This window comes from Staurois parvus, unplaced genomic scaffold, assembly GCF_062004578.1.
Source record: "Staurois parvus isolate SC_StPar_1 unplaced genomic scaffold, SC_StPar_1.0 ptg000218l, whole genome shotgun sequence".
Classification (NCBI taxonomy): Eukaryota; Metazoa; Chordata; class Amphibia; order Anura; family Ranidae; genus Staurois; species Staurois parvus.
The window spans coordinates 1,023,916-1,312,273 of NW_028318014.1; the positions used below are offsets into that span (position 1 = coordinate 1,023,916).

Consider the following 288,358-nt stretch of genomic DNA (forward strand, 5'->3'; position numbering starts at 1 on the left):
ACCATGCAGAGTTGCACCAAATTCTGAATGCTCCAGTTTTAGTAAATCTCCCCCAGGGGGTCTAGGAGGAGTACACCTTGACACACACTAGTTGCTCACCTGATGTCCTGGCTGGGTCATGTTCAGTACAGCACGGAGGGCTCAATCACAGAGAAGGCTCATCCGGTGTCACTGGCTCCCTCCTTCAGTCATGGTAGTAGTGAATTGCTAGAGATATGCGTAGTTTTACAAAAATACACACATCAAGTGTCTCCCATCACTAAGGGCTTTTTCACATTATTGTGTTGAGGTCATCTGCATTAAAACACAAACTAAGGGGTTTATTCATTAAAAAAATAATGCATTGTCAACATTCCATAGAATCTGCATGTACATTCGTTCTGGGCAAAACAAAGGTTCTTTAGGCTATTTTCTTTTATTATAGGCAAAAGTAAAATACAGCATTATAGCCACTAGGTGGAGCTGAGGAGCATAGGAAATACATACATCTTTGTAACAAGAGATACAATGTAACAATTCTAGAGAACACTAGAGGGAATTAGTAAATAAATGTAATCACTGGTACTGAGAAAGTGTGGGTAATAAAGTGAGAGTTCCAGGACCTAAATCTTTGAAAACACGGACTACCTTGTATAAGTTTTTCGCAAGGGAACACTGTGAACCTTTTCTCTTAGTGGAATAAACCAGGAAGCTTGAGTACTTCATAAGAGAGAGGACACTGGAGTGGGCATACCACTGTACTGTACAGCCATGTTGTATGGAACCATGCAACCAAGTAATTGACTGTTATGATGCCTGCTGCACAAGTAAAGAATAGCTCCAAAAAGAAGCTGCTGAGATTCATCATTCCAGTATCCATACACTTCAGACTTTATATCAGCCCAATTCGTACACTTCAGACCTCAAGTCAACCTCAATCCATACACTTCAGATGAAGCCCAATCCATACACTTCAGATGAAGCCCAATCCATACACTTCAGATAAAGCCCAATCCATACTCTTCTGATGAAACCCAATCCATACACTTCAGATGAAGCCCAATCCATACACTTCAGATTAAGCCCAATCCATACTCTTCTGATGAAGCCCAATCCATACACTTCTGATGAAGCCCAGTTCATACACTTCAGATGAAGCCCAATCCATACTCTTCTGATGAAGCCCAATCCATACTCTTTTGATGAAGCCTAATCCATACACTTCAGATGAAACCCAATCCATACACTTCTGATGAAGCCCAATCCATACACTTCAGATGAAGCCCAATCCATACACTTCAGATGAAGCCCAATCCATACACTTCAGATGAAGCCCAATCCACACACTTCAGATGAAGCCCAATCCATACACTTCAGATGAAGCCCAATCCATACTCTTCAGATGAAACCCAATCCATACTCTTCAGATGAAGTCCAATCCATACACTTCAGATTAAGCCCAATCCATACACTTCAGATTAAACCCAATACATACACTTCAGATTTAACCCAATCCATACACTTTAGATTCAATCCAACCCATATACTTCAGATCAAAACTAATATATACACTTCAGATCAAAATTAATTCATACACTTCAGATTAAACCAAATCCATAGACTTCAGATTAAACCCAATCCATATACTTCAGATCAAACCCAATTCATACACTTCAGATCAACCCTAACCCATTCACTTCAGATTAAATGCAATTAGGGATACACCGATAACAGTATAGTTGCTGATACCAAGTATTTTCACAAGCACTCGTACTCATGAAAATACTCCCGATAACTGAAACAGATACTTTGCTGCTTCACAGGTCTGGGGATTTAAAATCCTCACAGCTTTCTCTCCTCTCTTTGCAAGGATGACAGCACGGGATGACAGCTTCTAATTGGTCAGCACCGTGGTGGTGCGTACTAATCAAAAGCCATCTAGCCCATACTGTGGTGGTGCTGACCAATCAAAAGCTGTCTAGCCCATACTGTCATCCCTAGAGGAGAGAAAGCCGCGGGGATTTCAAATCCCCTGTTTTTCCTTCTGTGACAGTGCAGGGAGGATTCCCGCACCGCTCCTGTGTGAAGCTATGACAGCCTGGGTTCACACAGGAGCAGTGGGGAAACCGCATGTGATTCGGATAGGAATTGCATTCCTGTTCAAATTGCATGCTATTCCTTGGGTTGCAATTTGCATCCATACATTTTGTAAGGACACATATTGCACTACAAAGTAACGGTACTTGGTACTGAGGAGTGCTTGACCGAAAGTATCGGTACTTGTACTTGCTGATCAAAAATGGGTATCGGTGCATCCCTAAATCCAATCCATACACTTCAGATTAAACCCAATTCATGCACTTCGGATCAAACACAATTTATACACTTCAGATCAGCCCCAGTCTAAACACATCAGACTTCAGGTCAGTACTCAATCCATACACTTCAGATCAGCTGCAAACCATACACTTCAGATTTCTGATCAACTCCAATGCCTACACTGTCTTCAGAACAGTCTATAAATTCTGATCTTCTGTCAGACCCAATCATGACATGTAAGACTTCAGATCAGACCCAACCCATATATTTCAGATCAGCCCCGATTCATACACTTCAGCTCAGCCCCGATTCATACACTTCAGATCAGTCCCGAATCATACACTTCAGCTCAGCCTTGATTCATACACTTCAGATCAGTCCCGATTCATACACTTCAGATCAGCCCCGATCCATACACTTCAGATCAGCCCCGATTCATACACTTCAGATCAGCCCCGATCCATACACTTCAGATCAGCCCCGATCCATACACTTCAGATCAGCCCCGATCCATACACTTCAGATCAGCCCCAAATTCATACACTTCAGATCAGCCCCGATTCATACACTTCAGATCAGCCCCGATTCATACACTTCAGATCAGCCCCGATCCATATACTTCAGATCAGTCCCGATTCATACACTTCAGATCAGCCCCAATTCATACACTTCAGATCAGCCCCGATCCATACACTTCAGATCAGCCCCGATTCATACACTTCAGATCAGCCCCGATCCATACACTTCAGATCAGCCCCGATTCATACACTTCAGATCAGCCCCGATTCATACACTTCAGATCAGCCCCGATTCATACACTTCAGATCAGTCCCGATTCATACACTTCCCTTTCCTGACCTATCCTGTTAATATGGATTTTGGAGGGGACCCCCACGCAATTTTTTTAAAAAGTTTGGTGTGGGGGTTCCCCTCAAAATACATACCAGACCCGAAGGGCTTGGTATGGATGGGGGGGGGAACCCCATGTGTTTTTCTAATTTTTTCATTGCTAGGCAATGCTGGCAGTTCTTTTTACATTCAGCTGTCAGCGGGGAAGCCCGCTGACAGCTGAAACATTAAAGAATGTTTTTAGTAGCTGTGCGGTATCTTACCTCATACTCAGATGCGCTAGGATACCACTTAGTGAATTGTCCCCTCAGTTCGAAGTTAGTGGTCGAACTTTCATTAGGCTTGAATGTTCGCCCGTGAACCGAACAGGGGGGTGTTTGGCCCATCACTACTGGCCAGTAACACACCTCCTGTATTATGCAGGAACCACTCAAGATGAAAGAGCACAGGGGCACATTTGGATAGCAGAGTTGTTACTCTGGGGGGGGGGGGAGTGTTAGATGTACTAGCAGATTTAGCTACACCAATAAACTGAAGCCAAACTTCACCTAAAACTTTTTAAGCAGTTACAGCAACTTTTATTTTCTTTTGGGATAAAGGTTTTACATAAATAAAGGATGATTATCCTTTATCCTGTCAGTGGTAAAAGGTTTATCTCAACACTTTAGCTACATTTGCAGGAAAGTATGTTCTTTTGAAAAACAGACTTACTGGCAGGATCACCAGGAATAAATAGAAGAAAGACAGCCTAAAAAAAGAAAACTAATGCAGCCATCACATCTAAGAATTGGTAAGCTGCAACATAATAAATGTTTACTTTTGGGTTTAATACCACTTGTAATTCGAACATAGGTAAGGATTCAAAGATAAAGAAAGTAGTGAGTAGTGAGAATGTGCATTTTTGCTTCCTTTCTTTTTTCTGTGATGTGCACAGGGCAGCCCATTCACTTCAATCCCATGTAGAGCTTCATGTGTTTTGGTGCGTTTTCCATGTGAATGAAGCCTTAGTGATGAAACGAGATTCTGAAACAGTTTAAAAAACTGAGGGTTTAGAGTGGTATTAAACCCAAAACCAAAAATGTAATATATTGCAACTTACCAATCATTAGATGTTGTGGCTGCTTTAGTTTTTATTTCTTAGGGCTCATTTACATTTTCTTCAAAATGTAGTTTGGACACGCTATTTTAGTTCCTGTCACTAAATAAAAATGGTTAGCTTACAGTACTTTGCTTTGCTTCAAAAATTATAGCCCATGTCACTTTCTTGGTGCTTCAATGCATCTTCAAATCCTCCATAGAAGTCTATGACAAAGTTTGTTTACAACACCTGCAGATTTTGAGGGGCTTTAACTAAGCTCAGTAAAAAAAAAAGAAAACTGATGCAGCCGTCACATCTAAGAACTTTAAGCGGCAATAAAATAAAGGTTTGCTTTTGGGTTTAACACTGCTTTCTTATCACGAGAGCAGTAGTCTCCAAACTGGCCTGGGAGCCAGATGCCGCCCTTTCCTTATTTTTATCCAGCCCTTGGAGCTCCCCTACTGAGACCAGTGAAAGGGGCACAGTTCCTCCTAATGACACCAATTGGGCCCAGTATCACCAATGATGGGGCACAACTCCTCCCAGTTTCACCAGTGATGGGGCACAACTCTTCCCACTTTCACCAATGATGGGGCACAACTCCTCCCACTGTTGCCAACGATGGGGCACAACTCCTTCCACTGTCGCCAACAATGGAGCACAACTCCTCTCACTGTCGCCAATGGGGCACAACTCCTCCAACTGTCACCAACGATGGGGCACAACTCCTCCCACTGTCACCAATGATGGGGCACGACATCTCCCACTGTCGCCAACAATGGGGCACGACTCTTCCCACTGTCGCCAACGATGGGGCATAACTCCCACTGTAGCCAATGATGGGGCACAATTCCTCCCACTGTCGCCAACGATGGGGCACAACTTCTCCCACTGTCACCAGCAATAGGGCACAACTCCTCCCACTGTCGCCAATGATGGGGCACAACTCCTCTCACTGTTGCCAATGATCGGGCACAACTCCTCTCACTGTCGCTAATGGGGCACAACTCCTCCCACTGTCGCCAATGATGGGGCACAACTCCTCTCACTGTTGCCAATGATGGGGCACAACTCCTCTCATTGTCACCAATGATGGGGTACAACTCCTCCCATTGTCACCAATGATGGGGCACAACTCCTCCCATTGTCGCCAATGATGGGGCACAAGTCCCAAAAGAAAACTTATGCAACCATCACATCTAAGAACTGGTAAGTGGCAATAAAATAAAGGTTTGGTTTTGGGTTTAACACTGCTTTCTTATCACAAGAGCAGTAGTCTCTAAACTGGCCTGGGAGCCAGATGCCGCCCCTTCCTTACTTTTATCCAGCCCTTGGAGCTCCCCTACTGAGACCAGTGAAAGGGGCACAGTTCCTCCCAATGACACCATATGGGCCCAGTATCACCAAGGATGGGGCACAACTCCTCCCAGTTCCACCAAAGATGGGGCACGACTCTTCCCACTTTCACCAATGATGGGGCACAACTCCTTCCACTGTCGCCAACAATGGAGCACAACTCCTCCCACTGTCACCAATGATGGAGCACAACTCCTCTCACTGTCGCCAATGGGGCTCAACTCCTCCCACTGTTGCCAATGACGGGGCACAACTCCTCCCCCACTAAAGATGGGGCACAACTCTTCCCACTTTCACCAATGATGGGGCACAACTCCTCCCACTGTCGCCAACAATGGGGCACAACCCCTCCCACTGTCGCCAACGATGGAGCACAACTCCTCCCACTGTCGCCAACGATGGGGCACCACTCTTCCCACTGTCGCCAATGATGGGGCACCACTCCTACCACTGTCACCAACGATGGGACACCACTCCTCCCACTATCGCCAGCTATGGAGCACAACTCCTCCCACTTTCGCCAATGATGGGGCACCACTCTTCCCACTGTCGCCAACGATGGGGCACAACTCCTCCCACTATCGCCAACTATGGGGCACAACTCCTCCCACTGTCGCCAACTATGGGGCACAACTCCTCTCACTGCCGCTAATGTGGCACAACTCCTCCCACTGCTGCTAATGATGGGGTACAACTCCTCCCACTGTTGCTAATGATGGGGTACAACTCCTCCCACTGTCGCCAATGATTGGGCACAACTTCTCCCATTGTCACCAATGATGGGGCACAAGTCCCAAAAGAAAACTTATGTAACCATCACATCTAAGAACTGGTAAGCGGCAATAAAATAAAGGTTTGGTTTTGGGTTTAACACTGCTTTCTTATCACGAGAGCAGTAGTCTCCAAACTGGCCTGGGAGCCAGATGCCGCCCCTTCCTTACTTTTATCACACCTACTGAGACCAGTGAAAGAGGCATAGTTCCTCCTAATGACACCATATGAGCCCAGTATCACCAATGATGGGGCACAACTCCTCCCAGTTCCACCAAAGATGGGGCACAACTCTTCCCACTTTCACCAATGATGGGGCACAACTCCTTCCACTGTCACCAATGATGGAGCACAACTCCTCCCACTGTCACCAACGATGGGGCACAACTCCTCCCCCACCAAAGATGGGGCACAACTCTTCCAACTTTCACCAATGATGGGGCACAGCTCCTTCCGCTGTTGCCAACAATGGGGCACAACTCCTCCCACTGTCACCAACGATGGAGCACAACTCCTCCCCCACCAAAGATGGGGCACAATTCTTCCCACTTTCACCAATAATGGGGCACAACTCCTTCCACTGTCGCCAACAATGGGGCACAACTCTTCCCACTTTCAGCAATTATGGGGCACAACTCCTCCCACTGTCACCAACGATGGGGCACAACTCCTCCCCCACCAAAGATGGGGCACAACTCTTCCCACTTTCACCAATGATGGGGCACAACTCCTTCCACTGTCGCCAACAATGGGGCACAACTCTTCCCACTTTCAGCAATGATGGGGCACAACTCCTCCCACTGTCACCAACGATGGGGCACAACTCCTCCCCCACCAAAGATGGGGCACAACTCTTCCCACTTTTATCAATGATGGGACACAACTCCTCCCACTGTCGCCAACTATGGGGCACAACTCCTTCCACTTTCGCCAACAATGGGGCACAACTCCTCCCACTGTCGTCAACTATGGGGCACAACTCCTCCCACTGTCGCCAACTATGGGGCACAACTCCTTCCACTTTCGCCAACAATGGGGCACAACTCCTCCCACTGTCAACAATGATGGAGCACAACTCCTCTCACTGTCGCCAATGGAGCACAGCTCCTCCCACTGTTGCCAACGATGGGGCACAACTCCTCCCCCACCAAAGATGGGGCACAACTCTTCCCACTTTCACCGATGGGGCACAACTCCTCCCACTGTCGCCAACGATGGGACACAACTCCTCCCACTATCGCCAACTATGGGGCACAAATCCTCCCACTGTCACCAACTATGGGGCACAACTCCTCTCACTGCTGCTAATGTGACACAACTCCTCCCACTGTTGCTAATGATGAGGCACAACTCCTCCCACTGTCACCAACGATGTGGCAGAACTCCTCCCACTGTTGCTAATGATGGGGTACAACTCCTCCCACTGTTGCTAATGATGAGGTACAACTCCTCCCACTGTCGCCAACGATTGGGCACAACTCCTCCCAGTGACACCAACGATGGGGCCCAATGACACCAATGATGGTCACAGTTTCTCCCATTGACACCAAAGGTAGGGGACCTTTGCTACTCCCAATAAGCACAGTCTGGCCCCTCTAAAGTCTGAAGGACAGTAAACTGGGCCCATTAGAAAGTCTGTGGACCCCTGCATGTGATGATGAAGTTGTGAGCAGTGACATCGAAGTAAATGAGCTGTGTTTCCCATAGCACGTGTCTGTCCTCCAGCACTGAGTAGTGGATCGGACACCGATCTCCGCACGATCCTCGCAGCCGGCAGGTCGCAGGTACCGCACTATCCTCCCTGGCTGTCAGCGTTCTGGAGAGGGAGGTGACGTCACATGTGGGCGGTGCTCGGTACTATCCCGACAGAAGGGGCGGAGCGAAGGGCTGTGTTGGGGAGGGCTTGTCTCAGAGAACGGGGGAACCTGCTGCTGGTTGTAGCAGAGCTGTGATCGGAGGAGCGATCTCCCCGGAGCCGTCATCTCCCTGTGAGGATCCCTCGATCTCCGCCATCCCCTCCTCTGGCATCCTCTGCATTCTCCTTTCCTCTGTCTGCTCCTCTAAAACAAAGCCAAGCGGATTGGGCTGTCTGTGTGTCGTGGAGACATGCGTTCAATAAGGAAGAGGTGGACGATCTGCACGATCAGCATCCTCCTGATCTTCTATAAAACCAAAGAGATCGCAAGGACTGACGAGCACCAGGACCCACAACTCAATGGGTAAATGTCAGCGCCCTATACCTGGCTGGGATCTGGTGGGTCTGTGTGTAGGGATCGCAGGGATCAGGTATTCCATATACCAGCACAAAGGATCCCACTCTGCACATGGGGGGTCAAACATTTCTTTTTTGTCTATCTGTTGTCTGCTATGTGGTGTTGTATCAGCTGGCTGCGGAGGATTTCCTCTTTAGGTTTGGCAATCTTCGTGCCCTTAGCAGAACTTGTCATTGTGATCGCCACACGTTGTCCTGTCACTGCTGAGCCCTGCAATTGTCATTTGGGCTGATCATGTGTCCCTGATGTCCCCACATCTGCTGATCGCTGTTTGTATTTACAGACAGGCAACTTGGATTTCCTCTCTGCTCAAGTTTCATGTTAAAAAGGGGAAGTTTAAAAGCTACAAATGTTCCCCTAACCTGATTGGTTGCTGGAGCTGAACACAGTTCGGGGCTCTGGCAAGTCATTTTTAGCAGCACATCATAAGGGGTTAAAGGTATGCATTACCCATAAAGTTATTTAAGGACAAATCAGTAACTTTTGTAGAATTGATTAATCCACAGCAAGTAAGCAATAGTAGCCAATCAAACATAGCCTTTCCTAAATTATTAGTTATCAGAGCGATGAGAAATGTCAGCTTTCTGTGGGTTACAAATTGCTACTTACAATTTAAATGAGTTGCATAGAAACTTAAAAAAGACAGCAGAAAAAAAGACAAAGAGGTCCATCAAGCCTGACACTTTTTACATTTTTTTTCTTTTTAATATTATTAAATTATAGAAACATAGACATGTGATGGCAGAAAGAAAGACCTAGTGGCCCATCAAGCCTGCCACTTTTTTAATAGTATTATTATTTTATATTATTCAATTATATGTTATATTGTAAAGCGTTGAGCGCTATATAAATTCTGTATAATAATAATTATAGAAACAGATTAATGACAGAAAAAAAGACCAAGTGGTCCATCAAGCTTGACACTTTTTTATTATTATTATTATTATTATTTTATATTATTAAATTATAGAAACATAGAAGATTGATGGCAGAAAAAAAGACCAAGTGGCCCATCAAGCCTGCCTCTTTTTTAATAGTATTATTATTTTATATTATTAATTTATAGAAATATAGAAGATTGATGGCAGAAAAAAAGACCAAGTGGTTCAATGATTCTACCCTGTTTTTTTAATTATTGTTTTGTTTTTATTATTATTATAGAAACTTAGAGTGAAGGCAGAAAACAAAAATGTGGTCCATTGATCCCACCCCTTTTTTATGCAATTTTTATTTTTTATGTTATTAAATTATAGAAACATAGACGTGTGATGGCAGAAAAAAAGACCAAGTGGTCCATCAAGCCTGCCACTTTTTAATATTTTTTTTATATTAATAAATTATAGAAACATAGAAGATTAATGGCAAAAAAAAGACCAAGTGGTTCATTTATTCTTCCCCATTTTTTATATTATTATTTTTGTATATCATTATATTATAGAAACGTACCATGAAGGCAGAAAAAAAAGAGCATGTGGTCCATTGGTCCCACTCCTTTTTTATATAATGTTTTTTTTTAATGTTATTAAATGTAGAAACATAGAAAAGTGATAGCAGAAAAAGACCAAGTGGTTCATTGATCTTGCTCCATTTTTTGTATTATTTTTTTTTCTATATTATTATAGTAACAAAGAGGAGTGGACAAAAAAAAAGACCACGTGGTCCATTGATCCTGCCCCATTTTTTATATTATTATTTTTTTTATTATATTATATTATAGAAATATTTAGGAGCAATGGCATAAGTGGTCCATTGGGTTTGCTACCGTTTTTAACATTTTTATATGCTGTTTTTTTTTCCTGTTTTGTATTTTAACTATGTTAGATCTATTATATATCAAATTATTTCTTTTTCTTTTTTTTTGCTTTGTTTGTCTGAGTAGCACTATGTGTTTGTTCCATGCATGTTTGAATCAACTTACTGTTGACTGGCTCACTACCTCTGCTGGAAGTCTGTTCCAAGCATCATGAGCTGGTTACTGAGTCATGAGTCGGTTAATACAGTATTGGGTGTTTGAGGTTTCCTAGTTCTTGCAGAGATCAGGGAATTATTGGTGATATGTACTAAGATAGCACTGCTTTTATTGATAGTACCAAAAATGTTATGTGGATTAGTGTATTGCCATTTTGTTATCATTATGTTGGCCAGTTTATTAGGTTTTTTTTTTATAGAATGGTTAGTTTCTAACACTATACAGTTGACAGAGATACAGAGGTGAATCTCCCGCTGAACGGTCCTGCAATAAAAAAAAGTACATTAGCTAAGTGCTATAATTTTCTTTTGAACTTTAATGTAATATTGGTTTGAAGTGTAAACATAAGGGTGACCTTACAAAGAACTAAAAAAAAAAGCTTCTCAAATCAGAACAAGGGTCTCTGGTTTCCGGGAGAGAAAAAAAATAATAATAAAGCATGGTATGCCAAGCTAGGCACTCAGAGAAAAGAAGTAAAATATAGATGAGTATAAAAGAAGGTCAGAGGAGTCAAGAGGCTAAGAAACAGGGAGCTGGCATGGCAATGACAGGCACTCAGTGAATGGTTTAAAGCCAGACAAGAGAAATGGAGAAGCACAAAGAAGAGGGATCCAAACATGTAGACACAGACAAAGAAACATGCATAGGGAATGAGAGAAACAAAGACATGGAAAGACAAAGAATCAGGCTACAAGGTGCCTACATGAAAAAAGCCGGCAATCCTTGGACATCTGGGCCCCCTGCCATGACATGGAGGGGGACAAAAAAAATAAAATCAGGTGTAGAATAGGCCAGTGGAGCGGAGCAGGGGAGGGTGTCCAGAAACAGACTGGAAGGAAAAGTCAACCCTTGATAATGAAGGGAACACGCACACACGTGAGGATGTAAGCACAGACTCATTGTGATCAATACTATCTGAAAAGGAGAGCATAATAGGTGTGAGACATGGCAATCAATACAATACTGAGCCGTCCTCTCCTACAGATGCTCATTTATTGGCCATTTTTTGTATGAGGACAGAGGAGTGGTCTGGTATAGAGAATAAGCTGTGACAGTGACATTATCAGTGCTCAATATGAATGTGTACTTGTCTGCTACCGGCACAAAGAAGGGGCTGGTATATCATGGGCTGAGCCATATTCCTGAGCATGTCCCTGATCAATTATTAAGGAACCTCATGAAAGTGTCTGATAGGAGAGCTGCCCATTGAAACCAATAAAATTCTCAATTTAGCTTAGAAAATGAAGGGAGAATATAATTGCTTGTTTACAATGCTTATGTACTGGTGACTGTCTTCTCTCCATATGTTAGGGATGACATTAATCCTTAGGGCAGGGCTGGACAGATCCCAGGAGCCAAGTACCCAATGCTCATTAAAGCTGAACTCTAGAAACTTGCAAATTCTTCCCTGCTGTTGGGCTGTGCCTGCACTGCTAGGGTTGGCTTCTTGTTTGGGTCTAGGGGCATGGAAAAGTAGATTTTTTTGTTATCAGATTCCCTGCTTCATAACCAGTCCCCGGAGCACCTTCTCCCCCATGCTCCAGCTGTCTGAGGGGCTGGCGTCGTCAAGACCAATACAGGGTCCATATCTGGAGTATGAGGGAGCGTCATCTGAAGGGGGAGCAGAGGATCGAGTAGGTAAAAGGGCTTTTCGCAGCTCCACTGACCAAACCAACAGTTAACCCTTGCAGAGTGGATGCATCTCTTTTGCAAGGGAGATTTTTCAGATTTCTCCGAGTTGGCATTTAAGCATTACAGTTTGGCATGTAACTTTTGAGATTTGGTCTAATTGTTAATGGAACTGGCGCCAAATAAAATCCTGCTGGCTCTTGGATTGGACAGACTGGCATCCTCTCCCATGGATTGGAGAGACTGGCTCTTACCCCAGGATTGGACAGACCGGCTCTCATCCCCAGAATAGGACAGTCTGCTTCCTATCTCCTGGATTAGACAGATTGGCTCCTCTCTCCTGGTTTGGACAGACTGATTAGCTGCTCTCCCATGGATTGGACAGACAAGCTCCTCCCTTTCCAGGTTTGGACAGACTGATTAGCTGCTCTCCCCTGGATTGGAAAAACTGGCTCATTTCTGCTGGATTGGACAGATTGGTTCCATCTTCTGGATTGGACAGACTGGCTCCTATCCCCTGGATTGGCCAACTGGCTCCTATCCCCTGGATCATGGCCTCTATCTCCATGATTTGACAGACTGGCTCCTATCCCCATGATTTGACAGACTGGCTCCTATCCCCTGGATTTGACAGACTGGCTCCTATCCCCTCGATTGGACAGACTAGCTCCTATCCCTTGGATCATGGCCTCTATCTCCATGATTTCACAGACTGGCCTCTATCTCCATGATTTGACAGACTGGCTCCTATCCTCTGGATTGGACAGACTGGATCCTATCCTCTCTATTGGACAGACTGGCCCCTATCCACTGGATTGGACAGACTGGCCCCTATCCCCTGGATCGGACAGACTGGATCTTATCCTCTCTATTGGACAGACTGGCCCCTGCGCACTGGATTGGACAGCCTTGCCCCTATCCACTGGATTGGATAGCCTTGCCCCTATCCACTGGATTGGACAGCCTTGCCCCTATCCACTGGATTGGACAGACTGGCCCCTATCCACTGGATTGGACAGACTGGCCCCTATCCACTGGATTGGACAGACTGTACCCTATCCACTGGATTGGACAGACTGGCCCCTATCTCCCGGATTGGACAGACTGGCCCCTATATCCCGGATTGGACAGACTGGCCCCTATCTCCTGGATTGGACAGACTGGCCCCTATCTCCAGGATTGGACAGACTGGCCCATATCTCCCGGATTGGACAGACTGGCCCCTATCTCCCGGATTGGACAGACTGGCCCCTATCTCCCGGATTGGACAGACTGGCCCCTATCTCCCGGATTGGACAGACTGGCCCCTATCTCCCGGATTGGACAGACTGGCCCCTATCTCCCGGATTGGACAGACTGGCCCCTATCTCCCGGATTGGACAGACTGGCCCCTATCTCCTGGATTGGACAGACTGGATCCTATCCTCTCTATTAGACAGACTGGCCCCTATCCCCTGGATTGGACAGATTGGCCCCTATCCCCTGGATTGAACAGACTGGCTCCTATCCCCTGACAAAAGTAGGAATTCTCACTTCCTTACTTCAATCGAAATCACTGTTGGAATCCCCTTGGTCCAAATTTGTGTTTACTGATGACAGTGGTTTTTAGTAATGACTGTTTTTGAGGCTTACCTCTGTCTGGATTAGTGTTTTAGGCAGAACTCCAGCTACAAATAAGATAAAAATTAGAGGCCCATTAAAAGATAAAATATCAAAATTAGTTTTTGTTGCAATATTCAGCTTTAAGGCAGAGATTTCCCCTGCAGTACATTTTTATGCCACTAGATGCTCTCAGTCTGATGCTCAGCAGCATTCACCCCTTTTCTTCTGAGCCCAGGTACATACATTGTTTGTATTTAAAAAATAATTTAATTCTGTACTATTGATGACAGAGTTAATTTGTGAACTGCCTTCAGTTCGGTTTAGGAATCAAACCAGAAAAGATAGGTGGCAATTGTTTCATATTCTCACTGATAAAAAGGTTTATCAAGCTCCTTATCTGCATTCTTGGTCTAGATCTGTGAATCTGTGAAAATATTAAAGGCTTTGGACAGTATGACAGCCATGCTACTAGCAGTAAACTGTGTAATTGAGGCCCTGGATTCCACTCATCAGTGGATCATGACTGGGGAGGATGAAACAAATTCATATTGGGTGCAATGATACTGGTCAATCTGTTCTCAAACACAAAACAGGGTCCTCCTTAAAAGAGGGGACCTGATGTTTGAAAACCACATATATTAAGTCTGAAAGGAGCAGCAGACCAATGAACTGAGAGTCCAAAACACTTATTATTGGTGTTTGTTTACTAGGAAGCTAAAACAGCCAATGTATTTCACAGGGTTCAAAGGTATTGCCCCTCTTCAAGGCTACAAAACATACAGAATTGATATACAAATGGTTGTAAAGACATAAAATGTACCACTAAAACGAAATATAATTATTATTATACAGAAAATTAAATAGCGCCAACAGTTTGCAAAATATTAGTTGCAATTCGGGACAAATAAAATTAAATATGTGTAAAATGTAATATCATATAACTCATTTTAAATGATAATAAATGAAAAAATATATAGAGAAAAATAAAGAGAATGGTTTAAAATTGTAGGTGAGAAACTATAATATGCAATATATTGCTCATTCGAATAGTATAAAGAAATAATAACAGATACAAAGCCTTAGAGCTGTTCCTGCAGGGCTCCCTTTTTAGGGATCATGATTGACATACAGCAAAATCATTAATTAAAGATTTCTATGAATATCAATAAATTGATGTGGCCTATCACTGTTCTTATGCATTACAATTAACTTTTGGATTTTAAGCTTTGATGAACAGGGTCCTCTGATTCCTCCTGTCTTGAATTGTATTGTAACTGTACTGTATGCCCCCATGTTGTAAAGCACTGTGCAAAGTGTTGGCGCTATATAAATTCTGAATAATAATAATAATAATAACAACAATGAACTACAGAAAAGCAGCTAAATACGTAGTTGAAATACATACACTATATTGCCAATAGTATTGGGATGCCTGCCTTCATGAACTTTAATGGCATCCCAGTCTTAGTCTGTAGGATTCAAAATTAAGTTGGCCCACCCTTTGCAGCTATAACAGCTTCAACTCTTGTAGGAAGGCTGTCCACAAGGTTTAGGAGTGTGTCTATGGGAATGTTTGACCATTCTTCTAGAAGTGCATTTGTGAGGTCAGGAACTGATGTCGGACGAGAAGGCCTGGCTCACAGTCTCTGCTCTAATTAATCCCAAAGGTGTTCTATTGGTTGAGGTCAGGACTCTGTGTAGGCCAGTCAAGTTCCTCCACCCCAAACTCACTCATCCATGTCTTTATAGACCTTGCTTTGTGCACTGTCACGCAACCATATTGGACAGAAAGGAGCCATCCCCAAACTGTTCCCACAAAGTTGGGAGCCTAAAATTGTCCAAAATGTCTCCCCTCCATCAAACTTTACACTTGGCACAATGCAGTCAGGCAATTACTTAATGTGGCCTACTACTTCATGGCTGAGTTGCTGTTGTTCCCAGATGCTTCCACTTTGTTATAATACCACCAACAGTTGACCGTGGAATATTTAATAGCAAGGAAATTTCACGGATGGACTTATTGCACAGGTGGCAACCTATCACGGTACCACGCTTGAATTTACTGAGCTCCTGAAAGCGACCCATTCTTTCACAAATGTTTGTAGAAGCAGTCTGCATCCCTAGGTGCTTGATTTTATACTCCTGTGGCCATGGAGGTGATTGGAACTCTTGAATCCAATGATTTGTAGGGACGTCTCAATACCTTTAGAAATATAGTGTATACGTTAGCATGTAAGTGTTTTAGTAGCTACAATATTTTCAAATCAGAGACCTCACTGTTTTCCACTGTAGTCAGGGCTCATGCACACTGATGCATTTGCCATTACATAGTAAAAACAGAGGCTAAATGGTTAGCACTTCCGCCTGGCAGTACTAGAGTTGTTGGTTCAAATCCCAGCCACGGCAACACCTGCCTGGAGTTTGCATGTTCTCCCTGTGCCTGCGTGGGTTTCTTCTGGTTTCCTCCCACACTCCAAAGACATGCTGGTAGGTTAATTGGATCCTGTCTAAATTAGCCCTAGTATGTATGAATGTAAGTTAGGGACCTTAGATTGTACACCCCTTGAGGGTTAGGGACTGATGTGAATGTATAATATATATGTAAAGCGCTGCGTAAATTGACAGTGCTATATATGTACCTGAAATAAATAAATAAATAAAAAGTATTTCTGCACCTGGAAGTCACAGATGGAACATATAGAACTCTGCAAGCAGCTGATGAAAATCAATGATAGGTAGAAATATGCAGCGACTGTATGCACATCTGAATGGTACTTGTGTACAGGGCTGGATGCGTATAGGGATGTAGACTCTGCATTTGCGGCATATGTTCCCATACGCATATGCCCTGTGTTGCTTGGATGTGCATACAGCTGCTGCATACTTCAGCTTCTCGTTTTGATTGGTTGGTGGCAGCGTGATGTCTACTCTCCCTGTGACCCCTCTGCCCCAGACTACATTTGGTATTTGCGCTGTACAGGCACATACATACATGTGCATGGCCCTAATCAATACAGCTTATTGACCCACCTTCAGCCTTCTGCTTGGACATGAATGGTGCCACAGTACACATCCCTGTGCTCTTTCCTAATCAGAATAGTAGACTGACAGGTTTATACCATGCAGTACTTTTGAATGGATGTGCCATTATTACTATTGTAGGGGTGCCATCAATAGCGTTCCAGTTCTTGACAACATTTCTGTATGCTATGTCAGGGATGAAGACAGCCGCATTGTTAAATGAGCAAAAAAAATCTATACTCAGCTACCTGCTGCAACTGTTCCCCGCTGGCTCTAAGCCCAAGAACTGAGTGATTACATGACCGATGATCACTCAATTCTGGTGTCTGCTCCACCCCAGGGGCATCGGGCTCTGGAGGGGGCGGTGGCCGGAGGGGCTCACTCAAGCTCTCAGTGGCGCACTGGGAGGCTGAGCCAGCTGGCAGTCAGGAATCTGGGTGTATCCCAACATTACTGTCGGGATCTTTCAAGAGTCCGGAGCAGCTCTGTGATGCCAGCCAGCTGACAACAGACTTTAGACTGCTGTGGGCTGTTTCTGGGTCACAAGTAAGTGCGCTTCTGTGACCCACAAGAGAAGTATGGTCAACAGAGTTTTGCCCATACTTCTCTTTTAATCAGCTGTAGTGAGCCCATTGGTAGTTTTGAAGGGATGTGCATTATTATTTATTTATTTATTACTTATTTCAGGTACTTATATAGCGCCGTCAATTTACGCAGCGCTTTACATATATATTGTACATTCACATCAGTCCCTAACCCTCAAGGGGTGTACAATCTAAGGTCTCTAACTCACATTCATACATACACATACTAGGGCCAATTTAGACAGGATCCAATTAACCTACCAGCATGTCTTTGGCGTGTGGGAGGAAACCGGAGTACCCAGAGGAAACCCGCGCAGCATTAAAGGACCCTATGCAAGGTGTCCACTGTCTCAAGATGCTTCTGGTCAAATGTGCAGAAAATACTTGTGGTGCCTCCAGCCCAGCAGTCTTGTATACTCTTTTAATCAGGTTTATTTTTTTTGTTCAAACTTTGTTCAAATGACACTCCATCCAACTCTATGTACTGCAGCATGCTGTTACATGGTGTGGTGACGTAAAGCACATTTTGCATTTTTACACTGCCAGATATATATGTGCCCTTGCGTCCAGCCTGCATTCATTTGCGTCAATGTCAACAAAGATTATTTTTATTGTTATACAGGATTTAAATTCCAAGATTTTGTGCAGCTCTTTACAAAATATAGAGAAACAGTTTGGTTAAAATATGATTCAATATAAGAAGTGTGAATGAGCCCCAAATCATTTTGCCTGGATGCCAAATTTGACCTGAAGGTAGCACAGTGTGGCAGCTCTAGGCCCCGCCTACTTCCATCCACAGGTCCAGTGCATAGCTATATGGACTCATTCAGATGGACACTGACAAGCATCCTATGTGCTGTGCCGCTGTTTTCTGCATCTGCATCCATCTCTGAGCTGCTTGCAGGCAACCTATAGAAGTGGATGCAGACACAACAGCTACACAGACACAGCCGCATGTCAAAACCTGACATGAGTGCAGGTGCGGGGGCAAGGATCTGTCTGCATTTGAATCTGCGCACCCTTTCCCGTATTGATGATACGGATGTCAGCACCTGGCTGAATGACCCTAAAGTGTTGATGCCCACCCAACAGCCATTCCTGTAAAACACTAGGCACGAAATGAGTGGGCTCAGTACGCTGCCATGGATTGGTGCCTGGGAAGGAAATTTAAAGCAAAGCTGGCTATACACTAGTAGAATTTAGGTCACAATTTTTCATTTTATGAATGTTCATTCAATTTTATAGTGGGTTCAATGTTTCTTTTCAACCGCAGTGATGAAAAAATTTGAAGAAGCAAGATGGCAATTTTTTTTTTTCAAATGAAGAAATTTTTATCAGTGTGTGTGGTTTTCGTTTTGGAAATGACATTCATTCCAAAATCGAATGTTAAAAGTACCTTTGAGTAACATTTGTCCAGTCATCGAATGTTCAAAGAATCTTCATATAAATATTATGACATACGTTTGTTTGAAAATCTATTAGTGTATACCCAGCTTTAGGCTACATGCACAGTGGAACACCCCTAGACGTTAACTCTTCTGGCAGCAGAAAATTATAACTGTGGCAAAAATGCATGTGAATATGGGAACGCGTTTAGTGCTTAGACATTTATTAATTTCATTGGCCAGAGTACTTGCCATTGAAATGAATAAACTCCTAAGTGCTAAATGCAGCTAGTGCTTAGACACGTTTACATGAGTTTTTGCTGCAATTTTTTTTTTTTTGCTAAAGCATTCCTCTTCTGAACGCTATTCTTCTACATTCAGTAGAGGAACGTTTAATTGCCTCTATCTTTGGTAAAAGTCTATGTGTGCATGGACACATAGGCTTTTACTGAGCTGAGTTTAGGGGCTCTGCCTAGGGTTGCCACCTCATTCCTTTAACACCTTCCCGCCCCACATATAGCAGATTGACCGCCGGGCGGGACACTCGCCATTGTGACTGGGTGTCATATGATGTCCTGTCAAAACAAGACGCTCATGCAGCCGCGGGGCCATGCAGTGGCGCGATCTGTCACCGGCTGTGTCCACGGGACACAGCCAATGACATAGCACTACACTGGCCCGTTGCCAGTGTCATGTGACCGCTGTGACCAATCACAGCAGATCTCATGTCAATTGTATACAATGGATGGCTTCCTGTCATGCCATCCATTGTATACAATTATGCTGTTAGCTGTGACTGGTCAAGGCAGTCACATGATATAGACAGGGCCAATCACAGCCCATCTGTATCATGTGATGAGCTTTGCCAATCACAGCTAATCACAATAAAAGATTGAATGAATCAGTTTCATTCAGTAACAATGATTGCAAATATCAATGAAATACATTGACATTAGCAAAAATAATGTGTTAAAAAAATTTAATAAATCCTGATCACTTGCCCGGAGTAGTTCAATGTTACTATGGTTACATTGTATTGCTTTGGTCACAGTGTGCTGAAAAATAAAATAATAGAAAAAAGAAAAAATTTAATAAAATAATAGAAACATTTGAAAAAAAAATACAAAGTATATTATTATTATTATTTTCACCAAAGAAATGTAGCAGAATACATTTTGACCTACATTTATGAAGAAATTTTATTTATCTGCAAAATTTTATAACAGAAACGAAGAAAAGTGCATTTTTTTTTCAAAAGTTTCAGGTGTTTTTTTTTTATTTAGCAAAAAAATAAAAACTCAGTGGTGATTAACCTCCCTGGCGGTATTCCCGAGTGTAGCTCGGGGTAAAGTTTCAGTACCACAAGCGGTAACCCCGAGCTACACTTGGGCTTACCATGCGGCGCTGCTCCGGGATCTGTTCTTCTCTTACCTTGTCCTGCGCTCCCGCGATGTCCCTCCTGCAGTGTCCCCTGTAATGTCCTCCGGCGGATACCAGAATCTGTCTTCTGGGTTCCGTTCCCTGCGACGTCAGGACGTACGGGGACGGAACGGGGGGAAATTTGAAAACGACAAAAAGTGACATTCACTAAATTCACTAAAATAACATAGTAAAATATTACTGTATCAAACCATTTCACATACATTTTGTCCTGAGTGCTTTGTCCTGTGTTCTGCCTGCATTTTTACTGTTCTTTCTGCCTGGAAACAGAGAAACGTCCATGGCGTCCAAAAAGCGTCCCTTTAGGTCAAAAGCAGTTTTAGACCAGCTAGAGAACAGCGATAGTAAATCAGAACCACTTGCAGAATTGAGTGATAATGATTCGTGGGGAAATTCGTCATCAGACACTGAAAACGATTCTGCGACTTTGGTCAGTAATGTGCGAACTTGGCGCTATATTTCAAATTTCAGTGTTTTTGGTTTGATTATATTATTGAATTAAATGTATTATTATTATATTATTATTTTTTATGATTATTTATTAAATTATAATTTATGATTTCGTGTTTCAAATTTTAACATACCCGGGATGTTTACTAGACTCTTGTTCGGACAGATTTCAGTGAGTTATTCCTAAAAATTACAGGCCTACAATAAAAAAAAAACATATTTCCATGCAAAAAAATGTACCGCTTTGAGCACAGAAATATGGACATAATCAGACCGCTAGGGAGGTTAAATACCACCAAAAGAAAGCTCTATTTGTGTGAAAAAAATGCTACAAATTTCATATGGGTACAGTGTTGCATGACTGTGCAATTGTCATTCAAAGTGTGACAGCGCTGAAAGCTGAAAATTAGCCTGGGCAGGAAGGGGTATAAGTGCCCGGTATTGAAGTGGTTAAAACCGAACACATTAATTACACGGGTTCTGTGGCTGATTAAGTTGGCAATTAAACTCACTTATGCAGGCCATAGACGGTTCGTTTATCGGCCGAATTTTCGTCCGAAAGAATAATCGGCCGATATTCGCACCATTAGTGGGGCAATGTCATCGGCCGATTTTCGCGGTTCCTCCTTATTTCTTTTATCGGTCATGCTGGAAAATATACGAAAAACGGACGATTTTCGTAATCATTGATGGCAACAGAACGACCGATGTTTAATGTTTAATAATACGGCTGATAAACAAACCGCCTATGGCCTGCATTAGTGCCTTATCTGTGCAAATAATATGTGTTCGGTTTTAAAGGGATGAGGTGGCAACCCTAGCTCCGGCAAAAAAACACCAAAATCTCCTAAACTCTCATTTAGGAGCAGCAGTTTGCATGGGGCCTTAATATGATAGAATTTTCCATTTTCCATTTTTTTTTCCAACACCAACATGGCAGCATCCATGTGGTAGACCAATAATTACCTACTAGGGAAGGAGCTGAAGCAAATTCTATTTCATGAGAACAGTAAGGAAGCAATAGCCTTCCTACAAATTGGACCTGTGGGTGGCGCTGTATGTGAAATTTGAAATGATGGCTTGTAGCCAGTTAAAACAGAGCAGCTGCAGAAGGGTGGTCAGGATCAGCTAATAATCCAGCCTAGAAAAGCCTTACATATGCTTCATTTTCTGAACTTCACGCCCGCCTATGTACGGGGACAGACAGTCTCACTCCCCCTGCCCCGCGAAGGGTTTTGTGAAAATAATCATGGGTGAGTGCACGGTTCAGCTCACAGCCCCCTTATTAATTAACTTCAGCTATTACAAAGCCTTGGGTTGAGACAGATTGGTTTCCCTCCAAGTTTAAAGCTGTCTGTTGTTCTTATTGGTTCAACAATATTCACAGCGAAAGACCACAAACGCTCCAGCCATAAACATAGACTACCTCCGAGGGACACGAGAGTTCCTTCCTAAGCACATTTTAGTTTGCCGTTCTTGGAGTACAAGGCTTGGATATCATCCAGGTTACTTGAAATATAATAATGCGCATTTTACACATCCAGATTGAGAATATGGTAATTAGTACAACACTTCTGCCTTCCACAAAAGTAATTGGGGTCGTATTATGCAACTATGGAGCATGCATATTTATCACGGCATTCATGTTTGCCTTTTTTTCAGAGGAAACATTATGTGATGTGTTTGTTTGTCCTGCACTAGAAAAGCACATCTGCGTCCTGCTGTAGGAAGTCTGCTTGACAAGCGTCGTCTTTGCTTTACTGGTAGAAGTGACTAATAAGTGTCTTGATAATTACTGAACAAAAAAAAAGTCTATTTGCTGAAACTTGGCGGAAAGTCCAAAATATAACTGATAAAATATTGCCGTCTAAAATGTAATCTGAGAATCGCATTGTTGCTGGTTGGATGATGCAGAATACTAATTATTTATGCCACTTCCTGCCAAAAAAGAATTTGAAACTAATTAACATGATTGTTTTGGGCCATGGAAGTTGCTTTTCCAATAATTCCACCTTGGCGCGGTGCTGTAGTCAATATATAAGTAATGCTGGGCTTTGAATGTACACAAATGGCATGGACTGTACCTCTCAGCTGTATTTACAGCCTTTTAAGCTAAAACATTAATGACTACAAAGAAACCTATATCCATTAGTTAATGTTGTAAGGGTCTGCCAATCACCAGGAATGTTGGGTTTATGTACTCATATAGTGTTCAATTAGAGAAAGATTTGAACGGTTTGGCAACTGTTACACGCAGTTACATTGGTCTACCTTGGACCTACTGCGCCATGCCTGTAGGACCCCCTGGAAGCTGGAAATCACAGATAGAAAGATGTGAAAGTTTTGGCAACTGCTACACGCAGTTACATTGGTCTACCTTGGACTTACAGCGCCATGACTGTAGGACCCCCTGAAAGCTGAAAATCACAGATAGAAAGATGTGAAAGTTTTGGCAACTGTTACACGCAGTTACATTGGTCTACCTTGGACCTACTGCACCATGCCTGTAGGACCCCACTGGAAGCTGGAAATCACAGATAGAAAGATGTGAAAGTTTTGGCAACTGTTGCACGCAGTTACATTGGTCTACCTTGGACTTACGACGCCATGCCTGTAGGACCCCCCGGAAGCTGGAAATCAAAGATAGAGAGATTTGAAAGGTTTGGCAACTGTTACATGCAGTTACATTGGTCTACCTTGGACTTACGGCACCATGCCTGTAGGACCCCACTGGAAGCTGGAAATCACAGATAGAAAGATGTGAAAGTTTTGGCAACTGTTGCACGCAGTTACATTGGTCTACCTTGGACTTACGACGCCATGCCTGTAGGACCCCCTGGAAGCTGGAAATCAAAGATAGAGAGATTTGAAAGTTTTGGCAACTGTTACACGCAGTTACATTGGTCTACCTTGGACTTACGGTGCCATGCCTGTAGGACCCCCTGGAAGCTGGAAATCACAGATAGAGAGATTTGAAAGTTTTGTCAACTGTTACACGCAGTTACATTGGTCTACCTTGGACTTACGGCGCCATGCCTGTAGGACCCCCTGGAAGCTGGAAATCACAGATAGAGAGATTTGAAAGTTTTGGCAACTGTTACACACAGTTACATTGGTCTACCTTGGACCTACTGCGCCATGCCTGTAGGACCCCCTGGAAGCTGGAAATCACAGATAGAGAGATTTGAAAGTTTTGGCAACTGTTACACGCAGTTACATTGGTCTACCTTGGACTTACGGCACCATGCCTGTAGGACCCCCTGGAAGCTGGAAATCACAGATAGAGAGATTTGAAAGTTTTGGCAACTGTTACACACAGTTACATTGGTCTACCTTGGACTTACGGCGCCATGCCTGTAGGACCCCCTGGAAGCTGGAAATCACAGATAGAGAGATTTGAAAGTTTTGGCAACCGTTACACACAGTTACATTGGTCTACCTTGGACGTACAACGCCATGCCTGTAGAACCCTCTGGAAGCTAGAAATCACAGTAGTAGTCACCGCTACTACAATGATCTCCACTAGCTTCCCCCATTCCAAACTGCTGCCCTGCTGTATTGTGAACACAGAAGATCACTTGCTGGGCATGGGTGCCATTCAGAAAACATTTTGCATTTGTGCAAAGCATTCTATAATTGGACAAGTTGGAGAGGGTGAGGCAATGACATTTCATCAGAAAATGCTTTGCTTTCACTATTCAAGTATAACTTAAAGTGTTACTAAACCCAGGACCCTGCATTCACTATATCTGGTCTCCCACAGTACGCAACATGGAAGTGCAATTATTTCAGTAAATATAAACTGCTAAATACCTTGTCTCATCAGCAGTTAGAGCAGTCTTGTGACTTCAGTAGAGCACTAGTTAAAGCTTGTAGGAGGAGTTTTCTTTCTGCTCTAGGAGGATGCAGAACTCCCGACCTCTGTCTGGACAGTGCGGATTGGCCCTGTGCTGATCATGTACACTCTCCCAAGAAAAGAAAAAAACCTCTAGCAATACATACCAAACTGAACATGTGCATGTGGCTACTTGTTCAGTCTGGCTTATCAGGAGATAAGGCATGGACATCTGAACAAGAGGAGGGGCAGAGAAAACAGGATCAAACAGCCTTTTTACACAATGCAGAGGATTAACCCCTTAGGTTCCACAGTGAGTATTACAATCATGTCTTACTGCATATACAGACTGATTTTACTATTGTGGGTTTAGTAACACTTTAAGGCAAAATAGCTCTACAATGAAGCCTAATGGGTTGATTTACTAAAACTGGAGAGTGCAAAACCCGGTACAGCTCTGCTCAAACGCAATCAGTTTCCAGGATTTTTGTCAAAACTTAATTGAACAAGCTGAAGTTAGAAGCTAATTGGCTCCCACGCACAGCTGCACCAGATTTTATACTTCCCAGTTTTACTAAATCAACTCTACAGTGTAGCTAAAATAAAAAAAACAAAAAAACAAAAAACAAAAAAATCAGCATAAGGGACATAATTTACAGTCAGTAGGATGTGTCCTTTGTGCTGATTCCTCCTCTACCAATAGAAATCCTTCTCTGTCCATGCCTCCCCACAGCTACCCTTGGTCTTTAACCACTTGCTGCCCATCTACAGTACATATACTGCGAGTTGGTGGCACATCCAGGCTGTGCATGAGTGTGCCCCCTGCTGACCTGTGCTGTGCAGCACGTTTGTCAACACATTTCAGCCAGTGGCTAAAACCTGCTGATCAACTGTGGCTAATCACATCACAGAGTTTTGTGCTTACAAACAGACAGAACTGCCAACTATTTCTTCTCCCTGAAAAGCAGGGAGAAAGAGCAGCCACATCTGTGAGTAAAAGCAGCACACATTACACACATTACACTTGTTAGGCACACAGTTAACCCCTTCATTGCCCCTTGATATTAGGTGGCTTAGGTGAGTATTGGGGGGGCTGGGGGAGATGCTGCACAGAAAAGGCTCTTTATCTTCATGCATAGAATGCATGAAGGTAACAAAACCTTGAGCCTTTACAACCACATTAACCCCTTCCCAGCCACTGTGATTGTACAGTATTATATCTGATTACTGGATTAGTGTCACTAGTGATGTCAGTGTTAGTGTCTGTTAGCGGCAGATTGTCCGCCACACTATTACAGTCCCACTATAAGTCACCAGCTTTAAAAGTATAGCGTCTATAGCTCTGTAAATTTTATATATAGTTTGTAGATGCTATACCTTAATTATCTTTTTTACCAAAGACTTGTAGCAGAATAAATCTTGGCCTAAATTTATGAAGAAATTAGATTTTTTTATTGGATGTGTTTTATAACCGAAAGTAGAAAATATTGTTGGTTTTTTTTTCAAGATTTATGGGGTTTTTTTGTTATAATAAAAAATAAACCACCAAAAGACAACTCTATTTATGTGAAAAAAAAATTATTTAAAGTTAATTTGTGTATAGTGTTGCATGACTGAGCAATTGCCAGTTGAAATAGGGGTAAATAGCAAAAAATACCCTGGTCTAGAAGGGGATAAAACCTTCCAGAGGTCAAGTGATAGCTTGTTTTTACCATCATTTGGGCACTACATGACGTTGTTGTTTACACTTTATATACCTAGGCCCAAAAGAGTCAGCAATTTGGAATTAAATGATTAAAAATAAAGTCTATCAGATGTAAAACACATGTAGCATGGAGACTCCGCACTATGGTAATGGGTTTTGGCAGGAAAATAAAACTTATGGGAAAACTGAAAAATGACTTTTCACACAGAAACACAAACATTGAAGCATGCTTGTGTGTGTGATGCTGGGCCTGCAGTGAGAATTATGCTGACATATAAGTAAAGTATTTGATTATTGATAGAGCTGAATGAGTTTTGAAGACTCCAAATTAAAGAATATTATAATATTCCTGATGTGCTTGCTGTACCATGTACTTGTATGAAAAGCTTCCTTTGTGTGAAATCTCTGGTGTTCCTGCTAGTCCCTCTGCTTTCCTAATTTAAATTGACCACACTAAGCATGAGAGCACAGCGTGGTCAGTTTTCTGACTGTGCTGGGAATTCAGCCTGCTCTCCTGCAATGATCAAACTTGCTTCTCCTCCACCAGCTCTCTGAGCTCCTTATGCAGCTGAGAACAGAGGGTATGTGATCACTAATATCTGATTCAGTAATATTTTCTCCATAGCTTTTAGGTCTCATTTACGTGGATACTAAGGCCCATATACCTTAAAGGGGCTATTTATCTATTGTCTTGCAGGCAGGCCATGTACGTCTGCTGGGACACAGCGACTTGAACAGACACAGCTGCTTGTCATTCAGGGCCGCTCACCTGCACCCCTGTCAAATTCCTGCTCACTAGCTCCCTTGTCTCCTCCTCCCATGCTCGTCTCCAGGACTTCTCTAGAGCTGCCCCCATCCTCTGGAACTCTCTACCCCAATTTAACCTCCCTAGCGGTATGATTATTTCAGATTTTTGGTGCTGAAAGCGGTACCATTATTTTGCATGGAAATATGTAGTTTTTTTATTGTAGGCTGTAATTTTTAGGAATAACTCACTGAAATCTGTCCGAACAAGAGTCTAGTAAACATTTGAAACACGAAATCATAAATTATAATTTATTAAATAATCATAAAAAATAATATAATAATAATACATTTAATTCAATAATATAATCAAACCGAAAACACTGAAATTTGAAATAGAGCGCCAAGTTCGCACACTGCAAAGTCGCAAAATCATTTTCAGTGTCTGGTGACTAATTTCCCCACGAATCATTATCACTCAATTCTGCAAGTGGTTCTGATTTACTATCGCTGTTCTCTAGCTGGTCTAAACCCGCTTTTGACCTAAAGGGACACTTTTTGGACACCATGGACGTTTCTCAGTTTCCAGGCAGAAAGAACAGACAAAATGCAGGCAGGGCGCTGGACAAAGCACTCGGGACAATATGTATGTGAAATGGGTTGAAACAGCAATGTTTTACTATGTAAAATTTGTTTGGAAAAAAATAAAAAATTTTTAAATTTTCATCGGCCGGAGGAGATGGCTGGGAACATTGCAGGGGACACATCGTGGGAGCGAAGGACAAGGTAAGCTCTGCAGGGACTCCCTATGCAGCGCCGCATGGTAAGCCCAAGTGTAGCTCGGGGTTACCGCTTTTGGTACAGAAACTTTACCCCGAGCTACACTCGGGAATACTGCTAGGGAGGTTAACAGACTATCACCTACTCTGCTCACTTTTAGGTGATCTCTGAAAACCTATCTCTTCAGGGAAGCCTATTCTGCCCTTAGCTAATAATGGAATCTTCTACTTCTCCTACCAGTCCATCCTCCCCAGTTATTACCATTTGTACCACTAGCCCCTCCCTCTTAGATTGTAAGCTCCCAGGATCAGGCCCACCTAACCTCTTGTATTGAACTGTATTGTTGTTGTATTGTCTTCCTTTACTGTTGGCGCTATATAAATCCTGTATGATATAATAATTAGGACGATCGGCCGTATGCGTCCCCTTAGACCAGTGTTTCTCAACTCCAGTCCTCATGGACCCCCAACAGGTCATGTTTTCAGGATTTCCCTCAGATGAAACAGCTGTGGTAATTACTAAGGCAGTGAAACTGATCAAGTCACCTGTGCAAAATAATGGAAATCCTGAAAACATGACCTGTTGGGGGTCCATGAGGACTGGAGTTGAGAAACACTGCCTTAGACAAACATGGGCTACCTGCATTCATCACATGGTGGCTCAAGCCACAAAAATAGTCATGGTGCACAGGCCTCAGCACCTTACTCTGAGGCTTTGCTTGGACATTCAATGTATTATCTCAAATGGAACTGTTATGTTAAAATATTTTGTAAACATTCCCCTTGCTCTGTGTGTATGCCCAGCCAGAATGTTTTTGCTTCGTTTTGGATAAATTGCAGGAGAATTAGAACCCGTCTTGTCTTACTGCTGAACACTACAAAAGAGATATCCCTCAAAAAGCAAATATCTGCACCACAAAAAAATATAAAAATAAAACAACTTTCTTATGAGTTACAATAGACAATTTCATAACATCCCACCAATATGACACACAGGAAAAAAAACATGTAAAAACCATCAATCCATCAAGAATATCAATACACCAGTTCTTGTTAGAAAAATGTCATCTACCAGGAGTCTCAAATAAAGTCATGACACAAACCCGGACTAATACTGCAACCAATAAGAGTGCTGCTCCAGGCGCTGATACAAAATTATCCGGTGACTCGCATCCCTAGTGGGTGCCGGTGTCCACGAAGCTCATCCCTGCTCACGCAGAGTTGTACAACTTCAGAACGCAGGACGCCGCACACTAAAATACAGCCCAGGTTACAAGGAAGTAAGAAGCGGCTTCAGCCTGACTCCTCCCAGTCTGTGCCCTACTGACGCATTTCACCCCGTCCACAGGGCCTAGTTACCTCTATGACTAAGCCCTTGTGGGCAGGGTGAAATGCGTCAGATGGGCATGCCCTGGGAGAAACCACACTGAAGCTGCTTCTTACTTCCTTGTAACCTGGGCTGTATTTAGGTGTATGGCATCCTGCTATCTGATATTGTGCATCTCTGCTTGAGCTAGGATGAGCTTCCTGGATGCCAGCACCCACTAGCCGTGTGAGTCTAATGTTGTGTACCACTGACCTGGACCTGCAATATACGTAATATACAATGTTGTGAAAAAGTATTTGCTCCCTTCCCGTTTTTTGCATATTTGTCACACTTAAATGATTCAGATCATCAAACAAATTTTAATATTACACAAAGATAACCCAAGTAAATTCAAAATGCAGTTTTTAAAATATGATTTCATTTATTAAGGGAAAAAGCTGTCTAAACCTGCCTGGTCCTATGTGAAAAAGTAAATGCCCCCTCCCCCCTTGCTAAATCATGAATGAACTATGATTAACCACATTTTCTGGAAAGCTGAGTTACATTTCGCTTGCAATACCCAGGCCTGATTACTGCCAGACAAATGTTGAATCAAGATATCATTTAAACAGAAGCTGTATGAATGCTAAAAGATCTAAAAAAGCAACACATCATGCCAAGATCTAAAGAAAGTCAAGAACTGATGAAAAAGTAATTGCCATGTATCAGTCTGGAAAGAGTTGCAAATTCATTTTTCTAAGGCTTTGGGACTCCAGTGAACCATGGTGGGAGCCATTATCTACCAATGGAGAAAACTTGAACCCTCCCAGGAGTGGCCAGACTAAAAAAATATTACTCCCAATGACTCATCCAGAAGGTCATAAAAGAACCCAGAACAACATCTAAAGAACTGCAGGCCTTACTTGTCTAAGTTAAGGTCAGTGTTCATGATTCAACAATAAGAATGTGACTGATCAAAAATGGCATCCATGAGACAGCTCCAAGGTGAAAGTCACTGCTGACCAAAAAGAACACAAAAGCTCATCTCACATTTTCCAAACATCTTGATCATCCCCAAGATTTTTGGGCAAATATTCTGTGGACTGATGAGACAAAAATTTAACTTTTTGGAAGTCTAGCGTAAGACTTAACAGCATTTCATAAAAAGAACATCATACCAACAGTCAAACATGGTGGTGGTAGTATGATGGTCTGGGGCTTCTCTACAGCTTCAGGACCTGGATGACTTGCCATAATTGATGGAACCGTGAATTCTGCGCTGTACCAGAAAATCATGAAGGAGAATGTTCGGCCATCAGTTCATGACCTCAAGCTCAAGCACACTTTGGTTATGCAGCAGGACAATGATCCGAAACACCCCAGTGAATCCACCTGTGAATGGCTAAAAAAAAACAAAATTAAGGTTTTGGAGTGGCCTAGTCAAAGTCCGGACTTAAATCCGATAAAGATGCTGTGGCATGACCCTAAACAGGCCTCGAAAACAGGGTCGAAAACCCTCCAATGTGGCTGAAAACAATTCTGCAAAGAAGAGTGGGCCAAAATTCCTCCACAGTGATGTGAAAGACTTATTGCCAGTTATCGCAAACGCTTGATTGCAGTTGTTGATGCCAAGGGTGGCACATTAGGTTTAGGGGGCAATTACTTTTTCACATAGGGCCAGGCAGGTTTGGACAGCTTTTTTCTCATCATTGTTTAAAAAATGCATTTTGTATTTACTCAGGTTATCTTTGTGTAATATTAAAATTCGTTTGATCTGAATCATTAAAGTGTGAAAAATATGCAAGCAAGGAAGGTGGCAAAAACGTCTTCACAGCACTGTATATAATATAATGTGACCTGCCAAGGGGAACACAGATTAAATATAACTACATAAATAATATGAAAACAGTGATGTAACACAAACATAAATAATAAATAAAACATTTGAAAATGGAAAAAATATTTGCAAAAGTAAAAAGAAATCCCGAGTGTATGAGAAAAGGAAGAGGCCATGTATCCCTCAGTTCTGGATGATGGAAGATAACAGATCATTGCCGGGTTGCTTTCTTTAGGACATTGGAATTAAGGATATCTAATCCTTCCCCACTCTGTCCAAAACTAAGAAAATAAGGTTAAGGCTCCATGTACACTGCAGCTGATAAACTCACGTTCAGGAGCTTTTCTCCGTTTTTTTTCAGCAGTCCCTGAACTCTCCCTAATGTTTTCCTATGTGTCCATGTACATTATGTCATTTACAATCGTTTACAGGCAGTTGAGTTTACAGTCTTTTTTTGAACGCACCAAACTTGCATTCAGGAGTAGATTTTATCAGCATTTCAAAGGCCAAATGCTTGTAAATGCATGTCAACGCGGCTAACTGCATTTATAAGCGTTTGCGTTTGGAAATTTATTTTAACTCTTCCATTTCCAGATGCTGTCCAGACCTCTTTTTCATCATGAAAAATGCATGCAAAGCATTTCCCGGTACTCCAATGGACCTGGTACACAATACTTTGAGGTTTCGCATAAAAGAAAATATGTTAGACTCTGCTGCAATAATGTCTGCACAGAAATGAGCTGGAATGAGCTGGAACACATCCAAACACCACAAAAAAAAAGACAACTAATCTCAACACATACTGCTTTCTCTGCTTCTGCTCTCTCTATTTCTCTCAAAATGTCTGAAATAGTTAATTTTTTTTACTGTTTTTCAGTGCATTCTGTGCATGTTGGAAGGTCTCCTGATGTTATCTTTAACAAATGCTTTTAAATGCAAATGCTCATAAACGTGGTATGCAAACATCGCTAAACAGAGGTTTTTTAACCTACGTTTTCCAGCAGTCAGTTTCCATCATTCAGAAGTGTTTTCCAAACGTCCCGTATACATGGAGCCTAACACTGGGAATGGAAATGCAGAGCTCAGATCATAGGCTTATTCTGGGGTAGCAGGGAAGCCTGCGGTGCTCCGTCTATATTTATAGGGGTTTCCCCAAGGTGTTTCAGCACAGTACTGCACAAGTGTGAGGCAGCTGCATAAACATATGGATTGTTAAAGAGTTGATATGCAGGCTGCCCTTAGAATTCCTTACAAGTCTGCATCTCTCATTTCACAAAGTAATGGAGAGGAGTCTTTCCAAAATGTTGTAGCAATTTCAGTTCTGCTTTAAATCACTTTTTTGGTAGAGCTAAAGGATACGGCTTTCCAGCTTCCTTGTTTTTCTTTTTAATAGTTTTAGACTTACTGTGTATTGATCTTGCATGTACATGCACAGTCACTTTGCTTGTCTACAATTCATATGAATAATGAACATGTAAATATAAAACTGTATTAAAATAGACTTTTCATAAATACGTCAAAGCTTACGTTTAATTAAAGTATATGTGAACCCTCACCTTGTGTGTGTGTGTGTGTATATATATATATGTGTATATATGTATATGTATATATATATATATATATATACGTATATATATACACACACATATACACAGTTGTGCTCAAAAGTTTGCATACCTTTGGAGAATTGGCAATATACATTATGTACCATTTTTTAAGAAACCATATGTGAGCAAGCAAAACAAATTCCTTTTATTTCTTATGGGATTCATATTCAACTGTGGGTCATAACAGAATTGCAAAATCATAAAACAAACTAATGAAATGACCCCTGTTCAGAAGTCTGCATACCCTTAGTTCTTAACCGTTTGCCCACCGCCCTATAGTAGAACTACTGCTACAGGACGGCAGGGCTGCACAAAATAACATATATATATATATATATATATATATATTTCCGGGCCATTTGTGGCTACAGATGTCAATCACCTGGATTCATCCGGCGATCGACGAGTAAAACTGACAGGGGAGGGACCTGTGTGTAAACAACACAGGTCTCTTTCCTGCCAGCAAGAACATGCTGCTGTGTATTTCTCTGCACAGTACAGAGATACACAGCAGCATGTTTCCCTAGTAAAACACACACAGCACAGTATGTAAAACAGACACACAGCACACAGTAAAACAGCACACAGTTAACCCTTTGATCACCCAGATGTTAACTTCTCCTGCCCAGTGTCATTAGTACAGCATCAGTGCTTTTTATTAATACTAATCACTGTATTAGTGTCACTAGGGATGTCAGTGGCAGTTAGTCAGTTCCCACCCAGTGTCAGAATGCCCGCCGCAGTCCCGCTGTAAGTTGCTGATCGCCGCCATTACTAGTATAAAAAAAATAAACATTCCAGTATATATACCGCCATTTGTAGATGCTATAACTTTCACGTAAACCAATTAATTTACATGTATTGGGATTTTTCTTAGCAAAGACATAGCCGCAAATTTTGGGCCAAATTTATGAAGAAATTTGATTTTTAAAATTTTTTTACTGGATATGTTTTATAGCAAAAAAAGGGGCAAAAAAGGACATAAATTTCATTCGAGTACAGCGTTGCATGACCGCGCAATTAGCGGTTAAAATAGCACAGCACCGTAACTCACAAAATGGGTTGGTCAGGAAGGGGGGTAAATCCTCTGGTGGGCAAGTGGTTAATACTGTGTATTGTCCCCTTTAGCATCAATGACAGTGTGTAGTCCTTTATAATAGTTGTCTATGAGGCCCTGAATTCTTGCAGGTGGTATAGCTGCCCATTGGTCTTGCCGAAATGCATCCAGATCATGCAAGTCTTTGGTCATCTTCTATGAACTGCATTTTTGAGATCTCTCCAGAGTGGCTCAGGAGACTGTGATGGCTGCTCCAAATCCTTCACCTTTTTGCTGCTTCAACCACTGGAGGGTCGGCTTGACCTTGTGCTTAAGGTCATTGCCATGCTGGAAAGTCCAAGAGCGTCCCATGCGCAGCTCTCCTGAGTAAGAATGCAAATTGTGTGCCAGTATGTTCTGATAACATGCTGCATTCATCTTGCCATCCATTTTCATAATATTTCCTGTGCCTGTAGAGCTCATACACCCCCAACACATCAGTGAGCCACCACCATGCTTCACAGTGGGGGATGGTATTCTTGTCACTATAGGCTTGTTGACCCCTCTCCAAACATAGCGCTTATGATTTTGACCATAAAGATCTATTTTGGTCTCACCACTTCTGATTACCATGTGCCAGAAGCTTTAAGACTTGCCAAAGTGTTGTCGGGCATATTATAATCAGGCTTTTTTGTGGTATTGGCACAGTAAAGGCTTCTTTCAACTCGACCATGCAGCTCATTTTTTTCAAGCATCGTTGTATTGTACTCCTTGAAACAACTACACCATCTTTTTCCAGAGCAGCCTGGAGTTCTCCTGAGGTTACCTGTGGTGTTTTCTTTGTATTCCGAACAATTCTTCTGGCAGTTGTGGCTGGAATCTTTTGTGGTCTTGGACCTTCGCTTGGTAGCAAAAAATCCCTGAATTTTCCACTTCTTAATAAGTGATTGCACATTACTGACTGGCATATTCAAGGCTTTTGGTATATTTTTATATCCTGTTCAATCTTGATAAAGTTACACAGATCTTTTGACAGATCTTTTCTGCTCCCCATGGCTCAGTATCTAGCCTGCTCAGTGCATCCACATAAAGCTAACAAACTCATCTACTATACACAGAAACTAATTGTAATTTAAAAAGCCACAGATGTGGGAAATTAACTTTTAGTTGCCAGTGTAACCGGTGTGTGTCAGCTTGTGTGTCTGTACAAAGGCCAAGCATTCCAGGGTATGTAAACTTTTGATCAGGGCCATTTGGGTGATTTCTGTTATCATTATGATTTAAAAGGTGCCAGACAACTGTGATCATAAATGGCTTAATCTTTAAATAAAAAACAGTTTTTTGGCATGATCAGTCATATTTTTAATATCATTGCCAAAATTTCATGATTTCTGCCAGGGTACGCAAACTTTTGAGCAAAACTGTATAAAAATATTATAAATACTTTTTTTTTCTTTCTTTATAAATGAACACATAACCACTGTTTTCAGCTGCATAAGGACCTTGGAGAGGTGGGGCTGGAGACTAGGGCAGGATGTTATCAGCAGGACACAGAGAAAGAGCAATGCATTGATCTTCCCAGTGAAGAGTTCTGCGAGGGGGGAGGGGGCATGTCAGCACAAATCTTGATCATTGGAGGACAGGCAGGCTGTGCTCCCAGCACATCTAGAAAACTGAGCACACTGAGAAGGATGTGGTTCTATGCCTAATGTGGTCATTTTGAAATAGGAAAGCCTCTCATACCCCTCAGACTTAAAGATCAGTTAACCCTTGCAGTGCAGAGGGGCTGTTATTCTAGGGTTTTTTTATGTTTTTGGGCTTTCAATTCAGCCCCTTTGGAAAAGGGTATGGAAAAGGTTATAGAGCTGGAGATTTGCGCTCATGTGACCGCATAGAAAAATGCAACTCTCACACATTTTCTTAGTTAAATCTAATAAAACAAACATGTGAATCCCGTATAAGGCTACATTCACACGTTAGCTGAGCGTCTTTTTTATGAGCATTTGTATGGGCTTATTTTGTTCATTTTTGCAGGTTGAGGTGACAGATGGTTGAGCAAATTTCCTAAAATATTATTCCCAAATTATTTTTATCGATAGAAAACAAGTTACTAGGGAATAAAAATGTGCGATAAGGGTGGTTTTTGCACATTTTTTACGCATGTTCAGACGTTTTTCAGGCGTTCCTATTGATGTCTATTAGAGCCAAATACACTCAAGTAGCTCAAAGAAGCTCAATTACTTTTTCGAGCTACAAGTTTCAAGCGACACTGCCCTAAAGTGTGAACAGGTACAGGGTTTGTATGTTATATTATGTTGAGCTCAAGTGCGAATGGGGACTGAAAGTTGTGTGACACTTACGTGAAAATATTTAAAAACAGACCCTTATGCGCTGTTTGGGTGTGAATGTAGGCTATTGGTGGTCACACATGCTTTGATTTTATTATGCGATTGACATAGTCATAACTTCCTTTCTGATTGATTTACACCCCGGTCACATCAAACCCTACTTTGAAATTATGCGACTTACAATGAAGTCGCACTTTTTCAAATTCGGATGACATGCTGATACATACGTTTATGCAAATCGTATCAAAAGTAGTGCATGTACTACTTTGGAAATCGGTGTGGCTCTGACCAAGTCGGAACCGCACCAATATGACTGCTATAATTGTGGACATTAGGCTGCGATTTGGCATGTGATTTGCAAGTCGCATGGCATGCAAATCGCATGCCATTTCGCATCCAGTGTGACCGGGGACTTAGACTCAATTTATATCGGGTTTGATCAAACTAAGTCGAATGGCTAGGGTGGAAAACTATCATTCACAGTGCTGCGATACTATGTTCATAAATATGATCATATACTGTATTGATGAATCAGCTTATGAAATTGCATAGTGAAAACAGAGATGTGATCAATAACTTATGATCATAACTTATGAGCTTATCTTAATTATTGATTGAAATCCACTTCCCTATGTGCTACATATCGGTCAAATGGGTTGCCAACTATAGATTGATTATTCCCGTTGCAAGAAATTGATTAGGGAAAGAAATTGATCATTTATTGAAGCACGTATGGCCACCATAAGTGTCTGCAGATGTTGTATCGTCTTTTTATGCCTTCAATGCACAATGATGCAGTAATGACCAGGGAAATGACACAGACCCGTCGCTTGCTACTTCAAAAAGCGAGGCGGTGTGTACAAGTCTTGCATCTATAAACAACGGATACTTAATATATGATGAATGTTCATGTTTTCTAATGCAGTTACAAGATATTCTAATTACTTATTGTTCCTTCTACCAGATTTCTAAAAGTCACTGTATTCCGTTTAAAAGCTACCAGCTTAGCCTGTTACTTTTTCCCGTTTGTGACAAGAAAATTGCAGAGAGGTTTCAATTATGTGCTTTTTATTGGTGCACTCCAGTACACATTAGTAATTTATGTTCACATATTGAATCATGCTTTATGTGAATATTATGCACCTCTAATAAATTGCAGCTGCTGATGAAGTAGCTTTTTTTTCAGTAATAGTACGAGGGCAAATTGGATGAATTGCATTTGCAGATGCATTTACTGTACTCGGCTGATGTTTTGCATGTACCCCCACTTAAGAATGTTTGTCTCTTAAGTATAGCACTTCATCAGAAAACACGGAAATTCTGTCTGTGTGCCAAATGTGTACTTTATAATTAATTATATTCTAAGAATTTGCTCTTCATTACTTTATTCAGATACAACAAGTCTCCTCTGCAGAGCTCCCAAAAGTCCCAGTTTTAGCAAGATCTGCCTTATTTTCAAGTCCAAAGAGTTGCATTTCTCAGAAAGGTGGAATCTACCCAAACATTGGGGTTGAATTACCAAAGGCAAATGGACTGTGCACTTTGCAAGTGCAGTTGCTTCAAAGATTAGTGAATGAGGAGTAGCTTTGCTGACTTCCATCAATGAATCGTATGAGAGCAGAAATTATGTTTTTTTTTTTCCTTTCATGTAATTGGGTATTCTTTGTTATGTAAAACATTTTCTCATTTACTAAGCTCTGGAGCAACTGTACTTGCAGGCTCCATGCATACTGGGTTACAAACTGCTGCTAATAGAGGAGTTTAGCATTTTGCCCGTAGAAGCAATTCATCTTATCCTTTGTTTCCATGCACATTAGGTAGTCTAGAGGCATTTTTTAACCACTTTCCGTCTGGCCCGTGTACATAAACGGTTGGACGGAAGCAGTGCCGAAGCGGATGGCCCCCGCATTTACTGCCTGTGTGTGCTCCCTGGGAGTGCGCGGCACCGTGATCCGGAACACCGATCGCTGTAAGAGACCTCTGTGTGAGGTCCCGATTCATGTGATCACTGATTGGCCAATCAGTGATCACATGAATAGTAGTAAACAAGATGTCACTTCCTGACATCATTTCTTCCTACTTGTGAAATCTTGTACCATGTGACAAGCTGTGACCAATCACAGCTCGCACAGTATTTCTCAATGGCTGCAAGAATGCAGCCAGAGAGAAGGAGAAATTATTGCTTTTACAGCCTTATGGGTGTAAAAGCAATCAGTGTAAAAAAAAGAAAAAAAATCTTCATCACCCCCCACAAGTAGTACAGTGTCACTATGGTGACGGTATGTTAAAAAAACTTAAATAATAATATAAAAAAATAAAATAAAATAAAAATATAAAAAATGTTTTTAAAAAATTATAATTTTTGGTCATAAACTAATTTGGGTTATTTCTTTTTTACTAAAAAGATAGCTGAATACATTTTGGCCAAGATTGATGAAGAAAGATTATTTATTTGCAAAATTTTATAAGAAAAACACTTTTTTTTCCAAAATGTTTGGACTTTTTCAGTTATATAGCAAAAAAATTAAAATCCCAGTGGTGAATAAATACCACCAAAATAAAGTTTTATCTGTCTCAAAAAAATGCTAAAAAATTCATATGGGTACAGTGTTGCATGACCGCGCAATTGTCATTCAAAGTGTAATAGCACTGAAAGCCGAAAATTGGCCTGGACAGGAAGGGGGTGAAAGTGTCCGGACTTGAAGAGATTAAGCTCAGCGTTTAGAGGCAGAAAAAAAAACCCTTCTGTTTTGCGTTTTTTAGAGTTTTTTTCTGGCAGAAAAAAATGCTAAACGCTGCTAAACACTTTAAAATGCTCCTAAATGCTAGCGACAAAAATGCTCAAAATTTGCTTTTTTCTGCCAAGAGCACTGGAATTTCTTTAACCACTTGCCCTCCAGAAGATTTACTTCCTGACCAGGCCATTTTTTGTGATACGGCGCTGCGCTACTTTGACGACCGCGCTGTCATGCATTGCTGCACCTAAATTAAATTTACGTCCTTTTTTCCCACAAATAGAGCTTTCTCTTTGATCACCTGTGCGTTTTTTATTTTTTGCACTATAAACAAAAAAAAGACTCTTTGTTATTAAACATGTCCAGTAAAAAAACCGTAAAAAATCAAATTTCGTCATAAATTTAGGCCAAAATGTATTCTGCTACATGTCTTTGCTACAAAAAATCCCAATACATGTAAATTAATTGGTTTACATGAAATTTATAGCATCTACAAATGGCGGTATATATACTTGAATTGTTTTTTTTATACTAGTAATGGCGGTGATCAATGACTTATTGCGGGACTGCAGCAGGCATTCTGACACTGGGGGGAACTGACTGTCACTGACATCTTCAGTGACACCAATACAGTGATCAGTGCTAATAAAAAGAACTGACACTGTACTAATGACACTGAGTAGGAAGGGGTTAACATCTGGGCAATCATAGGGTTAACTGTGTGCTGTTTTACTGTGTGCTGTGTGTGTGTTTTACTGTGTCAGTACATTGCTTTGTATTACTCTGCTGTGCAGAGCAATACAAAGCAGTGTTCAGGAGCTGATAGGGGAGAGATCTGTATTGTTTACCTCTGTTCAGAGAAATACACAGCAGCATGTTCTTGCTGGCAGGAGGGAGATCTGTGTTGTTTACACACAGGTCTCTCCCCGGTCAGTGATACTCGGCGGTCGCCGGGTGCTGGTGGGGAATTACCGTCCAGGACTTGGTGATCAACAGCTGAGGCCACCAATAGCGCCCCTTACCCGGAAATGCAAAATCATGTATATATATATATGTGATTTTGCGCAGCCCTGTAGCAGTATTTCTGCTATAGGTCGGCAGACAAGCGGGTTAAGCCGGTGTGCACGGAGCAGCAATGCATGCAGTCTATTTGCATATAGTAAATTAACCCCAATGTGTTATGAAAGGCGATGCTTTAGGAAATCAGATGTTCAGCTTGTCCTGTGTACAAGATATTTCTGTAGATGTGATTCTGTTCTAATCATAAACAGAGTTTTGAGGTGATGATGACTAATACTGGTATCTCATTTTGAGATGATAAAATATCTGATCATCACTGGATTTTCATAAGAACAAACAAAAAGTGTGGTTTCTCTCTGTTAGAACACGTGTCTTGTATTTAGTATATACATTGAAGGGTTTGTTCCATTCGCACATTGGGGTTGGTTTACTAAAGACAAATAGGCTGGGCAGTGTGCAAGGCCATTTGCACAAGAGTTTAGTAAATGAGGGGAAGCTCTGTTGACTTCCATCATTCAATCACATGCAAGCAAAAAAGCTGTTTTTTTAATTTTCCTTGCATGTGATTGGGTATTCTTTGCAAAGTGATGCGTCACTTCATTTACTAAGCTCTGGAGCAAATCTCCTTGCAGAGTGCAAAGTGGTCAGTCTTTATGCCTTTAGTAAGTCAACCCCATAGTGTTCTTTGGGCTCTCTGCTGTCTTCAGTTCAGGCCCCCCTACTCTAGCTACTTATATTATGCAGTGAACGCTAAGATCCTGGTCACACCGGATGTGACTTGCCAAGCGATTTGCTATGCCATGCGACTTTAAAATCGCATTGAGATTCGCACCCTATTGTCCGCAATTAAAGCGGTCATATCTGTGCAATTCTGACTTGGTCAGAGGCACGCCGATTTCTAAAGTAGTGCATGGACTACTTCAGGTGCAACTTGCATAGACATCTTTGTCTTGCAAGCCGCAGATGTCTAGCAAGTCGCATCTCAAGTCGGAATACCATCCGACTTTGAAATCGTGCGACTTTCAGTGAAGTCGCACAATTTCAAAGTTGCATCGGTGTGACTGGGGTGTAAAAGCAGAAGGTTGGAAGAAATATTGGAGTGTCAGTAATCCATGCATTATATTTTGCACATATACGTCATTGTGATAAAAATGTTATGCTATTGCCCTATTTACCATTTATATTGTCACTAAAATTAAAATATATTGTCACCAAAATCTTGATTTTAGCAGCCATCTTTCCATAAGATTATATGTGCATGTATTGTATTTTATTCATATTTATGAATGTGTGTAGACATCCAAAAGCTCTAAGACAGCTGCGGGTGGGCACCACCATCATGAATGTGATGTTAGCAACCCCAGCAGACTCAGAGCTGCCTAAAGCCTTATACACACAATGAGAATATCGGGCGATCATCTTTTGTTTTTGCATACTAGTCTCATATCGAATAAATAAAGTGGTAAACGAGCGCTAGAAATGTATGTATGGATAGCAGCTTACATAAATAGGTAAAACCTCCAACCCCCTTAAACAATATCTCACAAAAATGCAGCGCTCAAATAGACAATCTAAAATTTCATCACACAAGCATGGGTGCATCACTCAATGGCGTATTGAAAACGCATAAAAAATGATTATAAAGATGATCAGTCCAATATATCATAAAACATAAAATAAAGTGCAAATGCGTGTACAACGTCCAAAAGTGTATTAGTGGCACAATAAATCTTCTATAGGTGCAAATCTGTGTCTCAGGTGTACGTGGAAAAGAGAGTAAGTTGCAATAACCAGATAGCGCAAATTATAGCGCTTTTGAGTAATCAGGACCACTCCTGGTCATCATCATCCTGGGATGCATGGAACATCACTGGCAACAGGTCTGCATATAGCCTCTCCTCCACTGACACTCTCCGGATTAATGGGAAGAAACTCTTCACTAATGCGCACTCACTGGTCAGCACTCCACCTTGGTGGCCCAAAATAAATGAGCCAGAGAAGAAAGTGTTAATAGTGTAGTAGGTTTATTAAATGAACATAAATAATAGATGAAAACAGGTGGATTCACATCTGGACCATAGTGATATTATGGTAAACAGGCATATAAGATATAATCCAGAACCAAGATGGCCGCCAGCCTCCCTCGTGGCTCAGGCAGTGTAAATAGAACTGGCTTTGGCTACTCCCTGATGCATTTCGTGCAATAGCACGTTTTCAAAGGGCTTGGTGGGATGTTCCATGCATGTTCCATGCATCCCAGGATGATGATGACCAGGAGTGGCCCTGATTACTCAAAAGCGCTATAATTTGCGCTATCTGGTTAGTGCAACTTACTTTCTTTTCCACGCACACCTGAGACACGGATTTGCACCTATAGAAGATTTATTGTGTCACTAATACACTTCTAGACATTGTACATGCATTTGCAAATTATTTTATGTTTTATGATATATTGGAAGGATCTTTATAATAATTTTTTATGCGTTTTCAATACGCCATTGAGTGATGCACGTATGCTTGTGTGATAAAATTTTAGATTATCTATTTGAGTCTCATATCGAAAATGAGGTTACTAAAGTGTGGAAAATTCTCGTACAATACAACTTCGGAAGTGATGTAATGTATTGAATCGTATTGTAATGTATTCTTTGTTTCTGAGCTTGTGTGGTCTTAGGCTAAGTTCACACTATGTAAATAATATCTTTTCGATGCACCCTCTACCTCTAAAAGTATCACTCTCACCCCTGAAAGTGTAAACAAAATATAAATAATATCTTATCCATGCACCCTCTACCACCCCCAACAGTGCAAAAACATATGTCAGCAAATGTCCACATAAAAGTCCATATACAGTGCTTTTCAATATATAGTGCTTTTTCAAACGTTGGGGACTAATCCACTTTGCTGATTTTCAATCCCGAATCCTCAAATCAGGATACCTCAAAAAAAATATAAACTCAATATAGTGCATTATCATTACAACAGAAAAAAAACACTCGTGACACTAAAGTGATTCCTCCTAAACTGGTGGGAGAGGATGGACGCTGGCGTTCTCTATGTAAGCTTTGAATAAATTTGTGTAATTTCTTTTATATACTCCACTGAGTCATGTATTATCTGCCCCTTTGAGGAACGGGGAAGGTGGATTGGGAGCAGTAGGAAGCTCCCGGAGAGGGGGAGTCTTTGGATTGCCTGGAAGGAGTTTTTTTGCTTGGTCTACATTGGAAGAGGGTAATGGTATTTTATACCACAAGAGAAATGGCATTATTTCATTTTTGATGCATGTGATCTTTTATGAGAGGGTAATGGTATTTAGTACATTTGGATGGTGACACTGGTTGTGGAGTATTGCACTTAATCACAATTTTGGAGTGTTGTTTGTCACTGGTGGGAGTTTAGGAGGAATTACTTTAGTGTCACGAGTGTTTTTTTTCTGTTGTAATGATAATGCACTATATTGAGTTTATATTTTTTTTTAGGTATCCTGATTTGAGGATTCGGGATTGAAAATCAGCAAAGTGGATTAGTCCCCAACGTTTGAAAAAGCACTATATATTGAAAAGCACTGTATATGGACTTTTATGTGGACATTTGCTGACATATGTTTTTGCACTGTTGGGGGTGGTAGAGGGTGCATGGATAAGATATTATTTATATTTTGTTTACACTTTCAGGGGTGAGAGTGATACTTTTAGAGGTAGAGGGTGCATCGAAAAGATATTATTTACATTTTGTTTACACTTTCAGGGGTGAGAGTGATACTTTTCGTAGGGATATTTAGAGTGTGTATTATACTTAAGTTCACACTAGCTTTGTCAGCAGGTGTTAGACAGGCATTTGACAGGGCAGCACACAGTGCTGTTCACACAGATGCATTAGCGTCACTTCAAAATTGGCGCCTCATGTCGAGTCAGGAGGAGTTGAAGCCTCCCATTCAGGTCTATGGTGACGCTCCTCAGACGCCTGCCAGGCATTTGCGTGGTGGGTGCGAGGCGTTTGTGGAGTGTTAATACCATTCAACCTATAGGCGCTTGTGATGCGGTTTTAACGCTTGTCAAACGCCTATCAAACGCATCAAAAACACGCATAGGGCATTTGGGGAGCATTTGAGGAGCGTTAAAAACGCTTCCCAAATGCCTGTCAAACGCTATAGGGGCATTTGGTGAGAGTTAGAAATTAGTCAAGTGTGAACAAGCTCTTAGTCTTCCGATTTTTTTTGGACGATTACTGTACTGATTAATGAAAATTGTTCATTCTGGTATTGTATGAGAAAAATATTCATGTTTTTCCCTTTGGATAATTTTCGAACCGTCGTGATCGGCTCTTGAAAGCTGTACATACAACCAAGATTTATGAAGAAAGATTATTTATTTGCAAAATTTTATAAGAAAAACACTTTTTTAAAAAATGTTTGGACTTTTTCATTTATATAGCAAAAAAATAAAAACCCCATTGGTGCATAAATACCACCAAAATAAAGTTTTATCTGTCTCAAAAAATGCTAAATATTTCATATAGGTACAGTGTTGCATGACCGCGCAATTATCATTCAAAGTGTGAGCACTAAAAGCTGAAATTTGGCCTGGACAGGAAGGGGGCAAAAGTGTCCAGACTTGAAGTGGTTAAAGTGGTTGTAAACCTCAGGCATGAAATATGAACAAACCATATCTTTCTTAGTGTGTACTTGTCTCAATCGAGAGCATTAAGTGTAATTTCTGTCTGATGCTCCCTTCCGCTGCTATCAGCATGAATCATTTCTGACAGGTTTTCCTGACAGTAAGAGAAATAAGGTGACAGAAGATGGAGTTCTAGCACACAGCTTTGATTGACAGCCTCAACTTTGCTGTGTTGTGTGAAGGGGGTGTGTCACTTCTCTCCAATGAGCTGTCAGCTCTCCATACTGAGCTCTGCAGAGTGTAATCTCAGCTCTCCGCCCCCTGTTTTCTGAAAGGTCAGACAAGCTTTATGCATTAAGCACTTTGAACAGATATAAAGAAAAGATAATACAGCAGATAAACAGGTACAACTTACGTAGGAGGAGTTGCTTCATCTCTGTGTATCGCCTGAGGCCTGACACTTCACTGGGTTTATGTAAAGGTTTACAACCACTTGACCTCTGGAAGGTTTTACCCCCTTCATGACCAGGCCATTTTTTACTATTCAGCACTGTGCTAATTTAACTGGCAATTGCACGGTCATTCAACACTGTACCCAAATAAAATTTATATCATTTTTTCCAGACAAATAGAGCTTTCTTTTGGTGGTATATGAAAAAATACTTATACTTAAAAAAAAAACAATATTTTTTACTTTCTGTTATAAAACATATCCAATAAAATCAAATTTCTTCATAAATTTAGGCCAAAATGTATTCTGCTACATTTCTTTGCTAAAAGAAAATCCGCATAAGCGTATATTAATTAGTTTGTGGGAAAGGTATAGCGTCTACAAACTACAGTGTATGGATAAATATACAGGTGAAACTCGAAAAATTAGAATATCGTGCAAAAGTTCATTTATTTCAGTAATGCAACTTAAAAGGTGAAACTAATATATGAGATAGACTCATTACATGCAAAGCAAGATAGTTCAAGCCATGATTTGTCATAATTGTGATGATTATGGTTTACAGCTCATGAAAACCCCAAATCCACAATCTCAGAAAATTAGAATATTACATGCAATCAATAAAACAAGGATTGTACATAGAACAATATCGGACCTCTGAAAAGTATAAGCATGCATATGTACTCAGTACTTGGTTTGGGCCCCTTTTGCAGCAATTACTGCCTCAATGCGGCGTGGCATGGAAGCTATCAGCCTGTGGCACTGCTGAGGTGTTATGGAAGACCAGGATGCTTCAATAGCGGCCTTCAGCTCTTCTGCATTGTTCGGTCTCATGCCTCTCATCTTCCTCTTGGCAATGCCCCATAGATTCTCTATGGGATTCAGGTCAGGTGAGTTTGCTGGCCAGTCAAGCACAGTAATCCCATGGTCATTGAACCAGGTTTTGGTGCTTTTGGCAGTGTGGGCAGGTGCCAAGTCCTGCTGGAATATGAAGTCAGCATCCCCATAAAGCTCGCCTGCGGAAGGAAGCATGAAGTGCTCCAAAATCTCCTGGTAGATGGCTGCGTTGACCCTGGACTTAATGAAGCACAGTGGACCAACACCAGCAGATGACATGGCTACCCAAATCAACACAGACTGTGGAAACTTCACACTGGACTTCAAGCATCTTGCAGCGTGTGGCTCTCCATTCTTCCTCCATACTCTGGGTCCTTGATCTCCAAATGAGATGCAAAAGTTGCTCTCATCAGAAAAGAGAAGTTTGGACCACTGAGCAACAGATCAGGTCTGTTTTTCTTTAGCCCAAGTAAGACGCTTCTGACGTTGTTTGTTGTTCAGGAGCGGCTTGACAAGAGGAATATGACATTTGAAGCCCATGTCCAGGATCCATCTGTTTGTGGTGGCTCTTGGTGCACTGACTCCAGCCTCAGTCCACTCCTTGTGAAAGTCCCCAACACTTTTGAATGGCCTTTTCCTGACAATCCTCTCCAGGCTGCGGTCATCCCTGCTGCTTGTGCACCTTTTTCTTCCACACTTTTCCCTTCCACATAACTTTCTATTAATGTGCTTTGATACAGCACTTTGGGAACATCCAACTTCTTTTGCAATTACATTTTGAGGCTTTCCCTCTTTATGGAGGGTGTCAATGATGGTTTTCTGCACAACTGTCAGGTCAGCAGTCTTTCCCATGATTGTGATTCCTACTGAACCAGACTGAGAGACCATTTAAAGGCTCCAGAACCCTTTGCAGGTGTTATGGCTTAATTAGCTGATTACAGTGGGACACTTTGAGCCTAGAATATTGCACCTTTTCACAATATTCTAATTTTCTGAGATTGTGGATTTGCGGTTTTCATGAGCTGTAAGCCATAATCATCACAATTATGACAAATCACAGCTTGACCTATCTTGATTTGCATGTAATGAGTCTCTCTCATATATTAGTTTCACCTTTTAAGTTGCATTACTGAAATAAATGAACTTTTGCACGATATTCTAATTTTTCGAGTTTCACCTGTGTGTATATATATATATATATATATATATATATATATACTGCATTTGAATATTGATCAATCCTGATGTGCTGACTCTCATTTCTTAAGGCCCTTAAAGTGCCAGGGAAGTACAAATACCCCAAAATTATCCCTTTTTAGAAAGTAGATACAATTTTTTTCAAATTTTTTTCTTCCATACTGTCACCAGTGCAGTACAGCGTCATCATATGACCAGTGGTGGTGATCAGGGACACCGAGTAGTGGCAGTATGTTAAAAAAAAGAGCTCTTGTATTGACCCTTGGTCAGGAGCAGTCAGATGTTTGATTATAATCATATAATTAAAATTATTTGTATAATTCTTTTTTAGTCCTGTGTTTCTTTCCTTTATCTGTGTGTATGGTACCCTTGTTGTGTTTTATCATGCTGACTGTTATATCTCCTGGATGTTTCAGTCTCTGATGTACGTAGATCGCTTTCTGTTAATTCTGGATACGATCTGTACACTTCTTGTAATTACACGTTTATTCAATAAAAGCTATAGTTGTTTTTTAAAAAATGTAATCGTTTTTATTCATTTTTTTTAATGTAAACTCTTTTTTCTTCTTTTAAATTTTTTTTTTTGTATACTTTTATTAGAGTGGTTCAGTGTCACCATAATGACACTGTACTACTCTGGGGGGGCTGTGATCATGCATTTTTTTCGTGTACACTTTGCTCGCTGTTACAGGTGCTGATCACTGTAATAGCAATGTATTAAACTGTCATGAATGGGTTACATTCATAACAACTGTGATTTACTATTGTGTGCTGTGATTGGCCCACAGCTATCACATGGCACAAGGTGCTGTTATTTGCCCAGGTACCGTGTGATAGCTGCGGCAGCTCACAGCCTCACTATTGGAGCCACAGTTCTAATGAATAAAATGAAACGTGATCATGCCTGTACGTGCCGCCCTGCCACAGTAAATGTACCGTATCTGTTAAGGCACATTGCCTTGTCTATGCGTTGCAGATGCCCTGGGTGAAGACAATACATATGGCGTGCATGGGCCCTTAAAGTGTGGCAACCCAATATCTCTTTCAGAGAATTATGTGAAAAACATCAATCACAGTACAGTGTGAACACATCTGACATAAAATATTCTGAAAGCTGTGCGTATGCACAATGCCTGCTCCCCCCTCCAGCTGTCCTCTGTAGTGTCTGCTTGGACTGCTCAATCTGCATATGTGTGCAGTTCATGGTCTCGCTATCTAGCTGACCTCAGGGAGATGAAGGGCCAACAGTTTTTGTGGATAGGCCCCTTAGCAGCTGTGTCTGCATAGCTGTGTCTGTTGTGGGCGGATGTGCATTTAGCAAAGAAGGAGCCCTGGTATGTACCATTCAGAGGATATAAAATTGGGTTTTTTTGGAAAATCTTCCTTAAAGAGTAACTCCTTTGTTGAGAAAAAATTAATTCCCCTCTAGCTGATATGTTGCAAGGATTTTATCAAACATTGTTGCAAATTCCTATGTTTTGTTGCTCTAAAGCAGGGGTTTCCAAACTTTTGAAAAAAAGGGCCATTTTACTGCCCTTCAAACATTATGGGGGTCTACCCTGGCATTGGTGGGAATAAACAACAATTTCATCATTGGTGTCAGTGGGAGGAAAAGTGCCCCGTCATCGGTGTCAGTGAAAGGAATAGTGCCCCAAGGGCCAGATAAAGGAAAGCAAAGGGCCACATCTGGCCCGTGGGCCACAGTTTGGAGACCTCTGCTCTAAAGAAAAATCTATCTGTGTCAGCGTGCACAGTGAATGTGAATGCACGTGACTATTCCTTTATTAGTTAGCTGGTACTCTTGCTGAGTTTAAATGAGGAAAATTGCAGTCTGAATTCCTGTATATGTGATTAACCCTTTGATAGTATCTCACCAACATTGAAATGTTTGCTGTAGACGATGCATAAAACCTGACTTGTATCTTAATGCAGACTTTTGGGAAGATCAGTGAGCCAATAACACAAGCAGGAAATTACATTTCTGGGGGGCGTTTTGTACACCAACTCTGTATAGAAATCCTCCAGGTTGCCATATTGCATTTAATTATAGAGAAATTTACAGCACTGCAGATTAAATAGGAAAGGACATTTTTTTTATTACATTTAGTAACAATATGGCTTGTGTATTCATTATATATGCTATATTAATTTTTTTTATTTGCCATTTTTTCCCACAAATTTGAAGTTACCCTTGAACTGTGAACTTACACTTTGTAGATTTTTGTAGGTGGCAAAAATCCTGTGTAATAAAACTTATTAGGACTCTGAGCAAACAGTTGTGCTCAAAAGTTTGCATACCCTTGAGGAAATCATGACATTTTGGCATTGATATTGAAACTGTGACTGATCAAGCCAAAAAACTGTAGTAATAGTGATCAGATGAAGCCATTTGTTATCACATAGTTGTTTGTCTCCTTTATAAATCATAATGATAACAGAAATCACCCAAATGGCCTTGATCAAAAATTTACAGACCCTGGAATGTTTGGCCTTGGTACAGACACACAATGTGACATACGTGGGTTAAAATGGCAATTAAAGGCTAATTTCCCACATCTGTGGATTTTTAAATTGCAATTAGTGTCTATGTATAAATAGTCAGTAAGTTTGTTAGCATGGATGCACTGAGCAGGCTAGATATTGAACCAGGTGGAGCGGAAAACAACTGTCAAAAGACCTGTTTAACAAGGTAATGGAACTTTATAAAAACGGAAAAGGATATAAAAAGATATCCAAGCCTTGCCAGTACTTAACAATCACTTATTAATAGGTGGAAAGTTCAGGGATCTCTTGATACCAAGCCAAGCTCAGGTAGTCCAAGAAAGGTTACAGCCACAACTGCCAGAAGAATTGTATGGGATACAAAGAAAAACTCACAGGTAACCTCAGGAGAACTACAGGCTGTTCTGTAAAAAGACAGTGTGGTTGTTTCAAGGAGCACAATACAACGATATGTGAACGAAAATGAGCTGCATGGTTGAGATGCCAGAAAGAAGCCTTTACTGCACCAGTGTCAAAAAAAAGCCCGGTTACAATATGCCCGACAACACCTTGACATGCCTCACAGCTTTTGTGGCACACTGTAATCTGGAGTGACAAGACCAAAATTGCTTTATGGTTACAACCATAAACGCTATGCTTAAAGAGGGGTCAACACGGCCTTTAGCGACAAGAATACCACCCCCACTGTGAATCATGGTGGTGGCTAACTGATGTTTTGGGGGTGTATGAGCTCTAAAGGCATGAGGAATCTTGTGAAAACTAATGGCAAGCTGAATGCAGCATGTTATCAGAAAATACGGGCAGACAGTTTGCATTCATCCGCAGGAGAGATGCGCATGGGACGCTTTTGGACTTTCCAGCACACCAATGACCCTAAGCATAAGGCCAAGTTGACCCTCCAGTGGTTACAACAGGAAAAAGGTGAAGGTTCTGGGGCCATCACAGTCTCCTGATCTTAATATCATCGAGCTACTTTGGGGAGAGCTCAAACATGCAGTTCATGCAAGATGACCAAAGACTTTGCATGCCGAAATGAATAAGCAGCTATACCACTTGCAAGAATATGGAGCGTCAGACAACTAAAAGAGTGCACACTGTCATTTATGCTAAAGGGGGTAATACACAGTATTAATAACTTAAGGTGTGCAGACTTTTGGACAGGGGTCATTTAATTTGTTTACTTGCTGTCATGTTTTGTTTTATGATTGTGCCATTCTGTTATGACCTACAGTTGAATATGAATCTCATAAGAAATAGAAGACGTGTTTTGTCTGCTCACTCATATTTTCTTTCAAAATAGAACTTACTATACCAATTCTCCTTTGGTATGCAAATTTTTTAGCAAAACTGTATATAAACAAGACTGTACTTGTGACTTGAAATTTCTATTGCTAAAATTATGCACAATAGTTACCATGGGTTATCCTTGTAATTAAATCATAATTAATCTGGCATTGTACACTGTCATCAATATTCACTTAGGTACAGCTTTCCTAAAACAAACTTATTATTGAAACATCTCTTTTCTGGACATATCAATTTCACCATTTCTGCCACGCGCAACCATGGGAATAGGATGCAGGATTCTTTGTGGCATGGATTCAACAAGGTGTTTCGGTCCATATTCACATGAGTTATTGTTGCCTTTTTATCATCTTGAACTAATCTGCCCATTCTCCTTTTGACCTCTGACATCAACCATGTACTTTCATCCACACAACTCCCGCTCACTGGATTTTTTCTTTTTTTTTGCACCATTCTCTGTAAACCTTAGAGATGGTTGTGCATGAAAATCCAAGTAGATCAGCAGTTTTGGAAATACTCAGACCAACCCGTCTGGCACAAATAACCATGTTACATTCAAAGTCCCTTAAATCTCCTTTCTTCCCCATTCTGATGCTCGGTTTGAACTTCAGCAAGTCATCTTCACCACATCTAGATGCCTAAATGTATTGAGTTTCTGTCATGTGATTGGCTGATTAGAAATGTGAGTTACAAAGCAATTGAACAGGTGGTTGAGTATATATACAGTTGTATTCAAAATAATAGCAGTCAGACATCACTAACCTGATCAATCACTGTTTTTGGTAGAAATGATATTTCTACATGGCAAATAATTTACTAGCAGGTGTAGTAGAGTAATAGAAATCCAACAGACCCAACAGTCAGGACATGCATGCTGCTGATTCTGTGTAATTGAATCACTAATTGAAAGGGACATGTTCAAAATAATAGCAGTGTGGAGTTCTATTAGTGAGGCCATTCATTCTTTGAAAAACAGATGGCAATTATTGCCCTTATTTAAGGAAGGAAGGCAGCAAATGTTGTACATGCTGGTTACAGTGCATTTCTCTCTGAAATTCTAAGGAAAATGGGTCGTTCCAGACATTGTTCAGAAGAACAGCGTACCTTGATTAAAAAGTTGATTGGAGAGAGGAAAACATATAAAGAAGTGCAGAAAATGATAGGCTGCTTAGCTAAAATAATCACAAATGCTTTAAAATGGCAACCAAAACCTGAAAGACGCGGAAGAAAGCGAAAAACTACCATTCGAATGGATAGAAGAATAGCCAAAATGGCAAGGACTCAGCCAACAATCAGCTCCAGGAAGATCAAAGAAGGTGTAAAGTTACCTGTGAGTACTGTTACAATTAGAAGACGCCTATGTGAAGCCAAGCTATCTGCAAGAAGCCCCCGCAAAGTCCCACTGTTGAAAAAAAGACGTGCTGAAGAGGTTACAATTTGCCAAAGAGCACATTGACTGGCCTAAAGAGAAATGGCGCAACATTTTGTGGACTGATGAAAGTAAGATTGTTCTTTTTGGGTCTAGTGGCCGGAGACAGTTTGTCAGACGACCCCCAAACACTGAATTCAAGCCACAGTACACTGTGAAGACAGTGAAGCATGGTTGCGCAAGCATCATGATATGGGGATGTTTCTCATACTACGGTGTTGGGCCTATTTATCGCATACCAGGGATCATGGATCAGTTTGAATACATCAGAATACTTGAAGAGGTCATGCTGCCTTATGCTGAAGAGGAAATGCCCTTGAAATGGGTGTTCCAACAAGACAACGACCCCAAACACACCAGTAAACATGCAACATCTTGGTTCCAGACCAACAAGATTGACGTTATGGAGTGGCCAGCCAAATCCCTGGATCTTAATCCAATAGAAAACTTGTGGGTGACATAAAAAATGCAGTTTCTGAGGCAAGTGTTGAGATGAACAGGCAGAGCTGCATGCTGATATGGAATTTCTAGTGAAAGAGAGGAAAGGTCTTCTTTAAGTAGAAGACTCAGGCAGCTATTTAAATGATTACATTTATTTTATGTTTCTGGTTTAGGAGATCAGCTAATCTACAGATTGCCCAGCCAAAATTGTTAACATGTCCTAGTTAGAGATTTAATGAGCTCAGCCATGAGAAGTCTTTGATTAGTCCACAGTTCTTCCATCTACCCAATCTATTACTGCAAAGGTTATCAAGATTTTTTTGTTGTTGCCATTTCAAGTAGCAGAGACTGTGCTTATGAAGTAACTTCCTCTAAGGCAGTTGTGTAGCTGTGTTCTCATACATCTGAAAGCACTGTGTGTATTAAGCATTCTGGCACAACATAGGCCATGTAGCTTTTATTGGCTTTGATCTTTCATCGTGTTCACCTGAGAGCGAGCACCCATGTTTATGCTGAAAGTGTATGTTTTTTTTTATTAAAGAATTTCATATAATGTAAAAGAATTCTTTTAAAAACATAGCTAATATTAGTTTCAGTATATACGTATTCTGCTACTTTCACACTGATCCATGGCAAAAACGCATATACTTTTTGCCACGTTTTTCGAACGTGCGCGAAGCATTTTTTACAGGACATGTGACTCAAAAACCGAACCAAAACGCAATGCGGGTGCATTTTTTAATGTGTTTTTGCCAAGTTTTCTATTGATTTTTAAATGGGGAGGTGCTTTGTTGATGCCTTTTTTTTATCGCAAAAAAATGCAGCAAGTAGGATTTTAACAATCGCACCAAACCCACAATGGATCAGCGTGAAGAGTTACATAGGAATACATAGTCACATGTTTTTCTTCTGCTTTTTTTACAACAACGGAAGAAAAACAAATCGGTGTGAAAGCAACCTTAGTTAAATTTTCAGAATATCTTGCACAATATAAACATACTGCATAGCCACTAGAATCAAGAACCCTGGGCTTAAAAGCAAAGAGAAAGAAAACAAGGACAAGATGAGTTTTAGAATACAGTTAGCTGCCTTTCTTTTTTATAGAAAAAATTATCGATAAACAGCCCTGCAAAACTGACTGTTAATGATGCATGACTCAACTTGAAAATCAGTTGAATTCTACGGGTTTTTTTTTAACTCTCCTGAATATATCGTATTTTTCGCTCCATGACCATAAGACGCTCCTGACAATAAGACGCGCCTAGGTTTTAGAGGTGAAAAACAAGAAAAAAATATTCTGAACCAATGGACTTTAGACACAGTACAGAAAATTACCAGAGACTGCAGACACAGTACCGGAGATGACCAGAGAGTGCGGACATAGTACAGGAGATGACCAGAGACTGCAGACATACTACAGGAGATGACCAGAGACTGTGGACATAGTACAGGAGATGACCAGAGACTGCAGACACAGCACAGGACATGACCAGAGACTGCGGACATAGTACAGGAGATGACCAGAGACTGTGGACATAGTACAGGGGATGACCAGAGACTGCGGACACAGTACAGGAGATGACCAGAGACTGCGGACACAGTACAGGAGATGACCACAGACTGCGGACACAGTACAGGAGATGACCACAGACTGCGGACATAGTACAGGAGATGACCAGAGACTGCGGACACAGTACAGGAGATGACCAGAGACTGCGGACATAGTACAGGAGATGACCAGAGACTGCATACATACTACAGGAGATGACCAGAGACTGCGGACACAGTACAGGGGATGACCAGAGACTGCGGACATACTACAGGAGATGACCAGAGACTGCGGACACAGTACAGATGACCAGAGTCTGCGGACACAGTACAGAAGATGACCAGAGACTGCAGACACAGTACAGGAGATGACCAGAGACTGCGGACACAGTACAGGGGATGACCAGAGACTGCGGACACAGTACAGGAGATGACCAGAGACTGCGGACACAGTACAGGAGATGACCAGAGACTGCGGACACAGTACAGGAGATGACCAGAGACTGCAGAGACTGCGGACACAGCACAGGAGATGACCAGAGACTGCAGACACAGTACAGGAGATGACCAGAGACTGTGGACACAGTACAGGAGATGACCAGAGACTGCGGACATAGTACAGGAGATGACCAGAGACTGCGGACACAGTACAGAAGATGACCAGAGACTGCAGAGACTACGGACACATTACAGGAGATGACCAGAGACTGCGGACAGAGTACAGATGACCAGAGACTGCGGATACAGTACAGAAGATGACCAGAGACTGCGGACACAGTACAGATGACCAGAGACTGCAGGACACAGTACAGGAGATGACCAGAGACTGCGGACACAGTACAGGAGATGACCAGAGACTGCGGACACAGTACAGGAGATGACCAGAGACTGCAGAGACTGCGGACACAGCACAGGAGATGACCAGAGACTGCAGACACAGTACAGGAGATGACCAGAGACTGTGGACACAGTACAGGAGATGACCAGAGACTGCGGACATAGTACAGGAGATGACCAGAGACTGCATACATACTACAGGAGATGACCAGAGACTGCGGACACAGTACAGGGGATGACCAGAGACTGCGGACATACTACAGGAGATGACCAGAGACTGCGGACACAGTACAGATGACCAGAGTCTGCGGACACAGTACAGAAGATGACCAGAGACTGCAGACACAGTACAGGAGATGACCAGAGACTGCGGACACAGTACAGGGGATGACCAGAGACTGCGGACACAGTACAGGAGATGACCAGAGACTGCGGACACAGTACAGGAGATGACCAGAGACTGCGGACACAGTACAGGAGATGACCAGAGACTGCAGAGACTGCGGACACAGCACAGGAGATGACCAGAGACTGCAGACACAGTACAGGAGATGACCAGAGACTGTGGACACAGTACAGGAGATGACCAGAGACTGCGGACATAGTACAGGAGATGACCAGAGACTGCGGACACAGTACAGAAGATGACCAGAGACTGCAGAGACTACGGACACATTACAGGAGATGACCAGAGACTGCAGACAGAGTACAGATGACCAGAGACTGCGGATACAGTACAGAAGATGACCAGAGACTGCGGACACAGTACAGATGACCAGAGACTGCAGGACACAGTACAGGAGATGACCAGAGACTGCGGACACAGTACAGGAGATGACCAGAGACTGCGGACACAGTACAGGAGATGACCAGAGACTGCAGAGACTGCGGACACAGCACAGGAGATGACCAGAGACTGCAGACACAGTACAGGAGATGACCAGAGACTGTGGACACAGTACAGGAGATGACCAGAGACTGCGGACATAGTACAGGAGATGACCAGAGACTGCGGACACAGTACAGAAGATGACCAGAGACTGCAGAGACTACGGACACATTACAGGAGATGACCAGAGACTGCGGACAGAGTACAGATGACCAGAGACTGCGGATACAGTACAGAAGATGACCAGAGACTGCGGACACAGTACAGATGACCAGAGACTGCAGGACACAGTACAGGAGATGACCAGAGACTGCGGACACAGTACAGGGGATGACCAGAGACTGCGGACACAGTACAGGAGATGACCAGAGACTGCGGACACAGTACAGGGGATGACCAGAGACTGCGGACACAGTACAGGAGATGACCAGAGACTGCGGACACAGTACAGGGGATGACCAGAGACTGCGGACACAGTACAGGGGATGACCAGAGACTGCGGACACAGTACAGGGGATGACCAGAGACTGCGGACATAGTACAGGAGATGACCAGAGACTGCGGACACAGTACAGGAGATGACCAGAGACTGCGGACACAGTACAGGAGATGACCAGAGACTGCGGACACAGTACAAGAGATGACCAAGAGATTGCAGACAGTACAGGGGATGACCAGAGACTGTGGACCTTTGGGGAGGTCAAATTTCTATAGTTGGGAATATTTGTCTGTCACCCCACTTCCACAAACATATAGGGGTTTAGCAATGTCTCAAAGAGAATTAGAGATAGCCCAGTCATATAGAAAAAGGTCATCTCTGTAATATACTCAGCATCCACCACCAGACCTCTGATTCCCCCCTTCCCTGTGATAGCAGGTGGGGGAATCTTCTCCCCACATCCGCTGTCACATTTTGAAAATGTCATTCATTCTTAGAGTTTTGTGAATGAATGACCTACAACCAGGGGGCCCCTGGGCAATAGGGGTTCATGGGGCCCCTGTGTCCTCACCCACACTAAAACCACACCCAAAAAATCCTATGAAAGCTATCAGGGGCATCTTATGGGCCCCCTACTGACCCCAGGCCCTCGGGCAGTGCCCGAGTTCTCGAATGTTCAGTCTGCCCCTGCCTACAACTACCATCAGCCATGGCAGCTGAAAGCTTGGAGTTCTCAATGAACTATGAGGATGCTTGTGAGTGCTCTCGTAGTTCCTTGACCTTCCTGGACTTCAATAACTGCCTGCCTGTTTCGGATGTATGGGCAGATAGCTCTACTGACAGTCTACTGGAGCATGGAACTGCACCCACGATTGCTGCGGATGCAGTACTTTACAGGCTCCTATAAAAAATTATAAATGCATATTTTTTTACCTGCAAAAAAAATGAAATTCGCATTTATTATTTTTTTAAAGTGGAATTTGGCTTTTAATTCTTTCTGAGTCAGCTCCCTGTTTCCACAATAGAGGTGTTGATGACAATTCACTATCCAGTGAGGAGGCTGGAGTCATGGCTTTCAGTGGTGACATGGGAAGCTGAACTGCTGATCAAGACAGATGAAATGCAGCTAGCTAGAGTACTGAAATACAAGTTATATAGCAGGTAAAATTTTATGTATTTCAACTATGGCATTACCTGTTTGCCTGGTGTTTCACTTTTGTGAACTGTCAATTATTTTTAATTTAAAAAAAAAAAAAAAATATGCTGCTTAAAGTGAACCTGAAGTGAAAAACAAAATTATTTACATATTCTCAACAAGCAGTAAAAGCACATTAAAGCAAGCCCTCATTCACCTCTTTAGCTATAATCATTATGGAAAAAGTTATCTTCAAAAGTTCACATCAAAAGCAGTAACCTCTTAGCCCTTTTCCTAATACTTTCTACTGAACCAGAAATTCGATGGGCTGGCATCCCTCTAATGTGTTTCTAAGCATTTAGAAACCAATTAAAACCCAACTTAGAGTCTCTGCTGTGATTTTTGAGGACCTCGGAGAATGAATTACTTTAAAGTACAAAACAAGTAGAGAGATCAGTGATTGTTTCTTTTACTGCTCATTAAGAATATATAAATTAATACCTATAGGCTGGGTACTGGTGAACTTTAAAAGCAGAAACTTGGAGATTCTTGATACTGCCTTTGTTAGCAAGCAAAACCGATTCTGTGTGCCTCTCTGACCATGATTCCTTCTTGTTAAAGGGCTACACACGTTTCACATGTGAAGACTGATTTTAAACCATTCTCTTTGTTTCCCAGGTCATATGGTGCTATGTCGTTATTTTTTTTCATAGCGTGCTTTTTTTCACATAAAATCAAAAAGAACATAATCACACAAGAGATAAAATACTGGTTGTTATGTATTGACCAGCTCAATCTTTTTTATGGTCTGTGTGTATAAATATAAGAGTGAACAAATGTTTAATGAAAATTATTGCAATTTGAGTTGTAAACAGAAAAGTAATTTTGTTCCGAATTAACCAGTTCCACTTACGGCCCATCCTGAAATTCTTCTCCTCCATAGAAAAAAATGCATTTTGTTGCTAGTAAATTACTTAGAACCCCCACATATATTTTTGAAGCAGAGGCCCTAGAAAATAAAATGGTGGGTGTTATATATTTTTATGGTACATTATTTTTTTCGAAACAGTACACTGTAATGAATTTTAAATGCAAAAACACAACATGATACCCAATTGTTTGGTAAAATATAAAAGACAATGTTACATGTCATGCTTTATAATTGCGTAAGCCCGTGGAATGGTGCCAAACTTCGGTACCTTAAAATCTCCCTAGGCGAATCTTTTTTTTTTAACCATAGTAAATTTTATTACATAAAGCAATCATATAACAGGAGAACATCAGTGGTATACTGTGAGTTTACAAAAGCACAAAGAGTGATGGTGGGATATCCCTCCCCGACCCCGATGAGCTGAAGACTAAACATGGAAACCCTCTTTCTATACTAATCTCTAAAAGTCAAGGTGTGTGAAACAAATCGAAACATAGCTAATAAACTGCTCAAACCATCATAGAAAATCTTTCATTTACTATCTGATGTTGGAAACTTCCCAGTGAGAGATTAGAGGAGAAAATGCAATCAGAAGTTGGAAAAATTGGTTGAGATTAGCCTAAATACAACACAGTTTTATTTCTTTTTGGCCGATAGATGCAACTGAGAATTTTCCGCGGCAAATATAAAACCCCTAGGCGATTCTTTAAAAGCCGTGACAGGTTTAAAGTTACACAGGAGGTCTGGCACTAGAATTATTGCTCTCACTCTGGCATTCATGGCAATACCTCATGTGTGGTGCAATCGCTGTTTACATATTTGTGTGGAACTGTCATGTGCTTCCATTATATGCGAGAGCACGGGGGGACGGGGGTGCTTGACTTTTTTTTTATTTTATTACTTGTTTTAAATGGTATGTGCAATCTTGATTGGCCAAGAACTGTAAGTTAATTCATTAAAGTTAGTTAATTCAGTAAATAAAATCCATCTCCATTCCCTCTGCCAGGACACAGGTAAGAACCTGGAAGATCTCACTTTTGGTTGTGCCAGGTTACTACATAAAGCTTGAGCCAGCTAGTGTGATGCCTTATAAAAAGGATCATCACAAACTGATTTGGGACCTCTACGGTTGACAGCATTGTTCATCAGCACAGTTCTGTGTTGTGGTTTGCTGACGCAATGAAGAAAAAAAAAATATGCATTAACAGTTGCAAGATTTCGACAATATGCAGGCTTGAACATATTGTATAGTGGCTTTTGAAATATGTATGTCTAGCATGGCCCTATAGAATAAACAAAAAACCTACTGTGAATAGACATGGGGCTAGTTCAGGAGGTTGAGGAGGTGACACACTTCAAGGGCCTTGATTAAAATATATCTAGAACTTTTTTTTTTCATTAGAGGAGAGGCACTAGAGGGGCAATGGTTAAACCCTTATCATTTTTATTTTGCAATATGTGTCTATCTTTACATCCTGTTTTGTCGACAAATTTAGGAATTGAAAGGCAATCACTTTAAAGTAAGGAAAATCCCTGTTAAGCAGTTGTCCTCTTTGTAAGATTTCCTGTCTAATCTTGTTTTGGTGACAAGGGAAAGTGTCACAAGTTAGCCTGCAGTTTCTTGTTTGTGTATTCTTATGTCCTTGCTGCAGTGCTTTTCCTGTTCCCATCTCCTCTGTGGTGCCCGTGGCTGCAGACCAACAACAATCATTCAATTCCATCTGGGCAGAGGTTTCCAAGAGCTTTCAAGTACAAAATAGCTGCAGATTGCCATCGCCGCATGAGTCCCAAATTTCTCCCTGGTGACAAGGTTTGGCTCTCTACCAAGAATATCCATCTATGAGTACCCTCTATGAAATTTGCTCCTCACTTCATTGGTCCCTTTACCATCCTCCGCCATGTCAACCCTGTTGCTTTTAAACTTCGCCTCCCTTCACATATGAGAATCCCTAATGTTTTCCATGTTTCTCTTCTGAGACCGTACATCATCAACAGTTTTTCCCATCCTCATTATTACCCTTCCCCAATAGTGAGTACTTCGGATCAGTATGAAGTCAAGCAAATCTTGGATTCCAAATTCATGAGAGGGAAGCTTTTGTATCTAATTGACTGGAAGGGATATGGTCCTGAAGAGAGGCGTTGGATTCTTTCTACTGATGTTTCTGCACCCCGTCTGGTAGAATTTTTTCATCAGAAGTTTCCCCTTAAGCCTGGCCCTAAAAAAGTGGGGTGACCTTGTAAGAGGGGGGGTACTGTCAAGCACCTGTGGTAGTGAGCCCTTGTAGATAGTCAACCTGGGGTTCCTCAGGGTGCGGAGTCTAATCCCCAGCCTGCTTTTTCACCAGAGCCCCTGATGGTGGGGATGGACTTGCAGCAAGCTGGGACCAGGTCACGGCCCCCAAGTACGCCCAGCTGGGGATGTGGAGAATGTTCATGGGAGCAGGGTACAATGGAAGGAGACAAACAGAAATCCGATAACTAGCCAAGCTCAGGACAGGCAGAAAGCAAGCACAGTCAATGAACAACTACACGAGTACACAAGTAGTAAAATGCAGGATACAGAAGATGGCAACACACAGGAACTCCGACAACTAAGAAGTTGCTCAGACAAATTGGGCTTGACTGAGCATGTCTTATATAGGCAGGCAAACTAGGAGGCAGGCCAGGAAGTGATGGAAGAGAAGGAAATAAAACCCAGAGAATAGCAGACGATGCCCATAGGTGAGCACAGACAAACCACACATGTGAAAGGGATCAGGAACAGCACTGCAGCAAGGAGGTAAGAATACACAAGTTAGAAACTGCAGGCTAACATGTTACAGAAAGTTTTGGATTTACTCTATCATTCTCTATAACAGTGATCTCCAGGAAAAATAGAGTGAATTTACCTAGTAGAGCACAGATGACAATAAAAACTTTTAATCTCTTATGCTGGGTACACACTAGAAGTTTTTTTTTCGTTTAACCCAGTGGGCTGAATGGAAAAAAAACCCAGAGATCACCAGAATAACACAAGCGATGTTAGTGCTGCAATTTCCCGCGCTGTGCCTTTGTGTTCTGGCAGGGGGACCCCCCTTCCGCCAGAAACCATTGTCAAGCATTTGCAGCCATTGACTGGTCAGATGCTGCTTTTCCAGCACGTACATTTGACAGAAACCAGTCATGAGACAGCTTCTGTAAAGCAGACAGCTGTAGTCAAGGGCCAAAAGTTGGCTGGTTCCTGCCAAACTGCCGAACCGACCAACTTTGGGTGATTTTCGGTCTGCCGGAAAAAAAATGGGCCTGGTCAAAATTATTACAGTTGGGAAAGAAAGGCTGAGTAGAGCAACCTTTAGACAACCCCAGAGGTTTTCTGACAATTGAAGGCAGCCTTATATTAGAAGACTGAGAGTGCCTAATCTTTCCTGCTTGAGGAATGAAATCGTAAGCGTCATGTTTTAGGCAGTCATTAAGGTTACTGTTGAATAAATGAAACGTGGAAAACCTTTATATAACTCTGTGCCAAAGGCCTACTGCTAGCATTGTTATAAGAGTGTCATATAATTTAGGGGTGATCAGAGTCATATACTGCGAGCCTACTCATGCAAGGAGTTTAATTGAAAGATTATATCCTGTTCGTACCGTTGTTAATATTAACGCACAACTGCGAAAAACTGTATCTCTGTCAGAATGTCAGAATAGACTATGATGCTGACAACAGATGTTATACCACTGATGTAGAGAAAGTATTTGAAGTAGCAGTACCTGCTTTTGTATATAAAAGAGCTGTCCGCTCCTTCAGTAGCTGTTCAATAATAAATAGAATGGGGAATCTACTTACTTGTTAGTTCTTGGTCACCCTTACAAGCAGATCATCTAGATTTCTTTCCACTTTTCAGTACTCAAGGTGTGAGCTGAGTGGTCTTGAAAAATGGAAAATGGATTTTACATTACTTCACCAGAAGTGGAAATGTTCAGGTTCACTCATTTAACTGCTTAGGTGAAATTTGCTTGCAAAAAAAAACCTTTTTGTTTTCTTTTAGATAAAGGGTTTTCTTTTTTGGGGCATGTTGTAGTGCTGTTTTTTTTAAACTATTTTTTGTATTTGATAATTATTTGCGTACTATGACTTCAAGTCTTTCCTTTTTTTTTCACTTTCTGTGGATAAAAAAGTAAAGTGATGAGGTTATAAGTGGCCATTTTTGGCAGAAGAACAGATCTAGAATAGTCCAAAGGAGCTTCTATAACCCTCAGGAGCCATATAAATCTAAATGCATCTTTTAAAGCCACCAAAAACCTCCTTAAATTATTTCCTCCTATGCATTAAGTGGAAGTGGCAAATATTTTTTCTAAATCAGCTGATTTTACACACATTTCAGGGAAATAACTGTCTTACCTATGCTGCCTGAGAGAGAATGGCTTGGTAGAGAAACTTGGCCATTATACCATAGAGAGAGCTACGTCTTTAATTTCCCACATTTCATCATTTGCCATCCAAAATGTTATTTCAGTTTTGGGGATGTAATCAGTTTTTTGTCTTGTGTATTGGAAATGGCAGGAAATGACATCTCTATACCTGGGTTCTTAGCACATTCAAATTGTCATTTTCATGTCAGAGAATAGTCGCACCCTGCTGACTTTTTCTTTTATTTTACATCATGTAGAGTGCAGGTGCATGAATAAGAGAAAAAAAAGAAAAAATGGGCTGTTTAATTCACTAACTTCCATTTATGTCAGAAATATAACTTTTGTGTTGGCTGATTCTATGAAACCCTCACTTCGCTATTGCCATTTTAGCTACACTGTTGATGTATAGTTCTGTTCACTAAATAGTTAACCAATGAGTTACTGTGAGAAAAACGTGTAAAATTATGCCTGTCTACGGGCATAACGGCCTTTTTTTTTTAACTCAGATCAGGCAACAACAATCTTGTGTTTTTGGCCTTTACAGTATGAAAACTCCACATACAGTAATGGAAGTCCATGAGGGGCAGTTGGATCATCCATGCCCTTCCAACAACCCGCTTTGACAACACTAAGCCAAGCCTTCATTACAAACCAATCTCATGCGTAAACAATGTTTCTGGATAATCTGACTAATTAGTTTGTGTGTGTCATTTCAGAGATGGTGATCTTACCCTAAGCAGATTGATCGTAAACAGCTCTGATAAAATCTTAAGAAAAGAAGTCTTTCCTCATTCTGGAGCAGGCTGGAAGATCAATTCTTCACTGGCTCTGGAGATACGGTGAGTAAACCAATCTGCAGCCTTACCACTGTTTTATATTGATGCAACCATCCCCTCTAATGTAAAAAAAAAATGTGTAAATATGTGTAAAAGAGTGTAAACTTGCCTTGGAAAAACTCTAGAAAATGTTTTTTTAACATTACTATTATACTATTTAGCTATTACTTGACATTGATTTTTATGGAACACAACTTTGCAAAGACATTGATAACTACATGTACATGTAACAGGATAAACAAAGAGGAAGTATCTTAATTTGCCTATCTTTCAGGAAACCATTGGCCGCTGCATAAACAATAAGTCATTATTTTCACGAGTTAATATTTCCTTCATTTCCAGTGATTAGTAGCACATTTAACAATGCTCATATTCGCCAGCACACCATGAACCGTCAGATGTTGTCCAAACCTTTTATTGCAGAAAGATCACATTAGAAAGGGCCAGCACTTGGTCTTTTGTGATGTAATCTTTCTGCAATAAAAGGTTTGGATGACATCTGATGATCCATGGTGTGCTGGCGAGTATGAGCATTGATCTATGATGGGTCCAGTGTCCAGCTGGTTATTGCTGCAGCACCCGCTACTGACAGGCCCATATCCAGGAACGTGTGCAATGGGAATATTAACATTATCTGATAGCACATTTAAAGCTTCCAGCAGTGCTGATTTACCACCTAACACAGGGCAGGATCTACTTGCTAAAGCCAGAAGGGTCCTCCTCAGGCTGGCTCACGGAAGTTGTTGGCCTGAGGGAGACACCCATTCAGCTTCAGCTTGCATATGATGCCTGGCATTATTTACATGATCAGCAGCTTGTTGAAGCTTTGCAGTACTGTAAATGAATTGCGGAGTGACAAAGAAACTGAATCATTTGGATGTGGCAACCCATGACTTGCCTGATGCCAGAGTGAATACATAGCTCTGAAGAGAAACCCCAAGTGCAGGGTTTCTCAACTAGGGTTCCTCCAGAGGTTGCTAGGGGTTCCTTGAGCAGTGAGCAATTTCTGCCTCTTAGATAAGTTCCCACTGACATTCTTTTTAGCTATATGTAAAGGGGTATTCTTCCCATTGACCACAACTGTAAGAAGCATTCTTCCCACTGACCGTAACATGTGGTGTCATGAGTTGTACGGTTAGCGTTAGGTCTCATGGACCCCATGCTAAACATTAGGGTACATTATGATACATTAATATCATGGTCAGTTTGATGGTCTGAAAGTTATTTCAAGTCTTGAAAAGGCTGAGAAAGGCTATCCTAGTGAATTAACTAAGAACCCTAACTTCAAAATAAATTTTAATAGTGCCCAAAACATACTTTTCTAAAATGATGTCACTTAATCCTACTGGTCTGCAACCAGATTCAAAAGATACAGCCTAGGAGGAAAGATTGCAGTAGTTCGCAAAGTGATAAATCAACTAGGAGGATATTTGCTCAGCAAAACAATCAGGAATTACACAGGAAGATATTATGCTGTCATCTAGTCTGTTTGGACAGAGTGAAAGACGAAGGGGTACTTTCAGTGCTGTGGTGCCACCAAGTAGCAGAATTACTGCCACTGTACTGCAATGGCAATTCTACAATCCATAGGAACTGGTACCCTGATTAGGACAGAGATGTCTGATTCCCCTTTTGGGTGAAGTTCCGCTTTAATGATTGGTACAGATTTAGGAAAAAAAAATGTCTTTCACTTTTACAAACAAAAAGTAATTGAAAAGAGTCTACAATAGGTAACAAACTAAATAAATGAGACATCTTCATAACAAAAAGCCAAAATAACAAGGCAGGCCCAAGCCAGATGCCAGAAGTCAGATTTTAAACTCTTACATGTGCGACATTATGATTGGGATAGATGGTTAATACTTTATAGTCTATGATGAGTGAGGTTGATAGTGTAATGAATTTAATTAGACATTTATTAGCCGCTGGGAAAGCAATATGATAGGATTTATGGCAGTGTCCCAGGGTTCCCATGTAAGCCTAACACACTGAGTTTAAAATGTTACATTAATTGAAGGATGCCGCTTGTGAACTATGTATAAGTGCATTGGCAAGTCGTAGAAAATACCTCTTAGTGTTCTGGAAATATTTTATGCAGTAGCAAGTTTTAGATTAAAAAGGTGACTTATAGTTAAACATCTACAGAACACCAATGTCAAAATTATATGTAATTGGGCAGATTTTAAGAAGGCTATTAAGTTATTACATCTGACATATTGTGCCGGTGGGAACTCAGAGGAAGATAAGTCATCCTGGGAAAGGAAAAATAAGTTATTGTAGCTGGCCTGCCAGCTAAAAGATAGAGATTTAGTAATGCTAGCCCAGCTAGGGCTGTTGAAGTATGTTCGGTTTACCTTTATCACAAATGGAGCCCCAGACAAACAATGATATATGACTTTGTAGGGCTTTAATAAAGGCTTTAGGTATTAGGGTCAAGGTGTGCTGAAGTGTATACAGAGGCTTAGATAGCAATATAATTTTAATTAAATTTATCCTGCTTATTACATTACGAGGGAGGTTTTGTCAAGCATGAAATTTAGTTTAACAAAAGCCATAAGCAATAATATATTAAGGTAGTGAAATATAACAAGGGGGGGGGGGTTGTGTTATTAAAATACATAAATATTTAAAACAGATGATCGAGCAGAAAGGTGAATGTAAGAAATAATGCAGCTTTTGCAGTGGCTGAACAAAACTTGACTGATTTTTGCCATTTAATATAAAGGTTGGAAAGAGGATGAAATTGATCAATCAAGACTGATCAAAGTGAAAGAGTCTTGAAGAAAGTGCATGAGGTCATCATAATAGAATTCTATTTAATCTAGTCACCTGGTAGTAGATCTAAAGGTACCAAGTTGGATCCAGTTTTAAAGTGGTTCTAAACTGTAGACATTTTGTACTTCAATGTATTCTCTGCATTGTGAAAAATGCCCCGTTAACTGTTGCCCCCCAACACTAAACACTTACTTGACAACTCTCAGTGCTCTAGCGCCATGCCAGCTGAAGCCCTGCTCTCCTCTATTCCTGGTCCTCCAAAACTTATACTCACCTGTGGCAAGCAAAATATTTCTGACTACTACTAAGCAATACAGCCACTGGCCAAAATGTTTTTGACTCGGCCCCTTGATGCTCTTTTAATTCCCGTTCATCTTGTGAGCATGAGACATTCATTCATGTGGAGTTTCCAATTACAAGCTCATACTTGGAAGTTCAATAAGATACATAGGATACTGGATATAGGAAAAATGTTACAAACTGCTATGCCAGTCAGGTCAGGTAAGTATAAGGACTTGTTTACACTTGCTTCAAAATGTGGCATTTGACACACTTTTTAAAGCACTTTGAATGCCAATCAAAGCACCTCCCTTTAAATAAAGTGGATATCTTACAGTCTTGTATGTACTGTTGAGTTTGCTTTGTTTTGCTTCAGAAATTATACCCCATGCTGCTTTTGTCATGCTTTGCAGCATCTCAAAGCCCCCATAGAAATCTTTGGCCTTATTTAGACTTGCTTTACTGTCAGAAGTGTGATATGTTTCGGATCACTTTTATGACAGCAATAGACACCCCCTGTTTTAACCTCCTAATTACTGGACTACCATGCTGCGGCTGCAACATGACCCTGTACACTCATCTAATACCTCAGGAGCAACAGGGGGAGCTGCTGAGGGGCGGTAAAAAACATGGCTGAACCGCAGGATTTTATTGCCAATTGCAAGTGTAAACAAGACCTAGGATAGCTCTCCCTAACCTCACCTGTAGTTGTTTGGGAGTGCCTTTTGAGCATTAGCTGTGCTTTGTATTCACGTTCAGTGTGGAGCAGCAGGAAAGTGAGTGGGGACTGGAGTGGGGGATCAGCAGATGTCACAAATAGTGTACAACATGGGAGTGATACAACAGGAAGGTGAGTGGGTTCTGGAGGGAGAACCTAGCGGGAATTTGAGCAACAGGTAATCAGCAGAGATCTGATCTGCAGAACAAACAGAGGATCAGAAGGAGACCAGCAGAGCAGAGTTTCAGGAGAACAGAGAATCAGTAGAGTGTGGGTGGGAGAAGGTAATGTGGGCAGGGGGGATTACTACTACTGACCAGGTAGAGAAGGGAGTGGGGGTGCTAGGCATTTGGGTGGATGTTACTAACTAGCGGGGAGGGGGATACTACTACTGAGGATGGTGATGGTGGGAAATGTACTACTGAGTGGAGGGAGTGATGGAATGATGTTCTGTTGAGGGGGGGGGGGTGGATATTTGGGAATGTTCTACTGAGCAAGGGGCTTCTACTGAGCAGGTAGGGTGATGGGGGAATGTACTACAGTGGATCTGCTGAGCCAGGGATCTTCTAAACCAGGGATGTCAAACTAGCGGCCCTCCAGCTGTTACAGAACTAGAAATCCCATCATGCCTCTGCCTTTGGGAGTCATGCTTGGAAATCTCAGCCTTGCAATGCCTTATAGTTTGGCAACAGCTGGAGGCCTGCCGGTTTGACACCCCTGTTCTAAACCATAGGTACTACTGAAGTTGTAATTGCTGAGTGGGGGATCTGACCCAGAAAACTGATGAGCTGAAGATCTGCTGAGCAGAGGTTCTAATAAGCCAGCAAACTGATGGGTGGGGTTACTACTGAGCCACCGAAAACACCAAAATAAAAAAAAGCAAAACACCAGATATCAAACCAACACCTAACCACACCTCAAATGTCGCGACTTCCTCATCATCACTTCCCATTAAAAACAAATAGAAAGCCAGCACACACAGGGTATTTGCCAAGCTTCGTTAACGCTTAAAAAGCATAAAAAATGCATGCTAAAGTGGTAGGCACTGTAATGTGTGTTAATAATCAACACAAGTGTAAACTAGCCCTAAGACAGGGTACTGGGGTGGGGGGCTACAATATATTGTGTAACTGAATTGAAGATGGTTACACTTCAATTTATTTTGTCACCATTGCTGCCAGGATCTGCGTGTGTGTTTTCTAAGCTCTAGTGAATGTTGATTGATCTAGATTTTTTAGTTGTCATGATCCTTTCAAAAACCTGAAAGTGTATACTTTTTCTGAAAATTTCTAATCTATTTAACGTGAGATTTCAGTTTGTAAGTTCTATAGTCTGTGAGGCTTTTGTGTCTAGGTATAGTAGTACTTTAATACTGGCATCATATAAAAAAGTTTCAAAAGTCACCATATACAGTATATTTCTAAGAGCTGAAGAAATTTCTTTTAGAAATTTCAAGCGGGCCTTGTTGTTCAGTGTGGATTTTGATATATTATCTTTTGCTTCATAGACAGCTAACGGGGAAGTCTACTGTATATAAGAAACATCCTTAACAAGTTACAAAATATCTGCTGATTGTCCTTAAACATATGATACATTAGCTCTAGCCTCAGAAGTGTATAAGTATTCATAATATTCAGTGAAAACCACGCTGAAGCATGACATTTAGTATACAGTAGGTATTTTCATTATTATAAGTTACGGATGAGACCACTTGCAAATTCTTTGGAGTGCTGGCAATTTGGCAAGTTGAAAATGTATTATTTCTTTATAAAAATTGCATGTCAGTTTGCTTTTCTGTGATTTTTTTTCCCTTGAAGAATATGGTCTCTTTCACATGGTGCAGAATCTGCTTGATCAGTGGGTAATCTGTCCTCTGATCCTCCACTGAGCATAGCCTGCTTCGCTCTATGGGTGGTCAGATGTAAACGGAGAGGCTGCCTGTTTACACCCGACTGCCCTCTGATCCAATCCCCCCAGATGGAAGGAAACAGATCCCTTTTTAATTTTTTTTTATCGGATTGGAGGTAGGCGGGTGTAAATGGACACAAGTCTGCAGTGAGGGTAGGATACAATCAAGTGAAAGGGTCCTTGCTTCATAGCTGAAATTTCCTCATGTAATCAAGTTGATGCAGGAAATAGTGATGTTAAAAAAGCACATCATTGTATTTTTATAATCTCTCTCACCCTTTTAATTGGGCTTGTCTAATCATTTTTAATAAATAGTTCTAGTTGACATTGGATTACTGGGTTTAACAGAGGTTCTACTGTGTACATCTACTGAAGATTGCAGGGGAGTTCTTTTTTTTCGTCTAAGTCTGGCATAACTATTCCAAATTCCATCCTGTTCCAATGGCTCAATGAGACACTTGAACAAGAATTTGGTCATTTATGTACCCCTAGGAACAACAGTGAGTTTACAAGGAGGCAATTGACCATCTGCATGTAGCCAAAATGTTTTTTCTACACCTCTGTAAAGATAAATTGTCAGTTGTTTTACTGGAGTGTTGTTGTGTCTTCCTATTGATAAATGTTTGAAAATTATTCAATAGACATTTTTGTTATAAAGTTTTACAAGGGTTTATATCCATATGCTGTGCGTGAATTCATTGTCCTAAGTACCGTATTTTCGCTCCATAAGATGCACTTTTCCCCCCCCAAAAAAGGGGGGAAAATGTCAGTGCGTCTTATGGAGCGAATATGGAGCGACCGGTCCGGTATTTCCGCTGCCGACACCATGTCAGAATACTGGGCCGGCCGCTCAACTCTTCTCTGCTGCAGGACCTTACCTGATCCTCGGTCCAGCACTGTACAGTCTTCCCGCACTGGCATCTTTCTGACAGCCGGGTGCCCACTGCACATGCGCGAGATGCGCTGCACTTTGTGAATGGCCTGGCGTCTTCTGGGACCTGTCATGTGTCCCAGAAGACGCCGGGCCATTCACAAAGCGCAGCACTTCTTGCGCATGCGCAGTGGGCACCTGGCTATCACAGCCTGGAGCCCACACTAAAGAGAGGACAACTCCGCGGAAGTGAGAGCGGGTACTTGTCAAATTCAGGTACCCGCTCCCCCTCCCTCCCCAAAGGTCCATAGTCTCTGGTCATCTCCTGTACTGTCTGCAGTCTCTGGTCATCTCCTGTACTGTCTGCAGTCTCTGGTCATCTCCTGTACTGTCTGCAGTCTCTGGTCATCTGTTCTGTGTCCGCAGTCTCTGGTCATCTCCTGTACTGTCTGCAGTCTCTGGTCATCTCCTGTACTGTCTGCAGTCTCTGGTCATCTCCTGTACTGTGTCCGCAGTCTCTGGTCATCTCCTGTACTGTCTGCAGTCTCTGGTCATCTCCTGTACTGTCTGCAGTCTATGGTCATCTGTACTGTGTCCGCAGTCTCTGGTCATCCCCTGTACTGTCTGCAGTCTTTGGTCATCTCCTGTACTGTGTCCGCAGTCTCTGGTCATCTCCTGTACTATGTCTGCAGTCTCTGGTCATCTCCTGTACTACGTCTGCAGTCTCTGGTCATCTCCTGTACTATGTCCGCAGTCTCTGGTCATCTCCTGTACTATGTCCGCAGTCTCTGGTCATCTCCTGTACTGTGTCCACAGTCTCTGGTCATCTCCTGTACTACATCCGCAGTCTCTGGTCATCTCCTGTACTATGTCCACAGTCTCTGGTCATTTCCTGTACTATGTCCGCAGTCTCTGGTCATCTCCTGTACTGTCTCCGCAGTCTCTGGTCATCTCCTGTACTATGTCTGCAGTCCATTGGTTCAGAATATTTTTTGTCTTGTTTTTCTCCTCTAAAACCTAGGTGTGTCTTATGGAGCAAAAAATACGGTATTTAAAAGGACATAGACCACATTCAGTTAATGCTGATAATGATCTGAATCATACAGTATATTCACATTTTTGTGACCCCAAATACAGACCCTTTTTTAATATTCAGATATTAGATATCTATAGGCATAAAAACCCTGTTGTCTTAAACTATTCTCTACCCTAATGCACATTGTCGTTGTGCCAATAAAAATGGAGACAAACGTGCAATGCACTGAATGTACTTAATGAGCCTGAACTGTAAAAATGTGAGTTTGAATCAAATTGATATCACTTCTTGAACTTCCAGAGCTCTTAAAGTTAAAGTGGGCTTTTATAGTAAATATATTAGGAAATGCTGGAGTAGGTGAGGGGAAGGGGCACAGCAATAATAAAACACTATATTCAAAAAGTGACCATAAAAAGTGAGTAAAGATCAGATTGAACCTTGTTCTACACTACAGCAATGCATGCAGCTTCACAGGCGTCCCATCCTACTCTATGCCATATTAACATGTTGTCTTCTCAATGACCCAATCATTGTCATTACCTGATTGCAGTTAGTATAATTGTTTAAATCTACTCTGGTGTCAGAACTGTTCAGTGAGTGTCCTCCCAGTCTAAGCCACTCAACTGCCTGCAGAGTGCCATTGCTTTGAACCAGTGTGACAATGGGCTCTGTTGCATTAATGTAGACTTGGATGCAGGGTCATGGTGTGTGCTAATAGGCTGTTGCAGGCAAGGGTTTAAGAGGGTGTAGAACTTGTTGAGGTTGAAATTTGCTTTATTGTGAGATCTTAGGTGTCCAGCAACTCTGAAAAACCTTTTGAGGAGTGGCACCTTCTGTGCATATTGGTAAATCTGGCCCTGACAGCTTTACCTTCTTAATTTTTGCAATTTCTGGGAACTCCATCGTTTTTTATTACCTGCCACGTATTCTATTTTGTTTCCATATACATAAATCCTTGCCTCTAGTTATCTCATGTCTACCTTTGTATTCCCATGTATTCATTGTCCTTTCCTGGATGGTCTCTCTTCTAAAGTCTGGTGCACATGGGCCGAATATCGGCTGTTTCAACAGAAACCGGCAAAATTCAGCCCTTGTGTATAGCAGCCTGTCCGCCAGAAGCCGACTGAATGTCCGGCTTCTAAAGAACAGTCCGGCTTCTGAAGAACAGGCATGCTAGAAAAATATCTGCCTATCTGCATTCGATCAGCACTCACAGTCAATGGCTGCGAGCACTGACCAGTGTGTTCTAGCAGGGGGGCAGTACTAACATTGCAGTGCTAGTAGAGAGACCTCCTCGCTAGCTCCTCAGTTTTTTTTTTGTTCAGCCTAGCGGGACTCATAGTGTGGGCATAACCCTCCAAGCAGATTTTCTTAACTACGGTATGTAGGCATGTTGTTTTTTTTTGTTTTGTTTTTGAAGAGATGAGTTTACCATTGAACATTGTTATCAAGGTTGTAGGCTGAACGCACTGAAATCCTGTAAGAGGTATTTGAATAAGCAAGAAATAGCATGGTTTGTTTTCTGTAGCTATTGCACATATGGCTGCAAACTAAGGTACTTACGTCATACGATATTGCCAAGCATAAGACTTTATGTTTTCAGATGTTCAACCTCTTACAGAAATCATTTGATGTGTATTCACTTTTCTCAAAGTTCCTCTAATTGTGCATTTTGCATATTATTAGTCACCAGGACTTCTTACAAGTACAAAACTGGACAGTTTCCTTCTTGACACCCTTATACAAATGCTAAATGTTTTAACATCCTAATTTAAATACATTTTCTATCCTGTAAGTTCATATGTGGGAATGACACAACAAATGACACAATGCAAAACAAAGTAATCCACCATAGTGTCCCACTGACCCTGGCCATTGATTTGAGGTATATATTGCTACCTCTAACACCAGCAATTTGCAATATATTTTTCTCCTGATGAGACCAATGATTTCGGGTTTATTTGACCTTTACCAGCACCATCGATTGGGCTTATTTTATCCCATGATAAAAAAAACTCAGAAAATGGGGAGTATGTTGTTCCCAATGCAGGACTTATCATATCCCACTGACACCAGTGATAGGGTTTATTCTATGTCTATTGATGTGGGGTCAGTTGGAGTAATGCTTAAGCCCATCCTTGGTGTTTGTGGGTATAAAATAAGCCCCATTGTCCTGTCAGTCTGATAAAATAAGCCCCATGATCGGCTAGTAAGTGGATCCGATAGTAAGTGAGCAGGTTTTATTGAGGGTGAGAGGCAAAAGTAAAGCACATCAGGCCTGGAGAGGTTAGTGGGAGGGGAGAGTAAACCACATCAGTAGTGGAACAGTGGATGGGAGCAGTGTCCTGGAGTTGTGGTTGGGTGGGTGTTCTGGAGGACAAGAGCAGTGGTCGGGGGGGGGGGGGTCTGTTTGACCACAGATGCTGAGGAAGGAGAACTTCCGCATTCTGCCAGTGGCTGTGGCATCCTGCAGTTTGCTCAGGATATATACCAGGAAGATGAGGAGGAGTTTTCTATAGAAGAAATTGGAGGCTGCAGTGAGGTTTGCTCTATAACACAGGACAGCTTTTTCATTTCTGCAACAGAGGTACATTATAAGTATATTAGTACATCGGGAATGTGTACTTTATGAAAAAAAGGGTGAACTTTAATAAAAGCTTCAAGCCTTTAATAAAACTTCAAGTCCCACTTGACATGACATGACATGTCCCACTGACATCAATGATTTTGGCTCATTTTCTTCCCATTGACACCAATGATAGGACTTACTTTATTCCACTGACACCAATGATAGGGCTTTTTTTTACTTGTGCTCACACCAACAATGGGGCTTGATTTGTCTAGGGCTGGTTCAAACCAGATACAATCCAGTGTATTTTTATCTGTATGGAAGGGATCTGGAACATGGAAAATCGAATCAAAAATGCAGCAAAACACATCAGAACACACATGCCCTGAATTGAGATGAAGAAGAAAAAAACATCAGAAATGCACATGCAGAAACGCATCTGGAATGCAGAAATTGTGGTGTGAACCCGTCCTAATACTTGTCCAAAATGTTTGAGAATACAAGTCCTTACCTACTTTTGATAACACCTCTATTTGAGCTGAAAGAACAAAAATGAAATTATATTGCAATTATGCAGCTTACTTGTCCTTAGAAATAATGGCTTTTTAGGATTTCTCTTAATTTTCACCTGGTGATCCTGCCAGTAACACTCTTCTTGTCCTTGCATGTCAACACAAGCACACTATTTTTGAAGGAACAGCGTTGTCACACTATGACAGAAGTGTAGCATTACCCTCTTAAGAGCCTCTGAGTATTTTTGAGTTCCCTGTTTGTTGTGAGCCTGTTTTGAAGTACAGCCCCTGCTGACACCACCGTGAAACCTTGACCAGAAGGACTCCCTGGCTTTGAATCATAAAATAAACACATAGTTTACAGTGATAAAATATTGTAATTGTATTGAGGTCAGAGTATAAGGAGTACAAGCACAACAAGGATGACAGTAGATGTGCATAAAAAAAATTAAAAACTCTGAAAGGTTTAACAAAGTAATAAAGCACAGTATCACTTTAAGCAAACCCAAATGCCCTGCAGGATCAACATTTAAACATCAGTTCCAGCTTATGAGATATTTCTCCCCAAGTGAGCTGAAGTGGACTATCAAGATGCTAGGCTAACTCACTTTTGGTTTTTCAATAGCTAGGCACTGGGTTAACTTTTGAGATTAATCTTCTTTTTATAAGTAATAATGTCCCCTTTTGTATCTCATAAAAGAATAATGAAAAATCTCCTGCATGCTTTATGGGGCCCTAGTTGTTGCACGTTAAGGTTAAGATCCCTTTTTGTGTGAAAGCAAGATTTCCTTAAGATGGTATAGCAACAGTAAGATTCCCCTTTGAGTGATGTTGAACTGGGTAAGGTCTCTTTAACACAAGAGACAAAGGCAACAATTGGCTAAAATTGAAGAAAAGGGCAGAAGCAGACTTCAGCAGAGGTTGAACCCCTAAGGGTGGTAAACTAGTCTGGTGAAGCAAGTCCCTCTGAAGCTGGAAGAGGCTTGAAATGAGATACCAGTGTAATCCTGTCTGCAGGGGGGCATGTGCTGCAGCTAGAGTCCTGTGGTTTCAGAATAATAGGGAGACACTAATGCAGTAGGACGCAGTGCTGAATGGGATAGGCAATATGTGTCTCAGTGTGATGATCTGTAGTGTAAAGTGTACTAAACTGAATAGTTGAAAATAACACAGTCACTTGAAAATTGTGATGATATGGGATATGGAACCCTCTTACCCGATTTGTAGTATTTGCAACTAGAGCAGTATTCACTCTGTGGGGGGCCCCTGTATTCTCGTGATCTCTCTGTTAAGAAGCGATGCCGATGGCAGCACTAAATCAACCTGTCTGCAGGATTGACTGTCCTACTTGTCAGAAATACCAGCAGTCTGCAGTCCCTCTTTCCTTCTCTGCAAGGTGGACCAATCCAGCCTGGATACCTTGAGTCCTGAACGGCCTTCTTCACACACACACGTTCTCCACCTCTCAACATCTACTTCCTTCCTGTAAAGTTCCCAGGCTTCTCAATATATACACTCCCGCCCCTCCTCCAGCTCTTCTGGGAAATGTAGTCTGTTCACTGCTTGTCTGAGTGCAGAAGTCCTGCTACCAGTATGTAGGTTCTACAAGGCTTTGCTTCAACAAGGCTTTGCTTCAATAACGTCTGAATAGCTGAACTGCAGAACACTACCATCTTGTGGTTAATTAACCGCTTTGCGTCGGTACCTTTAAATGGTTTTTGATGCTGGGGGGCGGGTTTAGGGTCATGTGATTGGCTGTCACTATGGTCACAGGATCAGAAAGCTTCCGACCACAAGTAGCAATCGGGACCTTTCTGTGAGGCGCTGGTAAATTTGCCAGGAGCACGCAGGGAACGTGCTCTTGGCATATCCTTTGTTTACATTGGGTATGCAAATATGCAGACCCTCAGTGCCAAGGCCTAGCCATCGAGTGGCCTAATACTTGCGTGCGCTTGGCGCCAACAGGTTAACATCCTGCAATCTATATTAGTGCAGTGTGTTACAGAAATATGTTAGGACTACAGAACACCAGGCCCTGTCCTCATTTCCATAACCCTGGGGGTTCTGTAGAGGAGAACTGAACAGGGCTGATAACAGTCAGTTGTAATCCTATTGTCTGTCCAGGAGCAGGCTCCTCTAAAGATCCCAAATATGGACATAAGAAAGGACATCAGCATGAGGGGATTAGCTGGAAATGGTAGCCATGCTTTTTAGGTGTGCCTGTGCTGGTTGGTCTCCACCAGTCCCTCCATGCTGATTTCATCTGTTGACTATAGGCAGGGATGGCAGATTTTGATTAGTACAAACCAGTATTTAAATGGATTAGAGTTTTGCCTAGAGATAGGCTTTGACATATTGAGAATTTGAGTCAGGCTCACAGTTTTCATTATGGCCCTGGGGAGTTTAGCTATGCCTTACGTCAGTCCATTACCATTCCCAAGCAAACTTGCAGCTGAAGTGAAGTCCTGAGTGAAGTCATACAGCTGTCTCCTGGTGAATAGCTTGTTACTGGACATTGACTTATAGCATTTTATTAAGAACAATAGCAGGAGCATTTTCAAAATAGTCTTCCTGTTTTAGTCTCTTGTGAAAACAAGCCTTGCAACACGCTGTATAAACATATGAAATAGAAACAAGAATTTAAAATTGCTTAAATATGAGAAAAAAAGAAGTTGCGTCTCGTCATACAAAAGTCCCGAATGTTGGAGTGAAATTTTTGGTTAATATTTGTACATAACAACAACTGGCAAGTTCTTGTTTTTGGATTTATAGACTGACCAAATTCCCATGCCCTCTTTAGGTATATTGTTTTTGTCTGGAAAAGAAATAGGATCCCATATTGAGACAGGTATTGATTTGTCAAACTGTGGTTTGGGACTTTGTCAAATGTCTTACATTTTCTTATGGAAATAAAAAGTTTAAAATTAAGTCAGTTCTTTTTCTGTAGCAAAGACTTCTGGATATTAGTGGCACTGTTGTGGTTGCACCCAAGAAAACCTTCTTAAAACTTAACTCAACCCAAAAACATAAATTAAAGTTGAAGTTTAGTTAAAAAAATTTTTTTTCCCCTATAGGTTACAAAGTAGTTACATTAGTGACTTGTAATGAAGTATGTCCTACGATGTGCAAGCTTCTGAATTCTGTAGAAATCTTCAATGCAGGGCTACCCTGTCCTCTTCCTGCTGCTAAACTTCCTGTACTGTGCGGGTTAACGCCTTTGGGCTCAGCTGCACTAAAGATGATTTGATGGGGACACACCCCCTAATGTCCTTTTCTCAACTGAAAAAAGTTATTTCACTGATTAGACTGCCTGTGCATGATCTGTAAATGAAGGAGAGTCTGATCTGTCATGGGATTCTTGCCCCAAATTAAAGATCATATCAGAGGTAGCCTAATCAATGAAAGAACTTTTGTCAGTGGAAGAGAGGACAGGTTCGAGTGTGACCCCATCGGCCCATCTTTAGTACAGCTGAGCGTGGAGTTTACAGTGCCAGATGACTAGCATCAGGAAGGGGACAGTTCAGCCTTGCAGTGAAGATTTTTGCAGAATCCAGGAATTTGCACATCATAGGACATTCTTCATTACAGGTACTGTATGTAATGTAACTAGAGCTGTAGAGAAAAAATGCTTTGTCATGTAAACTTCAGTTTCAAAAATCTTCCAGCATATTATAATGTATTACATTTTTTGGGGGGTTAGATCCACTTTCATATATTAAGTATTACTTTAATGCAAAAACATACCACTTCCAATGTTTCAGTTGACCGGACATTAGAAAGTTGCCAAATCATCCCTTTAATGACTGATAAACATAAATAACCAAGTTCGTGTAACTGAGAAAACTCAGCAATGAGAGAAGGTACACATTAGTAACACTTTTAAAGGCTTGCTCGACTTCTGTGACTTGTTAAGTTTTTGGCACACCCAAAATGTTGAATTCAGCAGTGAGGCAATATAGAGTTGATTATAGATTTGCCCCATTGGACAGTGGGAAAACAGAGAGGTATAAACATGCCAGAGCTGTTAGACGTTTATGAAGATGGACATTTCAGATTGTGGCTAGGTTCTGGCGCACCAACACAGTGAACAATTTGGGGAAATAATGAGAAACATGTAGACACTACATGGAATTTAACAAGTACTTTTTAAAGATCAACTTTGGAAAACGTTAAAATGATCCCTTGTAGTGGGGCTGTGCCTACACTGCAAGGGTTAACTGCTTGTTTTGTCTAGAGAGTAGAAGCTCTCCTGGCTTCCACTGCTCCCCCAGCAGTTGGCACTCCCCATGCTCCGGGGGCAGACTGTCCTTTGGTCCAATTCAGGGCTATGGTCCTTGCATATGTCCTGATGACACCAAGACCTAAGAGCACCAAAGCATGGAGGAAAAGACTCTGCTGGGACAAGTCTAGCAGTGGAGAGGATCAGGAAAGTAGATCTCCTGTTCCTTGTCTCCTAGACCTAATCAGGTAAGTAGATGTTCTGTTCTTTATCTCCAAATCTAATTGTGTAAGGCGATCTTCTGTTTTTTGTCTCCAGATCTAATTTGGTAAATAGATCTGTTCTTTCTTTTCAAGTCTAATTGGGTAAGCAGACCTCCTATTCTTTGTCTCCTAGTCTAATTAGGTAAGTAGGCCCCCTTGTTCTTTGTCTCCAAGTCTGATCATGGAACTATTATTATTATACAGGATTTATATAGCGCCAACAGTTTGCTCAGCGTTTTTCAATATAAAGGGAGACAATACAGCAACAATACAAGAGGGATAGGAGGGCCCTGCTCCTTGGAGCTTACAATCTAGGAGAACTAGACCTCTTGCTCTTTGTTTCCAAGTCTAATTGGGTAAGTAGATCCCCTGTTATTTGTCTCCAAGTCTAGTCAGGTAAGTAGGCCTCCTGTGGTTTGTCTCCAAGTCTAATCGGGTGAGTAGGTTTCCTGTTCTTTGTCTCCTAGACCTAATCGGGTAGGTAGACCTCCTGCTCTTTGTCTCTAAGTCTGATCGTGTATATAGGCTTCTTGTTCTTTGTCTCCTAGACCTAATCAGGTAAGTAGATCTCCTGTTCTTTGTCTCCAAGTATAATCGGGTAAGTAGACTTTCTATTTTCTGTCTGCAAGTCTAAACGGGTAAGTAGACCTCCTGTTCTTTGTGACCTAAACCTAAATGAGCATTTAACCCTTGCAGAGTGGACGCATCCCCACTGCAAGGGGTCATTCTCAAGTTTGGGTTTTAAGCTGTCAGTGCTCAGTAATAATAACAAGATACAGCAATCATAAACACTGTCCACTGACAGTGTCTAGTCTGTGTTGGAGGAGAAGCTGGGTTAATTCATACATACACCTGCACATGCCTAACAATAGGAAAAGTGTCTGTTTTCCTTTTGAAACAAATGAGTGTGTTGTTTTTATTCTTGTGATCTCAATAACATCCTGAAGCAATGTCACTGTAGTCAGCATCCTGTGGCATTAAGAGCAGCACATCTGATAAAGCCTTTGTGATGCTTGCTATGTGGTTTGTGGCTGGAGCAGGTACACCTGCAATGGATGTGCCTGCAAAGTCATATAAATTAGAGCAAAGTAGTTCCAACTGTTCTGCACCATATACTCCCGGAAACCTATTTCTATGTTACCACAAAAAACATGTTTTAATTATTATCTCTGAGGACGAGGTAACAGGAAAGAAGTTTCAGTTTAATATCTGTTTTTTAAGATGTAATTAGATTTGCGCTGTGCTAGATTTATAGGTATTTTTGTGTCTCTATGTTCAGCTTTAAACCACAACTTGATTTTTGTAGTTCCATTTATTATATGTGAGCTAAAAGAAAATATCACTTCCTGTTTTGTTCATGGTAACATTGCTCATACTCTTCTTATTTCTTGTTTATCACATTTGAGTCAATAAGAAAGAAACCTTGTTGAGGGAGAAATTTTCCAACTAAAAGTGTCTTGGCATTCAGGAACTCCGTATTGGTAATATATATTTGTACAATATATTGCTGTTGTGATAGAAGACGTATGCAGTGTAGGATTTTAGACGTTTCTTTGTCTTCCTGATCTTGGTCCAGGTCAGGGCTGAATTAAGTAGCTCAGCATATCAGCCGAGAAGCTAGCATTTTTACAAAGAGGTCAGCCATGGTATTCGCCGTTTTTATTTAAGGTTTATTTTAAAGGCCAAGTTCAGTTTTAAGGAAAAAAAATTTGCATTTACAAATTTTTTTCTAGTGGAGACTGCAAAGCATTGCCCCTACTATCAGTGGATTTCAGGTACAATGTCAGGCTAATGCACACTCTCCCTCCAGCTTTCTGGTAGTATCTCTGTATGGGCTTTCACTTAGAAAGCTGGAGGAAGATTGGATGGACTATGAGCGTTCTGGCATACATGTGGTCTATTGAGAACTAAAAGTCCATCTACCACGGTGAGACTCCTCTCAGATTGATGTGAATGAATGACACAGATGTGCTGGCGGACAGCTGCACTGATTCTAATTATGACAGCATATGTGGGAGAGAGATACCACCGCCCGCTGTCACAGGGGATAAAGTGAAGAGGGGGGGCAGGTACTGGAACATGTTACATGTTACACCCTAAATACAAGCATACATGCACCATATTCTAATTGTGAACTTACCATTTAAGGGACCATGCATACTGGAGCATTGTGGCAACGCGTGTGCTTTTGCAACACACGGCAATCGACCTGCTCTTTGCGTGGTGTATTGCAGTCCCATTCATTGTGAATGTCACTCAACAGATTGTACAGTAGGGATGCACCAAGACTTGTTTTTTCCCGGCAACTACGAGTACTGATACTTGAGCTCAAATGCTTGTTGATACCAATTACAGATAGCTTTGCAGTGGGATTTGAGCCTATAAAAAATAAATGGGCTCAATTCGCACTGAAAAGAATCGCATGAGATTTGAACAGGAATGCGGTGTGATTCCTGTCCGAATTACATGCGGTGTTCCATACCGCTCCTGTGTCAATCCAGGAGGAAGTCACTATGACAAGTCTGGGTTCACTCAGGAGCGGTAGGGGAAACTGCATGTAATTCGGACAGGAATTGCACAACGTTCCTGTTCAAATCACATGCTGTTTTTTGCAGTGTGATTTGAGCCCATTCATTTTGTATAGGCCCAAATTGCACCGCAAAGTATCGAATTTAGGTATCGGAGCATTTGCACAAGTACAAGTACTCATTCAAATGTTTAGTATCGGCACCGATACCGGTATCTGTGCAACCCTATTGTATAGTAAAGCACAGCACATCGCAGTGCCTTCAAAACACATACTGTGTGTTGTGGTATGCTGAGCTGCTGAAAAAATGAATGGGCTACTGTAACACAGCACATGTTAATTCATGCTGTATGAATCAACCCACAAGCAAACCTTTGTTTATAAAACTGATGCCCTCTACTATCTTTTATGTCTAACTGTTTGCGTAAACATGATTATTCTCTATACCAGTGGTCTCCAAACTGCGGCCCGGGGGATGGATGCAGCCCTTTGCTTGCCTTTGTCCAGCCCTTGGGGCAATATTCCTCTTACTGATACAAGACACTGTTCCTCCCACTGCCACCAACAATGGGGCATAATTCCTCCCACTGACACCAACAATGGGGCATAACTCCTCTCACTGACACCAACAATGAGGCACTAATCCTCCCCCTAATATCTAAGATAGGGCACGGTTTACTCCCACTGATGGCAGGACAATTTCTACCCCCACTGGCCACAGTCTGGCCCCCCTAAAGTTTGAAGGACAGTAAACTGGCCCTTTGTTTAGAAAGTTTGGAGACCCCTGCTTTATACATACAATATTGACCTTACCTACACCAAAGAAACCTTTAAAATGCAGATATCTAGAACTCAAAGAACAATCTACTTTGAATACTTAATAGACTGCGTAAATTAACTATTGGTTGGAATGACCTTTTTGAAGTGACCCTGTCACTACAGGACATACAAGGTGGCAGTAGAGATTACAGTATGTGGAAGGGGGAAATGGTATTAGTCCCACCTGAAAATGTTGGATACCTGCAGCAACCAAGGGTCAGGAAAAGCGTAGAGCAGCCTTTTTTCATCCAGGGAACCCTTCTGGGTGCCTTCTGGGTTCTTCAGGGGTGCCTTGACCAAATGCCTAAAAATGTTCCCAAATTGCTCAAGAATTGCCCGCAAGTGGATCAAGCCTGCCTTTTTGCTACACAAAGTCTTAGGTTTTTATTGTGCAGCATTACAACCAGCCGCCGGTGTCATAAAAACTGATGACATCATCTGTTGATAAGGTTGACTGAATGAGAGAGAGAAAACTGTGGGTGCCTTGGGAATGGGCAGAATCTTAAATGCTGAATCAATTTAAAAAAGGGTTATAAACACTGGATTACAGACAGTGTAATTAAGTAAGTATACATGCTTTTCTTTTGAAGTTTAATCTTCGTTTAAAGGATAAGTTCACTTTTGGGAACATGTTACATGTTCCACCCGTTTTTAGAGTGGAACATGTGACATGTTCCCATTCCCGCAGCCACTCACTGATCCCTCCCTCCCTGTGACAGCAGGCCAGGAATTTTCTCTCTTCACCTGCTGTCACTATTTGAAGAGTTCTGTGAATGAATGAATAAACTACAAGTACCAAGAGCCTTTGCAGCTGACAGCTTTTAGCTCTTAATGAACTACCAGGGCGTTGTCATTGTGTACCTGCTTGCCTGTTCGAGGTGCAAACAGAGAGATACACCGACAGTCTACAGAAGCCCTGCATTGCATCCGAATAAGGGCTGCTCTGGGTAAATTTTATGAATGTTATATCTTTTTTTTATTTTGATTAAAAATTACGAAACTGTGTAGAAAATGTTAGAACCAATTATAGGGCAGTGGTTTGGTATATCTGATTATACACATTATAATTATACACAAATATTGGCTGTGTAGGGTGATAGTGGAAGAGACAAGCTCAAGCATCCTGGTCTTGTGTGTATATTTATGCCCATTGCAGACGTACACCCCCTTCCTCCCCAGCAATGACCTTCACACTGGGTCAAACGTTCTCTCCAGAGGTCTGTCATCTTAGTGGTTTTGGCATAGATTGGGAGTAGACCTAGACATAAGATCATTCTACAACCCAACCATTATCCGCTGGACAGAGCAACAGTCATGTTGGGGGACATTTACTAAAATTGGTGCACTCAGAATCTGGAGCAGCTGTGCATGGTAGCCAATCAGCTTCTAACTTCAGCTTGTTCAGTTAAGCTTTGACAATAAAACTTGGATTGCCGGTTCACACTGATGCGAATTCTATGCAGATCAGATGCGATCCGAAAAGCATAGATTCGCATGAAACCATTATTTCCAATGCAGGCTGTTCACATATGTGCGGTGCAAATTTGATCCAGTCCAAAAAAAGGGTCCTGTGCAAGTCTAGTGCGGGTGTGGTGCAAATTTCATCTCCTGCTATGCCCAGTCCCCTCAGAAATTGCATTCAATTCGCACCTGTCACAGCAGAAATCGCACTGTGATTCCGCATCAGTGTAAACTGGCAAGGAAGCCGATTGATTTCTACACACAGCTGCACCAGAAATTTCTCCCCACGGATTTACAGTATTTCACTTTTTGGAGGAAATTATTTTAGTGGATGCTGTACAAGCATTGATTCAAGGGATTTAAAGTTGCCCATGAAAATAATTCACGTGATATATATTTTTTAAACCTGAATAATTACTTTGTGTACATACTATATGTTTAATTTGGTTATGGATAATTCTACTCTGTCTTTTTTTTAACTTATACTACTTTTGGGATTATGTGTAACAAGGTATTCAACACATTGGAGTGGATTTACTAAAGGAGAATAGACTTTGCACTATGGAAGTGCGGTTGCACTCATCTTCCCCAGCGCTTAGTGAATGTGATGAAACTTCACTTTGTAAAGAATACCCAATCAGGTGCAAGTAAAATAAGAAAAAAAAAATTTTTTGCTTGCGCATGATTGGATGAGGAAATCAGCAGAGCATCACCATGTTCACTAAGCTCTCAGGAAAATGAGTGAAACTGGACTTCCAAAGTATACATCGTATTTGCCATTAGTAAATCCTCCCCATTATATCTTGTTCTAAGTCATCTGAATAAGACATGTCAAGCATTAGTAAAATTTTGTAGATGTCATTATAAAAACACAAAGTTGTTGATTAAAATGGTATGGAGGTGTTCATACCACACACAAACTGTGCAAACCATGTTAAAATACAAATTTAGAGTTCTCTGTAGTCAGTAATGGGGTTGTTAAAAATAGAAATGTCTGCAGGGCCATTTGATTATCTAATACAGTGTGCTGAAGCAGCGTGTATTTATTATTAAACACGGCATGTATTGTGTGTGGGTGCGTGAGATATAGAACGTTTTGTGTACTGTAACCGTGCAGCTCTGGGCATATGTGAGCATTGCTATCTGAATGTTAGTTTGATCATGTGAATGGTATTCTACTGATATAAATGTTCCAGCCTGGATATCTGCCTCTGTATCTTATTTATAACCATCAGTGACTGATTATATTTTATACTATTGTGACTGGAGTTGGCAGAGGTTTTTGGTCAATATATGTTTTATATCATCATACTTTTTTAAAGGGAACATTTGCTGGGCGAAAGATGGGGGCTGCCATTGTTATCATCTTATAAAAATACTAGTAGTTTGAAAAGAATGTTAATCCTGCAACTCAAATCCTTTGAGTCATTTACCCGCAAGAAGTGTTCAGCCAGTAAAGTCTGAACTCCTCATCGACACACTTGTTTATGGTTGTTTACTTAGAAGGTATCCAAGTCATTTGAGCAATCTGTTTTCCAGTCAAATAACACCTTCAGGAGAAGAAGGCATCTAATCTTTTACTCTCTCGCCTTGAAACCATATTTGGAGTCTCAGAATTGGCTCTGAAATGGTTTAAAGTGGTTGTAAAGGCTGAAGGTTTTTTACCTTCATGCATTCTATGCGTGAAGGTAAAAAACCTTCTGTGTACAGCAGTGCTCCTATCCCCCTCAATAAGTATGGCCCTATGGCGATCCAGCAATGTGAATGACGGCCTTGGCTCTCCCAGGTCTCTGCCTCCTCATTGGCTGAGACAGCAAGCGGGAGCCATTGGCTCCCGCTGCTGTCAATCACAGCCAGTCAGCCAATAAGAAGGGGCCTGAGCCAAGTCGTGGCTCCGTGTGTGAATGTGCACATGGAGCAGCGGGTGCCCCCATAGCAAGTTGCTTGCTGTGGGGGCACCTGACAGACAGAAGGAGCCAGGAGAGCCTGCGGGGGACCCAAGAAGAGGAGGATCCGGGCTGCTCTGTGCAAAACCACTGCACACAGCAGGTAAGTATAGACATGTTTGTTATTTTACTAAGAAAAAAAAATGAGCCTTGAGAATCACTTTAAGTCATATCTTACTGATCGCTGTCACTTTGTTTCTCTTGGTGGATTCCAGTCTGAAGTTGGTCCGTCAAGTTTGGTGTTCCTCAGGGCTCAATCTTGGGTCCCTCTTTAGCATTTATGTGTTTCCACTTGGTCAACTGCTTAGGTCACATGGGCTCAATTATCACTTCTATGCTGATTACACTCAGATATACATCCACACTAAACCTGATTCTACTTTTCACTGCTTCTTTCTTATCTAACTGTATTTGTGATGTAAAGACTTGGACGGCCCACAATTTCCTTCAATTAAACTCTGCTAAGACTGAAGCCATGCTTATTGGCACCCCAATCAATTATGTAAGGCCAGTACTGGTAGTCTGTCTATCGATGCCACTGTACTTGAGCTTCAGTCTAAATTGAAAAATCTACAGGCGATATTTGATGCTAGTTTAGTCTTTGATCCGCATGAAACACTCTGCTATCATACACTGTAGCCAAAAAGTTGATGCATACATTTGTGTTGTCCCGACTTGACTACTGCAATGCTCTACTTACCGGTGTACCTTAATATTAATTGACTTCAATATGTACAAAATTCTGCAACCAGAATCCTGACTAGGTCTGATACAAATGATTATAATACCCCTATCCTGGTGTCCTTGCACTGGCTACCCATAAGGATTCGAATAGACTGTAAGATCCTCTTGCTCACCTATAAGGCTAATTATGGCTTGGCACCCCATTATCTTTCTGAACTTTTATCAACTTACTCCGCTCCTCAAATTATGGTCTTCTGTGTGTCCCTCCTACTCACCTACACTCGATGGGAGACAGAGTCTTCTCCCACTATGCTCGAAAACTCTGGAGCAAAGAACCGCAGAGAGTCATCTTATCTAGCTTTCTTGTAATTGTCCCTTTTTTCTTTTTTTTTGTCTTGTGCACTTCTTGTGTTTTTGTTTCTCGTCTTTGTAAAATGCTTTGAGAAGCTACCTTTAAAGGCGCTATATAACATAAAGTTTATTATTATTACAAAATCTAATAGCTTTTCTAGAGACGTTCATGGGGATATGGTGGTACCCAAGCAGCAGTACTTATTGCTCTTTGCTTCTGCTCTGCTGATGTCATAACTTCTTATACTACTTCAGTAGAAGCAAATGTTTCCAATTTCCACTGAAAAGAGATAACTGCAATAACTGTACTCATCTTGAAACTGTTACTATTTCCTGTTCCCTTTACTAAAAGCTACAGACCTGAGAATACCACAGCTTTGCTTGAACGCTTACCTGGATCATGAATAGCATGTGGTCCCAATGTTATGACACTATACACTATTACCCACTTATTGTTCATTGATGTGGATTATGTTGGCTTTATAAAGAATGGTGAAACTAAACTACAGAAACACTAGAAAGATCTGCAACTGAATTTATATGTCCGATTTGCTGGAGCAGTGTGGAATTTTCCTCCTTTCTATAGAAAGTATTGAGTGCCGTACCTTTTCCTGTTTTTCTGACATCTATCTATTTTCCATCCCCCATATCAGCACCCAGACTGTCATGGTCACACCATCCAGTTCCTGGGACATTGGGTGTGCTCCCCTTCCAGTAACTTCTTGCGACATGAATGCTTTTGGGCTTGGAAGGAGACTTCCACCCCAACCAATTAATTGATGTAAGGTTGCCCAGCAGTTGCGAGATATTGCTTTGTTAACGTGCACCTCCCTGTAGCCCTCACTAAATTTTCAATACCGCGGGAGATGTCTTATGCCACCCGGAAAAAAGCATGTGCACAAGAAGTTTCCTAAAACACCTCTAGTTGCTTGTTGTCAGGAACATAATACAAACATCAGGCTATTGCGGATGCACATTAGTATGCACTTTAGTCCTTCCAGACCCTGTCTCAACTTCCAGGGTTGCTTGGACGGGAACTGTAAATGAGGCCACCCTCATCATCTCGAGCTCTTTCATCCCCTATATCAGCACCCAGGCTGTCAAAGTCACACCATCTGCTTCCTGGGACAGTGGGTGTTCTCCCCTTCAAGTAGCTTCTTGCGACATGAATGCTTTTGGGCTGGGAGGGAGATTTACATCAGTTCCAATTAAATGATGTTAGGTTTCCTAACATTTGTGAGACATCGCTGTGTTACCAGTCTCCTCGCTTTCACCCGACACTGAGGGGGATGTCTTATGCAGCTTGGAACAAACAAGTGCACATGAGATGTCCTAACACATCTCTAGCTGCTTGTCGTCAGAAACGTAATGCAAACCATCAGGCTAGAGAAAATGCACAGAAGCATGCGCTTCCAGACCCCCTCTCAGCTTCCATGGGTGTTTAGACAGGAACTGTGCAAGAGGCCTCCCTTGTCATCTCGGTCTCTGCATAAAGGTATGCAACACTGCATGCAACTATGATATGAAAGATGCTGTCTTGCTAACATTGGCTGTTTAAAAAGTGTTTTTACCACCACTAAAAGACTTATTTTCTTGGCAGATTTACTGATATCTGCTGGTTGTAGTCTCCACATTCTATGCTTTGCCCTGATGAAGTTTCTTGTGTTGTGGGACCATATGCAGTGGCTTGAGTAACACATGCCACTGGGCCTAGTCTGCAGTGTAATGGGGATGCACACAGTGCAGTAATCTTTACCAACCAGTTGCACATTAGACTCAATTCATGAAGCTTTAGGCAAGGACAAAGAACTTTATCTCCAGCCATGGGACTGTCATTTTCAAATCACATTGGACTCAATAACTGTCTCTTTTGAAAATAAGGTTGCTTATCCTGGTGTTGTAGCTTTGTAAATTGGGCCCATTAACAGGCAGCTGCTTTGTAGTTCCTTTGTCTTACTGCACTTACCTGTCCTGACTACACTACTGTGTGGAATGTGTCTGCACAGTATGTATGTATGCGAATGGCTAGTCTTAGAGCTAATTACAGCGTTTTGTTTTTGTATATATGGCCTGTTTCTTTATTTAAATGGATATAAATGATACATTTTCAATCCATACTAAAGCAATTTATACCTTTATTATGCACATGATTACCATAATTAGAAAATGCTTAAGCAGATTATTTTCAGCGTCAGAGTAAGGACATTTGGAAGATGTCTGCTCTTACGTCCCAGTTGTGCTTATCTGAATCCTCTGCATTTCTTATAACTCAATGACATGATTGTCAGGCTTTGCAGTTGTTCTCAGCCGCACACTGTGATATTCCGGCATGTATTCTTCATGTTTAATTCATATGTGCTTTTGTTTTTCTTGTGTTGCACTGTTGTTATTTTTCCTGGGTTGATAGGATGGTTTATGATTTCATTATTACATTTTATGAATATGTAATTATAACATAATAGTATAACTGCCCTTCTGATCATTAAATGTAATATCTTGAAAAGAATAGAATAAATATATTCAAAGTAATCTATATAGAACTTAATGCTTACATTTGCCTTTATTAGTCATTAACTGTAGAGGCTTACACACTCAGATCCCACATTTTCTATTTATTACAATTTTTATATGTTGAAGCCTTCATAGGTGCCTGTGTGTATGTGATGTGATTTGATTGAATGTGGTCCTGTTCACACGCTACAATGCTGACAATTTAAAATCTACTTTCTTGGACTTATTGTTAGTATGTTTTTTTTTCTGTGAAGAACATTTTTAAATATAAACCTCTGCTGCCCATAGCAGTAAGTGAAAGTGGTAGTAAAGTCCCCCAAAAAAAGAAACAATTTGTCCACGGGAAGTTTGTCGTAATGTGCTAGTTTGCACCACATACTAGCGCATTGTGACAGACGTAACTTAAAAGGAAGCCCTCCAGCTGCAGGCTGTCACTGCTTTTGGCACTTCCATCTTCCCCTGGTCTTCCATCTGGGCTTGCAGGCTTTGGCCACTTGAATGACCTTGCCGCAATGATGTCACTTCCATGCATAGGAGTCACGGTTGTGGCACAGTACTCACATTGAACCAGAACGCAGTATGCATGCACCAATGACTTCACCGACCTCTACAAATGTGAATATCTTATAAATAGTAAACCTTTAGGAGATATTCATTTTACATTTTAGGTACAAGTCATAAAGCAGACTTTACTACCACTTTCCATTTTAAAAGAGTATGAGTATAACCTGGCTAGCAGACACCGTGAACTGCCAAACCCTACCATTCTCTTCTCATTCCTCAACCAATCAAAATCCTCTTAAGATACTTCTCACAAGCTCTCTTCTCAGTCCTCAACCAATCCCAATCCTTTTAAGATAGGTCTCACAAGCACTAATCCTTGTCACTAGGGGGTGTGTTTTTTCAGAGGATGGTGTGGTGGGGTACTTGTTGCAGGTGGCTTTACCCACTCTCCCCATACTCTGAAAGTTTGGGTTCTTCAGCGACCATGAAAGAGGATTATTGTAACAGGTAACATTATTATTATTATACACTATTTATATAGCGCCAACAGTTCGCTCAGCGCTGTACAATATAATGGGAGACAAGACATGCGACAGTACAATAACAATACAATGCGATACACGAGGGGTTCGAGGGCCCTGCTCCTTGGAGCTTACAATCTAGGAGATCTGGTACCTCATGGTGCCTACGATCAGTTATTGGTTACCAGAGGCAGACTCTGGGACAGAGTTACGTGGTATTGCTGCCTACCAAGGGATTTTACACTTTAAGAAAAAAAGTGGATGCCATTAGGCATTATATACCTGTATTCCAGATTCTGTCCAACTGCTGAAACTATTACCAACCCAAATGATCTCTTCAATGTTGAAATATGTGTCATTTTGCATTACATCTATTATATTGAAAGTATAAAGTAAAAGTATAATGAAAATACTTTGAACATGGGTTGGATGAGAAGCCCTTTGAGTATTAAATGTGGGTATTGTTATGGATACGGCTGAATGGTGTTAGAAGTCAAAACACAAGACTATCAGTCTGTTGTTCTAGTGGCATCGTCGCCAATGCAGAACTTTATCCAGAATAAGCTGTACAATGTATCTTCAGCTGTTTTGGCCATTAAAAACTGTAATAAAGAATGCTAAAAATAGTAAAAGCTTCATGATAGAAAGAAAAATAAGAGAATTAAAAGGTAGACAATGTTAGAGGAAAGAAAAGAGAGAAAAGCAAACCCTCTTTTCAGCCAGGCATCCACCGTTTCACTATCCCATCACGTCCCGATTGTGATCAAGTGGGAGACTGTATATAGTATGTTCATGGATTCCAGAATCTCTCACCCTTCTTCTATTTAATGTGTAAAATGCTTGTCAGGTTTTTTGTGAAGCAAAATCCAGGAAATTGTATCTTTAGTTGTAATATTATCAACTATGGATGATTTCTAGACTTCAACAAAGGATACTTTTCAGGTAAAACCGTGAAATGAGCATCTAGGGATATCAGGATTCAGTTTGTTTAAAAGGGCCATGCAGCCAGTCTTAGGAATATTGATATTGGTAACAGAAGATATTGTATATACTGTATTCTTGTCCAGTATCCTTTGATCTTAGAACAGGTCCATTAGAACATTGTGCACATTTGCCCACACACCCTGAAGCATTCCGAAGAGGCATCCCAATGGATATTTAAGAATACTGGGGGGAGATTTACTAAAGTTGGTTCACTCAGAATCTAGTTCACCTGTGCATGGTAGCCAAACAGCATTGGACCTCAGCTTGTTCAATTAAGTTTTAGCAATAAAACCTAGAAGTTGACTGGTTTCCATGCAGAAGTGTACCAGATTCTGAGTGAATAAGCTTTAGTAAATAAACCCTACAGTGACCCTTTCAGGCCTCACTATCAATAATAAGAAAGTATAAAGTTTCACCATGGAGTGTTCATGAACACTTTTGAGACCTTGGTATTAACACAATGATTTTCAAGCTTGCTAAAAAAAACTCCTTATGACCCTTTCAGCAAAGTAACACTTAGGAGGGGACTCAGTTGACTTTGACGCTTGTTTGAGCTTTGAGTGTAAATCATACTTGGCTTCATATGCATAGCTTATCGGTTGTGTCTGCCTTGGTAAGTGGTTCCTCTTAATTTTGTTTTTCTTTTTTATGGTATAAACTGGGGGGGGGGGGAGGGTTACATTAGAAAATAAGGAAATTATGATAATGAAATATGAATTTCTTTAGTTTTCATGGCAGTATTCTCACATTTCATTTCTTAATGTTGTACAGAAAATTAAAAAAGTAATAGCTTTATTGACATACTCTACTGTAGATATCAACCTCCTATATATTCTCCTTAGGAACAATTTCACCTACATTTTGCTGATATAGTTAGGGAAAATTATTACGTTTTAATGCTTTCAGTTTCTAGCTCCAGTTTGCTTTAAATTATTCTCAGTCCAGTTGCTCACATATATCATTTTCGTTATCTTTTATCTCTCCTTTGTATTCTTTATTGCAGTCCATATCTCAGCTCCCTAGAGAAAGATGTACAGAAATTAAAGCCCTCTTTGAGAATGTTAGATTCCCAAGATCTATATTGAATACTAAGAATTACACTACGCTTTAACAATTTTGTAATAGCCCACAATAAAGGTGACCATAAACAGTCAAATATTTATGCTATGTTACTTTGGTTGCAAAAGCTTTGAGCTTATGTGTGCCTGCAATTCCAGCATATAGAAATTCCACACTCATGGAAGCCTGAGCAAAAGTAAGCTATTACATGCAAACATACTGTTATTATACAAAAACCTTTTAACTTCCATATGTCGGGACGTCGGGCATTTTAACTAAACAAACAGATGGCATGTTTACTAGGGTGGGAGGACGTACTTGTATGTTTTTATTTGCCAGTTTGCGTGCACCTGACAGCAGCACAAGATTACTGCTACCACTGTAATTAGACAGCAAACAGTATTGGCTAAAGATACAGAGCCAGTTGGAGCTGCTCTGTGCCATGTGATCACTGTAATGACCAATCACAGTGATCACCAATGAAAAAATTGTTGTACTGTTTGCACTGATGAGTCCTCTTCTTACTTTCACAACAGAGAAGAGGGAGAATGGAGGGTTTAATACATTTAACCATTAAATAAATCCTCTTTCTGTAGCAAAGAAATATTGTAATCAAAGGTGGTAGTGGGAAGGGGGTTTAAAGGGCCAACAAAGTTGCAGGATCATTTTGGAGGGATATAAAGTGCCAGCAACCAATGATGGGGGAAGGATGGGGTTAAAATGCCACTGACCAACAATGTTTTGGGCTTGTTTTTGGAGGAGGAGTTAAAATGTTTTGGGTTTATCTATGGCAGCTAGCCATTTCAGACAATGCAGCTTCAGTCTTTCAACTTTTCATCCTTTCAGCTTTCTTTCACTAATAACAGATGGCTTGCACTTGGCTTTATTGGATGGCTTTCCAAGGCTAAGTGCATCTTAATGGCTACGGCCATATTTGGGCAATGATGTCACCATTATCCCTCTCCTTTCCTTGATATAGCCAATGACAGCTTGGGGAGCCTTCAAAATGTTACTATAGGGCAGGGGTGCTCAACCTGTGACCTGTGGGCCACATGTGGCCCTCAGAACCCTCTGATGTGGCCCTCAACCCCAAACTGAATATAGGAGTTTTGATACGCTTTCAGAAAGTGAACCACAAGCTATAATAGAAGTCTATGGCAACACACAGGTTAGCCGCAGGAAAGCAGCAGGTGCACTGTGCTGCTCCTGAGGTGCAGGTAAACCACAGCACATCGGTGTAAAAGAGGCCTTATAAGGGGCTCAGGACAGTAAGGGCTCATTTACATTTGCAGTTTGGTAAAACCCCATAGTTGAGATGTGTTTTTACCATACATTTCAAACCACAGGGGTCACAATGGTAACCTTGCCCCATGCCCTTGCAGCCTCCCTGTCATATTCTGTTTTACACTTGGACGGGGGGGGGGGGGCACGGCATATACAGAAACCGATTGTCTCCATGTTCCTCATGTAACTGCTGAAATCAGGCTTTTCCTCCTTTCCCTCCTGCCGGCATTCAGCAGCTACAGGAGGCAAATGTTCACTATGCTATTCAAAATTTTTAAAAATCTAAATTCTGAACCATTTTATTTCATTGTGGCCCACGACTAGTTACCAGATCACTTAAGTGGCCCTCGCTCTTCAAAAGGTTGAGCACCCCTGCTATCGGGGTCGTTTGTGTGGTTACTATTGTGGAATTCACACTTTTTTTTTAAAATCTATACCAAAGGATTTGATATGCATTTTGGCAGGGACTCTACACAGTTTAATTTTCATTCTTGCTGTAGGATGTGCTACAGCAAAAAGTACATTTACATAGACAAAAATTACAGTTTAAATTGCTTTCAAAGAAAACTTCATGGCCGGCTTTGTTAGAAAAAAAAGTGTGCACAGAGCTCTCCTTAGTTCCTCCACAATACATAACAGACTCTTAGGGGTTTATTTACTAAAGCTGGAGAGTCCAAAATCAGACTCCCTTCTGCATAGAAACCAATCAGCTTCTAACCTCAGCTTGTTCAATGAAGCTTTGGCAATGAAACCTGGAAGCTGATTGGTTTCTATGCAGAAGGGAGTCTGATTTTGGACTCTCCAGCTTTAGTAAATAAACCCCTTAGGGTCTGCTTTGTATTTTGGGGGACATTCAGGGTATGTGTGCCATTTTTCTTTAAAAAAAAAAAAAGAAGCAGGGGAGATGTCATTCTTTTTTTTCCTTTGTAAATGTCTATGCTAAAAAAAAATCACTGCTCCTGGCTGCAGTTTTTTTTGCATTAGGTGCTGCCCACCCTCCTATTCTGTTTTTTAACACCCCCTTGCCTGTTAGCCCAGAAAATGGAAGAAGAACATTTTTAATTTGACATTGATTTCAATTGGGTTTAGGTTAGGAATTCGAATTGGCCACCAATGCAAGATGGCATTTTACAAACACAGATAACGTATCACAGGGGCAAAGTTGATCAGCTGAATTTTTGCACAGGCCTTTATGCTTATTTGTGTAACAATCCTCTGAAAACGATGGTCTTTTGATGGTTAGATCATAATCCACTTCCAACAACATTGTAATGTTTGTGGTCAGTGGAAATGTTTGCTGAGGGCATGGCAAAATAGAGGCTATGCTTTTTTTTTTTTTTGTTCTTGAATTTGTGCACACAATATACGAACTTGCAGTAGGGGTGTCATTGAAGCTGATGTTCAAAAACGGGAGGAAATCCAAAATCACGGTATTGCTTGAAGCAAATAATCAGACTTTGTCTTTGCAAGATGTTACCTGTAGGACACAATACATGCTTGATTATACCAATCTTAATTTTCTCTTTCACACAGAAAAGACATCCTTCGATTTCTGGATGCAGAGAGAGATGTGTCTGTAGTTAAGAGTAGCTTCAAGCCAGGAGATGTAATCCATTATGTCCTGGACAGACGCCGCACGCTAAATATTTCACAGAATCTGCACAGTCTTTTGCCTGAAGTATCACCTATGAAGAGCCGCCGCTTTGAGACATGCGCAGTGGTGGGTAATTCTGGAATCCTCCTGAACAGTGGATGTGGCAAGGAGATTGACAGTCATGACTTTGTAATAAGGTGAGCCAGCATCTACTGCTAGAGATTAACACTTTATATGTATCATGTGCACTTATTATTATATATCATTTATGAAATGGGAGGGGTTGTGACAGCTGGTGGGATAGATTTCAAAATATTAAGCCACTTTCAAAAGTGCAGCAATTATGTGAAAACCAGAAGTTTAAAAAATGAAAGTTTAATAAAAGCAATAAACACCTTCAAAAAGTGTTTTCAACCACTTGCCCTCCTGAGGATTTACCCCCCTTCCTGACCAGGCCATTTTTAGCGTTATGGTGCTGCGTTACTCTAACTGACAATTGCATGGTCATGCAATGCTGCACCCAAATGAAATGTACATCTTTTTTCCCCCCACTAATTGAGTTTTCTCTTCGTGGTATTTGATCAACTCTGCGTTTTTTATTTTTTGTGCTATTAAAAAAAAAGACCGACAATTTTGAGAAAAAAACTGTATTTTTGACTTTTTGCTATTAAACATGTCCAGTAAAAAAATTTTAAAAATCAAATTTCGTCATAAATTTAGGCCAAAATGTATTCTGCTACATGTCTTTGCTAAAAAAAAATCCCAATACATGTAAATTAATTGGTTTACATAAAAGTTATAGTGTTTACAAATGGCGATATAGATACTGGAATTTTTAAATTTTTTAACATTTTTACTAGTAATGGCGGTGATCAGCGACTTATAGCGGGATTGCAGGACTGCGGCGGGCATTCTGACACTGGGCGAAACTGACTTGGTGTCACTGACATCCCCAGTGACACCACAGTGATCAGTGCTAAAAAACGCACTGACACTGTAGTAATGGCACTGGGCAGGAAGGGGTTAACATGAGGGGCGATCAAAGGGTTAACTGTGTGCTGGGTGTGTTTTACTAGGGGGCAGTGTATTTGTGCTTCATTGTAATCACACTGCTTTGCATGACTGTACTGTGCACAGCCATCCAAAGCAGTGTGCATGAGCTGACAGGGAGGAGAACTGTTTTGTTTACAAACAGTTCTTCTCCCTTTTGGAGATGCTCGGCAATCTCCAGGCGCTGACGAGTAATCACCGGTGGCGGTGCAGGTAGGGGGTGTGCACGCCTCGCACGAGCCCCCTACCTAGAAATGCAAAATCATGTATATACGGTATACGTAGTATTTGATCACCACTGGGTTTTTTTTATTTGTTCCTATGTAAATGAAAAAATATCGAATATTTTGAAAAATGATCATTTTTTGCTTAGTTTTTGTTTAGGCCAAAATGTTATCTGCTACATTTTCTTAGTAAAAAATTACCCAAAAAAGTGTATATTATTTAGTCTGTGTGAAAGCTTTAGAATCTACAAACTATGAGATATATATTTGAAAATTGATCAGTTGAGACCCTAAAATGCCAGACGCTAGTATGATCAGGATGCTGGTATGGGTTATGGTAGTGATCAGGATGTTAGCATAAGTTATGGCTGTGATCAGGACACTGGCTTGGTGGTGAACAGAATGCTGGTTTGGAGTTTGGTGGTGATCAGGACGCTGGTATGGGGTGTGGCAGTGATCAGGGTGCTGGTCTGGGGTATGGTGATGATCAGGACACTGGTATGACCCAAAGCATGCAAGTAATTCAACAAAACAATGGCTGCAACAGCACAGAATACGCCTTCTGGAGTGGCCCAGTCAGAGTCCTGACCTCAACCTGATTGAAATGCTGTGGCATGACCTTAAGAGAGCGATTCACACCAGACATCCCAAGAATATTGCTACACTGAAACAGTTTTGTGAAGAGGAGTGGTCCAAAATTACTCCATATCGTTGTGCAGGTCTGATCTGCAACTACAGGAAACGTTTGGTTGAGGTTATTGCTGCCAAAGGAGGGTCAACCAGATATTAAGTCCAAAGGTTCACATACTTTTTTCTCCCTGCACTGTGAATGTTTACATGTTATGTGCAATTAAACCATGGCAACATCTAATGTTTGTGTAGTATTATGTTTAGCAGACTGTGTTCTTCTATTGTTGTGACTTAGATGACGTTCGGAGCACATTTTATGCCCAATTCATGCAAAACTCCACGTAATCCCAAGGGGTTCACATACTTTTTCTTGCAACTGTAACTATCTTTTTGAAACTGTTAAATTGGTCGGTTTAGTTCCGCTTTAATATTTAGACTTTCAGCAGATCGACCTCTACAAATACGGCACAGTACCTAAAAATGGAGAGCAACTGAGCATGTGCAGAGCAGGGTGAGACAGTGTATTACTGGATTTTAAATAGTGTAGGCACCTATTTTTTTATGTTTTACATGGTTATACCTGCAAAAGGGGTCAGCCTGTTCCACTTTAGCTCCACTTTGACAAAGCAATAAAATACCTGAAGTTTTCAGATCATACTTATACCGACGCAGTCATTAAAATCACTGGAACATTGTATATTTCAAATGACTTCAACTTCTTTGGTATAAGTAGAGTAGGTATGCCCCCCAAACAAAAACATGCACACACAAAAACTAACACCAATCACAGCTATGCTTGGCAGAACAGTGGCTGGAATTTCTGCAATGCAGCACTAGGGGTCCACAGTTTAAAGTGGTTGTAAAGGTAGGAGGTTTTTTACCTTCATGCATTCCATGTATGAAGGTAAAAAACCTTCTTTGTGCAACATCCCCCCCCAGTCCTCCCTAATACTCACCTAAGCCCCCTCTTGATCCAGCGATGTGCACTGGAGTCTCGGCTATCCCAAGACTCCCTTTTCTCATTGGCTGAGACAGCAGTGGGAGCCATTGGCCCCCGCTGCTGTCAATCACAGCCAGTGAGCCAATGAGGAGGGAGAGGGGGTGGGGCCAAGCCGCAGCTCCATGTGTCAACGGACACATGCTGTGGGGCCACTCAACAGGAGAGAGGGACCTGGAGCGCCTGAGGGGGACCCGAGAAGAGGAGGATCGTGTCTGCTCTATGCAAATCCCCTGCACAGAGAAGGTAAGTATGACATGTTTGTTATTTTAAAAGAAAAAACTTTTTGCCTTTACAATCGCTTTAAATTCTAGACAGGACAATATGTGCACAGAGTTTTCATGTTCTTCCTGTACCTGCATGTGTTTCCTCTGGTACTCTGGTTTCCTTCCACACTCCAAAGCAAGGACATGCTGGTAGGTTAACTGTATCCTGACAAAATTTAGCATGTATGCTTGTGAGATAGGGACTTTAGGTTGAGGGCAGGGACTGATGTGACGGTACAACATGTAAAGTGCTCCGTAAATTGGCAATGCTAAATACCTGTAATAAAATAAAATGTAGGGGAGCTGTGGTTGTACCTAAACATATACAAATGCTAACTTTCAGAGTGTGTGTACTTGTATAGGAACGTCTGCAAAATCTTGTGATGTTGACAGGAGGTTGATTATTTAGGTAAATGTACAATCTTATGGTTACCAAAATAACCACAACATACACTAAAGCTCTGTTATTTAAAAAAATACATTTTAGATGAAAATTTTACAAGACTATTAATGTGTGACAAAAGCAGTCAAGTCTCATCCATGACACCTCTGCCTACCCTAATATTATACCATGAGTCTAGAGGTAACATGGTTCTTCAACAACTTAGGGTAGATTCAGATATGTCTGCTGTCTACAGACTGTATTGTGGTTGCAAAAAGTGGAATTCCAGTCAAATAGTAACTAAACCTAAACCTGCTCCCACCTCCATTCTAAGCCTTTTGTATCTACCCTAAAAAAGATCTGTAGACTTACCTATTCTGAGGCTGCTCTGGTCCAGTCTCATGATTGGGTCCCAGCATCGGCGTCATTGTAGAGGAGAGACAGCCAATAACAGATGCAATCGTTGTTGGTGATCTGTCCTCTTCAGTGAAGCCACCGCTGGAGAGATTATGTGACTGGACTGGATGACCCTCAGCATAGGTAAGTATAGACTTTTTTCCTTTACAGTGTAGGTTGGAATAGGTTTAGAATGGAGGTGGGAGTAGGTTTAGGCATATTTGACTATACTTCCACTTTACCTGACCACAATGCAGAGAAATTCTGAACTGCACTAGTTTTTTTTTTCTTTCTTTATGTCCATGCTACTTAACCCCCTGGCAGTATTCCTGAGTGTAGCTCAGGGTTAACTTTCATTACCAGAAGTGGTAACCCCGAGCTACACTCAGGATTACCCTGGTCAGGGATCCCTCCAGCTCTTACCTTGTCCTGCGCTCCCGCGATGTCCACCCTGCAGCGTCCCCGGCCATCTCCTCCGGGTTCCGTTCCCTGCGAGCTTCGGGACGTACGGGGGACGGAACCGGCGTGAAATTCAAAATTTCACTCAATACACTAAAATCTCATAGTATAACATTACTGTATCAAACCATTTCACATACATTTTGTCCCGAGTGCTTTGTCCTGTGCCCTGCCTGCATTTTTACCGTTCTTTCTGCCTGGTCAAAATCGGTTTTAGACCAGCTAGAGAACAGCGATAGTAAATTAGAACTACTTGCAGAATTGAGTGATAATGATTTGTGGGGAAATTCGTCATCAGACACTGAAAACGATTTTGCAACTAAGCTCAGTGTGCGAACTTGACGTTCTAGTTCAAATTTCAGTGTTTTTGGTTTGATTATATTATTGAATTAAATTTATTATTATATTATTATTTTTTATGATTATTTATTATATTATAATTTATGATTTCGTGTTTCATATTTTATCATACCCGGGATGTTTACTAGACTCTTGTTCAGACAGATTTCAGTGAGTTATTCCTAAAAATTACAGGCCTACAATAAAAAAACAACATATTTCCAGGCAAAAAAATGTACTGCTTTGAGCACAGAAATACTGACATAATCAGACCACTAGGGAGGTTAACCTCCCTGGCGGTATTCCCGAGTGTAGCTCGGGGTAACATTTCAGTACCAAAAGCGGTAACCCCGAGCTACACTCGGGCTTACCCTGAGGCACTGCTCCGGCAAGTGTTCTTCACTTACCTTACCCTGCGCTCCCACGATGTGTCCCCTGCAGCGTCCCCGGCCATCTCCTCCGGCCGATGCCGGCATCCGGCTTCTGTGTCCTGTCCCTGTGACGTCGGGACGTACGGGCGCCGCAGCCGCCGGCGGCGGGAAATTTAAAAATTTTAAAAAATGTCTTTTTTTTTTTTTTACATTTTACCTAGTAAAACATTGCTGTCTCAACCAATTTCACATACATATTGTCCCTAGTGCTTTGTCCTGCGCCCTGCCTGCATTTTGTCTGTTCTTTCTGCCTGGAAACTGAGAAATGTCCATGGCGTCCAAAAAGTGTCCCTTTAGGTCAAAAGCGGTTTAGATCAGCTAGAGAACAGCGATAGTAAATCAGAACCACTTGCAGAATTGAGTGATAATGATTCGTGGGGGAAATTCGTCATCAGACACTGAAAACGATTTTGCGACTGAGCTCAGCAATGTGCGAACTTGGCGCTCTATTTCACATTTCAGTGTTTTTGGTTTGATTATATTATTGAATTAAATTTTTTATTATTTTTATATTATTTTTATGATTATTTATTAAATTATAATTTATGATTTTGTGTTTCAAATTTTATCATACCCGGGATGTTTACTAGACTCTTGTTCGGACAGATTTCAGTGAGTTTTTCCTAAAAATTACAGCCTACAATAAAAAAAATACATATTTCCATGCAAAAAAATGGTACCGCTTTCAGCACCAAAAATCTGAAATAATCATACCGCCAGGGAGGTTAAACAAGTTCACGAATGAACTACCTATAAATCACAATAAAGTCTACTTCTACCCTGGTGCACATTCTCCAGAAATCCTGAAGAGGCCGCTAGCAAGGTGCCACAAAGAGGTTTTATAGAAAGCAAAATATCATATTAGGACAAGGGAGCATCTGTCAGAGGAGCGCTTAAACTTACTGATTGGAATCTGTTGTCACACTTTTAGCATGTGCGAGTAGCTTTTAGTTGCAATTGGAATTAATTTACCATTTTTCTAAAACTAGAATTTAGCATTATTAACTTGGTATTAAACCCAAAATCAAACATTTTATATATTGCAGCTTACCAATCATTAGATATGGTGCCTGCCTCGGTTTTTCTTTTTTTTTTAGTTTTTTTTCGCTCTGTTTTCACCTGGTGATCTGGCCAGTAACACACCTCCTGTGTTACAGTGCCCCCACTGTGGATGAATGAGCACAGGGGGCACCTTTGGACAGTATCATTGTTAATGTGTGCGTTAAATGTACTATCAGATTTTAATACACTAACAACTTGCAGCCAAACTCAAACTGATTTTTGTTTCCTTTCGGGATAAAGGTTTTACATAAATAAAAGCAGATCATTGTAAGCCCCCCATCTGTGTTAAACTGTTTGTCTTATCCCTGTAACAGATACATTCTGCTGGAGAGCATGTTTTGTTGAAAAACAGCAGATTTGGTGGTTTGATCACCAGTTGAAAATAGAAGAATGGCTAAAAAAGAAACTAAATTCAGCCATTATATCTCAGATTTGGTATATAATACATGTTTGCTTTTGGGTTTAATACTACTTTAACTAGTAGATATTTTGCGCAATGAGCCTGAATTTAATCTTTATCTACAATATATTAGCTGGCAGGTATAAAAAGATGAGAAACTGACTTCTAGAATAAAAAGTTTGCCTTTCCTCTTCCTATTATAGATAATGACTAAACAAAAGCGGACTGAAGTGACATTTAAATAACAGCAGATCTTGATGCAAGGGTCTTGTGCTTTTCAATATGAAATCCAATTGTTCTGATTATGTCTTTCTAGCTATCTCTTCCAAGAGAGAGAAAGTTGGGACAAAAAAAAACAAATTTCAGACTGAAAATAGCTTGACATTCTAAAGGGCATTTTGCAAATAGAACAATTTTAGGGGCTTCTTATTCCTCAGTCCCTTTTTAAATAGAGAAACGCATATCACATATTCTTGTTTTTTAAAATATAAAGAGATCTAATGTATTAAAGTTTGAACTTGTATTTCCTTGTTTTTAATTTCAAACTTGTTTCTTATAGAGATAACAGGTCAACGTAAATGGACTGCTAGGCTTTCTAATTAAATGTATAGTAGGCTTACACTAAATATCAAGCAAATTAAAAAAAGAGCACTAAATTCTGAAACCAATGAGTTTTGAAGCATATGTTGCAGAGGGAAAAGTGTTTCATAGCAACAGGGCCTTGTAACCATAATTCATACATTAGATCAATGTTGTCAATATGTATCCTGGCTGTGTGGTCCTAAATGACTCCATTGTCTGGCATATGGATCTAATTATCTACCAAAATTAACCTTTAGAATCTTCAAATATCTATGCTCTATCTACACAATGGTGATCTCCACCTTTATAATACAGTTGTGTTCAAAATAATAGCAGTCAGACATCACTAACCTGATCAATCTCTGTTTTTGGTAGAAATGATATTTCTACATGGCAAATAATTTACTAGGAGGTGTAGTAGAGTAATAGAAATCCATCAGACCCAACAGTCATGACATGCATGCTGCTGATTCTGTGTAATTGAATAACTAATTGAAAGGGGCATGTTCAAAATAATAGCAGTGTGGAGTTCTATTAGTGAGGTCATTCATTCTTTGAAAAACAGGTGGTAATTATTGCCCTTATTTAAGGAATTAAGGCAGCAAATGTTGTACATGCTGGTTACAGTGCATTTCTCTCTGAAATTCTGAGGAAAATGGGTCATTCCAGACATTGTTCAGAAGAACAGCGTACCTTGATTAAAAAGTTGATCGGAGAGGGGAAAACATATAAAGAAGTGCAGAAAATGATAGGCTGCTCAGCTAAAATGATTGCAAATGCTTTAAAATGGCAACCAAAACCTGAAAGACGTGGAAGAAAGTGAAATACTACCATTCGAATGGATAGAAGAATAGCCAAAATGGCAAGGACTCAGCCAACAATCAGCTCCAGGAAGATCAAAGAAGGTCTAAAGTTACCTGTGAGTACTGTTACAATTAGAAGACGCCTATGTGAAGCCAAGCTATCTGCAAGAAGCCCCCGCAAAGTCCCACTGTTGAAAAAAAGACGTGCGGAAGAGGTTACAATTGGCCAAAGAGCACATTGACTGGCCTAAAGAGAAATGGCGCAACATTTTGTGGACTGGTGAAAGTAAGATTGTTCTTTTTGGGTCTAGTGGCCGGAGACAGTTTGTCAGACCACCCCCAAACACTGAATTCAAGCCACAGTACACTGTGAAGACAGTGAAGCATGGTTGCTCAAGCATCATGATATGGGGATGTTTCTCATATTACGGTGTTGGGCCTATTTATCGCATACCAGGGATCATGGATCAGTTTGAATACATCAGAATACTTGAAGAGGTCATGCTGCATTATGCTGAAGAGGAAATGCCCTTGAAATGGGTGTTTCAACAAGACAACGACCCCAAACACACCAGTAAATGTGCAACATCTTGGTTCCAGACCAACAAGATTGACGTTATGGAGTGGCCAGCCCAATCCCTGGATCTTAATCCAATAGAAAACTTGTGGGGTGACATCAAAAATGCAGTTTCTGAGGCAAAACCAAGAAATAGAGAAGAACTGTGGAATGTAGTCCAATCATCCTGGGCTGGAATACCTGTTCACAGGTGCCAGAAGTTGGTTGACTCCATGCAACACAGATGTACAGCAGTTCTCAGAAACAGTGCTTATACAACTAAATATTCATTAAGTGATTCAAAGGAAAGCAAAATCTTCAAACATTTTTCAGTTTATATAGTGAATGTTTGAGTTTGTAAAGAAGAATACAAACACTGCTATTTTTTTGAACAGTCTAATATACACTTTTCTTCATTTTTTTTTAGAGGAACAACATATTTTTTAATTTTTATTTATTTATTTATTTATTTTATTTTTATTTATTTTTCTTCATGTTTTGATTTGTGTAGTGTTCCCAATGCATTTGTGTGTATGGAAATAAAAGCTATTAGAAGGATTTTGAGCTTTACTGCTATTATTTTGAACACAACTGTATATAATAGACAAGGCTGTCCTTTTGGTGGCCCATGGCCCATTTTTTTTGTGGCAAAACAGAGTGGCAGCGGAATGCATTACGTGTTTCCCAGTACTGTCAGTTGAAGTGATTCTTTGCGAGAATAGTTCAGTTTCCAAAAAGAGAGAGCAGCAGCTTGGGATAATGTCAGTAAGTAAGGTCAGCAAATACTGACCAGTAATGTATTTATAGGAATGTTTTTGATCGCATTGATTTTAGTTTGGAATCCCTGGAATAAATACCTTATTTATAGGTTTCTGTGTTTAAGATAAAGAAATGCAATAAAACATAGTATGTAGGTTTTGGCATTCAGTAGTGAACATATATTATACCATACCCTTCAGCAAAGCAAAAGTCTAGACCTCCCTTGCCCCTTTGACTCTCAGAATTGTTTACTGCGGTAAAGTTAACTGATCAGGATATTGGGAAAACTGTTGGACCTACTCTTCAAACAATGCCTAGTCACAGCAGTCCTTTGTAAATGCTTTCTTGCAAATGTCGTAGTTCACTCCTACTACTTCATTGGCTTTGGCAATATATCTGGAATTACGTCTTGTGATAGTAGCAGCATTAAATTCTAGTCTTGTTGAACAAAAACAACCCTCTCTAATACAGTACAATGTTTTATGCCACATTCATACCCGCATACAATACATTATTGATATTGGAACAAGCCATTCCAGTTCTCTTGCAGAAATGTTTTAAGATGAGTGCAAAGTGAGGGAGTTCTACTTTTATTAGGCACAGGGCCGCTGATAAGGGGGTACCACCAGTCCTCCTGTACAGGGTTAGCAGGGGGACCCAGGCAGAAAGGGGAATCAGATGTGGGCAGGGTGGGTTATTGGTGCTGCAGGGGGGCAATTACTGGAACCAATTCCATGCATGGCTCTCACTGCAGCAGTTGAAAGCCAGCTTCCCCTTCCTTCAGCTGGCTTTCAGCTGCTGCAGAGGGAATCATACGGGGATCGGTTTCAGCAGTTGCCTCGTGCCATACTGATCACCCTCCCTGTGCACCATCCTCTTCCTCCTTCTGCCCGAGCCCCCGTGTGCCTCCTCTCCCTTGCAGTGCTGCAGACTTCCTTCCTCCTGCCGGCTGCTGCAGGCACACAGGGAGGTGTTTTAAGATGGAAAGAGGAGTAAGGGCTCTGTGAATATCTTATAATTATTGGCCCCTTTCTTCCCTGAATGCACTTGAGTGATGAGTACTGAAGCATTGTAAATTGTGTTTTCAATCAAATGCTGTGAGGAGGAAGCAGACACACTCAGCATATATGCACTGTGTGCCCCCATAGGAAGTGCCTTGCTACAGGGGCACACAAAGAAAAGGAGGATCTCAAATTGCTGGCGGGGGACCCCACAAGAGAAGGTTTGGGGCCGTTCTGTGCAATGCCATTATATAGTATAACATGTTTATTTTATTTTTTAAAAATTAACCTTTAGTAACACTCTAACTTAATACAGTGTTATCTTTGAGATTTAGCAGGACTTTTGTAAGTTGTGTTGTGTTTTCTAATAATGGTTTTAGTATATGTTTAGTGAAAATATTGCTTGTTTGTTTTTTTTTCAGGGTGGGACAAAGTTAAGGGGGTATCTGCAAACTGGGTAAATTGACAGCTAGAATCTCAACAGGCTGACGCGTTTTGAGGACCTATCCTCCTCAGAGCTAGGTCAGCATGTTGAGATTCCATCGTTCAGTTACATTTTGATGTTTTGCGGATAGCTGTGTGCTGCTGTCATGAGATGAACATGTATTTTTATCCACTTGTGAGTATAATACTTACCATTTTATACATTAAAGTTAATTTTTAAACAATAATGTACTAGGCCAGTGCACCCTCTGTTTGTTTTTATTGCAGTGCCTCTAGACTCCCCAGTCTTGTGAGGGCAGCAAGGTGAGTGCATCCCATGAGGGTCAGGATTGGACTGCACTCCAATAACTGCTGTTAGACCTACTCTTCAGACGCTGGAGTATTTCAATTTTTCTGGTTCTTTGTAAATTGACAGCTACACCATTAAAGATCGCCTTCTTAGAAAGAAACTGCCATGTAAAGCCTGCATACAAGGCTGCATTGGCAGTCAAAACATAGGAGTTTAAACAAAAGCAATCTACACTACACAACACTATTTTGGACTTCTGTGGCATTTTTATGGCGGCTTGGATCTGAACAAAGAGGGGGATTAAGAGCGCTGAACTGGAGGCATTACCGGGAGGAAGTGTGGATCTGGAGATATAAAGCAGAGTGCAATGAGATCTTCTTATTAGGTTTGAGGGTCACATTTTCCTGTGAGTGTGGAGTGACACTTATATAATTTGCAGTTATTGTTCACAGTGCACTGGAATATTTGAATTAAGTTTTAAAGAGGAATAATCTGCAACATTCACAGGAGCAATATTCTGCAATGTCCACAATTAGGCCCCCTTCATATGGGCCATCAGATTAGGACAGCCTGTCAGTTCTTCAGACGAACCTGACTGGATAGTCCATGCTTCCCTATCGATAGACGGGTGTAAACGGTGTGCCTGCCTGCCTCCGGGTCTAATCCCATCTGCCAAAAAAAATGGAAGGGGATCCATCCTCTTCCGTTTAGGCAGATTGGATCAGAAGGTAGTCAGGTGTAAACAGACAGCGGAGTCTGTTTTCTCCTGGCCGCCCATAGAGCAGAACGGGCTCTGTCCATATCTGCTCTGCAGAAACTGTGTGATTTGTCCACTCTGCTCCAATCAGCACGTGATCTGTGGGCTGATCCCCTGCTAATCAGAATGAAATCTGCCCCATGTGAAAGGGGCCTTGAAGACGTTTGCAGAGTGTTTTTGCATAGTAATTAGTCACTGTTATTGTGGTGGATTGTAATGTAGTATCTTTTGGAAGCATGCTAATTAGTCTGTTTATTTTACACTTATCGATATATGTTTTCTTTGTGATTGGTCTTAAAGGTATAGTGCTGCACTGTTCTCTTTATCTACATTAGCAGTCTAACTATGCTGTTTTTTTTTTTTAAATATATATAAAATGTAGAAGTATTATCATTTGATGTTCTGCTCTGCATTCGGTTCATCCTCCATGCTGGTACATGGTGATCCCTGCTGAGATGCAGCACAAAATGTAGCTTTGAATAAGAGTTCAAAAATCTAAGAACGTGCAACAATCACATTCTGTTTTATTTATGTGATATTTAGTACCAGGTCCTCAACGGATTTCTGTTTCCTTTATATCTTGGTCTTGTTTAAAAAATTGCAGAAGCAATAATCCCAGAACTATCGTGATCTTGAAAGTACATGATTCATTTCTTTTAAAAAGCAACGTTCATCATAATTGAAAGCTTAAGTGTAGATGTCCACATATGTGTTAATTTTGATCATTAGTCTGGAATAAAAATTTGAAATAAATTATTTGTATTTTTTAAGACCAGTTGTATTGGTGACACTGTCAGCTCCCCCTACACAGATTTTGTTTGCAGCTCACAGGACGACAATCTAAGTACTAGCAGGTTTAGCGTGACTGCCACTGGGGTTGATTAACTCCACAGGTAACTATTTAAAATAGCTGCATGTTTTAAAGAAAGCATGCAGCATATCTGCTGTAGCTATTCTGACCTTTAGAAAATATCTGTGACAAAACCACGCAGACAGGAATGTAACAGAGTGTAAGTCAAGTCACAGCCACGCAGACAGGAAGGTCACAGAGTTTAAGAGACAAGGTTTCTTTTAATTTCTTGTGTAGAACATTTAGAGCAGGGGTGTCTAACCTTCTGACTTTTCTGGATCACATCCTGGAAGAAGAGGAATTGTCTTGGGTCACACATAAAATCCACAAACCAAAAGAATAGTTGATGAGCTAAGTCAGGCAGATCACAAGTTAACGATCACTGACATAGATATTGTACCTATCTGAGTAATAAAACTTAATTTATTTTTTATTATAAAAGTAAGAAGGCAATTTAAAACTAGAGCAATATTTGGCACTGTTTTTGATAAACTAACACATCAATATCTGGTTTGATGAATGTAGTAGCAATTCGCAAAGAATTCTCAAGGTGCTCATTAGATATTATGGTTCTAATTTTGCCCTTCATGTGCTTCATCCTTGACATGAAAAAGATGTGATTGTGAAGAGCAGGATATTTTTTGGGGAAGGTAAAACTTAAAAAGGTTCTGTAAAGATACAGAGTCAAATTTTTTTTCGCCCACATGTGTTTGCTAAGTGTAACTGCATTAAAAAAAAATCAACATTTTTAATGAAGTTTATGATTTTGTGTTGGGCATAGCTGTCTTGGGCTACATGCAGCCAATGGGCTGTGGATTGGACACCCCTGACTTACAGAATCAGCTTAAGAGTTTTAACCCCTTCTTTACCAGGGTCAAAACCTTAACACCCAAATCCAATTTTGCAACGTCGACATGTGTAAAACTGTACATATCACCACAACTACTTAGTGTATCCAGGTGGATTATACCTTGTTTTTTCAGGACGGATAGGGCTTTCATTTAATGGTAACTGTTAATAGCTAGCTCCTGATTTTATTTTGTTATAAAAGAAATACTGGCCCAAAATAGTTTTTAAATTGTAGCCTTATATTTTTATGCCATTAAGCCACCATCACAAAAACCTGCAAAATAAATTATCCTAAATTCTTCTACTCCTGACAAATGTGGTCATATCACATGTGTACGTTTTTTGTTCTTTGTACTAGTAATAGGACCAAGAAACATTAGTGCACATTTAATTTTTCTTCCTACCCACCCAAAAGAGTTAGTTCTGCTTTAAGGTTTCCCCCCACTCCTCTTTGACATTTGGAATTCTTTTTTTTTTGGGGGGGGGGGGTAGAGGGTACCTGGTTTTGACAGGTACCCACTCCTGCTTTTGCTCAGATTGCCTTGCCTAGTTCTGCTTCCCCCCACCTACCCCGCAGTCTTATGGAACATGTCACAGGTCCCAGAAAACGGGGGACCGTTCACAATGCACAGCACTGCTCAAGCATGTACAGTGGGCACCCAGCTGTGAAATTGCAAGCTGTCACAGCTTGGGTGCCCACAGTTAGGATGCCGGAACCGAGGACTAAAGACGGATCCTGATACAGCTAAGAGCGTGTTTATTAAAAGTGAGCAGCTACAGTAGCTGCTGTCTTTTAATTTTGAGAAAACCATCTGGAGCATGTCTTTAACATAACACAGACACTAACACTAAATATAAAATCTTTTTTCACCTAAAACACACTGATACTAACACTGCCACCTAACTGCCATTAACTGACACTAACTTTGCCATTAACTGACACTAACTCCGCCATTAACTGACATTAAAATTTGCCACTCACTGACACTAACAGACACTGACACACCGACACTAATTGACACTTACTGTAGGGCTTGTTCACATTATGATGCAGGGTCATCACTTTTTCTGCATGCGTTCTGCAAGGGCACAGTGAAATAAATTTTTCTATATGTGCCTTGTTCGCACCACAATACTAGCATGACTTGCAGATTTTTTCTGCGCAGGAAGCTGCAACGTATATAAAACTCATTGCAGCGTGCTTAAAAACTGATGGAAACTGATATCTCTGAAAGTGAAATCTGCATGTCAGTTTCTATCAGTTTTTCTGCGCACATGGTGTGAACGAGGCCTTGACATTAACTGACACTAAAGCTAGCCATAGGCAATGCAATTTTCTTTATTGCAACCACTTAAGAGGCATTTCCTCTCCCTTTTTGTTTTGGAACAGGAAGTGAAGGGAAATCACCCTAATGGGACAGAGATAGAAAAAGAAACTATTACCCTCCCTTACTCTATCTAAAATGAAAAATGTTTTGCCTTTAGTTCTACTTTTAATAAAAAAATAAAAAATGTATTCAAATTATCTAACTGTTTTATGTTAATTCAAAAATTACTATAACGCGTGTATAGTATTTTAATGCTTCGTGATTATTGTCATGAAAAATTGAACCCCACAAGTAAATGAACAATGACTTCTGAATCCATAATAATTGATTAAACGATCAATATTTCTCAGCAGTATGTTGGGCTTCTTTTGTATCACAAGCTAATGAGCCATGTGGGTGTGCAATATACAGTATCTGCTAGCAATCCGTTATAGTATATTTTGTCATGTCCCATATCCCTTTTTGTTAATCAGAATTATTAAATTTTTAGCATATGTAATCAAATTATCTCAAATGATCTTTTATATAAGTCTTGTAATTGTTTTTCTGTAAGCTATGGTTACTTGACATTTTTGTACAAAAAAGACAAACAACGCCAGAGAATGTATTAAGCTGCCTTGCGACATGAGATGTATGCAAGGCCGTGGATAAGGGGGTACCACCAGTCCTCCTGTATGGGGCCCAGGCCAGCAAGGGGGCCCAGGCAGCGGGGTGAATAGGATGTGGGCAGGAAGGGTGACCGGCACAGTGGGGTGGCATGTATAGCCAGCTGATAGCCTGCTTGTTCTCCTCTCCCGTTGGCTTTCAGCTGCAGTAGAGAGAGCCATACAGGGGATTGGCTCCACAAAATGCCCCCTCGCCACACCCATCACCCTCCCTGTGCACAATACATTTCCCCTGCTGCCTAGGCCCTGAGCCCCTCACCCTTGCAATGCTGCTGGCTTCCCTCCTCTCCTTCCCACCAGCAGCTGCAAGCATACTGCAATACACTGCAAGCTGCAATAGGATCCTTCAGGATAGAAAATGGAGGAAGTGTCCAATTACCATCCCCTTCCTTTCCTGAATGAACACAATGAGTGATCAGTACCCATCACATACTGTGTTTATTCATAACTGAAGCATAGTAAACTGTGTTTTTTTTTTGGGGGGGGGAGGGGGCCCTATCAGGTTGGCTGTATGGGGCCCCCTGGTTTCTAACAGCAGCCGTGGATATATGTGTTTATTTAACTACCGGAAGTCTTTATGAATTGCAGTTTTATTTTTACCACAAATAATTAAATTTTTGCTCAATTGATACCTCATAGAACCTCAAAAATTTAACATCTTCCCAGGCCTTGCTGAGGAAAGGGATCACAATAATTCTATATTAGAATTAATATAATGTACAGTATGTCCTGCTAGCTTACATGGGTGGATAACATTTTGTCCACTTTCCACAGACCTATTTTCCAGGTAGGTCCTAATAGGAGCAGTAGTGACAAACCCTGGAATTCATGGAAGCTTCTCTATTAGAGGTGGCAGAATGGAGTTCTGGGTATCCTATATTGATGTCCTTGAAATGCACCCCTGGTAACAAAACCAGGTATGTTCAAGTGGCATTTTTGATCTGTTTTGCAACATACTTTGAAATAGCATGGAATGTCACAAAAATGATATACTATCATGAGAGGAAGCCCACAGAATAACTGATGAACAATGGAGGAAATGATGTTTCTGTTGTTAATGTTGCCTTGAAATACCCTTTAATCATTCCCTGTTCTTTCCAAAACTAGCAAAACAAGTTTTGTTTTATATTCACTTTATTATGGCAGTCATGTGAAAAAAAAGTGCTTTCGTAGTCTTTTGCTAAGCTACTAAATTCTTCCCACTGTCGTCATCTCCGCTCCATGGGACCTCTCCCATCCTTTATAGAACTCCCTAACCCAATCTGTCTGGTTATCTATCTCGTAACCTGTCTGCCTTTAAGATATCCCTGAAAACGTATTTATTCAGAGAAGTCTACCCTGCCTCCACCTAAAAGCTGTATGACCACCACCTCCATCAGCTCATCTTCCACACTTTTGTACCACCTCCTCCTCCCTTATAGATTGGAAGCTACATGAGCAGGGCCCTCTTAATCCTTCTGTATTGAACTGTGTTGCAACTGTAATGACCATTTATATTGTAAAACACTGTGCAAGATATTGGCGCTAATTCATTCTATAATAATAATTGTTCCCTAGTCAAAGACAAAAACTTGGAGGGCTAATTACATACCTTGAGATAACATAGAAAGTATGGCCAGGAGACAGGTTAGCTCTGAATTTCTTCTTATTTATTTCAGGTCCTTATATAGCGCCGTCAATTTATGCAGCGCTTTACATATATACTGTACATTCACATCAGTCCCTGACCCTCAAGAGGTTTACAATCTGAGGTCCCTAACTCACATTCATACATACACATACTAGGGCCAATTTAGACAGGAGCCAATTAACCTACTAGCATGTCTTTGGAGTGTGGGAAGAAACCGGAGTACCCAGAGGAAACCAATGCAGGCACAGGGAGAACATGCAAACTCCAGGCAGGTGGTGCCATGGTTGGGATTCACACCAGCGACCCTGGTACTGCCAGGTGGAAGTGCTAACCATTTAGCCACTGTGCTGCCCTTACAAGGTATTTTTGCACCTATTGAACAGATAGAACAAAACACTTTCAATGATATATTTAACAGAACAAGAAGGTGCAAATAAAAAAAAGTTCCTTGTTATGGTTTACACACTCTAACACTCCTGTCAGTTTTTTGTCTTTGTGGTTTACCGAGGAGATTTCACTTCAATTTCTATTTAGCAGGAATTAAGAAAGGTCTCGTTAAATGACAACTGTCATCAGATCAGATTTTTTATTAGAAGATTTCCCCTTACCTCCTGTTCTTGTGACAACCCAAAGTTTTTTGGATTTTCTTTCACTGTGTCTCAGAGATAGTGGTCACCAGAAACATGGAAGAGTGACAGCAGGAAAATACCAAGTCGTGTCTTTCCCTTTTGTTTTTTTTGTTTGCTTGTTGTTTTGGTTTTTTTTTTACCTTTTTGTAAAAAAAAAAATACACTCACATGCACATATCATCTAATGATGCCAACAAAGCGGTGGGATTTTCTTTAATATTTTTGGGGCTAATATATATTTATTAGCTATTCTGCACAGGTAATTTATCCAGGAACAATAAGGTCACACAGCTGCAATTTAAAACTGTGATTTGTGTGCGATTTCAGCGTGATTTTCTGAAGACTTTATTGTGACTTGTGAAGCTTTTCTTGCGATTTGCTTTGTGATTTCCACTTGTTCAGTGGAGATCAGTGGAGAGATCATCCACCCCATGTGAAAGGACCCTTAGGCTCACTTGCCTTCACTTTCTCCTGTAAAAGCTGGAGGTGAAGGGAGCAGTGCTAGAGCCGAGACAGCACTGGAGTGGGTACAGGAGTCATGTGAGGGACAGTGGGGTAGGATATGTTTTTTACCCTAAACCTTAAAGTACTTCTGAACCCTTACCTTGTAAAACAACCCATTTGGTTTAACCACTAGACTTCGGGGAGGTTTTACCCCCTTTATGACCAGGGCATTTTTTGCTGTTCACCACTGCTCTATTTTAATTGCCAATTGTCATGCAACACTGTACCCAAATGAAATTTATATTATTTTTTTAAAACAAATAGAGCATTCTTTTGGTGATATTTGATCACAACTGGGTTTTTTATTTTTTACTATATAAATTAAAAAAGACTGAAAATTTGAACACCCCCCCCCCGATATTTTCTACTTTCCAGTACTGACTGAGATTGAGCTCTGCAGTCACTTTTTCAGCAGTTGTAAAGGTAGCAAAGTCCTTTTGTCTCGTTTGGTCAGTTGACCATGTCGACCGTGCTTATCAGACGACGTTTTCCCAGAAACTGTATATGCCATCATACCCTTTGATACTGGACCTCGTGAAACCACAAATAAATTGGCAACTTCAGCCACAGAAGCACTAGATAAGCGAGCACCAAATATATGCCCTCTTTGAAGCTCAGTAAGTTTCCCGGAGTATATGCCGTCATACAGTTTAATACTGGACCTCATGAAACAGCAAATAAATTGGCAACTTCAGCCACAAAAGCACTAGATAAGTGGGCACCAAATATTTGCCCTCTTTGAAGCTCAGTAGGCTCTGACATGACTCCGTATTACTAGCAGCACACGCAGTGAATGACGAAAGTGATTCTTCCCACCTGTTAGCTAGGTGTCTCATCATGCAGTGGAAGCAAAAGAATGTTACAGCACTTCTGCCTTTCAAAACCAAACATGCCACTTTCACACCTGCAAATCATGTAGTATCTCCAAATTTTTGTCCAACCCATATATATATATAATATATACTGTATATACCTGTACTTCATTTTTATAAGTGATCCAATGACCTTCTCAGCTGTATAAGAGGCTTGGAGAGGTATGGCTAGAGGGGGCATGTCAGCCAGAGACAGAGAAACTGCAGTACAGTGATCTTCATGGTGGAAAGCTGTGTAGGGGAACGTGCCAGCAGAATTCGCCGCCATTGGAGGACAGGCGGACTGTTCTCTCTGCACAGCCAGAAAACTGACCACACTGGGATGGATGTGATCTCATGCCTAGCGTGGTCGATTTGAAATTAGAAAGTAGATGGGAATGGCAGGATCAATAAGTATTTCACACAAAGAAAGCAATACAAAGTGAACAAGATACCTTTTAACACAAGTACATGGTACAACAGTTGGCACAGATCAGGATAATGAAATGCTGGAGTAATATACACTTTAATGCAGAGAATACATTAAGGTAAAAAAACATTTAGACTTTAGTACCACTTTAAGCGTGCTCTCCTATACAAGGTGCGTCTCCTTTTCCCTTGTTCAGTGTTCTTTTACTGCTATTATTATCTTTTCTGATAATTGTTATGGTCTCTATAAGAACAGGGGTGACATCCATACAAAACAAATATAAAGAAGCCCAATTATCTTGGAAAAGTTGCAGGATCTCAACCCCTTGAGGGAAAGCTGGAGGGTCAGATGAACTCACATATAGAAAATACAATGTTAGGGTTACATAAAACTCTGAATCAGTGAGAACAAGAAAAAAACAGGGGATCTGCCAGACACTTGGTTGCCAAGACAACTATTCTCCAAGCCTCCTGTGACCAGTCTAATCATTTTAAAAGCCTGCTGACTAGCAAGAAAGAGCAGGTACAACTGCATGTTCATTACGTGGCCTGTCATGTAAAATTTAGGCTTGTTTAGTTAGTTGAGATCTGTGGGATGTGTGCTCTAACAGTGATAGGAAGCTATAAAGCCAGCCATTGTGCCTGCACTACACGCTGTGTGACATACATACATACATAGTCATTATTCATCAAATAAAAAGTGAAGGTCTTGTTATTTATGGGAGAAAAAAAAGCAATCTACTCAAAACTCATGCTTTAGTATTGGGTAGATTACATCACTGTGGGTTTGACTTTAAATATCTTGTCCAATTTATCAAAGAACAGTCGCATACACCAGCACAATGCTACACACACATACTTGATTAGAATGGATGCGGGGATTTGTGGAACAAGTCATGCCACATCCTAAAATGACCATAGCTTCACTGAAAAAATACTTTTGATGTGCGATGACTGTGGAGCCATACCGTTACATCCCACTTCATTTGTTTCCATTAACACACGTAAACTTGGTTAAAAAACCATAACACTTTCATAGTAATTACTACATACCCATGAATGATGCATATATATTCACCTTGAGGTCATCACAGAGGACAAGGGGGCACTCTTTATGTCTGGAGGAAAAGAAATTTAATCTCCAAACACGGAAAGGGTTCTTCACAGTGAGAGCTGTGAAAATGTGGTATAGACTCCCTCAAGAGTTGGTTCTGGCCAGCTCAGTGGATTGCTTCAAAAAAGGCCTGGATTGTTTCTTAGATACACAGAATATTACTGGATACTAACATTTATAGGTAACGTTGATCCAGGGAATATCCAATTGCCTCTGGGGGGATCAGGAAGGAATTTTTTCCCAGCAGGAGTAAATTAGATCATGCTTTGCTGGGGGAGGGGGGGGGGGGGTTGCCTTCCTCTGGATCAACTGTGGGTATAGGATTATAACTTTTTTTTTTTCTATGGTTGAACTGGATGGACTTTTGTCTTTTTTTCAGCCAGACTAACTGTGTAACTATATCAAAGGTAGTGTACATATTGCTAATTTGCTACAAAATGTGGCTTGCTAAGCAGCACATACTCAGCATCCAAATATACAACGTATGTGATAACGAAATAGGGGACTTCCTCTACTGTTTTGGAGTCCATTTTATATTTATTAGCTCTTCTGCATGTGTAATTCACCCAGAACAATACATCATGAGTTGTATACTGATACCAAGGCTAAGTTCACATCTTTGCTGGTGGGGAACATGCACAAAATTGAATATGTTCCTGACCCGCAGAGAAACCTGCTGCACTTTTGAAAACACATGGGGGGTACAATCAAGAATTAATGGCACCCCAGTGCATCTGCTAAAATGCATCCCAACGCATAGTCAATCACGGCTTCATTTCATGCTTACTAAACCATGCTGTGGCACCATTACAAGTGCAGCGCAATTTAAAAAAATTATCAGGGACTTCATTCACAGTATTTCCTGTGGGTAGGACAGCTCTGTGAAATGAACGGGCTGCTCTACTCACAACAGGCACAAGCAAACAATGTGAACAGGGCCATGCACACACAGAGCAAAAAAAGAGCTTGTGGGGTAACACAGGCACTATTTATCCATAGCAAAATCATGTCCCAACCAGGGCACCTCCTGCCTGGAGTTTGCATGTTCTCCCTGTGTCTGCGTGGGTTTCCTCCAGGTACTCTGGTTTCCTCCCACACTCCAAAGATATGCTGGTAGGTAAATTGGATCCTTTCTAAATTGGCCCTAGGATGTGTATGTATGACTGTGAGTTAGGGACCCTAGATTGTACGCCCCTTGAGTGTTAGGGACTGATGTGAATGTACAATATATATGTAAAGCGCTGCGTAAATTGACGGCGCTATATAAGTACCTGAAATAAATAAATAAATGTGCATAACTTCATATGTTTCTGCTTGTAAAAAAAAGATATATATATATAAATATTTATCCTGTTTCAGCCTACCAATTCTTTGATGTGGTGGCTGCATTCACTTTCTTTTTATTCCGGTATTTTTAAAATGTATTGTCATCGGGTGATCCAGCCAGTAACTCTGTTATTTTTCAACTTACTTGTTCAGAAAAAGTAGCATTTAGAGGGTTTAAAATCATTTAAAACTGACAGGCCAAAGGTGTCCCTGTTGCTCCCCCACCAAGTGGGGAGACACCTTAAGACAGGAAGCGTGGTACTGCTGGGATCATCAGGTGAATATAAAGGAAAAAAAAAACAATGCAGCCACTACATTTAAGGATTGGTAAGCTGCAATATATTATATTTTTCTTTTGGGGTTTTAATACCACTTTAACAGGATTTTTGCTCCAATAACTTGATGTACTTGTGTTTTTTTGCGGGGGGTTGCTACCTGGCTTTGCCTCTTTTGTACTCTAGTGGACAGTCATGGTGCTTGTGACATTATAGCTTTTTGATTTTTAAAGAGCCTATACATTCATTAACTTGGGAGCACACTGACAAATTAAAGCAGGTATCGCTATCCACAGGATACGGCAGTGTTTACTCCACACTGTGCTTGCATTTTATGACCCTTTTGTGAATCACAGCCTGTGATGAGAAGCCTAGGATTCCCTATGAAGTGCTGTCTGCCTAATGCTACAGAGAGAGCACTTGCTGATTGGAGGAGGGGACTATAAATTGACTTTGACAGGCTCTCCTCCGTCTAGCACTTTTTCATTTTTTTTCTATTTATTGAAATGAATAGAGCTTCACTTGCTTTTGATCCCTGAAGAACGTGAAGTTCTAAGCTTAAATTGACACTAAAGCTTCAAACATGTCTATACTTACCTGCGCTGTGCCGTAGTATTGCACAGAACAGCCCTGATCCTCTTCTTTTCGGGTCCCTGACCGGTCAGAATGTATCTTTTGTGTACAGCTATATGGAAGGCAGAGGTGCTTTTATACTATCTCAGCGGCAGTCTGATGGCGGGTCGGTGTTGCTGCTAGAACATAATGGTGACATGTTGAGTGTAAGAAAATTGATGGTCAGTACTTACAGTGGGGTAGATGTGTGCCAAGTCAGGGGTAAAGTTGGTATCTCAGCACCCTTTGATGCTGAACAGGCCACACAGTGTGGGCAGACATATTCAACCAGCTGTTGCAGACCCACACGCCATGCTTGTCTCTTGAACCATGTGAATATTTTGTGGACCTCCAGTGTTACTTTCCAACAAGGATTTCCTTTGCCATAGAGCTGGCATGGACCCATGACAGCACAACTTGCTAGGTCACTGAGGAATCATGGGGAAACACGATTCTGCGGTACAGTACACCATCTCTCAGGGCAAGATGGGATCATTTTTGTAACAGCTTTTTGGCTTCAGGTAGTGGATTTGATCTCCATTTAGGACTAGGCCAATGTCATAACCATATCCCCTTTCTTTGGGGAGGGGGAGGGGTGGGGTAACCACTGGACCCTCTCTGTGTCTATGCACAGTTATACTCTTCCAAGACATTCATGAGGCTTACCTGAGACCTACTCTTAGGCCTGTGGTTAGACAGTGAACGAGCAGCAGCAGCTCAATGTATTTATCCCTCTGCTCACTTTATTTTCTCCAAACAGAATGCTCCTTGTCAGTACTTGTGCATGCAGCATATCAGTTGGTTCCTAATGCTGCCCCTCCCTCTCCCTGTCTGAGATCTGCAGAGTCAAATTAGGTACTTACGCATTGCATTTAAAAATGCATGAAAACATCTATTAATGAATATGAAGCAGCATTGATTTGTGTATTTTTATTTCCCTTGAGTTTAGCTTTAAGCGACAAGTGAGTGCATTCAGAAAGGCAGAGAGAAAATGAGTATTTTCTGCCTGTATGGCGTGAGAAAGTCAATAAATAATGCTTAACTCACTTGATGTATCAGAAGAGACTTTATTTAAGGCTTTAATCGTACTGATGAGTATGTTTGTGTTTTTTAACTGGCATTTTTTTGTCATGAAATGTTATAGAGGATATATATATAGTCAAGTGGATTTTATCAAGATCTTTCAGTATTGTATTTTTGTTGGATGGTGCCTTGGCTACATGTGTTTTCTGCAACCTCACTGCTGCACTTGAATGTGTTGTTGGGATGACTCATTGGCACGCTTGAACAAACCAAGGTTTGCCATGGAAATAATATAATATATTGAACAACAATTTAATCTTAAAAATATTTTTTACAACATGATTTTTTTTGCAACTATGAAAGGCATATTAACCATTCCAAGGCAAATTAGAACATTTCTAACAATTTATAATGTATTACTTTTTGCTTATTTCGTTTTTGACAACTGATTATTCTGACAACTGATTACTTACTTCCAAGACTCCTTGACTAATGCCTATTTAAATGTCCTGTTATTGAGCACTTTGAGAAGGACAGTATTTAAAATCAGCCTGTAAGTGCATACCTTTTACAGTCATCTTGCATGGCAAACATGGAGTGTATTGGCGTGAATACTCTGCTGGCAGATCTTCAGTACCGTGCCATGGCCATGGCTGTAGCCGCACCTAACCATAGTCAAACTTTGGGTTTCATCCTAGCTCATTGCGAGAGTAAAATTGCTCAATAATCTGGGTTTTGGAAGCTATTGCTGCAATTAATGTGATCTGCTTCCCTCCACTTGCCTTCAAACAAATGATTTTGGCTGGTAAGTGTTGGTTATTTCTCATCCTGGATTTATGGTTTCTTTTTGCCACTTTTCCTGACTTCTATTTTATTTTACATCTATGCTTGTCTTCCACCTGTCCTTCTTTCTGTTGTAATTTCCTAGGAGTGTGTCATATGACATGGGGCTCTGCCTTCTTCTTTCCTGTCAGCTGTCACCAGCAAGGTAGTCCTGAGAGTCTCACACTAAGTGTTGTCAAGGTTTTGTTGCATAAAAATCCATAAGTTGTATAAAATATACACCCAGGGAAATATTCAAAAGCACAAATGTTTCCCAACATACAGGAGTCCCCTGACATTAGTAAATTAAGCAGGAGATGCTAGAATATGCTGACCAAACAAATGGCCATGTAAAAACAATGAGAAACCTTGGGAAATTATTCTAACCAAACACTCTGTTGACCAAGTCCAAATATCCAATCCAATTCTCAGAATTGTTAGACATAGCAGAAAAATTTACGATGGAGACTTTAACGTTCAAGGCTGAGAAGTACAAGCAGTTCATCCCAGTAAACAACTATCTGCTGGAAGATCAGTCAAGTGTTTGTCAACCAGCCACAAAGACAATGGTCCCCTCAGCATGGCTAGAAAATACACATGTCCATGCAAAACCCAGTGTTTATTGAAACTTTGAACCAAGTCAATACAAGTGAAAGAACCAGTTAGTCATTGATTAGATGAAACTGAGAAGAACCCACAAAGGAAGTTGTAAGGACAAACATTGTGAGGTTGGTCACAGGACACTTTCAGCCAAAGGAGAAGAGATAAGTGTCAGTTTGACTTTAATATCGTATGAAATGAAATCATGATATTATTAAGTATAATGTTAGAAAGGACTCTCAAAGGATACAACCACCCCGGGTTATCAACTACACAATCACTCCAAGTACTAGTCAATTATCAATCACGTCTAATAACATACACTATGGATGGTGGTTCTGGGGTGGACACTTTGAATCATATTACAATAAAATGCTTTGCTAATGATATATTTCCACTTATCAAATTGCAAAAGGACATGAGGTATATTGCATGATGGACTGAAATAGGGTATCTGCATTATCTAATAAAGTGCTATGATGAATTATGGGAGAATTATTCTTAATAGATGACATCTTCATAATGGTTGATAACCGCAAAGATTCAGTTATCATCTAATAAGGTTGGTTCCCAGTGTTTAAATCAATGCACCAAGTACTTTATCAAGAAAAATGTCTGTTAAAACCACTTTGATATTTCATTCATTCCTGCATCATGACACGTATTAAAGATGTTGACCCCAACAGGGAAGTCAGATCATCATTCATGAGACATGACTGCCTCTAGTGGCCAGGTAAAGGAACATCTAAAAACAATAACATTCTGATTGTCCAATCCGAAAGATAGTCAACATTTACTGTGAGTGGACACAACAGACAATGGCCCAAGCAGTATTAAACAGAAAATTGAACAGAGAAACTTTCTTGCTCAGAGAAAAAGACTTGCTGGATTATATACTGAAGAAAAATGTTCTTGCTGAAAGCTGACGAAAAAACCTTGCTGATACACCCAAAGAACTCGTCTTACGTACACATGAGAAAACCTTGCCACACCAGAGGGACGTGATCCTTGCTAATATCCAGAACGTGATATCTGGGAGTTGTTGAGATATGGCTAAAGTCTCATACAAACTTTTCTTTATACCAAAATAATGGCAATTGATTCAATGATAGATGATGAACATTTTCTAACCGGAGATTTCTTTGAAGTATATTGCTGGGTATTGTGCACGGTGGTCTAATTTGCAAATGTTTCCCGTATCTTTATATATCTTGTTGAATATCTGAAATTGAATTGTGTATAGTGAGATTGGGTGCTTATCTATCGTTGAGGGTTGTTATTGTCGTAGACATTAGAGTTTTGGTATTTTTTTCTCTATTGATACGATGCACACTTATCGTCTTTAACCACTTGCCCTCCTGAGGCTTTACCCCCCTTCCTGACCAGGCCATTTTTTGCGGTACGGCGCTGCGTTACTTTTGCTGACAATTGCACGGTCATGCAACACTGCACCCAAATTAAATTTACATTCTTTTTTTCCCACAAATTGAGCTTTCTTTTGGTGGTATTTGATCGCATGTACGTTTTTATTTTCTGTGCTATAAAAAAAAAAGACTGACAATTTTAAGAAAAAACATTTTTGACTTTTTGCTATTAAACATGTCCAGTAAAAAAATTCTAAAAAATCAAATTTTGTCATAAATTTAGGCCAAAATGTATTCTGCTACATGTCTTAACTAAAAAAAATTCCAATACGTGTAAATTAATTGGTTTATGTGAAAGTTATAGCGTTTACAAATGGCGATATAGATACTGGAATTTTTATTTACTAGTAATGGCGGCGATCAGCGACTTATAGCAGGACTGCGACAGGCATTCTGACAATGGGGGGATGTTTTTTTTACTAGTAATGGCGGCAATCAGCGACTTATAGCGGGACTGTGGCGGGCATTCTGACACTGGGGGGAACTGACTTGGTGTCACTGACATCCCCAGTGACACCAATACAGTGATCAGTGCTAAAAAAAGCACTGACACTATACTAATGGCACCAGTGCAGGAAGGGGTTAACATGAGGTAAAGGAACATCTAAAAACAATAACATTCTGATTGTCCAATCCGAAAGATAGTCAACATTTACTGTGAGTGGACACAACAGACAATGGCCCAAGCAGTATTAAACAGAAAATTGAACAGAGAAACTTTCTTGCTCAGAGAAAAAGACTTGCTGGATTATATACTGAAGAAAAATGTTCTTGCTGAAAGCTGACGAAAAAACCTTGCTGATACACCCAAAGAACTCGTCTTACGTACACATGAGAAAACCTTGCCACACCAGAGGGAAGTGATCCTTGCTAATATCCAGAACGTGATATCTGGGAGGTGTTGAGATCTGGCTAAAGTCTCATACAAACTTTTCTTTATACCAAAATCATGGCTAGTCGATTCAATGATAGATGATAAACATTTTCTAACCGGAGTTTTCATTGAAGTATATTGCTGGGTATTGTGCACGGTGGTCTAATTTGCAAATGTTTCCCGTATCTTTATATATCTTGTTGAATATCTGAAATTGAATTGTGTATAGTGAGATTGGGTGCTTATCTATCGTTGAGGGTTGTTATTGTCGTAGACATTAGAGTTTTGGTATTTTTTTCTCTATTGATACGATGCACACTTATCGTCTTTAACCACTTGCCCTCCTGAGGCTTTACCCCCCTTCCTGACCAGGCCATTTTTTGCGGTACGGCGCTGCGTTACTTTTGCTGACAATTGCACGGTCATGCAACACTGCACCCAAATTAAATTTACGTTCTTTTTTCCCACAAATTGAGCTTTCTTTTGGTGGTATTTGATCGCATGTACGTTTTTATTTTCTGCGCTATAAAAAAAAAAGACTGACAATTTTAAGAAAAAACATTTTTGACTTTTTGCTATTAAACATGTCCAGTAAAAAAATTCAAAAAAATCAAATTTTGTCATAAATTTAGGCCAAAATGTATTCTGCTACATGTCTTAACTAAAAAAAATTCCAATACGTGTAAATTAATTGGTTTATGTGAAAGTTATAGCGTTTACAAATGGCGATATAGATACTGGAATTTTTATTTACTAGTAATGGCGGCGATCAGCGACTTATAGCAGGACTGCGACGGGCATTCTGACAATGGGGGGATGTTTTTTTTACTAGTAATGGCGGCAATCAGCGACTTATAGCGGGACTGTGGCGGGCATTCTGACACTGGGGGGAACTGACTTGGTGTCACTGACATCCCCAGTGACACCAATACAGTGATCAGTGCTAAAAAAAGCACTGACACTATACTAATGGCACCAGTGCAGGAAGGGGTTAACATGAGGGGCGATCAAAGTATTACCTGTGTGCTGGTAGTGTTTTACTGGGGGCGGTGTGTTGGTGCTTCACTGTAAGCACACTGCTCTGGATGGCTATGCTGTGCACAGCCATCCAGAGCAGTGTGTCCAAGTCGACAGGGAGGAGGACTGTTAGTAAACAAAGCAGCCCTCCTCCCCGTCGGAGATCCTCGGCAATCACCGGGCGCTGGCAGGGAATCACCAGCCGGGATCCGGTGATTGACAGCTGCACCCACGAATGGCAGGACCCGGACATGCAAAATCACGTATATATACATGGTTTTGCGCACCCCTACCGCCCTGCAGCAGTATTTCTGCTATAGGGTGGCAGGGAAGCGGTTAAGGATGCATTTGAATTGTATTTCAATTTGTTATATCAGAGGTAGCCTCCTCCCTTCCTTCGGCCGCGGAAGTTGGGGAAACTGCATTGAACACTGAAATAGAGTATTTTTCTAATCTTTGATCAGTCACTGTTTTTGTTATATGCTTACCTAGTGTGTATATTTGAAGTTTAAATTCTTTTTGCATTCAGGGAGGAATTTTTTCCCCTGCAAGAGCAAATTAGATCATGCTTTGCTGGGTTTTTTACCTTTCTCTGCCATGTCAGGAATGAGCCCTTAATAAAAGTAAAATAATAAAAGTAAAGTGAAGAGGTATTTGATGTAAACTCAGTTCTATTCCAACGTGTATGAGGCAGCACTATAGAGCCTTCTTATAACAGCCAACTAACCCAGTGAGAATGTATATCCCTAGTTATGGTGAGAAGGGATAAAAGAAACCAAAGCACCTTCCAGTGAACCAGAGTGTGTAGCACAGTAAAGCCTTCTTCTAGCAGAAGGTATTCACATGTCTCATTCTGTCACATATCACAAAAATAAAATGATTGTTCCTAATTTCAGGATAGTGGGTGGAGCAATGCAAATCATTCCTGTTTGCCCTAAGGACCAACTGTACATCAAGAACTGCTGTGTAGTACAGATACAGTCTATTATTTTACAGCCATTTTCTCCAAACTGCATATTCAGTCATGAAATATTAAGTACACTCCATGAAAATTGTTGACTTTTTAAACATATTCATCAAAAATTCATCATTCAACATAAATCATGTATTTAACAAAAATATCAGCAGATGTAATGGTGTACTAAGGGAGAAATAAGTATACCCTTGGAATCAAAAGCTGGTACTGCCCTTGTAGCAGAAACTACTTCTTGTAGACATTTTTTAAACCTTCCCACCAGTCTCTGACATTGAAATGTCAAATTCAAAAGAATTTCTTTGACCCCCGCTGGTGTAAGAGATATCTGAATTCAATTTTGGGGTTTATGGAAACTTTTTTTTTACCATCATACAGTCAGTTCTTGAGAGAGGTTTGCTGGGCCAGCCTGGCCTGGTCAAATTAGCAGTTGTTTGAAATCTATGCCTTTTGTAGATGATTTTACTCACAGTGGATGATTGATTTGAAATAATTTAGTGATCTTTTTAAATTCCTCTCGAGACTAAAGCCTATCATTGACTGTTCAAATCTCGGCTGGTTCAGGAGGTAAACCATGTATAGATAAGCAGAATGTACCCAAGTTGATCAGTCATCCCTGCTGGGAGAACACACTGGCTCTAAGGAAGGGATTCCCTCATCAACACTGACTGTGTTGATGGGGAATTTGAGCGATTTTCTTTCCTGCACCGGCTATGGCCGGCTTAACGGTGCTTTGAAATTGTTATACGGTTCTCCTCCTAAAATACTGTTTTTGGTTTATAGCAAACATGTCTACTGTTGCTGTCACCACCTGTCTTTGATTAATCAGCACATTGTTCCATTGTTGAGCACATTGTTCATTTTTCTATGTTCAATGGCAAACTGCAATCTTGACTTTTCTTGATACATCTTTCATAAGGATTGAATAAATGCAATCTCTTTCTGATTGCAGATGAATGCACTTTGACACCAGTTGTTGCAATAGTTATCTGAACATACTGTGATGACATTTTGGGGTTCTTGGAGATCTCTTTTAGCATCATATAGTCAGCTTCTGGGTTGAATTTGCTGGACCGGCTAGACCTGAACAAATTTGCAGTTGTTTTAAGCCTACGTCAACTGTAGACTATTTTCTTTACAGCTGAATGATTGATTTCAAATTATTGGTGATCTTTCGAAATCCCTTGCCTGTCTAATAGGCATTTACAACATTCTTTCTGAGGGCTTAGAGAGCTTGTTTTGCTATGGCATGATGACATCTCATACATCAATAACAAGGAGAACTCATGACCCTAGGGGGTTTATTTACTAAAGCTGGAGAGTCCAAAATCAGACTCACTTCTGCATAGAAACCAATCAGCTTCGAGGTTTCATTGCCAAAGCTTCATTGAACAAGCTGAGGTTAGAAGCTGATTGGTTTCTATGCAGAAGGGAGTCTGATTTTGGACTCTCCAGCTTTAGTAAATAAACCCCTAGATGTCTGAGGATTAAAAAAGATTCCACCTGCATATTCCCTAGGGAGGTTTTAGTCATTGGCACCTAATCTGGAACACCATATTCTAATTTTATGGATGTGAAGTGGCGGTAAATGTAGGGGGGTAGTAACTTTATACATATAACATATCTCATTTTTAAAAATTTGAAATGAATACACATGTCAATGTTATCTGTCATTTGCTCAAGTAGATCACTTTTATCTGTAGGCATTATTTGAATCAAGAGCTAATAGTTGCCTGTTACAAAGCTGTATGTCTTTTTGTCTGTACCTTGTTTTTCCTTTTCCTTTCCTTTTGAACACACTTCTTAAAAAGTCTGCTATTTAAAACTGTGTCTGATTGTAGAATGTAAAAACAGAGACATGTTTGTTTCATCAAATGCACCACTAGTCATGTTCTTCAAAGATCTTTAGCCTTAGCTTTAGGAGAAGTAAAATGAAACTTTGCCTGTATTCTTCCTTGACAGTGATGTTAAGAAGTCAGAGCTATAGTCTTTGTATCAGAGTGAATTGTCACTTTCCCTGGAAATGTAGATTATCACTGCATGTGACATCATTCAGGGTGATGGGATTAACTAGTAGTTAATAGGTTAAGTAAGTTGAATTAGGTCAGGTTATTTCAGAAAGGATTATTATATGACACAAAATATTCTGCAGAAAAATATTTCAGTCCACTTTCAGAATAGTGTTAGAGTCGCATAAATCCCTTCCACTATGGTGTGCATTGATGCTTTTTATATAATAGTTATTTTTAGGTGATTTAGTGTCTTCTTCCTAATATCTTTTAATCCCTGCCAACCATGAAAACCAATTACCTGCCTTACGTGTTCATTTCACTGATTGTGTGGTAGTTGATTATTATAAAATGTGGGTGAAGCTGAGATACAGAATGTGATTAAAGTTCTAACCTCTAAGTCTTCATGCACACTAGCTTTTTTTTATCAGCTCAAAAAATGCTAGAAAAAAAAAAATGCTGGATGAGAAAACATTGATTTTGTGCTGGCTTTTAGTAGCGTTTAGAAGTGTTTAGGAGCATTAGTGTTTTATTAGAATTTTTACAGTACATGTAGGAAAAAAAATGCTTGAAAAAAGCGTTTAGGAGCATCGTGAAGCCTTTAGGAGTGTTCAGACTCCATGCACACTAGCATTTTTTTAAGCTCCTAGAAGCTAGTATGAGCATTTTTTTCTGTTTTCTGCTCATAGAAGCTAATTATTATTATTAATAATATTTTTATACAGGATTTATATAGCGTCGAAAGTTTGCTCAGCGCTTTACATTATGGTGGGAGACAGTACACGAGACAGTACAGTAACAATACAAATTCAATACAGTGGGGATTCGAGGGCCCTGCTGCTTGGAGCTTACAATCTAGGAGGGAGGGGATAGAGGTACAAGAGGTAGTAACTGTGGGGGATGGAGTGGTTGCAAGAGTAGAAGATTCCAGTATTAGCTGAGGGCGGGGTAGGCTTCCCTGAAGAGATAGGTTTTCAGAGCATGCCTAAAAGTGAGCAGAGTAGGCAATAGTCTGATGGATTGGGGTAGAGAGTTCCAGAGGATGGGGGAAGCCCTGGAGAAGTCCTGGAGACGAGCATGGGAGGAGGAGATAAGGGAGCTAGAGAGTAGGAGGTCTTGTGAGGAGTGGAGAGTACGGTTTGGGTGATATTTGGAGACAATATTGGAGATGTAATTAGGGGCAGCGTTATGAACGGCTTTATACATCAGTGTTAGTGTTATCCGTTGGATAATGGGAAGCCAGTGGAGGGATTGGCAGAGTGGCAGATACAGAGCGGTTGGTAAGGTGGATGAGTCTGGCAGCAGCATTCATGATGGACTGGAGTGGGAATAGCCTGCGATGAGGCAGGCCAGTGAGGAGGGAGTTACAGTAGTCAAGTCGTGATATGATAAGGGAGTGAATGAGTTGCTTAGTGGTTTCCGAGGTTAGAAATGGGCGTATCTTGGAGATGTTGCGGAGGTGAAGTCTACATGAGTTTGTTAGCGATAAGACCTGGGGCTGGAAGGACAGATTGGAGTCAAGGATGACTAATAGCTAATAGTGTTATCCTAGGTGTCCATGCACACTATTGTATGCTAGAAGCGTTTTTCAAGCTTCAGCATTTAGGAGCAGAAAAAAATTGTTTTTGTAGAGTTTTTGGAGCATTTTCCTGGCTGAAAAAAGCTAAATGCCACTAAAACGCTCCTAACAGCTTTTTTTGAGTGTTTTCTTTTTCTTCATGTACTGTAAAAGCACTAATAAAACGCTAACGCTAAAACGCTACTGCAAGCCACCACAAAAAGCTATTATCAGCGTTTTTCATCCAGCATTTTTTTTTCTAGTGTTTTTTATGCATATAAAAAAACGTTAGTGTGCATGAAGCCTCAGAGTTTTTCTGTCGGGAAAATGCTCCCAAAAAGTCTACAAAAACATTCTTTTTGTGCTCCAAAACACTGAAGCTTGAAAAATGCTTCTAGCATAAAGTAGGATAACACTAGTAGCTTCTAGGAGTAGAAAAAATGCTCTTAATAGCTTCTAGGTGCTTATAAAAATGCTAGTGTGCATGGAGCCTTAACCTTTGCAGAGCTCTCTAATTTTTGGTGTTTCATATCTATTTTCATATGTGTGTTTAAGAGGGTTTATTATTTTAATCAGCTCTATGTTGGTCACACTGGACTCTAGCATTGCACAGCAGATGTGTGCTAAATTACCTAGACAGGCTTTTCTTAACCAGAGCTCTGTGGAACCCTACATTTTTGCCAGAGGTTCTTAGGGGTTCCTTGAGCAGTGAACTGTTGCAGATTGATTTCTTGACTGATGGTGCCTACATAGTTCCTGCACCAACATCACTTAGCACGGGGGGACCAGCTGATCTCCACTCCTCTTTTAGGTAAGTAAGCACTGATATTAACCCCCCTGGCGGTATTCCCGAGTGTAGCTCATGGTAAAGTTCCAGCACCACAAGCGGTAACCCCGAGCTACACTCGGGAATACCATGCGGCGTTGCTCCGGGATCTGTTCTTCACTTACCTTGCCCTGCGCTCCCACGATGTCCCTCCTGCAGTGTCCCCTGTAATGTCCTCCGGCGGATGCCGGCATCTGTCTTCTGGGTTCCGTCCCCTGCAACGTCGAGATGGGACGGAACGGCGGGAAATTTGAAAATGGCAAAAAGTGACATTCACTAAATACACTAAAATAACATAGTAAAACATTACTGTATCAAACCATTTCACATATATTTTGTCCCTAGTTCTTTGTCCTGTGACCTGCCTGCATTTTTGCTGTTCTTTCTGCCTGGAAACTGAGAAACATCCATGGCGTCCAAAAAGCGTCCCTTTAGGTCAAAAGCGATTTTAGACCAGCTAGAGAACAGCAATAGTAAATTAGAACTACTTGCAGAATTGAGTGATAATGATTCGTGGGGAAATTCGGCATCAGACACTTTTCTCAGTGATGTGCGAACTTGGTGCTATATTTCAAATTTCAGTGTTTTTGGTTTGATTGTATTATGAATTAAATGTATTATTATTATATTATTTTTTATGATTATTTATTAAATTATAATTTTGTGTTTCAAATTTTATCATACCCGGGATGTTTACTAGACTCTTGTTCGGACAAATTTTAGTGATTTATTCCTAAAAATTACAGGCCTACAATAAAAAAAAATTCATATTTCCATGCAAAAAAATGTACCGCTTTGAGCACAGAAATATGGCCATAATCAGACCGCTAGGGAGGTTAATGTTCTTTAAAGAAATCTGTTAGAGAGGCAATCCTTAATTTACCTCCAAAGTAATGGGGAATACTTCCAAGTCACCACCAGGGCATGGAGGTTCTTCTCCTCCTTCTCACCAATGTACAGGGGCACTACAATTTTTATTATCCTTATTTTTTTTCCAAGCCATTATTATTACTGAAACTAATTTTGCCATATAAAATGGCGGGTTGTTAAAAACATACTGACCATGCTTTTGTATTGTGAGGTATAGATAATATTTTAGAAGGGTTTTCCTGAGAGCTGAAATGTATATAGTTAGGTTGAAAAATAGACATGTCCACTGAGTGAATACATCGGTCACCTCTTTATACATAACCCTATGCCCACCGTTGATTTAGAGGAAGGCAAAACTTCCCTTATAAAGCATAAACCAATTTGCTTCAACAGGAAAAAAAAGTCCATCCTGATCCCCTACAGCAAATGGATGTTCCCTGGACAAAATATTTCTGATGTTATTAATTAAAAATGTTGATATCCAGTTGTATTCCTTCTATTTATGAATGCATGTTTTTTTTTTTTAATTAATTGATCTGTGTCTAGTTTTATGTGAATCTATGCTAATTTCCAGCCAGCAGGTGGCACTCATAGATTCACTGCACATGCTTACATGTCTGTCTCTACCTGCTTTGCCGGGAAAAAAAAAAGTTTTTAAAATTCAGTGCATGGAAATTCACAAACATGACTGAACACGTCCCTTCTTCCTTCCACACCTCTGCTTGACAGTTTAGATGAGCCATACAAAGCTTGTTAGAAAGAGAGAGAAAGAGACTGAAAACAAACAGCTTCTGCTATGCTCCTTCTTTACAAAATCAAAATGCTTTGTGAATCTAGTATCGTGGGTGCATACTGTATTAATTATTTATTTGTAATGCATTTGTTAAATAAATCATAAATGAAAATATATTTTAAAAAAATAAATCTAAACAATATAAAAACGTAATATAAAACGGTTACAAAACATTTATATTTTCTCTTCAAAGTATTAACCTTTATATAAAAGCCATTGTATATAAAATACCTGCTGTGTAGTAGAGAGATTGGTAATAAGTCCATCTGATACCCCTTGACATAAATACATTTATCCATTTGATCATTCTACTGTAATTGTCTATAAATGTTTTTCAAATGTTCATTTTTAAATGATTACTGCTATTCATTTTAGATATGATTTGTTCTTTTTCTTGTTGCTAAATTATTTAGCACCATAATCTTCCCTTGTGCTAAAAAAAAGATACATACAATACATAAACATTCAAAGTTTGCTGCCACGAGCACACAATGTATAGCATTACATAAAATACAATAATGATGTACAGTGGAGAGACCTGCTGGCAGAATCTTACATCTAGAGATGCTTATTATTTGAAAAAACTCCAAATTGTTTTGATGAATTTACTATAGGATACAGAAGTACCTCCTGAATCCAGCAGAAAAAAACCCTGGGGACACTCATCCCACTGGGCAAAAACAAGTGATCTAGATACATTTCAGAGTCTATTTTTATTTACAGGGTAGTACAAGATGCCCAAGGCTACCCGTAAACATTTTCTAAATTTAATTTTTAATGAACAAACAAGTATATATTTACTGCTGTATTTCCAAAGCAAATGCAAAAGACAGATAAAACCAAAGATCAAAGAATTTTAAGCTGCTTAATCTTTTACCTGATCTATCTTTGATTTATTATGAAAAATGTTGGTTTTGTATATATGTTTTATTATTATCAGGCCTATAAAAAGTAATAAAAAGGTTTTTTTTTAATTACCGTAGGTAAATATGAAATATTGTATGTTGATATTTTGTATTCCCCTTTTTTTCCTGCAAATGGAATTTAGGGCTCCTTTTCGCATGTTTTCCCCATATTACCTCCTGTTGAACAAAAATTAGTTTGCAGAGCTCAGTAGCTAATGCTCAAATTTACACATACATAAGTTATAGCAGTGACTCTTTAACTTTCCTCACCACTTCCTGCATATGACAGAAACCTATGTTTCATTCAGAGACTTTACAAAGTCTCAAATTTGTTGTGTGTGAAACGTTAAAATGTTTATTTGAATTAGCAATGGAACAGATATAAAGCTTCAGTTTAAAAATATAAACTGTAAAAAGAAAATTATAATAACATTGACCCAAAAAGTGATTTCATGTTAACAGATATTTTTCTATATTAAAATAGGATGTCATTTATGTAAATTTCAAATAAACTCTTGTTTCCAGCCTGTGATTAATATATGTGTTACTCCAGGATTTCACACAGCTAGTCTATTACTATAAATACAGATCTAATAACAGGGATATCAGACTGTCCATCCCAGAGTTATAGGACTCAAAAAAGTGTTATTACCCCCTCCTTCTCTCCAAGTAGAGACAGTGCTATCTCTTCAGTCTAAGGAAGCCATCAGCATATGCAGAGCTAGTGCTGGGCTTTCTCATTAGCCCAGTATGTATTCCACTCTCTAAAGTATTGAATCACCCAAATTACAAGTAATAAAAAATATATAAACTATTAATACAAAACTGAATAAAAACATAGTTTATTTTTAACTTTAAGAATACTCATGTTCAATATTTCAGTGCAATAAAACACTTTTCTTCAGAATTGCTGATTCACTTGGCATGATAAACTTGTATTCAGGCCACAATTCCAGCAATACATATTTCCTGCCAAGAAGCTAATTTAGATGGGATCTGAATAGGGGTGAACAAAGTTTTATTTCTCTGAGCATTTTTTGAAAATTGGCAAAAGTCAATGGGGAAGACAAATTTAGGGTTGCTTTTAAGAGTACCCCCAATGGCTCCTGAGGTTACAGAATATCCTGACAATTATACTGGACCTGCTCTTGTGCCAAAATTTCCATTTTGCAATTTCGATATTTTGGGTATGTACTGTACTGTATGATTTTGTAAACAATCCTGTTTTTTTTAAATGATGCCTAGCAACCAACAAACATTATAGCATGATAACTCCTATCCAGATTTTGCTGGATTCCAGCATGTTTGTTTAAAAATTTAGGTAGTGTGTGGCAGTGTCAGGACGGTAAGGCCCCATGTACACGGGACACTTCTGAACGATGGAAACTGACCGCTGGAAATGTAGGTTAAAAAATGTCCGTTTAGCCACGTTTGCATAACGCGTTTATGCACATTTATGTGCATATTTATGTGCGCTCTTTTTTTAAAGATAAGCACAGGAGAAGCTCCCAAATGCCCAGAATGCACTGAAAAGTGGTAAATTATTAACTATTTCAGACCTTTTCAGAGAAATAGAGAGAGTAGAAGCAGAGACAGCAGTATGTGTTGAGATTAGCTTAGGTGTGAGTTGCTCATTAACATTTCTTTTGTTTCCAAGGGTGGGAAAAATGTCTGGTGGAGTGAGTCATTAAGGCTACCTGGCAAGGGGTCTTCATGAGGAATTGGAGGTGTGAATATTCATTGACATATCTTTTGTTTCCAAGGGTGGGAGAGGTCTGAGGTGTGATTTCATCATTACAATGTGTGACAAGCTTGGTAGGAACATCCTGTTTTCAGTGTTTTGTCCATCTGAGTACCTTGAAAACGCATTTTCATGATGAAAAAAGGCTCTGGACAGCAGCGGAACTGGAAAAGTTTAAAAAAATTTCAGACGCAAACACTTATAAGCGCAATTTACTGCGTTTATCCGCGTTTAGCCGCATTTACAATCGTTTTGCGTTTGAAACGCTGATAAAATCGACTGCTGAACGCAAATATTCTGCGTTCAAAAAAACAACTGTAAACTCAAATGCCTGTAAACAACTGCAAACGACGATGTGTACATGGACACATAGGAAAACATCAGGGAGAGTTCAGGGGCTGCTGAAAAAAAACGCTGAACAGCTCCTAAACGTGAGTTTATCAGCTGCAGTATACATGAGTCTTAAAGGTGCAAAGTCAGATGTCCAATGCAAGATCAGCCTGACCCCAATATGCATAATTTATTTATTTCATATACTTTAATGCAGCAGTTTACATATATATATATATATATATATATATATATATATATACTGTATATATATATATATAGTACATTCACATCAGTCTCTGCCCTGGGGGAGCTTACAATCTAAGGTCCCTAACTCACATTCATACATACACATACTATTGCCAGTTTAGACAGGAGCCAATTGACGTACTGAGGATGTCTTTGGAGTGTGGGAGGAAACCCATGGAGGCACAGGGAGAACATGCAAACTCCAGGCAGGTAGTGCTGTGGTTGGGATGGGTGGAAGTGCTAACCACTTTGCCACTGTGCTGCCAATCACAGAAGGTACCCAGATGAATATGTGTGGGTGTACTTCTTGTTTGTGTACATATGTGTATGTGATGTGTGTGTGTATTCAATACTGAAAACATAGTTGTCTGCCAAGGCAACTTTTTTGCAATGTATCTTTTTATTGTAAAAAAAAAATGAAATCTGGCTGTATCCGAAACTGCTACTAACAGTGCCGCAGAAATAAACATTCTGCTGACTTCCTTCACAATCCAAAGATGTCCATTGGCACCATCAGCACATACTTGATAGAAACCAGTGGGTCCCTGGTGCCCCCGAAAACTCTTCAGAGATATTTTGTCAGAAGTGGTCTTCATGGGAGGCATGAGGCTAAAAGCCATGCTCATTGCTTTGCACAAAAACATAGTAAATGGTTAGGAGTATATTAGCAACAGGTGCTCTGATTTCAAGAATCCAAAATTGAAATATTAGTTTAAGGATGAGTGTCTTCAAGTAACAGTGAAGTATTGTGGAGGTTCCTTGTATGTTATGGGGTTGCATTTCCACACATGAAGTTGAGGATTTGGTCAGAATTAATGGTCTCCTCAATGTTGTAAAGTTCAGGTCGATACTTACCATCATGGGGTACCATCAGGGAGACTGCTAGTCAGTTCCAAATTCTTCCTGCAGCAGGAGAATGACCCCGCTCCCCAAAAAAAAATCTTAAAAGAAATGCTGAGTAGTGGAAAAGGTGGTATGGCCCCCACAGAGCCCTGAGCGCAACATCAGTGGGTCTGTCTGGAATTACTTGAATATATTGAAGTAACTGTGAAGGTCTACATTGACAGAAGAACTGTGGTTAGAAACTCAGAAGTTAGGTTGTTCCAAACATCTAGCAGAACTAATAAAAACTTTGTGAAAGTGTATCTAGAAGAATTGATGATGTTTTAAAGGCAAAGAGTGAAATTGACAAATATTGATTTAATTTAGTGTCTTTATATTTATTAACTTTTTAGATTACTAATTTATAAATTAAACTATTAATTGCCTTATTTCTGAATGCACCCTCACTTTTTCAGCATTTTTCACAAATGCTTGGAACATTTGCACAGTTGTGTGTGTATAATAATTCTATGCAGTTTGCATGTTCTGTGCATTTTAATTAGTGATAAGGATATGCATTTGGTAACACATTGTAAATTATCAATTAACTGTAGTACTTAAACTGCATGATTCAATCTGTTTTAACTGCCTTTTTATGCTTCATTTCCTGCACTCAAATTTTATTACTCAATTAAGTTAAAAGTTACAAAATGGCACAAGTTGGAAAAATTGTGATGACTAAAAGTCAAGCAAGTAGATTGCCTACTGTAATACTTACCCTTATTAAGTGAATAGAAATGGTTTACAGAACATATGTCAGCAGAACTGGATTTGCATATTTGAAATACTAATGAAAGGAATAATGCAACGGAGTGGATATTTATATTACTAGCCATCAGGGTGCTATTTTAAGTTTACAGTGAAAAAAGCTAACTGCTCTCCTTTGGTATATACATTTCTGGCCAAAAGTAAAAAGTAGGTTTGTAATAATAGCATTGTATTTAGTGAATGGTACATGAGAGTTTGCATACGTTAGGGCAGTGGTTCTCAACCTTCCTAATGCCGTGACCCTTTAATACAGTTCCTCATGTTGTGGTGACCCCCAACCATAAAATTATTTTCGTTGCTACTTCATAACTGTAATTTTGCAGTGGGAGGAGTAGTGCCACATCATTGGTGTCAGTGGGAGGAGTAGTGCCACATCACTGATGTTAGTGGGAGGAATAGTGTCTCATCGCTGGTATCAGTGGGAGGAATAGTGCCCCACCATTGGTATCATTGGGAGGAATAGTGCCCCATCATTAGTTTCAGTGGGGGGGGGAATAGTGCCCCATCATTGATGTCAGTGTGGGGGGGGAATAGTGCCCCATCGTTGGTGTCAGTGGGGGGAGAATTAGTGCCCCATTGTTGGTGTCAGTGGGGGGAGGAATAGTGCCCCATCATTGGTGTCAGTGGGGGGAGGAATAGTGCTCCATCGTTTGTGTCAGTGGGGGGGAGGAATAGTGCCCCATCATTGGTGTCAGTGGGGGGAGGAATAGTGCTCCATCATTTGTGTCAGTGGGGGGGAGGAATAGTGCCCCATCGTTGGTGTCAGTGGGGGGGGAAATAGTGCCCAATCATTGGTATCAGTGGGAGGAATAGTGCCCCATCATTGGTATTGGTGACACCAATGATAGGGCACTATTCCTCCCTCTGACACCAATGATACTTACCTTGCTGACCCCTGCTCCAGCCTGGACTCGCTCCCTCCCTCTCCCATCTACAGCCAGCATACCTGGCTGCAGCAGCACCATCTGCACTGTACAGACACTTACCGGTCAGCTGTCTTCCTTCTCCAGTCGCTCCCTCACTCAATTTTCTTTGATCTCGGCTTCTGCTCTCCAAGCTCCACCACCTCCGCCTGTGTGCTTCTCCTGAGCTACAGTTCCAGCGGCCAATCACCGATGAGGAGGCGGAGCTGTTGAGTGATCCTAGGGGTGTGGCCAGATGACAGGGGTGGCATGTCATCCCGCCCACACATCGCGGTCCAGGGAAATGTGGGTGTATCTGCATGTGGGCGGACCCGCCTGGAGACGGATATAGGAGCGGTGTCTTGGTTCCTAAGACCATCAGAAATATGTGTTTTCCGATGGTCTTAGGCGACCCCTGTGAAAGGGTTGTTCGACCCCCAAAGGGGTTGTGACCCACAGGTTGAGAACAGCTGCGTTTAGGGATATACTTTGTGCCATCTAGGTTACAATCAACCCAAAACTTGTAATCATCTTCATAGGATAAAGTAAGCCTGTGCTTTGTCCACATAGGATAAGGCAACAGCCTCATTTTAGCTTTGACCTTCTCAGCTTACATATTCTTACTTATTTTAGCTCTCCACTGCACAGTTCAGCTACTGCCAGCGAAGGAAGGTCCTGTGTAAGCCATGATTTTCAAAGCTTGCACTGGAATAAGGACTCCCTTTGTGGCAACATTAACTGACCTAATGATGCCACATGGAGTGAATCACATAGTCCTCCGTACCCGGAAGAACCATATTGTTGCGACTAGACCCCTCGGCAGATGACACGGACTCACCTAAAGCACAGAATCTAAGCATCAGCCGTTGTTCATCAGAGCTCCTGATGGTGGAGATAGGTTTCTCTGTTGGATAGTAGCAGTTTATGGCCTCAAGGATTGTCCCACCAAGGGGTGAGCGGGGACAAGGAGGCTACGCTATGGAGACTGTACACTGCTATTGGGATAAGAATAGGTCCAGACAGGGTCAAGGCAGGTGGCAATCAGAGAATTTGAATCTAGACAAGTGTGCAAGGCAGGTGGAAAACAAGATAGCAGTCAGGACAGTCTGGGTCAGCAATGGTCAGACAATTGCACAGGTACATATTGCAGCTTTTTTTAAACAAGTGGCAGCTGGTGAGAAAACACAGAACAAACCACTTTCAGGGTTGATGCTTAAATATCTCTCTTGGTCAGAGGACACACCCAGTGCCATTTCAGGGAGCACTTGCAAGCATTTTGCAAGCACCATTGGATGTACTGGCAGAGATTCTGTGAGTGCCATTGGAGGTCAGGGATCCTGCAACCTCCTAGAGCAGAAAGAAAACTCCTCCTACAAGCTTTAACATGTGCTCTGCTGAACACTGATATAAGACACAAGACTGCTCTAACTGCTGATGTAAAAAGGTATTTAGCAGTTTATATTTACTAACATAATTGCATTTCCATTTAGTATGTACTGTGGGAGAGCGGATAAAGTGAATGTAGGGTCGTGGATTTAGTAACACATTAAGCCGGCCATAAATGGTTTGAATATTGGCTGGTTCAGCAGGGCCGGCCGAAATTTGAACCATCTATGGGCAGGCTGATTGTACCCAATTAGATTGTTGTACAAACTGTTGGATTTTTCATGCGATTATTGCCAGCGGCTATAGGTGCTAGCAATAATCACTGTGTTCTCCAGGCAGGCTCCCAACCCTGCCAGAGAATACAATAGCTCAGCAGGACAGATTCCACAATCAACACTTGACTGTGGTTGCAGGAAAGACAATTGTGCTATCTATGGCCTTCCGTAGAGGAGGGCTGTAGCAAGACAAATGCAGTTACTTATACTGGTTGCATTGAAAGTGCATTATTATTCTCTTTGTGTGCATAATTACTCCCTCCCCCCTCCTCTCTCTTTTGGAGGTTCTATTTTATGGGGGGGACTAACTTTGACAGGTACCCGCTCCTGCCTCTGCTGGAATTGCCTAGACGATCCCAGCAGAAGTTCACACCCCTTCATCCCTGCCCGCAACCTCCTGGGACACATCACAAACCACAGTGTGACTCACACATGCCCAGTGGGGAGCCAGCTGTGAAACCACAAGGAGTAGGAGTCCACTTCCCACAGTAAACATGGTGGTGTCAGGTGGCGTCAGGAACCCGAAGATTGGTAAAGAACCAGCCTGGCTGAGGACAGCGCTAGATCCCTGGACAGGTAAGTGTCATTTTATTCAAGTTAGAAGCTACAGTATTTGTAAGTGCTGACTTTAAGGGCTTCTTCACACGTGACTAAATTTCCAGCTCTTAACAAATGCTCCTATAGCGTTAGTATGGGCGTTAGACAGTCGTAAATGAGCTTTAGTATGGGTGTTAGACCGTTTTACAAGCATTAAAAACACTCCCCAAATGCCCTATGCACATTTTTGAAGCATTTTATAAACATTTTACAAGCGTTAAACCGCACCACAAATAACGCTCCGCAACTGCACTGCAAACGCCTGCCATCGCGTTTGCAGAACGGCACCATAGATATGAATAGGAGGCATTGAAAGGCTTCAAACTCCTCCAGACTCGACATGAGACTTCAATTTTGAAGTGACGTGACGCTAATGCTTCATGTTTTGATAATGTCAACAGCACTGTGAGCTGTCCATAGTATCATTTGCATAGGCGTTTAAGGAATGTTAAAAATGCCTCTCAAACACCTGCTGTTAATGAACTAGGCCTTACCCAGAGTCTCGTACTAATGATCAGGACTCCTGGTTCCCAAACACCTGATCACTGTGATAGCCTCTGATTGGTTATCATAGTGATCAGTCACTGTGCAGCCCACCCATGTGTATTTTCAGTTTGTTCAATTAGGCATTGACAAAAAAAAAAACTGGAAGCTGGTTTCTATGCAGAGCTGCACCAGATTTTGCACTCTCCAGATTTAGTAAATCAATCCCTTAGCATCGTTCTCTTCTTGCCAGGGGAGAAAGATGTAAGTAAACAAAAGTGTGTAAAAAATATTAATAAAAAAAAATAGTTCAAGGTTTCATCTAGATCAGGGGTCTTCAAACTTCACGAATGAACGGCCAGTTTACTGTCCTTCAGACTTTAGGGGGGCCGGACTGTGGCCAGTGGGAGAAGAAAATGTTCTGGCAACAGTGGGAGTAAACAATGCAAAAACATTGGTATTAATGGGAGATTTAGTGTCCCATCACTGGTATCAATGGGAGGAATAGTTTCCCATTGTTGGTGTCAAAGGGAGGAATAGTATCCCATTGTTGGCATCAGTGGAAGGAATAGTGTCCCATCATTAATGTCAGTGGGAGAATAGTTCCCCATCATTGGTGTTAGTATGAGGAATAATGGCCTATTATTGGTGTCAGTGGGAGGAATAGTGCCCAATCATTGGTATCAGTGGGTGGAATAGTGCCCCATCATTGGTATCAGTGGGTGGAATAGTGCCTTATCATTGGTGTCAGTTGGAGGCATAGTGCCCTATTATTGGTGCTAATGGGAGGAATAATGCCCCATCATTGGTGGCAGTGGGAGGAATAATGCCCCATTTTTGGTGTCAGTGGAAGGAATAATGTCTCATTGTTAGTGTCAGTGGTGGGAACTTTGCCCCACTGTTACTGATGGTGGGGAGAATAATGCCCTAAGGGCCGGGCAAAAGCAAGCAAAGAGCTGCATTCGGCCCCCAGGTCGCAGTTTGGAGACTACTGATCTATAACACTGTCAAAGTTAGTGTTAGTGTCAAAACTCAGGGTCAGTATATTTTCTGGGCCCTTCTATGGGTACAAATAACATACACTGAGTGCCCGTTCAATCTGCATGACATGTGACAAAACATTGCTTCCTATGGTGCCTGTTCACATATGTTCGGTGCTCTGGCGGTGCGAATTCCGTGTATTTTTAAAAAGAAGTCATGTCCAATTTCTGAGCAGTGCGGTCCGGTTTAGGTGTGGATTACAGGCAATTGACTTCTATGGGAACAGTTTCTAAGCCGCACGTGTGTGAACAGGATAAGATTCTAAGCTAATCCTGTCCTGAACCTGATGTAAACCTGACATGAACCGCTGAACAACTACTGTATCAATTATCTGTGAATCCTGAGCTTCAACCCGCACCGTACATGTTTTGAATCAGCTGTTATGTGGTAACGCTGCGATTGTTTGTAGCAGGAGAATTTATTTTTTGTTGTTCTTTGGTAGTAAGTTATGGTAATATCAAGAAATATACAGCTGCAGTAAAAAAGGCGCATTTGTCTGCAAAAATGGGGTTAATCATGTGGAGGAGGAATCACATCACTTCCTCACAGCCTGTCAATAGCCTCTGAAGCACGATCCCAACGTGGATCGGACTTCAGAGGAAAGGGAAAGTTAGACGCATGTTTAACTCTACCCTTACTGTCCAGTCACAGACTGAGGGTGTGGAGTAGATCTGTAAATGTTACTGAACTGCAGCAGAGAGAAATCAGTTCGGAAGCCAGTCAGGTCTGTACTGTATGGTAAGATTGTAATTTTCAGGAGTGGATGGACCAGGGGCGGACTGACAACTCATGGGGCCCCTGGGCAATAGGGAATCATGGGGCCCCTGTGTCCTTGCCCAAACTCAAAAAAGCCTATGAAAAAAATTGGTACCAGGGGCATCTCATGGGGCCCCCTACTGACCCCGGGCCCTCGGGCAGTGTCCGAGTTTCCAAATGGTCAGTCCGCCCCTGGGATGGACAGAAATACAAAACAGCTTCATTATGTGTATTTCACCTGTGTATTTAGCTGTTTGCCTGAAGGTTAGCTTTACATTTTATGTTGGACCTTTCTTAAATAATGGCACAGAACCACTCTAAATAAATGTATTTTGATATTTTAGGTGCAACTTAGCTCCTGTGGTTGAATTTGCATCTGACGTTGGAACCAAATCAGATTTTATTACCATGAACCCCTCGGTGGTACAAAGAGCATTTGGAGGCTTTCGTAATGAGAGTGACCGGCACAAGTTTGTACATAGACTCTCCATGCTTAATGACAGTGTCCTGTGGATTCCAGCCTTCATGGTCAAAGGTGGAGAGAAACATGTCGAATGGGTTAATGCACTAATCCTTAAAAACAAACTAAGAGTACGAACTGCCTACCCATCACTGAGACTTATTCACGCTGTCAGAGGGTAAGTAGCTGAAAATTATTACTTTGTCCTGGCAACAATTGATTTCTCAAGTAAAAATTTATCTTAAAGAATGATTTATGTGAAGGCTTAAAAAGGAATATATAATTTGACTGGCACTGTGTGTTCATTTTACAGAATAACTTCTTATTTCAGTACAATAAGAAGCGGTGATCTATAGTGAACGTATGAACTTATGGTTAAAGTGAGAATTATAGAGCGCTTTAGTGTTTAACCTTTTGTTATACCCTTGCATTTGTGGAAAAGGATGACTATAATGTGGAAGTTTTAAATATATATTGCTGTATATTTCAACTAAAGTGAAATTATTATTCCCTGTGGTTTACCTCTGTATGTAGTGCTGAATGGCTATTCATTATGTCTTAGTGAAGCATGCAAAGCTTTCAAATTTAGGAATAACATATTAAGTACAGAATGCATTGTAATCTGTATACGCGTTCACATGTTGCCACCGGTTCATGTGTTTTTTCACATTTCAAGCCGTTGGGTTTTTTTTCCACTCTTAGTATGCTATTTCCTGTTTTATCTGCTAAATTATCTATGGTTTACATATTTAATGAAGGAAGTTTTCAGAGCAGCTGGCAGATTCATGTGCATCCACTTTGGAGCTGTGTGCAAGCAGCCCATAAAAGTGGATGTTCGCCACGGTTGCACAGGCACAATCGCATAGCAAAAAACCTCTGTGTTCAGATCTGTGCACCTGCTCCTGTCCGCATTTCAAAGTTTGATTGTGTCTGTGCTGGCGCGTGGCAGCAGCTCTGCACAGAGGATGGGCTTAAAGTGGTAGCAAGCCACCAAAATTAGGCCCCACACTGCACACTGGCACATTATGACAGACTTATCTGCACACAGAGCCCTCCAGCGCAGTGCTGTCACGGCTCCCCGGCGCTTCCATCTTCACCCGATCTTCCTTCCGGATCCGCAGGATGTGGCTCTTTGAATGGCTAGGGCCATTATGATGTCACTCCTATGCATGCGCATTCATGGGACACGGGAGCCCCAGCCAAGTCACAGTGCAATGCTTTCAAGGGAATACTGTATGCCCTGAATGCTGAGTTTAGGAGATATTCATTGTACCTACAAGTAAGGCTCCATGTACACGGGACGTTTGGAAAACTCTTCTAAACGATGGAAGCTGACTGCTGGAAAACGTAGGTTAAAAACGTCTGTTTATCCACGTTTGCATACCGCTTTTATGCGCATTTATGAGCGTTTGCGTTTAGAAGCGGTTTTTTAAGATAACCTCAGGAGACCTTGAAAAAATGCCCAGAATGCAATGAAAAACAGTAAAAAATTAACTATTTCAGTCATTTTGAGAGAAATAGAGAGAGCAGGAGCAGAGAGAGCAGTATGCATTGAGATGACCTGTTTTTTGTGGTTGTATTCACTATGGATCCCATCATGAGCATAATGCAGCACGTTCTACCATTTGTTCCTTCACGCAAAACCTGGAACTGAATGTGCTGGTGTACCGGGTCCATTTGAATACATGGAAAACACTTTGCATGCATTTCTGATGATGAAAAAAGGCTCTGGACTGCATCTGGATATGGAACAGTTAAAAAACGCTTCTAAAAGCAAACGCTTATAAAAGCTGTTAGCCGCGTTTACAAGCGTTTGAAATGCTGATAAAATCTAATCCTGAACGCAAGTTTGGTGTGTTCAAAAAAATTACTGTAAACTCCACTGCCTGTAAACGACTGTAAACGACATAGTGTACATGGACACATCAGGGAGAGTTCCGGAGCTGCTAAAAAAATGCAGAAAAGCCCCTAAACGTGAGTTTATCAGCTGCATTGTACATGAGCCCTAAGCAAGTATTGTAAGCTTACCTGTAGGTACAACTTAATAAATAGAGTTTACTACAGCTTTATTTGCTCATCTGAATGAGCCCTAAAGCCTGCTTTACATAGATGGAATTTTGATCCATGTATGGGCACAGAGGTTGTTCAGAAGTTGATTTGCCAATCAGCGCTATCAGTGCTGCTGGCTACAGCTGGCAGCACTGAATAGTGTGTTCTGATGGCAGGGAAGTCTTCCTGTTGCCAGAATACAATAGCTCAGTCATCTCCCCATCCACACACTCAAACCGAGTGAGTTTTTTTCTCTGAAACCGCAGGTTGAATGAAAAAAAAAAAACAGGCTTATACATAGGCTGCTCAAAAGGAATGGTTTGCAATTTTTAGGTGTTTGAGTTTTGCAATACAGCTATGTTGTGAAAATTGTAACATAGTCGTAAGGAGCTTGTCAGTAAATCCGGGTGCTGGTCAGTTTTTCAGGGACGTTGCAATATAATATCTTTTCTGGTTTGGCAAACCTTAACCTTAAAACAAAACTTCACCCAAAAGGGGAAGTTCCACTTTTCCACCTCTCCCAATTTTGGAAACTTTTATTTTTTGGGGGGGAGCGGGTGCCAGGTCTTGATAAGTGATCTGAGCGGAAGTTCAACCCCCCCTCCTTTACCTGCAGCCTTCTGGGACATGGCACAGGTACCCAAAGACTGCTGGACCATTCACAAAGCGCAGCGCAGCCCGTGCATGCGTAGTGGGAAACTGAAGAAGGGGGTTAGTCTCCCGAAACGCGTCAGTTTTCCCTAATTAGGGCACAGCATTGTATTGACTGCCATTGCAGACTACTTATTCTGCTTTTATTCTCCTTTGATTTGTGAGTATATATCTATTTGATTACACAATAAACACGTGGTGTACCACGGTAATGCACGATGAGAGTTCGCACTTGTTTGCTTTTGTTCAAAAGTCAGCTGCTACTGTATTTTCAAATAGCAAAACACACAAATAAAACACACATAAGGAAGCCGTTTCACCCAAGAACAAAAACATCCATATATTGCAGCTTACAAGTCCCTAGATGTGGTGGTTGCATCAGTTTTCATTTTTCAAGCTAAGAGCATTGTTAGCAAGTACAGACAAAATACCTGCTGATCATGTAAGAATTACAGTGTCCTTGTCACTTTCTGTGACTTGAACTGAAGGCAGAGTGTTTTATCTTATCCAGCTATTTTCTGTAAACTACGCTCACCGGCCACTTTAATAGGTACACCTGTTCAATTGCTTGGTAACACAAATTGCTAACCAGCCAATCACATGGCAGCAACTCAGTGCATTTAGGCATGCAGACGTGGTGAAGACAACTTACTGAAGTTCAAACCAAGCATCAGAATGGGGAATAAAGGGAATTTAAGTGACTTTGAACATGGCATGGTTGTTGGTGCCAGATGGGCTGGAGTATTTAAAAAACTGCTGATCGAATGGGATTTTCATGCACAACCATCTCTAAGGTTTACAGAGAATGGTCCAAAAAAGAGAAAATATATCTAGTGAGCAGCAGTTGTGTGAACAAAATTGCTTTGTTGATGTCAGAGGAAAATGGGCAGACTGGTTGCTGCGACATTCAGATGGTAGGGTCAGAATTTGGTGTAAACAACATGAAAGCATGGATCCATCCTGCCTTGTATCATCCGTTCAGGCTGGTGGTGGTGGTGGTGTAATGGTGTGGAGGATATTTTCTTGGCAAGGTGTTCCTAATAAAGTGGCCGATAAGAGTAATGTACGTAGGTAAAGAGAAGAAGACTTGTTTGTACTTCTAATCAGGAGAGCAACCTAGGGTGGAAATCATGAACAAGAGTGTGTCTATCCGAGGACAGGAGACATGTTATTTGCAGGATTACCAGAAAATTAAGAAAAAATTTCAAAGAAAAGAAAACAAATGTAGCCACCACACTTATGAACTAGTAGGTGCATTATATTAAATTTTTGTTCTTGGATTTCGACACGCTATAAGGAACACAGTTGTGTCCTGTCTTTACTGAAGGTTTTCTGACTGGACAGTGAAAGAGTAATGACATCATCTCTCCGCTTAATACATACGTTATACAATTTTCTTTTTCAATTTCCTTTAGAATTACTTGCAAGGGCCTGCCTGTCTGCATACAAATTGAAAGTATTTAGGTTTGACCTTGTATTATATGGTTTTGGTAAATCTAAAGGAAAATTGTACAAGAAAATTGTATAATACAGGTGTACCTCAATTTACGAACACCTCGGTTAATGTAATTTTCAGTTTGTAAATGAAAATCCATTGAAAATAATGCCTCAGTTTATGAATTTTTTACTATAGCTCACAGAATTAGCTGTCACTTTCCCTGGAGCTAAAGGATACTTTGCTTCTTTTATCTAGGGAAGCAAACTAAAAGGAAACATTGTTTCTTTTAACTCAGGAAATAAACTAAAAGGAAACTTTATTTCTTTTAGCTGGGGGGAAAGTGACAGCTGATTCTCTGAGCTATAGTGAAGAAAAAAAAAACGGTAATTACATTTAAAAACCAGCACTGACCTATAGTGACAGCGACTTTTTTAAAACCTTTTTCTGACCTCCGGAACAGATTAATTGGTTTTCAATGCATTCCTATGGGAAACTGTGTTTCGGTTTATGAATTTTCCACAATACAAAACGTCCAGGAGAACGCAATAAATTCATAAACCGAGGTACACCTGTATATGGCCATTCTACTCTGCCCTCTTCCTATCAGCATTTCCTTTGTCAACACATTTGCATGCAGCATACCTGTTTGGCCTACCAGTCCTGCCCCACTTAGTCTGAATGCTTCTGTATAGGCGTCAGATGATTGCAGGAGATTGATACTAAGTCAAATTGAGGTATTTACATTAGTAGCAATAATAAAAAAAAAAAATAATGTATTATCAGTTACCTGTCAGAAATGACAACTCCTCCCTCTGAATCTCTTGACTTTTGTCAGCATGAGGACTAGTTGGTGGAGATGGAAGCTCTGTGTAAAGCTGTATGAAGTAGATATTTCTAACTGTTGTTGTACATATTGGCTGAAGGCTTTTGTTAGAGGTTTGGCTGTGCATTAGCATGTGGCCACAACACTGTCTATTAGTTGGAGATGTAAGTAAATGAGAGTCTTATAGATGTTGCCAGGTTCTTCACAATTACATTGATAAAGACAGCCACAAGTCCTAGGTGAGGACCATTTGATCCATAAAGATAATACAGCTATTAGACAAAAACGTTCAGACCATACCGTAAATGTTGCTTTTTTTGTTTTTTGTATAACAATGGGCAACTGTAACATACAGAGGAAGTCACAACATGTCATAGTCTTCAAAAATGGGAGATAATGAATAAAACATGGTGCATATTGACATGACTATATATTAATCCACTTTACAGTACAATCATATTACCCAAAATGCTGCTGCTATCTGTCAGGTTGTCTCGCTTTCTTTACCTATTACAAATGCACTTACGCCAGTCACTGGCTAATGCATGATTTCCACACAAATATCAGAGTATAAAATGACAATATCTATATGAATTTGTCAAGCATGACTAATCAACTTTTCCTTGGAGGTTCGTAGGCTGAGGGTATATGTTATCATAACTGTACATCATAAACACACAGTTTTCAAGATTCAGTAAATCATGTGTATTGGAGGGCATACATCTCATGTCTATGTCCTCCATTAACTAAGATTGAAGAGAATAGAAATAAGCAAGCTCACATCTCTGTGTGCTTCAGTAGATTTTTTTGTATTGCAGACAACATAATATAAAATAGGTGCTTTAACACATGACAGGAACAGCAATGTGTGGTTAAAGTGGTCTTGAACCCTTATATATACACTCGGTGACTGGCCTCAGCTAATACGCAGAGATGAAACAAATCCTCCTATATATGTTGTACCTGTCTACCTGTAGTCTTCTCTTCTCTACATCTGTTCAAAGTTCCGAATTTATAAAACTTGTCTAAGAGTTCAGAAAAAAAAACTGAAGTTACACTCTGCAGAGCTCAGTGAGGAGAGTTCTGAGAGCTGATTGGAGGGAAGGGACACACCCCCTCCACCAAGCGCACAGTAACAGAGTTTAGGCTGACAATCTGCTAGAGGTCCCGCCCCTGTCACCATTTTTCTCTTGATGTCTTGAAAACTTGTCAGAAGAACTTTCGTGCTGATAGCAAAGAAATGAAGCAGCAGACAAAAATTACACTTAGTGCTTTTAATTGAGACAAGTACACACTATAGAGGGATATCCTTTGTTCATATTTCATGTCTGAGGTTTACAACCACTTTAATACATCAACACTCTTAATGGATCCATGAATGAACAATCAGTGAAAGGAACATGTTAACCAGTAAGTCCCACTTTCAGAGGTGTTATGAACATAGCACCGGGTCCGTGGCACTCCTGTATGCTAGCGCATGGACCCGCTGTCATTTCCGCTGTTGCCACCCACACAGTTTCTTTTCCTCTCCCTGGCCACCAGTGAGCCGAGGAGCATATGTGTGGGGAGAGTAGAATAGAGAGAGGTCACAGGATGCTTTGATAGGGCTATTTTTGCAGCCACAACTTCAGGAAGAGACCCCACTCAACACCTAGTACAGGAGAGCACACTGTGATTGGCTGCTGTTCAGTTTGGGAGAGAAAACAGACTGCCAGGAGTTGCCTGAATCTATGGGGAAAGTATTCCTCAGGAGACAGTTCTTTATGAAGCCAAGGGCTTGATGGGGATACAAGTCCCAGAAGGACAGAAAACTGCAGCATGAGGAAAAAGAAAACAGAAGCCGAGGCTCAGGGCAGTCTCTTGTGGGATTTAAGTGATGACCAGGCATCGGGCTGCTTAGTTGGAAAACTGCCTGTCATGAGTCACTTCCAACATCAGCAGCTCCTGATACCAAAGAGCAGAAAGAGGCTTAGTTACAGATTGCAAAGTGGTGATAGGCAGCGGGACACAACTTAATTTCACAAACTGCCTGGTGGTGAGAGGCCGAGGGCAACAACTGCCTTGTCCACTTCTTAAAGGAACATTGTCACCTTACCTTAGGATACAATTTGGGTACTGGAGTACATTGGGTACTTGGGTACTTTGGGTACCCTGTGAGATTTGTTTAAACGTGATCACTTCAACACAATAATGCACTTCAACAATAATGAGCTGCGTGGTCGAGTTGCCAGAAAGAAGCCTTTACTGTACCAATGCCTCAAAAAAGCCTGGTGAGGTATGTCAAGGTGTTGTCAGGCATATTGTAACCAGGCTTTTTTGTGGCATTGACACAGTAAAGGCTTTTTTCTGGCAAGTCCACCAACCAGCTCATTTTTGCTCAAGTATTGTAGTATTGTGCTCCTTAAAAAAAAACACCGTCTTTTTCGAGAGCATCCTGTATTTCTCCTGATGTTACCTGTGGGTTTTTCTTTGTATCCCGAACAATTTTTTTGGCAGTTGTGGTTTCAATCTTTCTTGGTCTACCGGACTTTGGCTTGGTATCAAGTGATACCCAAACTTTCCACTTCTTAATCTCCCTGGCGGTATGATTATTTTTGGTGCTGAAAGCGGTACCATTTTTTTGCATGGAAATATGTAGTTTTTTTATTGTAGGCTGTAATTTTTAGGAATAACTCACTGAAATCTGTCTGAACAAGAGTCTAGTAAACATTCCAGATATGATAAAACTTGAAACACGAAATCATAAATTATAATTTAATTAATAATCATAAAAAATAATAATATAATAATAATAAATTTAATTCAATAATATAATCAAACCAAAAACACTGAAATTTGAAATACAGAGGAAAATTCGCACATCGCTGAGCAAAGTCGCAAAATCGTTTTCAGTGTCTGATGACGAATTTCCCCATAAATCATTATCACTCAATTCTGCAAGTGGTTCTAATATACTATCGCTGTTCTCTAGCTGGTCTAAAACCGCTTTTGACATAAAGGGACGCTTTTTGGACGCCATGGACTTTTCTAAGTTTTCAGGTAGAAAGAACAGTCCGGAAGCCAGATGCCGGCATCGGCCGGAGGAGATGGCCGGGGACGCTGCAGGGAACACATCGCGGGAGCGAAGGACAAGGTAAGCGCTGCAGGGACTCCCTGAGCAACGACGCATGGTAAGCCCGAGTGTAGCTCAGGGTTACCGCTCTTGGTACTGAAATTTTACCCCGAGCTACACTCGGGAATACCGCCAGGGAGGTTAATAAGTGATTGAACAGTACTGACTGGTATATTCAAAGCTTTGGATCTCTTTTTATATCCTTTTCCATCTTTATAAAGTCCCATTACCTTGTTATGCAGGTCTTTTGACAGTTCTTTTCTGCTCCCCATGGCTCAGTATCTAGCCTGCTTAGTTCATCCACATGAGAGCTAACAAACTCACTATTTACTGTATTTGCCTTTATTAACTCAATCCTTTTCTTTCAGCTCAGTGTGGTGCAGGTTAGAATATTAAAGCAGTATTAAATACAAAACCGAAAATGTAATATATTGCAGCTTATCAATCATTAGATGTGGTAGCTGCATTCATTTTCTTTTCAGGATATTTTTATTTTCCCTCTATTTTTGCCTGGTGATCTGGCCAGTAACACACCTCCTCAATTAGAGTGCCCCCACTCTGAATGAATAAGCACAGGGGACAGCAGCATTGTCCATTTGGGGGAGGGTAGTGTTCAGTGTACCAGTAGATTTAAATACACTAGCAAATTTAAGCCAAACTACAGCTAATACATTATAGGCAGTTACAGCAAACAGTTTTTTTCCTTTTGAGATAAAAGTTTGACATACATAAATAAAAGCTGATTATTGTAAGTACCCCTGCCAGTGGTAAATGATTTATCTCATCTCTGTAACTGATAATTCTGTTCTTATGAAAAACAACAGACTTACTGGCTGGATCACCAGATAAATATAGAACAAAGCTTAAAAAAGAAACTGAATACAGCCAGCACATCTAAGAATTAATAAGCGAAGCTGCAATATAATGAAACATTTCTTTTGGGTTTAATACTGCTTTAAAGGAACAGCCTGACACTTTCACTTTGATAGATGAGGCTTAATGTGTTCACTGTAAGAAGTATCAAAAAAAGACCTGTGAAATTATCAAAAGGATTTTAGTGCATCTATTAATTTCTGCTTATGAAGAAAGATTGCGCATTATGTAAGTTTCCTTTTTTCCCTCCCAACTGAAGGATATCTTTGCAGAATACAACAGCCCCAGACAATCTAAAATGTTATCCTTTTCTCATCAAATATCTAAAGATTGTACTTAACTGAATGTCTGTTATTTGCCGTGCATATGAGATACGTAAAAGCCAGTGGAAAGCATTATCTGAACTTTTACCACACAGTTTAAATAACTGAAAGCTGAACTCAAGATAATACATAAAATACACCACTGAAACAGATACAGTATATGTAAATGTTTTTACCTTTCTAAAGATTTGTACTCTATTTGGAATCTATGCAACCCTGCCAGAAAGCAAAGCCAGGTCTAAGATCTTCCTTTTCTCTGCCTTATTTAAGGAATATAGCCTGGTCCTTTACACACCTCAACCTGTACACCCGTAGGGACATTGCTGTGCTCTCCATGCTTGGTAACAGGTTTACCCTAGGTTCACACCCAAGTGTTTTCTGCAGCATTTTGCAGAAATGCAGAACAGTCCATTTAACATGGTTTCTTATGGGACATGTTTACACCTGTGCGTTTTCACCTGGTGTGTTTTTCGGAAAGGGTCAGGGACTTCATTGGCAGCAAAAAGTAGTGGAAACACTGAAGAAAAGTATGTATTGCATTGTTACCAAGTTTTTGATGTGTTTGGCGTTCTAAATCAACAAGAAAAGGAAAAAAAAAAGAAAAACAACCCCGCAAAACGCATCAAAAACACAGCAAATATGTGCCAAAATTGTGAGTGCAAAAACGCAATGTAGAAACGGCTCAAACGTAACCTGCATAGGTGTGAACCTAGCCTTATACAGTACTGTGCAAAGAAATAGTGTCCCGACTGGCTCAAAGTGTGCATTCTTCTTTTCTTTTCCCAGTAGGAGTACTGCTGAGCAAGAGACTATAGGAAAGTAAAGCTAAAGATATATTTAAGTGCTTACACCATTTCAATTTAACCAGTTGAGTCTCAAGTCCCATTTTCAATGCCATTGGTAGATCCTGGTAGGTGTTAATGCGGGAACTGATGGCTTTTAGTGACAGATGCAGCACAACACACACAGATCCAGAGCTCCGCTCAAGACTGACCTCTCTTGTTTATGGACAACCTGGGAACCTGGGTGCTGGCCATTATAGTCTGTCCCCACTCTCCACTGAAAATATGAAAGAATATCAGCAAAACTGTACTTAGCTCGTCTTACAGCATTCTTTAACCACTTCCCGTCTGGCCCATGTACATAAACGGGCAGACGGGAGTGCTGCCGGAGCAGGTGGACATTTCTAAATGTCGCTCCGTATCCATTCCCTGTGCGCGTTCCCTGGAAGTGAGCGGTGCTGCGATAGGTGCCCGGCATACCAATCGCTGTACGGTACCTCTGTGTGAGGTTCCGATTCATGTGATCATACATGTGATACAGGTTCCGACACATGTGATTGACCAATCAATGATTACATGAATAGTAGTAAACATATGTCACTTCCTGACGTCATTGATTACTACTGCTAGGGTGACAATATGTTAAAAAGAAAACAACAAAACAAATAACAATATAAAAAATAAAAATGTAAAAAACTATTTAGAAAAATTATATTTTTTGGTTATAAACTAAGTTGGGTTATTATTTTTTTACTAAAAAGATAAATGAATACATTTTGGCCACGTTTTATGATGAAAGATTATTTGCAAAATTTTATAACAAAAACACTTTTTTTTCCAAAATTTTTGGACTTTCATATATAGCAAAAAAATAAAAATCCCAGTGGTGAATAAATACCACCGAAATAAAGTTTTATCTATCTAAAAAAAAATGCTAAAAAATTAATATGGGTACCGTGTTGCATGACTGTGCAATTGTCATTCAAAGTGTGATAGCGCTGAAAGCTGAAAATTGGCCTGGTCAGGAAGGGGGTGAAAGTGTCAGGACGTGAAGTGGTTAATAAGCAATGAATTGACTGCATACAGCAATGTCTCCACCCAAACGCCCACCTTCCTTGAAGTGTTTCACCACTCCTGGCTTGCTCACAAAGATAGGGGAAGTCGCCTATCCTCATGAGCAAGCCAGAAGTGGTGAAACGCGTCAAATAAACACTGGAAAAAGAGGAGCTAAGTGGAGTGCAACTGATATTCTTTCATGTGCAGAACTAAGTCCAGGTACTGAATCAGTCATCCCATTGGATTGCAATCCTGCTACAGAATGCTCAGTCAGAGGTTTGTGTTTCAGCACAGTACCACACAATGCTTTCACACTGTGCCATCTTTTAATCTATGATGTGATCAAAACGTTTTGTGCACTACAGCAGCCATCTTCAAATAGGGCAGAGCTCATCCAGCATTGTCATGCCTATCCTGCAGCAGATCACTGCAACAGTGATCTATTGCTTGCTTATAACAACGAGCGTCCGTTATATAAAGATATAGAAGTTTTGCAAAATATAAATAATAATTCAAATTATAAATAAATAAATCAGTCAATAAAAATATCTATATCGTTCCAAATGAACAAAAAAATATCTCTCTTCCTGTTAAGCTCCACATTGAAAGCCCGGTACACATCTGTATCTGTGCTATTATCAAACACTCACATAAGTATTCACAATGTCATTTGGAATTTTAGTGAATGCAAACCATTTTGTACAAACTCTTGTTTTAATGTTACAATTTCCACTAACAGATTTTTTTCCCACATGTATTCCCTGAACTGTGGAAAAGTAGGAAAGATCTACTTCATTTAAAATCAAACTGCATAACATAAAAATGTTAAAAATGTATTGGTTACCCCGTTTTTTTTTTGATTGCTAAATGTCCAAACCAGTTTACCCTCCATAATATATCCTCACTGGATATAAATGTGAGGTGTGCAATTCATGTTATCATACGTTGTCAAGTTTAAAAATTATTCGAATATAATACAAAAACCTTTATTATAATTCGTAATTGTAACTGTAATTATATTTACAGTGAAAAGTGCAAAAAACACACACCATTGAATGGTGCATTTCAACTACTTGGGGCTTTATCAAATTAATTGTGAACAAGATAAAGATCTCATTAATTTACACATTGCTTGTAAGATACCACCTCCTGCCATTTGAATCAGGCAATTAAACATGTGCAGACATAGTTATTAATGTTCAGCTAGCTAGGAGAGTGAACCAATATATTAGTATTATAATAATATATTCCTAATTGACCTCTGAGCAGCACATAAGCAGCAAACAAAATAAAATATAAAAACACTTATTGTCCCACTGCAGAATTATAATCAATTGGTACTAAAGATATAAACTAGAAAGAATACAAACTATATTATACAATCACCGCAAAGTATAATCCTGCAAAGAGACAGCATCCAGTGCAGCCTCCCATCCATGCCTGACCCTGCTTAGCACTCAGTTTAGACAAGATCAGGGTATTATGGCCATACATTGTGTGCACAATTATTAGGCAGGTTGTATTTTTAAAAATTGATTTTATTATTTAACAAATACAGTGTTCTCGGTCAATCCAAAATGTTAATAAACCTTAAACTTAAATATATATTATATGTGTAAATGGATACATGGAGCAGCGGGTGCCCCCATAGCAATTACTTGCTGTGGGGGCACCTGACAGGAGGGAGGGAGGGGCCAGGAATGCGGGGGACCAAAGAAAAGGAGGATCCTGGCTGCCTTGTGCAAAATCACTGTACACAGCAGGTAAGTATAGACATGTTTGTTATTAAAAAAATCAAAAAGAAAACCTTTAGAATCACTTTAAGAAAGTGAGGTTTTGGCTTTCTTAGGAGAATAACTACAGTATATGTGCACAATTAGTGTGCAGAATTGTTATGTAACTAAATGAAAAACAAAAATATTCCCATCTCACTTGTTTATTTTCATCAGTTAAAGTGAGAATAATAAACAAACAAATCAAAATTTACAAATAAGCATTTCTGACTATTAAAAAAAAAATCAGTGACCAATATAGCCACCCTTCTTTTCAATAACAGTCATAAGCCTTCCATTCATGGAGTCTGTCAGTTTTTTAATCTGTTGAAGTTCACGTTTTTGTGCAGCAGCAACCACAGCCTCCCAGACAATGTTCAGAGAGGTGTACTGTTTTCCTTTACCATAAATCTCCCATTTAAGAAGGGCCAACAAGTTCTCAATAGGGTTTAGGTCAGGTGAGGAAGGGGGCCATGTCATTATTCTTTTATCTTTAAGGCCTTTACTGGCTAGCCACGCAGTACTTCAATGCATGCGATGGACCATTGTCCTGCATAAATATCATGGTCTTCTTGAAAGATGCAGACTTTTTCCTGTACCACTGCTTGAAGAAAGTGTCTTCAAAAAACGGTCAGTAAGTTTGGGAGTTGATCCATCTTCAACTCGAAAAGGTCCAAATAGCTCATCTTTAATAATATCAGCCCATACCAGTACCCCATCTCCACTTTGCTGGTATCTGAGTGAAAGTGGAGCTCTGTGCCTGTTACTGATCCAGCCACGGGCCCATCCATCTGGTCCGTCAAGAGTCACTGTCATCTCAGCAGTCCATAAAACCTTTAAAATAATCTGTCTTCATATATTTTTTGGCCCAGTCTTGACGTTTCAACCTATGTGTCTTGTTCAGTGGTGGTCGGGTTTCAGTCTTTAGCCTTCTCTACCTTGGCCATGTCATTGAGCACTGAACACCTTGTACTTCTGGGCACTCCAGGTAGGCTGCAGTTCTGGAATATGACAGCACTGGAGGATAATGAGTTCCAGGTAGCTTCACGTTTGATTCTTTTCAAATCTTTGGCAATTAATTTGAGTCTTTTTTTCTCAACACATTTCTTGAGACCCTTTTGACTATTTGCAACAAAACGTTTGATAAGATTGTTATCACACCCAAATATCTTAGCAATTTCAAGAATGCTGCAACCCTCTGAAGGACATTTTACAATTCATGACTTTTCAGAGTCAGTACTCTTTTATGGCCCATTTTACCTGAGGAAAAGAAGCTGCCTAATTATTATGCACACCTTGATATAGGGTGTTGATCTCCTTAGGCCACATTCTCCCTCATTACACAAATACACATCACCGGATATGCTTAAATCCAATAAACATTCAAATGTATACAAGTTGGAGTTGGACAATATGCATAAAAATGAGGATTTGGTCAAACTACTCACTTACCTAATAATTGTGCACATAGTGTAGGTGCATGTCTTCTAACAGGAAAATATTCAAAATTCACAGGTTGATATTCCATTTGAAATTTAGGCCTTATGGCAACCTGGATTCCAATCTACAATCCATTAAACTTATGGGACTAAAACTAGGCTCAAATCATTAGTAATACCTCATCTGGAATATGCAGTTCAGTTTTGGGCACCAATTCACAAAAAAAACATTGGGGAACCGGAGAAAGTACAGAGAAGGGCAACCAAACTGATAAGAGGCATGGAGGAGCTCAGCTATCAGGGAAGATTAGAGGAACTGAATTTATTCTCTCTTGAGAAGAGGAGATTAAGGGGGGATATGATCAACATGTATAAATACATCAGTGGTTCATATAGTGAACTCGGTGTAGAGTTATACACCCTGAGGTCATCACAGAGGACAAGGGGGCACTTTTTACGTCTGGAGGAAAAGAAATTTCATCTCCAAACACGGGAAGGTTTCTTCACAGTGAGAGCTGTGAAAATGTGGAATAGACTCCCTCAAGAGTTGGTTCTGGCCAGCTCAGTGGATTGCTTTAAAAAAGGCCTGGATTCTTTCCTAGATACACAGAATATAACTGGCTACTAACATTTATAGGTAAAGATGATCCAGGGAATATCCGATTGCATCTCGGGGGATCAGGAAGGATTTTTTTTCCCTGCAGGTGCAAATTGTGTCATTCTTTGCTATTTTTTTTTGCCTTCCTCTGGATCAACTGTGGGTACAGGATTATAACTTTTTCTTTTTTTAATGGTTGAACTGGATGGACTTTTGTCTTTTTTCAACCAGACTAACTATTTAACTAGGCTATGATTGCACTCACTAAAATCATTTAAAAAACCCTCTAGAACATAAAAGTGTAAAAATGTAAAAATGCTCTGGGATCGAAGTGGTAAAAATTGCATTTAGTATTTCTAGTATAGACACAATGTGTTTCTATGTGCCTAGGGTTCAGCTTTGGGATAGGTGGTGTATAGAAACAAATGTACATATGCAGTGAAGCATATGAAACAGATTGTATTATTTCAGCAGACAAGTAACATATGTGTATTGATTCACATATAGTCTAACAAGGCAGATTGCCTAATGTTCCATTACAGTACATGGATTACAAAAGAATGGAGTAAATACTCCTTTACTAGTAGTTGTATAAAGGTGCCATTTTCAGTTCTTCTAAAACGCACCCTTCTGTAAAGTGTTGTGTTATGCAGTAGCGAACAGGTCCCATGTTTTACCGTAGTTAGAAAGAAAAAATTTTTTAAGGGTCTTGTATATAGAGGTTGTGTTATGTGGTAATTAACCTTGGCAGTCCACTTTTATTAAACAAAATTAAAGTTCCATAAAAAGCAACTCTCCCACGCAGGAGTTCTTCTGTAAAAACACAACAGAAAATGCCAGGCCACCTACCTAGGCTTCAGCCACGCCTTTGCTCTTTTCAGGTTACTTCATGTCTCCCTCCAGCCCGCTGGACTTGCAAGCCACTTCAGCTTTCTTGGCCTCCCAGACTCTCTCTTGGCCTCCAAGACCTGGGTAGCTTTCCCAACTTTCCCAGTCCTGTGGCAAGCAAGGGATGCAGTATCCAGCAGGAACACACAGCTCACCTGACAGGGCTTTGTCTCCAAAATGGGAGCTCTGAGCTGCTCTAGGACTTTGTTTATAATGACCCTGCACACCTGTGTACTGACACAAGTGGTAGACCTCCAGTAAAACCTGAATGTAGAACTGAAGGCTTCATCCTGCCCAAGGCACATTGGAACCTTCAAACTCTAGGTTCTGATCTGGGATGACAAAACCCATAGAAATCCTAAGACACCATTTTCTCCACTCATAAAAAAATACTTCGGAGCTTCTCAAACTGCAACTTGAGAATCCTGTCATTTCCATATCCATTTCCTAAACTCACACCATGGCAGGGTATTGCACTGTCATGAGAGATTAAATTTTGGAAAAATAATTCCTGACAGTTATATTAATTTAGCTGTGTAGCTTGTGTAGTGAGAGAAGTGACAGGGTGTCTTTAAAGTCCCCTTTCCCGGTCCAGTTATACTCACCTCCACAATGCTACATCATTGCTTTTGTCACAACTGCTACAAAGTGCTCAGAGCCTCCAGGTATGGGGTAACAGCCAGAATTAAAGTGTTACTAAACCCACAACAGTAAAATCAGTCTGTATATGAAGTAAAGCATGCTGTTATACTCACTGTGTTCCTCCCCTTTTTCAAGTGACCACCACTTATCTCCAGACTGAACCGTAGGCATGCACATGCTCAGTTTGGTGTATATTGCTAGAAAGGTTTTTCTTTTCTTGGGAGAGTGCATGTGATCAGCACAGGGTCAATCAGCACTGTCCATACAAAGGTCAGGGGATTTCCATCATCCTAGAGCAGAAAGAAAACTCCTCTTACAAGCTTCAGCTAGTGAAAGGCTGGACACAGATAGAAGCCACAAGACTGCTCTAACTACTGCTAAGGAGAAAGATATTTAGCATTGTATATTTACTAAAATAATTGCACTTCCATGTTCTGTGTACTGTGAGAGACCAGATATAGTGGATGCAGGGTTCTGGGTATAGTAACACTTTAAAGTGCTACTAAACCCACAACAGAAAAATCAGTCTGTATATGCGGTAAAGCATGCTTGTTATACTCACTGTGAAGCCTAAGGGGTTAATTGTCTGCATTATGTTAAAAGGCTGTTTGATCCTGTCTTCTCTGATCCTCCCCTTCTTCCAGTGTCCCCCTCTAATCTCCTTAATAGACATATCCCTGTGGAGTCACTCTGCAAATGCTCAGTTTGGTGTGTATTGCTAGAGAGGTTTTTTTTTTCTCTTGGGAAAGTTCATGTGATTAGCACAGGGCCAATCAGCACTATTCAGACAGAGGTCAGGGGTTTGCATCCTCCTAGAGCAAAATTAAAACTCCTCCTACAAGCTTTGACCAGTGCTTGACTGGACACTGTTATAAGTCACAAGACTGCTCTAACTGCTGATGAGAAAAGGTATTTAGCAGTTTATATTTACTAACATAATTGCATTTCCGTGTTCTGTGTACTGTGGGAGACAGAGTGAATGCAGGTTCCTGGGTTTAGTAACACTTTAACTGCTGGAAAGACTTTGGAGAGCTCAAGATGAAATATTCACACAGAAATGAGCGAGTTAGAGCAAAGACTCAGGCTCTCGTCCTGCTTGCTGTACCTGGATGGCCTTACACAAAGGACATCCCAGAAGAGCTTCAAATGTAATTCTTTATTAGCTTCTAAATAGAATTGATATTGTAAGTTTAAAGCACAACTCCAGCCAAAGCTTTGTATTTAATACTGGATAGAGCAAGGAAGGGTTAAAACCTGATTTTTATTGCCTTATTGTAAATATTTCCCCTCACTTTCTGCCAGAACAGGGAGTGATAGGAGATCTTTCTAACGGAGTGTGAAAATAGAAAAACACATTTTAAGTTGAGTGATGAAAGTATATGTAAACCTTCACCATGTAAAACAACCCATTCAGGAAATGAAAGGCAAAACATTTGGGTATACATATAAAAAACATTATAAATATTTCTCCTGTTTTTTACGCTGTTCTCAGCTGCATAAAAGCTGGGAGTGGAGAAACAGCAGTACGTTGATCTTCCCAGATAGGCTGTGTGTGTGTGTGTGTGGGGGGGGGGGGGTTGTCAGGACAAGTCAGATCATTTGATGAGAGCACATGAAGTTCCCAACACAGCTAGAAAACTGACCACGGTGTGTTCTCCTGCTTAGTGTGGTCTGTTTTAATAGGAAGGCAATACAAATAGAACAGGATATATTTTCATACAAGTAAATGGTACAGCAGGCACCTATCAGGAATATGAAATGTTGGGGTTTACATATTCTTGAAGGGTTAGAATTTCTAGTAATGTTTTTATTGCTGTGGTGGTGAAGGCTGCTGCCCCATTTCTTGTACAGGCACAACAGGATGTCAGGGGAACTCTCCTCAAAGGCAGATACAATTAAAACTTTACAATACAAAGGTCCCTCTGTGAAGTGTGGTCCCTAACTCTAATCTAACAGAGCTCCCATCTGGGATATATTGTATATAGCAATTAGTAAATTGAGGGCAATTAACCACTTGATGACCACCCCATAGCCGATGAAATGCTACAGTGTGGCTGCGCTGTACAAAATCATGTAAATATATGTGATTTTGCATTTACGGGTAGGGGGTGCGCGTCACCCTACCGACGCTACAATTGGTTCCTGAGGTTGTCAATTAACAGGTCCCAGCCAGTGATTCCAATCTGGGACTCGGTGATCGTTGGCGAAGCTGAGAGGGGAGAGATCTGTGTGTAAGCAACACAGGTCTCTCTCCTGTCAGCATGGATGTGCTGCTTTCTATCTCTGCACAGCAGAGAGATAGAAAGCAGCAGGTGTCCCTAGTAGAACAGTAAAACACACACAGTTAACCCCTTCCTGAAGAAATTCCAGTATATATACCACCATTTGTAGACACTATAACTTTCACATAAACCAATTCATATACACTTATTGGGATTTTTTTGTTAGCAAATAACATTGTCAGCAGTGCAGCAAATGGGGGAAATTCTCCATTTCCAGAGCCCCAGATGACAGTATAAGCCTGACAGAGATTCTTACACTTCCCTACCCTATCCAAAACATACACTTTAACCACTTCTTGACTGCGCTACACCTGAATGATGGCTGCAGCTCCGACGTCCAGTTCTGGGAGGGTGTCATATGACGTCCTCACAGAACGCGCCCCCGGTGGCACGCATCCAGCACTCTCTGTGATTGCTGTGCCTTTTGGGCAGAGCTGATCACATGACATGGTAAAAGGCCAATCACAGCTGATCACCATGTAAATACACTTGCCACTGGTTATCGGCAGTACTGTCATAGCGTGAGGAAAATACTGTCAATAACTGGCAACTGTCAAAGGAGATATCTGCACTGTTATAATCAGGGTAGTGATTATCACTGCCCTGTTTGTCAGTGCAGACCCAAAAGTGCCCAACAGTGCTGCCCATCAGTACCCAACAGGGCTGCCCATCAGTGCCCAGCAGGGCTGCCAATCTGTGTCCATCAGAGCCACAAGTCAGTGCCAATCAGTGCTGTTAGTGTCCTTCAGTGCTGCCTATTAGTGTCCATCAGTGCTGCCTATCAGTGCTGCCTCATGAGTGTCCATCAGTGCTGCATATCAGTGCCCAGCAGGGCTGCCAATCTGTGTCAGTGCCACAAGCCATTTCCGCCAGTCAGTACTGTTAGTCAGCACCCATCAGTGCAGCCTATCAGTGCCCATCAGTGCTGCCTTATCAGTGCCCATCAGTGTCCAGCATTGCTGCCAATCTGTTTCTGTCAGTGCCGCCAGTCAGTGCTATCAGTCAGTGCCCTTCAGTGCTGCCTATCAGTGCCCATCAGTGCCGCCTATCAGTGCCCATCATTGCCACCTCATCAGTTCTGCCTATCAGTGCAGCTTCATCAACGCACATCAGTGAAGGAGAAAAATTACCTGTTTGCAAAATTTTATAATAGAAACACAATTTTTTTTTTAATTAAAAGTCATCAGATACAAATACTGTATTGCTGACTTCAAAGAAGCAGACTTTTCCAGACCATGGAATGCGATGCTGCCCCCCCTGGAGCTGATTCTTTGATGGACTTCGGCTCTCCAGTGCTGCCACTTGAATATGGGAGCCGGCTGTGTTTCCTGAATATTCACAACCAGCTCCTCACTGTGCATATGTGAGGTATGTCAGTTCTAAAACACTGGTCCTGCAGCCTCCTGGGATATGTGATGTGTCCTAGGAGGCTGTGGGTGCGGAGTGGAGTGCCAAGCTAATGTAATTCTTGCCTAGGCGAGAATTGAGGAAGTGGGAGCGGGTACTATTCACAAAAAGGCTCCCTCTACCGAAAAAAAATGTCAAATTTGTTAGAGGTGGAGGGGGGAAGCGGATGAGTGGGACTTTCACTGTTGAGCGGAGGTCTGCTTTAAAGTGATTTGCTTTTGTGTAAGATTTGCTGGTCTGTTGGTTATCATTTTCTATGGTAAAATGTGTCTATTCTCTTCCTGGTGTTCACATTTCCCTCAGTGTTTTCCATTACATTTATAACCTTCTTGTGTGGCTTCTTTTGAAATGCATAATTAATATTACTGATTTCACTTCCTTTTTGGAAGACTAATTCATAGGCGTGAATTTAATATTTGCTCCAGTGGAATCTTGGCCACCGCTCATCTGTGTCTCTGCCAGCTGTGCTCTCTGATACAATACCAATGTACACATTATCAGGGGAGTACTTAACTTTACCAGCGAACATAACTACAGCGATATTGAAAATACATGTACCATAAAGAGCTCTGTAATAGAGAACATTTTTGGTTCAGTTTACTGTTTATTTGACCTTCCAGCCTCAAATATTTTCCATTATGATTAGAACAAGTCACATTTTCTAAAGATTGAGAGTCTGTTCACACCTGTCCTTTTTGATGTATGAAAATACATTTCAGGTAGAAATTCCAGTCTTTCCTATGTGGCTGCTTCACATCTATGCCCTGCAGTTTAGTGTGAAAGGGAAATGCAAACTGTATGGGCCCATTCACACCTACTGTACATGGGTGCCTTACCAAATGTGCTGCTGCACACGGAACAGTGTGGGTTCATCCTTAACCCCTTCCCGCCTAAGAGTAAAACAAATGTTAATGCCCAAGTACAATTTTGCAACTTTGACATGTGTTGGTAGAACCGTATATATCATCACAACTACTATGCACATCCAGGTGGATTATACTTAGTTTTTTTTCAAGACAAATTGAGCTTGCATTTGATGGTAAAATCTCATGATTTGTTTCAATTATTAAAGGAAAACTGGTCTAAAATAGTAAAAAAATAATAATTTTATTTAAAATGTAGCTGTATATGTATTGCTACTACCATAACCTATCACCAAAGAACAACTAAAAAAAAAATTCTTCTGCTACCGACGATTGTAGTGATACCACATACAGTTGTGTTCAAAATAATAGCAGTCAGACATCACTAGCCTGATCAATCAATCAATGGCAAATAATTTACTAGAAGGTGTAGTAGAGTAATAGAAATCCAACAGACCCAACAGTCATGACATGCATGCTGCTGATTCTGTGTAATTGAATCACTAATTGAAAGGGGCATGTTCAAAATAATAGCAGTATGGAGTTCTATTAGTGAGGTCATTCATTCTTTGAAAAACAGGTGGCAATTATTGCTCTTATTTAAGGAAGGAAGGCAGCAAATGTTGTACATGCTGGTTAATGCATTTCTCTCTGAAATTCTGAGAAAAATGGGTCGTTCCAGACACTGTTCAGAAGAACAGCGTACCTCTATTAAAAAGTTGATTGGAGAGGGAAAACATATAAAGAAGTGCAGAAAATGATAGGCTGCTCAGCTAAAATGATCGCAAATGCTTTAAAATGGCAACCAAAACCTGAAAGACGCGGAAGAAAGCGAAAAACTACCATTCGAATGGATAGAAGAATAGCCAAAATGGCAAGGACTCAGCCAACAATCAGCTCCAGGAAGATCAAAGAAGGTCTAAAGTTACCTGTGAGTACGTTACAATTAGAAGACGCCTATGTGAAGCCAAGCTATCTGCAAGAAGTCCCCGCAAAGTCCCAATGTTGAGAAAAAGACATGTGCTGAAGAGGTTACAATTTGCCAAAGAGCACATTGACTGGCCTAAAGAGAAATGGTGCAACATTTTGTGGACTGATGAAAGTAAGATTGTTCTTTTTGGGTCTAGTGGCCAGAGACTGTTTGTCAGACGACCCCCAAACACTGAATTCAAGCCACAGTACACTGTGAAGACAGTGAAGCATGGTTGCTCAAGCATCATGATATGGGAATGTTTCTCATACTACGGTGTTGGGCCTATTTATCGTATACCAGGGATCATGGGTCAGTTTGAATACATCAGAATACTTGAAGAGGTCATGCTGCCTTATGCTGAAGAGGAAATGCCCTTGAAATGGGTGTTCCAACAAGACAATGACCCCAAATATACCAGTAACGTGCAACATCTTGGTTCCAGACCAACAAGATTGCCGTTATGGAGTGGCCAGCCCAATCCCCGGATCTTAATCCAATAGAAAACTTGTGGGGTAACATCAAAAATGCAGTTTCTGAGGCAAAACCAAGAAATAGAGAAGAACTGTGGAATGTAGTCCAATCATCCTGGGCTGGAATACTTGTTCACAGGTGCCAGAAGTTGGTTGACTCCATGCAACACAGATGTACAGCAGTTCTCAGAAACAGTGCTTATACAACTAAATATTCATTAAGTGATTCAAAGGAAAGCAAAATCTTCAAACATTTTTCAGTTTATATAGTGAATGTTTGAGTTTGTTAGGCTACGTTCACACTAGCGTTGTGTGCAGGCAGCAGAGAGGCGTTTGGGAAGCGTTTTTACCACTTCCCAAATGCCTCTGACAATTCTGCACATTGCAGCACATGGTGCTGTTCTAACGGGAGCGTCGCGTCAAAACGGACGCCTCTGGTCTAGTCAGGAGGAGTTGAAGCCTCCTATTCTAGTCTATGGTGCTGCTCCGCAAACGCCCGGCAGGCGTTTGCGGCGCAGTTGCGGGGCGTTTGCGGAGCGGTAACATCATTTAAACTTCATTATAGGCATTTGCAGAGCATTTTTAACACTCGGCAAACGCCTAGCAAATGACATTTGTCCCTGACCTTACTTGACCCAAACACTAACCCTGGCATTAACCTAGATCAAACCTTGATCTAGATTTTTTTCTTTATTCTTTATTTAATTTGTTTATTGTTTAAGGCTCCGTTCACGCCAATGAGTTTTTTTACTGCTTTTTGCAGAAACACACTACAGTCCATTTAACATTGTTTCCTATGGAACATGTTCACATCTATGCTTTTTTGAGCTGCTGCATTTTTGGAAAGGATCAGAGACTTTTTTAAAAGCAAAAAGCAGTGTTTTTGCTACATTAGATTTCAATGGAGAATCTGCTGAAATGCATGGTAGTGCGGTTTTCCACGTTTTTGCCACGTTTTAAATCTTTATTCTGCCCGGCAACAAAAAAAAATTCCACATATAAAAAAAAAAGAGCTGAACAAAATGCGGTAAAAATGCATCTAAAATGCCTGTAGAAAAACGCAAAATGAACTGCAAAAAGCACTGCCAAATGGACAAAAAGCAAAGGCATGAACAGAATCTTAAGATGGGAATACACGATTAGAAAATCGAGCGATCGGTCATTTGATGACCGAGAGGCATTCGTTCCTTGGTCGAAATCGTGGCCCACATTAACCAATCTAAAAAAATCGTTCGTCGGGCAATACGTAGTGTTGACGTCTTCTGTACAAGTGGAAGTGATGCAGTGTGCATATGACCTTGTAGCCACGCCCTTCCGGCCAGAACGAGCGATATACACAACAATTACCAGCAATGAGTATAATATAGATTATTACATTACCTATATACATAAATAGTGATACATAAAATATAATATGCAGAATTCTGGTTTCATTATCTCATTAGGCCAATCTACTTTTAACAATTGGATTTTCCGTTCGTGTTTACGAAGATTCCTTGGACATAAACATCCGGGTCATCTTCTGTTTCCACTCATGCGTGATAGCGCTTGATAGATTTTTTTCGTACGACCGTCATACCACTGCATAGAAAATCAGTCATTCGTATGCAAAACGACAACATTTTTCACTGTTGTTCAGCCAGATTTTTTCGTTTACAATATCGTTATCGGTTAAAACATCCTGCTCATCAACGAAGAGAAAATAGTTCGATCAGTGGTTCCGCTAAATATTTTGCACAATTTCCTTATTGTGTGTACTGGGCATTAAGCTAAACAGTGCAAAATCTGGTGCAACTCTGCATAGAAACCGATCAACTTCCAGGTTTTATTGCCAAAGTTTAATTGATCAAGCTGAATTTAGAAGCTGATTGACTACTGTGTACAGCTCTACCAGATTCTGAGTGCTCCGTTTTTAGTAAATCTCCCCTAGTGTATGGGCAGACTCTATGGAGTCAGCACACAGGCATTATTTTGCTGAGAAAGAAATCAATGTAAATGTATGCATTTGGAAGGACAGGGAGGGGCAGAGTTCTGTAGTCCAGAAGCTCATACAGGACTGACAACACTGCTAGGGATTTCAGTGCAGCAGAGGCATTGCTATCAGCAGGACCGGCCACTGGAAAGCTGAGTATACTTACAAAGTTTAAAAGGATTAAAGAGCATGCATAACACAAATCTTTTTCTTAGTCTTCTTAGTTTTAATAAAATTTTGTGCTGTGTTTGCAGCAGTTTTTATTAGTTTTGAATACTGGGCCGTTACTCAAGATTTAGTTTTTTTTGGTATTGTTATGGAGGATATGACCTCTTAATGTGTTATATACCGTATTTGCCGGTGTATAAGATGACTTTTCAACCCCTGAAAATCTTCTGAAAAGTCGGGGGTCGTCTTATACGCCGGTATACGGCGAGCCGGTGTGTCAGGGCGGCACTTTTTCCAGGGGCGGTGTCCTCCAACGGACACTAAGTACAGGGGTGGGCAGAGGGGCTGCTGTACCTTACCTGGCTCCGGTCCCGGTCCCACGATGATCCGGTCCAGGAAGCGCGGCTGCTCCTTCTTTCAGTTCAGCTGCTCGATGGTCGCGCGGCCGCTCGGCTCCGCCTCCTCACCGGTGATTGGGCGCCAGCGCACACAGGCGACCAATCACCGGCGAGGAGGCGGAGCCGAACGGCCCCACGAAAATCAAGCTGCCGAACTGAAAGAAGGAGCAGCCGCTCCTCTCCCCCACTGACACTAACGATGGGGCACTATACCTCCTCCCCACTGACACCAATGATGGGGCACTATTCTCCCCACTGACACCAATGATGGGGCACTATTCCTCCCCCACTGACACCAATGATGGGGCACTATTCCTCCCCCACTGACACCAATGATGGGGCACTATTCCTCCCCCACTGACACCAACGATGGGGCACTATTCCTCCCCCACTGACACCAACGATGGGGCACTATTCCTCCCCCACTGACACCAACGATGGGGCACTATTCCTCCCCCACTGACACCAACGATGGGGCACTATTCCTCCCCCACTGACACCAACGATGGGGCACTATTCCTCCCCCACTGACACCAATGATGGGGCACTATTCCTCCCCCACTGACACCAATGATGGGGCACTATTCCTCCCAAACTGACACCAATGATGGGGCACTTTTCTCCCCACTGATACCAATGATGGGGCACTATTCCTCCCCCACTGACACCAACCATGGGGCCCTATTCCTCCTCCCCACTGACAACAACGATGGGGCACTATTCCTCCTCCCCACTGACAACAACGATGGGGCACTATTCCTCCCACTGATACCAATGATGGGGTGCTATTCCTCCCACTGACACCAATGATGGGGCATGATTCCTCCCACTGATACAAATGATGAGGCACTATTCCTCCCACTGACACTAATGATAGGGCACTATTTCATCCACTGACACCAATGATGGGGCACTATTCCTCCCACTGACACAAATGATGGGACACTATTCCTCACACACTGACACTACTGATGGGGCACCATTAGTGTCAGTGGGAGGAGTAGTGCCTCATCATTGGTATCAGTGGGAGGAATAGTGCCCCATCATTGGTGTCAGTGGGGAGAATAGTGCCTCATCATTGGTATCAGTGGGAGGAATAGTGCCCCATCATTGGTGTCAGTGGTAGGAATAGTGTCCCATCATTGGTATCAGTGGGAGGAATAGTGCCCCATCATTGGTGTCAGAGTGAGGAATCGTGCCCCATCATTGGTGTCAGTGGGAGGAATAGCACCCCATCATTGGAATACCATACTGAAATAGCATACCATATTGAAATCAAATCTGATGTTTTTTCATTTTTATTTGGTGTGTGTTGGAAGAGGGGTAGTCTTATACGGCGAGTATAGCTCAAACCCTATATTTTAACAGGAAAAGTAGGGGGTCGTCTTATATGCCGGCAAATACGGTACTTGCATTTGAGTGGTTTATTTATAGTGCCACAATTTATAATAAAGAAAAGAAAATATTCCTGCGCTAATACAAAACTAATAATGATCTAAATTGCTTCTGTGCAATGTGAAAACACAAACAGTGATAAACATAAATAAAACAGCGCAAAAATAGACCTCTAAACAAATATTCAGGCTCACAAATATATGATGCTCATAAGTGAATCACAAATCATAAATGTCACATGGTCCTTTGGTGTTTATTATTTGGTTCTGGAGAAGGATAAATTAATTATTATATGGGATATTCACTAATTTTGAGAGGACATTTATGATTTGTGATTTACTTATGAGCATCATATATTTGTGAGCCTGAATATTTATTTAGAGGTCTGTTTTTGCGCTGTTTTATTTATATTTATCACAATTTATAAATTTAGTCTTTATATAAGGAATAAATATATCATTCCTGGCTGCTTGTATGTATTAGCGTGGCTTGATCTGTTCACTAAAAATTTGCAGAACGAAAAATCTGGGGGTTTTTTGTTTCATTTTGATTCGTTTTTTATATAATTATGTTTCTATAAATTTGTTAAATTTTGTTTCGGAATTCATTTTGTTTCGTTTTGGAATTAGATTCTAACTCAATTTGACTGAATTTGGAAAATTGGAATAAGCATTGAAAATCAAATTGGCATCTGCATTCAAATTTATTCTATTCAAAATCTGAATTTCAGATTGCTGTTATATTCTTTCTATTTTATTCTATTCCGTTCTCTTATTTTCTATTCTTTTCTGTTCTATTCTACTCTTAATATGTTCGATTCAATTTCATCCTATTCAAAAGTTTGAATTTCTAAACACGGTTATATTCTTGCTATTCTATTCAATTCAATACTATTTTTTTTCTGTTCTATACTTTTCTATTCTAATCTATTCTATTGGAATTCAAATGTATTCTGTTTGAATTTTGGAAGACAGTTACATTCCTTCTATTTTATTCTATTCTATTGTTTTTTGTATTCTATTCTTTTCAATTCTATTCTGTTTGAATCTAAATGAATTTTATTTGAAATTCAAATTTTGGAAGACAGTTATATTCTTTCTATTTTTTTCTATTCTGTTGGTTTTTCTATTCTGTTCTGTTCTATTCTTTTCTATTCTATTCTAATTTATACTATTCGAATTCACATTTATTCTATTGGAAATTTGAATTTCAGAAGGCAGTTTTATTCTTTCTATTTTAATCTATTCTGTTTTTTTCTCTTCTCTTCTCCTCCAATCTATTTGAATTTACTTTATTCAAAATTCAAATTTCGGAAGACAGTTATATTCTTTCTATTTTATTCTATTCTATTCTATTGTTTTTTTTCTATCCTATTCTTTTCTATTCTATTGTTTTCTTTTCTATTCTATTCTTTTCTATTGTATTGCATTCCATTCTATTCTGTTCTATTATTTTCTATTCTATTCTATATTTTTATTTTCTATTCTTTTCTATTATGTTCTTTTCTTTTCATATTCAAATTTGAGTCAAAATTCCATTCAAATTCGAGTTAAAATGCATTTGAATTAGAATTTCGTCCAAATTTCCTTTTGTTATTTTGGATTTATTACTATTGTAATTCAGAAAATTGTATACATCCGAATTTCCAAATAACTAAAAATGTGTCTGAATTTTGAATTCAGAATGAAATGTGCTGCACATTTCTATTCCCCACTCCATCCTAGAAATAAGATTTTGCCTAGAGATTGAAGGCTGGTTAACACCAGATGCAGTCCCATGTTTTTATTTCTGTATCAAAAATACATGCACAGTGGTTTCCATGTATTTCAGTGGCCCTAGTTCGCACCAGTGCAGTCAGTTCTAGTGCATTCTGGTGAAAAAGAGCTGTAGTGGAACACAACAAAATGCATCAAAAACGCAGAGTGTGGTGTAAACTATAAGCAAAAGCGCATCCAGAGTGCATTTTCTTGTAGTGTGAACTGGCCCTCAGGCTTGTAAGTCTGTATATGTTAGTATTAGTGAAGCATTATTTTACTTCTGAGACCGCATATTGCTGTACAGGACTAACTGCACTAACAGCACTATATCCTAAAAATGAAGTTAACCCCTTTGCGCCAACGCCTCCAGGTCCTTTAACCACTTCCTGTCCGGACACTTTTACCCCCTTCCTGACCAGGGCAATTTTCAGCTTTCAGCGCTATCACACTTTGAATGACAATTGCGCGGTCATGCAACACTGTACCCATATGAATTTTTTACCATTTTTTTGAGACAGATAAAACTTTATTTTGGTGGTAATTATTCACCGCTGGGATTTTTATTTTTTTTTGCTATGTAAATGAAAAAGTCCAAAAAATTTTTAAAAAAGTGTTTTTCTTATAAAATTTTGCAAATAAATAATATGTCATCATAAATCCTGGCCAAAATTTATTCCGTTATCTTTTTAGTAAAAAAAAAAAATACGCCAAATTAGTTTATAAAGCAAAAATTATAATTTTTAAACATTTTTTTTTACATTTTTATTTTATTTTTTTATATTATTATTTATTTTTATTTTATTACATACTGTCACCCCCTTGTCGGGGGTGATGAAGATTTTTTTTTTTTTACACTGATTGCTTTTACACCCATATAGGATGTAAAAGCAATCATTTCTCTTTCTCTCTGTCTGCATTCTTGCAGCCATTGAGAACTACTGAGTGAGCTGTGATTGGTCACAGCTTGTCACATGGTACAAGGTTGTTGTGAATAGCCTTGTACCATGTGACCTCTGTGATCATTCACAGATTTCACACATAGTAAGCAATGATGTCACAAGTGACATCTTGCTTACTACTTTGCATGTGATCACTGATTGGCCAATCAGCGATCACATGAACGGGACCTTGTACAGAGGTCCCGTTTGACGATCGGTGTTTCAGTGTGTCCAGAGGACACAGCGGCACCGGATCGCGGTGCTGCGCGCTCCCAGGGAGCGCACACAAGCAGGGTGTGGGGAGGCCGTTTATAAACGGCCACCCGACCCTGCAGTGCCACCGTCCGGCCATTTCTATACAACAGCCGGACGGGAGGTGATTAAGGGTTTCAGAAGCCGGGAGGCTGGGCGGGGTTTAGGTCATGTCACGGCGGTCACATGATTGGGAAAGGTCCCAATCGAAAGAGGAGATCAGGACCTTTCCGTGAGTTACCGGACATGTGTGCTGGGAGCTAGCGCTGTCAGCACATGTTCTTTTTTAATAGGCCCAGACGCCGGGAGGCCGCACATTTGCGTTCGGCCGGGGTGGAGAGGTTAAGCAGCTATGCATATTTTGTTAGGCTGCTTTTATTCTGATCTGTTTTTCTTCTGCTTTTGGGTAAAAAAAAAAGCAGAAGAAAAACGTGTGACCATATATTCCTATTGAACTCTTCACACTGATCTGTTTATGGGTCCGGTACATTTTTAAAAATCCTGCTTTCTGCATTTTTGGTGCAGGAAAAAAAAATTTAAATAAATGGAAAACACTGCAAATTGCATAAAAAACGTCAAAAAAACCCCCACACACCCACTTTGCATTTTTGGTGGGGTTTTTGACACATGTTCGGTAAAAATTGTACTGCACACATGGTAAAAACACTAATCTGTAGCAAAAATGCATCAAAAACACGTGCATTTTTGCCAGGTTTTTGCCACAGATCAGTCTGAAAGTAGCCTTAAATTCACTAGAATTTTTTATCCAATATATAGCCTTAGGTTACTTCTGTACTTGGCCTATCACACTTGCTACATTTCTGCTGAAAGCAGCAGAATACACTTTTATATCCAAGGGGGGTCAGATTCACATTGGTGCAGCTGTTTGAAATCAGCAGGGGAGGGGGATTTATGAATTGTACTATGATCATCTATTAAATCTGACCAAAGTAATATTCCACTGCTCATCTCCTGCACCGCCTCTGTCTGTACATTTATTGGGAAGTCTCCCCCACTGACTATTTATGCTTTGGCCTGGTATGCCCTCTGGATCTGCAGCTACTTATTCAAACCAAACGCCTCTAGAATGGATTTGTAGCAAGATTATACAAATGCAAGCTAAAGCATTTTTGTTCTGAACATCAAACATCGTTATGACTCCATCCATATTTTTGTGGACTCATATATTGGAGAAATTATTAAAACTTATTGTGCGAGGAAAGTGAGCTATTGCTTTTTCTATTAGATTATTTGTTATTATACAGAATAGCACTGCTTCCATTCCTCTGAAACCTGTCTCTCATTACCATGCATCACTCTCAATTGCTTTTTTTTTTTTTCAGCGATTTTCATGTAAATGCAAATGTATTGACAAAGAAACAGATATGCCAGGTTATAACAATATAAAAGTTGGACCTCTGAAAGTACAAACGAGGGCTGTAATTGATTAAAATGATTCTCTGCACTACCTCATTGATGCCAAGAAAAATAATTACTTAGTAATTCCAGTAAGCAAACCGCAGAGGTTTTAATGACCTTGAACTAATAGGGCGTTTGCAAAGGATGATAAAAATCGGCTACTTAAATGATGGTGGACTTGACCTGTGCCTTGTAGTGAACCTTTAGAAAAGGAGACTTGATTAACTTGATTGTTTCAACACATAGGCGGCTGTACCATTTTAAATGAATTCTACAGCAATGCTTTAGTATAAACCTTTCTAATCCGCAGCTTGAAAGAGTTTATCGAACTATTTAAACATGAAAAATGTTGGAAGGAACTTCGCTTTTAGGAAAACAGACAACACCTTAAAACATTTGTACGGAGAAATTGGGATAATGCTTACTTTGTATTTGTTACATGTCCCCATTTACATAGTATAACTTGAAAAAAATCAAATTTGCAGTTTATCCTTTTTAGGTGCTCTATTCTGGACCCTCCAGCAAAGAAAAATCCTGCTTACTTCTCTTTGTTTATGAGGTGGTTGAGCAACTGTGTTTGCCATAATTAATCCTGTAATATACTATGCAGTCAGATCTTCTTTATCAATTGTAACTAGATTTGAACACTATAAAATATGTTAATTACCTGCAAGCCACTAATAAGAGTTGAAAAAGGATCCCTGACAATATCACATTCTTATACTGTGTATATAAAACATTAAAAACCTCTACATGTTGCGCTCCCAATATACTTTTTGCCACTTTTTTTGGGACTTTTTTATATACATAAAATTATTTTCTTTTCTTTTTTGAATGATCAAAGGGACGTTTTTGTTTTATAACACATTTCTTTCTGGGGATTCACGTTTTTTATATTATTGTTAAAATTTAATCAAGGTGTTATTATTTAGGTATTTTTGATTTTTTTTTGTTTATTTTGATTTGATTGATAATCGTAGCATATTGGGAGCGTGACATGTAGAGTTTTTTTAGATTTGAACACTGTCTGTCCTAACAAAGGATTAAAGCTGTAGAGGCTGGGCTTGGATATTAATGAGGACAGACTTGGGACAATCTCATTCTAACATTGCCAAAAAAATCCTTGCATTCAGGATGCATTCACACCTGCAATTAAATGTGAGACCTCCAGCAGGGGTCCGACGATTTGCTGCGGGAGACAGCCCCACTGAAAGCAACGGAAGGCTGCCAGCTCCTGCAGCTAATTGTGGCCCCTAGCATACAGTCTCATGCAGAGATCCCATGCAAGTGATCAGTCCTGGATGAACAAAAATACACATTTTTGGACATGTAGAAAAGACCCCTTATATGTATTTGATCTGTGTATTTATCTGTTTTCCCGGAGTTCCATTTTAAAGAGGAAACCATAGAACATTTTCATCAAGTACAGAAAATACATGTTCATCTTGCCAGAAATTAAGTTTCCTTGTCACTTCCCACTCACATCAGATGTCAAGAGTCCCCCACCCCCTGTTACATCGCAGTGCACCCCTCCCCCCCCCATACCTGCTGCCAGGAAGAAGCTGGGGACTGAGCGATGAAGCAAAAAGTGCATGGCCTGGAGGAGGACCAGAGGAGGGCTGGAGTCAGCTAACTGAATGCTGAGACTAGGGGAGGTGGAGACGAGGGGGTTCTTTGACTGCACACAGAGAGGTTCAGGATCTTTAGGAGGAGTCCTGTCCTCTTCTCTGCTGTCAGCTACTGAGACTGGGGGGCAGAGATGAGCCTCTCCATACTTCACAGAGAAGCGCAGGATCTGGCAGAGGAGTTCTGACCTCCTCTCTGCTGCCTACTGCTGAGACAAGGTGGGGGCACAGATGAGGGGGTGCCACAGCTGTTTGACACATGTGGTTTAAATACACTTAACATAGATGCCATGGAGCAAGCTACTCAAGCGCAGCCAACTAATACATTCCTTTTATTATTGTAAAGTTATGAGGCATCTTAAATGAAAATGTATTCAGGCAGAATTCACATTGTTCTTTGTTCTCTATAGTTACTTGTTTATTAAGCTCCCACTCAGCTGTTTATGTACATTGTCAGGTAAAAGCTTCCCCGTTCTGAATGGAGGTACCCGTATATCCCTCAGAACGGGTGTCTGCATGCGACCCTGAGGTCATGCATCAGTGAGATTCTGTGAACACGGTTTTTTCAAAATTTACTTTTTTTTTTCTGTATATAGCTCAGAAAAAAAACAGTGGTGATTAGATACCACCATAAGAAAGTTCAATTTGTGTGAAAAAATGATAAATGAGTATTGCATGACTGAGTAATTGTCATTCAAAGTTTGAGAGAGCTGAAAGCTGAAAAGTGGCCTGGACAATAAGGGGGTGAAAGTGCCCGGTACTGAGGTGGTTAAATGGCAAAGAGTAATAAAATCGTGCCATACTGTACACTTGTGCACACCTTTTTATTTAGCTTTCTATAGTTTAGGGCAGTCAAAAATAGTGTTGCTGTGGGTCAATGCCTTTTCTTGACTTTCTAGCAAACATATTTGATCCGTTTATCTTAGAAAATAATACTAGTGAAAAAAACATTATTTTAAAGACAACATAATGGATGTATTTTGAACCTTTTTAAGAGACCTGTTATTATGTAGTATGGTATTTTTGTGAACACATATAAAAAGATAAAGTGACAGTTTATAGAGCATGTTAAATGGTTTAATTAATGTTTATTGTCCACAGCGCAGCATTCCCTGCTTGGATTTTAGTATTGCGGGTTTCAGTGCAGCATTACCAAGTAGAATGTGAAGTTCTGAGAGCAGTTAGTGTAGTACAGAAGTTAGCTCAGTATGTAAAAATCATCTTGTGATATTTATTGGCAGAGTTCTGAGGCGATGATAGCTGCTTGGAGGCAATGAACTGTTCTTAGTGTAAGAGAGATGTGCAGCACAGAGCCAAGATGCAAATTTACAAATTTCTTCCAACTGTCATAAAATAGAGCACATGTTCTTCTCTGTTCCCATTTTTTATGTATTTTTGGAATGTACATTTTCGGAAAGTTTGAAAAATATTACAAAGTAATATGTATCAATAGTTTACATTTTGAGAAAGAAGGGAGGTATGGTGGTTATGAAGATATAACACAGAAAAAGGCATTCACATGTCTCTGGAGGAACGTCTGTGGCTTATAGAGAAACCCATGGACATTAGATATGGATGGTTAAACTCATAAATCTTTAATCCATTCATCCATAGTGACTAATTAAATTATGAGTGTCTTTCCAAAAACTGGATAAACAATTCCCAAAGGGTGATGTTCTTAGAAAAGGGAAGCTTCACGTGCTAATTTCAAAGAAGATTAACTATAGATTGCACAAAATACTCAAAGGGGATTTCCACATTTCTAGAAGTCCACCTGCATTAAGATGGCTAGCTGTGATCCCCTCTGCTCACATGCCCATGCTGTCATTTCTTCTGTCCTGGTGCACACTTTAGAAAATCCATGTACATGATTAAATAGTTTTTTCAGTTTACAGTCCTGATAGCTACAAATGTGAAATTTAAATGGTTTTACAGTAGTCAAAGGGTATGTTCACTTTTAAGGAAGAAAAAATAATAAATGCACACATTTTTGTCAAAAAAAATGTGCATTTATTATTCTCCTACGGAAGCTTTCAAAGCATTGCACCCACTGATTGTATACACTATATTGCCAAAAGTATTGGGACGCCTGCCTTTACACACACATTAAATTTAATGGCATCCCAGTTTTAGTCTGTAGGGTTCAATATTGAGTTGGCCCGCCCTTTGCAGCTATAACAGCTTCAACTCTTCTGGGAAGGCTGTCCACAAGGTTTAGGAGTGTGTCTATGGGAATGGTTGACCATTCCTCCAGAAGCGCATTTGTGAGGTCAGGCACTGGTATTGGACGAGAAGGCCTGGCTCTCAGTCTCCGCTCTAATTCATCCCAAAGGTGTTCTTGCTCTAATTCATCCCAAAGGTGTTCTATCGGGTGAAGGCCAGTCAAGTTCCTCCACCCCAAACTTGCTCATTCATGTCTTTATGAACCTTGCTTTGTGCAATGATGTGTAGTCATGTTGGAATAGGAAGGGGCCATCCCCAAACTGTTACCACAAAGTTGGGAGCATGAAATTGTCCAAAATGTCTTGGTATGCTGACGCCTTAAGAGTTCCCTTCATTGGAACTAAGCAGCCAAGCCGAACCCCTGAAAAACTACCTCACACCATAATCTTCCCTCCGCCAAACTTTACACTTGGCACTATGGAGTCAGGCAAGGACCGTTCTTCTGGCAACCGCCAAACCCAGACATGTCCATCGGATTTCCAGACAGAGAAGTGTTGATTCATCACTTCAGAGAACATGTCTCCACTGCTTTAGAGTCCAGTGGCGGTGTGCTTTACATCACCGCATCTAACACTTTGCATTGCACTTGGTAAAGTAAGGCTTGGATGCAGCTACTCAGCCATGGAAATCCATTCCATGAAGCTCTCTATGCAGTTTTGTTGTGCTAATCTGAAGGCCACACAAAGTTTGGAGGTCTTTAGCTATTAATTCTGCACACAGTTGGCGTCTTCTGTGGACTGTGCGCTTCAGCATGTGCTGACCCCGCTCTGTCATTTTACATGCCTACCACTTTGTGGCTGAGTTTCTGTTGTTCCCAGTTGCTTCCACTTTGTGATAATACCACTAACAGTTGACCATGGAATATTTAGTAGCAAGAAGATTTAATGGATGGACCTATCACGGTACCACACTTGAATTCACTGAGCTTCTGAGGTGCTTGATTTTATACACCTGTGGCCTTGGATGTAATTGGAACACCTGAATCCAATTATTTGGAGGGGTGTCCCAGTACTTTTGCCAATATAGTGTGTGTGTGTGTGTGTGTGTGTGTGTATGTATATATATATATATATATATATATATATTTGCTTATTAATTTAAGTTTATATAAATATTATTCCTCCATATACAGAATCCTATATCCATAGTTGATAGGCAAAAAAACTTTATACAGCATTGTCCAATTTGCCCTAGCTGGAGAAAAATAAATTCTTTCCTGCTTCCCCAGAAGACAAGAGACAATAGACATGGTACAGTATACCTTGGATCAATAATCCCTGGTATTAGTATGTATAAATCTTAATATCCAATTATATTTTGTTAATTTAGGAATGCAGCCAACTCTTTTTAAAACATTCTGCTGAGCTTGCCAGAACTAGTTTTTGAAGGAGCCTTTTCCACGTTGTCACAGCTTTTACTGTGAATAAGCTTTTCTATCCCTTTTTCTCCAGAAGTAAAGAGTGCCTCCATAAAGAGTATGAGTCTACTGTCTTAGCATATCCCCTTTTCCCCCATCCTTCCCTGATTTGGGGATGATCAATCAAGGACGATCATTTGGATGTGAGTGTCCATTTTTCACCAACTAAAAGTGCAGCCAATAGCAAGTTGTGAAATAATAAATATAACATTGCAAATGGGATATAGCTTTGCTCACTTTGCCCTGATATAAAATGGTAACCAAGTCATCATGGCATCTTGTTTTTAAGAATGCCTGGCATGCAAACACCTCAAATAGTTTAACAAACTTCGAAGTGTCCTCTAACTAATAAACATGATGATGTTTCCAACTGTGTAATGAGGAGGAACTAAGTATTCTCAATTCAGGCTTGCAACTGGGTGCTCCAGAGGCCATGGTACCTAGTAGCAGCTGCTATTTCTACTACCCCTATGTAACTTCTTTCTAAATTAGATTGGTATAAACTAAAACGTTAATGGAAAATTTCAAGCTTGAAGTAAAAACTCATTTTTCTTCAATCCAAAAGGTCTCTTGATGATATGGTAAGCTACAGAACACCTAACATACTGCCTAATTACCTAGTTTTTAATTGGAACATTCACGCTATCAAACCCTAGTGTTCTTATGTGAACATGCAACACTTTGTTTTCCCTTGGTTGCAGTTAGAGACTGTTACTGTTACCACCAAAAGATGTAAACTTGTGTTAGGGAAACCCATATCACAACTGTCAGTGTGGGAGGGCCTGGGAAAATGATAGCATTCTGTATTTCTAGACAGAGACTGTCTAGCAAACCATGAATCGCAGCCTTGTGAAATTAATATATTCATATTCTATCTACACAAACACAGTATGCACCTATCATTTCTTAGTTTTTTCTGATGTAACTCATACCGTATGTTCATTGGCTGTATAATACAAATTGATTGAGACCACTAGTTACTCCACTGGAATGGTTGATTTTTCAACCCTATATTATCTTTAGGAATTGAATAGAAATTACCAAAGTCAGAGGAAGTTCTACCTATGGCAGCTGTTAATTGAAAAGATGTACCTGTTGGGATATTTCCCATTTTCTGACAGCTGTACAATTTTAGTTTTCTCATCTTTCTGTCCTGGTAATACTGGTCACCGGGATAAAATCTGAGAATGAATATCGCCAAAGGGACGAACACCGCAATAATAACATAAGGAATATAACCATTTTGTACACTGTTCAGAAAATGTTTTTTTGCACAGGGAATTCCATATTAAGAAGATAAAGCTACTTCAAAAAGTAAAACTCATTCAGCAAAACATCCAACATAATTCACCGAGAGCAGTCCAATCTGATGTTGTACATAACTACAACACCTAATAGCTGCAGAGATTAGACAGATCATGGAATGATAAAGCAAAACACACAGGATCATTCAATGAGTAAAATAGCTGCACAAACAGAAAATAGTGTAAAAATATGTGTAGTTTGTACAAGGGCTGTTCAAGTCAAACTTGGACTCTTGAGTTTATAGAATAAAAGAACAAATTTCAAGGATTGGAAACTGCATTTATTTTTTAACATACCCCCCTGCTACATTTATACACTTATCCCAGCATTTAACTAATGTCTAGAAAGCTTTGACATAGAAAGAATTGTCAGTACGCCTGAACCATCCTAGGACAGCCTGCTTCACTTTGTCTTCACCTTTCCCACAGAAAGATTTGTCTCTTGTACAATTTTGCCACAGGTTATATATCGATTATCCAGGATCAGGCATTCCACGTGCTGAATGTTCACCGGAATGACTGCTGTGAGCTGGGAACAACCACATCCTGGATCGTCACTAACGGACATACAGCCATCTTTGAAACATTTACAACATTCAGATGTCTTACTGTGACTGAGCATCTCATCACCGTACTGTGCTCAAAGTCCTTTGTAGATATTTGCGGGTTTTACACCTTCATTCACAAGAAACTTCATCCCTACAATCTGTTCCATGCACACACTAACACTGATGTCTGCCATCTTGATTAACCACTTCCCGTCTGTCCCATGTAGATAAACAGCCGAATGGGAGCACTGCCAATGTGGGTGGACATTTCTAAACGTTCCCCCACATCCATTGCCTGGGAGTGCGCGGCACCGCGATTGGTGCCTGCTGTGCCCTCCGGACACAGCGGAACACAGATAGCTGTATAGGACCTCTGTCCGAGGTCCCAACTGGCCAATCAGTGATCACATGAATAGTAGTAAACAAGATGTCCCTTCCTGACATCATTGCTTACTACTAGTGAATGATCACAGAGGTCACATGGTACAAGGCCATTCACAAGAGCCTTGTACCATGTGACAAGCTGTGACCAATCACAGCTCTCACAGTATTTCTCAATGGCTGCAGGAATGCAGCCAGAGAGAAGGAGAAATGATTGCTTTTACAGCCTTTATGAGTGCTAAAACAATCAGTGTAAAAAAAGAAAAAAAAATCTTCATCACCCCTCACAATAATACAGTGTCACTATGGGGACACTGTACTGCTAGGGCAGCAATGGGCAAACTACGGCCCGGCGGACCTTTTAATCCGGCCCGCGGATCTAGGCTCCTGCTAGGCTCCTCTCACAGTCCGCTCTGAAGACCGGTGTAGCATGAAAATCTGTCTCCTATGAGGATCTGTCCCCCTCGACGTATCTGCGCATGTGCCAGAGACCGCCGATCGGCTGCTAATGCCTGAAACTGGCACATGCGCAGATACGTCGAGGGGGACAGATCCTCATAGGAGACAGATTTTCATGCTACACCGGAACGGCGCGGGACACGGCGAGAGGAACGCGCGGAGCAAAGGTAAGTGAATTGACACAGGGGGGACTTGGGGACTTAATATGGGGGATGAATTAATATGGGGAATGAATTACTATATGGGGGATGAATTACTATGGGGGATGAATTACTATAGGGGATGAATTACTATAGGGGGGATGAATTACTATATGGGGGATGAATTACTATATGGGGGATGAATTACTATGGGGGATGAATTACTATGGGGGATGAATTACTATATGGGGGATGAATTACTATGGGGGATGAATTACTATGGGGGATGAATTACTATATGGGGGATGAATTACTATGGGGGATGAATTACTATGGGGGATGAATTACTATATGGGGGATGAATTACTATATGGGGGATGAATTACTATGGGGGATGAATTACTATATGGGGGATGAATTACTATATGGGGGATGAATTACTATGGGGGATGAATTACTATATGGGGGATGAATTACTATATGGGGGATAAATTACTATGGGGGTTGAATTATTATATGGGGGATGAATTACTATGGGGGATGAATTACTATATGGGGGATGAATTACTATATGGGGGATGAATTACTATATGGGGGATAAATTACTATGGGGGATGAATTATTATATGGGGGATGAATTACTATGGGGGATGAATTACTATATGGGGGATGAATTACTATGGGGAATGAATTACTATATGGGGGATGAATTACTATATGGGGGATGAATTACTATGGGGGATGAATTACTATATGGGGGATGAATTACTATGGGGGATGAATTACTATGGGGGATTAATTACTATGGGGGATGAATTACTATATGGGGGATTAATTACTATGCTTACTATGGGGGAATATTACTATACTTACTATGGATGACACATACACATCATTCATCTACTCTTGGTCCGGCCCCCGGGTCCAATATATGAACCCATTGCGGCCCTCAAGTCAAAAAGTTTGCCCACCCCTGTGCCAGGGTGACAGTATGTAAAAAAACAAAAAAAAACAAACATAAATAATAATATAAAAAAATAAAATAGAAATGTAAGAAACATTTTTGAAAAATTATTTGAAAAAGTTTTTTGGTTATAAAATAATGTGGGTTATTTTTTTTTTTTACTAAAAATATAGATGAATACATTTTAGCAAAGATTTATGAAGAAAGATTATTTATTTGCAAAATTTGATAAGAAAAACACTTTTTTTCTAATTTTTTTTACTTTTTCATTTATATAGCAAAAAAAATAAAAATCCCAGTTGTGAATAAATACCACCAAAATAAAGTTTTATCTATCTCAAAACAATGCTAAAAAATTATTATGGGTACAGTGTTGCATGACCGTGCAATTGTCATTCAAAGTGTGATAGCACTGAAAGCTGAAAATTGGCCTGAACTGGAAGGTGGGTGAAAATGTCCGGACTTGAAGTCGTTAACAGTCTCTGGACTGGCCTGCAACATGTGCACCACCTATCAGTAATAGGACATACTTACTACTGCATGTAGTATCGCCATGTAGCATCCCTTCTTATACCTGAAAAATTAAAAGTTCCGGTTTGACTCGAATGCCCCTTGTATTGGAGAATTTCTGCAGGGACCTTTTTTTTTCAGACACAATTTTGAAAACCAGTGTGCTGTAGCCCTATGGCATCAGTTCAATTCTGGTAATGTTGGATTTCAAGTTTACATTACTATTTATTTCCAGATCAGTATTAAATTGTCAAGGAAGCATTGTTTTCTGTTTTTAATAACATATTACTCATGATATCTCTCAAGGGAGGTGTTGTTGATATTGTATGGTTTCCTATTGCACCTGTATCCTTCCACAGGATATCTGTATGGGCTTATGACTAAGGTAACACATGGTCATGCAAAGCTTGTTTGGCCTTTTGCTTCCTTTGGTCAATGTTACTGTATCCTAAAATAAGAAGCCCCATCAGAAGCTATTAAGGCCTCCAATCACCTGCAGCTGCCAGCTATTGCTGTGTAAATGTAATAGCTGATGGCTTGTGTTACGTGAATGACAGCAGCTGTGGAGCAGTGCCAACATTCACAAATACAAAAACCGACAACAGCACACATCGGCAGCTACTATATTAGTAATGGCTGCTGATGTGTGCTGTTGTCAGCTTGTGTTTTTTGGATGACTGGCACTGCTCTTCAGCTGCTTTCATTCTCACAACACAAGCCTCCAGCTACTACTGTAGTTATCCCCTCTGAACTAGCTGGTGGCTGTGGGCTCAGCCTTTTATTTGTACCAATAGAGCAGAGGAGGCACAGGGCAACACAGCAAATAGGGCTGCAGAATGGTGAGGGGGCTGTGGCTTAAGTTCTGCCTGTACCTCTCCCATAGGAACACCCATAATTCGGTCTTCTACCTAGGGTGGAGCTACAGTCACCCCTAGCTGCAATAAAAATGACATTTTATTTCCACACCACAGTACCAATTTTAATGGGGATGAGTGCTATGTGCACAGGGTTCCCTGCGGAATTTATCAAGCATTTAATGATTCTCCCAAGTGGAAGAAATCAGGACACAAGTACCTTAAAGCTGAACACTGGGAAGAATATTTTGGGGATTGCTTTATAAAAATAAAATAATTCCAATGACTGTCGTCCCATATCTGATTGCTGCTGCATTCAATAAAACTCTTATTGTTATGAATCTCGTACACCACTGTATGATCTGAACTTCCAACTCTGAAACTTTCAAGCAGCAGGTCGCTTGCACTACAACATTCCTAAAATGTCTGGTATTCTTTTCACAGAATAAAAATCTGTGTAAAGGAAGAGCATGTGATTGTGCATTACAGGATAAAAACAACAATATGATGAAAACAAGCAAGGCATTTTCTGGGATTATACTCAATATCTAATTTATAGACTGTATTTTTAGAATTTTAATTGCAGAAAATGTATTGGAATTGAAGTTGTTGTGATTGAAATGCTGAGATGTTATTGTAGTCAAGATCAATCCGTATTCTTGATGTTTTGGCTTCTTGCATTGAATTTGCAAGCTGTGAGACTAAAAGACAGACATGATTAAAGGCTTGGAACAGTGATGAACCTTTGTTAGAAATGCTTGTAGTCGGGGAATTGGAAAACCAATAAAGAATGTAGATTTGGGAAATAAAATGGTATTTGTGGTATACAAGTAGGAGTTGATATCACATCATTTCTTTTTGTTGTACAAATTGAGGAGTACGTTATGAGATTTTCAGATATCCTGATACACTTGCAGGCTCATTAGGTAAGGCAGTTTAAAATGATGTCTGTGTATTGCATTAATCCATAGCATCAAGTCACAATTCATCTCTTAACTGACCTGACCAACTGACACCTTAAAGCAGGGGTGTCAAACTGGCAGCCCTCCAGCTATTGCGGAACTACAAGTTCATGCCTCTACCTTTGGGAGTCATGCTTGTAACTGTCAATCTTGCAATGCCTCATCGAAATTGTAGTTTGACAACAGCTGGAGGGCCGCCAGTTTGACACATGTGCCTTAAAGTGATATTAAAGGCAGATTTAAAAAAAAAAACACAAACATGTTATACTTTCATGCTGTGTGCAGTGGTTTTGCACAGAGCAGCCCTGATCCTGCCCTTCTCGGGTCCCCCACCAGCACTCCTAGCCCCTGCCTCCTGCCGAGTGCCCCCATAGCAAGCAGCTTGCTAAGGGGCATTCAAGCAGGTTTGCTGCCAAGCCGATGTACTGTGTGTTGATTCACACTCAGCCCCGCCCCATGCTCTCTCCTCATTGACTGTGATTGACAGAAACAGGAGCCAGTGGCTCCTGCTACTGTCTCAGCCAATGAGGAGGTAGAGTCCCGGAGAGCTGCTGCTCTTGTGTACTTTGCTGGATTGAGATGGGGCTCTGGTAAGTGTTAGGGGGGCTGCTGTACACAGAAGGTTTTTAACTTTGTGCATAGAATTCAAGAATTTTAAAAACCTTGAGCCTTTACAACCACTTCAAATGTCCATACAGTGCCTGGGGCTAAAGGCTGTGGCCAGTTTTCATTTCTGCTGTGTTCCTATTGGTTGGATGCAACAATACTTCTCAACATAGTGTCATTTGTGGCCTGGACACAAAAGGGATGGAAAAATCCTACCACCGATCACTGTTATCAGAGCAAGAGTTGAGCAATCAACTCACGGTAGAGACATCTAGCTGTGTAACATCTGTCAAAAGTCAATGTTCCTTTCATTATGGGGAAATTTTCTTTAACTTCTCATCGTGTCATCCTGTGGTGACAAAACTGGCAAGACTGACAGAGGTTCAAACCCTTTATCCTAAATCAAAAAAGCAGTTTTGGCTGGCATTCTCTAGGTTATCCATGGATATGAGTTGAGCATCTTTTGATCAAGTCATTTAGTAAGTTTGGGTAGTAGTCTCATGTCTGGAAACAGAATCACACACCTGAACTTGGGCAATAATCCAGTCATGCATCTTGATAGACTTATCTGAGGACCTGTATAGCTAGGTTATGCTACTAGAGTAGGGGTTTCCAGCCTTCTTACAGTTTCTCCAATAAACTACCCAATATTTACCCATAGCTCCTCATCACACTCTCAAATCACCATAACGTCTAGTCTTTTGAGATACCAGTAGGACCTTCAAATATATCTTCTGGGAGTGTCTTAGCAATGTCTAGCAACGAGGCAGGGTGGGATGATGCCATACTAAGGAAGGTATGTAAGAAACCTACATCTATAGCAAGGGCATTGTTCAAGTTTGGTCAAAGTTGCACAGTTTGTTTTTATCTACCAGCATGTCTTTGCAGTGCGGGAGGAAACCTGAGTAGCGGGACGATAGATTGTAAGCTCCTTGAGGGTAGAGACTGATGTGAATGTATAATAAATATGTAAAGTGCTGCGTGAATTGATGGCACTAAATAAGTAACTGTAATAAAATAAATAAAAGTCTACAGGCACCCCTTAACTGCATAGGCAGGTTTGTGGTAAAGATGAACTAACCCTTTAAAATGGCAGATCACAAGTTTACAAACTAGTAAGATTTTTGCAGTTGCACATAAAATTGAGGAGCAGTTACTGACAATAGACTCTACACACCAGCATAACATTTAAAAAAAAGTGACAATTATTTAAAAAAAAAAACCAAACAATAAGATAAAATAAAAAAAATGAAAAAAACATTTTTGTGCATTGAGATTTTTGTGATAAGCATGTCATCTGACAGAACATGTCGTTTCCTGCACTTTGTTTTTCAGTTCAGTAATGCAGAGATTTCTGTTTCAATTTTGATGTATTATTATTCAGAAATGCAGTCCCATACCCCCACCACTCGGCTCCCAGACATCCCCAGTTCAGAACCTCTGCCGAAGAATGATGCTAAAAGCACATTAACTCGTAGCAACAAGTTTAAAGTAATCTTTTACTGATTTGACTACAGTTTACTGAAAACTTGTTGGTTTCCATGGGTTAATCTACTTTGCCTATCCTCATCAGTCTTTGTTCCACAGTGTGTATCCATTTGTTTATGAAGGATAAACCCATTGTAAGAATAAATATCTTTTTGGCTACAGTAAAAAATGAAATGCTATAAACAGATACGAGAGTCTAGATATTGTTTATTGATATGTGGCTGCTGTAGCAGAAAGAGAATATTTACAGCATAAGCAAGAGGTATATAAATGTCTGATGCTAAAAGGCAATCGATACTCTGCAAAAGAAATCCGCCTGGTGCTGCACTTCATGTTTAAAACTTTTATGACTTTGTTTATTTCTTAAGTCTTATGAGCCATCAGCAAACACTGAAGGAAGGCTATTGTGTTGCCTTCTCTGTTTCCATCATAATTCTTACAATGTAAATGTCATATCCTGTTTTAGATAACAAAAGGCAAGTGCTATTCATAGCATTCCCATATATGCTTTTCCCACCTTGCTAGCTTATTTGCTGTAATAGCCATTGAAAAGAGGATCTGTCAATTTCATTAATGCAGTATTCTCGGGGGCAATATAATGAGCTGCGAACAGCAAAATATTTTGCATTTTTCCACACTGAATCATTGTAAAAGTTTGTGTGCCATTCTCTTTGCCAATCAATGTGTGGAGGGTTGAAAACATTTGGCTTAATTGGTAGCATGTCCAGTTTTGTGCTTTTGTGTAGGGCTTTTTGGTTATAATGTTTATGCATTATATCGATGAGTCTAGACATTAAGCAAGCCTGAGCTTTTCTGATGTAGAGAGAAGCAACATTTTTTATAGGGTTTGTTCACCAAAAAAATTACTCTGCAGTCAAGGGCCCCAGTAATGGAGCAGCTGTGCATAACATGGCGACTAATCAGCTTTTATTTTAACAGCTTTTATTTTAACAGCTTGTTCAGTTAAAGTAGTATTAAACCCAAAAATGAAAAAAAAAAGATGAATATATTACAGCTTACCAGTCCTTGAATGTATTGGCATTTGTTGCCCTTCCTTTATTTTCACATAGTAATCCTACCAGTAATACACTTCCTTTCCCAAGGTGGTCATACACTAGTAGAATTTCATTCAGCTTTTTTTTTTCTGAATGTTCCTTTGATTTTTTAATCATTAATGATGTTAAATCAATGTTTGTTTTTGACCGCGGAGAAGATTAAGACAATCAGATATTTCCTGGATCAACAATCTCTGGTGTTATTACCTACAAAGTTTAATATCCATTAATATTTTGTGCATTTAGGAATGCATTCAGCTCTTTTTTAAACAATCTACTGAGCTGGGCAGAACTAGTTATTGAAGGAGCATATTTCACAGCTCTTACTCTAAAGAAGCCTTTCTGTATGTGGAGATTACATTTCTTTTCCTTCAGATGTAAAAAGTGCACCCTTGTCCTCTGTGATGACCTGAACATAAATAACTTTACACCAAGTTCACTATATGGACCAGCTATGTATTTACATGTGGTGATCATATCCCTCCTTAATCTCCTCTTCTCAAGAGAGAATACATTCAGTTCAGCTAATCTTTCCTCATAGCTGAGCTCCTCCATGCCTCGTATCAGCTTGGTTGACTTTCTCTGCACTTTCTCCAGTTCCACAATATCCTTTTTGTGAACTAATGATTTGTACAGAAACAAAATGATGTCTCTCTCTCTCTCGAATCTATATTTTGCTTGCTTTAGAAATTGGAGCTTACTATTGCATGCTATTATTAAAGTTATTGACATATACACTATATTGCCAAAAGTATTGGGACGCCTGCCTTTACACGCACATGAACTTTAATGGCATCCCAGTCTTAGTCTGTAGGGTTCAATTTTAAGTTTTCCCATCCTTTGCAGCTTTAGCAGCTTCAACTCGTCTGGGAAGGCTGTCCACAAAGTATAGGAATGTGTTTGACCATTCTTCAAGAAGTGCATTTGTGAGGTCAGGCACTGCTGTTGCCTGGCTAGCAGTCTCCGCTCTAATTCATCCCAAAGGGTTGAGGTCAGGACTCTGTGCAGGCCAGTCAAGTTCTTCAACCCCAAACCTGCTCATCCATGTTTTTATGGACCTTGCTTTGTGCACTGGTGTGCAGTCATGTTGGAACAGGAAAGGGCCATCCCCAAACGTTTTCCACAAAGTTGGGAGCATGAAATTGTCCAAAATGTCTTGGTATGCTGACACCTTAAGAGTTCCCTTCACTGAAGCTAAGGGAAAAAGCCAAACCCCTGAAAAACAACCCCACACCATAATTCCCCTCCACCAAACTTTACACTTGGCACAATGCAGTCAGGCAAGTACCGTTCTCCTGGCAACCGCCAAACCCAGACACTTCCATCAAATTGCCAGAGTAGAGTCCAGTGGCGGTGTTCTTTACACCACTGCATCCAACACTTTGCATTGCGCTTGGTAATGTAAGGCTTGGATGCAGCTGTTTGGCCATGGGAACCCATTCCATGAAGTTCTTTACGCACTGGTGTTGTACAAATCTGAAGGCCACACAAAGTTTGGAGGTCTTTAGCTATTTACTCTGCTGACAGTTGGAGACTTCCGCACACTGTGCGCTTCAGCATGCGCTGACTCCACTCTTTCATTTTACGTGGCCTACCACTTCATGGTTGAGTTACTGTTATTCCCAGTTCCTTTCACTTTGCTATAATACCACTAACAGTTGACGATGGGATATTTAGTAGCAAGGAAATTTAAACAAACATGTTATACTTACCTGCTCTCAGTGGTTTTGCACAGAGCAGCCCTGATCTTCCTCCTCTCGGGTCCCCTGCTGGTACTCCTGGCTCCTCCCTCATGCCAAGTGCCCCTATAGCAAGCCACTTGCTATGGGTCTACTACTGAGCCAGCTGTGTGTGTTCATAAGATGGCTCTGCACCACCCCCTCCATCCTCACTGACTGTGATTGGCAGCAGAGGGAGCCAATGGCCGCTGCTCTGCTGCACATTGCTGGATTGAGATCAGGCTCAGCTAAGTATAAGTGAGGGCTGCAGTGGGGAGCTTAACAGAGAAGTTTTTTGACCTTCACGCATAGAATGCATGATTGAAAAAAACCTTCAGTCTTTACAACCACTTTAAAGTGGTTGTAAATGCTGAAGGTTTTTCACCTTCTTACATTCTATGCATGAAGGTAAGAAAACCTTCTCTCTGCAGCATCCTTCCCAGCCCCCTCAATACTCACCTAAGTCCCCCCCAATCTAGCGATGTGCAGTGGAGTCTCAGCTATCCTGGGACTCCCTCTCCTCATTAGCTGAGACAGCCTATGGCTCCCGCTGCTGTCAATCACAGGTAATGAGGGAATGAGAAGAGAGAGGGGGTCAGGCCGAGCCACTGCTCCATGTGTGAATGGACACAGAGCAGTGGCTGAGGAGTGCGCATGCTCGAGTGCCCCCTTAGCAAGCTGCTTGCTGTGGGGGCACCTGACAGGAGGAAGGGTCAGGAGCACCAGCGGAGAACCTGAGAACAGGAGGATCCGGGCTGCTCTGTGCAAAACCACTGCACACAGCAGGTACGTATAGACATGTTTGTTTCTCTTTTTTTTTTTTTTTTAATTTAAGCCTTTAGAATCACTTTAAGTATATGGTCTACCAGAACAGCCAGGTCCTTCTCTACCCTTGACTCCACCAGCTGTTCTCCTCCTAGAACATATAATGCATGCATGTTTTTAGCCCCCAAGTGTATAACTTTATATTTTGTAAGTTGGAGACCACCTGTAAAACAGATTATTCCACTTCATTACTTGGTGTCATTTGCAAAAAGCTAAAATTGTACTTTTAATCCCACACTCTAGATCATTTATAAATATGTTAAAAGTAAGGGTCCCAACACTGAACCCTAAGGTACACCACTAATAACCTTATATCATTCAGAGTATGAATCATTAATTACTTGTGGTAGGTGTGTGGTCTTGTTAACTTAAAGGGTAACTCAACTGTTGTGGAAAAAAATGAAGCAAATAAAACAAGCCATACTGTAAATGAATTGTTATTAAAAAATTACCTTTCTATTGCAATCTGTAGCTCTATAGATTTCTATAGATATCAATACAAGATGGCAACCTCGAGGCACCTCCAGAAATTTAATTTCCTGCTTGTATGCTCAGCTCACTGGTTTTCCCAGAAGCTTGCACTAAGATACGGATTTCAGGCATCCTCAGAAACAGAGATCTCATTTTTGGTGAGATACTCAGGGAAATTATTTTGAAAGAGATGCAGACACTGCAATTTTTGCCATCAGAACAATGACATTCAGAGTCAGTATCCAAAGGACATGTTCAGACAAACAGCTATTTCTTTAAAGCAGAACCAGGTAGGACTGTGCAACATAGTTTGTTAAAATTCTTGCTGAGTGCATTGATCACCCAAATGATATTATTTTTCTCAACAAAAGTGAAGTTACTCTTTAAGGTCATTTACCATTTGCCTAAAAATCCACTATTATAAAAATCCAAAACTTGTTTGTGCAACACTAAATCTTGAGCACATACTCTGACGTCACATGGTCAGAGATGGCACAGTTTCATAATTATTTTTATTAATCCAATGATCCTAATGTGGGAAACAGAGCAGGGCATGCAGAATGTACAGCTTTCCCTTTGCCCGATCATAGAATTTTGGTGTTCCTGTAGGATTCTAAGGAATCCAAATTGTTCCCTTGTAATTCATAACTTATAGGAGATATAACCCATCCAGTGTGTTCTGGCACTGTCCTTGATCATCCTCCGGTTAGACGTGTTTAAAATAACTAGGAATGGAGTTTCCGAGAGCCATGAAATGCTTAAAATTACTACTAATGGCTCCTTGCAGTTAGCACAGAGCAGACTGTATGCTGAAAGCTTCCGTGTCCATACAGACATACCTCATTTCTTCGGAAAGTACGTGCAGTTTTCTTTCATTTATTGCCCATAGCTCATGACTGTAAGGATAGTGATATTACCTACATGACTTATTTGACAAAGTGGAAAGGATGGCTGCAATACATACAATAGTAGCCAGTAAAACTTCATTTATATTCTGTATTCTTTTGTACAACAGATGTAGATTTTTATTGGTTATAATTAGGGAAGCACATCACCATCTTCTTCTTCCCAGTATGCAATAGCTGAGCATATCTGATCAGTGGAAAAAAAAAAAAAACTTCTCCATGTTAGTGTATATAGGCTGCTCTGTTTTAATCAGCATAATTTAAACTAGTCACATACATTGCAATCTAGCAGTACAGTGTCCTTCCAATAAACCAGAAATTGTAGTGAAAGTCTCAATAAAGGCAAAGCTTTTTTCATTTTTGGAGGGATATAACCCCTGTTCTGGGTTCTGTTGGGGAGATTTCCCTTCACGTCCTGTTCCATAGCCAAAACGTGAAGTGAGAGGAGATCCCTCTACAGTGAGGGAATCCCAGGGTGTCACCATGGTCACCAGAACTAATGTCCCCATTGGAAGCTTTCCCTTCTGTTACTGTTCTGGTCTCAACCCAAAATTTGGGATTTTCTTTTACTTTCTCTTCTGATGATAGGACAAATAGAGAGGGTAAATCTCCCTAACAGAGGCACAGAGGAGCAATAAAACCTGACAGGGGGTCTAATCCCTCTCCACTTAATCCAAAACTAAAAAATAGTTTTGCCTTTGGTGACACTTTAAAGGAATTAAGTCACTAGGGGTAAGGGAGAAAGGTGCTGTATATATTTGCAAAACCCTCCTGAACCCTCCTGTAAAAGTGGAATATTGAGCCATTCTTATAAGCAAACCTTTGGTATTTTCTCAGAGTGCCAAAGTTTAGTTGCTCCCTCCTACTCCCTGCATATTGATCGGTGTAGCTTCCTATCAGCGCTGAGCGAACTATTGGCGCTTTATAAATACTGTATAATAATAATAATAATCATAGCGATGGAACTTAGCTGCAAGTTGTGACACTACCTGCAAGTGTTGGAGCTTTGCCCACCAGAATAGCTGGTATTCTGCTATGGCAGAAAGGTTTCGGAGGCTGTACATATATAGTAGCTCTGCACTTTATACCTGCATCAGTTTGCTACCTTTCCTCCAGTGACTTAGGCATGTTTTATACAGGCTTCAGCTTGTATAAGAGCAGTGTGAACAGCAATCTTTTATGAAACTTTCAGCAAGCTTTTGTGAAGCCCTTGGCAAACTTTGAGTAGCTTTCTCTAAGCCTTTAAAGTGTCCTTCAGCTCCTGTTTGGTAATGTTATACACAGATCCTAATGGGAGGGTTGATTGCCACTTTAAACAAGCTGCTAGCTGGATTTGATAGGCTTTCAACTAGTTTCAAGTTGTGCTGAAGTCTGCTAGTAGCTTGTTTAAAGTGGCAGCAAGGACTCCTATTAGGAGCTGTGTTCAGCATCTACAAACTGGAGCTGAAGGGTACTCTAAAAGCTTCAACAAAGCATACTGAAACTCTGCAAAGGCTTTGTAAAAAGCTGATTGTTCACACTACTGTTATCAAAGCTGAAGCCTGTGTGAAACAGACCTTATGCTGGGTACACACAAAAAGTTTTTTTTTTGTTCAAGCCATGAGGCTGAACAAAAAAAAGCTTACAGATCTCCATACTAACACGTCTAATGTTAGTGTGGTGATCTCCCCACTGAGTTGTGCTCTGACAGGAGAACCTGCCAGTGCTGATCAGATGCCGATTGAATGCTGGATTGCCAATAAACCCCGTTCAAAAGAAGTTCGTCGTGAGACCTGCTTCTTTTGGAAGAGGAACTGTACACACAGGCTGAAAGTCAGGCGGTTCCTGCCGAACCAACTGTTTTCGGACAATTTTCAGCCCCTGTGTACCCAGCTTATGTCATTTTACAGTAAGTAGACCCTTTCACCTCTAAAGAACACTGTAAAATCAAATTGCAACATATGAGGACAGTTTAAATCATGTTGATAAAATATTAGCTTTTCCCACTGCATTGAAGGAAGGAAAGATTGTTGAAGCTGAACTCCAGGCAGATAATAAAAAAACTCCTTTAAATTATGTATGTATTAAAAACTATTAAATGTATTTTTATATACAACCTATATAAGTAACTGACTAGAGAGCCACTAATAGGAGGGTACAGTCAGCCCTCCTTTACCGTGTTCATTGGTTCAGCTGGGGGGCCCAGGGGCCATGGGGATCACTAGCACTAGGCACATACTTTGGTTCTTCTGTAGGGTGCCTCAGATCTTGCTGCTGCAACCAAAATTATTTTTCTGCAAACAGACCACAGCAATAGGCAGTGGAGAGCCGAAGGAAGTCTTAGGCTTCTCCTCAGCTGTAATATGACATATCACACTGCTGAGGGGAGACCTAGGAACAAGGACTTATCCTGCCTCTCTAAAGCTCTGTACCTGAGGTTTGGTAAGACGTATAAGGTCAGAACTTCTGCTTATGGGTAGGAGTAAGTAGGGGGTAAAGAATTCCTGACAAGGGGAGTTTCTTGTGGGTGGGGAGCTCTTTTCTGGGGGACATTTTTTTTGGGGGCTGCCTTAGGAAGTAGGGATGTTTTTTGTGGGGTTTTCTGGGGGTGAGTGGGTTGGTTAAGAGAAGAGGGTCTTGCTTCTATGAGGGAGTTTTGCTTGAGCAAAGGGAGGTTCTTCATGGGTATAAATCTATGCTCCTTCCTATCTGTGCTACCTCCTATCAGTTCATCCTCCACAGTTATTACCTTTTGTACCACCAGCCCCTCCCTCTTAGATTGTAAGCTCCAAGGGCCAGGGGTCTCCTAACCCTCTGGTATTGAATTGTATCATTGCTGTATTGTCTCCCTTTATTTTGTAAAGTGCTGAGCAAACTGTTGGCGCTATATAAATCCTGTATTATTATAATAATAATAATATACTAGGGGGGTGTTGCTTGAGGGAGATGTTTTTGCTGTGGGCGGTTTCTTTAGAGATGAGGGTTTGCTGTTAGGGGGATAGTTGAGGGAGGGGGAGGAATGTATTTTGTAATGGGAATTTGCTGTGGGGTTGCTTAGGAGGGAGATTTTTGCTGGATGGTAAGAGGGATAATGTGTTTCTGGGTAAGGGAGGATTGCTTTGTGGCTGGGGTGAAAGAGGATCCTGAGTTAAGGGGGTACTCTTTTTTTCCCTGTGCATATACAGGCACACCCCTGTAGGAGGCAGGAAAGTCCCAGTGTAGGAGAAAAACAAGAAGAAGCGTCCGCTCAGCTCGCTATCTTGGCCTTGCACCCCTTGAAGGTATACTTTAGGATTAATGTAGTCACAATACACAGTGAAGGTACAGTATGTAATTATATGTACATTTAAGGCAGAAGATGGGTTAGACAGTAGGTGGCAATCCTGTTTTTAATTAAGTCCACTATACCAATCCTTGCTCCAGCAAAGTAACATTCTCTAGAACCCTCCCCAGTGCTGACATCTTTGCTTGTTTTTTTTCTGTGTTCGGAATCTTCAGCCATCTTAATTGGCAGGCCCATGATGCATGTGCACAGGAGTTAATTTATCCTGACACGAAGGCAAATCAAGTATGTACCCTGAGATGTGCATGCACATCTCAGTGTACATTCTGAAAAAACATTCCTGGATGGCAGAAGAGTACATAAACATACACGGTAAAAGGCTACCTACCAGCGTTGTCTCATTGCAAGGCTATGGTTTCATTTTAGCCCCTTCAATTGTGCATGACTTCCCAATTATTTCCAACTTTATTTTTACCTGTAATGGAAACAATTTCCTTCCATACACACACAAGTCTTTCTATCATTACTTTACCTGTCTGCCTATTTTATCCCATGATCTTCAGATGTAACTTCATGCATCTTTAAGATTTATGCACACTGGACAGAACACAAAGCGTTCATACACTAACAAGCCCTAAATTGGAGAAATGTCTGTGCTTTCTGTCTCTTGGCAAACTGAAAACACAAAAGACTCCTGGTGGCTCATGGTCTTTATCATATTGAGCCTCAGCAAAATGGTAATTTATGTCCAGCTTTCGCATAATGGTTTGTTTCCTCTTTCATTTTCTATGCTCATCATTGAAGTGTAAATTTTGATAAGAGATTGAGCCACCTTGCTTCCCTTTAACAGATTCATCCAGTGGCAGAGATCAATCTGCATACCCCAATAGGTAGTCTTTTTCGTTTACTTATTTATGTTTATTTCTAATGGAATTCTAACCACCGTAATTTTTTTCCTAAATGCCCAGTTTTTACATTTGCCACATGAGTTCTGTATTCAACTTCTTCTCCTTCTTTATAGTCATGCTGTATAATTTTGTTATGCTTGACAAAATAAGGAACTCATGCCTGAAAGAACAGGGAACTGAGCTTGTCTGTTAGAATTTCAAACATTGTTACAGACATTTGGCCAGCTTCAAAGCCTTCCATCCCACTGAGAATATATCCTTATATTTCTGCAATCACAGTCCACAGCAAACCCTTGCAGCTGACAAGACATGTTTTTATTCTTTTTTTTATTTCCTCCCCTTTTATAAACTCACTAATATGTACAAATAGATTTCAGTGATAAAGGCATACATATAATTAGTGCCATGAAATGTAATCGCATATTTTATGGTAATGTTTGAAGGCGTCCATATGTAATCTTAGAAACACATTTATTCCTCAATGCCAACAAAGCCCTGAGAGCAAGTTCATAAATATTTAGGGAAGGGGGTTAGCAGCACTGTGGCCATGTTGTTCTGTCAAGGGTAATAAATGACATAGAGCATAGCCATGCTCTGCATTAATGTTGAATTAGTTGAAAGTGGTAATATGCTATAGTAAACTAATATTGTGCAAATGTAAATGATATTATCAAAGAAAATATTTGAAGTTCATATATAAAGATTTTAGCAGAACTCCAAACAATTATCTAAATATCCAGTTGAAATATAAAGAAGACCTGTCACTGTATACCAATTCTTATCCCCCTGATGACAATAAGAAAGTTAGAAAAAAGACTAAAGAAAATGTAAAAAAAAGTTGCAACATACAAAAATAAAAAAAAATATAAAATCCAATACACGCACAACATGCCGACACTCACATTGATGTACAGACCCCTATTACATATCACACATTGGGTATCCCTACATACAATACAGGTTTAAAATAATTTGGGGGTCATAATTTTACTACAAAAAAATTAAAGGTTTTTAGTCATCTGTTGTTTTGTGTACCTGCAAATTTTTTTCTGCAAAAATGCACATTAAATTAAAACATATTCGCTCTTTATTAACAGTTATTTAGAAGTTATATTTGTTATATTCAGTAGAGATTTTGGAGAAAAATTTGTGATGGTATGAATGACTTTAAGATGTTTGATCAAAAAATTCTGCTTGGATAAACATTTGTGCATCCAGAAACGGACGTATATAATGATAAACACTTGCTTTTAAATCTACAGTATAGGCTTTATACTTTCATAAAAACATAAATATAGTTTGGGGGCGGAGGTCTTACACAAACTTCCCAATCCACCACAAACCAGAAAAAAAGTCCTATTTGTAAATCCACTTTTACGTTATTCCAGTTTTAGGTATAAAATCGGGAGTGTATGTGACGCTTTGCTACTTTATTAAACTTTTACATTATTAGCAAGTGTAAATTTATTTGAAAGGCTGTTAACCCTTAGTGCTGCAAAGAGAAAACCTAACAGATGAAGCTTTGTTTTTAAACTACAAAAATAGAATCTAACAATGTTTGCAAATCATCTTATTACAAATAAAAATTATTGTGCTTAAAAGAAATGTTTTTTTTTATTGGAGAATGTTAACCGCTTCCCGACTGCGCTAAAGCAGATATACTGCTACAGGGTGGCACGGGTGCGCAAAATCACGTAGTAGGGGGGCATGCGCGTCATCCACAGCTGTCAATCACCGGGTCCTGGCTGGTGATTACTCTCCGGCGCCCGGTGATTGCCAAGCATCTCCAACGGGGAGAAGAACTGTATGTAAGCAATGCAGTTCTCCCTGTCAGCTCATACACACTGCTTTGCTTGACTGTGCACAGCACAGCCATGCAAAGCAGTGTGATTACAGTGAAGCACAGAGACAGAGGCACAAGTAAAACAGCACACAGTTAACCCTTTGATCGCCCTAGATGTTAACCCCTTCTTGCCCAGTGCCCTTAGTGCAGTTTCAATGATTTTTTTTTAGCACTGATAGCTGTATTGGTGTCACTGGAGATGTCAGTGACATCAAATCAGTTCCCCCCAGTGTCATAATGGCCACCGCAGTCCAGCTATAAGTTGCTGATTGCTGCCATTACCAGTAAAATAAAAAAAAATTCCAGTATCTATACCGCCATTTGTAAACGCTATAACTTTCATGTAAACCAATTAATTTACACATATTGGGATTTTTTTTTTAGCAAAGCCATGTAGCAGAATACATTTTGGCCTAAATTTATGACGAAATTTGATTTTTTAAATTTTTTTACTGGACATGTTTAATAGCATACAGTAAAAAATACTGTTTTTTTCTCAAAATTGTCGGTCTTTTTTATTAATAGCAAAAAAAAAAAAAAACGCACAGGTGATCAAATACCACGAAAAGAAAACTCAATTAGTGGGGGAAAAAAAGACGTACATTTCATTTGGGTGCAGTATTGCATGACCGTGCAATTGTCAGTTAGAGTAATAACTCTAACTGACTTTTTGTTTAATAGCAAAAAGTCAAATATATTGTTTTTTTCTCAAAATTGTCCGTCTTTTTTTTTTTTTTACAGCGCAAAAAATAAAAAACACACAAGCGATCAAGTACCACCAAAAGAAGCTGAATTAGTGGGGAATAAACAACGTAAATTTAATTTGGGTGCAGCGTTGCATGACCGCGCAATTATCAGTTAAAATAACACAGTTCTGTAATGCAAAAAACGGCCTGGTCAGGAAGGGGGGTAAATCCTCAGGAGGGAAAGTGATTAAAACAGACGATACAGCTATTTTAGCATTTTGTGTAAAAGTACTGAGAGAACTAAACTAGTAAATTCTTTTTGATATCTTACAGTAGAAAGTAAATCACGTTGCTGTTTCTTATCTGTTATAAGAACATATCAGTTTTCTCAAAGTCACTTCACAGTCAGTTTCTTTTTGCCAACAGAATGTTGTCATAATGGTGATAAGAGTATTCCACATTTCACAGAGTTGCACTACACGACTTTCTCGAAGTTATTATCAGAACACTATAGCTAGAATGAACCGAAAGTGAACTTTTTTACTTTTCTAAACTACTTCTCAAGAAAAATTTTGAGTGTAATCAAGGTCAGCATTAATGGAAGACACAATGACAGCTGGGCCAGAACCTTCACCCTCTCAACAAACATTTGCTGGCCCTGCCCAGTGCCACTTGAGGTCAGTATGTCAGCACATGTTGGTATGGTAAAAGTGCTCAGTCTTAGCTTTTGGCTGATTTCTGGTCTAGTGATAAAATTAAAGTGTTACTAAACCGACAACCGTAAAATCAGTCTGTATATGCAGTACAGCATGCTTGTTATACTCACTGTGGAACCTAAGGGATTAATCCTCTGCATTGTGTAAAAAGGCCATTTGATCCTTTCTTCTCTGTTCCTCCCCTTTTTCAAGCGACCATCTCTTATGTCCAGACTGAACTGTAGGCATGCACATGCTCAGTTTGTTGTTTTTTTTTTTCCTGGGAGGGTGCATGTGGCCAGCACAGGGCCAATCAGCACTGTCCAGACAAAGGTCAGGGGATTTCCATCTTCATAGAGTAGAAAGAAAACTCCTCCTACAAGCTTTAGCTAGTGCTGGGCTGGACACTGATAGAAGCCACAAGACTGCTCTAACTGCTGATGAGAAAATATATTTAGCAGTTTATATTTACTAAAATAATTGCATTTCCATGTTCTGTGTACTGTGGGAGACTAGATATAGTGAATGAGGTTTAGTAACACTTAAATCCATTTGAAAATCAAAGTTTATTGAACAAACTGTATTCCCTGCTGTATTTTATGGTTTTATATAAACACTGTCACTGGATTTAGTAGACTGAATGTGTCACCAAAGGTGACATTTAACTAATTAGTAGGACAAGTGCTAAGTGATGTAAGTCCATAGACAGACTGTAAGAGCAAACAGCTGACAAGGGGAGAGCCAGCAGGGTGATGGTCAGAAGAATAGCAGACAAGCAGAACGTAAACACAGTCCAGAAAATTAACAGAAATAATAAACCAAGGCATGAACAATTAGGCCTCATGCATACAGGACATTTTAAAAAAGATTCCTCCGCTTGGCAGAAAGAGTTTTGGCGGAAAAAATGCCTGATGCTTGTAAAAGTGTCTAACGCTTTTAGGAGCGTTTGGGTGTGCTTACAGGCCTCAAGCGCTTGGGTGTTAATTCATTTCAATGGCCATAACAATAATTTATTCTGGCCATTGAAATTAATTAAAGCTCAAGCATTAAACGCGCCTAGCATTAACATGCTTCTTATTGACCCCATATCTCTCCATAAAGAGGACCTGCCACTAATTATTTCTATCACAGGGGATGCATGCATTCCTTGTGATAGGAATAAAAGTGATTGAATTTTTTTTTTTTTTTTATATTCCAACGGTTTTTATTCATTTTTAACATTATAAAACAGAGGCAATAAAACTCGCCCACACAGGCGCTATCAATTGCACAGAAAAAAAAAAGCAAAATAAAAGGAAAACAGTGCTCTAACGCCAACAGGGCAAAAGGTACGCCCACGCAGGGGCTATCAATGGCACATAAGGTACAAAACATTAATGCAACTGACTCTAACAACTAAAGGCAGCTGTCCAGTCACACCAAAAACAGAGAGAGAGAGAGAGGGAAAAAAAAAAAAGGGGGGGGGGCAAAAAGCAGGGGTCCAAGAGCGCCAGTATCGAACGCCATTACATCCCCAGGCTAGCCGGAGTGTGGGAAAGGCATATTGCAACCACTGCTCCCATATTTTTTCAAAAATTTACGGTGGGAGTCGTTGCAGATACTTGACATCTGCTCATTGAGCATCATAATAGTCATACGATCCTGCACCCCTTGAAGAGGGACAAACGGACTCTTCCAGGCCTGGGCAATTGTTCTAGTGGCCGATAAAAACAAATAAGAAGCCAACTTCTGCTGGTGAGCCAAGAGGCCCGGTATGGGGCAATGAAGCAAGACATACCGGGCATCCCGGCGTATGGAGAGATGGAACAAGGTGAAAAGGAGGCCAAACACATGAGACCAAAAACGAAACAGTCTCGGGCATGACCACCAGATGTGCAAAACATCTCCACGATGGCCACAACCCCGAAAACATTGATCACTACAGGCAGGGTTAGCCCGGGCAAACCGAGCCGGAACCCAATACCACCGAAACAATACCTTATAGGCTGCCTCCAGTGTGGTCATATTAAATGAGCATTTAGCTATGAATGACCAAGCCTTATTCCAGTCCTCCGGATCCACAGCCGCTCCCAGATCGCGCTCCCACTGAACAACATATGAAGGAGAAGTTTGCGACGAGCGTCTGTTCAGAGCTGCATAAAGAAGGGATATAAGGCCCGGAGCGCCCGGACGCTGTTGGCAAAGCTGTTCAAAGGCAGATTTCTGGTACGGGAAAACAGAAGTGCTCCGCAACGAAAGCAGCCAGTGTCGCAATTGAAGGTATCGAAAGAATTCCGCCGGGGGGGACATTCCTGAAGAGAGTTCCAGGTGGGAAAGGACAGAGAAATCAAAAAATGTCGAAAAACCATTAGTCACCCACCAAGAAAACGCTCCTGGATGATCCAAACCCGGTGGGAAAAGAGGGTTGTTAATAATTGGCAGCAAAGGCAAAAAAGGTGACATCAGGCCACCAGAGTAACGTACCGAGTCCCAGACTTGTAAGCCATGAAGTAACATCGGACTCAGTGCCATAGGGCGCAGGGCAGGGGGAAGCCATAGAAGCATCGACGTTGCGATAGGGGCACAATTAGGTAGTTCCAACAAGACCCAAAGGGGGACGTCGGAAGAGGCATGCAACATAGACAGCGGGGCAATCTGGCTCGCCTGATAATACTTGGTTACATTGGGCACCCCAAGACCACCCTGGAGTCTGTGAGCAAAAAGCATATTTCTGGATACTCTGGGGTGCTTATTGGCCCAGATAAAACGCATAAACTTCGCCTGAAGCAAACAAAGAAAATGAGGGGGAACCCGCATCGGGAGTGTGCGAAAATAATACAACAGTTTCTGAATTTTTTTTTTTTAACCTCCCTAGCGGTCTGATTATGTCAGTATTTCTGTGCTCAAAGCAGTACATTTTTTTGCATGGAAATATGTTGTTTTTTTTTATTGTAGGCCTGTAATTCTTAGGAATAACTCACTGAAATCTGTCCGAACAAGAGTCTAGTAAACATCCCGGATATGATAAAATTTGAAACATGAAATCATAAATTATAATATAATAAATATTCATAAAAAATAATAATATAATAATAAATTTAATTCAATAATGTAATCAAACCAAAAACACTGAAATTTGAAATAGAGCGCCACATTCGTACATCACTGAGCAAAGTCGCAAAATCGTTTTCAGTGTCTGATGACGAATTTTCCCACGAATCATTATCACTAAATTCTGCAAGTGGTTCTGATTTACTATCGCTGTTCTCTAGCTGGTCTAAAATCGCTTTTGACCTAAAGGGACGTTTTTTGGACGCCATGGGCATTTCTCAGTTTCCAGGCAGAAAGAACAGTAAAAATGCAGGCACCGCACAGGACAAAGCAGTAGGGACAAAATGTATGTGAAATGCTTTGATACAGTAATGTTATACAATCAGATTTTAGTGTATTGAGTGAATGTCAAATTTTGACATTTTTTAATTTCCTGCCGGTTCCATCCCCCGTATGTCCCGTACGTCTTGACGCTTGCAGGGACCGGAACCTGGAAGACGGATGCCGGCCTCGGCTGGAGGACATGGCCGGGGACGCTGCAGGGGGGACATTACGGGAGCGCAGGAAAAGGTTAGTGCTGGAGGGATCCCAGAGCAACGCTGCAGCGTAATCCCGAGTGTAGCTTGGGGTTACCGCTTCTGGTACTGAAAGTTAACCCAAGCTACACTTGGAAATACCGCCAGGGGGGTTAAAGTGACAGTGCAAAAAAAAAATTTAAATAAATAAATAAAAGGTTTAAAGTGCCCCCATTCCTCCGTGCCCTCCCCCGGTGCGCATAGATAGACCACACCCACATATGTAAAACAGTGTTCAAACCACACACATGAGGTATTCCCATGAACATTGGAGCAATAATTCTCTTACTAGACATCCTCTGTAACTTTAAACTGAAATTTTTAAAGTGTCACCCATGGAGATTTTTAAGTACCACAGTTTGACGCCATTCCACAAGCATGCGCAATTTTAAAGCATGACATGTTGGGTAACTATTTACTCGCAATAACATCCTCTTTCATTTTTTACCAAAAAATTGGGGTATATATTGTGGGGGATTTTTTTTGTTTTTTTAATCGAAGTGTATTTTTTTTTCAAAAAATATATATTCATTTTTAAAAACTGCGCGTTTCGGTTTTCAGCCAAGTGCATTTTGAATTTTTGTTTCTGGTTTCGGCACCAGAATTTCATTTCGGTGTACCACTAGTTATTAGTGTACATTAGAGGCATATATTAGTACTAGCACAATGTCATATCATGACATGAAGTACAATAATTTAGGAGTATATAATTTCCATTAAATTCCTATTTTTGTGTCGTAATAGTATAAGTATACTTAATACACTGCTTACAGATTAGAAATTTAAACTAAAAAACATCTATAAAGTCTACAACCGCCTTCATTCTTGTGGCTGGGATCACAGGAGTACGTGAACAGCTGCAGCCACTCAGCATGTATCTACACACCAAGCAGTTATCTTCACTTAGAGACAGATGTCCAACCCAGACACAGATACATGCGTGCATGGTCGGGCATCTGTCCCTAATGCAAGTAACCCCTGGATGTGCATGTACATGTGAACAGCAGTGGCAACTTTCAATCTGTCATTGCTTTGTTTTTGAGGCTAGCTTGGTTTCATCACTTCTGAAGTCTGTATAGGTGGTCTTATCATTGATACTATAAATTTTTTTATCTTATGTCACAAGCTGAGCAAGTATATTTCATTTTTGAATTATCATCTGTCATTTACCACCTCAGTTATGTAGTTTTATATATACATATTTCATAACCATTCAGCTTCAACAAGGCTCTTGGATTCAAATTATGTTTTTAGTCAGTTGTTGTGCTTTTAGTATACAAACATGTTATTTTCTCTGGCATTTCAGTATATAAGCTTTCAAGACATGGATGTTAAAGTCAAGGATGTTATTCTCTAGGCAGCCAGTAATTTAAATTCCTGGGAAGATGTGGAAGCAAAAGTGCCTTCAGGTTCGTCCTGCAAATATGTGTGTTAGTAAAGATAACGCTGGTAATCCTGATGCACATATTTGGCTTAAAATTGTTAACATTATTAATCATTGTAATTTCCTTAAAATTGGCAAATTACTTTCCCTTATGCAAAAAAGATAGAATTTCCAAAAGTGAGTTTAACCAGTAAAAATCGTGGCTCATTCTCTGCTATTGATCTGTTTTAGCGTAATTTCAGTGAGAATTGGAATTTAAAGTCACTTTACGAAAACTTCACTTTTACGAAATATTTAAAGAAAATCTACAGTCACATAATACACTTTCATTCTATAACATCAGCATTGTAACAGAAGTACAAACAGTTTTATTTTTGACTATCTAATATTATTATTATTATACAGGATGTATATAGTGCCGACAGTTTATGTAATATAATATAAGCTTTAAATATAACATTAGGCAGTACGGTGGTTAGCATTTCCGCCTGGCAGTAGGTTTGGATCCCAACCATGGCACCACCTGCCTGGAGTTGCATGTTCTCCCGTGGGTTTCCTATGGGTACTCCAGTTTCCTCCCACACTCCAAAGAAATGCTGGTAGGTTAATTGGCTCTAGTTTCATATGCGAATGTGAGTTGGGAACCCTAGATTGTGTCCCCCCTGTCAATTTTTGCAGCACTTTACATATATATAAAGCGCTGCGTAAATTGACAGCACTATATAAGTACATGTAATAAGCTTCCTTAACCCCTTGACTCCAACGTAACACAAATATGCAGCCTCACAGAACTAGACTTTTTCCCACGGGGCCACATATTTGCATACCTGTATTTCTGCTGGGAGCGCGCCGCACAGCGCACTCCCAGCCCACAGACCGGAGTGTCACTGAGAGCCCTAGGTCCCGTTCTAACGATCGGGACCCGGGACTCCCCATTCCGGGTCACATGATCACTATGATAGCCTCTGATTGGCTATCACAATGATCAGTCACTGTACAGCCCCGCCTCCTTGTGTTTTTTTTCCTCTCTATGAATAGAGGAGAGAGATGCATTGTATCTCTCTAACTCCTGGCATAGAGGGGAAAAAATGTTTGTAAAAAGATAAATAAATAAATATAAAAAAAATTAAATAAAAAAATAAAGAAAAAATACCTAGATCAAAGTTTGATCTAGTTCAGTGCCAGGCTAATTGTTTGGGTCAAGGTCAGGGTCAAAAGTCAAGGTCAAAAGGTCAGGAATGAAAAACAATTATTATTAGTGCCAGTGTGTTTTAGGTAAAAAAAAAAAAAAAAACCCAAAATGCGCTCTATTGTTCTGGGCTGTACTATGGGTACAAACAGCAAATAACATACACATATATGGTATCGCTGTGATCGCCAACAGCTGGTAAATTTATTTTGGGTTGTTCTTTGATGGTAGGTTATGGTAGTAACAAGAAACACACAGCTAAATTTTAAAATATGATTTTTTTTTACTATTTTGCTAGTTTTCCTTTGATAATAAAAAAATATCAGGAGATATCCATTACCATTAACCACCAAATGAAAGCCCAATTTGTCCTGAAAAAAACAAGGTATAATTCACCTGGATGTACAAAGTAGTTGTGATTATATGTACGGTTTTACTAACACATGTCAACGGTGCAAATTTGTGCTTAGGCATTTAGATTTTTTTTACCCTTAGGCATGAAGGGGTTAAAAAAAATCTCTTTTCATGTTAAGTTCTAAGTTTCAATTTCTATGGACTATGTATCCCATGGTACTTTGCTGTCTGCAAGCTCAGTACCTCTGTAGATCAGAAGGCAGGCTCTGTGAAATGTGTGACACAGCAGAGCTGCTCACAGGGCATAGTAAACAGGTGCAACAGTATTCAAAAAAGTAAAATGTGTGGGGTTCCTCAGAAAGTAAATTTACAAACTTCAAGATCATTTTAGTTAATAGGAGTAGGCTAAACTTTATCAAAATAACGTGGCAATGAATAGAAGACTTAACATTTTGACTCTAGATACAACTTAAAAAAAATCAGCAATGTAGAAAAAAAAGCAGCTCTGGCAGAAATACTCCCCCCTATTCTTTTGCGGCCCCCCCCCCCAGATTGACCACTCTCCAATCCAAATCCAGTACTCGCCTGTGTTGAATGCATACCACTTCACGTGAGCCCAGGACATCATAAACTTGCACCCAGCCCAGGTTTATAGTACTCCTGGACAGCACAGTGCTGATATTGATTGTGTGAGTGCCATGCTCTCCAGGAAGAAAAGGCAGTTGACAAGCAATCCCTGAAAGAGAAGCAAACTGAAATGACCACACTAGACTGAATACTGCAGGAAAAAGGTATATATTGTGTAATTATTTTTAACAAATAGTGCTGAGGGACAGGGGAGCAGGGGCAGGAGGTGGTGGGAACAAAAATGCTGGAGGTGGTTAGCAAGATGGGAAATTTTCTCAAAAAAGCATTTGATGAATCATACCTTGCTGTCAGAAAAACATCCAATAAAAAAAATTTAAAAATCAAATTTCTTTATAAATTTAGGCCAAAATGTGTTCTGCTACATATTTGGGGTTAAAAAATCCCCGAATTCCCCCCAGCGACATGTTATATCCAAGCTTTACTCCCTTCTTGAAACTACTAGTATATCTCAACCTCGAAAAGCGTGTGAGGCTTGGATACGAGATTTACAAATACCTTTGTCAACTGACGACTGGGATCACATTTATGAACACATACATTCGGGCTCCATGTGTGTTTCCACGCAGGAAAGTAATTACAAATTATACTCTAGATGGTACAGAGTTCCGTCCCTGCTGCATAAATTTGACCCTAACATTTCAGAGTTGTGCTGGAGATGTAGACAGACAACAGGCACACTCCTACATATCTGGTGGGATTGTCCCTTGTTGCAGCCTTTTTGGGAAAAAGTGCGAGATATAGTCTCACAAGTGACTACTTACACTCTGGAATACACCCCGGCTCAATTTTTACTTCACCACTCCTCAATTCGTTAAGGATGTACCGTAAGTCTCTTACCCTGCATATGATAAATGCGGCGAAACAATGTATTCCTGTCCACTGGCGATCAGAACAGATTCCTACTGTGCGGGAGTGGTTTCATAGGGTCATCAGAGTTGCGGAGATGGAGGAATTGATTTCAGTGACAAGAGACCACCCTGAGAGATTTCGGAAAACTTGGGTGTGTTGGAAACACTTCCAAACTACCAATTTCTATAATCTCTATATGAATAACTAAAACTAATCTACAGGTCGTGAATACCGTTCAAAGTTATCACCTCTGGAATAGCGACGCGGACCGTGTTTATCGAAATGTATGTTAAGTCCTAAGGATAATACCTATTAGCTTGTCTACTATATTATATTATGGTTGGCTTAATAGCTATTACCTATTACTTGATCCATCCTTCCCCTCTCACTTCCTTCCCACCTCCCCCCCCCCCCCCCCCCCTCTCCGTTCCCCCCCCCCCCTTTTTTTTTTTTCACTCCTCCCTGTGCTCTCTAAATCTTCCTCCATATACAGTACTCTCCTCTTTTTCTTTTCTCGCTTTTCTTTCCTTTTGTCTCATATTTTTCTCTTAAACAACTATTTCTACATACAAGCAGAAACTTAACTTAACCGGGTGCGGAATTACACGAGGCGTCCGCCTCAGACATCAATGCTGTTTTTTGCTCCACTACCCGATTACTTAAGCGCTTTTTACCCCCGACACTTGCATCCTCTATACCTCTATTGCTTACCATCCATATTTGCGAACCTGTTATTCTACTTTGTTTACTGGGTAGCGTGATCTCCTGTTTATGTTTACTGCATACTTCAATTACATGTCTGACTACCCGTCTGCGTTACGGGAGATTGCTTCAGTTATACGTGTGCAGAATGTGTTCCGTACATGTCTTCAATCTCAAATGTCTTGTATTTCAATAAAAAAAAATTTTGGAAGAAAAAAAAAAAAAAAAAAAATCCCAATTATTGTATATTGATTATTCTGTGCAAAAGTCTGCAAACTATGGTACAGTGAATATAAAAAGTCTACACACCCCTGTTAAAATGGCAGGTTTCTGTGATGTAAAAAATGAAACAAAGATAAATCATTTCAGAACGTTTTCCACCTTTAATGTGACCTATAAACTGTACAACCAAGTTGAACAACAAACTAAAATCTTTTAGGTGGAGGGAAGTAAAAATAAAAAACTAAAATAATATCGTTGCGTAAGTGTGCACACCCTTAAACTAATACTTTGTTGAAGCACCTTTTGATTTTATTACAGGAATCAGCCTTTTTGGGTATAAGTCCATTAGCAAGGCACATCTTGACTTGGCAATATTTGCTCACTCTTCCTTGCAAAAACACTCCAAATCTGTCGGATTGCGAGGGCATCTCCTGTGCACAGCCCTGTTCAGATCACCCCGCAGATTTTTGATCAGATTCAGGTCTGGGCTCTGGGGGGCCATTCCCAAACTTTCATCTTCTTCTGGTGAAGCCATTCCTTTGTTGATTTGGATGTATGCTTTGGGTCGTTGTCATGCTGAAAGATGAAGTTCCTCTTCATGTTCAACTTTCTAGCAGAAGCCTGGAGGTTTTGTGCCAATATTGACTGGTATTTGGAACTGTTCATAATTCCCTCTACCTTGACTAAGGCCCCAGTTCCAGCTTAAGAAAAACAACCCAAAGCATGATGCTGCCACCACCATGCTTCACTGTGGGTATGGTGTTCTTTTGGTGATGTGCAGTGTTGTTTTTGCACCAAACATATCTTTTGGAATTATGGCCAAAAAGTTCAACCTTGGTTTCATCAGACCATAACACATTTTCCCACATGCTTTTGGGAGGCTTCAGATCTGATTTTGAAAATGTATCCGAGCTTGGATGTTTTTCTTCATAAGAAAAGGCTTCCATCTTACCACTCTACCCCATAGCTCAGACATATGAAGAATACAGGAGATTGTTGTCACATGTACCACACAGCCAGTACTTGGCAGATATTCCTGTAGCTCCTTTAATGTTGCTGTAGGCCTCTTGGCAGCCTCCCAGACCAGTTTTCTTTTCGTCTTTCAATTTTGGAGGGACGTCCAGTTCTTGGTAATGTCACTGTTGCGGCATATTTTCTGCACTTGATGACTGTCTTCACTGTGTTCCATGGTATATCTAATGGCTTGGAAATTCTGTTCTACCCTTCTCCTGACTGATACCTTTTAACAATGAGTTTTTTATGTTTACTTCCCCCCCCCTAAAATATTTCAGTTTGTTTTTCAATTGAGTTTATAGGTCACACTAAAGGTGGAAAAAGTTCTGAAATGATTTATCTTTGTCCCCTTATTTTACATCACAGAAACCTGACATTTTAACTGGGGTGTGAAGACTTTCTATATACAGTCAGGTCCATAAATATTGGGACATTGAAACAATTCTAACATTTTTGGCTCTATACACCACCACAATGGATTTGAAATGAAACGAACATGATGTAATTTAACTGCAGACTGTCAGCTTTAATTTGAGGGTATTTACATCCAAATCAGGTGAACGGTGTAGGAATTACAACAGTTTGCATATGTGCCTCCCACTTTTTAAGGGACCAAAAGTAATGGGACAATTGGCTTCTTAGCTGTTCCATGGCCAGGTGTGTGTTATTCCCTCATTATCCCAATTACAATGAGCAGATAAAAGGTCCAGAGTTCATTTCAAGTGTGCTATTTGCATTTGGAATCTGTTGCTGTCAACTCTCAAGATGAGATCCAAAGTGCTGTCACCATCAGTGAAGCAAGCCATCATTAGGCTGAAAAAACAAAACAAACCCATCAGAGAGATAGCAAAAACATTAGGCGTGGCCAAAACAACTGTTTGGAACATTCTTAAAAAGAAGGAACGCACCAGTGAGCTCAGCAACACCAAAAGACCCGGAAGACCACGCAAAACAACTGTGGTGGATGACCGAAGAATTCTTTCCCTGGTGAAGAAAACACCCTTCACAACAGTTGGCCAGATCAGGAACACTCTCCAGGAGGTAGGTGTATGTGTGTCAAAGTCAACAATCAAGAGAAGACTTCACCAGAGTGAATACAGAGGGTTCACCACAAGATGTAAACCATTGGTGAGCCTCAAGAACAGGAAGGCCAGATTAGAGTTTGCCAAACGACATCTAAAAAAGCCTTCACAGTTCTGGAACAACATCCTATGGACAGATGAGACCAAGATCAACTTGTACCAGAGTGATGAGAAGAGAAGAGTATGGAGAAGGAAAGGAACTGCTCATGATCCTAAGCATACCACCTCATCAGTGAAGCATGGTGGTGGTAGTGTCATGGCATGGGCATGTATGGCTGCCAATGGAACTGGTTCTCTTGTATTTATTGATGATGTGACTGCTGACAAAAGCAGCAGGATGAATTCTGAAGTGTTTCGGGCAATATTATCTGCTCATATTCAGCCAAATGCTTCAGAACTCATTGGACACCACTTCACAGTGCAGATGGACAATGACCCAAAGCATACTGCAAAGGCAACCAAAGAGTTTTTTAAGGGAAAGAAGTGGAATGTTATGCAATGGCCAAGTCAATCACCTGACCTGAATCCGATTGAGCATGCATTTCACTTGCTGAAGACAAAACTGAAGGGAAAATGCCCCAAGAACAAGCAGGAACTGAAGACAGTTGCAGTAGAGGCCTGGCAGAGCATCACCAGGGATGAAACCCAGCGTCTGGTGATGTCTATGCGTTCCAGACTTCAGGCTGTAATTGACTGCAAAGGATTTGCAACCAAGTATTAAAAAGTGAAAGTTTGATTTATGATTATTATTCTGTCCCATTACTTTTGGTCCCTTAAGAAGTGGGAGGCACATATGCAAAGTGTTGTAATTCCAACACTGTTCACCTGATTTGGATTTAAATACCCTCAAATTAAAGCTGACAGTTTGCAGTTAAAGCACATCTTGTTCGTTTCATTTCAAATCCATTGTGGTGGTGTATAGAGCCAAAAATGTTAGAATTGTGTCGATGTCCCAATATTTATGGACCTGACTGTACATTGTACATGCACTGGAATTTTTTTTAATTTTTTATACTAGTAATGGCGACGATCAGCAGCTTATAGCTGCACTGCGACATTTTTACACTAACTGACACTTTGTGGGAACCAGTGACACTGATACAGTGATCAGTGCTAAAAATATACACTAATCACTGTAATAATGACACTGGTTGGGAAGGAAGGGGTTACCATCTAGGGTGATCAAAGGGTTAAGTGTGTGCTTAGCTATGTGCTTAGTGTACACTAGGTGGTGCTTTTACTATGGGAAGTGATGGATCGTGTTCTCAGCTCTGCAGAGATACATAATTCATGACTCCCCCCTGTCACAACAGAACTGTATCTATGTAAACATAGATAATAGTATAACCAAAAGCATATGACACACGTATAGGTACAAAAACCTACAGTTATATTTCTCTGACTCACCAACAGTATAGGTGTGGATTATGAACCGAGCATAAATTGTACAAGAAAAAAAGCAGTTGTCAAGAACAAACTGCAAAAAGTTGGTATTATTAAATCCCAAGCAGAGTAAATAGTGCATCAATTGGAATGCAAAAAAAGAACTTTATTGTATGATCCCAAGGATCATATGAAGAATCAACTCTTCTCAAATGAACATACAAAACAGCCAAACAACATTAAAAGACAATGTAGTTAAAAATATTCATCCATACTATGCACGTAGCCTATATATAGTAATAGCATCAAATTGGCTAGGGAAAACAGATAGCATAAAGCCCTGTGAGAACAATCCAGTGATTGTGGACTGTACACTTCATCATCCTCACAGGACTTTATGCTATCTGTTTTCCCTAGCCAATTTGATATTATTAATATATAGAGGCTATGTGCATAGCATGGACGAATCTTTTTAACTACATTGTCTTTTAATGTTGTTTGGCTGTTTTGTATGTTCACTTTGAGAAGAGGTGATTCTCCATATGATCCATACGATCATACAATAAACATAGATACAGCTTTGTTCTTCCTCCCTGACCGACGATCTGCAGGTGCCAGTGAGCAGCTGTTCACCGGGACTTGTAGATCGGTTTGTGCTGTGACATTTCACAGCAAAAGGGATCCCCTGGCAGCGCGCGTGCGCCTCCATGTGGCGGAAGTGCAAAATCACATATATTTACACGTGATTTCGCCCAGGAATGCCACTCTGTAGCAGTAAAACTGCTATAGGGTGGATGTTAGGTGGTTAAAGTCATCCAAATTTCAAGTTAAAGGCACCTGAAAGTATGCTGCATTTGCCTCTCTATACAAGCCCTCACTTCTTAAGGTTTTTTAAGTGCTTTTTTAGGAGAGATCAGTTATCAGGAAGAATAATGAGAGAACAGTGAAGGGTAAAGAAATAAAGACAAATGATGACTCTCTGAAAACAAAGACACAGCATTCAATTAATGTTAACAATACTCCATTGTGTGTAAATGGTTTTCTTTTGCTTACATTTTAACAAAAGAAATGCCTTTTTCTCCTCCATTCAGTTTATCATGACTCTCTTGAGCCTAGCACCAAATACCCTAAATGATGGAGTGATGGTTGTAATGGATGATATTGCTATTTTTCTATAAGTGTTTGAAAACAGGAAACACAACCACTTACAGCGCAGACTCCAACCTGTAGAAGAATTTTAAACACATTTGCAGTTTTGTAGTTCATTCATCTGTTACATCTGCACATCCGAACTGAAAAGGGTGATATTTGTACAAGAGAGATAGCAAAATCAGAGGCTAAGAGAATTGCTATCCCCTCAAGTATTGACTTTTCCTGCACTGCTTTGTGTATGGTGGGGTAGGAGTGGGCATATTGCTGAAATGTCCAGTAATTAGAACATATTGACCTACTAGATACTTCTGCATGTCAAAGGATGTTGGTACAAGTGTAAATGGCTTCTTTTGATTAGATCAGGTTATTTGAGTGTTAGACTTCCTGGGCAACATGATAAAATAAAGTAAAAAAAAGATATACTGCATTTTTTAAACTGTTATGCAATTACACAATCAGTTTGGAGCTGTAAACAACCAGCTCTGGGGATCTGTTTTTTACATCCAGACAATATTAACAGCTTCAAGTATACAAACAGTAATGAACAGACAGCATGTATCCTTTCAGCTGCCAGTCCAGCATTGCTACTTTAACTCTCAATGAAAATAATAGCATAAGACTTGGCTTTTTTTGTTGTCACACTGAACCACAACTAAAAGGTTTACCTTTGCCCAGGGTATGCATATCAGTGTGTGCATCCGTGAGTGTGGTTTACACCGTGTTCCAAATTATTATGCAAATTATATTTTTCTCATTTACCTAAATAATTGATGTAAATAACAGTCAGCATAATTCTCATGTTATCAACTATTAAGAGTACAATTCACATTTTATTGAACAAACCTCCTAATGATAACAGGATTTTTTTTTAAACATAAAAAACTTACAATGCACTGTTCCAAATTATTACACACAGTAAGTTTCAAAACACTTTATAGGTTGTAAAGAACTGAAAATTGTCATTTGTTGTGTTTGCAGCATATTTACTGAAATCAAAAGCTATTTCAATCAAACTGTTAACAACATTTTAAGTTTTTAAACATTTTAACAGGTCACGTTACATTTTATCATAGGACCCCTTATTTGATAGCAGCTTCACAAGTCTTGGATCTATTGAACTTGTGAGCTTTTGGACAGTTTCTGTTTGAATTTGTTTGCAAGATTTCAGAATAGCCTCCCAGAGCTGCTGTTTGGATGTAAACTGCCTCCCACCCTCATAGATCTTTTGCTTGAGGATGCTCCAAAGATTCACAATAGGATTGAGGTCAGGGGAGGATAGAGGCCACACCATGACTTTCTCTTCTTTTATCCCCATAGCAGCCATTTATGCAGAGGTATTCTTTGCAGCATGAGATGGTGCATTGTCATGCATGAAGATGACTTTATTACGGAAAACATAGTTCTTCCTTCTGTACCAGGGAAGAAAGTGATCAGTCATAAACTCCACATACTTTGCAGAGGTCATCTTTACACCTTCGGGGCCCCTAAAGGGGCTGACCAGCTCTGTTCCCATGATTCCAGCCCAAAACATGACTCCACCACCGCCTTGCTGACATTGCAGCCTTGTTGGAACAGGGTGACCGACCGTCCACCAACCATCCACTACTCTATCCATCTGGACCATCCAAGGTTGCACGGCACTCACCAGTGAACAGGACTGTTTGCAAATTAGTCTTCATGTATTTTTCTGCCCAATGCAGCCGTTTCTGCTTGTGAGCATTGGTTATTGGTGGCCGAATAGAAGGTTTATGCACAGTTGCAAGACTCTGGAGGACTCTACACCTTGATGTCCGTGGGACTCCAGAGGCACCGGCAGCTTCAAATATCTGTTTGCTGCTATGTAATGGTATTTTATTAGCTGCTCTCTTGATCCGATGCATGGATCTGACATAAATCTTCCTCAATATGCCTTTATCTGCACGAACCCGTCTATGCTCTGAATCAGCCACAAATCTCTTAATAGTGCGATGATCACGCTTAAGTTTTCATGAAATATCTAATGTTTTCATACCTCGTCCAAGGCATTGAACTATTGCACTCTTTTTGTCAGCAGAGAGATCCTTTTTCTTCCCCATTTTGCTTGAAAATGGTGCTCTGCTTAATAATGTGGAACACCGTCCTTTAGTAGTTTTTCCTTAAATTGGGCTCACTGGCCAATATAATTATCACAGGTGTCCGAGATTGTTTTCAGTGATCAAAAGAGCCCTGAGACACAATGCCATCCATGAGTTAAACTGAAAAACAAAATATTTAATCTTTGTGACACTTAAATAGAATTTGCATAATAATTTGGAACATGGTGTATTCAATACATTGCTTAATTTGTATAGTTATAGTAATTTTTATGGCTGATAAATATCATAGGGGGATTCTGTTTACATTTGTCTTTAATAGTAATCTGTTTATATATATATATATATATATATATATATATATGCACTGTATATATAGCTATCTTATTGTACAATCGACAATATGTGTTATGTATGTCGATGCATCCATGTTTAAGATAAATGCTTGCAGTGCTTACTTCAACATTAGACAAGGAATAATAGTTGTCACCATCTTAACTAAAGCAAAGTGTACTTACAAGAGGTGATCAAATAAAAATCCTGCCTAAAGTTTTCCCAACCCACTCTTCAGATACAGATGCAGTTTTATCAATGAAAGCTTTGGAGAAATCTCTAAATGTGCATGTACCTAGTTAAAGCGGAGCTCCACCTAAAAGGGGAAGTTCCGCTTTAAGCCTTTGTCCCCCGCTCCCCAATATGGATTGGCACCTTTGGGGTTTAGGGAGCGGGTACCCAAATCTGACAGGTACCTGCTCCAACTTCCGCTGCGATCGGAAGCAAGCGGATGTTGTCCTCCCCCGCCCCCCCCTCCTCCCCGCAGTCTTCTGGAACACGTAACCGGTCCCAGAAGACTACGGAGCCCTTCACAAAGCACAAAGCTTCTCCTGCATGCGCAGTGGGTACCCTGCTGTGAAGCCACCAATTGTCACAGCCAGGTGCCCACACTGAAGATGATGGCACCAGGGAGAGAAGACGGCCGGTGAAACCAGCAGTGGTGAGGACACCGCTGGACTGAGGGACAGCTAAGTGACTGTATTTAAAAGTCAGCAGTTACAGTTTTTGTAGCTGCTGACTTTTTTTTAGGTAGAACTCCGCTTTAAGGATGAACAAACCTGGCAACATTTGGTTCATAGCAGGTTCAGTGAAACCAGCGAAAACCTGAGCATAGCACCAAACCCTATTGAAGTCCATGGTATTCTAATCTTGTGAGCAGATCCCCTGCTGATCAGAGTTGACTCCTGACTCCGCTCCAAGTGAAAGGAGCCTTAAAAGTGACATTTTGTTTTTACAAACAGCTGCTGGGACCTGCTATCTATGTTGGTAGCACTACCACCTATAAATGACAGATGCCTGCTGGCTTCTGTTTATGAACAAGGCGGCAGAGATCCTGGGTGTTGTCATCGACTAAATATGATCACTATAGCCAATACAGAAGCTGGGATCTGTCATTTCCGATAGGAGTAGCAGTGGGTAAACAATGTTGAGTGCAGTGTGTCATTGTGTGGGTGGGTCATTGTGATTGACATGCATCTACATCCCCAGACGACATGAAGGATGTTGGATTTCCATCAGGGGACTTTTTGTTTTGTATTACGTTTTGTGGTGTTTGTATTTACTATTTGCTGCTTGCCCTTCAAGGTACCCTCTTAGTGTGGAGGATATGTGGCCTGGTATCGTTCAGGAGATAGATGGTCACATGTTCGCTTTTCAGGCCATCCAAGTGGATAGGGGCTTTTTGGGGAATCTCATGCTGTTTATTTTTCTCTTAAAGGGTTAGCACCTTATTAAGAAAAAAATCCATGTGGAGTCCCATAAAGGTTTATAAAAACCCTTAAACAGCTATACAGGACTTTGACAGCTAGGAGGAGCAAAACAACTATTGTCCACCATTACAACCTTCTAGCCGCCAGCGTCCTGACAACCAATGACATCATCAGTTGATAAGGAGGATATCAGCTGCCTGCACAGCATCCTAGTTTGACCCTCCCCTGCCCCTCTCCATAAGTGCTGGGGTCACATTAGCTCTGTCATGGAGAAAACCTGAGGGAGAAGAGAAACAATGGAATACTAGTCAGTACCAGTGTGCTAAGGTGTATTTGCTTTGGAAGAATAAATCACCTCTAATGTTGGGTGTCCTACATGTGTGGATGTTGCTGCGTTATATAAAAATATTAGAATAGTTTTTCACATTTTAGAATGGGGTGCCCTTTTAAAATTATGGACAGTCTTGAGGCACTCCATTCTAGAATGGGGTGCCTCGGGACTGTCCATAATTTTAAAGTGTGCCTCAGGACTGTCCATAATTGTAAAGTGTGCCTTTACTGAAAGAGGTTGAGACACTAATTTAGATATTACACCTGTTGCACCTACTCTCCTTCAGATCAGTCCAGCTATAATATACAGAAACAGCTAGACCCCAAAACAATTACAAAGATTATCAAGTATGCTGTGTTTGTGAATAATTAATCATCAGTATTCAAAACCCATTTATTTTTCTCTTTCCAGGTACTGGCTAACAAACAAAGTACAAATCAAGAGACCAAGCACTGGCCTTCTGATGTACACCTTGGCAACGCGGTTTTGTGATGAAATTCATCTGTATGGATTCTGGCCCTTTCCCAAGGATATTTATGGAAATATAGTAAAATATCATTATTACGATGAGCTGAAATATAAATATTTTTCAAACGCTGGCCCTCATAGGATGCCACTGGAATTCAAGACACTGAATTTATTACATAATAAAGGAGCATTGAAACTGACAACTGGAAAGTGTGAACAGCAATAACAGTTTCTGAAATGTAACAAGTTACACAATCTCACTTGAGATATTTTTAGGATATTTTGGAGCTGTGCTCTTTTTAAAGGATATAAAATAGTGTTACTCCTTAAAACCCACGCTTGAAGCTGGATTACTGTTACTAGATGATCAGTTGGGTGCCAGGTGCTATAAACTAAGCTACTATAGGAAGTTTGAATGAAGTAAGTGCCACATTTTAATAGAAAACATGAATGTTCAAATCATGTTTACAAAACAAATGCAATCACCATGGATTAAAAGAAAGAGATGAATCCCTTATACATGTAATGGATCCCTGGAAGAGCAGACCAGATCTGAGTGATGCACAGTGGCATTTGAAAAACTGCTGGCACCTAGTTTACATTCACGTTTGGAAATTTGTATTCACTTGGCTTAACATGATGCTATTGGTCTCATCCTTTTGATTGCCCTTGTATGATAAATTTGTAATTTTTCTAAACTTTTTTGTAGATTAGAAACAGATATGAATGCTATGAACTAGAATAGACAAATAGATTGGTTAATATAGATCTTAGCATGGCTTTGAGGGTTAATACACTCAATCACATTTTACTGCCAGTATCAATAGTGTTCTGAACTTATGTTGGTAGTAATTTGAGTCAGGCCATGTGTCACAGAAGAAAAGGAGTTAAAAATGACAACTATGAATGTTGTGTTTGCCTTCTGTAAAGAACTTTACTGAATTTTATTTAAAGTGGACTTATCACCCAGACAATGCAAGACACCATTATCTTGAAATAACTAACATTTATGCTATCAATATTGCAGTCTGTTTTTGGAGGAATGGGTTCTAAAGAGTGTGAAGGTTAGTAAGTTTGTATTTCAGAGTTGGAGCTCTTCAATCTGGGGATTGAATTTCATAAAAGAAAGTGCATAGTCAGTGTTTTGTAACCTAAAGTAGAATTAAAGTCAAGCAATGTACTCTTGTGTCATTTAATTTGTCCCTGTGCGTGGTACACCTGTAGACTATTTATGAAAATCTTTGACACTGCAGTAGCAGCAGGATATGACATTTTCACTGTTGCAGTTATGGTAGGTGGTGGCAGTAGCTGAAGTGTGTGCTACTTGCAGTCCAGCTTGGGGTCCACAGGGAAGGGTGACAACGCTGAAGCTGAGTAAGCTTTTTCACTCTAGGAAAGAAGGTGTCTGTGGATTCTCCTAGCAGGTATTAAAAGCAGGACATATAGTAGCAAAATTAATACATGTTTGGAAATTAGAGGAACACAACAAACATCATATTTGGTTTATGTGTTTAGGTGATTTGCTATACATAGATATGGCTGAATAACAAGCTGTAATTGTGCATAAAACTTTGCAAGTTGTATAAATACAATACAGAGAGGGAAGTGCTCTACTTAGTTGTCCCTAGAACAATGTCCCGTTGGAAAATAATCCCTTTATTCCTGCTTTAGGTACAATTTGGGATTTTCCATCATTTTCTGTTTCTTCAGAATAGCCAGCTAGACCCATAGGACATAGACAGGGGTTCTGACCCTTCCCTACTCTAGCCAAAACAAGCAAGGTATAAAGTGGTCACAGCTGTGATAGAGCTTCAAACACTGGGGGAATTCTGGAATACCTATAGTGTCCCAAATTAAACTCATTAGTTGATATTACTGGCATAATTTGTTTGTTTGGATAGGAAGAGCAGAAGTGGTATTCAGCCTTCTCCATTTTGGTTGTGCTCTCATTTAGGCTTCTGAATATTAGACTTTGTCTTGTTAATGCTTAAAAGCTAGATGACTTTTGGGATACCCTGTTGTGTCCCATACCAAACTTTTTAGTGGATACTACTGACCTATTGATGCTTCTGTTGAGTGCTTATTGTTTTTTAGGATAGGGAGAGCAGAAGTGACACTCAACCTTCTCCATTTTGGTAGTGCTCACAATTCTGCTTCTGAACTCAAGACTTGCTGTTTCAAATGCATTCATTGGCTGAATACTTGTTTGCAGGACTTAAAAATTGCCTCTCAAATGTCTGGGTGAATGATCCACTTTAACTATATGTTCAGCAGAATGGTCCAGTTTTTATTTCATGTTTTAGTATTACATAATGCAGAATTTCTCTGAGCAACAAAAAATGTACTGAATGTACTGAAAAGTAGACAGTTATGCTTTCGAAACAGCTTGAAGCCTTTTTAAGTCATTAGTAAAGTCTGAGCCTCAAAACAGCCATATTGTTGCTGTGAAAAAAGGCATTTACAAGTTAAGTGTATTTGGAGATTTTCTGTCTTAACATAGGTGCCCTTAATTTTGGTACCAAAGATTTTGGTGAATTTGTATACATTTTTGTTTTTTATTTTCTTTTATATCAATACATTTGTTGTACATTCAGTATTGCAAAGCTATGCTGCTCAAAAATATATATTTGGTTTGTTTATTAGACAGTATGTTTTTCATATTTGTAAGTGTGGTTTAAGAGATGTCAAAGTGTGATAGATTGTAATGTATTATGTGCAGTATGTTATGTTTGTTCCATTTTCAGAAGGCAGTTTAATGTGTTTACATTTTTGTTTTCATTTTTACTTTACAGTGTAAAATAATCATCTGTTTCCAGTTTATCACTGCAGTGTCTAAAAGAAGCATAAGGGTTTTCCTCTAAAACCTACCCCAAAACACTTTTTTTCTCTACTCAGACACTTTTAATTTCACTTTATATGGTATATATGGTATTCAGTTTTAAAAGTGACTTATTTTCTGAAGTCAATATGAAAACAACTGAAAATTCAAAGACAAAGCTGGATAACTCATCTTCAATCTTGTTTTTTTATTGCCATAACATCTTGCCAATCTTCTCCCTGATTTTACCCTTATGCATATGCAGTTCATGTGTGGTAAAGTATCTGTTCCCTTTTATCTATAAAAAGGGAATTCTGCATCTGGTTGCAAAAAAGATTTTCCAATGGGTGCTTCAAATCTCACCCTGATTAACCATTTAATAGCCTGGCAGTTTCACTATCGACAATGTTCACCCCAAGGCTAAGAGTATTACAGAATCTGACTATAAATTGTACAAACTGTACACCTCATTGTACTAAATATAGGAAAACAAAAACATGCTTAGAACATGAAAATGATTGAAAAAATTTAAAGTATTGTTTACAATAATACAGACACATTTCAGAAAATATACATTCATGTACAATAGGACATATGATGAGAGCCATTAACATGCCAAAGGAGATTTAAAGAATAGGAGCATCTTTGTAGTGAAAATAAATGGTTTAGTTGAAGAAAGACTTGTCTACAGAGTCCAGTCTCAAAGAGAAAATAAACAAGTAACCCTCAAAAACCTTAATTGAGTCAGAGGAAAGCAAAGATCCTTATAAAATGTGTTCCTGTTTATATTTTATGTTAATCCTTCCTGGCCTCTATAAGCAATCTGTGGATCAACATTCTGCATTTTAGAGTTGTAGGTAACCCTTTATGACTTGTTGATTTAGGAATACTTCCTACTATTTTAAAACAATACACTGTGGATAGCATTTACTAAAACTGGAGCAGATAGAATCTAGATAGTAACCAATCAGCTTCTAGTTGAGCAATTCAGCTTTTTTAGTTACGCTTTGAAAATGAAAGATAGAAGCTGATTGTTTGCCATTTGCAACTGCATTGGATTCTGGATGTTCTAGTCTTCCTCTTAGTATTCCTAGAACCTGTGGGGAGGAGGGAGAAGGGTGAAATGTTTCTGTGCACTTATTTTTTATTTTATGCAAAATCACTGCATGCATTGACAACAAGGCTCAATTCATAAAGCTAACACACCAGGATAAGTATCTTTATTGTCAAAAAAAGTGACAGTTATTTTCAGTTGAGGCCAATGTAATTTGAAAATCACAGTCACGTGGCTGAAAATAGAGTGCCTTAGGCAGGTGTTAAAGATTGGTAAATTGAGTAAATTGTCATTCACTAAAATATGCATGTCTTGTGAAAGTGTCTGCCTTAAAGTTCAAAGCAGGTTAGGAATTATACTTCCAAACCTCTGAAACTGTCCCTTTGTTATTATAGAGGCCTTGTTTTTACCACTTTCTGACTCCAGTATGTAAGTGTTCTCTCAAAGCACATTCATGACCTGTGACAGACATCAGTTCCCACTGTTTTACTAAAGGAACAAGCCTATCCACCTTGCAAAGTAAATTTTCACTTGGCAAGGGAATTTTCACCTGGCTTACTGGAATTTTTTTTTGTTTCCTTGCCAGTGATTGGATTTTCTTTTTAATATGAATTTTCGCACATTTACCGAAGTACAGTAAGTGAAAATTCCCTTGCGATGTGATCATCCTTTGCTCTTTTAATAAATCAGCCACACCGACACTTAAGGCACAACTATGATGTGAAAGGTCTTTAAATGGGGAAAGTACTTATTGGCATCTACAACCACCTCAAACAACAATTGACTCTAGCCTGAAGATGTTTTATACAGTATGTAGAGACCATTAAGAGTTGGAGTGCATACACATTTTCAGAGGGTTCATTTTCAATATAACCTTTTTTATTGATTTGTAAGTCTCTGTTAATAATGCCTGGCATATAGCAGTAAGTATCCATGTAGCTCTATATGGGCAGTTTTGGTTGTATGATGTTCTTTGTTATTAGTTGGCCTTAAAAAGCACATATGCACACATCTCTAAGTTAAATGTTGATGCTATTTGTAAGCTGCTTTTTATGAGAAATTATCCTGTACATATATTTAAACTCTAAAAAGTGCAGATTACAGATAATAATATATAGATTGTTCTTGCATAATACTAGGTGTTGAACTTCGACTTTTATGGATGCTAGAGACAGATACAACCAATTTCAATCAGATTTTTCTTCCAGTTATTAAGCTGCTTTAATATGTATCTATTAATTTGCCAGTTGTATTGTACATAAAATTTTGTTGATTACCGGATACAGATACTTGAGTTCTAAAGCCCCCCTACCTTATTAGAACCTTTTTTTTTCCTGCGCTTCATAAGCTCCCTTTCCTGTAATAATAAAACATTATGACGTTCTGAAAGTAAACTGTGGCATAAAGTTCAATATGTGATCAAGCTACTTCTTAGAAAACACACAACAATATCCCCTTTCATAAGTTTTGCAGGTACCCACAAGTCAATAAAGGGGAAAACAACATCATAATGTAAAATTCTCTTACCTCGGCAGAACAAGGTTGCACAGGAATATCTGGTAAGAGTAGGGGCTCTACTGTCTTCTCCTATTTGTCCCCCGTTGAAATGTGCTTTGTTGCTGTGATGTTATTCTTGTACTGACGTGGCCTGAGGAGACACATTGGAGCTCAGGTTGCTAGAGCGCAAGGCTTGTCAGAAATATATAATATATATTTTTAAGAATAAATTGGAGTTGTACTAAACCATAGTGCATCACATTATGATAAAACACATATAGCAGAGGTGATGATATTTGTCCAACATGTGGCTTGTAATCTCTGAATTCTGGAGCTCCAGTCTTATGCTTCATACACAATGGTCATACCATCCAGTGCTAGAGCTTGAATTTCAGCTGATTCCTTCTGAATAGGCCAACGCTAGAGCCGCGAGTGCCCCTGTTGATTTAAAAATTAACTTGGCACAGTGGGAAATTTTTAGGGGAACAGTGACTGCATCCATGGGCTGATCAAGAAAATTCTGTGTATGGCTATCCTAAGGAGGAGGGAGATTGGTGACATGGCATATTACATGACCAGCAGGTTACAAAAGTGTTATTATCTATTATATATTGCATGGTGTGAAATAGATAGAATTAGGCTATCTACATTAGATATAAAGGCTCTTGCACACAGAGCTTAAAAATGCCTCTTTTACAGGCATTTAGTGTTTTCATCCTGTAAAAAGCACATCTATGTTAGCCTATATGTCCATGTAGACATAGGCATTTACAGGTATATTAGAAGAGGAGCGTTTAAAGGCTGAAACAACATCAAAAGCACGTTCAGGAGATGAGCTTTTAAGCAGAAAAAAACACTTGACACATCTAAATGCAACTAATGCTAGGTGTGTTTTGGCGAGTGTGAGTGGTAATGTATTCTAATGGCCAGAATAAATTAATATTCTGGCCAATGGAATCCAATAATGCTCAAGTGCTTGACACACTTAAATGCATGTGCAATACACGGCTTTAGGCACTTTTATTAACAGCTTTTCGCCTTCAAGGAGTTCTACCATTCAAAGGAGAAAAGCAAATGCCCTGTGTCCATGAGGCCTAAAATACAATGGGGTTAAATATTGGGGTCTGTTCACTTCATAGGTATACAGATAGATAGTAAATATCTGTTTACAAACTCTGAAAAAAAGTTGAAATAAAATACACTTAAATTATTGTAGTTTTAAAAGCAAAAATCTGCCTTGTGGGAAGAAAGCTTGAAAGGGTTGAGCTTCCTGTTAGACAAACCATATTGTCTGAACTAAGGTAGAGCACAATTAGTTTGAGTAGGACTATAAAGCAAAAAAAAAAACACCATGACATATTCTCACCATGTTATTTGAACTGCATTGATCTGCATAAATCAAAGCAGGTTTAAGGCAAGGGCACATAGAACACATTTGCTTTCTATGTGCTCTGTCCACACTATAATGCTGCATCAAAATGTAGTGCAGCATAAAATTGCAACACAATGCATTGCAACACACTGCCATGCTTAGACTTTGAATGAATTGTTTTATGATGCTTCAATAAAGTAAAAAAAAATAAACAGTGTGATGCCTTGAAAGAATTTATTGCATTGCCCGTCACTAATTCTAAACAGTGTACACCAGTGCACTCGTATTTTAGCCTGTGGGTTGGTGTGATTGAGCCCTAAATGAGGAGAGAGAGGGGACCCTGTAGGGATCCTCTGTTCAGATATGTGGTCTCCAAAGTAAACATGAGCTTGGCATTCTGCTCAGGCTGACAATACACAGCACAATGAAAGCAATCCATATGAATGATTTATCATTTGCATCATTCGGGTCATGTCAAGTTGCAGTAAAAAAAGTGCTTTTGATCTTTGGAAGTGTTTGTTTTTTGCAGAGATTTTAACATGCTGGAAATGTTAGTTGGTTATTCTTGTGTCTGCAGAGAAAAGGAAAAACACTGTCACTGTCTCCTTTAGCTGAATCAGGCAGAAGGTTCAATGAGATTTGAGTTCTTCTAGGATGGGCAGAGGTCATCACTCATCATTGTCAATGAAATAGCTACCCATGTATGACCAACATTACTCTACAACCAATAGTCTGTACTGTTTGATGTTCAAATTGGTAATTCCAGTCACTTTTGTTTATTTCTAATCAGATAATATTCCACCGCGCTCCTATGCTTCCCCTAAAACCCATGCTTTGCATAGCACACTAACATGCTATACAATCACAGCAAATATTTTGTCTATGACTTCTCATGTTTTCATTTTATTCTTCAAGCAATCTGTGCTTGATAACTGTTTAAAATTATTTAGCTAACTATATACTGGACTTTAAAATATCCAGTCCTGCTGTCTAAAGGCCAGTGTGGGTAATATATGAACAGATACCCTTTAAGAATGATATATTGATTTATTTGTATATCTCTGTTACAAAACCTATCACCACACATTAATTTAAGTAAAGCACTGATGACTCCCCCATTAACTGCTCATACTTCACTGCTTTACTTTCCATTAAAAGGATAAGTGCATTTACCATTTTTTTTCCTTAGGAGCCTAGAAAGTAATGTCAGGCTCCTGCAGACTGTAGTAGCTGCCTGCCCATACTTCCAATATGGGTAGGCAGTTACTTCAGTTCTGGAAGAATCAATGAACTATGAGGATGTATACCAGCACCCTCATGGTTTATTGAAAACGACAAGCCATCCGCTGCAACGGCTGTCAATAGTTGTAATTTAATCATTCACAGAATTCTATGAATAAATGATGCAGCCATGTGGGTGGAGCCCTGCACAGCTACACTTTTTTCAAATTGTGAGAGCGTTTGCTGGGAGAATATGTCTAACCTGCTGTCACAGCGAGGGGGGGATCAGGGCAAGATTTGCAGAAGCAGTAACATGTTACATATTCCACCCTAAAAACAGGTATAACATAACATGTTCCCAAAGGTGAACTTATCCTTTAAGCAGGACTTCCATTATTGGTAAAATAAAATAGAGCCCAATGGTACCATGGATAAGGCCACAGAGGTAAGTGACTTGACCACTGACTTGGCAGGCTATATTGTAAGAGACACAGAGACCTGGTAGTAAATTTTGTGCTTGTGCCCAATCTACTTCGACTCTTCTACCAGAGGGACAGGTGAACATACCCTACCAGGTATTCATAAAGCTTTCTCATTCAATTAATGTAAATTTTTTATTTTTTTTACAATTTATATTTGGCTGTTTGCATTATCTGCAGTACTTAACTGTTAACAATGTTTGCATTGTCTGCAGCATAACAGCCTGGTTTACCAATTTATATTCTAAACAGTTAGGTATTTTTACTAGAGCTCATAAGTTACTCAATTTCTGCACATATACATTGTATATAGTGGATATAAAACGTCTACTCACCCCTGTTAAAATGTCAGGTTTCTGTGATGTAAAAAAATGAGACAAAGATAAATCATTTCAGAAATATTTCCAACTTTAATGTGACCTATAAACTGTCCAACTCAGTTGAACAACAAACTGAAATCTTTTAGGTGGAGGGAAGTAAAAATAAAAAACTAAAATGATATGGTTGCAGAAGTGTGCACACCCTTAACTAATACTTTATTGAAGCACCTTTTGATTTTATTACAGGAATCAGCCTTTTTGGGTATGAGTCCATCAGCATTGCACATCTTGACGTGGCAACATTTGCCCACTCTTCCTTGCAAAAACACTCCAAATCTGTCGGATTGCGAGGGCATCTCCTCTGCACAGCCCTCTTCAGATCACCCCACAGATTTTGGATCGGATTCAAGTCTGGGCTCTGGGGGGCCATTCCAAAACTTTAATCTTCTGGTGAAACCATTCCTGTGTTGATTTGGATGTATGCTTTGGGTCATTGTCATGCTGAAAGATGAAGTTCCTCTTCATGTTCAGCTTTCTAGCAGAAGCCTGAAGGTTTTGTGCCAATATTGACTGGTATTTGGAACTATTCATAATTCTCTCTACCTTGACTAAGGCCCCAGTTCCAGCTGAATAAAAACAGCCCCAAAGCATGATGCTGCCACCACCATGCTTCACTGTAGGTATGGTGTTCTTCTGGTGATGTGCAGTCTTGTTTTTGCACCAAACATATATTTTGGAACTATGGCCAAAAAATTAAATCTTGGTTTCATCAGACGATAACACATTTTCCCACATGCTTTTGGGAGACTTCAGATCTGTTTTTGCAAAATTTATCTGGGCTTGAATGTTTTTCTTCGTAAGAAAAGTCTTCTGTCTTGCCACTCTACCCCATAGCCCAGACATGAAGAATACAGGATATTGTTGTCACATGTACCACACAGCCAGTACTTGCCAGATATTCCTGAAGCTCCTTTAATGTTGCTGTAGGCCTCTTGGCAGCCTCCAGGACCAGTTTTCTTCTCGTCTTTTCATCAATTTTGGAGGGACGTCCAGTTCTTGGTAATGTTACTGTTGCGCCATATTTTCTGCACTTGATGATGACTGTCTTCATTGTGTTCCATGGTATATCTAATGCCTTGGAAATTCTTTTGTACTATTCTCCTGACTGATACCTTTTAACAATGAGATCCCTCTGATGCTTTGGAAGCTCTCTGTGGATCATGGCTTTTGCTTTAGGAAGCGACTAAGAAAATGTCAGGAAAGACCTACTAGAACAGTTGAGCTTTATTTGGGGTTAATCAGAGGCACTTTAAATGATGGCAGGTGTGTACTGACTCCTTTTTAACATGAATGTGACTGCATAATTCTGAACACAGCTACATCCCCAGTTATAAGTGGGTGTGCACACTTATGCAACCACATTATTTTAGATTTTTATGTTTACTCCTCCCCCCAAACGATTTCAATTTGTTTTTCAATTGAGTTGTAAAGTTTAAAGGTCACATTAAAGGTGGGAAAAGTTCTGAAATTATTTATCTAATTTTTTTACATCTCAGAAACCTGACATTTTAACAAGGGTGTGTAGACTTTATATATCCACTGTAACTGTCCCCAGTGTGCTTCATGCTACGGGAGAGGTGATCTCTGCCTGCAATTTTCATACATAGTCTATACAAGGAAATAAATTAACCCACCAGTGTCAAGCAGAAAATCGATGATTATATATCATTCATCCAAGCTGTTGTTGCCTTTTTAATTTTGTACATCTATTTACGGCTTATATACTGTGTATGCATTGACAACCACAGTAATTTTGTTTACTGATTTGGAAATCCTCTTAACACCAGCACAATTGTGCATTCTTTTTCACAAAATACAGAAAACATTCTTTATTCCCTACCAATGATCATGCCCATGCAAACCAATACCATTTTGGCTGGCAGGATTGGAAAAAGCAGAATATGTTAAAATGTTTCCATTGTCATATTTAAAGGAACATTTAATATTTTGCTATGAAGAAAATCTCATGATTTAAAATAGTTCCTGAATTTTTGAATTTTACTATTGATACTCAAGTCTAACACTCTAAAGCAAACATTTAGCAGAAATATGCGAAAGGGTGAATTATATAATTGTTTCCATATGTTCTATATAATATATATATATATATATATATACATATAATACAAGAAAAAATAGGACTGAATGGAAAATAATTGGCAACTTTAATCCAGCAATTATCTTTACCTCTAATCTTGACCAGTTTTGCTGTCACCTAATCACTATCAAATATTTCCCAAAGTCTCTTTTTAGTAAGGTTTAATCATAATATTTATTTATATGTTCAATTAATTTTTTATGTGTAAGAAATGCTCCTTTTACCAGACTGTCAAGTACTAATATAAGTTCTGACATTGGGCTGCATGCTGTTTTAATGCACATAACACCTTCAGCATGTATATACATAACAGATCTACTTGCATGTAAAATCTGTAGGATTAAATATTCAATTAAAAATTCATCTACCAATGCAATTCTGGACACCCATGTATCCATATAACATTTCAGTGCCTGATATCTTCACCAATATTGTACCATATATTTTAATATGTCACAGAAGTATCAAGATTTAAAATATAATTTAAAGTAGGCATACAGGTATAAAACAAAAATGACAGCTAAATATGCAGTCATAACGCTCTTCTATAAATCATTTACAAGAGTAATTATTAAAATGCATTTGTCAGAATATTCTATGGCCAAAAACAGCTTTATTAAAACATTTCATACTGCCTGTGGTGCTTAATTACTTTTATTTATTATCTGAAAAATGAGAACACATCAATTATGTGGCAGGCACATATAAGAAGGAATTTAGTGTTACAGGATTTAATTATATGACTTAATACTGTTTTGCACTGGGCTTGTCTTTTAAGTATTGTAGAAATGGGAAAAAAGAGGTAGAAAATTGTGGTAATTTATAAAATAAAATGAAATGTTGATTTTTTTACTTTGTGTTGCACTCAGTTTGAAGCTTTATTTTTAGTGTTTTTGTTGTTTGTTCTGCTTTACCAAAGCGTGCCATTTATAACTTGAGCAAAAGAAAGGAGGTAACAGGAGTATATAAATTCCCTTGCTGTCATGAAATAATTTTTTTTTTAATTACTAAAAATTATACTGAATTTGGAAAGAATGGATATAATTGCAGTTTTAATGCTACTATGATATTCAAATTGTTTTGGTTAGTGCTTTTGCAAACTGCAGATTACTGATGTATATTTTATAATGTTATTTTTGAATTTCAAATATTAGAGTGCCACCAGCCATACACTGATTTGCTATTTAAAGTGCATATGTGCTCAGACTAGGGATATAGGAGTATTTACATACTATTGACGAACAGTAAAATATCTTAAAAACAAGCTGATCACTGTAACTATTAAATGGAGCAATTCATTCTCAAAGATCACAGCAGAGAATCTGGAGTTAAGTTTTAGTTTCTGACAGCTTACATGCAACTGTTGTTTGTTTATATTAAATGACTGGCAAAGTGCTTGCTTCAAAAGAAAATAATTAAGATAATTGATTTTACAGTACAAGCATCTAAAGAGGTCAGTGAGGGTTTGTTTTTAAGTTCTTTTACAGCATGTTAATAATATATAAATGCTTCAATAGCTATAGTCTAGGTATAGGTAAACTTAAAAGAAACAAAGGACATGCAAAAGAAACCCTTTTTATGTGGAAAATGGAGTTGTTAATCAAAATGCACTAAATTTTTCTTTATAGTGCCGTGCACATTGAATCAAACGCTTTTTAAACATAATTCTCTATTCCTTGTCCACAGAGGGTCTGGGATAATGAAGAGTTTAAATAACTCAAGTACTTTGGGAAATCAGATGTGTTCCCACAAGATTATAGTTGACAATTGTTACAAGTTTATATTATTTCTTTCTTATGTGGATTGGTTCTTTTAAGCAAGCAGATGTTTGACAAACCGATTTGACACTTACAAAATTCAGTTTTGGAAAGAGGCAGATATTTTGCATTGTTCACTGGTTTTCCATATCTCTCAGGAACTTCCAGCTCCGTCCTAAATTGCAGCCACTAGATATCCAACTAGTAGAGCACCATTCTTCCTACTGTAGGCTGTGAACCCTGTTTCACAGCTTAGTTAAGGTGGGTGGAACTGGGAACTCAGGTGCTGAGATCCTTGGGTTGCTTTACTAAAGACAGTGATCTGTTCACTCAGCAAAGGAATTTGCACTTTGCAAGGGTTCCCTTATCTTAATGTGGAGAAGCTGTGCTGCCTTCCATCATTCAATCATGTACATAGAAAAATACTGTTTATTTTATTTCCCATGCACGTAATTGGTTATTGTTTGCAAAGTGTATTTTCACCGCATTCACTAAGTTAAGGGAAAATTCATTCCCTTGCAAAGTGCCAATTCCCATGCAAAGTGAACAGCCAATTTGCATTTAGTAAATTAATCTCCCTGTATCTAGACTCTCTGTGAAATATGGCGGTAAGTAGACTGACCCTTTGATTACATAAAAAACTTTAGGCAAAAAAGTTAAAATTAGTGCAAAATAGTCTGAAATGCATAATATTATTTTACATTAATAAAACTAAATTAAATTATCAAATAGTATTGTTATTACACTTTACAAGTTTGTAGAATTGTTTACATCGTTAATTCAAATCCATTAGTGCTCTACATCTAACAGCTAAGGGAAATTATTATTCTGATATCACAAACGTGTTTGGTGAATGCACTGTAATTAGTGGCTTTTATTTTTTGTATTTTTGTCTTCTTCATTTTGCTAAAAAATGTTATATGTAACTACGTTGTTTAAAAGCTGCAAATCTATAGCTTTGAGATAAACAATCAGCCTTTTTGCCTTTCTAAAATGTATTATATTTGCACAGTTTTGTTCGTTGTTTAGAAACACTGGTTGTTTAGGCAAAAGCACAATAATTTCTTTAGGAGATGCGGTTTACAGAGAATCATTTAGTCTGGTCTGTACTACTGAAAATTATGGATTTTGAAGGAAATGTAAGCAAACTTTCTTTAATTGTCATTGTTTAATATGTGTTTTTATTATGTGTACAATTTTTTATGATTTTCTCATTTGTAAAATTCTTAATCTTTAATAAAACTTCTTTTGTATGATTTTGTTTTACCGCTTTCACTTTAGAGTTTTTACAAATTAGTGAATATGAGCATTCCAGATAAATTGATACTCCTGCAAATATGGTGAAAATAAACTGCCAATACCAGGCTAACTACAACAGGTGGGCTTTGCATATAATTTAACAGGCATTAGAGTTAAACAACTTAGAAATCTGTTTGTTTTATCACCCAAATATGATAAAGTTAATTCAGTTTATCATTGTCTAATAACTGGGTATGCAATCAAATATAGTTCCATGGGATAAATAGAGAGGGGCATTTTCCCCAACAGCGATACAGACAGTAAAAGAACAGGACGTATTACAGGGACAAGGAGCAAGAGGAAACCTTTCATTAAGCCGAATGAAGAGCAATAACAACATTTCCATTCTTCAGTATAAAGAAAATGTTTTGGCAAAAGCTGGGTTTTAAAGCTGAAGTTGGATGAGGGCCTGAATTCATTGTCACACGACTAGCTGGGTCCTGAGTCTTCCCTCTGAGGTTTTTTTTCATTGTGAATGGGTAGGAGCAGGATGGATGAGAGTTATATTGACGTTTGCAGAGATAAAATTTAGTTTGAATTAAACAGACAAGAGAGCATGCGTTTGGCACAAAGTAACACATTCTGTACGTAATGACACTGGCAAAAGTCAACCACAATGCAACCATAGACTGATAAACATCTTGATTACTAGTCTCCACATACCTTTAAGCTGGCCATAGATGATTCGAATCTCAGCCAGTTCAGTAGGGACTGGCTGAGATTCGATTTATGTATAGGCAGGCTGATGGTACCCACCGATCGACTTGGGTACCACCAGCATGTTAGATTTTTAGGATGTGATTAATCCAAGCACATCACAACCCATAATAAGAATTGATTTACCTACATGACTGCTAACTAAAAGTGAGCACATCCAACTTTGGGTAGAAGGTAAGGGTAGAAAACAACCCAATAGCCACAGTATAATCATAAAAAAAAAGAAAAAAAGAATATATATCTAAATAAGCACCCCATCTATATACACAAAAACTATACTCCAAAAAATAAGTTACACAAAACCTACAAGGGTAATACTTCAAGAGTGCTTAAAAACAAATATGATAGAAGGACTAGTTGAAAGTCCGATATACAAAAACCACAACAACCACAACAACCCACCTACTTCACACCACTAAAGAATACAGAACCACTCCAACCATATAAAAAATAAAAAACACCTGGTAAAGAATGGGTCTTACACTATAAAAGTGCACAAAGGAGCGTTTCAACATATACTGTATATGAAATATCCCTGTTTCAAGTTTCCTAGGATAACAACAAAAAAAAAACCACCAATACTATCCAAAAAATAAATAATATAGATCATCTATAAATAAGCTTACCAATTAAATAGTTGTACTATGTTTGTTCTCTCCCTGCATTGCAAAAGACATAATCAGTAGCATTAAGTTACACAAAAGCTACTAAGAAAGAAGGGTAAGGCCTCATAAACACAGGATGTTTTAAAACACTCTTCTTCTTGGCTGCAGCATTTTGGTAGAAAAAAAACATCTGATGTTTGTAAAAGTGTCTAAAACTTTACAAGCATTTAGGTGCATTTACAAGCGTCAAGTGCTTGGGTGTTAATTTCATTGGCCAGAATAATTTCTGGCCATTGTAATGAATTAATGCTGAAGCACCTAATGCACCCAGCGTTAACACGTGTTTGGCAAGTATACATGCATCAAGTGATTCTTTTTGTGCCGAAATGCTGCGGCTCCTGGACACACTGGCCCTGGGTTTTCTTTCTTGCCTGTAAGTGGCCCTGCCACTCAAAGCTTCTAAAAGTCTATGTGTGCATGGACACATGGGATAACAAGGAGGGGCGTTCACAAGCAGTAAAAACACCTGACGCCCCTAGAAGTGACTGCAAAAAAACCCTGTGTGCATGAGACCTAATACTTCAAGAGTGCTTAGAAATGAATATGATAGAAGGACAATTTAATAGTCCAATACACAAAAAGCCACAACAACCCATTTACTTCACACCACTAAAGAATACAGAACCACTCCATCCATGTGAAAAATGGTGACCTGGCACTTCCAGGATGCCTATATGTTCAATATATAAGCTGGCACAAACTACCCCCTGCCCCCCACCCATGGCACCCACCAGTTCCGCTGGGTTATGCCACGTGAACTAAAGGTGGGGCTGTTCCCCCAGGATAAAAAAATATGACCTCAATATACACAAAATACATAATCAAAAAAGAGTTACCCGACATTAAATCCAGAAGTCAGAGTATGGACAACCTCAAATTATTACAATAACTCAACTGCTCATTTATCCCGGGTTTAACACATGTCCTTAGATTATAAATCTATTTGCATTCTCTCTGCAAAATTGTCTTATCAAAATCTCTGCCACGTGGGTGGGGATATACCCTATTCAAGTTCATAAAGCACAAGCCCATAGTACTGTGGCAAGCTACAGGACTCACCAAATCGCAATTGCAAATATCCAATACATGGTGCTTGATACATTGCCAAAGCTTTGTTTTACCTAGGCAAAATGCATTTCACTGGCATCTTAACATATTTACCACTTCCAAGGTTTGGCAGTTTACAAAATTTTTCCATTTGGCAAGGTCGGGATCCTCTCTATCAATAAATTTGATCCCACAAGATATTTTGATTTGATAGAGAGGATCAAAGGCTCACATGAAAAAGTACCTAAAGGAAGCGAGACACATGGATCCTGTTTATTTGACTGGAAATGGCTAGACATCGAGAGATCCCTGATGGCTGCGCTTTTTCGAAAAGTGATTCGTTGTGCTGAATCCACAAATTCACTTAAGGTTTCATAGTTAAATTATCATTATATCACTCCCTTAAGACCTTGGGATCAGCATCACCTCAGCAAAAAGCACCAATCATGTATCAATATGGCAGTAGCATGGTATAGTGATGAAACTTGTCAGACGGAAGCTGCATTAGATGCGTAAACCTGGAAGTGGATGATCGCCTCTTCATGCTGAGGTGACGCCGATTCCCAGGTCTTTAGGGGGCAATATACTGATATTTTAAAGTGAACATACTGTTGTGCACTGGCATTAAAGTGCAATCTTCTTATGAGTGCCATTGTACCATTATTTTAATAAAGTGGGAGCTTTAAAGAGTTAAAGCACGATTATAACATTTTATTAAAAGTCAAACCTGGACTTTTGAGCTTATATAATAAAAGAACAAATTTCAAGAAGTGGAAACTGCATTTATTTTTCAATATACTCCCCTGCTACATTTATACACTTATCCCAGTGTTTAACTAATGCCTGGAAAGCTTCGGCATAGAAAGATTTGTCAGTATGCCTGAACCACTCTAAGACATTTGTGAATGATTGTGTTCACCATTTCCACAGAAAGATTCATATCTTGTGTAATTTCACGACCAGTTATGCGTCGATTATCCAGGTTTAGGCATTCCATGCACTGAATGTTCACAGGAAGGACTGCTGTGGGCTGGGAACCACCACAATCGGGATTGTCACTGACGGATGTACGGCCATCTTTGAAATGTTTACACCATTCAAATGTATTCCTGCGGCTCATCGCCGTACTGTTCAGTTTTCTGTGTATATCCGCGGATTTTACACCTTCGTTGACAAGAAACTTCATCGCCACCCGCAGTTCCATGCACTCACTAACACTGTTGTCTGCCATCTTGATTAATGGTCTCTGGACTGGCCAGCAACATATACATCGCCTAGCAGTAATAGGACACACTTGCCACTTACTACGGCGTGTAGTACAGCCATGCTAGCATCCCTTTTTATACCTGTAAAGTTAAAAGTCCCGGTTTGACTTGAATGCCCCTCATAATATGAATAGTGGGGAAGCAGGGGTAGTGTTATGTGTTCCCCCATAGAAATACTCACTATTCTTTGAGCTTTGGAGATGGATCACAGATAAAGTGGTAGGAAAATAGTAGCTGCCTCCTGTGAAGCTGATCTTATTCTTTGATCAATATAAGCCGGTTGTTAGCCATTAAACCCAGTAGACATGTTTTCAAATATTCCACATATTTCTGGAACAGTTCTCATAAAACCTGTAATGTGTTGTGCAAGCCTTTTTGCCACTTTAGGTACACAGCTTTAAATGGTTTGGGATCTATAAGTAATTTAGAACCAGCTAAAAGCTGTAGACTAAAAGCCCCAATAAATCTTATGAACATATTTGCATATTGTTTAAAATTGTGTGCTGAAACATAAATAGAATTTTATTTGCTATTAAAAGGATTTTGAGCTTTATTCACTTTTTTCAACACACTGCTATTATTTTGAACACAACTGTATATATATATATATATATATATATATATATATATATATATATATATATACAGTTGTGTTCAAAATAAAAGCAGTGTGTTGAGAAAAGTGAATAAAGCTTAAAATCCTTCTAATAGCTTTTATTTCCATACACACAAATGCATTGGGAACACTACACATTCTATTCCAAATCAAAACATGAAGAAAAATATATCAAATTTGTGTTGTTCCTCTAAAAAAAATTGAAGAAAAGTGAATATTAGACTGTTCCAAAAAAGTAGCAGTGTTTGTATTCTTCTTTACAAACTCAAATATTCACTATATAAACTGAAAAATGTTTGAAGATTTTGCTTTCCTTTGAATCACTTAATTAATATTTAGTGGTATAAGCACTGTTTCTGACAACTGCTGTACATCTGTGTTGCATGGAGTCAACCAACTTCTGGCACCTGTGAACAGGTATTCCAGCCCAGGATGATTGGACTACATTCCACAGTTCTTCTCTATTTCTTGGTTTTTATTCACTAATAGAACTCCACACTGCTATTATTTTGAACATGCCCTTTTCAATTAGTGATTCAATTACACAGAATCAGCAGCATGCATGTCATGACTGTTGGGTCTGTTGGATTTCTATTACTCTACTACACCTGCTAGTAAATTATTTGCCATGTAGAAATATTATTTCTACCAAAAACAGTGATTGATCAGGTTAGTGATGTCTGACTGCTATTATTTTGAACACAACTGTATATATATAATAATGGGTACCGCTTGCCGATCAGCATATGCGCTTTACTGCACACCATTTCTTCTAGCTATTCTATCACATGAAATCTAGCGATATAGGACTAACCTTACCCTTATAATGTTACAGAATGATACATATATGCAATATAGTAAAAAAATAATTTTTTACTTTATCTAACCTCCCAGGATGTTTGACTATACTGCATTGCACAATCCACTCACCTTTGTGAAATAAAGTCAACATCTTGAGCTCTTCAGCCAGCACTTATTTCCTAAAGTAGATGTCGGCTCACATATGACATCACCATGCTTATAATACTGCTAACATCCTGCTGCCTACAAGCAGTTGTGCCATGGCATTATTAGTACATGTGTCAATGCCACTACTTTTAATGCATAGCCACGAGCTCTAGATATTTCTTCTTTCCAAACTGCAAATCAAAGTGTAACCTGATCAGCTTGCTACTATGCGTTCTTTGCAAGTTGAATGTGAAACCTCATACAGTATGTCATCCAGTTTGAAATTTACATTTTTGGCATCTCTCATTTACCAAGGTAATACTGTGCATGCCTTCCTGCAGTAACTCTACAGATTCAAATAAATAAAATCCAAAGATCAGGGATTTGTAAAAGAAGGCCACATATGAAACATGCATTCCTTGAGAACATAATATTTTACCAAAAGGAATATTTCCCTGTTGAAAAGAAATGGTCCACTCTTTATGATGTCTTCTTTTTAAAAAATAGATTTCTGATTGTGAATAAATTTTTAATTTGTTAAACTTAATGGGCACACTGTATGTCTTTTTCAATCGAATGTACCCTCTAACCATGTCATCTCATCTGCATTGACTTCAGCTTTTGCATTTATGGGTGCACTTTAAAGGAAACATATGGTCCATTCTAGAGAGTACACATTTTAAGAGTTTATTGTACACCTTACCTTAAAGCAGTGGTTCTCAACCTTCCTAATGCCGCGACCCTTTAATACAGTTCCTCATGTTGTGGTGACCCCCAACCATAAAATTAACCAGTAATTATAATTCATGAAGTGTTGTTTTACCTCCAATACTGCTGCTTTCAACACAGTAGCTGCTTTCTACACAGTAGCTGCTTTCTACACAGTAGCTGCTCATTACACATCGGAAATGTGTGTTTTCCCAATGGTCTTAGGCGACCCCTGTGAAAGGGTCATTTGACCCCCAAAGGGGTCGCAACCCACAGGTTGAGAACCACTGCCTTAAAGGAACAGTTCACTTTTACCAAAAAACTACCTATGCAGATACTGTAAAGGGTAGAGAGAAAACAGGTGGCGCACACACCTAGTGTATTATCCAAGGTTTCTTGTAGGAATTAAATCATAAAAACATACTCACAGACGAAGCATGTATCTAAAAAGCATAGAAAAATGACAATGGCCACAACGGCGGGCAAGGTGTTCTCAATGTCAGTGCGGTCAAATGGCTGACGCGTTTCGGGGACGAATCCTTTTCCTCAGAGCTGATGACCAACCTCTGATGCTGATGTATGATGAATGGAAAGTAAAGTAAGAGCCTCGCTGTTGATGCCTGGCCATTGTCATTTTTCTATGCTTTTTAGATACATGCTTCGTCTGTGAGTATGTTTTTATGATTTAATTCCTACAATAAACCTTGGATAATGCACTAGGTGTGTGCGCTACCTGTTTTCTCTCTATCCAGTGGCTGATTTCCTCGTCTGAGGAGGGCTGCACCCCTGGAACATTTCCTTTTGGTTGTCGCTGTCCTGGTACCCTTGGCTTCCCTTTTGGCTGTGCATATCCTGAGGCGCTGGAGAGTACATACGCGATACTGTAAAGGGTGTCTGCACATAGAAACAAGCTGTGCAGCTTTGACCACAGGTGAATAATGCCCTTGCTATATGTATAGGGCATTTACGTATCTCATGAAGCCTGACTTCTAGGATGTTAGCGAAAGACTCCTAATGTTATTGCTCACCTTTACCGGCACTCCTTCTCTGATTTAAACCACCTCAAATGCACTCTCTACCTTGATGCAATAGCTTGTAGCTCAGCATTTGTGAGCTTGCTCCTGTGATGGTGAAGTTGTGCAGTAACACTACGTTTCTCTTAGCAATGTCCTAGGAGATTAGGTTAGGTGAGGTACGTAAAAGACCTACACTTATAGCAAGGGCATTATTCAACTTTAGTCAAAGCTGTACAGCTTGTCATTATCTGCATAGGCAGTTTTGTGCGTAAAGGTGAACTAACCATATAAAGTAAAGTTCAGATAGAAAGACAAAATTAAGTATGACCTAGAAATAATCTGCACAGGAAAATTTGTGTGATATAATATTATTTGTATTTTGTGATACTTTTCTTGAAGTTAGGATATTTATGTTGTGATCCCTTCATAGCTAATTTCAAAAGCACAGTACAAAGCAGACACACACTTTCCCACATATGGCAAAAAGATAAAAAATGTGTGTACTGTATGGGGCCCGTTACGAGATGTTCATTTTAGATATTTGCCTCTTTATATATAGGTATGTTTATGTTGGCATTATGTGGGAGCCTTAGATTATTCACATAGAGAAGTTTCCTCATCCCCCTGTTAAACACATCTATTAAATATGTAAATAAATAAATACATACACACATACATGCCAGAAAATGTTTAATCTTTTACAACTGCCTAGTAGAAATTGTAGAGATATTATTGCAGGACTGTAGCAAAATGTCAAGTGTCTCTAGGTTGGGTTGGTTTAAACTTTCCACAGACACAGAGGTGGGCTGTCCCTAAATTAAAATTAATAAAGTAAACAACAGTCTTTTTTTTTTTTAACATGCACTTTAACCGTACAAGCAACCATGGTTGTAATTTTTGTTCTCAGGAAGACAATAGACTATCCTTATCCACCATGACCAGTAGACATTTATTCAATTTCCAAAGGAACTAAAGGTTCTGATATACATTTCATTAACTGATCCTGCTGTCATAAATAGGACTAAAGATAATGTAACAAGCGAAGGGATTGCCAAAGGCACCAACATCCTACTTTTATGGTCAAAAAATGAAAGGAAAGAAGGTGGACTTTTGAGGTCATATACAGACAATATAAAATTCTTGATTTTTTTATAATTACAACAACAAAATCACATAAATAGTTAAAAGCATGGTACGTATGCACTAGTGTACATAAACAATCTCCCCTTTAGATACCTCACATAGTATTATAGACACCAAAACATATCGTAACTACAGTCAATTCAATTCTTGGAACACAATTGGAGAAAGGATGTCTTCCATGGGTAGGCAATCTGTCAAAACATTTTGCAGGAACACCCCTCTTCTTCAGGAGGTGAGGGGAGTGTTCTGGAAATTAATACTTAAATTTTATAGATAGGCAATTCCTACTGCAGTAGGGAACAGATACAAAAATGTACTTTCAGCATCTTTCCAAATCACTGTTCTGTTTATTCAGAGCATTTGAAGCTTTTTTATACACATGATTAGGTATCACATTAATATTACAATTGTACTTTTATGGTAACAAGGGGCGTTACATAGGCAGGCAAATTTCTAATTAAGACTTGAAAGAATGCAAAGGTAATCAAAACTTTTTTAGTGCCCTGTGCACAATGAGTGCAGTGTACAATACACAGGCAAAGCATACAAAATAGAATACAATTTAATACAGAGTTTCCTTTGCAGGAGTTAGAATAATTGGAAGATACACTGCTCAAAAAATTAACGGAACACTTTTAAATCAGAGTATAGCATCAAGTCAATTAAGCTCCTGGAATATTGATCTGGTCAGGTAAGTAGCAGAGGGGGTTGATAATCAGTTTCAGCTGCTTTGGGGTTAATGAAGTTAACAACAGGTGCAGCACTGCCAGGGCTCTACAAAATGACCTCTGGCAGGCCACTGGTGTGAATATCTCTGAGCAAACAATCAGAAACAGACTTCACTATCACTATCACCACCAGGGGCGGACTGACAACTCATGGGGCCCCCAGGCAAGAGGGGATCATGGGGCCCCTGTGTCCATGCCCACACTCAAATCACACCCAAAAAAGCCTATAAAAGGTACCAGGGGCATCTGTTGGGGCCCCCTACAGACCACGGACCCTCGGGCAGTGCCCGAGTTCTCAAATGATCAGTCCGCCCCTGATCACCACTATCCCCTCCCTCCTAGATTGTAAGCTCGAAAGAGCAGGGCCCTCGAACCCCTCGTGTATTGTATTGTTACTGTATTGTCTCATGTTCTGTCCCCCTCGCTCTTGTACAGCGCTGAGCAAACCCTTTGGCACTATGTAAATACTGTATAATAATAATAATGAGGGTGGCCAGAGGGCCGGACATCCTCTAGTGGGCCCTGTGCTCACTGCCCGGCACCATGGATCTTCATTGGCATTTGCCATTGAACACCAGAATTGGCAGGTCCACCACTTACTTTTTCACAGATGAGAGCAGGTTCACCCTGACCACATGTGACAGGCTGGAGAAGTCATGGTGAATGTTATGCTGCCTGTAACATTGTTCAGCATGACCATTTTGGTGGTGGGTCAGTGATGGTCTGGGGAGGCATATCCATGGAGGGACATGCAGACCTCTACAGGCTGGAAAATGGCACCCTGACCACCATTAGGTATCGGGATGAAATCCTTGGAGCCATTGTCGGACCCTACACTGGCCTGACCTAAACCTAATAGAACACCTCTGAGATATCATGTTTTGGTCCATCTAACGCCACCATGTTGCACCTCAGACTGTCCAGGAGCTCAGTGATACCTGGTCCAGATCTGGAAGGAAATACCCCAGGACAGGGCTTGAAAAAGCCGCTCACCATATGCGAGGAGAAATTCCTCTGTGGCGAGCGGCTGCGAACGGTGAGCACAGATGAAGCATGGAGCGACTACACCTGCACTCCAAGCCTCATTGTGAAGCCGAGTTCCGGTCTACAACTTGTGGTTTCCAGCTTCTGCAGCACCTCCGCAGAGGGGACAGGTGTAGGAGAGGTCCGCTCTCCTCCGCTGAGAGGAGACACCCTCTCCACTGCCGCGGGGGACTCGGGGGGACAGTAAGTACTGTATACAACATGTCCTATCACTATAATGGAGTACAGGGGAGCTGGGATATACATTACTCAGTAATGTATATCCCAGCTCCCCTGTACTCCATTATAGTGATATGACATGTATACAGTAATGTATATCCCAGCTCCCCTGTACTCCATTATAGTGATATGACATGTATACAGTAATGTATATCCCAGCTCCCCTGTACTCCATTATAGTGATGACATGTATACAGTAATCATTACTGTATACATGTCATCACTATAATGGAGTACAGGGGAGCTGGGATATACATTACTGTGTACAGTTTTATATTTTGGACTATTTATTCTAAAAAAAAATTTAATTTCATAAGTTTCAAGGGGGCGTGGTTGGGGCGGACCTGGGCAAGGTTGGGTGGGGCAACTGGTGGAGAATAAGTTTTGTGACCGGCTAGACTCGAAATTTTAACTCCTGCCCCAGGACACCATCTGTTGTCTCATTAGGAGCATGTCCCAATGTTGTCAGGCATGCATACAAGCATGTGGGGGCCATACAAGTTATTGAGTACCATTTTGAGTTGCTGCAATGAAATTTCAGCAAAATGGACTAGCCTGCTGCATAATTTTTTCACTTTCATTTTCAGGGTGTGTTTGAATACAGTCCTCTGTAGGTTGATAATTTTCATTTCCATCAAACGATGGGGCATCCTTACGTTCCTAACACATTACCCAGTCTATATCATTATGGATATCCAGCATGATATTTTTTCTCATTGTAATCTGATGTGTTTTCAAAGTGGTATTTTAATTTTTTTGAGCAGTGTATAACAGTTCAATATACAAAACAATATGTATACACACATTCAAATAAAAATAACATTAAACCAAAACTCACCAAGCCAGGCATGAATAGGATTGGAATCTGACCATCTGATGTCTAAAGATACCTCGAGTCATACTGGATGTTTCTGTGTTGTGCCACAAAGCTAAATGAGAAACAAAGCTTACTTATAATGTAATAGCAGTCCATTGGTGAGGGTACCTTGTTTGAATCGGCTCTATAAATATGTTCTGGAACTTATGGAGCACTTGGAGCTTCTCAGAGGTCTCAGACTGTAACTGAGTTCACTGGGTTTACTGCCATTCCTTTTATCAAATGAAAGCCAAGCAACAATTAAGCTGGCCATACACAGCTTGATTTTTGTGCAGTGGATAGCCCTGCCAGAAGGCCTTAGAAACCTGTTTGACCAACAATTTTCCACCTGACTCCTTTGATTTTTCAGGCTAAGTTTGTCAAGCTTTCCTACAGAGCAAAATCTACTAGATCTCTCTTGTTCAGCCCAGGTGCTGAATGAAAAAAATCTATGCATGTATAGCTAGCATACAACACTGTACCCATATGAAATTTTTATCATTTTTTTAAGACAGATAGAGCTTTCTTTTGGTGGTATTTAATCACCTCTGGGATTTTTATTTTTTCTTAAACAAACCAAAAACCACTGAAAATTTTGAAAAAAAAAAAGTTTTTTCTTAGCTTTTGTTATACAATTTTGTAAATAAGTGATTTTTCTCCTTCACTGATGTGCGCTAATGAGGCTGCAGTGATGGGCACTGATAGGCTGCACTGATGGACACTGATAGGTGGCACTGATTGGCACTGATGAGGAGGCACTGGTAGGTTGCACTGATGGGCATTGACAGGCATCACTGATGGGCACTGAAAGGCAGCACTGATACATAATACTGATATATGGCACTGATAGGCGGCACTGATAGGCAGCACTGACTGGCTCTGATAGGTGGCATTGACTGGCACTGTTAGGCGGCACTGATGTACACTGATAGGCGGCACGGATGCACACTGATAGGCGACAATGACTGGCACTGATAGGTGGCACTGATTGGCATTGATAGGTGGCACTGACTGGCACTGATGGGTGACACTGAAAGGCAGCTCAGATGGGCACTGATATGTGGCATTGATGTGCACTGGTATGCACTGATATGTGGCATTGATGTGGCACTGATGGGCACTGGCACGTGGCACTGATGAGCACTGACTGCTGGCACTGATGGACACTGACAGGTGGCACTTCTGGGGCCACACTGATCATCAGGGCACACTGATCATCAGTGCCCTGATGATCAGTGTACATGTCCCCTCCGCAGAAAGCCGATTACCGGCTCTCCTCTCCTCTCGAGCTGTCAGCGTGACAGCTCGAGAGGAGAGAAATGCCGATAACCGGCATTTCCGTGTTTACATGTGATCAGCTGTGATTGGACACAGCTGATCACATGACCGAGCTGACATCTTCGGCTCTTTCCGTGATCCGCTGTGTCCGAGGGACACAGCGCACCGGCGATTACCGCGCTGCGCGCTCCCTGAGCCACACATGCGCGGTGAGAATGGAAGGACGTCATATGATGTCCTATCAGAATGAGAGAACCACCTTGCGTCCGTCATTGTACTATAGGGCGGGCAGAAGGTGGTTAATATCAGGTGATCTGTAATCACACAATTATCTCAGGAGATCACATGCAGCCTTCCCCCTTCTACACAGATCTCAGCTGTTCTCAGAGGAAAAACTTCTCCTCTCTTCTCTTTCTGAGAACAAATGTTCTCCGCTTCGTAAACAGGGGGACAGAGGATAAGATTTTTCCCTGAGAACTGCAGAGAACTGAAATGAGATAAATGATTTCTGCTTAATAAACGTACACCATGATGACAGAAGTATGGTGGAAGTGGGAAAGGCCTCTATGTTAACCTTTGGCTATGCCTAATTTCCAAACGAAGCATAAATGTATGTGTTTGCCCTTTCAAACAAGTGAAAAGAGTACATCAGGAACTCTGGAACCAAGGCCCGGGCCATAATTATATACAAATGTTTTTAAAAAATGTGCAAATTAGGAAAACCCCCAGTATTATCTACAAGCTATTTGCATGGTCTTAGAATCCTAATGAGAGAAACACTGGTTTAGCAAGGTAAAGACGTTAGTTTGGAGGATTGGGAATCATAGCAGGTATAGTTTCAATCTTGAAAATACCATTTAATGAAGCAAGGCTAATGTTTGAAATTAATTTCCATTCATTGCTTTTAATATCTTTTTGAGAATTGTAATTTGCTAAGCTGTTTAGCTGCAGAGTAGTAATGCACTGCTCTACATGTCTATTCACACACAGAGCCGTGGCTTGGCCCCCACTCTAATTATTGGCTCACTGGCTGTGATTGACAGAAGCGGGAACCATTGGCTCAGCCAGTGAGGAGGGAGAATTCCTAGGGAATTTAGGCTCTCGTGCACATTGCTGGATTGCGATGGGGCTCAGGTAAGTAATAGGGAAGCACCCAGAAGGTTTTCAACCATCATGCATAGACAGGGGCGGACTGGCAACTCATGGGGCCCTCGGGCAATAGGGGATCATGCGCCCCCTGTGTCCTTGTCCAAACTCAAAAAAGCCTATGAAAAAGGTACCAGGGGCATCTCATGGGGCCCCCTACTGACCCCGGGCAGTGCCCGAGTTTCCAAATGGTCAGTCCGCTCCTGTGCATAGAATGCATGATGGTAAAAAACCTTGAGCCTTTACAACCACTTAAATTCAATTTCCAGAATACGCCTATAGAAGTTTTTGTAGACTATGGAAGAGTTGTATGTTGACATTTATATACATGTTTAACTATAAAATATTAATCCACAAAATGCTACATTCTACCACTTACGTGTGTTTGTGCTGAGATTCTTTTCATTTGCACTTCATAAAACCTTGCTATGAATGCTATCAGTTACTGATGGAAATTTTACTTTAATTAAGATTTAAGTTTAATGAGCATCCTTTGATTTGAGATGCACATTAAACTAATAGAGCTTTACTTCCCGTACAAAATCAATAAAGGAAATGAGTTACAACAGCACCATTCAATTAAATTTTTAGACAAAACCAGTTTCTACGTTTTGTGCTTATGTGAAGGGTTCTTCAATGAAAGACACTTTTCAGTATTTTTGTTTCCATCTTTTAAACTGCTTGTTAAGACTACTTGTGTTGTACTGTCTTTGTTGACATTGGTATTTGTTCAGTACTCATTGATTGCAGAAAACAAGTTTTCTTTTTTTCTCCTGTCACTGCTAGCCTGGCTGTTTTCAGAGGAAAATATTGATTGCAATCCGAAGAGAAAGTAGGTTGAACAGTTCAATTTTTTCTCTCTTATAGAAATTGTTCTTGCTCTTTTTTTGTGCAACAATTAGAGGTGCCAAAATAAAGCTAAAGATGAAACAACAAGCTCAGCACATCTCTGGCTTCTAAGAAATATATATAGGTGACTAGGTGAGGGTGTCCTTCTTGTGTAGTAAATATATCTCCTAGGTACCAGTTTCACACCCCCAACAATATTCTTTGTAAATGCAATGCATTTCTTTAGAGTGCTGCTTTGCTATGGAACACATAGATATAGATCAGTGTTTTTCAGTCAAAGCACCCTTTAAAGTTATGAACAATCTTGAGGCACCTTTGAACCACTTAAAGACCGCCCTCCAGCAATGTACTGCAGATGGGCGGTAGCTACAGGCAAAGCGATGTATCGGTATGACGCTCTGCCTGTCCTAACACAAGGGGGCGCAGCAGGCTTCCCCCCAATTCTGATTCATAACAGCTTTGCTTCTCTTCCTGGTGAGCTGTGATTGGCCCACAGCTCTCACATGGTACATGGGGCCAATCACAGCTCCCTGTACCATGTGATCAGCTGAAGCCAATCACAGATCACTATTATTTTGGACTGCCATGAACTTAATTCATTCATGACAGTTCAAAGCAAGCACTGCATTGCAGAACAATAATCTTTATTGCATTGCAAAGTGTAAAAAAAAAAAAACCTGATCACCCTCCCAGAGTAGTACAATGTTACTATGGTAACATTGCACTACTCTGATGAAAGTATTCAAATAAATAAATAATGAAAACAAAAAAACAAAAAACATATTGCTTTCTGTTCCTGGGTGTGCGTGCGTGCCCCACTGCCCCCCCCTCCCGTCAGTCTAGGGAGAGAAGAAAGAACACCACACTGTATGTAAAAGCACTACATTTTACACACATGCAGTAGATTAGCACATTTAACCCTTTGATTGCCCCTATTAACCCTTTTATCACCCTGTCACCCAGCCAGTGCCAGTAGTACAGTGCCAGTATATAGAATGTTTCACTGATCACTGTATTACTGCAACTAGCAACATCAGATAGCAGCATGGTCAGTTAGCGCCCCTCCCAGCCAGGCTCAGCTAGTGTTAGATTCCCCGTACACTATCGCACTCATGCTATAGGTCACTGCTCACCCCCATTGCTATTATTGTGTTTGTACGAATCAATATATTGATCACGAAAAGAACTATACCAGTGCTTCCTTAGTATAGCGTTCCCAAAAATGCAGTGTTATCAGGATCAGGCCCATTTGCTTTCAGTGTTTAGCTGCTTTGCTGTTTTTCACGAAAGATTTGTATAAATTGATTGTGGGCCAAAGCAATTTATATGCACAACAATACATAGCCACCCACACACCCAAATTCAACTCTTGCCAGACTATTTGCAAAACTTTTTTGGGCCTAACCCTCAACATGGGCATTACAAAAAAAGAATGAATTGCAGTCATATTGGTCTACAGACCCAATTCATCATAGGTTGATATTCTCTACTACATATATCCTGTCCAATTGGGGAACCCAAGAATACAGCTGGCAGTTCCACCGGCTGACCATATAGCTGATCGGAGTCCGGAATGGCTCCAATCATCTCTATGGTCTTAAAAAAACGGAAGCTACGAGCATGATAGAAAACAACACCATTTTTAAATTGGGAAAGCATCTGATTACACTTATCTTGGAGTGATCAGATGCTTTAAGAGCAGAGGAGAGATCTAGAGTCTAAAAGACCCCTGATTTCACCCAGGGTACCTGTCACTGTCTATTGATATCACAGGGGATTTTTACATTCCCTGTAATAACAAAAAAAGTGATCAACAAAAAAAAGGTGCAAGCATTGGTCCCATGTCTGTATGTAAACAGAGATTGATGTGAGGTATCATCACAAATGTCAGGTCAAGAGAAGTAATTGTAGCACTAGACCTCCTGTGTAAATATAAAGTGGTGACCTGTAAAGACTTTTAAACCGTCGCTTATTGATATAAAAAATTTACGTAGTTTGTTGCCGTTGCACGGGCATGCGCAATTTTAAAGCATGTCATGTTTGGTATCTATTTACTTGGCATAACATTATATTTTATATTGTATCAAAACATTTGTCAATATATTGTGCTTTTGTCATTAAAATTCTAAAAAGTGTATTTTTTCCAAAAAATTAGCATTTGAAAAATCGCTTCGCAAATACTATGACATAAAAAATTTCAACACCCACTGTTTTATTCTTTATGGCCTCTGTTTTCAAAAATATATAATGTTTGGGGGTTCAAAGTAATTTTCTAGCAAAAAAACTGGTTTTTCCTGTAAACAAAAGTTGTTAGAAAAGGCTTTGTCTTCCACGAACTGCCGCAACCCCCTCAACCTAATACTGGTCCCCCTGCTCCCCAAAACCACCCCTCCGTTTTCGTGTGCACTCCTGAACGCCCGTTCGGTTTGCAACAAACTTACCGCCATCCACGACCTCTTTGTCTTCTTCTCCCTCAACCTCCTGGTGATCACCGAAACCTGGATCCAAACCACCGACTATACCTCCCCTGCAGCACTTTCCTTTGGAGGTCTCACCTGGACCCACTCACCCAGACCCAGCGGTCGAAAAGGTGGTGGGGTTGGTATGCTCATGTCACCGCAGAGCACCTTCCAAGTCCTCCCAAACCCTCCCTCTCTATCCTTCTCCTTCTTTGAGGCCCACTGCATCCGACTATTCTCTCCTATCCCCCTGAGGATCGCAGTAATCTATTGGTCCCCTGGACCCGTATCCCACTTCTTCGACGACTTTTCCTCCTGGTTACCCTTCTTTCTCTCCTCCAAGCTGCCCACCATCATCCTCGGAGACTTCAACATCCTTACCAACATCAATAGCCCGGCCACATCCCAACTCCTCCACCTAACCTCTGCTTTTGCACTTGCACAGTGCATAAAGTCCTCCACCCACTCCGAAGGGAACACCCTGGACCTTGTTTTCTCTCATCTCTGCACCCCTCACAACCTCACAAACCCCTCTCTGACCACAACCTCATCACCTTCTCCGTCTCCTTGTCCTCTTACACCTACCCCTCCAAACGTCAAACCATCACCAGCCATAACCTCCGCAACCTGAACCCTGCCCCCTTCCACTCTGCAGCTGACCAACTCTACGACAGTATCTTTCCCCTGTCCTGCCCTGACCTGGCCACTACTGTCTATATCAACTTGCTGTCAGCCGCTCTTGACTCCTTAGCACCCCTAACCACACGAAACATTAGACTCCGACCACTTCAACCGTGGCAGAATGACCACACCAAAAACCTCTAGCGACGCAGTCACGTGCTAGAGCGACTATGGCGTAAAACCAGATCCCAACAAGCTTTCACCTGATACAAATCCGCTTTCCTCACCTACACTTCCTCCCTCCACGCTTCCAAGCAAGCTTACTTTGTAACCCTCATCAATACCCTCTCCTCCAGCCCTCGCCGGCTCTTCTCCACCTTCACCTCTCTGCTCCCCACCTCCATCCAGTACCTCACTCACCGCCCACGAGATTGCTAACCACTTCCAAAGCAAGATCGCCACAATTCGCAGGGACATCACTGCTCAGACCTCTGCCCCACCTAGCATCCCTCACATGAAAACCCCCTCAACACTCCTCTCCATCGACCTTGCCACTGTCCAGACCTCCACCCCACCCAACATTCCTCACACTAAAACCCCCTCAACACTCCACTCCTTCGACCCTGCTACCACTGAAGAGGTCAGTAAGGTCTTCTCTGAAGCTCGCCTTACCACCTGCCTCCTTGACCCTGTCTCCACACAACTCCTACGATCACCCTCCTCCTCCATCCTACGATCCCTCACTCACATCTTTAATCTCTCCCTCTCCACTGGCACATTCCCCTCCCCTCTGAAGCATGCGCACATCACTCCCATACTTAAAAAACCCTCCCTGGATCCCACCGACCTAAACAACCTTAGACCCATCTCCCTGCTGCCATTTACATCCAAACTCCTTGAGCGCTTATCCTATAATCGCCTAAGCTCCCACCTCACCGACAACAACCTCCTCGATCCCCTACAATCCGGCTTCCGTTCCCTACACTCCACCGAAACCGCCGTAATCAAACTCACCAACAACCTGCTAACCGCCAAAGCCAATGGCCACTACCCAGTGCTCCTACTCCTCGACCTCTCTGCGGCTTTCGACACGGTCGACCACCCCCTCCTCCTCAAAAAACTATACTCTTCTGGCCTCAGAGACTGTGCTCTCTCCTGGTTCTATCTATCTCAACGCTCCTTCAGCGTTACCTATAACGCTGCCACCACTACCTCGCAAGCCAGAGTACTAGGTGTCATTCTAGACTCCAATCTGTCTTTCCAGCCCCAGATCCAATCGCAGACAAATTCATGCAGACTCCACCTCCGCAACATCGCCAAAATACGCACGTTCCTAACTCCAGAAACTACAAAGCAACTCATTCACTCCCTTATATAACAACTTGACTACTGCAACTCCCTCCTCGCCGGCTTACCCCAACACAGGCTATCCCTGCTTCAGTCTAACCTGAATTCTGCAGCCAGACTCATCCACCTTACCAACCGCTCTGTATCCGCCACCCCCCTCTGCCAATCCCTCCACTGGCTCCCGATTGCCCAACGCATAAAATTCAAAATATTAACATTGACGTACAAAGCTGTTCATAACACTGCCCCAAACTACATCACCAACCTGATATCCATCTACCACCCAAAACGCACTCTCCGCTCCTCACAAGACCTCCTACTCTTCAGTTCCCTGGTCTCCTCTTCCCATGCCCGTCTCCAGGACTTTTCTAGGGCTTCCCCATCCTCTGAAACTCACTACCCCAATCCATCAGACTGTCACCTACCCTCCTCACCTTTAGGCGCACCCTGAAAACCCATCTCTTTAGAGAAGCCCTCACCTAATTGCTGATCTCTGCTCTTCCCACCACTCCATCCCCCACAGCTATTTCCTCCTGTACCACTCTCCCCTCCCTCCTAGATTGTAAGCTCCAAGGAGCAGGGCCCTCGAACCCCTCGTGTATTGTATTGTTACTGTACTGTCTGCCATTATAATGTACAGCGCTGAGCAAACTGTTGGCGCTATATAAATACTGTATAATAATAATAATAATAATAAGTGTTAGAAGAGTGGGTGATGCATCGCATAAGCTTCTAATGTTGGCCCTGAAATGCCAGGATAATAGAAGCACCCCCCCCCCCAAATGACCCCTTTTTTTTAAAGTAGACACTCCAAGGTATTTGCTAAGGGGCATGGTAATAATTTTGCAGATCTCATTTGTTGTCACAAGTTTTTGGAAAATGAAGAAAGAAAACAAAAATTTATTTTTTCTTTTTCAAAACCCTGTGACAAAAATGATATCTGAAAAATACTCACCATGCCTTTTATGAAATTCCTTTGGGTGTCTATATTCCAAAAAGGGATTATTTGGGGGCGGGGGGGGGGAGTTTATACTGTCCTGACATTTTAGGGCCTCCAAAGCTGTGATAGGTAGTGAGGAAGTGACATGAGAAACTATGCCCTTTGAAGGTGGTCATTGGATTTTGGGGGCCTGTATGTAACCAAGCTGCCAAAAAGTCTCTCCACATGTGGTATCTCCATACTCAAGAGAAGTAGCAGCATGTGTTTTGGGGTGTTATTCCACATATACTTTTTTCTAAATATTATTTTCTTTTCCATTTATATCACAAAAAAAGAAAAAACCCAGTGGTGATAAAATACCACCAAAAAAGCTCTATTTGTGTGAAAAAAGGACATATATTTTGTTTGGGTACAGCATTGCATGACTGCGCAATTACCAGTTGAAATAGCAAAGCGCCGAATAGCAATAAATGGCCTGGTCATGAAAGGGGGTAAATGTTCCAGAGCTGATTTGGTTAAAATCATGAACAGTCTCCAGGCACTCATTCTAAAATGTAAAAACCTATTCTAATAGTTTTAGCTAGTGCAGCAACACCCACACATGTAGGACACCCAATGTTAGAAGGAATTTATTCTTCCAAAGCAAGAAGGTTAGAAGGTTATAACTGTGCACCATGAAAACTATGGCTTTGTGTAACTAAAAAGCAGGCTTGATCCATCTGCTGGCTTGTCTACAATTTTTGGGCAATTTTTAGGCATTTTTAAGTCAAGGCACCCCCTGAAGAAACTTCCAGGTGCCCCAGGGTGATTGGGCACCCTGGTTGAAAAAGGCTGATATAGATAACAATTAAAATGTTGACAGAGTAAATTGCCAATACAAATACATTTATGCTATATAGTGCCATCTTTTGGCAATTTGCTTTACAGGAGAAGTTACTGCCTGTTAAAGGGTATAATGGCTTTGAAGCAATTGTGTTTAAATTTAAGTTGATATGCTTTTAACCACTTGACCTCTGGAAGATTTACCCCCCTTTCTGACCAGGCCATTTTTTGTGATACGGCGCTGTGTTACTTTAACTGACAATTGTGCATGTATGCAACACTGCACATAAATGAAATTTGTCATTTGTTTTCTCACAAATAGAGCTTTCTTTTGGTGGTATTTGATCACCTCTGCGTTTTTACTTTATGCGTCATAAACGCATAAAAAACTGACAATTTTGAAAAAAAATTATTTTTTATTTTCTGCTATAAAACATTTCCAATGAAATTTTTTTTAAAAATCAAATTTTTTCATAAATTTAGCCCAAAACGTATCCTGCTACATATTTTTGGTAAAAAATCCCAATACGTGTATATTAATTAGTTTGCACAAACGTTATAGCGTCTACAAACTCTCGGACATATACTGGAATGTTTTGGGTTTTTTTAATACTAGTAATGGCGGCGATCAGCGAATTATAACGGGACTGCAATATTGTGGCGGACCTTTTTACACTAACTGACACTTTGTGGGAACCAGTGACACTAATACAGCAGAAGCGATCCACCGATGACACGCACATGCCCCCCTAAGGTGGAAGTGCAAAATTTTGTGATTTTGCACAGTAGTGCTGCCCTGTAGCAGTAAAACGGCTATAGGGCAGACCTTAAGTGGTTAATTATATATATACCCATAATAGATCATTATGGTTTTTCCATAGAGAGAGTACAGCAGAAATGATCTCACTCTTCATCTGGGAGAGAAGTGATTCCATTGACTAAAATGTGTAATTATCACCTTGAACCTGTAAGCAAGAAGTTTTGTCAGCAAAGCAGATAGGACCATCTGTAAAATACGTGAAAAAAAGCCTAAAGCTCCACCTTCTGGCTGCATATGAAAATATTACATAGATACCTAGTATCTATATGCAACATTTCATATTTAGCTAACTACTTCCAAAAGCTTGTCTAGAGCTATGCTCATCATTTTAACTCATTAGTTTGCCACTTTTTACTTATACTATATTAAACAGGCAGTTGATCTGTGTTTTTACTACACCCCACCAACCAAGGACATGTTGCTGCTTGGATGAGTACACATTGCTATGGAAATGTTAAACCTACATGCCGAGTTTGACAGGACTGTGTGGGTCTCCTATTACAGGGTAGGACTGTCTAACTCTCCTATGTAGAGGAATAGGCTGTGCCACACTTGGCTCACAGTTGCAGCACAGTCCCACAACGCAAAGTTGTCAAATGAAATGCCAGAAAAGCAACAGGCATTAAGAGGTGGCAGCACCACCTCCTAAACCCCTTAAAATCTCCTTTTACCATCCTCTGAAAAGCAATCTACCACCATAAGCTTGAAATGAGCTTTGGAGAACCAGTAAATCATGCTATTGTGACCCAAAAATGTTTACAGGGTATTTATAAATGGGCATGGAGTTGTGTGGGATTTTTTTTTTTACCATACAGAAAGTTATTACTTGCACTTTTGGATGCCAAGAAGCTTGGCTAGTGTTGAAGGTCCAATGGGATGCAACTTCAGTTGTCAATATGCAGGAACATTAGTGGAGGTGCAAGGTGGAAGTGAATTTGATTTTGACCTGAATCTTTGCAGTTGATGGGTCAATGTTGTAGTGTGGCCACCCGCTGGTCATCAGATTTGTGCACTTCTCAGCTAACCGTTTATGGTAATGGGTGTCAGTCAACAGTAAAAACAGAAACTAGTGTAAACAAATGTTGGGGTACAGTAGCTTTCAAAGCCTTTCCACTTGCAGATCAGCAGGAGAGTTATATGTGCAATTCTTTTCTGATACTGTAAACGGTAGCAAAACCTATAAAGTAAAATTTACTAAGACATAACTTATATGGGAAACAACTATCTATCTAAAACAGTGGTCTCCATACTTTTGAAACAAAGGGCCAGTTTACTATCCTTCAATCAAACAGTGTCCCATTGTTGGTGTCAGTGGGAGGAATAGTGCCCCATCGTTGGTATCAGTGGGAGAAATAGTGCCCATTTGTTGGTGTCAGTGGGAGGAATGGTACCACATTACTGGTGTCAGTGGAAGGAATAGTACCCCTTAATTGATGTCAGTGGGGGGAATACTGCCTTGTATCAGTGGAGTGCCCTAAGGGCTGGATAAAAGCAAGCAATCAAATGCCGTGGACTTGGTTTACTAAATGGGAGGAAAAAATTTCATAATTGGTGTCAGTGGGAGGAATAGTGTCCCATCATTGGTGTCAGTGGGAGGAATAGTGTCCCATCATTGGTGTCAGTGGGAGGAATAGTGTCCCATCATTGGTATCAGTGGGAGGACTAGTGCCCAATCATTGGTGTCAGTGGGAGGAATAGAGTCCCATCGTTGGTCTCAGTGGGAGATATAGTGCCACATCAGTAGTGTCAGTGGGTGGAATAGTGCCCCAATCATTGGTGTCAGTGGCAGTCTTATATTTGGAATTTTGGAAATTAACAACAGAGTTTATATTATTATCAGAAACATATCTTCTGTCCTTCACTTCCAGCCTGTAAAAAGGGAAAAATGGTAATTTCCTTTTCAGAGATGTGCCATCCCATGACCTTAACTTTAGAATGAGCTCTGAGCATATATGAAAATGTGGAGACAAAACTTTTTATACAACCTTTCTGTGTTAGATTCTTTCACTGGATAGAATGCAGAGCCATGTATGTTAACAAAACATTTATTTGTATTTCCCACTAGAGATCTTGAAATCAGATCACTGAGAATATTACAAATATAGTAGCAGGGAGCTAACAAAATTCCTTTTTAATCAACAGTATAAACCATAGTGCATCGGATTTGAAGGCATGGTGTAATGCTGAACACATCCACAGTTACATGATATTTTAATAAAAAGTGGTCACAGTCTACACTTAAAACTGAAAATGTAATTAATTAGTATATGCTTTTCAAAATATAGCAGGATCACAGGGATATTAAAAAATAATAATTTAGTCATATATACAGTGTACTGTATATTTGAAACACTGTATATGTACAATGTACAATTCAGTACACATCAGTACTTTTTAAGACAGATAATATAGGTTGCTGAATCTGTCTTTATAGTAGCATACAGTATTCCTTTACATAGCATGATAAAGCTGGCCATACATTATACAATGTTCTTGTTCGGATTCCTTTAAATTTACAGTACCTCCCCAGATTTAACTATGTAGTGCAAGGGCCTGCCTGATTGCATACAAATTGAAAGTGTTTAGGTCCTCATATTATATGGTTTTGGTAAATCTAAAAGAAAATTGTACAAGAAAATTGTATAATGTATGGCCAGTCTAATGCCCAGTATTATTATTATACAGTATTTATATAGCGCCAACAGTTCGCTCAGCGCTGTACATTATAATGGGAGACAGTACACGAGACAGTACAGTAACAATACAATTCAATACACGAGGGGTTCGAGGGCCCTGCTCCTTAGAGCTTACAATCTAGGAGGGAGGGGAGAGTGGTACAGGAGGAAATAGCTGTGGGGGATGGAGTTGTGGGAAGAGCGGGGGAGAATGGCAATTAGGTGAGGGCGGGTAGGCTTCTTTGAAGAGATGGGTTTCAGGGTGCGCCTAAAGGAGAGGAGGGTAGGTGACAGTTTGATGGATTGGGGTAGAGAGTTCAAGAGGATGGGGGAAGCCCTGGAGAAGTCCTGGAGACAGGCATGGGAGGAGGAGACCAGGGAACTAGAGAGTAGGAGGTCTTGTGAGGAGCGGAGAGTGCGTTTTGGGTGGTAGATGGATATCAGGTCGGTGATGTAGTTTGGGGCAGTGTTATGAACAGCTTTGTACGCCAATGTTAATATTTTGAATTTTATGCGTTGGCCAATCGGAAGCCAGTGGAGGGATTGGCAGAGGGGGGTGGCGGATATGGTGCGGTTGGTAAGGTGGATGAGTCTGGCCGCAGAATTCAGGATAGACTGAAGCAGGGATAGTCTGTGTTGGGGTAGGCCAGCGAGGAGGGAGTTACAGTAGTCGAGTCGTGATATGATAAGGGAGTGAATGAGTTGTTTAGTAGTGTCTGGGGTTAGGAACAGACGTATTTTGGATGTTGCGGAGGTGGAGTCTGCATAAATTTGTCAGCGATTGGATCTGGGGCTGGAAAGACAGATTGGAGTCTAGAACGACGCCTAATACTCTGGCTTGCGGGGTGGGGCTGATGGTGACGTTGTTGGTCATGATGGAGAGGTCGGGGGGGGGCACGGGCTGGGGGAAAAACTAGGAGTTAGGTTTTGGCAAGGTTTAATTTGAGGAAGTACACACTGTGACGGAAGTGTAGGCAGGACAGAACACACAAAGAGGATGGAGAACACACAAAGCTTTATTGAGACAACAAAATGACAGTCACTCAATGGGGAAATGGCAGGAAGGGTGATCTGTGCGCAAACTAGGGACGAGTCCTGGCACGGGTGGTCTGGCCAATAGGGGGGTGACAGTAAGGAGGGGCTAAGATACTTTTAGTTCAGCACCAAGGGCGAATAAAGAGTCTCTGTGGCAAATGGTAATCCCACAAGGGGCAAGGGTCATCACAGGAACAGTTCAGGTAAAACGGGGATCGACGCAGAAGCAGTTCAGGTAAAACAGCGGAAAGCATATGCCCACGGATCCAACAGGGTGTCTGGTCCCCCAGGGATAAGAAAGTAAGACACAGATACCTGTTGGAGGTCCGGGACAGGCGAGGGGTCTCAGGCAGGCTGGCTTGTGCGGTCTTCTCCCTCTTTGAACTGGGGTCTTCGGCAGCAGGCGAACAATCTCCCCTCTAGGCTGAGGTCTTTGGCGACAGGCAGGCAATCCACTCCTGGACTGGGGTCTCGGGCAACAGGCAGCAACCTACCCCTGGACTGGGGTCCCAGGCAACAGGCGGCAACCTACCCCTGGACAGGGGTCTCGGGCAACAGGCGGCAACCTACCCCTGGACTGGGGTCTCGGGCAACAGGCAGGCAACCTACCCCTGGACTGGGGTCTCGGGCAACAGGTGGGCAACCTACCCCTGACTTGGGTCTCAAGCAACAGGCGGCAACCTACCCCTGGACTGGGGTCTCAGGAAACAGGTGGCCACCTACCCCTGGACTGGGGTCTCGGGCAACAGGCAGGCGTTCGTCATGAGGGTCCCACCTCAGCTGGGCTCTCTCCGTGACTGCACAGTGGACCGGGGCTTCGGGCAACAGGCGGGCAACCTACCCCTGGCCTGGGGTCTCAGGCAACAGGTAGCAACCTACCCCTGGACTGGGGTCTCGAGCAACAGGTGGCAACTAACCCATGGGTAGTGGTCTCGGGTAACAGGTGGCAACCTACCCCTGGACTGGGGTCTTGGGCAACAGGCAGGCATTTGTCACGAGGGTCCCGCCTCAGCTGGGCTCCCTTCATGACTGCACAGCAGACCGGGGTTTCAGGCAACAGACGGGCAACCTACCCCTGGACAGGGGTCTTGGGCAACAGGCGGCAATCTACCCCTGGGCAGGGGTCTCGGGCAACAGGCGGGCAACTTACCCCTGGACAGGGGTCTCGGGCAACAGGCAGCAATCTACCCCTAGGCAGGGGTCTCGGGCAACAGGCGGGCAACCTACCCCTGGACTGGGGTCTCGGGCAACAGGCAGGCAACTCACCCCTCAGCTGGAGGGTCTCAGGTAGGGTCAGGCGGTCTCCCCTTAGCTTGGGGGGTCTCAGGTAGCTGGCAGGCAGTGTCCCCTCAGCCGGAGGGTCTCGGGTAGGGTCAGGCAGTCTCCCCTTAGCTTGGGGCCTCAGTTGTGGGTCTGACTTTTGAGTAGGGGGCTCATGCAGAGCTGCGGAGACTCCCACCCTGGGACATTCAGCGGAGGGCAGCGGGTACTCCCAACCCTGGAGTATTGGAGAGGGCTAGAGTCCTGACCTTTGGGGATCTGCAGAGTGCGCAGCGGGGATGGCTGGGGAGGCTCGGTCCCCTTCATCTGAGCCTCCCAGCGGCTTTCAGGGAGATAGATGATTCCAGCAGCGTGCACAGGAACAAAGAGGAGGGCTGCTTCCTGTGCCAGTCTTTTTAAAAGCCGTGCGGGACGCTGCCAGGTTGCCTCGGCTACAAGGAAGCTACAAGGGCAGAGGAATGTGCAAGGGGGGAGGGAGGGGTGGAGGGATATGGCCGAGGAACAGCAGGCAAAGGGGGGTGGGGAAGGCACGGGCACTCCGTGACACACACTATGAGTAAGGAAGTCTCTGTACTGACTATTATTATTATTATACAGGATTTATATAGTGCCAACAGTTTGCTCAGCGCTTTATAACTATGCAATGTTACTACAGAAATCTTCCAGTTGAGCTATTGTGTTCTGATAGGGGGACCCCCCCCCATCAGAACACAACAGTCAGCGCTCACAGCCATTGGATAGATGTTTTTCTAGCATGCCTCTTTGACAGAAGCCAAACATTTTGCCGGCTTCTGTTGGAGAGGCTGCTGTACACACGGGCCAAATGCCAGATATCTGTTGAGCCGGCCAGTACTGGACAATATTCAGCCTGTGTGTACCAGGCTTTAGACCTGGGAGGTTGTACTTCTTCACCCCTAAAGAGGTCACGCTGGCATGACGTAATGCATAGGGTGTGGCCTTAGGCAGATGTGAACCGGAACTGATGTACACGGAAGTGCGGTCTGCGTTTTTTGGCTCCAAATAATTTTAATGGCGTTTTAAGGCATGTAAACATTGTAGGAGATCTGATTCCAAGCGACCCTTACAGGGACCGTTTTTTCAACTGGGTCCAGAGATCAGGAGAAATGAATGCTGGCCACCAGTGGTTCTAAAATGGTGGAGGACCAGGGGAGTGGAGGAACCCCAATTTGTTAATCATTATAAGCACATTCAAATTTTCTTAAAGCGAGAGTTCTGTGAACACTGAGGTGGCACAACCTGCATGTTTTGCAGCACTCTAAGAGATGGTGATGGTTATATGAGCACATGAGAAATCCTACAGAATTGTGAAGGAAGTTGATGTAAAACTTTATCCACTTTCACAGCTCTAATTCAAATTGCACAGACATGCTTTTATAGATGTTGTGTTTTATCAATGTATATGATTTATGCACATTTTTACGTACATTTGATGTTTTTCCTATATATTCGTTTGATGATTTGGTACTTATACTTTACATTAGCAGCACAGCATTACATTTATTTGTTTATTTATGATAGAACATTGCTTTTAACTCTCCCGTGGTATTTTAACTAAGGTGTACTTTTAAAGGCAGTGGAGAAACTGTTGATCACTGATCTGGCTTGGTTTGATCATATCTATGGTTTCCTGCATCTGGAAGAAGAAAGGTGTGCAGAATGAATATAACAGTTTGAGAAGATGGATCACTATGTACATAAGTAGTAAAGACTAAACAAAGTTATGGAAGGAGTTCTTAGCAGAAAGTAAGGGGATGGTGTGAGTGGTGCACTAGGTTTGCAGATTCCTTCTCCAAAGTAAGGTAATACATTAAAGCCCAGTTCCAGTAAACTTAAAAACCTTCCACTGCAGTGAGGCTGTGTCTTACTGCAAAGGTTAAGTGTTCATACATCTTTGGGGGATGAAAATAGCACATATTTTTAACTGATCCTCCACTCCCTGGAAGATGGAGCTCCCCATGAATTTTCCCTCAGCGTACATGCAATGCAGGGCTACCTGCATTGATTTCTGTGACTTCAGAAACCTGAGACCACTGGAGCTTTGGGGTGAAGAGGTTAGGGGGATCTGTCAATCTAGAAGCACAGAGGAGCCTGCAGGAGCTGGAGACAAGGAAAATAAAAGTACTTTACCAAGTCCCCTAGACCCAAAGAAGCAGGTAATGCTTGTAGTGCAGGTGCATCCCCACTGCAAGGGAGAATTTTTGAGTTTTGTGTAGTTCGCCTTTAAAAGGGGTGAGCAATTGATTCATTGTGTAACAAAAATGTAATAGACATAATAACAGCAATTCTGTACAGGATTTTTTTTAACATATTCCACTGATGTGTTTTCCACTACAGGAAAACTGGTGAAAGAGAAAATGTGACTTTACTAAAAAGATGTTCCTGTTAATAAGGGACATTTGAAAAACTAATGGCAGACATACTACATACAGTATCAGAATGACCTAAGAAATAGAAGGTATACTGGCAAGGTGAATGCCAATGGGAGCTGAAAAAGTACAGGTCTCATAGATGACATAGCTGTAAAGATTAAGGACTAGAAGAGTTAAATATCTGCAAATTTCTTGCCAATGCAAGTAACTTTCTAATGAAGCTGCTTAGAGCCTGAAGCACCCATCACTTGCTATGCAAATAAGCAATCAATCTTGCTAAGCCAGATGTTACCTTGTCAGTCCTCTCATCTTTTTTTACGTGAACATTCTTTTCATGCAAGTAAAAAGTAAAAAACAATGGTGCAACATGCATGTCTTCCCTGGAGAAAAGGCTGCACATGAGAGAGAAGATGACTTGCTGTATCTCCCTGTGGATATTCTAAAGTTCAGCTCTCCTATGGATCAAAAGCATTCCTGCTGTACTCTTATTGCCTCTCTCTCCTTCCTTTATTCTTTCTTTGTCCCGAACAAGGTCAGTACATACAGTCCATTCTCATGGGGCCCCGGGCAACAGGGGATCATGGGGCGCCTGTGTCCTCGCCCACACTCAAACCACACCCAAAAAAGCCTATGAAAACTACCAGGGGAATCTCATGGGGCCCTTACTGATCCCAGGCCCTCAGGCAGTGCCAGTTGTAAGCATGTGCTTACAGGTGTGTGGTGTAAAATAATGTTTACTTTATTTTTACTGTACTGTTCAAGGAGAATGTGAGACATGTACTGGCAAACCTGCTTTGGTGCCTATTTCATTGTGTTGTGTGCAAGTACTTTGTTAAGTAGTTAGTAGGCTGCCCAGGAGCTAGTAAGGGGTTATATGGGCCTACCACAAGGTGTTTGTGGCTCTACCCCCTTGTGGTGGGCTATAAATACAAGGGGAAGGAGTCTATTGGGGCTTTTAAGGCCTTCTACAAGGGAACAGTCAGGGAGGGATGCTGCAAGATGTAACCCAGTCAGAGGCATAAGGCCCACCCAGTCGGGGTACCAAAAGCAGGATATGCATCTACGTGGAGGGACTCTCCTTTACATAGAGGTATGACATGAACAGCCTAAGTTATGTTAAGCTAGAACTGTGTATGCAATGAACTGTGAGAGACTGTGTCATATTAATCCTGTGCATGCAAGAAGCTTAGGTAAGTGTTCTCAAAGTTACTAAATGCCTGGTCTGATGTTCCTACAAAGGGGTACACATAAGGCTTATAAGAGAACAAGGCTTATATCAGAGGATGAGCACTGACAGGGTTTAGAAGTGGAGAATGCTGCAAGTGAAAGACCTAATTGCCATTGCATGAGTAATCAATGGAGTTTTTGGTGCTAAAGCTGCCAGCCAGAGAGTGTACAGCGTGACTTGGCAAGGATAACGGAGCACTCTCATAGCAAGATGGTTCCTAAGTTCCAAATCCCTTCCTAGTGGCAGGTGCCCCATACTCAGGACTGGACCCACGTCACAGAGCCTCTATTTTCTAGTTTATGCTTAATTGTAGTAACATGTCACTGGGAGTGAGGTGGCATCAAAGCTAGGCTGGAGAACTCTGCAATATTCCCTCAAAAGTTCTGCACCATGTAAAAAAGTTTGAGTACAGTTAGTCACGTGTAACGCCGCTGTGAAGTGGATGAGACATGAAGAGTTAATTGTGCCATTACATGCTCGCTTCTAATTTTTGTGTTCTGCTTCAATGCAGTTTTCTCATGACTGAGGCCTCCACCTGCTTGGTTGGACATTAGTGAGACATTTGTGTGGGTGCCTTAAGCCATACCCACACAATGATACAGGGCAATGAAATCCACTAGAGCAAGTGAATGTGAACAGGAAATGGCTTAAAAACCAGCAGAGATCAGAAGTAGTGATGTATAGTACAACATAGGATGAAAACAAGTGCAAAAAGTGTTTTATGGAAATAGTTTTTTGATAAATAGGGGATATTTACTAAAACTGGAGCACTCAGAATCTGGTGCAATTGTGCATAGTAGCCAATCAGCTTCTAGCTTTAGTTTGTTCAGTTAAGCTTTGACAATAAAACTGGAAGTTGATTGGTTTCTATATAGAGCTGCAACAGATTTTGCATGCTCCAGTTTTAGTAACCCCCCAAAAAAGTCAAAGATCATACTTTCTGAAAAAAGATTCAGAAAACAAGCTTTCAGTAACCAGAGACAACAAAAATTGTTCTGAAAGTTTTGCAGCCTGAAAGGGGTAATATGGTACTGACAATGGCTTTTCAGTTCAGAAACTGCAACACTGGCTAAGCATGGAAAAAGGTTTGACTTTCACAAACATCCGAAACATGAGAAATAGAATGGGTACAGAAAAGTGAACCCAAAATAGAAAGACCGGACTTTACTGGCTCAATATGGGAGACCACACAAATATATAAAACAAAATACACATTATTATATATGTTAAATTATGAATAAAATAGAAGCATAAAAATGCCCATAAATGATACCAACAGCTTTTGCTGGATTTACAGACAGTACCTTACCCAAGATACTGGAAGTATTAATGGTAAATACAGTGGACTAATGAATATAGATGCAGAATATTTAGGCTTCTGGATGAGGGTCACCGCGTGTTGCCAATTCTGGCTTCTTTAGGACTCAGAATAATGGTATGGCATCAATTAGTGTGGTAGATCATAGGGCGTCCCGCAAAAGGCCTGTGGCAGACACAGGGGCATCAGGACCAACCTATACTGCAGAGAGCCATTATGGGCAGCATAAGGATACAAGAATTGGGATTATAAAGCAGAGGAACAAGCATATGACTATAGGCTGGACTATAGGTTAAATAGGCAATATCAAAGCCGGGGGTTAAGCCAGCCTGAAAACAACAAGGTCACAGTTAGGCTTAGCTGGGGGCCTTTTTTAGTCCAAGGATCCAGCTGTGTCAGGAGAAAGCTCATGGGAGAGAGCCAAGAGGAAGCTGTGGGAGAGAGCCCAAGTTGTCCAGAGGTGGACTGAGTCAACATCTCCATCACTAGGAAGAGCCTGGTGGATATCAGCAGGAAGCAACTGATGATCCTGCAGCTAGGCGAGTACAAGACTCCAGTTCTGCAGAGTGGAACAGTGGGGTGCTCTGAAACTCTGGAAGGAGTACAGGTCACAGTCAGCCTAGAAATCTAATGGGACATTTCCTTTCTTTTGCAAATGCAGCCAGAAGTTGTGCAATACAGCCAGAGGTTGTGCAGTGCAGCCAGCAGTTTGTGCAGAGCAGCCAGGAGTGAAGAAGTCCTCAAATTGCACAGTTTTACAGTTCCCAGGGTATCGCATGCTCCCTATTCCTATCCAAGTTCATTGTTCCTCAATAAAAACACAAAACGAAACCCCTAGACTGATTTTTGAGCCAGAGGAAGAATGCTGGAAAATGCTGTGTGTCTGATTGAGTGAGCTCTGAAGGGCAAATTGGACTCAAATTCACCTGTGGCTCTATAGGGGGTGCACTACACAGCACAACTGATCGGCTCCTTGGGCTGCTTCTAACTTTTCCTAGTCTGAGCTATGCTGTGCAGAGAATTGCAAAGGCATTGCAAGGCACTGATTCCTAGTCCTATACCATATTCAGGTACTTACATGCCTGCATTTAAAAATAAACATATTGATTTTTTCATACACATGTACAGTTGTGTCCAAAATTATTCAACCCCCACTGAAATTGAGTGTTTTGGCCAGTTTGACATTGCTTTTGATCATTCAGTCATCTTGCTTACATTTACATTAAAGAGGCACTTGTAGGTCAGACAAATATAACATAACAGTTATAATGAAATAACCACAAATGTCTTTTCTGTGCTCACAGCATTATCAGTTTTATTCAACCCCCAAGTGACATTCAATCTTAGTACTTAGTACAGCATCCTTTTACAGTTATAACAGCTTTTAAACGTGAAGCATAGCTTGACACAAGTGTCTTGCAGCGATCTACGGGTATCTTCGCCCATTCTTCATGGGCAAAGGCCTCCAGTTCAGTCACATTCTTAGGCTTGCGCACTGCAACTGCTTTCTTTAAGTCCCACCAGAGGTTCTCAATCGGATTTAAGTCTGGTGACTGCGATGGCCACTCCAAAATGTTCCAGCCTTTCCTCTGCAACCATGCTCTAGTGGACTTGGAGGTATGCTTGGGATCATTGTCCTGTTGAAAGGTCCAACGTCTCCCAAGCCTCAGGTGTGTGACGGACTGCATCACGTTTCCATCCAATATCTCCTGGTACTGAAGAGAATTCATGGTACCTTGCACACGCTGAAGCTTCCCTGTACCTGCAGAAGCAAAACAGCCCCAAAGCATGATTGACCCTCCACCATGCTTCACAGTAGGCAAGGTGTTCTTTTCATCATAGGCCTTGTTCTTCCTCCTCCAAACATAGCGTTGATCCATGGGCCCAAACAGTTCTAATTTTGTTTCATCAGTCCACAGAACACTATCCCACAACTTTTGTGGTTTGTCCACATGGCTTTTGGCATACTGCAGTCGACTCTTCTTATTCTTTGGAGACAGCAAGGGGGTACGCCTGGGAGTTCTGGCACGGAGGCCTTCATTACGCAGTGTGCGTCTTATTGTCTGGGCTGAAACTTCTGTACCCACATCTGACAAATCTTTTCTCAGTTCCTCAGCAGTCACACGGGGACTTCTCTCCACTCTACGCTTCAGGTAGCGCACAGCAGTCGAAGTCAGCATCTTCTTTCTGCCACGACCAGGTAGCGTTTCAACAGTGCCCTTTGCCTTGAATTTGCGAATGATGCTTCCTAAGGTGTCTCTTGGTATGTTTAACATCTTTGCAATCTTCTTATAGCCATTGCCCTTCCTGTGAAGAGAAATCACCTCTTCTCTTGTCTTCCTGGACCATTCTCTTGCCTTCACCATGTTTGTAACCACACCAGTAAATGTCTAGAAGGAGCTGAGTATCACAGTCATTTTAAAGCTGCCTAATTGGTGCTTATTATGCTTGATTGCTGCTCGGTGACATCCACAGGTGTTTTCAATACCTGATGGAAAGCACCTGTATGAACCTCTGTTCTTCAGAGTGGTAGTCTTTAAGGGGTTGAATAATTGTGGCAATGAAGAAACCACATAAGAACCATTTACTACTGTATTACATAAACAATTGATGTCATTTTAGTTGCATTTGGGTAGTTACAACGTCCTTGTAGGATTTGATTCTGAATACAATTCCAAATGTACACTATAGTCCCTAAACCCCTTTACAGCATTGGGGGTTGAATAATTTTGGACACAACTGTATCTGTACAAGTTGTTTTTTTTTTAAATCTGCATAGAGTTTAACACTAAATACAAAATTAAAACACAAAAGGAATTCATATTTTCAGTTATTTTCACAAGCACTAATGCATCATTTTAAAAATAACCTACAAAACAGACTCCAAGGCAAAAGTGGAAAAAATTCATTCAGGCCTTCCTTTCTTTTTTTTTTTTTAAATTCCTCCACTACTCTGTGTATGAATAAAAATTGCCAGTTAAGCAAATAAAGTTCAAGGTCTGTTTTCTAGATAGTGTGATGTTTCAGTTAGAGAAAGGCAGAAAAGTAATTTAGCTGTTCAAAAAAAGAAAAATACAATTTAGCAATCATTTTATCTCTATAAAAGTGTCTTTCTTCAGCACAGAAAACAGAGAAGAAAAGTTGCATTTCAGGTGAATGTTTTCAAATAGTTTATTAAACGCATAAGATAAAGGAATCACTGAGGCTTTAAAAATGGTAATTAAAATACATGATGTGTGTCTAATTCATTTATTGAATCCTGGCTGCTAGAAAATGTGTTAATGTTTTTTTTTTTACTTTTTTAAGCTTCTTTTTTCTTGAAAGGTGTTTTGCTGAGAAAGAATAATCTCTCAGTTTAATGGTGTTGAATATCTTAAATAAGTCATATTTACACTTTAGTTTAGTCATGCAAATAAAAGTAGTATTGTTTCTGCTCATTGGCCATTGATAAACATATTTCAAAGTGTGTAGTTACAGATATATACAGTTGCAATTTTGAGAAACATTAAAGGGAACCTGTCATGACAGTAGCCACCTACTGCAGCCGAGGCTCTATGACAAGTTAGTAGCTTTGTTGCACAGCAGACCTGTGTAAAATATGTTTCTGTACAAATACTGTTGCCTGTACATACACTATTGAGTACTGTCCGTGATACTTTTTTTATTTGCACTAACATATAATTTTGAGGACAAGCTTTCGGGGAGTGTCCCCTTATTCAAGGTCCAAGCAGTACTATACTACTATAATAGTACTGCTTGGACCTTGAAGAAGGGGACACTCCCCAAAAGCTTGTCCTCAAAATTATATGTTAGTGCAAATAAAAAAAGTATCACGGACAGTACTCAATAGTTTCTGTCGCAAATGCACTAATATGGCTACAATCACCTCTGTACAAATACTGAAATATATATTCATTCATATACTAAGTGATATTGAGAGTGGGTACTTGACTGTTGACTATGAAAATTTTACATATTCTTGACAAGCAGTAAAATATCTTTAAAACAAGCCATCACTGACCTCTATAGTTGTTTGTACTGTGAAGTAATTAATTCTCAAAAATAAAAAATCATAAGAAGACTTTAAAGTCATGTTTTAGCTGGTTAGGGAACACATCCTGTTTGTTTACATAAAGGGCTGCTAGGCTGCTAAAATCCTGGTGCAATAGAAAGTAACAGGAAAAGAGCACAGATTTCAGTATTTAGTGTATGTAGTGAACTTAGAGGATGAATTTCTCCACAATGCCTGAAGCTACAGAGGTGAGTGAAAGCTTGTACTTTTACTGCTTGTTCAGAATATATAAATATTTTAGAATGCACAGTCTGGAAATAGGTTCATTTAAAATCCCTAATCTAGCCAATACTTTTTTTAAAGTTTTGGATAAAGCAGGGAAGGGTTAGTGCCTCTCTTGGATTTTATACTCTCTCACTTTATATCATGACAAGAAACAATAGGAAATCTCTCTGACAGAAACACATACAAAAACAAATTTTTATTAGTGAGGAAGGACTATTACTTCTGAAATTTGTATTGCTATCCTTTCCTTCCTCTCTTGGTGGTGTCTAAATGCCCATTTCTTGAATAGCTGTCACAATGGGGTTAATTTACTAAACCTAGAGAATGCAAAGTCTGGTGCAGCTCTGCATAGAAACTAATACGTTTCCAGGTTTTATGTGTCAAAGCTTAACCCCTTGGCACCAAGCGTACGCACGTATACGGCCCCACTGCACTGGGCTTTTTTATGTAGGGCTGTGTATATGTGTACCTGTCTTTGTGCTGGGAGTGTGCCGCACAGCGTACACCCAGCACAGAGACCAGGATCTCACCGGAAGCCCTGGGTCCCGTACTAATGATCGGGACCTGAAACTCCCGCTTCTGGGACACCTGATCACTGTGATAGCCTCTGATTGTATCTTTCTCTCTCTTTCTCTGCCCACAGAGACAGAAAAATAACCAACTGAATGCAAAATAATAAATAAATAATAATAATAATAAAAAATAATAATATTAATAATTTAAAAAAAGAAATAAAGAAAAAATACCTAGATCAAGGTTTGTCAGGGTTAGCGCAAGGGTCAAAGGTCAGGGTCAAAGGTCACGGTTAGTATATTTTGGGCAGGATTTTTCTTTTATTTATTAACAGTGTAAGTTAGTGTCATTTTATTTTAGGTAGGATAAAAAAAAGCAAAATGCCCACTATTGTTTTTGGGCCTTACTATGGGTACAAACAACGACTAACATACACATATGTGGTATCTCTGCAATTGTCAGGAGCAAAATCATTTATTTTGGGTTGTTCTTTGGTAGTAGGTTATGGTAGTAACAAGAGAGAAATAGTTGAGTTAGTCAAAATGAGTATCACATCATCTGAAAATAAGATGATTACATGTTAAGTGGAGTGTAACTGAAATCCAGAGATTAAGGTGTGTGATCGAATTATTTCTGCTAGAGATTAAAACAGCAGATCAAAAATGGCTAGTGATAGGGGGCAACCCTGTCGAGTCCCGTTAGGAATGATGAATGGTTTTGATAATAGTCCCAAAGTAGACTTGGGCATAGGGTTGGGAGTATATAGCTAAAATAGCTGAAAAGATAGAACCTTGAAATCCAAATCTGGATAGTACTGAAGACATATATTGCCAATGTACTCTGTCAAATGCCTTCTCTGCATCAATAGATAGCAGCAGAGAAGGCTTTTGAGTTTTCTCAGCATAATGTAGAATATTTAGTATTCTCCTGGTTGCATCAGAGGTCTGTCTCCCCCTTATGAATCCCATCTGGTTGCTTTTAATTAAGGTTGGAAGAATTTCTGTTAGTCATTTGGCTAATAATTTTGCATATATTTTAATGTCTGAGTTCAAACGTGAGATTGGCTGGTGCCGTAGTATCTTTTCCAGGTTTGGGTATTATGAAAACATAAGCGTTCAGCATCTCTTGAGGGAAGGAAGAGGTGCGAACAGCTTTTGTAAACACCTCTTTTAGATGAGAGGATAGGATTGTACTACATTTTTTAAAATATTCATTAGAGAAGTCATCCAGGCCTGCAGACTTCCCATTTGGTAGTGATGTTATAATCTGTTCTGTTTCTGTGGAGGTAAAAGGGGCATTTAGCTTCTGAAGTTGTGCTTCTGATAGAGCGGGAAGATATAAATTATGTACGAATTTCTGGATGCAGTAGGTTGAGGGGTTTGGGGGTCATCTTTCAAATTATACAGAGCCCCATAGTAGGCTGCAAATTGGTTTGCAATCGCTTGGGGATTAATAATTTTGTGGTGGAGAGTGGGGTAAATTAAATGAGTAATTCTCAATTTGACTTGGGCTGTCATTATTCTGTTAGCTAAATATTTGCCCTCTCTATTGGCATTAGCATATGATTGTGCTTTCAGGCGTGGAGGACTGTATCATGTTGTGTTAATAAATTCCTTAAGACTTCTCTCAGTTTGTTAAGAGTATTGGAGATATTAGGTCTCTTATTTTGTTTGTTTAGGTTTTCCAGCTTATGAATCTCAGGTATAAAGGTGTTAGGTTTAAGATTATGGCTTTTTTTTTTATGCTTTGGCATTTTGTTGAATCAAGATGCCACTTATGTATGCTTTGTGGGAATTCCATGATACCTAGGGGTTGGCAACAGAGGCCACACTGGTATGAAAAAAATTTCTTAGGTGTTGGGTAATGATCTCTAAGCTGTTAGGCTTTTCTAGAAGCCTAATGTTGCAGCGCCAGTGTCAGAGAGTAAAAAGAAAGGGCACATCTACCAACACTCAGCATGGCAATGCTAAATTGCACAAAAATGTGCACAGACGTTGTATGCGGGTGCTCGGGCATGTGCCTGTGCGAATGGGCATGTGCACGCAATCACGCACGCATATGCACCATGGTGCATGCGAAGCAGAAGATTTTACAAGCGATACATGCTTACCATAAGAGTGGAAGGCATGTGGGTCTGGTGAGTTCATACCCAAATGAAAAGGCTGTATCACGAGCACGTGGTGATTTTGGTTTGGGGACACTGAGCAAACAGGAAGATTACAGCACTGAAAGTGACTTCTACATGTTATTGTGGACTTTATTTTCACATTAGTGGATTGATTTATATTATATTATTGTTTCATTTCATTTCACTTTGTCACTGTAGAATGTGTTCCATCCACTAGTTGGTCACAGCGCCACTGGCTTATTTGTGTTTATTTATTTAAGGTGGCAGCAGTGTTCATTATTTGTTTATTATTATTTAAATGAGGTTATTTATGTTTTATTTGAGAGCATGCATTCAGCACAAGGGTTTTTATTATAGGTCGTTCCATCAGTCTATCATGACTTTCAGGACAATTTGGATTAAAAAAAGGCTGACAAACTACCACCTCATTGGCCTTATGACTGCTCCATCGAATTGTTGCCTGGTGCAGAGATTATTTTTGGGTGACTATTTCCTCACTCAGAGACTGAGCTAGAAACATTGAGGCAATATACTGAGGAAAACCTGGAAAAAGGTTTATTCGTCCTTCATCTTCACTAGCTGGGGCTGGCATCTTTCTTGTGGAGAAGAAGGACCGCACATTGAGGCCATGTGTTGATTATTGAGAACTCAACAAAATCACCATCAAAAATCACTATCCTCTCCCTCTCATTCCAGAGCTGTTTCAGAGGTTCCATACAGCCAGAATCTTCACCAAGCTAGACCTACGTGGTGCCTACAACCTTGTTTGCATCCGTGAGGGAGAAGAATGGAAGGCGGCTTTCCAAACCCGCTTTGGGAACTTTGAATACCTTGGTATGCCATTTGGGCTATGCAATGCCCTAGCCACTTTTCAGCACTTTGCTAATGATATCTTCAGAGAATTTTTGGACAATTTCCTGATCGTCTACTTAGATGATATCCTCATCTTCTCTGCCACCCTGGAACTGCACAGAATCCATGTCAAGAAGGTACTGTTCACATTAGGGAAACACAGACTTTATACAGCAGCAGAGAAGTATGAATTTGAAAAGTATCCGTACAATTTTTGAGCTTGATTATATCCACCGATGGAATAGCCATGGCTCCACAAAAGGTATGCGCTATTCTTGAATGGCCAGCTCCCTCTGATAAAAAGGGTATCCAGAGGTTTGTGGGGTTTGCCAATTTTTATAGAAGATTTTTTAAGGACTTCTCCAGTATTATTGCCCCATTTACACAGCTGACCCGCCTACACACCTGGTTTCAGTGGTCCCAGAAAGCCCAAGCAGCCTTTGACCAACTAAATGCACTGTTCACATCAGCTCCAGTACTGCAACATCTAGACTCAGCTCTTCCTTATGTCCTGGTGGTTGATGCTTTAGAAGTTGCCACAGGAGCAGTCTTGTCTCAACTCCAAGGGCCCAAAGTATTAACCTATCCTGTAGTCTTCTTTTCTCGGAAGATGAGCCAGCCAGCCAGAAAAGAATTATGATGTGAGTGATCAGGAACTGTTGGCCATAAAGGTGGCACTAGAAGAATGGAGGTACTTGTTGAAAGCAATCAAACATGTCTCTGCACAGTGCCCCGAATCTGAGACCTCTTTGCTCAGAAGACAGGAAGGTCTCTTTTGGCACGAAGACAAGATTTTTGTTCCCCAGGAGGTGAGACTAGGTTCTCAAGACCTGTCATGATCATCAACTTTCCGGACATTTTGGGGTCTATAAGACAGTGGATCTTGTTCAGTGGTCATTCTGGTGGCCTAATCTGAGACAAGATTGAAAGGACTATGTAAGTTTCTGTACTACATGCCTGTGCAGCAAGAGTATTTGCACCCAATCATGGGGATTGCTAAGACTATTGCCAGTCCCAGACCACCTGTGGAAGATAATATCCATAGACTTTATAGTCTATAGATCTTCCCCCTTCTTAAGGATTTACGACTATTCTGGTCATTGTGGATCACCTATCAAAGATGGTCCATTTCTTTGCTTTGGTGGGCACCCCTTCAGCTATGGACACACCACATTTCTTCATCAAGGAGATAGTAAGATTGCATGGTCTACCAAGCAGCATTGTGTCAGACCGAAGGGTGCAATTCACCTCCAGATTTTGAAAGGCATATCAGACCTTGGAGTAATACCTGCGATGGTTTTCTACATTTTTTCCGTGGCATTCAAAATGATTCTGCCAAGCTCTTATAAGTGTCATCCTGTTTTCCATGTATCTCTGCTTAAGCCAGTCTCTTCAGCTCCCTTTTCAGGGAGAGAAGCTCCACCCCCACCTCCAGCCACAGTTAGGAAAGAAACAGAATTTGAGACTGAAACCATTTTGGATTGTCAAAAAAGGGGAAGGCAGATCAAGTACCTCATGGAAAAGATACTCGCCTGAGGAAAGTTCCTGGGAACAAGTGAATAATGTGCATGCCCCTAGATTTTTTAGATAGTTTTTTTAACAATTACCCAGAGAAACAAGCATATTTGGGCATGTGGAGGCTGCCCTTTTGAGGGGGGGGGGAATGTCAGAGGATCAACCTGCACATCTACCAACACTCATGAATGGCCATGCTAAATTGCGCAGAAATGCACCAGAAGTTGTGTGCGGGTGCTCAGGCAAATGCGCTAAGCTAAGCGTGCCAGTTTCTGGCATCCAGTGGCTTATTTAAAGTCAGCACTCTGGATGTTCATCATCCCCTGTTCCCTTGTGCTTCTGTGATTGCTTTACTTCTGGATTCCTGTTGCTGACTTGGCTTGCCCCTGGACTTGTCTTGACCCTTTTCCTGGCTCTGACCCTGGCTTGTTATATGGGCTCTGCTACTGCCTGCCTCCTTGTTTGACCCCAGCCTGTTATATGGACTTCGTTTACTGCCTGATTCCTGTGTAGGACCTCTGCTAGATCTGTGACCCCCCTTGCTTCTACCCCTGACTGATCTTCTGTGCACGATTCCAGGCTCTGGTCCCTGGCTCTGCTCTACTGTCATGATCCCCCTAAGCATCTAGGGTTCCGCTTGTCCTGCTGGTACCCTGGCACAAGCAAGACTGCACCTGCCTGTCTGAAGTGTCTTCCACCCTGCTGACACCCCTGCAAGGTCAAGTCCATTCCACATGCCTCCTACACTCTGCTTATCAGGCTACTCCATAACAGGCAACCCGTGCTTCTTTGGGTGCAGCACTCCCTGTTCTCACTCTCAGGGGTGCTCTGCACTCAGCCACAAGGGGAGCCCTCTCATCACTTTGACCTTCGACCAGGTAAATGACAGCAAGACAGAAACGTGGGGAGACATGCTTTTCTGCAATTGATACAGAAATTGCAGCATGGTCAGACCATGTTGTATCATGGATTTTACAAGAGGATACTTTATGTAGCAACCATTTGTCTGTTACAAACATATCAATTTGGGAGCATGTGCTGTGTCTGGAGGAGAAAAAAGTGTAGTCTCTCTTGTTTGCGTGTTGGCACCTCCAGACATCGTACATCTCCTCTGAGTGAAACAGTTTGCGTAGGGAGATATTACGACCTCTCACTATGGAGTTAGCGTCCAGCTAGCAGTCTTCAGTTAACATCTCCACAGATCAAGAGATGGCCATATTGGATTGGGTCAATACGCTTGAACAGAGTACTTAAGAAGCAGAGTTGGTGTGAGTTTGGTAAGTACACTGCAACTAGTGTGTATTGGTGTGTGTTGAGAATTATATATCTGCCCTCTGGGTCCAAATGGGAGTCTTTAAGTTGAAAGTTTAGAAAGTTGCGAAAAGTTAGAAGAAATTCTTTTCCTGGGCTCATGCTAGGTAGATGAGTGGAAAGTCTCTGTGGGAGCATTTGGAAGTTTTGGAGACTTGGAAGAGGGGTTTCTTGATGCTTAGTAGGTCAGCTTTATGCTTGATAGCTTCCTTCCACATGGAGAAGCGTTTAGCAGGGTGATTTAGTCCCCTGGCGTTGAGTGAAAGGCATGTAACAGTTATAGCGTTTTGTTATGAAAGAGCAATGGGTTTGTTGTTGATCTACTCACTTGACTTGGTGGAGTGATCTAGTGGTAGATCCGAGAGCAGGGAGTTCTGCTGGTGTAAATGAGGGGAGAGAAGGAAAGTATACATTATATTACTATGACTGGGGGATTATGAGATTTTTGAAGTTGACATGCAAGAAGTTAGGACCCTCCATTTGTTTGTTTTTTGGAGGAGCACTTGTGTGATACTATTTTCCAGTCTGGTTCTATGGTTGCTGGTTGTCGTGGCGGTAAAGAGGTAAAAGGGGTGTTGGGGATTATGCCCCAGTGGCATAGGCAGCTAGGACATCTTCTATGGTTGACACCATGGTGGTGACCCAATTGTGGGTAATGGAGAGCATATCAGAGTATTCCCACTTGTGCAGGATGTTATTGTTTCTCAGTGCCTTGGTGATGGTTGCCAGATTGCAATGGTGCTGGAGAGTATGTCTGGATAGGTCTAGCAGTAGTTGAAGAGTTGCGTATTGGTCAGGTAGGTGCTCAGCTCTCTTGAAGGAAGTCATTAACAGTTCTTTTACACGGTAAAAGTGTACCCTCAGTAGAACATCTCGGGGCACTTCAGCGACTAAAAAGGAAGGTTTAGGTACTTTGTGAATCCTGTCAATTGTGAGGTCTTGTGTTGCTAGAGTGGGAACCAGCGAGGGAAACAGGGCCTGGACAAATTGCTGTAGTTTCTGGGCAGGTACAGATTCAGGAATTCCTCTTATTTTTATGTTGTTTCCTCTGGATCTGTCTTCGAAAATCAGCAATTTTATCTTTGAGCCAAGTTATTTCCTCATTCTGTGAATTATGGGCATCCACTAGTGTGTTGAAGGATGTAGAGTAGTCACCTATGGTGTGTTATACACGATCCATTCTATCTCCCAATAATTGTACCTCTGCCTGACACTTCTTGACAGTGGATACTAGGTCAGAATGTAGTGATGCCCTCAGAGACAGCATCATTTCTTTCAACATGGTGTCATATATTGGTTGCTCTGTGATGAGGAAAGCGGCTATGGGATCTACGCCACCTGATTGAGTATCATCTTTGGATGATGGGGGTCCTCTCACCTCCATGCCCGGGCCCCAGTGTTCTCTGTTTGGGGAGTCCCTTCGGGGTTTGGATTTCACTGGACTCTGAGTAGAGGGACTGGATACACTGGATGAGCCACTGTGCACCACTGTGGGTACAGTGCCCATTTTGGGTGAGTTGTGGCCTGATGCAGGAGAGTCGGCCTTACTGTTCTGCTGTGGAGAGCAGAAGCCGCTGTCATTTTGTTGGTGATCTCGCAGGATTGAGGGGAAGAATCCTGGCATCTTTCACGTCTGCTACAATTCCTTTGGCAATGTGGCATAGTGTGTGTCCACCCGCGGCTGTGGGCACTGTTTGGGGTCGTCTGGCTGGTGATGAGGCTCTGCTGATGTGAGCAGATTCCCCCCAGCAGCTGAGCGGTGCTCCTGCATCAGGCTTCCAACTTGGAGCTCGGTCGCCATGCTGCCCATTAATTTAAAGAATCTATACATTTAACATCTTTATATAAACTACTGTAAGTTCTACAAATGCACATTACACCATGTTCTATATATTATACAGAAAGGAAAAGCATATAATTGCTACTTCATTTTTTAGCCTATATACACTCACCATGCACTTTATTAGGTACACCTTTCTAGTACCTGGTTGGACCTACTTTTGACTTCAGAACTGCCTTAATTCTTTGTAGCATAGATTCAACAAGGTGTTGGTAACATTCCTCAGAGATTTTGTTCCATATTGACATAAGTTACTGTTGCCTTCTAACCAGTCTGCCCATTCTCCTCTGACCTCTGACATCAACAAGGCATTTTCATTCACACAACTTCCGTTCACTGGATATTTTCTTTTTTTCAGACCATTCTCTGTAAACCCTAGAGACATTTGTGTGTGAAAATCACAGTAGATCAGTAGTTTTTTAAATACTCAGACCAGCCCGCCCCTGGCACCAACAACTATGTTCAAAGTCACTTAAATCCCCTTTCTTCTTCATTTGGATGTTTGGTTTGAACTTCAGCAAGTTGTTTTCACCATGTCTAAATGCCTAAATGCATTGAGTTGCTGCCATGTGATTAGCTGATTAGCAATTTGTGTTCCAAGCAATTGAACAGGTGTACTTAATAAAGTGGCAGGTGAGTGTATTTGGGTATGAGCATTCAATAAAAGGTGTGCAGAGTGTTTACATAAATGTTTTGTAAATAAGTGATGCTGTAAAGGTAAGTAGAAGTATAGGGCAGACTGGTGACAACAATGCTATATTTATGTGTAGGCCGCAATAATGATAAAAGTCATAGAGGGCATAAATAGAAGTAAAATAGAATGATCATAGAGGGGGAAAGAATGTGCATTTATGGTAATGGAAGGAAATTACTGAAAAGGAGAGTGGGCATTGATGCAAATAGAGGTAAATGACAGCAGAGGAGTGTAGGCATTGATGGAAACTGTTTGGAAATGATCACAGAGAAGAGTGGGCATTGTTGGAAATGGAGGAATATGACAGATTCAAGAAGACATTGATGGAAACAGAGAGAAATTACTGCAGAAGAGAGTGGGCATGGATGGAAATGGGGGGAAATTACTGCAAATCAGAGTGGATGTTGATGGAATTAGAAGAAATTGTCCAGGGAAAAATATGGGCATTGATGGAAGAAGTGGAAAATAATCCCAGAGTGAAAGAAAATGGGCAATGAATGTACTCAGAAAGCTAAAAATGACAAAGCACAAGGAAAAGATAACAACCATGCTGAGCTCATAAAAGCAGGAGCTGAAAGTACTCTATGCCCCTTACCTAAAAGAGACTGCCCAAACTGTAGAAACTATAGAGAAATATCCCTGCTAAGCTCTGAATATAAACTTCTATCTAATATCATAGCCACATGCGTGGAAAAGAAGGTAGGAGAATACCAAATAGGGATTAGGACTGGAGGGTCAAGGACTGGTCAGATTTTATTTTTGAGGCAAAAACATGAAATGACCTATGAGCAGAGAATAGAAACACATAATCTGTTTGTTGATTCTAGAACAGCATATGATGGTATCATGTGAAAACAGCTGTATATATGGCTATTCAGGATGGTAACACACATTTTCAGCTAGCCATTCTATTGCAATAAATATTATTAGGAAGGAACTGAAGCAGTGTGATGCCTTGGCTTGTATTCTGTTATAATAAGTAATTAAAACGTGATTAGAGAGCCAGGCAAATAAATCACATACCACAGCCTTCCATTTCAATATATTTATTTTTTTAAGGAAATCAATAACAAGAAATAAGCAATAGATACATTACAATCTCCAAATACCATAACAGTTCAGCTGAAAACAATATACGTAGGTTGAGTGGAAACCATATTGAAATCTGTTGCCTAGATCAAGATAAGTGTCTTGTGGACTTTTTCATTTTAGTTTTTGCAGCTTCGGAATTAAGAGTGATGAGTATAAATAGCGATGTTGCTATGTTGTTGTTGGTTATAGGATAGGATTGGTTATAGGATTTAAAGATGGTTGTTGTGACATATAACACTTATTTCAAAAAGCTTTACACATACACATGTGACTGTAATAGGACTTAGCCATACATTACTGTCATTTTTTTTAAAAATGGATACTTATTCTGGTTTGTAGGGTTTGTGAATTAAGCCTCAAGTGTTAAAGGTATTTGGAGATGTCTTATGTATTTCTGTCAGGAAAGATATATGGGAAGAAGTGCCCACAAACCACATACTCTCAAAATGTGCATTTAATGGAATATGTTGTTGGCAAAGAAATTGTTACACAATCTAAGGATGCACTAATCTAGGCTTTCTTGGCACTGGAAAAAAACAAGTCTTAGGATGGGATTGTGGTCAATTATGAGAAAACTAGATAGAAGTATATGAGTCATAGAAAAGACTAAACCATACCTCTTACACCTCTGAAAGCACGGAGACAGGAATTTCAACAAGCATCATCATTCCCTTATCTTCATGCAAAGGTAAATTTACAGAAGTATAAAAGAGCATGTGTAAGGACTGCCAGTAGATGAAATGATGGCCCATAAAACTGTTCAAATACCATTTTTGGTTAAGGACAACATGGGCAAAGCTGCTTAAAACCCTGGTTCAACAGCATGCTATGGAGTTATGTGTCTGGTCTTACACAAGCAGATGAAAGGATTTGATATATTATCATAATTTTTCATAGTGCTAACAGTTTGTGTATCACTTTACAAAATAAAAGGGGACAGTAAAGGATTAGTACAATTTATGAAAGCCTACAATTTAACTGGGAAGGGCAAGTGTTACAAAACATGTGGATGATGAGTTGTTCAAGAAAGTAAAATGCAGTTATTAGGTAGAGGCAGGACAGACTTCCCTGAAGAGATGAGTTTTCAGGGATCACCCAAAACAAGAGAGTGTGGGAGATAGCTGTAAAGGTTGAGGTAGGAAGCTCCAGAGGATGGGATGGGCTCTTGAGAAGTACTTAAAGCTAGAATGGGGGAGATGACAAGGGAGCTAGAGAGCTGAGGTCTTGGGAGGAGTAAATAGGATGGTGTGGTTGATATTTTGAGATAATGTTGCTGATTTAGCTATGGACAGAGTTGTGGATGACTTTGAAAATCTTTAATATTTGTTGGGTGATCAGGAGTGAGTGGAAGGATTGGCAGAAATGGGTGGCGGACATTGAGTGCTTGTTAGGATTATGCTTGAGGTAATTGTAGCCTTATTAGTGCACTTGCAACAAGAATAACAGAGTACTGTCTATTTTACTTTTTTATTTGCACTAATATTCAAATATCTAGGAAAAATTTTAAGGGTGTCCTCCCTTCTTCTAAGGTTCAAGCAATACTAAAACACAAAGTTTTAGAAAAGGTTAGGTAGGATAATCTAATAAAAACAACGACAACAACAACACACATATTGTATACAGCAAGGGTAATAAACTGGGATACTTGATAAGATAAGGTAATGGGCAGACACCTGAATGAGTTAAGCTGGCCATAGATTGATCAAAATTAGCAATCCATCTATGGCTGTTCTGAAGATCTAACAATCCTCTCCTGTTGAACTAGAATGTTGGCTGCAGCCTCTAACTAGTGTATTGTGATAGCAGAGGAGTACCAATGTCAAAATACAACGGCACAGTGGGGAGGATTCCTCTATTCATCTCCTTTTTGTGGATGTAGGAATCTATTTTTTTTTTCCATTAGGCCCACTGGGGCATAATCTATGGATAGCTTTAGAGACATGACACCCCCTCCCTTTTTAGTAACAAAGATAGTGCCTATCAAGATGTTCTATCTGTAGGGGAAGTTGCCAAGTACAGAGTTATGCCTAGCACACATGATGAGAATATAGTATGTATGATCGTCTGTTTTTGTTTTGCATGCTAGTCTCATATAAAAAATGAATAGTTTAATAAAGTTATGAAAATTCTCATAAAATAGAACACAACTTTGGAAGTGATGTAATGCATTGTATTGTATTGTAATGTATTTTTTCATTTGTGAGCATGCATGGTCTTGGTCAGTCGATTTTTTTCATACAATTACTATACTAATTACACAAAAATTATTCATTTTGTTATCCTACAAGAAACAATTGAGTACTGTCCGTGATACTTTTTTTATTTGCACTAACATACAATTTTGAGGACAAGCTTTTAGGGAGTGTCCCCTTCTTCAAGGTCGAAGCAGCACTGTTGAGTACTGCTTGGACCTTGAAGAAGGGGACACTCAATTGTTTCTGTCGCAAATGCACTAATACGGCTACAATCACCTCAAGCAAAATGGAAGATACGTTATCTTACAAGAAAAATTTTCTTGCTTGTCCCTTCAGGTATTTTCACTGTCATGATTGGCTCTTGAAAGCTGTGTAATAATGATCAGATTATCGGACTTTCGCTTCCGAGCGTTTTTCTTTTCATCCAATTTTCTCATCATGTGTACTAGGCATTAATGCTGGCCTTTTTTCTTGAGAACACCCTGTATTAAATGTTTATTTGTAAACTTTATACTAATAATTAAAATTGTTGTTACATACCAGGTTATAAACTAATAAATCTTTGGAATATATCAAGTAAAAGTGTTAAAAAATGGTGCAGTATCTGTTAACGTGTTACTGCATAATGATTTCCCAGTGAAATGTGTTAGTCATGGGCAAAACTTACTCCTTTGTAGTCAGATTTATAGTCCAGTAGGTTAAATGTCTCGATTCAAATGACCATTTCTTCTTTTCCACTGAACTTATGTTACAATTAAAAAGCAAGAACTGAGAACCGCTAAATTTTACTAAAAATAAATGAAGCGCATATGAAATTATAATATATTGGAAGTGTTTTACACTTAATTAGCTTGATTTCAGCCTCATTTAGCAGGTTAGCACACATTTCACCTTAAAGAAAATAAAACACCTTATTGCACAAAGCATCTAATTTTTTTACATAATAAAATGTAGTGGGCTGAAAAATTCATGTCTTATTCCTCAGTATAAATGGCACAATAAAAATACACAATTAATAAGCATGCTAGAACTAACTGCACTGTTAAATAAACCTGTTTTACTGTGACAAATGCTCATGTAGCTGTATTGTTTGCAGCAAATAAAAATGAAAGCCTTAAAGTCATGCTTAAATTAGCATGTAGTAAGACAGACATACAAGCACATGAGTTGTAGGACAGACTTGGCATCATAAAATGCTGACTTCATCCTACTCATTTTATGTAACCATTAAACTAATGAGCTGAAAATTATTTTCAATGTCTACTTTGCGAATAGGAAACTTACAAACATAGCACAGAAAATAGTCACAACAGCATAATTTTTGTAGGATAGTGTTAGCTTTTTGAAGTGCTTGGCAAGCTTGGCATCGATATGCCAGCTCTTAGAAGTGATCAGCTGTTACTAGGAACATTAACATGGCACAGCTAAAAGATTTGGCTTGTGGAGGTGGCTGTTCAAATAAGTTCTCTAAGACTTTTGCTCATCAAAGCCATTGAGAAGACAGTTACCTCAGGCGTAAGGAGACCAAGGGCATGCTATGAGGGGCGTTCAAGTCAAACCGGGACTTTTCATTTTACAGGTATAAAAAGGGATGCTAGAGTGGTGGTACTACATGCAGTAGTAAGTGTGTCCTATTACTGATAGGCGGCACATGTCTTGGGCCAGTCCAGAGACAGTTAATCAAGATGGCAGATAACAGTGTTAGTGCATGCATGAAACAGAGTGTGGTGATGAAGTTTCTCGTGAACAAAGACATAAAATCCAGGAATATGTACAGAAGATAGAAGACAAGCACAGTACAGTGATGAGACGCTCAGCCACAGTAAGACATTTGAACGGTGTAAACATTTCACAGATGGCTGTACAACTGTCATTGACAATCCCAGCCGTGGTTGTTCCTAGCCCACAACAGTCATTCCTGTAAACATTCAGCACGTGGAATGATCCTGGATAATAGACGCATAGTCTGTCCTGAAATTGTACAAGAGACAGATCTTTCTGTGGGAACGGTGAACACAATGATGACAAAGTGAAGCAGGCTGTCCTAGGATGGCTCAGGCGTACTGACAAATCTTTCTATGGAAAGCCAAAGCTTTCCAGGCATTAGTTAAACACTGTAATAAATATATAAATGTAGCAGGGGAGCATGTAAAAAAAATGCAGTTTCCACTCCTTGAAATTTGTTATTGTATTATATAAACTCAAAAGTCCAGGTTGGACTTGAAAGCCCCTCGTATATTGCACCCTAGGGGCTTCATTATAATGGAAAATCTATTTGGCTGGTAGAGTTGTTTCTAAGAAAATTGTAACTAAAGTAATGAATATCCCCTTGGCGATGAGGAGACAGAATCTGACAGCTACTGACAGGACCAGCTTTAAAGGGGCAAACTGGGCAACAACCTAAGGACACTTTTCATCTTACTTTCAATAATGTAAAGTAATGGGAATTTTTACTTCCTCTGATCAACAATGTAAGAAAGCTTTTTTTCTTGACTACCAATGTAAAGTCAAGTACATTACATAGTCCTGACCACTTAACATAGCATTCTGCGCTGTACATTAAATATGATCAAACTATTCAATTGTTTTCTGTGCTGTATGTTATATATTCTTGATCTGATCACAAAGTGCATCCAGCAGCAGTCATCACAGGTAATCACTGGCTGTGTAGACAGCAATGGATAGGTGTCGCTGTCACCAACCTATCATTGAAGAGTACAGGGCTTGGTAGCTGCAGCTAGCCACTCAAAGATGGCAAAAACAGCTGAAGGAAGAAGCAGGTTCCTGCTGTTGTCATTCGCGCAAGTGCTAGACACTTGTGCAAATATAGCTTTAGTGGATTCAAATATGCTTGGGATAAACATAAAACTATACTAATCCAAAGAAGTTAAACATAAAACAAAACATAACAAAAATCATAAATGAATAGAAAAATATATAAAAAAGGAGCAGACTTGATAGATCACTTGGCCTTTTTCTTCCATCACTGTTCTATGTTTGTATGAACTTCATCTACCCACACACCATCTAACATTTGTCATGTTTTCCTGATGGAAACATAATCTGACATGTGTTATGTTGTCCTTGTGGAATGCTACTTTGGCCATGCTGCAGTGGCTGCACATGCACCAGCAGGCCATGAATGAGTACCTGTGTGAGTACGGCATGAGGACATGCCCAGGGGAATCTTCTCGCATTTTCAATGACTCCCCATAAAGGACTTACGCACTGTATTATCACCATTTGAGGAGGCAACCAGAATGGTGAGCTGTGACAATGTGGGCAACAGCATAGGAGGAGCATGAGGACAAGGAGGAGGAGTAAGGTTGCTGTGCTGGCGTTCAGGTGGAGAAAGACATGGGAAATGCTTCCAGTTGTATGGAAGGGGGGGGGGGGGGGTAGCTGAGTTCAATGTCATCCTAACTGAATCAGAGGATTAGGTTCTTCTGCCTCTGATAACTTTTGGCGGATGGGCTTTTTCAGGGTTCAGAGCCTGTGAAAGAACCCTAGGACTCATGGCATCAAGACGAAGGACTGTTACTGGTTGTCAACCATTCTGGATAAATGTTACAAGGATAAAGATAAACCTTTGGAACATGTGCTGCAGAGGAACCTGTACACCTCCTTTCCAGAGCTTGGCCGAATATTATTCAAAGGAGAACATGGCTTGAAGCATGCTGCTGTTGAAAGGAGGAGCAGTTGAAGGGGTGGCTACCTGAGGGAGACATTCAAAAATGTACTCTACCTAGTTCCCATGATTATCAAGGGCTGATGTTGACACACTTCCAACAGGCAACTTTCTTGATTATTGGGTAATGCAGATTAACCACTCGCCAGGGCATGCCTAGAATGCAAGTTGAACTACCCTGCAGCCAGCAACCTCTCTAAACATATATTTAGTTCTGTGGGGGTCTATGTGACAGAAAAAGTGTTTGTCTGTCTCTGGACACAGTTGACTGTCTGACAATCCAGTGTTTCCACTTTTGTTTCACAATTGCAAAAAAAAAATTACTGCATGAATATTTCTGTAGGGTGAAAGTTTTTTTTGCACTAGCTAGCTGTCACACAGTTGCAATAAATTTAAATTTTTGGGCACAAAACATCCTGTGTTTTGCACAAATATTTCTGTAGGGTTACATTGTTAGGCATGAGCCTGACTAACACCACAAAACCAATTTTTCCACAGATGTTTCAAAGTTGCAAAGTTTCAGCAAGTAAAATGGTGTGCTTTGCATGAACTTTTCTATAGGGTTATAGTGTTCTATACCACTAGCAGCCCAAACCCATTTTTCCCCAGCTTTACATTTACATTTTTGGCCAGGTAACACTGTGTGCTCTGCACAAATATTTCTGTAGGGTTGCTATGTTATTGCACCACTAAAACCCCAAAGTAATTTTTTCTGTTTCTGGTTCACAATCACAAAAAATGTACTTATTTGGACAGCTAACTTACAGTATGTTTGTACTTAATTAAATACAGCATGCTGGCACCAATCATACTTAGAAAATAATTTTTACAGAGCGGTTTCCTAAAGATGATATTACATATTTTTCGGCTGGCTAACTACTGTGTTGGCCATTAATATTAAATTTCATTGTAGTGCATCGTCATTAAAAAAGGCAACACTTTTTGTTTTCACATCTTTCTTTTTATTTTAGAAAGTTTGGGTTCTTTCATGCAGACTGTATCATATTGTTTGTATCGATCATTTGACTCATTTGAGTGCACTGGCATGATCCAGCATTATCTTTGATACACGCTCTTTGAAATAGTGTGGCCTAACAGTGATTCTTTAAAAAAAAAAAAAACCATCATTTCTTAACTTGTTGACCACATATATACTTTACATTTTGACAGCTAATTTGTACCCCCTTCTTTTGGCACAGAAGGAATATAATTTTTTTTTTCAAGTGAAGTCTGCTTGTTCCCTCCCTCTTTAAGTGCCTCCTATGGAAAATAATTAGATTTTGTGCATCTGATCTGTACAATTTATAAATTATGTATCTAAAAAAAATATTAGTACAATTGAATATTTGGGGATGAAGTATATCTTCTCTCTGCCTCTAACATAATCCTTTTTTAAAGGATGAGATTCTGTCCATGACATCTTTACAATTTTTAATCTGTCTCTAAAAATAAATTACTGTGTAATTTTATTGTTATGGCTGTATTAGGAATACTCTCTTCTATTAAAACAGAAGAGATTCAGTGGAGCACAACAGTACCATTAGACTATAGTGTCTTTTAAAAAATAACAGTTTAATTGCTTATTTCTGGCTGAAATATGACTTCTTTCTGCTTCTGCAATGTCCTTGGATTAACCACTTGCCGCCCTGCTACAGTACATTTACTGCGGCGGGACGGCACGGCACGTGCAGACTCAGTCACATATATGTACATGATTGTGCCTGCTCCAGTCTAGGAGCTTGCAGTGTGCACCTTCTGTGACCGGTAACTGGGTATCATGTGATTAATCTGCCATGAATGATTCTTCATTCATAAACGGCTTGCTTACTGTTGTGATCTGTGATTGGCCCTCAGCAATTACATGGTACATGGCTACCTGTACCATGTGATTAGCTGTAGCCAATCACAGATTACAACTATAGGAAAGCTTTTCTTGAATGGGAAGCCTGTATAACCAATGGCAGTAGAAAAAAAGTAGTACAGTGTCACTATGGTTGCTGAACTACCCTGATTTCATTTCAATTGGGTACAGTGTTGCATGACCATGCAATTGCCAGTCAAAGTAGTGCAGTTCTAAATATCAAAAAATGGTTTGATCATGAAGGGGGTAAAACCTTCTGAAGCCCAAGTGGTAAAAAAAGATGTGATTCCATGCATCCATTTTCCTGTCCACACAGGCCTATTATATGGGGTGCTAATCTCTAAATGTGCTTTCTCTCTCCCTCAGAAAAACCTAAAAGGTGTGCTGCAAATCTGTGTAATTTTTTCTTTTTGTTAAATTAAAAAAAAGTACTATTTTCCAGTGCAATATGCCAGCTAAATCCTTAAGAAATTGCATCTTTACCATAAAGGCTTAAAGTAGAACTATAGGCAACATTTTTATTTTCATTTTGGATAGAGTAAGGGAGGGTTATAATCCCTGTAAGATTTTTTTCAGCCATCTTTGTCCCATTGCAGAGATTTTCCTTTACTTTCTGTCTCATAGCAAAACAATTACAGACTGTCAGGATATGCACACTGTGTATTTTTTCTACTTTTAAGTCACGCATTGTTGTACTGCAGCTCAACCTCACTGAGTCTTTTGATTCTTTTTATCAAAAAATAATTTGTTGCAATAAACTATTATTATTTTATACCTGTGTACACACTTTTTTTGCATTTCAAAGTCCCAGGAGGATATTTTCATAGTTGGTGTCTGTTTCAATATTTGGGATGTTGGCAAAAATAGTGTAAATGGTGGGGCATAGTCTTTGTAATCTCACCAGGCCAGACACAGAGAACAGTGAAATACATAGGTTCTAGCCCTTTCTCTCTCTATACAAAACTTAAAAAATTGAGTGGTGCTCCACTCTAACTGTGACAATGAGTAACAACCTGTAGTGTGCATGCAAGCAGCTCACCTTAAGCTGGCCATACACATGTAATTTTCCCCCAAGGTGGTGGAGAGCGGGCCTCGTGTCCCCCGAGGTGGTGGAGAGCGGGCCTCGTGTCCCCCAAGGCAGTGGAGAGCGGGCCTCTCCTCGTGTCCCCCAAGGCGGTGGAGAGTGGGCCTCTCTTCATGTTCCCTGCGGCGGTGAAGAAGAAACAGGAAGTCGGAAACCAGAAGTCGGCTTCACAACGAGGCTTGGAGTGCACGTGGAACGCAAATCGATCCCCGGGGCCTGGGGATCGCAATTCAAGCCACCTGCTCCATTGCAAGGCTCCTGCTCCATCTGTGCTCACCACAAAGGAATTTCCCCTCGCATTTGTCGAGTGGGCGAGCGGAAACGTCAAGCCCTGCTTTAATATATGTGGTACAGAACTGTAATATTTTGGCCTTGTCAGTCTCTGGATCAAAAAACAAATTTTTTGATTCCACGTGTAATCTGTCAACCCAATCACTCTGAAATGAAAGCCAGTCCATACAGGTATAATATCTGTGGTGAAAATTTGTAACATTTATCCATCTTCAGTCTCCTAACATATACAATAATTTTTTATTTCCATTTGCAGTGCGTTTGCATCTTCCCTCAGAAATTGCAGTCTATCCAAGAAAGGCTTGAAAGGCTTGCTGCAAATATGTACAATATTTCAATCCTAGGAAATGAAAAATCATTTTTCTGTACATGGAATCTGCCTTCTCTCTCTCTTTCTGAAATAGCAGACTATTAAAATGGTTTTAAAAAAAATCTGCTGTAATTTTTTACTATTTTTCAGTCCCCAGTCTCAAAAAAATACCTTGTTATTTATTTAATGAAGATGCAGTCTGCACACTCTCTCCATCTGACCAAGCATTTTAATCAAAAAGTAGTACATTCTATCCAACAAATCAGTTCTGTTTTTCTTGCTTATGGCTCTGGAAAATGTCACTGTAATTTACCCACCCAGTCTCTCTGTATTTCATTTTGCCCTATTAAAACACTTACATGATGTGCAGTGCCGTCATGAAATATTTCTGCCTCCAGAATGTGACATAACAAACTGATGAAACTGATCTTTTCCTCTAACAAATGTTTGCAGATACAGTATTGCATTTGCATGTACAGACATGACCTATTTCTTCTACTTACATTGCTGTCCTGGGCACCAATCAAACTGCTTACATAGTCTACAGCCACCGTGCCATATTTTTGGCTGTTGTCTCTGACACATGGCACCATATTTGTTTTTTTAGTTTGCATTAACATCTGCTGCATCATTGAAATGTGGGTATGTGCTTTTGAGGTGTTTTGGTGCACTTTGGGTTGATATTTTGCTACATTTTGTACAAAATACAGTGTGTTATTAAACTTTTGTTGCAACTGTTTTGCATTGTATATGAAGTTGATATATAGTAATGTAGTTAGACTAAAAAAAAACACACCCAGTCCATCGAATTCAGCCAATTAATAGCTCTCACTTTATTTTTTCAAAGTATATACCATGCAATAAAATTTTAACTAAATTGTTCTTGCTACTTCTAGTACTCATTTATGGTTTATTACTGTACCAAAAAAAGCAGAACTACACTGCATCTGAGCATCACTAACCAAAAACGCTGTTTAAATTATTTTTAATATTAAATGCAAACTCGCCCGTCCATCCATGTCTCCATTCTTTTTTTTTTTTGCTGAGAAATCAATTTGAAAGGCACCCCCTAGCTTGGTCATGGCCATCTTGAGTAAGGGCAGATGATTCATGTAGCATTTACTTCCTAGCGTCCATCTGTCCTTAGCCCAGGCTTGCCCAAGAGGGTGTGCTTAGCTGAGAAAACCCCTCCTCCTCTCATGAAGAATCCTGGGATGTATAACATAATTTGCCTAGGCCTGGAAAGTGACTGTAGAAATGTAAAAAAAAAGTTTAAACCATGTAAATATGTAAATACTAATGCTAGCAGCATAAGGATTAAAAACAGTTAATGCTGATTGAGAGAGTGAAGTTCCACTTTAGGTATAAACCTGTGCACAGGTGTTCATCCACATGCAGGCAGTCCCATCCATGTTAATTGGGATGCATGGACACAACCACTGCTCCCACTTCAACAATCGTGCCGGTGTGTGTCTCCGAACACAGACAGTTTGAGTTCAGGGACATTTTTGCTGACACAGATGTCAAGTTGGGCAAACATGGCCTTCACACAGGTGTATGCTTAAGTACAACCATGTGAACGAGGCCTAAGGCCTTTTTTTTGGTCAAAATCAACCGTATTGGGTTGCTGGTGCTGCTGCTGTAAGTAAGCCATGAATAATGTAAAAGTAAACTAAATTATTACACATTCAGTCTATATTCTGTGAAACCAAGGCATCTCCTAAGCATGTAATATGGATTTATGTCAGAAAAGACCCTCTCCCCACTGAAGTTTAAATTTAAAAAAAAAATTACTTTCATTAGTGCATGTCCCCCAAGCCACTGCTCAGCTCATTGTGCCTTTTTTGCCAATCACTTGCTTATTAGACCAGGGAATGGGTACTAATGATTTATAAAATTCAGCTCCCTCTGATTTCAGTGGGGTTTGGATTCAAAATCTAAACTTCAGTAATGTACTCTGAACTTGCATTGAACCAAATCTGGGTACATTCGGCTCATCCCTACTGACAATGAAACACAGTGATGACTAGACATGTGCGTTTCATTTAGTTACAAATCAAAATTCAGATTAAATTTTAATTTTTCGGGGGTTTGGATGTATTCAAATTTCTGAATTACAATAGTAACAGATTTCAACAAATTCAAAATATATTATAAAGAAATTAATTATCCAAAATCAAAAATTAATTTGAATTATAAAATGAATTTGAATTCGAAAATGATTTTGAATTCAAAAGTGAATTCAAATTAAAATTGAATTCAAATTTGAAATGGAAACAATGCAATAAATACAGTAAGGTATAAAAGTGAAATAAGATGATGATTCCTACTTAGGCTGCTTTATAGAATTGAATAAAATAGAATGGAAAGACATAGAATAGAATAAAAATTGTATAGAATGGAAAAGAATAAAATAGAAAATAATAGAATAAAACAGAATAGAATAGAAAATAAAAGAATAAAATAGACTAATCAGAATAGATATTAAACATAAAGAAATAGAAGAGAATAAAATAGAATAAAAATGAATATACTGTAATATAAAAGAATAGAATAGAACACAAAATAAAAGCATAGTGTAGAATAGAAAAGAATAGAAAAAAGTAGAATAGAGTAGAATAAAATAGAACAAATATAGCAGTTTTCTGAAATTCAAATTTGAATGTCAAAATTTGAATTTTGAAATTCGAATTTCAAATTTGAAATTGATTTGAAAATAACTAATATACAAAATTAATTGTGAAAACGATTCATTCTAACATAACAAATATGAAGAAATGATAATATTAACTGGAAATCCAAAATAAAATGAAACCAATGTTTCCATTGTACGCATCTCTAGTGATGACACATACATCTGCAGTACTGCAGTACAGTTTCAGCATTACAGCACAGCCTGACTGGCTCTTAGTACTGTCCTTTCTTTTATCAGTCAGAGTGCTGCAGTAAAAAGGTTTAAAGAACACTAATAAGAAGATTTTCCTTGAGTTCAGTTTCACAACAGAGCAGAAAAAGGCAATCAATTTATTTTGGGGGTCTAGCTGTAGATATAAACTAATCTGAATCTTAGAAGTACTTCCAGCTTTGTAAACTAAAACAAGATAGAGATATAAACAGCAGGGTCATTAGATATTACAGAAACATTTTTCTTTGTTTAGACCAACATTTTTCATTAAATCACAAGTGACATGAACAGTTATGAATTTCAATAAATTACATATTCATGTTTGGAGTGTTCTCCTAATCTGGAACATGTATTTATCAATTCAAGATTTAAAGACAGATCAGCATAAACACTGGAAATAAGTTCCCCTTTTACTAATGAAGACAGCCACCCCACATATGAAAAAGGGTCCAAATCTTCCTGGACTTGGATTTGTAAATATTTCTAACAACAATAACAGAATCCAATATGTTATGTCCTATGTTTCTCTTTGCAC

The 288,358-nt window shown here is 40.4% G+C and overlaps 1 protein-coding gene across 1 annotated transcript; it reads left to right on the top strand.

Annotated features, from left to right (window-relative positions):
• The first annotated feature begins 8,260 nt into the window (after nt 1–8,260).
• ST8SIA4 (ST8 alpha-N-acetyl-neuraminide alpha-2,8-sialyltransferase 4) lies at nt 8,261–230,023 on the top strand. The gene is made up of 5 exons (XM_089679115.1): nt 8,261–8,571; nt 63,317–63,439; nt 94,771–95,028; nt 141,169–141,462; nt 216,035–230,023. Exons 1-5 carry the CDS (start codon nt 8,459–8,461, stop codon nt 216,315–216,317), a joined length of 1,071 nt encoding a protein of 356 aa, XP_089535241.1. The 5' UTR covers nt 8,261–8,458; the 3' UTR covers nt 216,318–230,023.
• The last annotated feature ends 58,335 nt before the right edge of the window (nt 230,024–288,358 follow it).

Coding starts and splice junctions, on each gene's coding strand:
- ST8SIA4 (XM_089679115.1), top strand. CDS start 8,459: ATGCGTTCAATAAGGAAGAGGTGGACGATCTGCACGATCAGCATCCTC. Junction 95,029..141,168: donor AGTCATGACTTTGTAATAAG/GTGAGCCAGCAT, acceptor TTGATATTTTAG/GTGCAACTTAGCTCCTGTGG. Junction 141,463..216,034: donor CTTATTCACGCTGTCAGAGG/GTAAGTAGCTGA, acceptor TTCTCTTTCCAG/GTACTGGCTAACAAACAAAG.